This window comes from Microcaecilia unicolor, chromosome 1 (assembly GCF_901765095.1).
Source record: "Microcaecilia unicolor chromosome 1, aMicUni1.1, whole genome shotgun sequence".
Classification (NCBI taxonomy): Eukaryota; Metazoa; Chordata; class Amphibia; order Gymnophiona; family Siphonopidae; genus Microcaecilia; species Microcaecilia unicolor.
The window spans coordinates 758,251,404-758,539,761 of NC_044031.1; the positions used below are offsets into that span (position 1 = coordinate 758,251,404).

General features: G+C 45.8%; 3 protein-coding genes across 7 annotated transcripts in view; 2 read left to right on the plus strand and 1 right to left on the minus strand.

The window, feature by feature from the left end:
• The first annotated feature begins 1,449 nt into the window (after nt 1-1,449).
• CERS3 (ceramide synthase 3) lies at nt 1,450-213,434 on the plus strand. Of its 5 annotated transcripts, none has more exons than XM_030189736.1 (12): nt 68,013-68,113; nt 69,159-69,241; nt 85,638-85,809; nt 91,622-91,740; nt 122,454-122,572; nt 148,975-149,032; nt 168,743-168,793; nt 180,208-180,300; nt 181,080-181,208; nt 184,804-184,910; nt 185,107-185,260; nt 210,944-213,434. In XM_030189736.1, the coding sequence occupies exons 5-12, from the start codon at nt 122,487-122,489 to the stop codon at nt 211,067-211,069; spliced, it is 804 nt and encodes a 267-aa protein (XP_030045596.1). In that variant the 5' UTR covers nt 68,013-68,113; nt 69,159-69,241; nt 85,638-85,809; nt 91,622-91,740; nt 122,454-122,486; the 3' UTR covers nt 211,070-213,434. The 5 variants fall into 5 exon arrangements, with proteins under 5 accessions (XP_030045601.1, XP_030045596.1, XP_030045597.1 ...); XM_030189737.1 differs by lacking the exon at nt 68,013-68,113 and adding an exon at nt 68,236-68,253; XM_030189735.1 differs by lacking the exon at nt 68,013-68,113 and adding an exon at nt 68,302-68,345.
• A 28,505-nt stretch (nt 213,435-241,939) lies between these two features.
• Nucleotides 241,940-269,425, minus strand: LINS1 (lines homolog 1). Its single transcript, XM_030189742.1, has 6 exons — nt 268,750-269,425; nt 268,569-268,658; nt 264,823-264,961; nt 249,854-250,456; nt 246,762-246,930; nt 241,940-243,770 (listed from the first exon to the last, which is right to left on the minus strand). The coding sequence occupies exons 1-6, from the start codon at nt 269,116-269,118 to the stop codon at nt 242,888-242,890; spliced, it is 2,253 nt and encodes a 750-aa protein (XP_030045602.1). The 5' UTR covers nt 269,119-269,425; the 3' UTR covers nt 241,940-242,887.
• Nucleotides 269,426-269,892: 467 nt separating this feature from the next.
• The window catches only part of ASB7 (ankyrin repeat and SOCS box containing 7), a 64,058-nt gene continuing 45,592 nt past the window's right edge, over nt 269,893-288,358 (plus strand). The window contains exons 1-2 of the mRNA XM_030189743.1: nt 269,893-270,209; nt 270,309-270,383. The gene's annotated coding sequence lies outside the window, so the exon portion shown is untranslated. The remainder of the gene's footprint in view (nt 270,210-270,308; nt 270,384-288,358) is intronic.

Genomic DNA, 288,358 nt, shown 5'->3' on the forward strand with positions numbered 1-288,358 from the left:
GCAACTACATTCAAAGCGGTTTACATATATTCAGGGGGCCATTTACAAAGCCGTGCTAACATTTGTAGCTTGTGGTAAAAATCAGCTGGCGGTAAACGCTGAGACGCCCATTACGCTAGCTTGGCTTTGATGTAATTTCTAATAGGCAGAATAACTAGAATTTACCCTGTCAGGCAACCAGAATGCAACACTCAAAAAGCTAAAAAAGAACCAGGGCTGAGACCAGCAAGTTGCTGGGAGGTCAGCTGAAACTTTAATCCACTCACTCGGCATCCCTCTTTCTCTCCATAAAGCAGGCCAGTCCAGAGTATCAAACAAAAGGTTTTCTATAACTTGGATTCTTTAGGCAAAATGGAACAACTGCTTAGTAGAAATTACATAGAGCAGGAGTAAATTAAGAAAGATGGTTTAACACTTAACCCTCCAGATCCAGTTCTCTGCCACCTTACCGTATCTAGGGCGGCCTGGACCTGGTCACTAGGAAGGTATGGAAGGGATTTTTATATCTGGAGAGAGATAAAAGGACTTCTGTTTCCTGGGATGAGGAGAAAACCTCAGTAGTAAAGCAGGCCCAAGTTCCATTCAATGACTGCCAAAAGAGTTTGAGAATTGAATGTCAAGTGGATTTTTGTGTATTTCTTTTTTTTTTTGTTTATTTACAAGTTTTTTTTAGTGATTTTTCAAAAATAAAGGCAGAGTTACAAAACGTAAACATTAACTTGTGCACAAGAACAATACCAAATGTATTACAAAGAAATGTACGAGTTAACAAAGTGCAATTATAATATCTGATTCGGTATGTGAATAGTTGCTGGATGTGAAATTGTGATTTTGGATTTCCCTCAGGTACAAACTCTGATTCTGAGCCCTTCAGGTGTACCTGAATGTACACCAATAGCTTTCAAGCTTGCAGGCGGTATGTAAAAATAAAACATTAAAAAAATTCTCTCTGTATCACTTTCATCTTTTCTTAATGTGCTAGAGGTTATTTTTGGTGCTATCAATATACTTCTGTGGCTTGGAACAAACTCCTAAAGTGTGGACTATTTTTGAGTGGTCACATCTCCAGAACTTACTTCCAGACTTTGCAGTCAGTGACTTTTGTTGCAGCCTCTGATGATGGGCCCCTTAACCGCCACCAAAAGCAACCCCCACCCAAAAAAGAGGTACATAGGTAATAGTGCTGCCTTTTATTGATTAACCAGAATCATCTTGAGACAGAAGTACTGTTGGGGTGGGGGTTGCAAACAAGGCGATAGCCTGGGGCTCCAGGAGCATATGGGTCCCCTTGTGAAGCTAAGTGATGTCACTGAGGCAGAGGTTCAGAGCTCCTTCATTTCCCTTAATGTCATAGGGATCAGGGAAACAGCAGGAATTGCTTACCTATTAACCTGCTGAGAATCCTTGGTAGGGATGGGAGAGGGGAGAGGTCTGTCAGCAAGGAAAGGGTGTGCTGATCTTGTAATAACCACCCATAGGAGAAAAAAAAACAAAACGGGGCTTTACCGCAGGAGAAAAGAACAAGGGGAGGAAGAAAGGCAGCCAGCAAAAGTCAAAGTCTTTGCAGATTTCTCTCTTTCTGCATGCACACAACTGGAGGCAGAAAAGACAAAGATGAGAACAGAGCGACAAAGACATTACCTTTAAAGGTAAGAAAGACCTACTTTGTCTTTAAAATGACTGAGTTGTTTGTAGAAAGGCCAGTGTGAGTGGTGGTGTTGGTCCTCCAGGGAAGAAAACAGCATCTGTAGCCCTGGGCCAGTTTTCACCCTGTTATCCTTTACTATACTGATGTGATGAAGGGGAAAGGGGGCCACACTGTTGCAGGCCTGTGTCCCATAGGAGCCATACATTGATGTTAAACCTGAGAAGAGCTTCCAGGGAGGTCACAGATGCTGCGGCTGCTGAGTGACATCTCAACCAGTGCAGTGGTTCTGCAGGCCCAGGGCTGAGCCCATTGCACTGAACTATAGGGCTCTGTGTCCTGATTTTATGCAGCTGCTGTGGGTGGCAACGATCACTGACACTATTCTATCCTGAAAGACACGATCAGACCTCTCTCTCTACCATCCCATCCCTTTATGCACTGACAGCTCAGCAGCAGCTTTATTTAAAGGGAACACAAACAGATGAGGACAATGTTTTGAAAGGGAAGAAAATGAATTTGGAGATATTACGGCACTGCCTCAGTTTTGAAACGAGACAAATCACTAGTTACACTGTACAGAACTTCTTTGAAAGGTAAAGTCATAGTAGCAAGATACATTTTTAATTTAACTCAAGGGAATAATTACATGCTGGGAGCTTTCAAATCTATATTAAAGTGATTTTTTTTATAGGCTGAACAATGATTATACAGGCTGACCCTGAAAGCTAAAGTGGTAATTGCACAGCCTTCTCCCACTTATTAACATAAGTATTGCCACACTGGGACAGACCAAAGGTCCATCAAGCCCAGTATCCTGTTTCCAACAGTGGCCAATCCAGGTCACAAATACCTGGCAAGATCCCAAAAAAGTTCAATACATTTTATGCTGCTTATCCCAGAAATATTAAATTTATGTTGAAACAAAATACTGATCTATCGCCAAAAAGCAATTGCTTAAAAATCAATGACAATCAAACAGGCGTTCAGTGCCATGTGTCACAATACAAACTCTAATTTGATCTGAGGGGGAAAAACAGGTCTCATATAATCTCCACGGGCTATCAAACAACTTTGTATACCCAGCTACGTCATGCAAGGTTCCACATTAGGAGTTACGGACCAAGAAAGAGATCTGGGTGTCGTCGTCGATAATACACTGAAACCTTCTGCTCAGTGTGCTGCTGCGGCTAGGAAAGCGAATAGAATGTTAGGTATTATTAGGAAAGGTATGGAAAACAGGTGTGAGGATGTTATAATGCCGTTGTATCACTCCATGGTGTGACCGCACCTTGAGTATTGTGTTCAATTCTGGTCGCCGCATCTCAAGAAAGATATAGTAGAATTGGAAAAGGTGCAGCGAAGGGCAATGAAAATGATAGCGGGGATGGGACGACTTCCCTATGAAGAAAGACTAAGGAGGCTAGGGCTTTTCAGCTTGGAGAAGAGACAGCTGAGGGGAGACATGATAGAGGTATATAAAATAATGAGTGGAGTGGAACAGGTGAATGTGAAACGTCTGTTCACTCTTTCCAAAAATACTAGGACTAGGGGGCATGCGATGAAACTACAGTGTAGTAAATTTAAAACAAATAGGAGAAAATTTTTCTTCACCCAACGCGTAATTAAACTCTGGAATTCGTTGCCAGAGAACGTAGTGAAGGTGGTTAGCATGGCAGAGTTTAAAAAAGGGTTGGATGTTTTCCTAAAGGACAAGTCCATAGACCGCTACTAAATGGACTGGGGAAAAATCCACAATTTCGGGAATAACATGTATAAAATGTTTGTACGTTTGGGTAGCTTGCCAGGTGCCCTTGACCTGGATGATGGACCTTTGGTCTTTTCCCAGTATGGCATTACTTATGTACTTTCCTGGTGCCTGCTATGTCCAACGATAAAATCCTAGGCTGCGAGTGTGTTTTGTCTAAAGTAATCATACACTACACCTTTACTTTAAAAGTAATAATAAAAAGGTATTCTGCTCTAGCTGTGTTATAAGTTCAATATGGAAATGAAATTAGCTAGACATTTTGCAGTAAAGTAACAGTTTTTCCAAAATATTTGGATTTAATAATGAGAAGATCGTATTGGTTACTGAACTGTTTTAAAAATTATTTTACTAATTTACATATAGAAAAATAATAAATAAAACAGAACAGAGAAAAGAAAATAAGATACCTTTTTTATTAGACTAACTTAATACATTTTTTTGATTCGCTTTTGAAGGTATCCCTTCTTCAGATCAGAAATAAGCAAATGTTGAGAAATATCAGAATATATACGTGAAACACAAAAGCATTCCAATGACAGTCTCACAGGAAGAGGGTGGTGTGGGTTAGGTGAGAAACAAGGAGAGCTGGGTGGGTGGGAGACAGGGAGAGTGGACTAACAGCTACCACATCACTTCATATCTAGAAAAAAGAACTCTTGGATTCCAGGTTTGAGGGAGAAGGGACTAAACCTGTCTCAAGATGATTCTGGTTAATCAATAAAAGGCAGCACTATTGACTGTGGGGCTATCCTCGATAGGTCTGGAGACCCTGGTTTTGGCTCTTCTGACCATCAAATCTTGTACGTCTGAGAAGCATCATGATGGTAATGGAGAGATCAACCGCTGGAGACCACAGAGAGGGGACAGGAGATCCATGAAGATTTGCAACAGAGTGGACACCCGGGAGGGAGTGGAAAGCATGAAAAGGGATCTGAGGAAGCTAGAAGAATGGTCTAAGGTTTGGCAATTAAAATTCAATGCGAAGAAATGCAAAGTGATGCATTTAGGGAGTAGAAAACCACGAGAGACTTATGTGTTAGGCGGAGAGAGTCTGATAGGTACTGAGGGGGAGAGGGATCTTGGGGTGATAGTATCCGAGGATCTGAAGGCGACGAAACAGTGTGACAAGGCAGTGGCCGTAGCGAGAAGGTTGCTAGGCTGTATAGAGAGAGAGGTGTGATCAGCAGAAGAAAGGAAGTGTTGATGCCCCTGTACAAGTTGTTGGTGAGGCCCCACCTGGAGCATTGTGTTCAGTTTTGGAGGCCGTACCTTGCGAAGGATGTTAAAAAAATGGAAGCGGTGCAAAGAAAAGCTACGAGAATGGTATGGGATTTGCGTTCCAAGACGTATGAGCAAAGACTTTCTGACCTGAACATGTATACCCTGGAGGAAAGGAGGAACAGGGGTGATATGATACAGACGTTCAAATACTTAAAAGGTATTAATCCGCAAAAAAATCTTTTCCGGAGATGGGAAGGCGGTAGAACGAGAGGACATGAAATGAGGTTGAAGGGGGGCAGACTCAAAAAAGATGTCAGGAAGTATTTTTTCACGGAGAGGATGGTGGATGCTTGGAATGCCCTCCCGCGGGAGGTGGTGGAGATGAAAACGGTAACGGAATTCAAACATGCGTGGGATATGCATAAAGGAATCCTGTGCAGTAGGAATGGATCCTCAGAAGCTTAGCCGAAATTGGGTGGCGGAGCAGGTGGGGGAAGAGAGGTTGGTGGTTGGGAGGCGAGGATAGTGGAGGGCAGACTTATACGGTCTGTGCCAGAGCCGGTGATGGGAGGCGGGACTGGTGATTGGGAGGCGGGATACTGCTGGGCAGACGTGTACGGTCTGTGCCCTGAAAAAGGCAGGTACAAATCAAGGTAAGGTATACACATATGAGTTTACCTTGTTGGGCAGACTGGATGGACCATGCAGGTCTTTTTCTGCCGTCATCTACTATGTTACTAAGCAGAGGACAGTCCTGTTTGCTAGATTATCTTTAAGCTCAAGTTGATTAGGCAGGTGGTGCCTGTGCAGTAATGAAATAGGAGGAGGAATTTATTTATTTATTAGGATTTATTTAGCGCCTTTTTGAAGGAATTCACTCAAGGCGGTGTACAGTAAGAACAGTTATCAAACATGAGCAATAGGCAATTACATCAGTAAAAATATTCAAACAACAATACAAAATATGGCATAGTACACTACTTACAATGTCAACACAATATGTAATAGAACATTTTAATTGATAGTGAAGGGTAAAGCAAAGATGGAACATATAGATAGGTAACAGAGTAAGAGGAGTTAGAAAATAAGGTGACTAATTTAATGAAAGGTGCACATGAGGTCAGAGAGATGGTTAAATATTATCTCAGTTAGGGTAGGAGTGGGTAAACATGTCTTGCTGCAGTATGTGGAGCCTGAGTCACTCCTTGTGTGAGTGAGACTAACTTCTATAGTATAGATTGTATTTGTTTAGTTTGTGAAATGGATTTTAATGTACCTCCTCTTTAATTTATGACATCCACTTTCCACTTTCTTCTAAAGAAAACAGCAACTTTATTGGAAACAAGTTGCTCTTTCAACCAATAATTCTCATCAAGTGAGTCCCACCTGTATTTGCTCTTTCAGCAATAAAAAGTAAGTTAAAAACAGCGTCCATAACATTATACTAACAAGGTTCTGCTGGGCACTTTTATTTCCAATATCATATCCGTCAAATAACCCTCCCCCCCTTAACAAAGCCGTGCGGTAATGCTGACACAGCCCATTCAAAGTGCGGCAGTTGCTAGCATATATATTATGGTGAGTTTTAAACAGTATGTTGTAGAATAAAACAAATTACTCACGGGAAGAAATGATGATGTGTAACTTGTTGCAGCCATTTACTTGTAGGTAACCATTTCCTGTTGTTCCTTTATGTAAGGAAAGTAAATAAAAGCAAGAGAAAAAGGAAACCGATATGGTTCTCCAAGCAAGTGGTTGAGAAAATAAAGGCTAAAGAGTTGGCGTTCCAGAAATACAGAAAAACTCAAGAAAAGGAACATGGGGAGGAATACCGGATGAAACTGAAAGAAGCCAAGAGAGAGATACGTCTGGCGAAAGCACAAGCAGAAGAACAAATGGCTAGAAATGTAAGGAGGGGTGACAAAAATTTCTTCAGGTATATTAGTGAAAGGAGAACGACTAAAAAGGGGATTGTGAGACTAAAAGATACTGCGAACCGCTATGTGGAAAATGATGAAGAAAAAGCAAATTTGCTAAATAGATACTTTTGTTCTGTTTTCACAGAAGAAAATCCTGGAGAAGGACCGCGATGGACTGGAAAAAGTACAAATGAGATTGAAGTGGATAGAGCACCGTTCACGGAAGAGATTGTGTATCAACAACTTGAAAAGCTAAAGGTGGCCAAAGCCATGGGACTGGACGGGATCCACCCCAGGATATTGAGGGAGCTCAGAGAGGTTTTGGCGGGTCCTCTTAAAGATTTGTTTAATATATCCTTGCAGACGGGAGAGGTTCCGAGGGATTGGAGAACGGCGGATGTGGTCCCTCCTCACAAAAGTGGTGATAGGGAAGAAGCTGGAAACTACAGGCCGGTAAGCCTCACTTCGGTTATTGGAAAAGTAATGGAAGCAATGCTGAAGGAAAGGATAGTGAATTTCCTGGAAGCCAATAAGTTGCAAGATCCGAGACAACATGGTTTTACCAAAAGGAAATTGTGCCAAACTAATCTCATTGAGTTTTTTGATTGGGTGACAGGAGAATTGAATCAGGGACGAGCTATGGACGTAATCTACTTAGATTTCAGCAAAGCTTTTGACACGGTTCCCCACGGGAGGCTCTTAAATAAACTGGACGGGCTGAAGATACGACCCGAAGTGGTGAAACTGGATTAGGAACTGGTCGACGGACAGACGCCAGATGGTGGTGGTGAATGGAATTCGCTCGGAGGGAAAGGTGAGTAGTGGAGTGACTCAGGGATCGGTGCTGGGGCCGATTCTGTTCAATATATTTGTGAGTGACATTGCCGAAGAGTTAGAAGGTAAAGTTTGCCTATTTGCGGATGATACTAAGATCTGTAACAGAGTGGACACCCGGGAGGGAGTGGAAAACATGAAGAAGGATCTGAGGAAGCTACAAGAATGGTCTAAGGTTTGGCAATTAAAATTCAATGCGAAGAAATGCAAAGTGATGCACTTAGGGAATAGAAATCCACGAGAGACGTATGTGTTAGGCGGGGAGAGTCTGATAGGTACGGACAGGGAGAGGGATCTTGGGGTGATAGTATCTGAAGATTTGAAGGCGACGAAACAGTGTGACAAGGCGGTGACCGTAGCGAGAAGGTTGCTAGGCTGTATAGAGAGAGGTATGATCAGCAGAAGAAAGGAAGTGTTGATGCCCCTGTACAAGTCGTTGGTGAGGCCCCACCTGGAGCATTGTGTTCAGTTTTGGAGGCCGTACCTTGCGAAGGATGTAAAAAGAATTGAAGCGGTGCAAAGAAAAGCTACGAGAATGGTATGAGATTTGCGTTACAAGACGTATGAGGAGAGACTTGCTGAACTAAACATGTATACTCTGGAGGAAAGGAGAAACAGGGGTGATATGATACAGACGTTCAAATATTTGAAAGGTATTAATCCGCAAACGAACCTTTTCCGGAGATGCGAAGGCAGTAGAACGAGAGGACATGAAATGAGATTGAACATAGTAACATAGTAGATGACGGCAGAAAAAGACCTGCACGGTCCATCTAGTCTGCCCACGATAAACTCATATGTGTATACCTTACCTTGATTTGTACCTGTCTTTTTCAGGGCACAGACCGTATAAGTTTGTCCAGCAGTATTTCCCACCTCCCATCACCGGCTCTGGCACAGACCCCGTATAAGTCTGCCCTCCCCTATCCTAGCCTCTCAACCACCAACCCCTCTTCCCCCCGCCACCCAATTTCAGCTAAGCTTCTGTGGATCCATTCCTTCTGCACAGGATTCCTTTATGCCTATCCCACGCATGTTTGAATTCCGTTACCGTTTTCATGTCCACCACATCCCGCGGGAGGGCATTCCAAGTGTTCACCACCCTCTCCGTGAAGAAATACTTCCTGACATCTTTCCTGAGTCTGCCCCCCTTCAATCTCATTTCATGTCCTCTCGTTCTACCGCCTTCCCATCTCCGGAAGGGGGCAGACTCAAGAAAAATGTCAGGAAGTATTCTTTCACGGAGAGAGTAGTGGATGCTTGGAATGCCCTCCCGCGGGAGGTGGTGGAAATGAAAACGGTAACTGAATTCAAACATGCGTGGGATAAGCATAAAGTAATCCTGTGCAGAAGGAATGGATCCTCAGGAGCTTAGTCGAGATCGGGTGGCAGAGCCGGTGGTGGGAGGCAGGGCTGGTGGTTGGGAGGCAAGGATAGTGCTGGGCAGACTTATACGGTCTGTGCCAGAGCCGGTGGTGGGAGGCAGGGATAGTGCTGGGCAGACTTATACGGTCTGTGCCAGAGCCGGTGGCGGGGCTGGTGGTTGGGAGGCGGGGATAGTGCTGGGCAGACTTATACGGTCTGTGCCAGAGCCGGTGGTTGGGAGGCGGGGATAGTGCTGGGCAGACTTACACGGTCTGTGCCCTGAAGAGCACAGGTACAAATCAAAGCAGGGTATACACAAAAAGTAGCACATATGAGTTTCTTGTTGGGCAAACTGGATGGACCGTGCAGGTCTTTTTCTGCCATCATCTACTATGTAAATGCAAAAAAAAAAAAAATAATAATAATTTAAAATAGAAATTAGACCTTACCTGCTAATTTGCTTTCCTTTAGTCCCTCCGGACCGGACCAGGATTGGACTGATGGGTTGTATACGCCTTCCAGCAGGTGGAGACTGAGAAAATTCTGATTCTAGACAGCCAATGAGAACCATGGCCATATGACCCTTGCCTCAGTATTTGACTAACAAAGCAGGAAAGAAAAGAAAGACCACCCCTTCTGTGCACCGTGGAATCAAAGCAGCCACAAAGCACTCCTTAAATGTGCTTAACCAACGGCCATGCCGTAAATTAGGGCTCACCAGCAACTCTCACCAGAGAAGTGGTATGGCCCACTGAAAATCTTATATATACAAGCATTTTTTTTGTATAACTATAAACTTGCAAAACAACTCCGTCTCTGATAACTGAACGAACTAACTTCGAAGCATAAGAAAAAAATATCTGAAGTCTTGAAAGAACATGGGAGGGGCATGGTCTGGTCCGGAGGAACTAAAGGAAAGCAAATTAGCAGGTAAGGTCTAATTTCTATTTCCTTAGCATCCTTCCGGACCGGACCAGGATTGGACTGATTGGAAGTAACAAAGCAGTAGACCTACGGGAGGGACCCGAGCAAACCCGCTGTGAGTACTCGAGACGCAAAGACACTCTCCTGCCGACACTGTACATCAAGTCTCAACTGAAACTGCGCTTACTAAAGTCTCCAATGACCTATTACTGGCCAAATCCAGAGGTCAATATTCCATCCTCATTCTTCTTGATCTTTCCGCTGCTTTTGACACTGTCGATCACAGCATACTCCTCGATACCCTGTCCTCACTTGGATTCCAGGGCTCTGTCCTTTCCTGGTTCTCTTCCTACCTCTCCCTCCGCACCTTTAGTGTTCACTCTGGTGGATCCTCTTCTACTTCTATCCCTCTGCCTGTCGGCGTACCTCAGGGTTCTGTTCTTGGTCTCCTCCTCTTTTCTATCTACACTTCTTCTCTTGGTTCATTAATCTCATCCCATGGCTTTTCCTACCATCTCTATGCTGATGACTCCCAAATCTACCTTTCTACCCCTGATATCTCACCTTGCATCCAAACCAAAGTTTCAGCTTGCTTGTCTGACATTGCTGCCTGGATGTCTCAACGCCACCTGAAATTAAACATGACCAAAACCGAGCTTCTCATTTTCCCCCCAAACCCACCTCCCACTCCTCCCGTTTTCTATTTCTGTTGATGGCTCTCTCATTCTCCCTGTCTCCTCAGCTCGAAACCTTGGGGTCATCTTTGACTCTTCTCTCTCCTTCTCTGCTCATATCCAGCAGATCGCCAAGACATGTCGTTTCTTTCTTTACAACATCCGTAAAATCCGCCCCTTTCTTTCCGAGCACTCTACCAAAACTCTCATCCACACCCTTGTCACCTCTCGTTTAGACTACTGCAATCTGCTTCTTGCTGGCCTCCCACTTAGTCACCTCTCCCCTCTCCAATTGGTTCAAAACTCTGCTGCCTGTCTCGTCTTCCGCCAGGGTCACTTTACTCATACTACTACTCTCCTCAAGTCGCTTCACTGGCTCCCTATCCGTTTTCGCATCCTATTCAAACTTCTTCTACTAACCTATAAATGTACTCACTCTGCTGCTCCCCAGTACCCCTCCACACTCGTCCTTCCCTACACCCCTCCCCGTGCACTCCGCTCCATGGATAAATCCTTCTTATCTGTTCCCTTCTCCACTACTGCCAACTCCAGACTTTGCGCCTTCTGTCTCGCTGCACCCTACGCCTGGAATAAACTTCCTGAGCCCCTGCGTCTTGCCCACCTTTAAATCTAGACTGAAAGCCCACCTCTTTAACATTGCTTTTGACTCGTAACCACTTGTAACCACTCTCCTCCACCTACCCTCCTCTCCTCCTTCCTGTACACATTAATTGATTTGATTACTTTATTTTTTGTCTATTAGATTGTAAGCTCTTTGAGCAGGGACTGTCTTTCTTCTATGTTTGTGCAGTGCTGCGTACGCCTTGCAGCGCTATAGAAATGCTAAATAGTAGTAGTAGTAGGACAGCAGTGACAATTGGAGAGATCTCATGTGAGCCCTGGCCCATGGAAATACCTCTATGGTCGCTGTCATGGACCCCAGGACCTGTAGATAATCTCGAGCATACAGGTCATGACTGTGAAGTAAACCCCGTATCTGAGACTGCAGTTTGAGAATTCTGTCCTGAGGAAGAAAAACTAGACTGCGCGCCGTGTCGAAAGTAACTCCTAAATACTCCAGAGACTGAGAAGGGACCAGACGACTCTTGGCTGCATTGACCACCCAACCTAGGGACTGCAAGAAACTCACTACTCGGTCCGTGACCTGGTGACTTTCTTGATAAGATTTTGCCCTGATTAACCAGTCGTCTAGGTACGGATGGACGAGGATCCCCTCTTTCCTGAGAGCCGCTGCCACCACGACCATAACCTTGGTGAAAGTGCGAGGAGCTGTCGCAAGGCCAAAGGGCAGAGCTCGAAATTGGAATTGACGCCCGAGAATCAGGGCGTCAAAAATTCTCCAGCCTGAACTGCCACAATGACTGACCGAAGAGTCTCCATTCTAAAACTTGTGACCCTGAGAGCCTGGTTGACAGCCTTGAGATCCAAAATAGGACGAAAAGAACCCTCCTTCTTAGGAACCACAAAGTAAATGGAATAATGACCCTGTCTGTACTCGGAAGGAGGGACTGGACCAATAGCCCAAAGATACAAGAGCCTCTGTAGAGTCTCCCGTACTGCGCCCACCTTTTGACAAGAGCGACAGGGAGACTCCAGAAAGGCGTCTGAAAGAGGCCTTGCGAATTCTAAGGCATAACCTTCTTGAATAACTTCCAAGATCCACTGATCGGAAGTAATGTGGGCCCACCTCTGATAGAACTGAGAAAGCCGAGCTCCTACAGGAATCAGAGGAGAGGCCCTCACACCTTAATTGTGAAGAACGGGAGGGGTTTCGAAAACCAGCACCTGAGACCCCGAAAGGACTGAGTCCTATTGAAAAACAGAGACCTCTCAGCCTGAGCTCCCCACCCGGTTTGAAATTTACGAAAATCTCTCGCTCTACCACGACCAAACAAAGTACCCCGACCAGATAGACGAGGCCTATCCTCAGGGAGGCGAGGAACCTTAAATTCCCCCAAAGAATGCACCAACTTATCCAGGTCTTCTCCAAATAAAAAAGAGCCCCTAAAAGGAAACTTACTGAGCTTAGACTTGGAAGAAGCATCCGCCGACCAACCTCGTAATCAAAGAGATCAGCAAGCTGCAACACCCAATGCTAAGGACTTAGAAGAAGCTCTCAGCAGATCATACAAGGTATCTGCCAGAAAAACAGATCCCGTCTCAATCCTGGCCACCTCTACATCCACAGCAGCAAGATCATCCGAAGATCTATCCAGGACTCTCTCTGCCCAGTGAAAACAGGCTCTGGCCACCAAAGGGCGGGACACAGGGAGGGAAGAGGGCCCGAAGGGAGGCGATCTGCTGCTGCCTGCAGTGCTTTCACACGGAGGTGAGAGGCACTGTGATTTCAATGCACAGGACCCAGCCTGGTGGCAGATGGTTGACGAGAAAGAGCGGGTGGGACTGCGGTACCGGGCCCCCTTGGAGGCCCAGGCCCGGGGAATTTTGTCCCCCCCTCCCCCCCCCCCTCGGCGGCCCTGGCTGAAGGGAGGGGGGAAGGGAGAAAAGGGACTTGATATACCGCCTTTCTAAGGTTTTGCAACTACATTCAGAGACATGATAGAGGTCTATAAAATACTGAATGGAGTGGAATGGGTTGATGTAAATTGTTTCTTTATCCTTTCTAAAAATACTATGACTATGGGGTATGCAATGAAGTAACTAAGTAGTAAATTTAAAACAAACCGGAGAAAGTATTTCTACACTCAACGTGTAATTAAACTCTGGAATTCGTTGCCAGAGAATGTGGTAAGAGCAGTTAGCTTAGCAAGTTTTAAAAAAGGATTGGATAATTTCTTAAAAGTCCATAAGCCGTTATTATAATGGACTTAATATCTACTGCTTATTTCTAGGATAAGCAGCATAAAATCTGTTTTACTGTTCTGGGATCTTGCCAGCTACTTGTGACCTGGATTGGCCACTGTTGGCAACAGATTACTGGGCATGATAGACCTTTGGTCTGTCCCAGTATGACAACACTTATGTTATCATTCCAGCATACGGAATAGTTCAAAACAACAAAACATCTTAAAGTCATCAAAATGCAAAAACGATGGTGGATACTGAAAGTTCCTGTCTTGATTAGCTGAATCATACTATTTTTGGAATTTTTCACCTTTAAAAACACTATCAGGCTTATTTTCGAAAGAGAAGGGCGCCCATCTTTCAACACAAATCAGGAGAAGGGCATCCTTCTCCCAGGGTCGCCCAAATCAGCATAATCGAAAGTCGATTTTGGGTGTCCTCAACAGCTTTCCATCGCGGGGACGACCAAAGTTCATGGGGGCGTGTTGGAAGAGTGGCGAAGGCGGGACTGGGGCATGCCTAACACATGGGCGTTCTCAATCGATAATGGAAAAAAGAAGGGCGTCCCTGACGAGCACTTGGGCGACTTTATTTTGTCCATTTTTTATGACCAAGCCTCAAAAAGGTGCCCGAACTGACCAGATGACCACCGGAGGGAATCGGGGATCACCTCTCCTTACTCCCCCAGTGGTCACCAACCCCCTCCCACCCTAAAAAAATACTTTTTAAATATATTTTGCCAGCCTCTATGCCAGCCTCAAATGTCATACCCAGCTCCATGACAGCAGTATGCAGGTCCCTGGAGCAGTTTTAGTGGGTGCAGCGCACTTCAGGCAGGCGGACCCAGGCCCACCCCCCCCCCCCCAACCTGTTACTCTTGTGGTGGTAAATGTGAGCCTATCAAAACCCACCAGACACCCACTGTACCCATATGTAGGTGCCCCCCTTCACCCCTTACGGCTATGGTAGTGGTGTACAGTTGTGGGGAGTGGGTTTGGGGGGGGGGGGTTGGGGGGCTCAGCACACAAGGTAAGGGAGCTATGCACCTGGGAGCAATTTCTGAAGTCCACTGCAGTGCCCCCTAGGGTGCTCGGTTTGTGTCCTGACATGTCAGGGGGACCAGTGCACTACGAATGCTGGCTCCTCCCACAACCAAAGGGCTTGGATTTGGTCGTTTCTGAGATGGGCATCCTCGGTTTTCATTATGGCCGAAAATCGTGGACGACCATCTCTAAGGTCGACCTAAATTTCGCAATTTGGCCGTCCCAACCGTATTATCGAAATGAAAGATATGGGTTTCCCCGCCCCTTCACCGGGATGTCCTGCGAGCACATCCTCAGGAAAACCTGGGTGCCCCTTTCGATTATGCCACTCTATAACAACATTTAAAAATGCAGTGGGCAGAGGGCAGCTACTAAAAATGTGTCTGTCATAAAGCATATGGGGACAGACAAAGATCTCAATATACTTAGGACGAAAGGCTGGAGAAGGGAGATATGATAGAGAAGTTTAAATATTGTCATGGCATAAATGCACAGGAGGCAAAACCAGTGGTGTAGCAAGGGCGGGGCGGTGGGGGCGGTCCGCCCCGGGTGTAAGAGCGAGGGGGGGGGTGCTCCGCTCCCGCTGCGGCGTAGCTCTAGCGTGCAGTGAACTCGCCTCTGCCTTCTCTCACTGTGTCCCACCCTCGCGGAAATAGGAAGTTACATCAGAGGAGGGCGGGACACAGAAGGCCCGACGAGGCGATCCGCTTCTTTTACAGGCAGAGGCGAGCTCACTGCACACTACAGCTACGCCGCCGATTCAGCAATTTTTAAACTGCAGCGGGTCGGGGGGGGGGGCTGTCGAAGGAGCTGACTGCGGTGCCAGCAGCCTTTCGGTTAGGCGCAGCGGGGGCAGAGCACCCTCCCTCGCTCTTACACCCGGGGCGGACCACCCCGCCCTTGCTACGCCACTGATTTTGCCTCCTGTGCTGAAAAGGAGGGGGCAGGTGGGAGATATGGGCTGGGGCTGGAACTAGGGACAGGTGGGATAATGGGGCTGGAACTGGGGGCTGAAAAGAGGGGGCAGAGAGAGAGAGAGAGGGGACATATCCTGGATGGAAGGGGGAGATAGAGGGAGGGCAGACCCTGGATGGATGGGAGAGGGAGGGGAAATGGTGGATCAAAGGGGCAGAGAGAAAGGGCAGACAGTGGATGGAAGGGGGAGAGAGGGCAGAAAGGGGCAGATGGTGGATGGAAAGGGCAGAGATAGAGGGCAGACGCTAGATGGAAGGGAGAAAGAGGGCAGATAGTGGTTGGAAGGGGCAGAGGGAGAGAGAGGGCAGATGGTAGATGGAGGAGGGGACAGAGGGCAGACAGTGGATGGCAGCGAGAGAGCGAAGACAGATACTGGATGGAAGGGAGACAGTGAAACGAAGATGAGGAAAGCAGAAACCAGAGACAACAAACTGTAAATAAAATATATATTTTTTCTTTTTTTTTTTTGCTTTAAGATAAAGTAGTATTGTAGCTGTGTTAATAAATGTTTATAAATAGAACATGGAAATAAGGTAATCTTTTTATTGGACTAATTTTAATACATTTTGACTAACTTTCGGAAAACAGAACTCCCTTCCTCATGTCAGGATAGGATACTGTAACAGCAGTATACTGTATTGACCTGAGGAAGGAGGTTTGGGCCTCTGAAAGCTAAATGTATTAGTCCAATAAAATGGTATTATTTTATTTTCTATATTTGTTTTATTTCTATTTGTTAATTTGTAAAGTAGTTATTGGTATTTGTTAGCAAAAGTAAATTTGAAAAAACTATCTTTATATTTTGCACAGTACTAGGGGACATTTTCTGTATGTTGCATTATATGTAGAATCTGGCATCTTGGGGGTTCAGTTTAATTTTTGTTTAAATAGAAAGTTTATGATTATTTATTCTATAGTGGATTAGGGTGTGTCTGTGAAAAAGACAGGGCTTTTGTTGGCACTGACTGTGCAGGATTGACAATCTGTACTATTCTATCTGGTTTCATTTTACAATAGGTGAATTGATGTTCTAGTGCTCACAGTTGTGTTTAAGGTGCTTTCCCTTTCCTTGTGTGACTCTTAGAAATTACTGCTTATGGTATGGTAGAATTTTATCTTACTTTTATCTTACTTTTATCTTACTTTTCAGGATATACTTGCCCCCTTATTAAGTTCCTTTTTTAATTATTTAATCACATTTTATTTTTGTTACATTTGTACCCCGCGCTTTCCCACTCATGGCAGGCTCAATGCGGCTTACATGGGGCAATGGAGGGTTAAGTGACTTGCCCAGAGTCACAAGGAGCTGCCTGTGCCTGAAGTGGGAATTGAACTCAGTTCCTCAGGACCAAAGTCCACCACCACCCTAACCACTAGGCCACTCCTCCACTGTTGCTACTATTTGAGATTCTACATGGAATGTTGCTATTCCACTAGCAACATTCCATGTAGAAGTCGGCCCTTGCAGATCACCAATGTGGCCGCACAGGCTTCTGCTTCTGTGAGTCTGACGTCCTGCATGCACATATGTGCAGGACGTCAGACTCACAGAAACAGAAGCCTGCGCAGCCTTCTACATGGAATGTTGCTAGTGGAATAGCAACATTCCATGTAGAATCTCCAATAGTATCTATTTTTTTTGTTACATTTGTACCCTGCGCTTTTTGGCTCAATGCGGCTTACATATACAGGTACTTATTTGTACCTGGGGCAATGGATGGTTAAGTGACTTACCCAGAGTCACAAGGAGCTGTGCCTGAAGTGGGAATCGAACTCAGTTCCTCAGTTCCCCAGGACCAGAGTCCACCACCCTAACCACAAGGCCACTCCTCCACTGTTGCTACTATTTGAGATTCTACATGGAATGTTGCTATTCCACTAGCAACATTCCATGTAGAAGTCGGCCCTTGCAGATCACCAATGTGGCCGCACAGGCTTCTGCTTCTGTGAGTCTGACGTCCTGCATGCACATACGTGCAGGACATCAGACTCACAGAAACAGAAGCCTGCGCAGCCTTCTACGTGGAATGTTGCTAGTGGAATAGCAACATTCCATATAGAATCTCCAATAGTATCTATTTTATTTTTGTTACATTTGTACCCTGCGCTTTCCCACTCATGGCAGGCTCAATGCGGCTTACATGGGGCAATGGAGGGTTAAGTGACTTGCCCAGAGTCACAAGGAGCTGCCTGTGCCTGAAGTGGGAATTGAACTCAGTTCCTCAGTTCCCCAGAGCCAAAGTCCACCACCCTAACCACTAGGCCACTCCTCCACTCATCTGGAGAAGTTTCAGGTACCTTCACAGAAGCTACTACTATTGTTCTACCTAAACCAGGGAAAGACCCCCAAAGAATACAAAATTATCGCTCATTATCTCTTCTAAACATTGATGCAAAAATATATGCAAAAATCATAGCGGAAAGATTGCAAACTATCTTATCAAAAATCATAAACCCCAATCAGACAAGTTTATGCATGGCAGACACTCCTATAACAATACTAGACTATTCACTAACTTACTTATACAAACACAAATCTCTAACATTCCTTATGTGGCCATAGGTCAAGATGCAGAAAAGACATTCGACCGTGTCGAATGGTTGTATCTGTTTCATACATTACAGTGGTTTGTATTTACACATAATGCCTTAAACATGATAAAAGTACTTTATACTTGTCCATCCAATAAATTATTTATTAATGGACAATTCTCCCCCTCTTTCAGACCATCTAGAGGTACAAGACAAGGTTGCCCTCTATCCCCATTATTATTCAATATTGCCTTAGAACCTCTACTCTTAACAATCTTACAATCTGACCATATTAAAGGAATAGAAATGGATAATATATCAGCTAAACTTTCTGCATACGCTGATGACGTATTGCTATATACTACCTCTTCATCCATTCCTCATATCTTAGAAGTAATCAATAACTATTCACTGATCTCTGGATACAAACTAAACCCCACTAAAACAGAAATGCTACCTATGAACATGGCGGCTAGATCACATCAATCTACACAGTCACTTTTCAAATGATCACCCATTAGCTTGAAATATCTGGGGGTATTGTTTGGAACTAATGTCAATGAAACCATTAAACTCAATTCTACATATCTATTGAACTGTGTAACAGATATGACTAATAAATGGACACCACTTAAATTATCATGGTGGGGTAGAATAGATACCATAAAAATGATGATTGTTCCAAAGGTAAACTATGTATTTAAGTATGTGATTATGTTAAATGATAGTACATATAAAAATATGGAACAAATCCTAACTAAATATTTATGGTCTAATAAACCACCTCGTATTGCACTAAAATATCTTAAGTCCACTAAACAACATGGTGGAGTTAATTTTCCAAACTTTATGGATTACCATCAAGCTTTCATACTCAGACAAAGCTCTTTATGGATCACTTCTAAAGAAGATCACCCAGAACCGCTATGGTTAAAATGGGAAACAAAGATATTTAGAGATATCCCAACAAACTTATTGCCTTGGTCATCAACAAACAACTCAGAAATTAATCCTATCATCTCTGCATCTCAAGCATCATTTAAGTCACTGGACTCATGTGTAAAAATACCAATACAATCGACCACCAAGATTCATCTCTGGACTAACCCAAAACTCAAAATCAATGGGAAATGTATTGCATGGCCTAAATGGATAGAAGCAAAAATGTGGTTTCTGCATCAACTTTTGGATAAACATAAATGGATTCCCTTCTCTACACTACAAGTAACCTATAACCTACACAATCATTGCCACTACCAACGGATTCAACTAAACATTGCATTTCTACTAACTTTAGTATTGGTATCTAAAGGAGGATGGAGAAATTAGATCTTACCTGCTAATTTGCTTTCCTTTAGTCCCTCCGGACCGGACCAGGATTGGACTGTTGGGTTGTGCCCGCCTACCAGCAGGTGGAGACTGAGAAAAAACCTGACTCTAGAGAGCCAATAGGAGCCCTGGCCATGTGACCTTAGCCTCAGTATTTGAATAACAAAGCAGGAAAGAAAAGAAAGAACTTCTGTGCCGTATGGAATCCTAGCAGCCACAAATTCCTCGGCAAAACCGAGTACTAGAGCCCACCAGCAACTCTCACCAGAGAAGTGGTATGGGCCCATTTGTATTAGAGCTCGCCAGCAACTCTCACCAGAGAAGTGGCATGGCCCCATTCATATTAGAGCTCACCAGCAACTCTCACCAGAGAAGTGGCATGGCCCATTCATATTAGAGCTCACCAGTAACTCTCACCAGAAGAAGTGGTATGACTCACTTAAGGTTTCATATATATTCCATCAACTGAGCTCACCAGCAACTCTCACCAAAGAAGTGGTATGACCCATTAAGGTTTTATATATATATATTCCAGCAACTGAGCTCACCAGCAACTCTCGGCAGAGAAGTGGTATGACATATTTAAGGCTTTATATATATTCCAGCAACTGAACTCACCAGCAACTCTCACCAGAGAAGTGGTATGACATATTTAAGGCTTTATATATATTCCAGCAACTGAACTCACCTGCAACTCTCACCAGAGAAGTGGTATGACCCATTAAGGTTTTATATATATTCCAGCAACCCGAGCTCACCAGCAACCACCAGAGAAGTGGTATGGACCACGCAAAGTCTTTTTTTTTTGTTTGTTTTTGTTTTTTTAACATTCCACGTGTGGTAAAGGAACGAATACACTTCCAAACTTAATAAAAGAATCTAAAGAGTTGATAGAACATGGGAGGGGCCTGGTCCGGTCCGGAGGGACTAAAGGAAAGCAAATTAGCAGGTAAGATCTAATTTCTCCTTCCTTAGCATCCCTCCGGACCGGACCAGGATTGGACTGTTGGGAAGTACCAAAGCAGTAATCTTACGGGAGGGACAGACATTGAGAATGTGGTAGAGTCCCTGAAGACACCCAAACTAGGATCAATACGAAGCCAAAGCTTGACGATCCAAGAACCGCCAATAAACTAAATAGAATGACTACAAAGCAAAAAAGCTGAAGCTGAAAAGTCCAAGCGACGCTGAACATTGTCCCCTACCAAGTGGCCGCTATTATATGTCCCCTAACCGCACTATCAGTGCAGCGCAAAGGACAGAGAGACTCGAGAAAAAAACGACTGAAAGAAGGATGACAAAGGTAGAAGCAGAGCCGCCTGCAACAAAAAACTGCAATGAATCTACCTCAGCTGAGAATGTGGAAACCGAAATCCTGAAGTACAATACTCCAGATATTGTAGACTATTGCTGACCTAGCAACAGATTGGAAGTATGTAAAGCCTGTCAGTGAAAAAGTACCTGATCACTAGAAGCTAAATAGGTAAAACAAGAATGCAGTTAAATACTATGCAGAAGAAGAAGGTACCTAATCCTTGCTGCAAACTAGACTGAAGGTCCAAATAAACTGACAGCCGCTGCAGTTACCCAACATGAAAAAAAAAAACATATCTCAGAGCGCAATTCAACTGAGGAGAGAAAGAATCATCTGTAGCTGTTGCCTCTGCAAGCCAATCACCTGAGACTCTTGTCGTAGACCCCAATTAGTGAAAACGGGAATAAATCAACAGTAGACACTTGTTAGTACCTTTCATCTGTTAGAAACATATAGAAGTCCATAAAACACTACACAGTTCCAGGAATAACATGTATAGAATGTTTTGTACGTTTAGGAATCTAGCCAGGTGCTCATGGTCTGGATTGGCCGTGGACAGAAAGGTGGGCTCAATAGAACCTTTGAGCTTTTCCCAGTGTGGAATTACATATGTACTATGTAGTAGAACTATAAATATACATATATATTTTCACAGATGCAGCCATCAAAAACTGGTCACTGTGTATATGCTCCCGGCATACCTGCAGGAAGAATGCTCAATCTCAACCACCAGACCACTAGTGAGAATACAGAGCCAACTGAGCGGAGGGATTCCATCAGAGATAAATATCTGGATACGAGAGGGCATCTATCTCTGCCGCTGACATGTCTTTTTAGCAAGAGAGTAAGCGAGGCACATGGAAGGTCAGAGCGAAAAGAAATAGTTGTAGAACTGGGACCTCCCCTTAAGGTACTATCCACTGAGAACTATTTTTTTTTTTTTTTTCAATGGTCACGAAATTGACAGAGTGAAAAGCTGCCCAAAAAAGACTACCGAGACTCCAAAGCGAATGAAGAAAAAATCCTTCTTGGGAGCTAGAAAGTAAAATTTTACTCTGCAAAATAGAGCAAGGTAATGGCCGAAGGCCCAAGAACATCCAGAGAAAACAGAAAGTGGGACGCTTATAGAGAAGACAAAAACAGTCTGCACCAACTTGACTAAACAAAGAGAGAAAAAATAGAAACATGCTATGAAATCTAATGAGATCACACGAGAGCTCAAATAGAGGACCTGGCTACATGCACCCCATAACCTAGGGTGTGCCCGAAATGCACCACCCGTTGCTTGACCTGACACTCTGCCAATAAGACTGTCTGTAATGAACCAGACATCTATGGAAAGGATGAAACAACGAGACGTAGTTTCATGAGCGCCGCTGCTACTACGACCATAACTTAAGAAAAAAGTGCGCGGAGCCGACACGAGACCGAAGAGCAGGGCAAGAAAACTGGTAATGAGGACCTTATCATCCTCGTATCGTGGACATTACTCCTCCTATACTGAGATGTACTAGATGTACCGACCCACATCCATAAGAAATGAATGTGGTACTTGCAACCTGGATTGACCACAAATGAGAACAGGATGCGGGGCTTAATGGACTCTTAGACTTTCCCCGTATGACCATACTCATATACTAATAGCAAAATGCACAGGAAGTGAAAGAATCCCCTTCCAATTGAAAGGAAGGTCTGGAATAAGGACATATAGAATGAAAATGAAAGGATCACCATATGTTGAGCGTGGACTGAGACACACTGGCCTTTAAGTTTTACCGGATCTCCCCAAACCTCGTATCATGTCATGCCTCCTTCCCACTGAGATGTACAGAGATGAACAGATGCACACTCACAAGATATGAATGGTGGTATTTGCAATCTGGATTGACCCCATCTGAAAACGGATGGGGACTCTTGGCCTTTCCCATTATGGCAACACTTATGCCCTTATGGCAAAAAATGCACAGAAATGAGTGAATCCCTTCCAAGAGAAAAAAACTCTGGAGAGAGGAAGAATAAAATGAAATGAAAAAGAATAGACTTGGAAAATACCTATTACGGAAAAGGTGGTGAATTTGTGCCACAGGAGACAAGACTGTACCTGACGTCAAGAAAGCTGAAACAAGACCCTAAAATCTGTAAGGAAGAGAAAGGGATAGCAGATGTTATGGATGGTCATACTGGACAAAACCAGAATGTTACCATGTGCCCAGCTGAATAGATAGAGGAAACAAAAATACAAGTAGATGGCGTGAGGACCTCCCACTATCCTTAAGTGGGAGAAAATGCAAATTGACCTGATAACTTTACTCCCTAAGTGGACATATATCTTGTAAGTCCTAGAAGAAAACTAAGATAACACATGAGAAACTCCAAGACAGTTGGAAAGTAGAGAAGATGTGAATAAAACATGCCTTCTAAAGCATCTGAGAAAACTGGGTGCTCGGTAGACGGACTGAGTCTCCTAGAATATGAGAAACCATCTGAACCATGTAGCCTATGCAGCTGTCATCTGCTATGCCAAAGAGAAAGCATAGCCATGAAAGAAAATTGCTGAAAGGAAGTAAGGACCTTATGTCTAGAATTGCAAAGTACGCAACAATTGAGTATCAGACAATGTATTTCATTGCACATGGCATCTGAACCATATAGCCTAGGCCTCTAGAGAACGTTTGTTAAGATCTTAAAACACTGTATAAGAACACAGCCACGGAGGAAAATTTCCTGAAAGGAATTAAGATCTTATGTCCAGCATTGTAAAGTACCAAACAATGGCACCTGAACCAGATAGCCTATGCCATAGAAAATGTTTGTTAAGTTCTTAAAACACTGTATAACATCATAGCCATAAGGGAAATGTTTGAAAGGAACTAAGATATTATGCCAGATTTGTAAAGTACTAATTAATTGACTATTAGACAATGTAGTCCTATTCACCAGAAATGAGAAAGACACAGAGTGACACACACTGGACCTCCATAAAACTGCGCTAGACATAGCAAAGACCTTTCCTCCAACATCACACACAAGGGAAAGGAATAGGGAAATTGGTTATTTTGGAGCTGAGATCTAATTTAATTCTCCCCATTGTCTAAAACAGAGAATTCCCGACTGAGCTGCACTTTGAATCGGAGTCTTGCCAAGAACAAAGAAATCGCCAACTGAGCTGCACTTTAATTCACAACATTGCTAGCAACCAAAAGTCCCCGACAGAGAAAAAACAGAGGGAAAACAAAATGAGCGCCATTCGCATCGTAAACATTTCGTTTTTTTTTTTTTTTTTTTTTAATAGCTTGAAAACTACATGTAAAATTAATTGCGGGGAAAAATATACTACCAATTGCCCCAACTACCGGAGAAACAATATCTCCTTTCCATTGCACAAACAGCCAAAACACAGTAAAAGCAGAAAAACGCTGCCGCGTCAAGGGAAATTGCAGCTGCAGGCAAACAATGGCGGCCAAGCGCACCAAAATGAGAAGAATAAAGTTCAGGGGAGAAACACATGACCAGACCGACGAAGAAGCAGGAAATCCGTGCCGCTGAAAAAACAGATAACCTCCGATGCCGCACAAAACATGGTTTAGCCCTGGCCCGACAGGAAACCGTCAATACAGCTCCCAAGCTATCAGACCTGTCCAAGAGCGAGCACGCGCTTAACAGTTCGCGCCTCTCTCTCTTTTTTTTTTTTTTTTACAACTACCGCCGCTACAACGCCGGATAGCAGAGGAAAAATAATGAAGATAACAAAAAACCGCCGATTAAAGTCACAGACGCTGACTTTTCACTTTTTTATTTTTTTTTTAAATAGCTCCGCCAGAAAAGAAAATAAAGACTCTTCAAACAGAATAAGACAGAAGAGCTACCTGCTCGTTATAGACTGGGGAAAGCAAAAACTACTTCCTTTAAATTCCTTTCATTTGAATTAATTTTTTAATTTCTTTTACTTGATTTAATTCTTTAAAAACAGCTGCCTATTAAAAGTGGCTGCCTCTCCCAAAGACGGGTACACCTTTCCAGAGAAAGGGGACGGCCCTTCCCTGCTAAGCCAGGGAGATGGGAGGAAGGGGGGTGGACTCGAGACACCCGAGTTTAACACCCCAGAGGCTGTCAAAGAAAGAAAAGAACCCTGTCAAGCCTCTAATTACGATTCCAGGCACAGAAGAAGTATTATAAATATATCTGTAATATCTTATAGAGAAAAAGAGAGAGAGAGACTAATGGGCTCACTTCCTACCTGCTGGGAGACTGAAAAAATACTGAGGCTAAGGTCACATGGCCAGGGCTCCTATTGGCTCTCTAGAGTCAGAGTTTTTTCTCAGTTTCCACCTGCTGGTAGGCGGGCACAACCCAACAGTCCAATCCTGGTCCGGTCCGGAGGGATGCTAAGGAAACACCTAGCTATTTAACATTATGTCATCAATTGGATACAAGAAAGAAAACAGCATCCATATGGTACAAAATTTCCAAGAGCACTCTTCTCGTCCTCCTTCAGAGTTACAAAACATTTGGAACAAAGATCTCAATTCTCAACTATCAGAAGACCAATGGGAAAAAATTTGGATATCACTATATAATTCCTCAAAATCATCGGCTCTTACAAAATCATCATTTACATACTACATAGAGCTATGTGGACACCATATAAACTATCTAAAATATCAAAAGATGGCTCCAATCGATGCTGGTCTTGTATTAATCATATAGGAACTTTAGACCACTTAATATATCATTGTCCACTACTGGATGAATATTGGTCCCGCATAGAGAAAACAATTTCTCACATTTTAAGCTTAAAGATTTCTTTAACTTACAAAATCATAATTGCAGGGGAATTTGGTATTAATACCGCAATGCCATCACATATGGCATCACAAGTGGCTATAAAATTGATCTGTCAAAATTGGAAAGACTTTACAAAGTTAACTCATGAAATGTGGCGGAATTCAGTATGTCTAATTGCTAAATATGAAAAAGTAGCAGCTGAGAAATGTGGTTCCCTTATAGCATTTAATAGAATTTGGTCTCCTGTGTTTAAATATTCATCCAGTTAATTAATAAATAATGTAAAGGTACTATTCATATATAAGCATTAATTTATAACATCTGATATGACTGCATACCCCATACGTATATATAGTCAGTGTACATTGACCTATTTGTTAAATTGTTATTGTCACTGGTACTAAATTCGCTGTTATGAAAAATTAATAAAAAAACGGATTGAACAACAACAAAAAAAAAGAATTGCTCCATAGGTCCCGAGTGTTTTGTATTCTCGGAATGCCTAGTACAGGATTTTGGAGGGGGGTGTTAAAAAATAACCGGCCCCGGGTGTCAAATACCCTAGCTACGCCACTGGGCAAAACTCTTTCAACTGAAAGGAACCTTTGAAATGAAGGGCATAGGATGAAGGTGAAAGGGTATAGGCTTAGGAGCAACCTGAATATTTATTTATTGGGATTTATTAGCCTTTATGAAGAGATTCACCCAAGGTGGTGTACAGCAGTGGCGAAGCAAGGGCGGGGCAAGTCCGCCCCGGGTGCCAGCGGGTGGGGGGGTGCTCCGTCGAGAGCCGACAGCTCTCGTCTTCTGCCACCACCCTGCCTTTTTTTTTTTAAATCCATGCAGCGATGCAGGCGGCGCCTCGCGTCTGCCCTGCGTGTGCTGTGAAAGGGAAAATCGCCTCGCTGGCGTCGGGCCTTCCCTCGCTGTTCCCGCCCTCTTCTAAGGTAACTTCCTATTTCCTCGAGGGCGGGACACAGCGAGGGAAGGCCGATGCCAGCGAGGCGATTTTCCCTTTCACAGCACACGCAGGGCAGACGCGAGGCGCTGTCTGCGTCGCTGCATGGATTAAAAAAAAAAAGGCAGGGTGGTGGCAGAAGAAGAGGGCTCTGTCGGCTCTCGTCGGGGGGGGGCTCAGATGGGAGAGGGGGAGCTCAGAGGGGAGAAGGGGATTGGGGAGGGGTGGGGGAGCTCAGAGGGGAGAAGGGGATTGGGGAGGGGAGAAGGGGATTGGGGAGGGTGGGGGAGCTCAGATGGGTGCTCAGAGGGGAGAACGGGATTGGGGAGGGGTGGAGAGCTCAGAGGGGTGCTCAGAGGGGAGAAGGGGATTGGGGAGGGTGGGGGAGCTCAGATGGGTGCTCAGAGGGGAGAAAGGGGATTGGGGAGGGGAGCTCAGATGGGTGCTCATAAGGAGAAGGGGATTGGGGAGGGAGAAGGGTCTGAAGCTGGAACTGGGGTCTGACAAGGGGGCAGGAGGGAAAATGGGTCCATGCCTGGGGCAGGTGGGAGAATGGGTCTGGGGCTGAAAAGGGGGGGAATGCAAGGCATGTGGTGGACGAAGGGGGCTGGAACTGGGGGCTGAAAAGGAGGGTAGTTGGGGAAAGGGGGCTAGTACTGGAACTGGGGGCTGAAAAGAGGGAACAGACCCTGGATGGAAGGGGGGAGTGTGAGGGAGGGCAGACCTTGGATGGATGGGAGAGGGAGGGCAGACAGATGAAGGGGCAGAGAGAAAGGGCAGATGGTGGGTGGAAGGGGGAGAGATAGAGGGCAGATGTGGATGGAAGGCAGAGAGAGGGCAGATGTTGATGGAAGGGGGAGGAGAGAGATGGCAGACTGGGGCAGATGGGTGGATGGAAGGGGTAAGAAATAGAGGGCAGATGTGGATGGAAGGGAGAGAGAGGGCAGACAGTGGATGGAAGGTGCAGAGAGAGAGAGAGGGCAGACAGTGGATGGAAGGGACATTAGAGAGGGCAGACACTGGATGGCAGAGAGAAAGAGCGAAGACAGATGCTGGATGGAAGGAAGTCAGTGAAAAGAAGATGAGGAAAGCAGAAACCAGAGACAACAAACTGTAAATAAAATATATATTTTTATTTTTTGCTTTAGGATATAGTATTGTAGCTGTGTTAATAAATGTTTATAAATAGAACATGTAAAATAAGGTAATCTTTTTATTGGACTAATTTTAATACATTTTGACTTAACTTTCAGAGAACAAAACCCCCTTCCTCAGGTCAGGATAGGATACTGTAACAGCACTATACTGTATTGACCTGAGGAAGGAAGTTTTGGCCTCTGAAAGCTAAATGTATTAGTCCAATAAAATGGTATTATTTTATTTTCTGTATTTGTTTTATTTCTATTTGTTAATTTGTAAAGTGGTGATTGGTATTTGTCAGTTTTTTCAAATTTACATCTGCTGTCTTTATATTTTGCACAGTACTAGGGGACAGTTTCTGTTTCTGTGGTGTTGCATTGTATGCAGAGTCTGGCATTGGGGGTTCAGTTTAATTTTTGTCTAAATAGAAAGTTTATGATTACTTGTTCTATAGTGGATTAGGGTGTATCTGTGTTTGTGAAAAAGACATGGCTTTCAGTTGGCATTGACTGTGCAGGATCTACGATCTGTACTAATCTGTCTGTTTTCGTTTTACAATAGGTGAATTGATGTTCTAGTGCTCACTGTAGTGTTTAAGATGCTTTCCTTTTCCTTGTGTGACTTGTACAAATTACTGCTTAAGGTATGGTAGAATTGCTCTATAGGTCCTGAGTGTTTGTATCTCGGTATGCCTAGTACTGAATTTGGGGGGGGGGGGGGGGGGGGGTTAAAAAATGACTGGCCCCGGGTGTCAGCTACCCTAGCTATGCACTGGTGTACAGTAGGTAAAGTTAACATTGAATTTACAATTTTAACAACATAACAATAGTAAAATGAACAAGTATAAACATAAATATAATCAATGAGGTAAACTTGAAACAGCAAACTGAAACCTAATAATAATAATCCATGAAACAGGATCAAAAATATACATTTAACAGCACTGAAATTCAAATAATAGAGATACACTTCACAGAAAGGGTGGTGAATTTGTGGAACAGCTTGCCAGTGGAGATGGTGGAGACGGAAGACTATCTAAATTCAAGCAAGCTGGGACAAACACAAAGGTTTATCTGAGGGAGAGATCGTTAAGCTTGGTGAGGATGGACAGAATGGATAGGTCATATGATCTTTATCTGCCGTCTTTTTCTCTATTTCTAGGTGACTGGGGTCCATATCTGATACTTTTTTCCACAAGATAAAAAATAAAACAGGAATTGTCTTATACAGTATTTTGCAACTAAACCTTTTTCTTGACAACCAGCAGGTGGCATTTTGCTGACAGCCATATAAACCTTTACAGGATGCATGTATTCTTTGGTCTACATTTTCCCTCATTTCTAAAGGTTCTTCCTGTCAGGTAGTGTTGGGATGACATCAACTACATTCATACTCAAACACTGCCCTCACCTTTTTGGATTAAATCCATCGTTTACAAGACTACTGAACATTGACTTCCTTTTGCTATGTGTTGCTTAGTGTGGGGTGAGACGTCCTTTATTTTAAAAAGATCGAGCAAGTGTCCTATTTTAAAGAAGAGACCCCAATGCGTATCGTCCGATTCTGATTTACCTTTTCAACTGAAACTCACTGAAGGAATTGTCTATTTCCAATTAGGGTCTGTGGATCAGCATCCACTGCTAGATTCTAAACAGCACAATTTCAGACTGGGTTATGAGGCTGAGACCCTGTTGGTGGTGTTAAGTGGTATGGTCCTTTTTCTATTCAGAAAAGGTTGGATGTTGCCAGACTTGCTACCTGTTTTAGGGTGATGATGAGATTGGCAGACAGCAGAGTTTGGTTATTAAGAAAACCAAGAGGCTTGTAGTGTCTTCTATAGAGGGACTGGATATTCATGGTGCTGTAAAGATTTTTGCTCTTTTAATCCCCTTTAAAATAGAGGTGAAGTATTTGGGAGTGGTCTTAGATTCTCAGCTAAGCACGTTAAAGAGCTTGTGAAAACTGCATTTTTCAAATTATGCATGTAAAGGCTGATCCGGCCTTTTCTTTACTCCAGTGATTTTTGAACGATTCTACAAGCTCCTCCCCCCCTGTTTTGACTATGCTAATATGATTCTGGGTGGGTTACTAGACAAGACTATAAAATGCTGCAATTAGTGCAGAATTCTGTGGCCAGGATATTGTTAGGTGTGTCTCGATGTGGCCAAATTACACTTGCTCTTGTTGAACACTGGCTGCCCTTTCTTTATCATGCCATGTATTTATTTATTTGTTACATTTGTACCCCACATTTTCCCACCTATTTGCAGGCTCAATGTGGCTTACATAGCGCCGTGGGGCGAAAGCCTCCTCCGGTGAAGAAACAAATATAGAGTGATGTTATTTTAAATGAAATAGATATGTACAGACAAATTAAAGAAACATAGAGAGTAAAGTTATATAGAGTTCATTAAGTATAAAGTTAAGCATAAAGTTCTAGTGATTGTTTTTAAATCAGTGGGGGGGGGGGGGGGGAGGGGGAGGGGATAAGAGCCCCTGCAGAGGCATCGATGTTTGTTCCATACTCTTCTGATCACGCTTTACAAGCATGCATAGGTGATTTGTTGTGGTGTTTGCATTACGATGTGTTTGCAAAGCAATAGTGTGCTCTAGGGAGTTCTCAGTCCTTGCATATTGTCACGTCTGTGGTCGTGACCCCTCTCAGGCTTACCTTATTTCTGGTGGTCAGCTTCTAAGCTGGCTTCTGTCTGCTCTTTCTAAGTTAGCTCTGTCTCTGTCTGTGTGTGCTGGCTGCTTCCAGCATGGCTCTGATTGCTCCTCTGTGTGGCACCTGTGTATGCTGAGCCTCTCTATGCTTCAGTATGCTTTCTGCCTGTGTCTTGGTTTGTGTTCCTCTTGTCCTCTGGTGGCCAGACCTGGTGGCTGCATTGGATTGTCTATGTGCTGTTTCCTGTTCCAGACTTCAGCCCAGTCCAGTCCGGATCTTCCAGCCTGCCAGACTTGTCTTGTTTGAACCTGCACAGCACCCATAGCTGCCTGGTGATTGCTGCAGCTGAATCTCAGCTGCTGCTGGGCTTATTAGCATTTGGAAACTCTCTGCTTTGCCTTTGCATCGCCTAAGGCCCTGGTTGTTGGTGCTTGCTGCACTTCTGCCTAGTCCAGTTTATAGTCTGTATTCTTGCCTGATTCTAGTTTAGTCTTTGTGTAGCTTCTTGTACTGTATTGCTTGTTTCCCAATCTTGTTTCTTGTTTGTATCTCTGTGTCTAGTTCTAGGTTGTCTGTGTTTCTTTTTCAGTGGCTGCTTGCAGTTTTCAGTTCTGTCTCTTGTCTATCTGTGTGTGTTCCCTGTTTCAGTGGCTGCTTACAGCTTTCAGTTCTGTCCCTTATCTGAGAGTCCTAGTCTAGTATTCTGCCTAGCCTCCCTGTGTATTCTAGACCCTGTGTGTATCCGGCTGGTTTCCAGTTCCTGCCCTGTCCAGTAAGTCCTGCTGGCCACCTGCACTCAGGGGCTCAACTCCTGAGGAACGGTGGTCAAGTGCAGGTGACGTGTAGCTGGCCCTGTCAGAGTTCTGCCTTATCCCTGTGTGGGGTGGTTTTGCCTGCCACTGCCGCTCCTCGGCAGTGGCCCGAGGGATCACAAACCTAGTTCCTGTTTTTGGAAAATGTGACACGTATCAACTTCGGAATCGGTTTCCAGATACTGTACGAGAAATTTCCGATGAAAGATCTTTTCATAAGGATGTCATGACCTTTTTATCTGAGCTACCTTCCAGGCTTTTTAATTGGTTTCTTTAATTTTATAGTCATCCTTCTTCATTTTTTTATGAATATTATGTTTTTTGTAACCTGTTAAAACATTTTAGATGGGAGAGATATAAATACACTAAACAAATAATAAATAAAATGAATATTAATGAAATAAATAAACAACAGAAGATCCTCAAAACTCGGAGAAAAAGCATTTTCTAAAAACCTGGACAACTGCCAAAATATTTTAGGAGCCTGGAGCAAACTATAGGCACCAGAACCACCCAGAACTATGTCTGCAGCTTCAGCATCAGCTCACACACACATCTCAGGTTATAAATGAGGGACAAGGGACAGGCTAAAGGCACCAGAACCACCCAGAACTGTGTGTATCAGTACCTGAGACGGTCCGGTTGCACCGAGCACAGCTTTTGAAGCCACTGGGAGTCTTCGATGACATGGAAGGGAAAACGGCTTCAGCAAAATTAAACTCGATGGTGTCAGAAGAAAAAGGCACAAAAAGAGGGAAAAAAGACCCGTCCGAGCAGCCTCACACGGCCGCGATGAAAATAAAGAAAACTTAAAAGAGGGTCAGAAATTTAAGAAAATACTGGGAAGCTTTTTTTCTTTGAAACCGAAAGGAAGACGGAAAACAAGAATACACAAAAAAAAAGTGCAAGGGCACTCAAAGGCTTCTTCCTGGGCGAAAAAGAGAACAGGAAAACCTGCCGCTCCTGATGCGGAGAAAAACAAAATTAGGAATGTGGTCGTGTAGCGGGCGGGAAGGCACTCCACATATGTGCGGTCAGGCGCGCAGCATGCCTCAGAAGGCTCTAGCAAACGTTTTGCTATGAATAATGCCAGTTCCCTGGCCGACGCAGGTCGTTGACCCACTTGTGAGAATTATTAAGCCTGCTTGTCCTCGGAGAAACATAAATACAATCAATGAGGTAACATCCAACATCAGCTTCTGGATCTTAGGCCATTAACGAGGGGATTGGGACAAGCTACAGGCAAAAGAACCACTCAGAACTGTGTCCACAGCTCCAGCATCAGCTCACACATCTCAGATTATTAACGAGGGATAAGGGGCAGGCTACAAGCACCAGAACCACCCAGAACTGTGTCCACAGCTCCAGTACCTGCTCACACATCTTATGTTATTAATGAAGGGATCAAGGCAGGCCACTGGCACCAGAACCACCCAGAACTGTGTCCACAGCTCCAGTACCTGCTCACACATCTCATGTCATTAATGAAGGGATCAAGGCAGGCCACTGGCAGCAGAACCACCCAGAACTGTGTCTATAGCTCCAGCATCAGCTTCTGGATCTTAAGTCATTAAGGAGGGGGTCGGGACAGGCCACTGGCACCAGAACCACCCAGAACGGTGTCTACAGCTCCAGTACCTGCTCACACATCTCATGTCATTAATGAGGGAATCGAGGCAGGTCACTGGCACCAGAACCACCCAGAACTGTGTCTATAGCTCCAGCATCAGCTTCTGGATCTTAAGCCATTAAGGAGGAGATCGGGGCAAGACTGAGCTTCTTATCTTTCCCCCTAAACCAACCTCTCCTCCTCCCCCATTCTCTATTTCTGTGGAAAACACTCTCATCCTTCCTGTCTCATCAGCTCGTAACTTGGGGTCATCTTCGACTCCTCCCTCTCCTTCTCTGCACATATTCAGCAGACTGCTAAAACTTGTCATTTCTTTCTCTATAATATCAGCAAAATTCGCCCTTTCCTTTCCGAGCACACTATCGGAACCCTCATCCACACTCTTATCACCTCTCGCTTAGACTATTGCAACTTGCTTCTCACAGGTCTCCCACTTAGCCATCTCTCTCCTCTTCAATCTGTTCAAGATTCTGCTGCAGGACTAATATTCCGCCAGTGTCGTTATGCTCATATTAGCCCTCTGCTCAAGTCACTTCACTGGCTTCCCATCTGTTTCCGCATAAAGTTCAAACTCCTCTTAATGACTTATAAGTGCATTCACTCTGCAGCTTCTCAGTACCTCTCCACTCTTACCTTTCCCTACACTCCTCCCCAGGAACTCCGTTCACTGGGTAAATCTCTCTTATCTGCACCCTTCTCCTCCACTGCTAACTCCAGACTCCCTTCCTTTTATCTTGCTGCACCATATGCCTGGAATAGACTTCCTGAGCCTGTACGTCAAGCTCCATCTCTAGCCGTCTTCAAATCTAAGCTAAAAGCCCACCTTTTTGATGCTGCTTTTAACTCCTAACCCTTATTCACTTGTTCAGAACCCTTATTTTATCATCCTCACTTTAATATTCCCTTATCTCTTGTTTGTCCTGTTTGTCTGTCCTAATTAGATTGTAAGCTCTGTTGAGCACGGACTGTCTCTTCATGTTCAAGTGTACAGCGCTGCGTACGTCTAGTAGCGCTATAGAAATAAGTAGTAGTAGTAGTAAGCTACAAGCACCAGAACCACTCAGAACGGTGTCTACAGCTCCAGTACCTGCTCATACATCTCATGTCATTAACGAGGGGATCGAGGCAGGCCACTGGCACCAGAGCAAGCCAAAACTGACAGCTCCAGCATCAGCTCACAAATCTCAGGTTATTAATGAGGGGGCAGGCTAATACCTACCCAGAACTGTGTCTACAGTTCCAGTAATTGCTCACATATCTCAGGTTATTAATGAGTTGATCAAGGCAGGCTACCAGCACCAGAACCGCCCAGAACTGTGTACTTGTGGCTTTAGCTCTTGGAAACACAAAGAGGGGCATTTTCGAAAGGGACGTCCAAGTTTTCATGAGGACGTTCTTGCAAAACGTCCCCATCCAGGGGTGGGGAAACCCGTATTATCGAAACAAGATGGACGTCCATCTTTCGTTTCGATAATACGGTCAAGGACACCCAAATCCTGAAATTTGGTCATCCTTAGAGAATGGTCGTCCCTAGACTTGGTCGTTTCTGATTTTCAGCGATAATGGAAACCAAGGACGTCCATCTCAGAAACGACCAAATGCATGCCATTTGGTCGTGGGAGGAGCCAGCATTTGTAGTGCACTGGTCCCCCTGACATGCCAGAACACCAACCGGGCACCCTAGGGGGCACTGCAGTGGACTTCATAAATTGCTCCAAGGTACATAGCTCCTTTACCATGAATGCTGAGCCCCCCCCCAAACCCACAACTGTACACCACTACAATAGCCCTTATGGGTGAAAGGGGACACCTAGATGTGGGTACAGTGGGTTTGTGGTGGGTTTTGTAGGGCTCGCTGTTTCCTCCACAAACGTAACAGGTGGGGGGGCCTGGGTCCGCCTGCCTGAAGTGCACTGTACCCACTAAAACTACTCCAGGGACCTGCATACTGCTGTGATGGACCTGAGTATGACATCTGATGCTGGCATAGAGACTGGCACAAAATATTTTTAAAGATTTTTTTTGAGGGTGGGAGGGGGTTAGTGACCACTGGTGGAGTAAGGGGAGATCATCCCCGATTCTCTCCAGTGGTCATCTGGTTGTTCGGGCACCTTTTTGTGCCTTGGTCTTACGAAAAACACGACCAGGTAAAGTCGTCCAAGTGTTCGTCAAGGACATCCTTGTTTCTTTCGATTATGGGTCGAGGACATCCTAGTGTTAGGCACGCCCAAGTCCTGCCTTCGCTTCGCCTCCGATACGCCCCCCGTGAACTTTGGCTGTCCCTACGATGGAAAGCAGTTGGGGACGTCCAAAATTAGCTTTCGATTATATCGATTTGGACAACCCTGGGAGAAGGACGTCCATCTTACGATTTATGTCGAAAGATGGGCGTCCTTCTCTTTCGAAAATGAGGCCAAAAGTGAAGCAGACAAGGACTTTAAAGAGGTTTGCGCTGCCCAGTTTCTTCTCTCTGGCTTTGCCTTCAGTTTCCCCCAGTTCTGTTAGAGTTTGTACCCAATCTGTCCCTAAGTCGGTGGAGATACCAGCAGAGGGGGACAGAGGCAGTATTAGGAAGTGTCCACATCCCATCCAATGACTTTCCACACTGTGCAAGGCTGGCAGGATGTTCTGCTCTTCCTCCTCTCGGATAGGGAGCAAGGGGCCTAGATTTGGCTTACGATATGACCTGGAGCCCTGGGAAATGACATAATTGTGGGCATGAGGAACAGGTGAACCTGGGTGGGGTGAAGGGAATGGCAGGTTCCAATCGATTCAGCTCAGGTTTCAGGAATAGGTCATTGCAGACAGTTAATGGGTTTAAATGGCCTGGCTGGCCCGGTACTCAGTGGGAGATTGCAGGACACATTCTGCACAAGGGTCCTCCCCTCAATTCAGTACTTTCTAGCAGCAGGGGGTGATTCTGAATTAAAAAGGCTTAGAGTTAAATTTCAGCAATCCCTCCCCCCCCCCCAGGTTCTTGGCAGCATCCCTTTATACCCCAGTTATGAGATTGCCTTGGTGGCTAGCAACTGGGAACCCACCCTCCCCGTATGATCTCCAGATTTTCTATAAGATCAGTGTATAGTTCAGAGATGCCAAAGATGGCCCATCCCAAAGAGTGAGATTGAAAGCCAATGAAGTATTTCTCATAGTGCATTCGGAATATAAATTTGGCATGGTGGTGGAGGGGCTGAGGTCAGAGAAAAGGCTGCCAGCGACTCACTGACAAATAATGTCTTCACATGTACCTAAAAATGGCTTTCTGCATCAGGGGGTGACATATTTTAAACTCGATTATTTTAAGAACTTACCAACTCTAAATGATATACCCATCTATGGAACAATTAAGCTGTATTTATAGACCCATCAAGAGGCAGTGTCTAATTTAAATCTGATCAGACACAAGTCTGCTATAAAGACAACCATCTCAACACACATCAGACCCTGCAAAATGTTCTAAAACCCTGTCTGATGTTATGACAAACTAAAATTACATTAAAGATTTGATGTCACCTCAGTAAGGCCAACACACAATCCCTCCACTGCAAAGCACTGTGCACAAACTTAGACAAAACCACACCCAGAACCTTACCATACCATAACAGCACTAATTCCCAGGACTTAAAGAGCAACAACCCCATCTGTGAAAAGGCAACTCTGTAATTATTACACTGGGTCCTAAAATTCAAACACACAACTTAGTGGAAAAGAAAAAAAGCAGAACAAATGGGGCTGATACAGATCTCTACAAAGAAACTACATGTAAGCAGATTGCTGCATCTTGGTCACATGTACAGAATACAGGCCCTCAACCATGAGATATGAATGCAAAAAACTGAACTGGAAATTTCAAAAGGTCAATCTGCATGTACTAAAGACATATAAACTGAAATGGAAGATATCAGAGATGCACACTTCCAACAGCAGATATATTCAAAATAATAAATGCAAATAATTGTTTTCTACCTTTGTTGTCTTGAGCATTTTATTTTTCCATTTGCTTTGGTCCCAGTGTCTCTTTTCTGTTTTTTTAATTTCCTAAATCTCTTTCCAGGGTATACTACACATTTGACATTTCTTCTCACTCCATGTGCACCATTCATCTTCCCTCTGCACCCCTGTCTGTTCAACATCCCTGTGTGTCCTTGTCCATATCCTCCCCCTATGTTCAGCATTTGTCCTCTCCGGGTCCCTTATCCAACCCCGTGTCCAACATCACCTCTCTGTGTCTCCCTCTTTTCCAGCACTGCCATGTATAAAATCTTGGATTTGATTCCTATATTGTCCCTACACACCCTCTATGCCCAGCATCTTTTCTGTGTGTCCTTTTCACTCCCCAAATCCAGCTTCCCCCCTCTCCTCCCTTCTTCATTTCTCCTTCAGTGGGTCCAACATATCTGCCCCTCTCTTCTCCCCAGTTTGGGTTTCTTTCTGTCTAAGGAGTGGAGGAGTAGCCTAGTGGTGCCTGGGGAACTGGGTTTTGATTCCCACTGCAGCTCCTTGTGGACTCTGGGCAAGTCATTCAGCCCTCCATTGTAAACCGCTTTGAATATAGTTGCAAAACCACAGAAAGGTAGTATATCAAGTCCCATTCCCTTTCCTTCCCCCTCCACAGTGCACCATCTTTCTCTCTCCCCCTCCCTCTGTGAGTCCAGCATCTCTCCCCCTCTCTTCCCCCCAGTTCAGCATCTCCATTTCTCCTCCCCAGTGAATAGTATGCTATCTCTCCCCCTCAGGTCCATTATCTCACCCCCTTCCCTCATCCTGTGAGACTTGTACCAGACCAACAGGGCAAAGGGGGAAGAGATATAAGAACATAAGAATAGCCATACTGCCCAGTATCCTGTTTCCAACAGTGCCAAATCCAGGTCAGAAACCTAAATAGTAGCAACATTCCATGCTACCAATCCCGGGGCAAGCAGTGGCTTCCCCATGTCTGTCTCAATAGCAGACTATGGACTTTTCCTCCAGCAACTTGTCTGTACCTATTTTAAACCCAGATTTTTAAAGCTGCTGTTACTTCCTCCTGAGGCAAAGAGTTCCAACTATTCATTGAGTGAAAAAAAAACACCATTTTCTTCTCTTTGTTTTAAAAGTGTTTCCATGTAACTTCATTTCCCCTAGTCCTTGTACTTTTTGAAAGAGTAAAAAAAAAAATCGATTCACTCTATTCGTTCTACAATACTCAGGATTTAGCTGCAGAGCCCTAACCACGGTTGCCAGGTGGGCGGTTTTCCCGCCCAATTGGGCGGTTTTCTGCGACCCGCTGCGGGAAATTTTTGCCCGTTGTGGGTCGCGGTTTTTTGGGCTTGTTTTGGGGGGTTTTTTGCGTTTTTTGTGCAGTTTTTCGGGCCGCGGGGGCGGGGCTAGTGACATTTTGGGCGGGGCTAGATGACATTTTGGGCGGGGCCAATGACGGAGGAGGCGGGGGTCGATGACGGCGGGGATGGGGGTGTGAACTTTTTGGCCGGGTTTGGGGACCGGGTGTCGCGTCTCTCGCGCTTGCCGTGCTCTCGAGGACCTTGGCATACCTTCAGGCTTCTTCCCCGGGAGCGCGGGGTTTGTGAGTCCATAGGCCACTACCGTGGAGCGGCAGTGGCAGGCAAATCACCTTCCAGGTAGAGAGGAAACAAGACTGGACCGGAACTCCGGACTGGAGTGCTACACCGGAACACTCGGAACTGGAACGCACCGGACGGGTGCGCACTGGAGTGGGGCCCGCTGGACTGGACACACTGGAGTGGCCCCACTGGACTGGAACATACAGGAGTGAAACCCGCTGGACTGGAACACACTGGAGCGGAACCCGCGGAACTGGAACACCCTGGACCTAGGCTTCACCTACACTTGACTGCCTTTCCCCGAGGGTTGAGCCCTAAGGTTCTGGCAGCCGGTAGGACTTACAGGAACAGCAGGAATGAAGATCCAGGAGTGCCCCTGGCACCTAGGCGAAGGCAAGGCAGACAAGCAGGGACTGTCCGGGCTCTGGCAGTCGGCAGGAATCAACACAATGACTAGTAAACTGTACCCAGGCTAATAGGAACGCTATACCTAGGCAAACCAGTCATACACAGGAACATACACAGAGCAAACTCAGGAGACTTGGAAGGCTATACACCAGCTAACAACTAAGCTGTGCCCAAGCTAACAAGTCATGCACTGGAAACAACACAGACACTAGCAAAGCTTTACACAGGCTACAAGCCACACGGTGCCTAAGCTGGCTAGTCAAGTATTAGGAACAAACCCAGGGAACTAGCAAAGCTATGCACAGGCTACAAGCCAGACGGTGCCTAAGCTGGCTAGTCTGCACTAGGAACAAACACAGAGAACTAGCAGAGCTATGCACAGGCTACAAGCCAGACGGTGCCTAAGCTGGCTAGTCTGCACTAGGAACAAACACAGAGAACTAGCAGAGCTATGCACAGGCTACAAGCCAGACGGTGCCTAAGCTGGCTAGTCTACACTAGGAACAATCACAGTCTTGGGATAGTGGCTAGCAAGGGCGGCTAGTCTAACACTAGGAACAAACACAGTCTTGGGATAGTGGCTAGCAAGGGCGGCTAGTCTAACACTAGGAACCAACGCAGAGAACTAGCAGAGCTATGCACAGGCTACAAGCCAGACGGTGCCTAAGCTAACTAGTCATGCACTGGAAACAAACACAGAGAACTAGCAGAGCTATGCACAGGCTACAAGCCACACGGTGCCTAAGCTAGCTAGTCTACACAAACACAGAGCACTAGCAAAGCTATACACAGGCTACAAGCCACACGGTGCCTCAGCTAGCTAGTCTACACAAACACAGAGCACTAGCAAAGCTATACACAGGCTACAAGCCACACGGTGCCTAAGCTAGCTAGTCTAAACAAACATAGAAACTCACACAGAGCAAACACTGAAACTGTGTACAGAGCACTCTATACACCAGGACCTTTAGATGAGATGCAAAGGCCAGGACTGTAGTCTTCAAGTGATTAATAAAGCCCTCAACACCAGAGCTACAGCTGCAGCAATCACCTTGCAACCAAACAGAGGCTTGACACTCAGAGCAGTCAGCCCATAGGAAGGAACAGCGGGAGCCATCTTGGATACTGGCAAAGAGGAGGAGGCGGCAGCCATCTTGGAAGAGGCAAAGCCCACACAGGTGAGGTTCAGTAAGGCAATCAGCACACAGAGCCAGAGAGAACCTAAGACAGACACAGACACAGAGACAAGCAGAAGCCAGCACAGACACTGACTCCCAGAAACAGGGTAAGTCTGAGGGTTGGCACGGCCACAGACGGGACACCGGGTACCTGGCAGCACTGGCCCTAACCTCTTTAGCCTTTCCTTGTATGAGAGGAGTTCCATCCCCTTTATCATACTGGTGGCTCTTTGAACCTTTTCTAATTCCGCTATATCATTTTTGAGATACAGCGACCAGAACTCAACGCAATACTCAATGTGAGGTCGCACCATAGAGCAATACAGAGACATTATAGGGTCATTCCATGCCAAGTGGTCTAAAATTTAAAAAAGTTCCCACCATCATGTTCTCCAATTTTGTTCAAATTTTATCTGTAGCGCGAGTCAGGTGTTAAACGAAGTTTCCCAAAATTTGAGGTCTCTAACTGCAATAGTTGCAGATCTAGACCCCCTTTTCTGAAAGGTTGTCAGTCCATGAGCGCGCGGCATTACCAAAATGCCATTTTTGGGGTCTAATAAAATCCAAACACTTTTATAAGAATGGCTAAAAAATTCAAATCCTGTACAATTTTTGATGCTAATTCTGATGAAATAAATTTTAACATTATGGATGCAAAATCCAGTCAAACAAGTTGACTCAAAGTGTGCATCAAAATTGGTCGCGACTCATTGGAACATATTTGGACCAATATTCAGACCGCAACAACTTCCATGCAAACCAAGATACGGACTTGAAATTTTGAACAAGCATTATGCTTGTGCTGGACACAATACTGCCAGATTTGCAACTAACCAGCATCTATAACTGCCCTGAAGGATCTCTTCAAAGTTGGCACTACTCCAGCATCAGAAAGCCGGGCTACCGGAGGCTGAGAGGTTAGCAGAGTAAAGGAAGAAGGGGAGGAACTACCATTCCCAGAATCCCTGTCTTCCCCACCCAGCTGTGCATGAGCTAGGGGAGGAGATAGAAGATTGGGAAATGGTTTCTGAGGAAGGTAATGAGGGCCAGCTGGAGAGGTTGGGAGCGGAGGAAGCTGGGGATGAGGATAAAATGGAGGTAACTGAAGGACTGGGGGAGGAACAGATGGAGATTGGGGCTCTGGCCCAAACCGGGAAAGGTATTGTGAGGGGGTGGCTGGCAGCGCCTTGGAGACGGTGGTGGAAGGCCAGAGGAGAGAGGCTGAGGCACTGGGGAAGGTCCCTGCTAAAGAGGGGATAGGTGCTAACCTCAGGGAAGAGACAGGAAGTGAGTACAATTCAAATCCAGCATGAACAAGGTGAAAAAGAGCTGTTTATCTGTGCTGTAAGATGAAGCAAGAAAAGCTGTATAAACTGTTTGATACTGGAAAGTGCTGTGACTACAAAATAGAGCTACTGTGTTTCTTTCTGGTCATGCTCTGTTCCAAAGAGAAGTAATTTTGGTTAAAAGGAGTGAAGTTACATGGACTGTTTAAACCTGAAAGGTACTTTGGCCTTACCTAGGTCTCATGATCAAAAGCAAACTCCGGCGCTAGAGGCTGTTAACGCCATACTAGCGCCGGAGTTTGCAGCCGACCCATGATCAGAGCCCTCGAGCGCCTGAAACAATGCACTCGAGGGCTCTTAGCGCAAGTAGCATGCAAATGCTTGCTAAACAGGGCTCTCAGCGCAATTAGCTTGCAAATGCATGCTAATCAGCGCTTAACGCATTCATCCCCAATGATCAGCGGCCAGCGCACCAAAGATTGGGTTGCTGGCCGCAGCAAAATCAACGCCAGCTCCGAGCTGGCGTTAGACTTTGCAGATCATTGGGGAGGAATGGTGAGCCCTGTCCAGCATGCAGTTGCATGCTGGCAGGCCCCCGTTCCCCCCCAAAAGCGAACGCGAACAGGGGGCTGGAGTTACGGTGGGTCTCCAGCCCCCCCCCCCCCAGAAAATGTCATTGCCGTCGCCGGCTAAACGCTCTCCCACCCAGCGATGGGAGGGGGCTGGAGGTCCGGTGGACCTCCGGTCCCCCCGATGATTCAACCCCTTCCATGTTCAAGGAGGGCTGGAGATCCGGAGGGTCTCCAGCCCCCCCCCCCAAACCCCCCCCGGCCAACCCAAACCCTCCCCCCCCCTGCCACCCAGCGACGGGGGGGGGGGGGGGTGCAGGAGGTCCGGTGGACCTCCAGCCCACCCCAACTCCTGCCCCCCAGCGTTCTTTCAATCCCTGGTGGTCCGTGGGGGTGACAACCCCCATCCCGGTCCCCCTACCTTTCGTTGGAGGAGGGACGCAGCATGCCTGCCTCCCTCCTCCTCCAGTCGACACCGCTTCAAAATTTGGCTTCCAGAACCTCTCTCCCACATTTTCCTATGTCATTGGTACCCACATGTACCAAGACAGACGGCTCCTCCAGAGCATTATCTAAAATCCTATGTAGGTGACGCATGAGGTCCGCCACCTTCGCACCAGGCAGGCAAGTCACCAGGCGATCCTCACGTCCACCAGCCACCCAGCTAGCTATATGGTCCTGGCTACAGGAGTACTTCCTACTTCACCAGGGTGATGCTCTCCTTCTAGGGGACCTCCCTCCTCCAAGGTAGCACAGAGCCTACCAGACTGGAAGTGGGACTTCTCTACAACATCCCTGTAGGACTCCTCTGTGTACCTCTCTGTCTCCCTCAGCTCCACCAAGTCTGCCTCAAGAGAATGGACACGGTCTCTGAGAGCTAGGAGCTCTTTGCATCAGGCACACACATATGACATCTCACCAACTGGGAGATAATCATACATGTGACACTCAATGCAAAAGACTGGATAGCACCCCTCTGGCTGCTGGACTGCTGACTCCATCTTAGTGTTTTTGAGTTTTTCAATAATTTAAACTTGCTACAGTATTAAGGATATTAGCCTAATATAAAAGTGTCTTTTAGTTTATATAGTATATTGTATGATTTATTTAGTGTTTCCTTATTAGATGGTAATCAAATGTATTCAAAACTCTAAGAACACTCCTTGCTTGTTACCCTAATTACAATAACTGACTATAAATGAAGTGTTGTCCTAGGGGTGGGCGGGAAGACTAAACTAGATCCTGCAGTGCCTGCTAGATTCTATTAATGTTGTGGTACAAAGTTTTTAAAGCTAAGTGGAAAAGACTGTGGAGATTAGTTGATAACATTTGCTTTTTATATTTTTATTTTGCCTATCACTAACTTACAATTCCTCCTTTAAACCCCAATCTACGTTCCCAAAGCAAAATAGTGTTCACTTACCAGAGAAGTGTCCTCTTCTCTCGGAACTTCTCAGAAAGAAAGTTCAGTGGGACCTTTCCTCTTTATATAGTTTTGAATCTAAGGGGCCTTTTTTAAACAGTCTCTTTGAAGCTGACTCAGCAACCTATGCAAGTATTCTACTTCCCCACACCTTAATTAACACAATTGAGGTCCCTGGATGAGCTACCTCTCCAGCAGCCAAGGAACAGAACTGCCTTTTAGAACAAGAGTTTTTGTCTGTTTAGTTTCTACTTCTAGAAAAGGTTTCTAGAGAAAATTTCAGTTTAAAACTATGGGAAAAGGGTTTGTACACTATGGCAACTAGTTAATGATTTTTGCTTTTCTCTCTCTCTCTCTCTCTCTCTCTCTCTCTCTCTTTTTATTCCCCCCTTAATACTAAACTAGGTCCTGCATGCTTTTCCCTCTCTCTCTCTCATTTTATTCCCCCTTAATACTAGATCCTGCAGTGCCTGCTAGATTCTATCTGTTAATGCTGTGGTACAAAGTTTTTAAAACTAAGTAGAAAAGACTATGGAGAATAGTTGATAAAATTTGTTTTTATATTTTTATTTTGCCTATCACTAACCTACAATTCCTGCTTTAAACCCCAATCTTTAAATTCCGAAAGCACAAAGCAAAATAGAGTTCACTTACCAGAGAAATGTCCTCTTCTCTCGGAACTTCTCAGAAAGATAGTTCAGTGGGATCTTTCCTCTTTATATAGTTTTGAATCTAAGGGGCTTTTTTTAAACATCAAGTAAAGTCAGAAAGAACACAGTTTACACCTAATTGTGCAACCACGCTTAGTATTCACTTTTAATGATTTACAATTTGAAACTTATTACTCCTCTAACCACCAATACTTCTTCTCTGTACATCCATATGCTGTACCGTCACGCGCAATTTAAGAGGGCCAGATACCACCTCCCACCGTCTTCTATTGGTCTAATTAGGACCAATAGGAGAGTGAGCAGTACAGAGTGCCCAACCCACAGCCGCGGTGGTAAAAAACAGCCCAACCAGTGGCCGCGGCGCCAAAATATAGCCCAAAAAGCTGCAACACATAGGCTTTCAAAAAATCCTGCAGGGGGAAGCGAGAAACAGCTCAATTCCATGGTTTTACTGTGGAATTGGCAACTTTGGTAAAGATACTGGCCTCTTGGGGAGGGGGGGAAAGGGAGGAAGTAATGGATACCTTACCCTCGGGGAGGGGAAAAGGGAGAGATACTAGACCCATGGGGAAGGGGGAGGATAATGGCCCCACAGGGGAGGGAGAAATAACGGGGGGGGGGGGGGTTAAAGGTGAAATGGAGGGGGAGACACTGGACCCCTGGGGAGGGATAACAGACCCACAAGGGAGGGGAGAAATAACGGGGGGAAGTGAAATTGAGGGTAAGACACCAGACCCACAGAGGGAGAGGGCAATGGGAAGGCAAGGGAGGTACCAGACCCATGGAGGAGGGGGAGGGGAGAGATAAAGAACCCACAGGAGGGAGAGGGAGAAATAATGGGGAAAGGTGAATTGGAGGGAAAGATACCGGAGCCATGGTGGAACCTGAGAGAAGATGGAGAGCGAGGAAGTGATGGACACTTTACCCACCATGGGAGGGGTGGGGAAGAGATACTAAACCCCTGGGGAAGATACTGGACCCATGGGGGAAGGGAGGGATGAGGGAGAGAGAAAGGATCCACAGGAGGAGGGTGGAAATGTGAAGTGGAGGGAAAGACACAGGACCCACGGAGAGAAGGGGAAGGGAGAACCAGACCCTCGTGGGGGACAGGAAGTGATAAGATACCAGACCTACAGGGGAGAGGGAGAGGTTTCCATGGACAGGATCTTCTAGCCACACCTCTGAATATACATCATGGTGACATGACCGGACCCAGCTATCCAATAGAAAATGCTCTAAAAGTTAAAGTGAGCAAATTAGAGGATTCCCGCCCGTACCCATAGTATATATACAAAGTGACATTACAGATAACTCAGTTTTATTTGTCCGTGAAAACGGAACGACCCGTGTGTATTTATTTCAGTCAGTCAAATTCGAGAATTCAATTTATCAGATAATTTATTTAATATGTCTGACCAAAAGACAGGATTTTCAGCGTTGTGGTATTTGCACATGTAAATTATCTGTTACTGACCCTCACATACGATATCTCCGTTGTTTAGGGGAACATCATGATACACTTAATTGTTTTTCTTGTAGGAGCATGTCACAGAAGTCACTTGAAATCAGAGCTGTAAAGCTGAAGCAATATTTAGCTACTTCGCATTCGGAAACGTCACCGGCAAGTTCATGAAAGAAAAGTTCTACTGCACAATGTTTACCTTTATCAGCTGATTTAGCTCCACAAAATGACACTTCAATCCCTGCTCTCCCCCTTGCCTCAGTGCCCGGTGATCAGGTGCCTTCATTTCGTGCTCTCCCACTTGCTTTAATGCCTGGGAATCAGGACTTCTCTTCATGGAACTTGCAAAGTTTGTCAGTGTCAGCTCAATTGCCTGAGGTCATTTTTGCTGATTCTCTGCCTGACGCCGAAGCTTCCACCTCGGCTTTACAGTCTTTAAAATCAGCTGTTTCAACAAGACCAGTTTTTTTCTCACAAATCAGCTTCTCGACATCGACGTTGACATTCCTCAACGTCATCATCAAAACTCCCACTTCAGGTCGACGTCGAGCTTCCTCGACCTCTTCCTCATCATTTGCCACTCCCCCAACAAAACGGAGTCGAGCTCATTCTCTGCATGGACACCATAAGTCTGCACGACGTGACACTCCAGGCATTCATTATCTTGTGCCTCTTCTAAATCTCATAAAAGCAGGGGAACTAGATCTCAATCATCTTCCTCTAATGCACAGTTACAGTTAATTAATTTACTCACACAGGTTCTACAAATCAGCAGCCTGTTAAAGAGGCTTCTTCTATTCCTTCTAAAGCTAGAGAGGTTATTCCACCTCAGTTGCTTTCATGGAAAACATCCTCTCACCATAAATCTCCTCATAGACAGGAATTATGGTCCGTTTCTCCTTCAAATTCTAGAGAAGATGTTTTTTCTGTAAATTCACCGCCAGATTCACCAGTTACTTCTCAAGTTTCTTCAAATCATACTTTACAACCTATGCAGCCTGTTCATCAAATACCCTCTACTTCTAGTTTACACTCACCTAAACAAGATGTAGTTCCATCTGTACAAGATGATTCTTATTCAAAGTTTTTAGTTAAATTAGCTAACACATTGAATATTCCTCCATCCTCTCAGACTTGCCTTTCTGATGACAAAAGATCAGTACCCAAATATCTAAATATTGTTAAGGAGTCTATTGCCCTTCCTGTAGCTGAAGTACTCCAAGACCACCATAAATTAATCTGGACAAATCCTTATTCTATAAGACCTACTCAGAGAGCTTTAGAAAATAAATATAAGGTACAGGACGTTTTAGGTCATGGCATGAATCAACTTCCTCAAGCATCACTGGTAGTTAAATTAGCAATGGCGTCGAAATAAGATTCAAAGGGATATAACTAATCATCCTTCTCCAAAAGACTTAAATTTATGGATACAATGGCAAGAAAGAGTTTTCAATCTGCTATGCTTTCAGCTCGTATTTCAGTTCACACTTTTCACCATGTAGATTATTTATATACAATTATGGATGATTTATCAAAGTTGCAGTCCCTCTTGCCTCAGGAAAACATTCCTCTATTTGTATCTATTATGGCAAATTTAGAAGAATGTTCTAAACAAATGATCCAAATGACTCATGATCATTTGATACCTCTATAAGAGGTGCAGCAACTGCAATAGCAGCAAGATGTTATCCTGGTTGAGAGCTTCAGCTTTAGGAGAAGACATTCATGAAAAAGTAGCTGATGCTCCTTGTCAGGTGATTCATTATTTGGGGACAGAGTTAAGGAGTTAATTGAAGGTCTCCAAGAAGATTGTACAACTCTTGATACCTTAGAACAGGAATAAACATCAACCGTCCAGATCAAATTATAAAGGTTACCTTACTACGCCTCTACAAATTACTACTACTACTACTATAAATCACTTTTATAGCGCTACCAGTCGTATGCAGCGCTTTACAATTGAACATGAAGAAGAAAGCCAGTCCCTGCTCAAAAAAGCTTACAATCTAAATCAGGACAGACAGGACCAAAAAGGGTAAGGGAAGGACAGACAGAAGGACACATAAGGATAAGATAAAAGTTACAAGTCAGGAGTCGAAAGCAGCATCAAACAGGTAGGCCTTTAGCCCGGATTTGAAGGCCGCGAGGGATGGAGCTAGACGTAATGGTTCAGGAAGCCTATTCCAGGCCTAAGGTGCAGCGAGATAGAAGGAGCGGAGTCTGGAGTTAGTGATGGAGGAGAAGGGTGCAATTAGGAAAGATTTGCCCAGTGAACGGAGTTTTAGGGAAGGAGTGTAGGGAGAGATGAGGGTGGAGAGGTAGTGAGGGGCTGCAGAGTGAATGCACTTATAGGTCAACAAGAGGAGCTTGAATTGTATACGGAAACGGATAGGGAGCCAGTGAAATAGATTTCAACATCATAAATCATTTTCTAATCAGCGTACATCTTATAATTTTAAATCTCATAATAACTGTTATAATTTTCATAATAGAGGAGGAGGAAGGGAGACACGTGCTCAGAAACCAGGACCTTCCCACCAGGGGATGTACTATCCTCTCGCACCGAGGATATGTCACCAATTGCTGACCAGGAGGGAAAGCTTAGGACAGCTGTTGTAGTTGGTTATTTGATCACTAGGCATATAGACAGGCAGAGCTCCGGAGTCTCAATGCGTGGATGAGACGATGGTGCAGGGAGGAGGGTTTTAGATTGTTAGGAACTGGGCAACACTCTGGAGAAGGAGGAGCCTATTCCCAAAGGATGGGCTCCACGTTAACCAGGGTAGGACCAGGCAGCTGGCATTGGCATTTAAAAAGGAGATAGAGCAGCTTTTAAACTAGAAACGGGGGTGGGGGGGGGGGGAGGTCGACAGTCACTCAAAAGCGCATGGTTCGGGATAAGGTATCTTTCAAAGATATCACCAAAACAGGGAAGCTAGGGTATCCTGACAGTGAGGTTGCAAAAGAGACCGTAGTAGATCAGGTGTCCTTAAATAAAAATCAGACTAAAGATTGCAAATTAATACTGTCAAGTACTAAGCATTATGTAAACAGGAACAACAAACATACTTTGAAATGTCTATATGCGAATGCCAGGAGCCTAAGAAATAAGATGGGAGAGTTAGAATATATTGCACTAAATGAAATATTAGATATAACAGGCATCTCTGAGACCTGGTGGAAGGAGGATAACCAGTGGGACACTGTCAAACCGGGGTACAAATTATATTGTAGTGATAGGGTGAATCGAATTGGTGGAGGGATAGCATTGTATATGAATGAGAGCCTTGAATCAGATTGAAAATTCTACAGAAAAAAAAACACTTCTTGAAATCACTGTGGATTGAAATTCCATGTGTAAAGGGAAAAAGGATAGTGATAGGAGTGTACTACCATCCGCCTGGCCAGGATGAACAGACTGATGCGGAAATGTTAAAGGAAATTAGGGACGCAAACAAACTGGGTAACACAATAATAATGGGTGATTTCAATTACCCCGATATTGACTGTGTAAATGTAACATCAGGGCATGGTAAGGAGGTAAAATTCCTTGATGAAATCAAGAACAGCTTTATGGAGCAGCTGGTACAGGAGCCGACGAGAGAAGGAAAAATTCTAGATATAATGACAGATACAAATCAAGGTAAGGTATACGGGCAGACTGGATGGACTGTGCAGGTCTTTTTCTGCCGTCATCTACTATGTTACTATGTTATGTATGTAGTCCTTAGTGGAGTGCATGATTTGGTGCAGGAGGTAATGGTGCTGGGGCCGCTTGATAACAGTGATCATAATATGATCGGATTTGATATTAGCTTTGAAGTATACATAGGAAATCAAATACGTTAGTGTTTAACTTTTTAAAAGGAGACTATGATAAAATGAGAAGAACGATGAAAAAAAAACTTAGAGGAGCGGCTGCAAGGGTCAAAAATTTACATCAGGCGTGGATGTTGTTCAAAAACACCATCCTGGAAGCCCAGGCCAAATATATTCTGCATATTAAAAAAGGAGGATGGAAGACCAACCGATAGCCGGCGTGGTTAAAAAGTGAGGTGAAGGAAGTTATTAGAGCTAAAAGAAAATCCTTCAGAAAATGGGAGAAGGAACCGACTGAAAATAATAAGAAACAGCATAACATAGTAGATGATGACGGCAGAAAAAAGACCTGCACCGGTCCATCCAGTCTGCCCAACAAGACAACTCATGTGTGCTACTTTTTGTGTATACCCTACTTTGATTTGTACCTGTGCTCTTCAGGGCACAGACCGTATAAGTCTGCCCAGCACTATCCCCGCCTCCCAACCACCTGCTCTGGCACAGACCGTATAAGTCTGCCCAGCACTATCCCTGCCTCCCAACCTCCAGTCCCGCCTCCCACACCAAGTCAAATGCAAAGCGCTGATAAGGAAGACGAAGAGGAACTTCGAAAAAAAGATTGTGTTGGAGGCAAAAAACACAGTAAAAATTTTTTTTAGGTATAATAAAAGCAGGATTGCCTGCAAAAGAATCGGTTGGACCACTAGATGACCAAGGAGTAAAAGGGGCGATCAGGGAAGACAAGCCGTAGTGGTGAGATTAAATGAATTCTTTGCTTCGGTCTTCACCGAGGAAGATTTGGCTGGGATACTGCTGCCAGAAATGGTATTCGAAGCTGACAAGTCGGAGAAACTTAATGAATTCTTTGTAAACCTGGAGGATGTAATGGGGCAGTTCTACAAACTGAAGAGTAGCAAATCTTCTGGACCGGATGGTAATTCATCCCAGAGTACTGATAGATCTGAAAAATGAGCTTGCAGAGCTATTGTTAGTAATATGTAATTTATCCTAAATCGAGATGGTACCAGAAGATTGGAGGGTGGCCAATGTAATGCTGATTTTAAAAAAAGGTTATTTATTTATTGCATTTATATCCCACATTTTCCCACCAATTTGCAGGCTCAATGTGGCTTACATTATTCCGTAATTGTGAGCGCCCATTTCCGGGATGAGAAATACAAATGGTATTGCATTAAAGTTCATAAGTGACAGAGTAAATTAAGCAGTCAAGTATAGAGAATTCATTTCCGAAATGAGAAATAAAGTGGTATTGAGGCATATTTTCAAAACACTTAGCCTTCCAAAGTTCCATAGGTTTCTATGGAACTTTGGAAGGCTCAGTGCTTTGAAAATATGCCTGATTGCATTAAAGTTCATTAGTGACAAGTACATGAAGCAGTCAAGTATAGAGAGTTCGGTTTTGTCCAGTTCTGGTATAAGTTTCGTTGTCTGGTATTTAGGATGGATCATTATGGTATGCCTTATTGAACAGGTTGGTTTTTAGAGATTTTCGGAAGTTTGTTAGGAGATCCGAGAAATTATAGACTGGTGAGTCTGATGTCGGTGCCGGGCAAAATGGTAGAGACTATTATTAAGAACAAAATTACACAGCATGGATTAACGAGGCAGTCAACATGGATTTAGTGAAGGGAAATCTTGCCTCACCAATCTACTACATTCCTTTGAGAGGTGAACAAACATGTGGATAAAGGGAGACGGTTGATATTGTGTATCTGGATTTTCAGAAGGCTCCAAAGGAAATTGGAGAGTCATGGGATAGGAGGTAGTGTTCTATTGTGGATTAAAAACTGGTTAAAAGATAGATGTCATGTCTGTGGTCGTGACCCCTCTCAGACTCACCTTATGTTCGGCGGTCAGCTTGTCTGTTCTTCCTGAGTTAGCTCCCAGAATGGCTCTGAGTACTCCACTATACTGCACCTGTGTGTGTTAAGCCTCTCTATGCTTCAGTATGCCTGCTGCCTGTGTTTTGGTTTGTGTTCCTCTTGCCCTCTGGTGGCCAGACCTGGTGGCTGCATTGGATTGTCTGTGTGCTTTCAGTTCTGTCCCTTGTCTGTCTGAGAGTTCTAGTCTAGTTTTCTGCCTAGCCTCCCTGTGTATTCTAGACCCTGTGTGTATCCTGCTGGTTTCCAGTTCCTGCCCTGTCCGGTAAGTCCTGCCGGCCACCTGCACCCAGGGGCTCAACTCCTGAGGAACGGTGGTCAAGTGCAGGTGAAGTCTAGCTGTCCCTGTCAGAGTTCTGCCTTATCCCTGTGTGGGGTGGTTTTGCCTGCCACTGCCGCTCCTCGGCAGTGGCCCAAGGGTTCACGATCCTAGTTCCTGTGTTTTGGAAAACGTGACAGAATGCAAAGGCCATGAGCTCGGCAGAATCTTCTTTCCAGTGGGGCTTCTGGCCCGTGACTTTCTCCTCTCTTGGCAACCCGAGTCTCAGCCTGGGTGCAGCTCCTAGTTCCAGTTCGGAGTCAGGTCTCGACCCAGTTCTGACCTTTATTGTGGATAACACTCCAGAATTACCGTGATAAACTACTACTACTACTTAATATTTCTAGAGTGCTACTAGGGTTAAGCAGCACTGTACAGTTTAACAAGGAAGGATAGTCCCTGCTCAAAGGAGCTTAAAATCTAAAGGACGAAATGTCAAGTGAGGCAGTCTAGATTTCCTGGATAAAGGTATGGTGATAAAGGTACCGTGATAAACTCTTGTCTGATCCTGCCTTGAAGAATATTCCTGAAGCTGCGGCTGAGGAGAAGGCGTGTCTGCTTGCTAGGGGTCCTTGATAACCCAGTTTCTGCTATTGATCCTTCCATCACATTCCTTGAGTACTACAGCAGACTTTTCTTGGATCCAGTCCTGTGGAATACTCCTGAAGCCGAAGCTGAAAGAAGGCGTCGGGCTCGCCTGCCGCCTCTGTGGAGCTCCAGCTCAGTTCCTGATGCCATTCTGGGTCCAGCTCCTGTTCAGAGTTCCAGCCACAGCCAAGCTTCTGATTCCAGTCCGAGTGGTGCTTCCAACCAAGACTTCGATCCCACTCCGAGTTGCAGCAGTTGCCAGCCAAGATGCTGAGTCTGGATCGAGGTGCAGCAGTGCTAGCCAAGACGTTGAGTCCATGCTAAGTTCCAGGACCAGCCAAGCTCTGAGTCCTGTCCGAGCGACGCTTCTAACCGAGCCTCCAATCCCAGTTCAAGTGGCGCTTCCACTCAAGCCTCGGAAGCCAGTCGAGTGACACTTCTAACCGAGCCTCCAATTCCAGTCCGGGGGTGCTTGGAACCGAGCCTCCAATTCCAGTTGAGTGACGCTTCCAGTCAAGTCTCTGAGTCCAGTTCGAGTGGCGCTTCTAACTGAGCCTTCTATTCCTGTTCAAGTGGCACTCCTAGCCGGGCCTTTGCTGAGTTTGAGTTCCAGCCAAGATGATGCTGAGTCCACTCTGAGTTTGAGTTCCAGCCAGGATGATGCTGAGTCCACTCCAAGTTTGAAGTCCAGCCAGGATGATGCTGAGTCCAATCCGAGTTTGAGTTCCAGCCAAGATGATGCTGAGTCCGGATTGAGTTGCAGTTTCAGCCAGGAGGCTGAGTCCAAGCCGAGTTCTAGTTCCGGCCAAGATGCTGAGTCCAGACCAAGTCACAGTTCTAGCCTAGATGCTGAGCCTGAGCCAAGTTCCAGCTCCAGTCAAGCTGCTGAGTCCAGGCCGAGTTCCAGGTCCAGCCAAGATGCTGAGTCCAAGTCAAGTTTCAGTTCCAGCCAAGTTCCAGTCCAGCTAACATGGTCCTGTTTTGAAGCTCCTCCGTAGGTTTCACCATTGTTACCATGGAAACCTGAAAGCTCCAGTGGGGACAGGGGAGCCTTGAGGGGGAGGTACTGTCACGTCTGTGGTCATGACCCCTCTCAGACTCACCTTATGTTCGGCGGTCAGCTTCTGAGCTGGCTTCTGTCTGTTTTTCCTGAGTAGTTCTGTTCTCTGTGTGCTAGCTGCTCCCAGCATGGCTCTGAGTACTCCACTATACTGCACCTGTGTGTGTTAAGCCTTTCTGTGCTTCAGTATGCCTGCTGCCTGTGTTTTGGTTTGTGTTCCTCTTGCCCTCTGGTGGCCAGACCTGGTGGCTACATTGAAGGTCTTTGTGCTGTTTCCCGTTCCAGACTTCAGCCCAGTCCAGTCCGGATCTTCCGGCCTGCCAGACTTGCTTGGCTTCTTTGAGCCTGCACAGCACCCGTAGCTGCCTTGTGATTGCTGCAGCTGAATCTCTGCTGCTGCTGGGCTTATTAGCCATTTGGAAACTCTCTGCTTTGCCTTTGCATCGCCTAAGGCCCTGGTTTGTTGGTGCTTGCTGCACGTCTGCCTAGTCCACTTTATAGTCTGTATTCTTGCCTGATTCTAGTTTAGTCTTTGTGTAGCTTCTTGTACTGTATGCTTATTTTCCAGTCTTGTTTCTTGTTATATGTCTTTGTCTAGTTCTTGGTTGCCTGTGTTTCTTGTTCAGTGGCTGCCTGGCACCTTTCAGTTCTGTCTCCTGTCTATCTACTACTACTACTATTTAGCATTTCTATAGCGCTACAAGGCATACGCAGCGCTGCACAAACATAGAAGAAAGACAGTCCCTGCTCAAAGAGCTTACAATCTAATAGACAAAAAATAAATAAAGTAAGCTAATCAAATCAATTAATGTGAACGGGAAGGAAGAGAGGAGGGTAGGTGGAGGCGAGTGGTTACAAGTGGTTACGAGTCAAAGCAATGTTAAAGAGGTGGGCTTTCAGTCTAGATTTAAAGGTGGCCAAGTAGCTGCTTGCAGCTTTCAGTTCTGTCCCTTGTCTGTCTGAGAGTCCTAGTCTAGTTTTCTGCCTAGCCTCCCTGTGTATTCTAGACCCTGTGTGTATCCTGCTGGTTTCCAGTTCCTGCCCTGTCCGGTAAGTCCTGCCGGCCACCTGCATCCAGGGGCTCAACTCCTGAGGAACGGTGGTTCAAGTGCAGGTGAAGTCTAGCTGTCCCTGTCAGAGTTCTGCCTTATCCCTGTGTGGGGTGGTTTTGCCTGCCACTGCCGCTCCTCGGCAGTGGCCCAAGGGCTCACAATCCTAGTTCCTATGTTTTGGAAACATGACATAGAAACAGAGTAGGTGTTAAATGGTCAGTATTCTCAATGGAGAAGGGTAGTTAGTGGGGTTCCCAGGGGTCTGTGCTGGCACCACTGCTTTTTAACATATTTATAAATGTCCTAGAGATGGGAGTAACTAGTGAGGTAATTAAATTTGCTGATGAAACAAAGTTATTAAAAGTCGTTTTAAATCGCAGGAGGATTGTGAAAATTTACAAGAGGAACTTACGATGACTGGGCATCTAAATGGCAGAGACGTTTAATGTGAGCAAGTGCAAAGTGATGCATGTGGGAAACAGGAACCCCGAATCTCTAGCTACGTCATGCAAGGTCCACGTTAGGAATCACCAGTGCTTTTTTGTAGAAAAAAGGTGCCGGTACTCATTATGGGTGGGGATCACCACTAATGACTTCCCACCCCTAATAGCCACCACCCACCCATTAGCCACACCCCTTCCCTTATACCAGCTCCATGGCGCACTATAAACAGACATCCATTGAAATATACTAGTATAGGAGAAAAAATAACGTGATTCTTTTCATTATTACATACATTCTGTAAGCTGTTACAGCTCCAGCATTCCCCAGTGCAAACTAACGCTCGCAGATGTACACTCTCAAACTGGACTATTCCAAACACTTAACATGACAAATAAACTGATTTTTCTTACCTTTGTTGGTCTGCTGACTTTGTTTTTTCTATCCCTATGGTCCCAGTTTCTGATTCTGATGCTCTCTATCTGTTCTCTTGGGCTTCCTTTCCATATATTTCTTTACTTTCCTCCTTTCTTCTTCATTTCTTGCCCTACATCCATAAGTAAAGCTGGGTCCCTCCTCCGTGGAATTGACTGGAGGAGGTATAACGTGGATCCAGCTTTTGCCTATTTTCTCATCCATGTGCAGTTTTTCTCCTCTCTTCCCTCATCTCCACGATGTGCATCTTCTTCTTTTTCTTTCCTCCCCTCCATCCCTGTCCAACATTTCTCCTCTCTCTTCCCTCCGTGTATCCATATAAAGCAATAATTATCTCTCCCTTCTCCTCCATCCAAGTCCAGCATTTCTCCTCTCTCCCTGCCAACTCCTCCATACATCCATGTCCAGCAATTCTCCTCTATCTCCTGCCTCTCCTCCCCATCCATTTCCAGCATTTCTCCCCCTGCCATGCCCAGCAATCTCCTCTATCCTGTCCTCCCCTGCCATGTCCAGCGATTCTCCTCTCTCCCCTTTTCCACATCTATCCATGTCCAACGATTCTCCTCTGCCCCTGCCTTACATAAGTACATAAGTACATAAGTAGTGCCATACTGGGAAAGACCAAAGGTCCATCTAGCCAGCATCCTGTCACCGACAGTGCCAATCCAGGTCAAGGGCACCTGGCACGCTCCCCCAACGTAAAAACATTCCAGACAAGTTATACCTAAAATGAGGAATTTTTCCAGTCCATTTAATAGCGGTCTATGGACTTGTCCTTAGGAATCTATCTAACCCCTTTTTTAACTCCGTCAAGCTAACAGCCGCCGTACCACGTTCTCCGGCAATGAATTCCTAGAGTCTAATTACCGTTGGGTGAAGAAAATTTTCTTCCGATTCGTTTTAAATTTACACACTGTAGCTTCAACTCATGCCCTCTAGTCCTAGTATTTTTGGATAGCGTGAACAGTCGCTTCACATCCACACGATCCATTCCACTCATTCTTTATACACTTCTATCATATCTCCCTCAGCCGTCTCTTCTCCACGCTGAAAGCCCTAGCCTTCTCAGCCTCTCTTCATAGGAAAGTCGTCCCATCCCCACTATCATTTCGTCGCCCTTCGCTGTACCTTTTCCAATTCTACTATATCTTTTTTGAGATACGGAGCCAGTACTGAACACAATACTCCAGGTGCGGTCGCACCATGGAGCGATACAACGGCATTATAACATCCGCACACCTGGACTCCTACCCTTCTTCATAACACCCAACATTCTATTCGCTTTCCTAGCCGCAGCAGCACACTGAGCAGAAGGCTTTCAGCGTATCATCGACGACGACACCCAGATCCCTTTCTTGATCCGTAACTCCTAACGCGGAACCTTGCAAGACGTAGCTATAATTCGGGTTCCTCTTACCCACATGCATCACCTTTGCACTGTCAACATTGAACTTCATCTGCCACTTGCACGCCCATTCTCCCAGTCTCGCAAGGTCCTCCTGTAATCGTTCACATTCCTCCTGCGGACTCTGACGACCCTGAATAATTTTGTGTCATCGGCGAATTTAATTACCTCATAGTTATTCCCCTCTCTAGGTCATTTATAAATACATTAAAAAGCAACGGACCCCGCACAGACCCTGCGGGACCCCACTAACTACCCTCCCTCCACTGAGAATACTGGCCACGCAATCCTACTCTCTGTTCCTATCTTTCAACCCGTTCTTAATCCATAATAATACCTACCTCCGATTCCAGGACTCTGCAATTTCTTCAGGAGTCTTTCGTGCGGCACTTTGTCAAACGCCTTCTGAAATCCAGGATATACAATATCAACCGGCTCCCCATTGTCACATGTTTGCTTACCCCCTCAAAAAATGCATTAGATTGGTGAGGCAAGGACTTTCCCTTCACTAAATCCGTGCTGACTTTGTCTCATCAGTCCATGTTTTTGTATATGCTCTGCAATTTTATTCTAATAATAGCCTCCACCATCTTGCCCGGCACCGACGTCAGACTAACGGTCTATAATTTCCCGGATCTCCTCTGGAACCCTTTCTTAAAAATCGGAAGTAAACATTGGCTACCCTCCAGTCTTCCGGTATTACACTCGATCTTTAGGGACAGATTGCATATTTCTAACAGTTAGCTCCGCAAGTTCATTTTTTAGTTCTATTAATACTCTGGGATGAATACCATCAGGTCCCGGTGATTTACTACTCTTCAGCTGCTGAACTGACCATTACATCCTCCAAGGTTACAGAGAATTTTGTTTTAGTTTCTCCGGACTCCCCCGCTTCAACTATTCTTTCCGGCACCGGTGTCCCCACCCAAAATCTCCTCGGTGAAGACCGAAGCAAGAATCTTTATTCTCCGCTACGGCTTGTCCTCCTTGATCGCCCCTTAACACCCATTTTCGTCCAGCGGCCCAACGCTCTTTGGCCGGTTCTGCTTTTAATGTATCTAAAAAGTTTTTTACTATGTATTTTTGCTTCCAACGCTAATTCTTCTCAAAGTCCTTTTTTGCCCTCCTTATCTCCGCTTTGCATTTGGCTTGGCATTCCTTATGATCTATCCTGTTACTTTCAGTTGGTTCTCTTCTCCACTTTCTGAAGGATTGTTTTTTGGCTCTAATGATTTCCTTTATCTTACTGTTTAGCCACGCCGGCTGACGTTTAGTCTTTTTTCCCTTTTTTCTAATACGTGGAATATATTTGTCCTGAACCTCCAGGATGGTGTTTTTAAACAGCATCCACGCCTGATGCAAGTTTTTTACTCTGCGAGCTGCTCCTTTCAGTCTTTTTTTCACCATTTTTCTCATTTTGTCGTAATCACCTTTTCTATAGTTAAACGCTAGCGTACTTGATTTCCTAGTTTCACTTCCTTCAATGCCAATATCAAAACCGATCATATTATGATCACTGTTATCAAGCGGCCCTCGTATCGTTACCCCTGCACTAGATCATGAGCACCACTAAGGACTAAGTCTAGTATTTTTCCTTCTCTTGTCGGCTCCTGAACTAGCTGTTCCATGAAGCTGTCCTTGATTTCATCAAGAAATCTTATGTCCCTTGCGTGTACAGATGTTACATTACCCCAGTCTATATGCGGGTAATTGAAATCCCCCATTATTATTGTGTTGCCCAGTTGTTTGCATCCCTGATTTCCTTTAACATTTCCGCATCCGTCTGTTCGTCCTGGCCATGTCCATGTCCAGCGAATCGCTCTTTGCTGAACTCCCCTCCCATCCATGTCCAGTATGTCTCCTCTATCCCCTGCCCTCCCCCTCTCATCCATGTGCAGTGATTCTCCTCTGCCCCCTGTCCTCCCCTGCCATCCATGTCCAGCAATTCTCCTCTCCCCTGCCCTCCCATCCATGTCCAGCGATTCTCCTCTCCTCTGCCCTTCCATCCATGTCAGCAATTCTCTCTTCCCTGCCCTCCCCTCTCCTCCCATCCATGTCCAGCATGTCTCCTCTCTCCCCTGCCCTCCCCTCTCATCCATGTCCAGTGATTCCCCTCTCCCCTCCCATCCATGTCCAGCAATTCTCTCTTCTCTGCCCTCCCCTCCCTGTCCAGCATGTCTCCTCTCTCCCCTCTCATCCATGTCCAGTGATTCTCCTCTGCCCCCTGTCCTCCCCTGCCATCCATGTCCAGTGATTCTCCTCTCCCCTCCCCAACCATCCATATCCAGCGATTCTCCTCTCTCCCCTGCCCTCCTCTCCCATCCATGTCCAGCAATTCTCTTTTCCCTGCCCTCTCCTCCATGTCTAGTGATTCTCCTCCCTCCCCTGCCCTCCCGTCCATGTCCAGCGATTCTCCTCTCTCCCCTGCCCTCCTGTCCCCTCCATGTCCAGCGATTCGTTCAAACCCCAGGCCCCCCTGCCCTCAGCTCCCCAACTTTCCGTTCGTGCACCCATGCTCCCTGCCTTGAAATCTTTAGTTTACAGTGGGGGAAATAAGTATTTGATCCCTTGCTGATTTTGTAAGTTTGCCCACTGACAAAGACATGAGCAGCCCATAATTGAAGGGTAGGTTATTGGTAACAGTGAGAGATAGCACATCACAAATTAAATCCGGAAAATCACATTGTGGAAAGTATATGAATTTATTTGCATTCTGCAGAGGGAAATAAGTATTTGATCCCCCACCAACCAGTAAGAGATCTGGCCCCTACAGACCAGGTAGATGCTCCAAATCAACTCGTTACCTGCATGACAGACAGCTGTCGGCAATGGTCACCTGTATGAAAGACACCTGTCCACAGACTCAGTGAATCAGTCAGACTCTAACCTCTACAAAATGGCCAAGAGCAAGGAGCTGTCTAAGGATGTCAGGGACAAGATCATACACCTGCACAAGGCTGGAATGGGCTACAAAACCATCAGTAAGACGCTGGGCGAGAAGGAGACAACTGTTGGTGCCATAGTAAGAAAATGGAAGAAGTACAAAATGACTGTCAATCGACAAAGATCTGGGGCTCCACGCAAAATCTCACCTCATGGGGTATCCTTGATCATGAGGAAGGTTAGAAATCAGCCTACAACTACAAGGGGGGAACTTGTCAATGATCTCAAGGCAGCTGGGACCACTGTCACCACGAAAACCATTGGTAACACATTACGACATAACGGATTGCAATCCTGCAGTGCCCGCAAGGTCCCCCTGCGCCGGAAGGCACATGTGACGGCCCGTCTGAAGTTTGCCAGTGAACACCTGGATGATGCCGAGAGTGATTGGGAGAAGGTGCTGTGGTCAGATGAGACAAAAATTGAGCTCTTTGGCATGAACTCAACTCGCCGTGTTTGGAGGAAGAGAAATGCTGCCTATGACCCAAAGAACACCGTCCCCACTGTCAAGCATGGAGGTGGAAATGTTATGTTTTGGGGGTGTTTCTCTGCTAAGGGCACAGGACTACTTCACCGCATCAATGGGAGAATGGATGGGGCCATGTACCGTACAATTCTGAGTGACAACCTCCTTCCCTCCGCCAGGGCCTTAAAAATGGGTCGTGGCTGGGTCTTCCAGCACGACAATGACCCAAAACATACAGCCAAGGCAACAAAGGAGTGGCTCAGGAAGAAGCACATTAGGGTCATGGAGTGGCCTAGCCAGTCACCAGACCTTAATCCCATTGAAAACTTATGGAGGGAGCTGAAGCTGCGAGTTGCCAAGCGACAGCCCAGAACTCTTAATGATTTAGAGATGATCTGCAAAGAGGAGTGGACCAAAATTCCTCCTGACATGTGTGCAAACCTCATCATCAACTACAGAAGACGTCTGACCGCTGTGCTTGCCAACAAGGGTTTTGCCACCAAGTATTAGGTCTTGTTTGCCAGAGGGATTAAATACTTATTTCCCTCTGCAGAATGCAAATAAATTCATATACTTTCCACAATGTGATTTTCCGGATTTAATTTGTGATGTGCTATCTCTCACTGTTACCAATAACCTACCCTTCAATTATGGGCTGCTCATGTCTTTGTCAGTGGGCAAACTTACAAAATCAGCAAGGGATCAAATACTTATTTCCCCCACTGTACCTGAAGTCGGGCAAATCAGCAATAAAAGCAGCAGGCAGGCACTGGCAGGCAGGCTCGCCTCCTCGTCGCTTCCCTTCTCTCTCAGCGCGTCCCACCCTCGCAGAAAGGAAATTACATCAGAGGAAGGCGGAACACGCTGAGAGGGAAGGGAAGTGACGAGGAGACGAGCCTGCCTGCCTGCCAGCTGCTTTCACTGCCGTTCGCCGCGACTTCGGATAAACAAAAGATGTCAACTCAGGGAGCTGGCAGGTGAGCCAGACCCCCAAAAAAGGTGCCGGTACATCTGTTATGATTCTGCCGGTTTGGCTGAGGGGGAGGGGGGACGTCTCTTCTGATTGGCTGCCAGGGGTTGTGCTGACGTCAGGGGATAGTACTTTAGCCTGCAGCTGAAGAGTTTCTCTGCTTTTGCGTTACTTATCTGGTGGTAACAGGAAAGCCTGATAGGTTTCTCTCAGAACGTGCTCTAGGTTCTGACAGGGATCTGTGCTGATTTAGAATATTCTTTTCCTTCCCTCTGGGTTAGCTGCTGCTGTGTGTGTGTGTGTGTGTGCGTAGCTCTGTAATCAGGGTCAGCTGCTCGTTTGTTTAGTGGGGGCTGGGCGTTGCTCAGCCTCCGGGGCTCTGGGCTGAGTGAGAGCATTCTCCTTTGTTTGTTTGTTTTAAGGATTTCTCTTCCCAGTGTCCTGGCCTGCTGGCTCAGTGAGTTTAACCCTTTGTGTACTGTGTGTATTGTATTCCTGCCTCTGCCAGTGTGTTTGTTTGGATGGGCCCCACTCCCTCTCGGGAGGGGAAGCGTTCTCTCTGATTGTTTTGTTGATTTATGGCACTCTCTCTCTGCTGGCTCTACAAGCTTAACCCTTTATGTTCTGTGTGCCTCTGTCTACAGTGGGTTTGAGGCAAAGGCTTTCTGCCTTCCTTTGTGTTTGGTTCCTCTGGCTTCTGCCTGGGGCTCCTACCCTGGTGGGGAGGGGGTTGCTGTGTTAGTTCCCCTGTCCTGCGCTAGTCCCCTGCGTGGGCGTGGCCCGCTCTGGTCCTTTGTTTCCCCCTCTGCCCTATTGCTGGTGTTCAGCGCGTGTCTGGCATCTTGGGGCCCTCTGGGTTCTTTCACCCCTCCCTGTGTGTGATTGGGTTCCAGTTCAGCCGTGAGGCTCACACGAGTGGCTCTGTCTGCGTGGGTTCCGGTTCGGCCGCGAGGCCCGCCTGTATGCCTATTTCCCTTCTTCCTGCGGGACTGGGGGGAGGGGTAGCTTAGGGGGTATTGTGTAGCTGGGGTGTGCGGTGGTGGGTCGGTCTCCCCTTGGCCTGGGTCGGCGCCCTGCTGGCCTCGGCCAGGGCCCAAGGGCTCACGACCAACCCAACGGATTACAGAACGCAAAAGCCATGAGCTCGACCGATCCATCCCCCATGCAGCTGCTCCAGCAATTGCATGCTCAGCCACAACAGGTATCGGGAGTCGTGAACGCACTGTCTCAACGGGTAGACTCGCTGACTGTCACGGGGGCTGCGGAGGTCCCGCCAGCAGCTACTCCGCCTAGTTCCCACGCATGTGGCCGAGGGATTCGGGTGGCTACGCCCCCGAGGTACGAGGGCGACAGTAAGACCTGCCGGGGGTTCCTCAATCAATGCCAAATTGTCTTCGAGTTGCAGGCCCGGATTTTCCTTCGGATCGGGCGAAGGTGGCTTATATTATCTCTCTACTGGCAGGCCCCGCTCTTGCCTGGGCCTCGCCCTTATGGGAGAAGAAGGATCCCCTCCTGGATAATTTGGCAGAGTTTTTGAAACAATTCGGCTCATCTTTGAGGAACCCGGGAAGCCCTCCTCGGCGGCGACTCAGCTGTTGAACCTACATCAGGGGCGACTCTCTCTGGGTGAGTACGCCATCCAGTTTCGGACTTTGGCCGCAGAGCTAGGTTGGGATAACCCAAGCCTGACTGCGGTATTTTGGCATGGTGTCTCGGCCAACATTAAGGACGAACTCACAGGCCGGGAGCTGCCCTCAGATCTGAATGACCTCATCCGTCTCTGTACCCAGGTGGACATCCGGTTCAGGGAGCGGGCCTGTGAACGCGCGCTGGTCAGCAGGTTGCAGGGGCTAACTCGAGGAGTCGCACAAGAGCCCTGCTTCCCCGTCGCTGGGTGTGCCCGATGGGTCTGAACCTATGCAGGTTGACCGGGCGGCCCAGGAGAGACAGCGGAGACGCTCTAAGGGGCTGTGCCTGCATTGTGGAGTGAAAGGGCACTTTGTCCGTGAGTGCCCGAAGAGAAAGAAGTCGGGAAACCAGCAGCCCTGATACCGGCTAGGGAGACCGGGTCAGGGCCAAAGTCCTTCTTCCCCTTGGATGCAGGTTTTGGTGCCAGTTCTACTGGCGATTAAGGATACCCCTTGTTTTGAGGCGCTAGTTGACTCGGGGGCGGGGAGGCAACTTTATCAGCGCGGACCTGGTGCGGGTTCATCAAATTCCTACGATGGAGTTTACCTCAGCCCATCACCGTCTCAGCGGCTTGGGGACTGGTTCGGGGAGTTCTCCGCTCCAGAACCGTGCCTATGACCATACGGGTAGGAGTCTTACACAAAGAAGTTATCTCCTTCTACGTCCCTTCCGTCGGCCACTGAGGCCATAATCCTGGGATTACCCTGGCTTTCGCCTGCATAACCCTTGCATTGATTGGGCCCGGGGTGAATTGACGGCGTGGGGGCCCGGGCTGCCAGAAGGTCTGTTTGGATAAGGTCTCGCCAGCCCCAGTGACGCTTCCTTGGATCGAGCCAATGTTATGTTACCGGGGCCCTACAGATCCTTTGGAGATGTTTTTTTCCAGAGATTCTGCCTCCTCATCGCTCCTATGACCTGTGCCATAGAGCTACTACCTGGCACTGAACCTCCCCGTGCCGCGTATACCCCCTATCCCGGCCAGAGACGGAAGCCATGTCCCAGTATATTCGAGGAGAAACCTAGCTCGAGGCTTCATCGGCCCTCTAAATCACCCGCGGGGCTGGATTCTTCTTCGTGGAGAAGAAGGATGGGGGGGTTGCGCCCCTGTATTGACTACAGGGGACTCAATGCCATCACGCGGAAGGACAAATACCCCCTTCCCTTGATTTCTGAGATGTTTGACCGCCTCCAGGGGGCCCAGATCTTCTCCAAGCTCGATCTCAGGGGGGCCTACAACCTTGTGCGGATCAAGGAGGGGGATGAGTGGAAGACGGCGTTTAACACCCGCGACGGCATTACGAATATCTGGTAATGCCCTTTGGACTTGCTAATGCTCCAGCCGTCTTCCAAGCCTTCATGAATGACATCTTCATATCTCCTGTATAAGTTTGTGATGGTCTACTTGGACGATATTTTGATTTTTTCAAGGGCTGAGGAAGAGCACCAGGAGCACCTGAAGACCGTATTGCAGCGGTTGAGGGAGAACCACCTCTATGTGAAATTGGAAAAATGTGAATTCCTCGCTCCGAACTGCTCTTCCTGGGGTACATCATTTCTAACCACGGGCTGCGTATGGACCCCAGTAAGCTGACAGCCATCCTGCACTGGCAGCAACCTACGGGGCGTAAGGCTACAGCGCTTCTTAGGTTTTGCCAACTACTATAGGCAGTTTATTTGGAATTACTCGTCCCTGACTGCACCTCTTACTGCCTTGACTAAGAAGAACGCTGACGCTCGCAACTGGTCGCCTGAGGCGTGTCAGGCCTTTGAGAATCTGAAACAGGCATTTGTTGGAGCTCCAGTGTTGCGCCATCCCAACCCGACAATAAATTTTTCGTGGAAGTGGATGCATCATCGGTTGGCGTAGGAGCAGTGCTGTCCCAGGCCCACCCCAGTGGGAAACTTCTCCCATGTGCATTCTTCTCTAAAAAGTATACCCCTGCCGAGAAGAATTATGCCATCGGGGATCAGGAGCTATTAGCCATTAAATTGGCCCTGGAAGAATGGCGTCATCTGCTGGAAGGGGCGCAGGAGCCCTTCACGGTGTTCACGGACCATAAAAACCTGACTTATTTACGAGAAGCGAGAAGGCTGAATCCTCGCCAGGCCCGGTGGGCACTATTCTTCTCCCGCTTTGATTTCATTCTGACCTATCGTCCAGCGGAGAAGAACATCAAGGCAGATGCCCTCTCCAGGTCCATGGAGGCTGACCTGGAGGAGAACCCCTGCAGTATGTAATTAAACCTGATGTCATTGTGCCCGCGATGACGCTAGCAGTACCTGCAGGTATGACCTTTGTGCCACCCCGGCTGAGAGAAAAGACACTCCAATGGGGCATGCCTCTCGAATGGCAGGACATCCCGGGATCCTGGGAACCAAGCGGTTCATCTCCCAGCAGTATTGGTGGCCTTACACTTGATCGGGATGTGCAGGAGTTTGTGGCTGCGTGTCCTGAGTGCACCCAGCATAAGGCTGACCATCGGAGACCCCAGGGGTTGCTGATGCCTTTACCGGTACCTGAGAGACCGTGGTCCCACATTGCCATGGACTTGTTACGGATCTGCCTAACTCTGAAGGGCACACAGTTGTCTTGGTAGTGGTGGACCGGTTTTCTAAAATGGGCCCACTTCATACCCATGCCTACCCTTCCTTCGGCGGTGAAGCTGGCACAGTATTTCATCAGCTCTATTTTTCGTCTCCATGGTCTGCCAGAATCTATTACCTCTGATCGAGGAGTACAGTTTGTCTCAAAGTTCTGGAGAGCCCTGAATCGGGCCCTTGAAGTAAAGCTGAACTTTTCGTCGGGATATCACCCACAATCCAATGGCCAAACAGAACGAGTGAACCAATGCTTGAAGCAGTTCCTACGGATGTATGTAATGAGCACCACAACAACTGGAGTCAGCTGCTGCCTTGGCAGAATTCGCTCATAACAACCGAGTGAGCTCGGCCACGGCGCGTCGCCCTTTTACATCGTATATGGACGACACCCGCGGATACCAGCCCCCTTGAAAACCAACTTGGATGTCCCGGCAGCGGTTGATGCGGTGACCTCGCTCCAAGCAATTTGGTCATCAGTTCAGAAAGTGCTGCGAGTGACCTCCACTCGTATGAAACGCCAAGCGGATCGGTCTCGCAGAGTGGAACCGCACTTCCAGCCTGGCGACTTGGTGTGGTTGTCCACGCGTAATCTTCGTCTGAAGATTCCCTCCTCCCGCTTTGCACCTCGATTTGTGGGCCCGTATCCCATTGTGAGGCAAGTGAATCGGGTCTGTTTCAGCTAAAGTTACCACCTACATTACGGGTACATACACCTTTCATGTGTCCTTGCTGAAGCCTGTGATTCTGAGAAAAGGGGCTTTGCCCGCGTTGCCTGCTAGTCCAGCCATCTCAGCCTCCCAGGGGGAATACGAAGTCCGGGATGTCTTGGATGCAAGGCGCTTCCGGGGACATCTCCAGTATCTCATTGCGTGGATGGGATATGGACCGGCAGACAATTCCTGGGAGGACGCTACTCATGTCCACGCGCCAATCCTAGTCAGACGGTTCCATCGCCTTTTCCCTCACAAACCTAAACCTCGTGGACGGGGTAGGGGGGGCCCTTGAAGGGGGGTGATGTTATGATTCTGCCGGTTTGGCTGAGGGGGAGGGGGACGTCTCTTCTGATTGGCTGCCAGGGGTGCTGACGTCAGGGGATAGTACTTTAGCCTGCAGCTGAAGAGTTTCTCTGCTTTTGCGTTACTTATCTGGTGGTAACAGGAAAGCCTGATAGGTTTCTCTCAGAACGTGCTCTAGGTTCTGACAGGGATCTGTGCTGATTTAGAGTATTCTTTTCCTTCCCTCTGGGTTAGCTGCTGCTGTGTGTGTGTGTGTGTGCGTAGCTCTGTAATCAGGGTCAGCTGCTCGTTTGTTTAGTGGGGGCTGGGCGTTGCTCAGCCTCCGGGGCTCTGGGCTGAGTGAGAGCGTTATCCTTTGTTTGTTTTGTTTTAAGGATTTCTCTTCCCAGTGTCCTGGCCTGCTGGCTCAGTGAGTTTAACCCTTTGTGTACTGTGTGTATTGTATTCCTGCCTCTGCCAGTGTGTTTGTTTGGATGGGCCCCACTCCCTCTCGGGAGGGGAAGCCTTCTCTCTGATTGTTTTGTTGATTTATGGCACTCTCTCTCTGCTGGCTCTACAAGCTTAACCCTTTATGTTCTGTGTGCTCTGTCTACAGTGGGTTTGAGGCAAAGGCTTTCTGCCTTCCTTTGTGTTTGGTTCCTCTGGCTTCTGCCTGGGGCTCCTACCCTGGTGGGGAGGGGGTTGCTGTGTTAGTTCCCCTGTCCTGCGCTAGTCCCCTGCGTGGGCGTGGCCCGCTCTGGTCCTTTGTTTCCCCTCTGCCCTATTGCTGGTGTTCAGCGCGTGTCTGGCATCTTGGGGCCCTCTGGGTTCTTTCACCCCTCCCTGTGTGTGATTGGGTTCCAGTTCAGCCGTGAGGCTCGCACGAGTGGCTCTGTCTGCGTGGGTTCCGGTTCGGCCGCGAGGCCCGCCTGTATGCCTATTTCCCTTCTTCTTGAGGGACTGGGGGGAGGGGTAGCTTAGGGGGTATTGTGTAGCTGGGGTGTGCGGTGGTGGGTCGGTCTCCCCTTGGCCTGGGTCGGCGCCCTGCTGGCCTCGGCCAGGGCCCAAGGGCTCACGACCAACCCAACGGATTACAACATCGTACCAGCGCGTACCAGCACCAAAAAAGCACTGGGAGTCACAGACCAAGAAAGGGATCTAGGTGTCGTTGTTGATGATACGTTGAAACCTTCTGCTCAGTGTGCTGCTGCGGCTAAGAAAGCAAATAGAATGTTAGGTGTTTTAGGAAAGGAATGGAAAATAAAAATGAGGATGTTATAATGCCTTTGTATCGCTCCATGGTGCGACCGCACCTCGAATATTGTGTTCAATTCTGGTCGCCGCATCTAAAAAAAGATATAGTGGAATTAGAAAAGGTGCAGAGAAGGGCGACGAAAATGATAAAGGGGATGGGATGACTTCCTTATGAGGAAAGGCTAAAGCGGCTAGGGCTCTTCAGCTTGGAGAAAAGGCGGCTGAGGGGAGATATGATAGAGTTCTATAAAATAATGAGTGGAGTTGAACGGGTAGATGTGAAGAGTCTGTTCATGCTTTCCAAAAATACTAGGACTAGGGGGCATGCGATGAAGCTACAATGTAGTAAATTTAAAACAAATCGGAGAAAATTTTTCTTCACTCAATGTGTAATTAAACTCTGGAATTTGTTGCCGGAGAATGTGGTAAAGGCGGTTAGCTTAGTGGAGTTTAAAAAAGGTTTGGACGGCTTCTTAAAGGAAAAATCCATAGACCGTTATTAAATGGACTTGGGGAAAATCCACTATTTCTGGGATAAGCTGTATAAATGTTTTGTACATTTTTGGGATCTTGCCGGGTATTTGTGACCTGGATTGGCCACTGTTGGAAACAGGATGCTGCTCGACCTTTGGTCTTTTCCGAATATGGCAATACTTATGTACTTATAGGTACTTATGGACTGCTAAGTACTTACCCAAATTAATGTTAGTCTGCTTTTTAATGAAAAGAAAAATGAAGATAGCATGAAATATAAATAATATTGTGCTAATGATTATGGGCTGTTGCTAATTATGATTCTTATACTGCTGAAGATTAGAATAGCAATATTTATACTAACCTTACCAGTATTCATATCAACCTATTTGGGGGCTTTTTGTGCTACTTTCGGGCTGGTATCTCTCTCTCTCTCCAATTCATCTTTCCCCCTGTTATTTCTACCCCTTCTACCTGTCTCTCTCTCCCTCACCCTAATGTATCCTCTTCATTCCCCCTCCCCCCTCCGCCAGTCCGTTACCGCTACCTTCCTCTTCCCCTCCCCTTCCTGGGTCGCGCGCGGCCGCAGCCATACAGATACTAACCATACCTTGGGGGGGGGAGCGCCTCCCCCTCCATGGCGCCCAGCCCACGCGGAAACAGGAAGTTGCGTCGCATAAGGCGGGTCGGCAAGTCGCGAGGCCGACGAAGCAGAAGGAAGGCCCCGGGGGCCGGCCGGAGGTCTCCATAACCGTGACCACCGGCGACCCCACGGTAAGCTTGGAAGGAAGAAGGGGGGGGGGAGAGAGAGATGTAGCGGGAGAGGTTTTCCTGGGCGTGGGGGGAGGGAGAGAACGGAGGAGCGCGCGAGCTACAGGAACACGGGGCCGCCCGCCCGCCGCGGAGAGTCAGGGGTAGGGGATGGGCAGGCCGGGGTGTGTTTGTGCTGCCGCCGAAGGGGGTTAGTTAGATGCGTGTGACATGGCTGGCTGACACACCGTTTCCTGTAAGGCGTCTAAGCGCGTACTTTCTATTAATTAATCGCTGGGCTGTATCGGGGGATTTGGTTATTTTCACTTGGTTGTCTTTAGTTGTTGCCTGCGTGATTTGGGGCTTTTTAATCCGGTGAAAGGCCTCAGCAGTTTCTTTTTTTTTTTTGCCGTTCTGTAGTGTTCTGCTTACGGAAACTTGCTGAGAAATGGCTTTTCTGATTCAGCAGACACACAGAAAGATGTTGCGCAATTTTGCTTCTGGCATTGTAAAAAAAAAGGCTAGTCGAGGTGCTCCTAGCAAAAAGGGACTTTCTCTCTCTCTGCCACGCAAATTTCTTTCTTTCTGTATCGGATAGTTTACACGTTCCGAAAACTCTCTCTGCTGTTTGTGTGACGAGACAGTTTCCCCTCACCCTCCCCCCCCTTTTCCGCTTTCACTTCAAGTAGAATGCTGCTGTGAGTCTTCATTTGCATCTAGGTGGGGGTGAGGGGTTATCAATCGTGGCTCCCCCTGGAACCTGGCCAGTGTGGATGATGGTCTTTAGTTGTGCTTGGGAGTTTCTCTCTCCCCCACCCTTGAGGAAGGGTTTGTAAGTATTGACTTGCCAGCCTATTGGGGAACAGAAACCAGACCCATGAATCAACCCAGGTCCTCCAAATGCAGTGCCCCTTACTAATCTTACTGGGATCACCATCATGATCACTTCTGTAGAAATATCCTACAGGATATATTTTATGGCCTAATTCTTTACAATATATTTGACTGGAATAATATAATACCCATTTATTAAGTGACTGTTTTTTTTTGTGAACATTTGCTGAGGAAGGCAGATAATTGTGATGGTCCCATCATCTACCTGGTGCCAGTCTTTGTCCCTTGCTAAGATCTAATCAATAATACAAAACAAAGGTAATTTCTAATTTCAATGTAACACAACCTGGTGCCAATGGCTGTGCCAGCTCTTGCAGCTACTTTGTTTTGTATTTCAAGCAGAGAATAGTGAACAAAAGAAATAGGGTTTCAAGATGGACCATTGCTCACAATCAGCACTGTGTGCTTCCAGGTAGAAGGATCTGGGTTTGATCGCTAGCTCAGGTCAGGCAGCACTCGCCCCTCTAGCAGAGGGAATTGTAGTCATTCTGTCATATTGATCCCTAGTGACTGGATTTAGGGCCCAAGAGTACAGGGTTCTGGAAGGAGCTGTGGTGCATAGCTCCTAACCTCTCGAGGACTGGCACTGCAATGCCTGGGCTAAACTAAGTTGGGGAATGGGGGATACAAAATATTTGTAAATGAAGGCTCTTGATGCCAGGTCCCAGCCACAGTTCTGACTGAGCTGGTAATAAAAATATCAAACTGTATAGCATTTGCTATATGTATTTTAGAAAATGGCCTTAGCGGGCAGCATCATATTGCACTCATCGATAATAAGGGTAAAGGAGGAGTAGAGGCTGGCCGAAGGACAATCCAACACAGAAAGATGGTGCTTTAAAAAGTACTTTATTTGCTGCTTGGACGCAAAGGACCCCTCTTTTGAATACCTTTGTTTTGTTTTTCTGATTGCTGCCTACAAGACTTGGATATGTTCCTGACAATTTGTTCCTCCTAGTTTTTATATGGCATCCCCTTTTTTTTGCATATGCAACAGACGGGGATTTAAATATACCTTGTGCAGCTTTGTTTTTCAGCATTCTTCTCGGTAAGTTTGACTTGTTTCATACTTATTTTTTTACATTTTTTAAGAGCACTGTAGAATATATGTCTACTTTTTACCCTCTTTTACACATATAATTTGATTGCAAACAGATTGTTTATGGAGTTTTCTTTACATTTTTTGGCGCTTTTTTTGGAAGTTCTGCTTTCTTGCATTTTTTTAATGCTACGTCTTATACTTGCTGGTGTCATATTCTTTTGTTTTTTCTCATGCCTTTTATTTATGTATACATTTTTAACCTATTGTCATTCTTTCTGTAGATTCAATGTCTACACATAGTTTTTATATGGCACGTGGAGTGGAGGAGTAGCCTAGTGGTTAGTGCAGTGGACTTTGATCCTGGGGCTGAGTTCGATTCCCACTGCAACTCTCTCACAGACACACTCGCACCCAGTCTCTCTCTCTCTCACACACATACACTCTCTCTCTCTGTCTCTCACACACACAGTCACTCTCACACACTGTCTCTCAAACATACACACTCCAAGGAAAACCTTGCTAGCGCCTGTTTCATTTGTGTCAGAAACTGGCCTTTTTTCCTAGTAGTGTTTATATGGCACGTGGAGTGGAGGAGTAGCCTAGTGGTTAGTGCAGTGGACTTTGATCCTGGGGAACTGAGTTCGATTCCCACTGCAACTCTCTCACAGACACACTCGCACCCAGTCTCTCTCTCTCTCACACACATACACTCTCTCTCTCTGTCTCTCACACACACAGTCACTCTCACACACTGTCTCTCAAACATACACACTCCAAGGAAAACCTTGCTAGCGCCTTTTCATTTGTGTCAGAAACTGGCCTTTTTTCCTAGTAGTGTTTATATGGCACGTGGAGTGGAGGAGTAGCCTAGTGGTTAGTGCAGTGGACTTTGATCCTGGGGAACTGAGTTCCATTCCCACTGCAACTCTCTCACAGACACACTCGCACCCAGTCTCTCTCTCTCTCACACACATACACTCTCTCTCTCTGTCTCTCACACACACAGTCACTCTCACACACTGTCTCTCAAACATACACACTCCAAGGAAAACCTTGCTAGCGCCTGTTTCATTTGTGTCAGAAACTGGCCTTTTTTCCTAGTAGTGTTTATATGGCACGTGGAGTGGAGGAGTAGCCTAGTGGTTAGTGCAGTGGACTTGATCCTGGGGAACTGAGTTCGATTCCCACTGCAACTCTCTCACAGACACACTCGCACCCAGTCTCTCTCTCTCACACACATACACTCTCTCTCTCTGTCTCTCACACACACAGTCACTCTCACACACTGTCTCTCAAACATACACACTCCAAGGAAAACCTTGCTAGCGCCTGTTTCATTTGTGTCAGAAACTGGCCTTTTTTCCTAGTAGTGTTATATGGCACGTGGAGTGGGAGTAGCCTAGTGGTTAGTGCAGTGGACTTTGATCCTGGGGAACTGAGTTCGATTCCACTGCAACTCTCTCACGACACACTCGCACCCAGTCTCTCTCTCTCTCACACACATACACTCTCTCCTCTCTGTCTCTCACACACACAGTCACTCTCACACACTGTCTCTCAAACATACACACTCCAAGGAAAACCTTGCTAGCGCCTGTTTCATTGTGTCAGAAACTGGCCTTTTTCCTAGTAGTGTTTATATGGCACGTGGAGTGGAGGAGTAGCCTAGTGGTTAGTGCAGTGGACTTTGATCCTGGGGAACTGAGTTCGATTCCCATGCAACTCTCTCACAGACACACTCGCACCCAGTCTCTCTCTCTCACACACATACACTCTCTCTCTCTCTGTCTCTCACACACACAGTCACTCTCACACACTGTCTCTCAAACATACACACTCCAAGGAAAACCTTGCTAGCGCCTGTTTCATTTGTGTCAGAAACTGGCCTTTTTTCCTAGTAGTGTTTATATGGCACGTGGAGTGGAGGAGTAGCCTAGTGGTTAGTGCAGTGGACTTTGATCCTGGGGAACTGAGTTCGATTCCCACTGCAACTCTCTCACAGACACAATCGCACCCAGTCTCTCTCTCTCTCACACATACACTCTCTCTCTCTCTGTCTCTCACACACACAGTCACTCTCACACACTGTCTCTCAAACATACACACTCCAAGGAAAACCTTGCTAGCGCCTGTTTCATTTGTGTCAGAAACTGGCCTTTTTTCCTAGTAGTGTTTATATGGCACGTGGAGTGGAGGAGTAGCCTAGTGGTTAGTGCAGTGGACTTTGATCCTGGGGAACTGAGTTCGATTCCCACTGCAACTCTCACACACACACTCGCACACCAGTCTCTCTCTCTCTCACACACATACACTCTCTCTCTCTCTGTCTCTCACACACACAGTCACTCTCACACACTGTCTCTCAAACATACCACTCCAAGGAAACCTTGCTAGCGCCTGTTCATTTGTGTCAGAAACTGGCCTTTTTTCCTGTAGTGTTTATATGGCACGTGGAGTGGAGGAGTAGCCTAGTGGTTAGTGCAGTGGACTTTGATCCTGGGGAACTGAGTTCGATTCCCACTGCAAACTCTCTCACAGACACACTCGCACCCAGTCTCTCTCTCTCTCACACCATACCTCTCTCTCCTCTGTCTCACACACACAGTCACTCTCACACACTGCTCTCAAACATACACACTCCAAGGAAAACTTGCTAGCGCCTGTTTCATTTGTGTCAGAAACTGGCCTTTTTTCCTAGTAGTGTTTATATGGCACGTGGAGTGGAGGAGTAGCCTAGTGGTTAGTGCAGTGGACTTTGATCCTGGGGAACTGAGTCGATTCCACTGCAACTCTCTCACAGACACACTCGCACCAGTTCTCTCTCTCTCACACACACACTCTCTCTCTCTCTGTCTCTCACACACACAGTCACTCTCACACACTGTCTCTCAACATACACACTCCAAGGAAACCTTGCTAGCGCCTGTTTCATTTGTGTCAGAAACTGGCCTTTTTTCCTAGTAGTGTTTATATGGCACGTGGAGTGGAGGAGTAGCCTAGTGGTTAGTGCAGTGGACTTTGATCCTGGGGAACTGAGTTCGATTCCCACTGCAACTCTCTCACAGACACACTCGCACCCAGTCTCTCTCTCTCACACACATACACTCTCTCTCTCTCTGTCTCTCACACACAGTCACTCTCACACACTGTCTCTCAAACATACACACACTCCAAGGAAAACCTTGCTAGCGCCTGTTTCATTTGTGTCAGAAACTGGCCTTTTTCCTAGTAGTGTTTATTGGCACGTGGAGTGGAGGAGTAGCCTAGTGGTTAGTGCAGTGGACTTTGATCCGGGGAACTGAGTTCCATTCCCACTGCAACTCTCTCACAGACAACTCGCACCCCTCTCTCTCTCTCACACACATACACTCTCTCTCTCTCTGTCTCTCACACACAGTCACTCTCACACACTGTCTCTCAAACATACACACTCCAAGGAAAACCTTGCTAGCGCCTGTTTCATTTGTGTCAGAAATGGCCTTTTTTCCTAGTAGTGTTTATATGGCACGTGGAGTGGAGGAGTAGCCTACTGGTTTGCAGTGGACTTTGATCCTGGGGAACTGAGTTCGATTCCCACTGCAACTCTCTCACAGACACACTCGCACCCAGTCTCTCTCTCTCTCACACACATACACTCTCTCTCTCTCTGTCTCTCACACACACAGTCACTCTCACACACTGTCTCTCAAACATACACACTCCAAGGAAAACCTTGCTAGCGCCTGTTTCATTTGTGTCAGAAAACTGGCCTTTTTCCTAGTAGTGTTTATATGGCACGTGGAGTGGAGGAGTAGCTAGTGGTTAGTGCAGTGGACTTTGATCCTGGGGAACGAGTTCGATTCCCACTGCAACTCTCTCCAGTCACTGCAAACTCTCTCACGACACCTCGCAGTCTCTCTCTCTCTCACACACATACACTCTCTCTCTCTCTGTCTCTCACACACAGTCACTCTCACACACTGTCTCTCAAACATACACACTCCAAGGAAAACCTTGCTAGCGCCTGTTTCATTGTGTCAGAAACTGGCCTTTTTCCTAGTAGTGTTTATATGGCACGTGGAGTGGAGGAGTAGCCTAGTGGTTAGTGCAGTGGACTTGATCCTGGGGAACTGAGTTCGATTCCCACTGCAACTCTCTCACAACACACTTGCACCCAGTCTCTCTCTCTCTCACACACATACACTCTCTCTCTCTCTGTCTCTCACACACACAGTCACTCTCACACACTGTCTCTCAAACATACACACTCCAAGGAAAACCTTGCTAGCGCCTGTTTCATTGTGTCAGAAACTGGCCTTTTTCCTAGTAGTGTTTATATGGCAGTGGAGTGGGGAGTAGCCTAGTGGTTAGTGCAGTGGACTTTGATCCTGGGGAACTGAGTTCGATTCCCACTGCAACTCTCTCACAGACACACTCGCACCCAGTCTCTCTCTCTCTCACACACATACACTCTCTCTCTCTCTGTCTCTCACACACACAGTCACTCTCACACACTGTCTCTCAAACATACACACTCCAAGGAAAACCTTGCTAGCGCCTGTTTCATTTGTGTCAGAAACTGGCTTTTTTCCTAGTAGTGTTTATGGCACGTGGAGTGGAGGAGTAGCCTAGTGGTTAGTTGCAGTGGACTTTGATCCTGGGGAATGAGTCGATTCCACTGCAACTCTCTCACAGACACACTCGCACCCAGTCTCTCTCTCTCTCACACACATACACTCTCTCTCTCTCTGTCTCTCACACACACAGTCACTCTCACACACTGTCTCTCAACATACACACTCCAAGGAAACCTTGCTAGCGCCTGTTTCATTTGTGTCAGAAACTGGCCTTTTTCCTAGTAGTGTTTATATGGCACGTGGAGTGGAGAGTAGCCTAGTGGTTAGTGCAGTGGACTTTGATCCTGGGGAACTGAGTTCGATTCCCACTGCAACTCTCTCACAGACACACTTGCACCCAGTCTCTCTCTCTCTCACACACATACACTCTCTCTCTCTCTGTCTCTCACACACACAGTCACTCTCACAACTGTCTCTCAAACATACACACTCCAGGAAAACCTTGCTAGCGCCTGTTTCATTTGTGTCAGAAACTGGCCTTTTTCCTAGTAGTTTTATATGGCACGTGGAGTGGAGGAGTAGCCTAGTGGTAGTGCAGTGGACTTTGATCCTGGGGAACTGAGTTCGATTCCCACTGCAACTCTCTCACAGACCACTCGCACCCAGTCTCTCTCTCTCTCACACACATACACTCTCTCTCTCTCTGTCTCTCACACACACAGTCACTCTCACACACTGTCTCTCAAACATACACACTCCAAGGAAAACCTTGCTAGCGCCTGTTTCATTTGTGTCAGAAACTGGCCTTTTTTCCTAGTAGTGTTTATATGGCACGTGGAGTGGAGGAGTACCTAGTGGTTAGTGCAGTGGACTTTGATCCTGGGGAACTGAGTTCGATCCCACTGCACTCTCTCACAGACACACTCGCACCCAGTCTCTCTCTCTCTCACACATACACTCTCCTCTCTCTTCTCTCACACACACAGTCACTCTCACACACTGTCTCTCAAACATACACACTCCAAGGAAAACCTGCTAGCGCCTGTTTCATTGTGTCAGAAACTGGCCTTTTTTCCTAGTAGTGTTTATATGGCACGTGGAGTGGGGAGTAGCTAGTGGTTAGTGCAGTGGACTTTGATCCTGGGGAACTGAGTTCGATTCCCACTGCAACTCTCTCACAGACACACTCGCACCAGTCTCTCTCTCTCTCACAACATACACTCTCTCTCTCTCTGTCTCTCCACACACAGTCACTCTCACACACTGTCTCTCAAACATACACACTCCAAGGAAAAACCTTGCTAGCGCCTGTTCATTTGTGTCAGAAACTGGCCTTTTTTCCTAGTAGTGTTTATATGGCACGTGGAGTGGAGGAGTAGCCTAGTGGTTAGTGCAGTGGACTTTGATCCTGGGGAATGAGTTCGATTCCCACTGCAACTCTCTCACAGACACATCGCACCCAGTCTCTCTCTCTCTCACACATACACTCTCTCCTCTCTCTGTCTCTCACACACACAGTCACTCTCACACACTGTCTCTCAAACATACACACTCCAAGGAAACCTTGCTAGCGCCTGTTTCATTTGTGTCAGAAACTGGCCTTTTTTCCTAGTAGTGTTTATATGGCACGTGGAGTGGAGGAGTAGCCTAGTGGTTAGTGCAGTGGACTTTGATCCTGGGGAACTGAGTTCGATTCCCACTGCAACTCTCTCACAGACACACTCGCACCCGTCTCTCTCTCTCTCACACACATACACTCTCTCTCTCTGTCTCTCACACACACAGTCACTCTCACACACTGTCTCTCAAACATACACACTCCAAGGAAAACCTTGCTAGCGCCTGTTTCATTTGTGTCAGAAATGGCCTTTTTTCCTAGTAGTGTTTATATGGCACGTGGAGTGAGGAGTAGCCTAGTGGTTAGTGCAGTGGACTTTGTCCTGGGGAACTGAGTTCGATTCCCACTGCAACTCTCTCACAGACACACTCGCACCCAGTCTCTCTCTCTCTCCACACATACACTCTCTCTCTCTCTGTCTCTCACACACACAGTCACTCTCACACTGTCTCTCAACATACACACTCCAAGGAAAACCTTGCTAGCGCTGTTTCATTGTGTCAGAAACTGGCCTTTTTTCCTAGTAGTGTTTATGGCACGTGGAGTGGAGGAGTAGCCTAGTGGTTAGTGCAGTGGACTTTGATCCTGGGGAACTGAGTTCGATTCCCACTGCAACTCTCTCACAGACACACTCGCACCCAGTCTCTCTCTCTCTCACACACATACACTCTCTCTCTCTCTGTCTCACACACAGTCACTCTCACACACTGTCTCTCAAACATACACACTCCAAGGAAAACCTTGCTAGCGCCTGTTTCATTTGTGTCAGAAACTGGCCTTTTTTCTAGTAGTGTTTATATGGCACGTGGAGTGGAGGATAGCCTACTGGTTAGTGCAGTGGACTTTGATCCTGGGGAACTGAGTTCGATTCCCACTGCAACTCTCTCACAGACACACTCGCACCCAGTCTCTCTCTCTCTCACACATACACTCCTCTCTCTGTCTCTCACACACACAGTCACTCTCCACACTGTCTCTAAACATACACACTCCAAGGAAAACCTTGCTAGCGCCTGTTTCATTTGTGTCAGAAATGGCCTTTTTTCCTAGTAGTGTTTATATGGCACGTGGAGTGGAGGAGTAGCCTAGTGGTTAGTGCAGTGGACTTTGATCCTGGGGAACTGAGTTCGATTCCCACTGCAACTCTCTCACAGACACACTCGCACCCAGTCTCTCTCTCTCCACACACATACACTCTCTCTCTCTCTGTCTCTCACACACACAGTCACTCTCACACACGTCTCTCAAACATACACACTCCAAGAAAACCTTGCTAGCGCCTGTTTCATTTGTGTCAGAAACTGGGCCTTTTTTCCTAGTAGTGTTTTATGGCACGTGGAGTGGAGGAGTAGCCTAGTGGTTAGTGCAGTGGACTTTGATCCTGGGGAACTGAGTTCCATTCCCACTGCAACTCTCTCACAGACCACTCGCACCCAGTCTCTCTCTCTCTCACACACATACACTCTCTCTCTCTGTCTCTCACACACAGTCACTCTCACACACTGTCTCTCAAACATACACACTCCAAGGAAAACCTTGCTAGCGCCTGTTTCATTTGTGTAGAAACTGGCCTTTTTTCCTAGTAGTGTTTATATGGCACGTGGAGTGGAGGAGTAGCCTACTGGTTAGTGCAGTGGACTTGATCCTGGGGAACTGAGTTCGATTCCACTGCAACTCCTCTCACAGACACACTCGCACCCAGTCTCTCCTCTCACACACATACACTCTCTCTCTCTGTCTCTCACACACACAGTCACTCTCACACACTGTCTCTCAAACATACACACTCCAAGGAAAACCTTGCTAGCGCCTGTTTCATTTGTCAAAACTGGCCTTTTTTCATAGTAGTGTTTATATGGCACGTGGAGTGGAGGAGTAGCCTAGTGTTGTAGTGCAGTGGACTTTGATCCTGGGGAACTGAGTTCGATTCCCACTGCAACTCTCTCACAGACACACTCGCACCCAGTCTCTCTCTCTCTCACACACATACACTCTCCTCTCTCTGTCTCTCACACACACAGTCACTCTCACACACTGTCTCTCAAACATACACACTCCAAGGAAAACCTTGCTAGCGCCTGTTTCATTTGTGTCAGAAACTGGCCTTTTTTCCTAGTAGTGTTTATATGGCACGTGGAGTGGAGGAGTAGCCTAGTGGTTAGTGCAGTGGACTTTGATCCTGGGGAACTGAGTTCGATTCCCACTGCAACTCTCTCACAGACACACTTGCACCCAGTCTCTCTCTCTCTCACACACATACACTCTCTCTCTCTGTCTCTCACACACACAGTCACTCTCACACACTGTCTCTCAAACAACACACTCCAAGGAAACCTTGCTAGCGCCTGTTTCATTTGTGTCAGAACTGGCCTTTTTTCCTAGTAGTGTTTATATGGCACGTGGAGTGTAGGAGTAGCCTAGTGGTTAGTGCAGTGGACTTTGATCCTGGGGAACTGAGTTCGATTCCCACTGCAAACTCTCTCACAGACACCTCGCACCCAGTCTCTCTCTCTCTCACAACACATACACTCTCTCTCTCTCTGTCTCTCACACACAAGTCACTCTCACACACTGTCTCTCAAACATACACACTCCAAGGAAAACCTTGCTAGCGCCTGTTTCATTTGTGTCAGAACTGGCCTTTTTCCTAGTAGTGTTTATATGGCACGTGGAGTGGAGGAGTAGCCTAGTGGTTAGTGCAGTGGACTTTGATCTGGGGAACTGAGTTCGATCCCACTGCAACTCTCTCACAGACACACTCGCACCAGTCTCTCTCTCTCACACACATACACTCTCTCTCTCTCTGTCTCTCACACACACAGTCACTCTCACACACTGTCTCTCAAACATACACACTCCAAGGAAAACCTTGCTAGCGCCTGTTTCATTTGTGTCAGAAACTGGCCTTTTTTCCTAGTAGTGTTTATATGGCACGTGGAGTGGAGGAGTAGCCTAGTGGTTAGTGCAGTGGACTTTGATCCTGGGGAACTGAGTTCGTTCCCACTGCAACTCTCTCACAGACCACTCGCACCCAGTCTCTCTCTCTCTCACACACATACACTCTCTCTCTCTCTGTCTCTCACACACACTTCACTCTCACACACTGTCTCTCAAACATACACACTCCAAGGAAAACCTTGCTAGCGCCTGTTTCATTTGTGTCAGAAACTGGCCTTTTTTCCTAGTAGTGTTATATGGCACGTGGAGTGGAGGAGTAGCCTAGTGGTTAGTGCAGTGGACTTTGATCCTGGGGAACTGAGTTCGATTCCCACTGCAACTCTCTCACAGACACACTCGCACCCATCTCTCTCTCTCTCACACACATACACTCTCTCTCTCTCTGTCTCTCACACACACAGTCACTCTCACACCTGTCTCTCAAACATACACACTCCAAGGAAAACCTTGCTAGCGCCTGTTTCATTTGTGTCAGAAAACTGGCCTTTTTTCTAGTAGTGTTTATATGGCACGTGGATGGAGTAGCCTAGTGGTTAGTGCAGTGGACTTTGATCCTGGGGAACTGAGTTCGATTCCCACTGCAACTCTCTCACAGACCACCGCACCCAGTCTCTCTCTCTCTCACACACATACACTCTCTCTCTCTCTGTCTCTCACACACACAGTCACTCTCACACACGTCTCTCAAACATACACACTCCAAGGAAAACCTTGCTAGCGCCTGTTTCATTTGTGTCAGAAACTGGCCTTTTTTCCTAGTAGTGTTTATATGGCACGTGGAGTGGAGGAGTAGCCTAGTGGTTAGTGCAGTGGACTTTGATCCTGGGGAACTGAGTTCGATTCCCACTGCAACTCTCTCACAGACACACTCGCACCCAGTCTCTCTCTCTCTCACACACATACCTCTCTCTCCTCTGTCTCTCACACACACAGTCACTCTCACACACTGTCTCTCAAACATACACACTCCAAGGAAAACCTTGCTAGCGCCTGTTTCATTGTGTCAGAAACTGGCCTTTTTTCCTAGTAGTGTTTATATGGCACGTGGAGTGGAGGATAGCCTAGTGGTTAGTGCAGTGGACTTTGATCCTGGGGAACTGAGTTCGATTCCCACTGCAACTCTCTCACAGACACACTCGCACCCTCTCTCTCTCTCTCACACATACACTCTCTCTCTCTCTGTCTCTCACACACACAGTCACTCTCACACACGTCTCTCAAACATACACACTCCAAGGAAAACCTTGCTAGCGCCTGTTTCATTTGTGTCAGAAACTGGCCTTTTTTCCTAGTAGTGTTTATATGGCACGTGGAGTGGAGGAGTAGCCTAGTGGTTAGTGCAGTGGACTTTGATCCTGGGGAACGAGTTCGATTCCCACTGCAACTCTCTCACAGACACACTCGCACCCAGTCTCTCTCTCTCTCACACACATACACTCTCTCTCTCTCTGTCTCTCACAACACAGTCACTCTCACACACTGTCTCTCAAACATACACACTCCAAGGAAAACCTTGCTAGCGCCTGTTCATTTGTGTCAGAAACTGGCCTTTTTCCTAGTAGTGTTTATAGGCACGTGGAGTGGAGGAGTAGCCTAGTGGTTAGTGCATGGACTTTGATCCTGGGGAACTGAGTTCGATTCCCACTGCAACTCTCTCACAGACACACTCGCACCCAGTCTCTCTCTCTCACACACATACACTCTCTCTCTCTCTGTCTCTCACACACACAGTCACTCTCACACACTGTCTCTCAAACATACACACTCCAAGGAAAACCTTGCTAGCGCCTGTTTCATTTGTGTCAGAAACTGGCCTTTTTTCCTAGTAGTGTTTATGGCACGTGGAGTGGAGGAGTAGCCTAGTGGTTAGTGCAGTGGACTTTGATCCTGGGGAACTGAGTTCGATTCCCACTGCAACTCTCTCACAGACACACTTGCACCCAGTCTCTCTCTCTCTCACACACATACACTCTCTCTCTCTGTCTCTCACACACACAGTCACTCTCACACACTGTCTCTCAAACATACACACTCCAAGGAAAACCTTGCTAGCGCCTGTTTCATTTGTGTCAGAAACTGGCCTTTTTTCCTAGTAGTGTTTATGGCACGTGGAGTGGAGGAGTAGCCTACTGGTTAGTGCAGGGACTTTGATCCTGGGGAACTGAGTTCGATTCCCACTGCAACTCTCTCACAGACACACTCGCACCCAGTCTCTCTCTCTCACACACATACACTCTCTCTCTCTGTCTCTCACACCACAGTCACTCTCACACACTGTCTCTCAAACATACACACTCCAAGGAAAACCTTGCTAGCGCCTGTTTCATTTGTGTCAGAAACTGGCCTTTTTTCCTAGTAGTGTTTATATGGCACGTGGAGTGGAGGAGTAGCCTACTGGTTAGTGCAGTGGACTTTGATCCTGGGGAACCAAGTTCGATTCCACTGCAGCTCCTTGTGACTCTGGGTAAGTCACTTAACCCTCCATTGCCCCTGGTACAAAAAATAAATACCTGCCTTTGAATGTAGTTGCAAAAACCTCAGAAAGGCGGTATATCAAGTTCCGTTTCCCTTTTGTTTTTCTTGCATATGCAATAGATTAAAATTTAAATATACCACATCATCATTATTATTTGGGCACTCTCCTGAGCTTCACTGTTTTTCAGCATTGTCTTCGGTACGCTAGTCCTTTTTCATACTCATTCTTTTAAAATTTTTAAGAGCTCTCTATAATATTTTTCTTATCTCTTTTACACATAAGTGATTACTGACAGATTGTTTATAGAGTTTTTTTCTTATTTTTTGCTGGTATTGCTTTCTGCATTTTCTATGTTATATCTTATACTTTGCTGGCATTGTATTTTTTTGGCATTTTTTCTACTACTACTTATCATTTCTATAGCGCTACTAGATGTACGCAGCGCTGTACATTAGAACATGAAGAGACAGTTCCTGCTTGACAGAGCTTACAATCTGATTAGGACGAACAGGACAAATAAGAGATAAGGGAATTACTAAGGTGGGATGATAAAATATGGGTACTGAACAAGTGAGTAAGGATTAGGAGTTAAAAGCAACATCAAAAAGATGGGCTTTTAGCCTAGATTTGAAGACGGCCACAGATACTTGATGTACCGGTTCAGGAAGTCTATTCCAGGCATATGGTGCAGCAAGGTAAAAGGAACGGAGTCTGGAGTTAGCGGTGGAGGAGAAGGGTGCAGAAAAGAGAGATTTACCCAGTGAACGGAGTTCCCGGGGAGGAATGTAGGGAGAGACGAGAGTGGAGAGGTACTGAGGAGCTGCAGAGTGAATGCACTTGTAAGTCAGTAAGAGGAGTTTGAACTGTATGGGAAACGGATAGGGAGCCAGTGAAGTGACTTGAGGAGAGGGCTAATATGAGCATAGCGACACTGGCGGAATATAAGTTGTGCAGCAGAATTTTGAACAGATTGAAGAGGAGAGAGATGGCTAAGTGGGAGACCTGTGAGAAGCAAGTTGAAATAGTCTAAGCGAGAGTTGATAACGGTGTGGATAAAAGGTTATGGTAGTGTGCTCAGAAAGGAAAGGGTGAATTTTGGTGATATAGAGAAAGAAACAGGTTTTAGCAGTCTGCTGAATAGTGCAGACTGCCTTTTACTTTATTTATACGGTTCTTTACCTATTATGGTCCTTCTTTTTGCAGATGCAATGTCTCCTGACCTTTACTGAATTATATTTTTCCCTTGAGTTGCCTAGCACGGAGCATTTTATGCACCCTCTTACTACAAATATGCCGGATGATAACGTCCCCCTTTTCAATTTTTAAAATATTTTTTCATATTTTTTGTTTCTAGTATCTCGTCAAGTTTGTTTATTTGACGGTTTTTTGTACATTTATTCATGTATTCAGCTCTCTAACTTGGAGCGTCTTTTCAAGGCGTCCTTTAGCCAGACCTGTTTTTGGTGCCGTTTTATCCACTTAGCGATAACTTTTTTTTTTTCTGTTCATATAATGTATTTTCTTTTTTTATAGAGCTGATTTCTTTGTGTTCCTTTTTGTTTCTCCTGTTTTTGGTAAGTGGTTACGCTTCTTTTCTTTAGTTTTTCTGTTCATTTAGTGTCTGGTGTGTTGTTCCTCCTTTTTACTTACCGCTTTTTCTTTTACTGCATTGTACTCCTTTCATTGACTCCAGATTCTCTTATATACCTTCCAAGTGGACAATGTGCATAATTTTTCTCCAAAAATGTTTCCTTTTTTTTTTCAAATCACACTCGCATTCCTTAAAGTACACTTTTTAAGAGCAACCTTCAAAAGCTAATCAAGAAATGTATTATGTCCAATAAAAAAGGTATCATCTTATTTCTTGTCCATGTTTTATTTTGTTTCTATTGATTACCTTAAAGTATACAATATCTGATGAGCATTATGGGTGGTGGTTCTGTTTGTTTAGTATTTTATCATGTAGCATAATGTTTTTTTAAGTTGGTTTTTCTATGGTATGGTCCAATCATGGTCTCTTAGCTGTGTTCATGTATACTATATTGACAACTAGCCGTTAAGCTCGTCAAAACGGTGAGTATTGGGATGTGTTTTTTCCAAGGCCCCCTCCCCTCACTGCTGCAAGGCCCCTGCCCTCCCTCCTTCCCTGCCAGCTGCAAGGCCCCCCCGTCTCTCCATCCCCCTCCAAGGCCCCCTGCCCTCCCTCCCAGCTCCAAGGGCCCCCTTCCGTCCCTCCTTCCATCCAGCTCAAAGGCCCCCTTCTGTCCATCCCTCCCAGCTCCCATGCCCCCTCCTTCTGACCTCCCATGTCCAGCATCCTCCCTCCTTCCCTACCAGCTGCAAGGCCTCTGGCCCTCCCTCCCAGCCAGCTCCAAGGCCCCCCTCGAGGTCGCCGATACCGCTCCCCCCCCCCCCCGGAGTCGCCGCAGCCGCCCCCTCCACCCCAGGCCCTCTCTTCACAGAACTTACAGTGCCAAAACCGCAACAGGCAGATCAGCTCCGTCGGCCTTCCTTCCCTGCCTGTGTCCCGCCCTTGTGTGACGTAACGTTGGCGAGGGCGGGACACACGCAGGGAAGGAAGGTAGACGGGAGCTGAGCTGTTGCAGTTTCGGCGCTGTAAGTTCAATAGCGAAGAGAGGCCCTGGGCCGGGTGAGTGGGGGTGGCGGCGATTCTGGGGGGGGAGCGGTAGCGGGGACCTCGGGGGGGGGGGGAGCGGTAGTGACGGTATCCTTGTGGCTGTGTGTGTTTCCCTGAGTTCCGCCCCCTCCTTCCCTCCATGCTCCCCCTCCTCTGATTTCCACGCCATGGAGGCGGGGTTTGGACTCAGCGTTCGGAGTGTACTGCGCATTTGCAAGTGAGTACGGTCACTTGCCATTTACAGTATATGTTTGATACTTATTGTGTATGGTTTTTATGTATTTTTCGTGGATTTTATATTTTGATTTGTCAGTCCTTTATTTCAATTAGTATTTTTTAGGTACTTTTTACAATATATTTTGCACTATGTATATGAATATATGTATTTTTCATTTATGTATGTTTTTTAGAATCATATTGTGACCCCTGAGGCAAGCGTTTCTCAGCGCCAAAAAAGGACCATGTCGGGTCCTTTGTGTCAAGTAGCAAGTAAAGTGCTTTTTAAAGCACCATCTTCTGTGTTCGATTGTCCTTCGACCAGCCTCTTATCCTTTATCCTTGTATTTCTACCTAGAGGTTCCTCCTGTTTGTTTGCTGTGCACACTCTTGATAACCCATAAGGCAGCAGCCAATGGGAAGGCAGCATTTATGGGTTGATGACATCAGAGTGTGCCATAGCCTCATAGTGTATTATCATGGACTGGTGCGTGGCTCAGAGGGCAGTGACATACTTCTAGGTATAAGATCTTGGTTGGAGCTTGAAGGCTGCAGAGCTGTTTCATGGCTCCACCTGCCTTAGTTTGAGAGAATTCAGAATTGACACTTTATTTTTAAAAGCAAACATTCTTTTGGTCATGGGTTGTTTTGTAAGCACAGTAACCCTGAGTAGAGCCCTGCATTCAGAGATCTGATGCTGAAAGCATTTTACTTTGCAAGCACTTGAGCCTATGGATCTCAGGTCACTGACATGCACCTGATGCATGTGTGACATCCTGTGCTCTGTGTGACAGGATGGCCAAAGTACAGTATTTTGTTCTGAGTCCTGGATGGGGAGGGTTAAAGGAGGAGGGGAAAGAATTGGTCAGTACTTTTGTAAATCATTTGAGTGTGCCTGCAACAGGATGTGGTATAGCTTTGTGGCACATCTGCTAAGAAAATGTCATTTCATAAAGTTGTATTAAAAAAAAAGAAAAAGACTGTATAACCTTTGTGAATCTTTTCCCTGTTGCTTGAGGGTTTGTTATCATACGGCACCACACTGGAGCGATTTGTGATGATCCGTGATGATTTAACACAGCTCTCTTCCCCCCCCCCCCCCCCCCCTAATTTTTGTGTTCTAAGTTGTGATCTCTTCTTCTTCTCCAAGGATGTTGCAAACAATTAGCGATGGTTTTGGTGGGAAAGGCTCTGGCTGCCCAACAATTTCACCTGGGCTGACCTGACAGATGAGGATGGTTATGTCTCAGCCAAACCCTCCCAACTCTACATCTCAGTCCCGTACGCTTCATCTTTGTAATCATCAGACATGTATTTGAAAGGTTAAGATCAGCTATGCGCCTTTTCTACTGCTGTTCCCAATACAGTCTTCAATATAAAAAAGCGTGCAGACGTCCTTAGAAAAAGGCATCCTGACAAATGCTTCAGAGAGGCTGTCGCATTGAAACCCTCCCTGAGGGTGCACTGCCAGCCTGAGAAAACAGCTTATATTTTATGATGTTCTTGGGTCTGTCTCCAGCTCCCTGCTCTCCGAATGCGAGCTTTCAGTCCAGTCAGAACCTGCTCACTAAAGTCTGAAGCTGCGGTTCCAGGGACCTTCATTCCTGGTCTCTAGCGGCTCTTCCTCTAATTAGACCTGACCCTACCCCCTCAGTAGTGTAGACCTTGCAACGACAGTGCACAGGGAGGACCCTTGATCACAGCTCCTTTCAGAGCTGATCGAAATTTCACCTTTACTTGATATCCCACCCAACATTTTATTTATTCATTTTTATATCCCACAATTATCCAAAAACAAGTTTTGGTTCAGTGTGGCTTACAGTTAGGAGAAATGGTACATTAAAAAAAAAAATCAAGATTGGAGGGGGGGGGTTATATGGGAAACCAGAAAAGGGGGCCTAGGTTACAATAAACATAACATTAATATTGACTGCTAAATTTATCACTAAGAATGATCGGATAGGGATGAATAAATGATGTAAGGAAACTCATCAGTGGGTGCTACACGGTGAGGCCAGGCATCTGAAAATAAGCTGTAAATAATGTCAATCTGCAGGGCTAAGCCAACATGGCAATGGCTGGCATTCTCTCCCTTTCTGCTTCACAGAACGTGGGCGAAGGGGCCTTGCGAATGCAGGCTCATGGAGAGGTAAGCTGTCAATTTATAACGGGGTATTTAAGTCACTGTTCGGTTATTGTCTTGTGGAAGAGGCTTCTTGCTCCTTCCCTGCATCCTTATTAGCTGTGCTCCAGATTTTTAAGATTTTAAATTGTAATCTGTAATTGCTGTTTGTAATTGAAGAGAGCTGTGGTCTGTAACCCCACTTGCTGTGTTAACTAAGCCATAGTGGAAGGAGGGAGGAGAGTCCCTTGCCCACTGTGAATGAGGCACATGTTGAGCTATGAGGATATACACCAGTGATGACTCCCCAGATCTATTCCAGCAGTAGTTGTTCTTGAATGTTTATATTGTTGATGCCATCTCGTAAAGGACAGTGAGCAGTTCTGACTGGGTGTTGAGGAAGGCAAGTCTGCTCCAAAAATGACAGTTTCCTCTAGGCCGGATGCACTAACTTAGCGAGCCATTACGAGCAAGTAGTAAACCCTGGCATGCACTAAGACTTTTTCTGACAACGGTAGCAGCTACCGAAAATGGAATGCAGATGAGCAAATTGTGTAGAAACCCTATTGTAATGAGATGCACTACTCACCTTTTCCGATTGCCTTAACGCTGGAAAATTCTGAGAGGTCTGTACCTTCTCGTGAGACAGTGTGGGATGAAAAACTGCTACAAAAGTAAAAAAAAAAAAAAACCAAAAATCGGGGGACAAAAAAGTAAAGTGCTCGTCAGTGCAAAATATAAAAAAACCGTCTATTTTGGCAGTCAATTCCCCCCTGCATAATAAAACTGTCTTTTTTTGGCAGTGCTTCGTCGGCTGAGAGACCTGGAAGTCCCTGAGCCAATCACAGCGCGTTAGCCGAGCTAAACGCGCGCTGTGATTGGCTCAGGGACCTTCCAGGTCTCTCAGCTGAGTGAAACACTGCCCAAAAAGACGTTATTATTGCCGGGGGGAATGACGGCCAAAACGGACGGTTTTTTTGATTGGGGGAGGCCGGGCTTCGGGAAGCTGTCATTCAGTGCAGGGGGGAGGGGGAAAGCGGCAGCAATCTCGGATGTCCTTGGCATGCGCCAGAGCAGCCAGCATAACGCTTGGCTGCTCTGAGCATGCTCGACCCGGCCGACTGTTTTAACGACGGAATAGAGAGTGCAAGTGAGCTACAACGAGCAGCTCATTTGCATTCCTATTCCTTGATGCATGCTGTTCCTTATCGGTTTCGCTAAGGGAATCAGTAAGGAAAGGGCTTTAACGAGTCTTTAGTGCATGCCAGGGTTAGTGTTGGTAAACATTTTGACAAAGCTGAAGCCCTTATTGAGTTCTGCCCTGATTCCCTGACTCTAGTACACACCCTTTCATTTTGTACATCTGTCAGTCCTGTTGAATCTTAGCATTAGCTTTGATGTTATAGTGAATATTTCAGATCGACAGGAATAGAGAGGCCTTACCTGTGATAATGAGTTTTGTCACACTGTATCTAAGGAAAACTTCATATCCAGAGGGACAAAGGTGCCATGTATACAGAGGGGCATTTTTTAGCAAAATGTCCAAAAATTGAGTGGTGAACATAGACTTTTTTCAGGTTCGAAAATGGCAATCTTTTTGGTTTGAAAATCATCGTTTTCTAAACGTTTTGTGCACAGTGTGTGGTTTTGTTGTTTTTTTTTCGGGGGGGGGGGGGGGGGGCATTTGGAAAATAAAATGTACAAGCGAAAATGCCCCCAAAAAACAGACATTGGGATGTCTGGGGGCTATCATTCTTAGGTAGACTGGCCACACAGACCATACCCAGCAAAGTAGTGGGGCAGCCTAGGGGGCACTGCAGTAGATTTCAATAGGCCCACATCACACCGTAACCCCTTATATTGTATGGTGAGCCCTCCAGGAGCAGAGAAACGTCTACTGTACCTCACGGTATACAACTACAAGAGCTTGCAGGTGTCACTTATATGTAGGTACAATAGGTATTTAGTATATTTTGGAGGGCTCATATGTTCTACCACAAGTGTACCAGTTAAAGTGGGATATGGGCCTGGGTCCCCTTCTCTACAGTCCACTGCAGTGACCCCTAAGCTACTCCTGGAACCTGCTTGTTGCTTTAATAGGAATGACCATAATATGTGACGCTGTCATAGAGCCTGGTATGTACTGTCACATTTATTGGGGCTGGGGGGGGGGGGGGGGGGTCATTAGTACATAAGTATTGCCATACTGGGACAGACCAGAGGTCCATCAAGCCCAGCATCCTGTTTCTAACAGTGGCCAATCCTGGGCACAAACACCTGGCAAGATCCTCAAAATGTTCAATGACATTTTGATCATTGGGGGAGTAAGGGGAGGTATACCTTAATCCCTCCAGTGGTCATTTGGTCATTTATGGAACCTTTTAGTCAGTTGTGATTGAAACAGGTCTAACCAAAAGCTTTAATTTTGGCACTAGACATTTTCATTTTGTTCCATTATTGCAGAGAAAAAAGTCTATCTTTTGGTGCCGCCCATGTCCCCCCAAAAACACGCCCTCTTGAAATTTGGGCAAACTGTGGAGCAAAACGTTTTTGAGGGAGGAAACGTCCTTATGTCATCTTATGACACTTTTTGGACTTTTTTTTTTTTGTTGTTGTTGTTTGAAAGTGAGCCCCATAGTGTGATTCATTGTTTGATGGTGCCTCTATTTGGCTGATGCAAGAGTGAGGCCTGTTAAAATATCCTGCTGTCTCTCGAGTATATAACGTTGCCATCCGCACAGAAAATGGGTAGCCAATACAACATTCAAAAAAGCTGAGCTCCTAAATTTGTGCTTTTATTTTCAGCCAAACTTTAGGAACATAAGTTTTCAACTCACAATTCATTATCATTTAGGAATTGTTATGCTTTATATAGAGTTGGGCCATCGTTTCACTTGTGATTTAATATGGCTCTGGTATCCCGCTAACTCCTACTAAATAGAGGCTCGGAAGGGGTAACCAAAGAAGTCGTAAACATACACAAAGAAAAAAATACATTCAGCTAATTTAAACAGAATTTGTAATAGGTACTGTTTTCCCAACTTCTTATGAAAACATTAGGAAGGCTAATAAATATAAGGTAAGAGAGCCCAACTATGAACTGCATGATAACAGTGACAAATCTTCCAAAATGTTTTGTATCTCACTCCAGAAAACGTGGCTTAAAACAGGAGGTAGGGGTCCTGTTTACTACGGTACTCTCGCGTTTTTTTTAGCGCATTTCTGAACAATAGTAAATGCCCATATATGTCCTTGTGGCGTCTCTAGCGTTAGCGGTGCTAATTTTTTTATCGCACCACTAAAACACTATCGCGGCTTAGTAAACAGTGCCCTTAGGATGGTGACTAGTTCCATCAAACATCTTTAAAAACCAAAACAAAACACGGACTTGAACTGGAAACCAGTGGAGGGAGATCAGTACGGGAGTAACCCTATCAGGTTTTTCAGATGAAAAATAACTTTAGCAGCCGTATTCAGTAAAATTTATGAGCATAGCCAGAGCTTAACTTGTAGACAAAAAGGTGGAACTCTGGAGGCAGAAGTGGGGTGGGGAAGGAGAGGGGCTCGATAAGAAGCAGAGACATTGCTCACTCTAAGGCTTATTCCCTCTGGTTCCTATTCCCTGCAGGCTACACGGAAGGGAGGGATGAAACAGAATGCCGTTGCTGCTTTGGAGTCTGAAAAGGGATGGCAGACCTGCATTTCACGCCATTCCAAAAAAGAGGGGTGGAAGCCATCAAATCCACAAGTTCAAAGACAACTGATTCCAAAGATATCCAAGTAATGTATTCATAAATGGGTGCATATAGATAGAAACCCAACATTGCCCATCTTTCGATACAATAGCCTTCGTCAGGGGTCCTGTATGGAACAAATATATAGAGCTATGTCAAACACACATGTCTGTTACACAACAAATATGGAATACTCAATTCTAAAGCACCCCACTAGACGTCTCAATGCGAAAAGTATCCAAACCCGTGTTGGGTTTCTATCTGTCTGTACCATGGATGAATACGTTATTTGGAACGTTTTTGGATGTCCTTGGAATCTGTTGTCTTTGAACATGTGGTTTTGGTGGCTTCCGCCCCTATTTCTTTTGGTTTATTCTTGCAGGTTTGTTTGGTTTTTGTGGAAGAATGTTTGGTTGTTTGTTTCATGTCATTCCCCCAGAAATTATACCCTGAGCATAGCTTTCAAAGTTAGGAGTGTGAATCCTTTAACTACAGGCCTTAATGTTTGTAGAAGAAAGTGGAAGATTGACATGCCTCCAACAAAAACTACATGTAAACCTTCGATTTGGCATTGCTGTCCCCAGAGTGTCTTTTGGTCAATGACAGGCTCAAAGAGCCAATAAGGGAGGACTTGAATCCTGGGTAAAGGGGGTGTTTTATGGATGACTAAATGTGATATACCTCCTTTCTCAGTGAATCTTCTCCTTTGTGAATGTATAGGGCTGAACTTTAGCTTGGATGCACCTAGGGGTGAGGAGGGGGAAGCATTTTAGCTGGGCCAGCTTTTGGTTTACAAGGTTAAGTTGCCACTCATTAACAGTCTTATAAAGTTCCCAGCTTTCTGAATAAACATGTCCTGACATGTTGAGTAGAAACTGCAGGATTCAGGCCTCTTAAAGCAGAGCTGACACATGAACCTGTACTTTCCTGCCAACAGAAAAGATGTGATGTAGCAGTGGCCTGACATCTTGGTATCTGTAAGCTTCAGAAACATGTCTCATCCTAGAGAGACACACATTTGCTATTATAAATCACTTTTCATCCAGTTTCCTAGTAACAGTTCAGCAGCTGTCTCTGGGATGGGTGGTTGGCCTGACAGCAGTGGGTTGCTTGAAAGTTTCCAGAACAGAAAAGACAACAAACCTTTCCTTGATTATGTGCGGGTTCCTTTGTTCTGTGCTGTAAAAGGACTAGCCCGGGGGTTCCTGGAGAGCCCTAGGTAAGGGAGAATAGAGGAGCTCCTGTGGCCTTTACAAGCTCTTCTGCGTTCTTTCCCAGATATGTTGCAACCTCCATAGCTGGTGCCATGGGCATCAAGAACAAGGTACGAATCAAAGCCCCACCTAACCCATTCCTAGAGAAGTTTTTCAACTCGGCAAGGTAAACATCCATCTCAGGTAAGACTGCACTTCTTATAAGATGGTCTTGGTCTGGAAAAAGGAGAAGCCTGCAGGGCAGTGAATAACACCTACCCCGTATCTGCTGCAAGTGCACTGTTGGATTATTAGATGTGAAAACCTTTAAGTAGTTTCCTGCAACTTTGGGACAACATTGATAAGAAAAGGTCCTTTGGATTTGCCTGCAGTGTCAAGTAGCAGTGCAGCATGGTGCCACACAAAGGGCCTGAATCCAGTTCCTGGATCAGATATCTGTTTTTCACCAGTCTGGTTCACACTAGGGATGATTTGGAGACAATATTCACAGCTTCTAGAGCAGAGGTTAAGTTTTCAGGGTACCCACAATGAATGTACATTGAGAGAGTTTTGCGTACAGGGGAGGTAGTGCATGCAAATTATCTCATGTATATTTATTATGAGTATCCTGAAACTTGACTGGCTGGGTGTGTCCCGAGGACTGGTTTGAGAATGTCCCTGCCTCTAGGGCAATGATTTTCAACCCAGTCCTCGGGGACCACCTGGCCAGTGAGATAGACTTACATGAACTGCCTTCTTAGTATGCAAATCTCTCTCATGGGTGTGTATCTCCAGAAGATAAATATGACTGCTAATGAAGACCCATGTGTGCATGTGTCCAGTGTGCCTTCCATGTTAAGGACATTTTATGCACTTGACCTGTTCGCAGGCTATTTGGAGAGCAAATTATTTTTGTGTTAGTGTGCTTTAAAACTCTGTGCACAGTTTTCTAGTGCATGCTCTGATGCAAGGGGTAATTGTATTGATGCCTGGGTGTATTAGAGGGGTTATAAAATGGGGGATGGGAGGGACTTGGTGAATAGTGCCTTTCTAATGAAGGTTCATGGCACTATAGCCCAAAAAAGAGGCCAGTTTCTGAATCAATCGGAACCCCAAAAGAACTGGAGAAAAGTGGTGACCAGGTTTCATATGATGTCACCGGTGACATCACACCTACTGTATGACCTCATCCAGTCTCATTCCAGGTGAGATGACTGGCCAGTGCAAGCAGGGCAGCTGTTCAAAGAAGTTGGTCCAATTACTAAGGGTCAGTTTCATGAAGACTTTTTCTGTAGAGAGGCACATTACTTTTATGTGTGTAAATTCAATTCTATGTGTATAAAACCCACATTTACACATGTAGCAAAACAAAAAAGAAAATGTTTTCCTTGTGCACTGCCATTGTCCTATAGAGTAAGAATAAGCAGCAGCCCCTTGGCAGTGCACAGAGGGTGAGTATTACTGCTTGCCATGTGTATGCTGCAAATGATTCCTGCTCCACTACTAACAGACCTGACTGTCCCATCCTGTGACTTTGTTCAGCAAAACCTGCTGTCGGGGAGACAAGCTGGAAATGGAGAGACTTGGCCTGGATACCAGACGCTTCCTTTCCCCATCGCTCCAGGAATCCATCTTTGGAACCAAGACAGGATGTGAAGTTTCTATGCCACTAAAGAGGCATTTCACGTCTGGCAGCTTGGAGAACAATTCTATAAAAGGACACCTAGATTTAGGCACTCTAAAGGGTGAAATCTAGTCTGTACAGGAAAGTAGTCACCTACTTTCCTTTATAGTACTACTACTATTCATCATTTCTATAGTGCTACTAGACATGCGCAGTGGCTGTACACATTATATACAGGTACCTTTTCTGTCCCTAGGGGGTTCACATCTGTGGGTTTTTTTTTTTTTTGGGGGGTCGGGGGTGGTGTACCTGGGGCAATGGAGGGGGTTAAGTGACTTACCCAGGGTCACAAGGAGCTGGCAGTGGGAATCGAACCCATGTTACCAGGATCAAAGCCCACTGCACTAACCATTAGGCTACTCCTCCACTCTACAAAAAAACTTGTGTATGTGGTTAGGTGTAAGCACTTACGTCAGCCATACAGCTGGTGTAGAGTGCACATCCAGCCCACGCTCTGCTTATTGTACACCACCTGTAAAATACACGCTATGAAGGATATGTGCTGCTTTTCTAGTCTTTTATGCACATATTTGATATGGAAATAGGAGCACCTTCTTTATAGAATTACCCCCAAAAAGTCAGTGATGGTGATTATCATTTAATAAGCAGCGTTATAGGCGTGTTAATGTTTTTAATGCGCGTTAACCATATACGTGCTTACAATATCCCTATAGGCGCCTACGTGGTATGTAGGTGCGCTAAAAGCACTCTTAGTAAACAGGGTCCTAAGATTTTGAAAACGGAGAACAGTAAAGTTTTTGCAATCCAATGGATTGCCGGACCCGAGGCACTGTGGTTTCACTAGAGGCAGGTCTTGTCGGACAAATCTGATTAATTTCTTTGACTAGGGTGACTGGAGAGTTGTATCGAAGGAGAGCACTAGATGTGATGTATTTTAGATTTTAGCAAAGTCTTAGACGCAGTCCGCATAGACAACTAACAAACTGAGTGCCCTCAGTATGGGCCCTAAAATGACTGACTGACTGGGTTAGGAACTGGTTAAGTGGAAGGTGGACAGAGGATAGTGGTAAATGGAGCTCATTCCTTAGCGCAGGCAGCAGATGAATCCATCAACTGGTGGGTTGTGTCCGTCTACCAGCAGATGGAGATAGAGATCACTGACTTCAGTGAGTGGTATTGGGACTACCAGCCCCTCTGTAAGCCAGTATATCTGTATCTCCAGCCTGTGGTGGACGTCTCCTTACCAGCTCCTGGATTTTCTGCTTTGGGACTCCTCCTGGGCTGCTGTTTGCTAGCCAGTTGAGTGTGGGGGCGGTTGGCACTGGTGTCATCCTTGGCGGCATACCTGTTTTGGGGGTCCCTGCCATCACCCCGTGTCCCACGTCGTTCTCTCTTCCTGCTTTGCTTTGCTTTCCTATGTAACCTTCCTCACCTTAAAAAAAAAAAAAAAAAAAAAAAAAAAATTTGACAAGAAGCAGCAGCAGGACCTGTGTTCCAAATACATATTAGAGAGACAGATGTTTTCAGTGGGCTGAACAGAGTGGGAACTCCGACTCTCCGTTTGAGCTGTCCCGGTCAGTGTTCGTCGGAGGGAGGTTCTCTTGCAGCGCGGGGTGAGTGCTTTGATTTTTTTTTTTTTCTCTTCGGCTTCATGTGGAGACTCGTTATGGCCGCCAAAGTTGTCAAGCGCTGCTCCCGCTGCGGTAAAAAGAGATCCGCAGCGGGGCTTTGTGTAGCGGGTTGCTCCAAGTCTGGGCTGGCTGATACTGCAGCCGTAGAAGCACCGTCAGTTTCCCGCGGTGAGAGCGTGGCTCCGTGCGCCATTTTGTCTCTCCCGCCTAAGCGGCTCCTGCCAGTCAGCTGATGGGCGGTGTTCGGAGCCATTGCTAGCGGCTGAATAAGAGACTCTTTGTGCAGCCCCAGCACATGTTCAGGATTCCTCTCCTTCTTTCGGGGGCTCTGGGGATCCATTTTCGCCAGAATTTGACCTGTTGCTGCATCAGGACTTTCCTGTTAAAGAAAGCTGCCTCTCAGCCTGTTTCTCAGGCTTCTGTGCTCCCTGTTGTTTCCTCGGAGGGCAGGGCTGGGAGCATTTATTATGTGCTCAGGATTCTCTCCCTTCTAAGAGGAGAAGAACTGCTTCTTTTTCTGAGGCAGTTTCTTAGGACCTGGGTCCTCTTTGCCCCTCTTTGGCTGCTCGGTCAGAGGGTCTCTTCGTCCTTCTAGAACAGAGACTTTGAGGAGGGAGAGTTAATACAGGAAGAACCTGATGACCCCACTGCGGTGCAGGTTTTTCATAGGGATGAGCTAGCCTCGCTGATTTCTAATGCGTTGGCGGCTTTGGACATTGCTGATCCAGAGTCTACGTCCTCCTCTGCGGTCAATCTTAAGATGACCAGTACCCGTAAGCCTTCTAAGGCGTTTCCTGTTCATGAGGCTATTCAGGAGCTCATTTCTGCGCAATGGGCTGATCCTGAGGGCAGGTTTTAAGGTGGCCAAAGCTATGTCTCGCCTTTATGCCGTGGTTCGGATCAGGCAGCCAAGTATTTTCTTTCGACTGTGGATGCCTTAGTAACCGTAGTCACAAAGAAGACTACTCTTCCAGTTGAAGGAGGAGTGGCGTTGAAGGATACACAGGACCGTCGCCTAGAGGCTTCTTTAAAGCGTGCTTTTGAGGTGTCGGCTGTTGGCGCTTCAGGCATCTATTTGTATTCATATTCAGCAGGGCATGTCTTAGTTGGCTTCATCAGGCGCAAGAGGAAGATCTGGAGGAAGGTTCTCGTTTAGAATCTGTTTCGGCCTATTTGGAATCTGGCTTGGCTTATCTAGCTGACTCCCTTTATGATTTGATTCGTTCTTCAGCTAAGCTCATGGCTCTGACGGTGTCTTCTCGCCGCCTGTTATGGCTGCGCCATTGGTTGGCAGATTTGGCTTCTAAGCAGAGGACTTGGCTTCCTTTCAGGGGTAGACTTCTCTTTGGAGAAGATTTAGAGAAGATTGTCAAGGATTTGGGTGACTCGAAGGGTCAACGTCTCCCTGAAGATAGAACTCAGGTCTGCTGCAAGACCTTCGTCTAATTCTTCTTCTGATCGATCTCGATTCAGAGAGGTTCGCCGTTATTGTCCTGGTCGGCTTTTCAGCAGCGTTCTTCCTTTCGCAATGATAAACGCTCTGCAACCTCCTCTTCGCATCCAGGGCCTGCAGGACTTCCTTCACAATGATTGGGGCGCGGGTTTCACTCTTCCGTTCCAAGATGGAGGTCGGCTGACCTTGTTCTTCGAAGAGTGGGCCAACATTACGTCAGACAGTTGGGTTCTAGATATTATCAGAGACGGTACAAGCTAGAGTTTTCTTTGCCCGTCGGCGACGTTTTCTTGGAATCCCGTTGTGTATCATAGTACATAGTAGATGACGGCAGAAAAGACCTGCACGGTCCATCTAGTCTGCCCACGATAACTCATGTGTATACCTTACCTTGATTTGTACCTGTCTTTTTCAGGGCACAGACCATATAAGTCTGTGCAGCAGTATTTCCCGCCTCCCATCACCGGCTCCGGCACAGACCCCGTATAAGTCTGCCCTCCCCCATCCTAGCCTCTCAACCACCAACCCCTCTTCTGCCAAACGGGTGGCTCTGCAAGAGACTATCTGTTCCCTGTTGGATCTCGCGGCGATTGTTCCTGTTCCACCTTCCGAGATTCGGACGGGTCGTTATTCCATTTCTTTCGTGGTACCTCGCAAGGTCAATCAGGTGCGTCATTTTTGCATGGAAATGTTGAGGTCCGTGGTATTAGCAGTTCAGCCAGGAGAGTTTATCATGGCTTTAGACCTCAAGGAGGCCTATCTTCACATTCCTATTTGGCAGCCACATCAAAAGTTTCTCCGCTTTGCCATACTCGGACATCATTTCCAGTTCAGGGCGCTTCCCTTGGGCCTTGCTACAGCACCTCGGACTTTCTCCAAGGTCATGGTGGTGGGTGGCAACATTTTTAAGAAAGGAAGGGATCAGGGTTCATTCCTACTTGGACGACTGGCTAATTCGGGCCAATGCGGCTCAAGAAAGCCGCAGGGCTACCGACAGAGTCATTTGTCTGTTGCGGTCGTTGGGCTGGGTAATCAATCTGCCCAAAAGTCAGTTGGTTTCCTTCTCAACAGCTGGAATACCTAGGTGTTCGCTTCGACACAGCGTTGGGACGTGTTTCCTTCCGGAGGAATGTGTTCTCAAGCTTCGTTCTCAGATAGCCAGTCTCCTCTCCGGTTGTCCAGTCCACGAGTGTGGGATTATGTTCAACTTCTCGGTTCCATGGCTGCGACCTTGGAGGTAGTTCTTGGGCCAGAGCTCACATGAGACCGCTTCAGTCTTCCCGTTTGTGCAGGTGGTCCCCGGTGTCTCAGGATTATCAGCACAGGTTCCCTTGGCTTTCCAGGGCGAAGCGCAGCTTGACGTGGTGGTGCCACGGTCCTCACTTGCGGAAGGGTGTTTCTCTGGCAATTCCTCAGTGTTTTGTAGTGGTCACGGATGCCAGCCTGTTGGGTTGGGGAGCTCTTTGTCTGCAACAGTGTGCCCAGGGGACATGGTCATTAACCGAGGCCGGTTGGCCGATCAATCGTCTGGAACTCAGAGCAGTTTTCTGTGCCTTCCTGCAGTTTTAGTCCTTAGTGGAGGGGGGAAGCAGGTCCGAGTTTTATCGGACAACACGACAGCAGTAGCCTACATCAATCGTCAGGGCGGCACCAGAAGTTCAACTCTGGCGACAGAAGCGGCACAACTTCTTCAATGGGCGGAGGCTCATCTGGAGTGCCTGTCGGCGGCTCACATTGCGTTGAACAGCAATCTTCAGGCAGATTTTCTCAAGCCGACACGTCCTGGATCCGGCGGAATGGGAGTTGGCGGACGAAGTGTTTCAGTTGATATGTCGGATTGGGGGACGCCGATGATAGATTTCATGGTGACCAGAGCAATGGCAAGGTTGCCCGGTTTTTTCAGCAGAAGGAAGGAGCCCAGTTCTGCAGGGCTGGACGCTCTTCAACAGTGGCCGGTCAGCGATCTTCTATATGTGTTTCCTCCATGGCCATTAATCGGGTTGAGTTCTTCTGCGGATGCTGTGCACCCGGGTCGGGTCGTGCTGGTGGCTCCAGATTGGCCTCGGCGTCCTTGGTATGCAGATTCTAGTTCGTCCACAGTTCCTCGGAAGCGGGAGTTACGTTTGTCGCACGGTGCCTTCTTTTTTGCCGAAGGTTATCTCAGTTTTTCATCTCAATCAGCCTCTTTTTCTGCCTTCCTTTCGGGAGGAGGACTTTCCAGGGACGGTTTCGTAAACTCATTTGTTGGATGTGCGTTTTGTCCTCCTATGTTACTAGAGATGTTTAATGGACTTTAGACGTACAGACCATTTGTTTGTTGTTCTTTCTGGTTCTCGTCGTGGCTTAGCGGCTTCTAAACCGACTATGCTAGATGGCTAAAACAGGCTATTTCCTCAGCGTACTTGTAGCTGGTCGGGTTGCGCCTACGCCTTTGGCTGGGCGCCACTCCACTAGAGCGCAGGCGACTTCATCGGCGGAGTCGTCAGTTTTGTCTTTACAAGAGATCTGTCTGGCGACTACTTGGTCTTCTGTTCACTCTTTTTCCAAGCATTATAGAGTGGATGTGGCAGCCAGATCCGATGCTGCTTTTGGATGCAATTTGACTAGGGGGGCGACGGGTTCCCTCCCTGTTTAGATACTGCTTTGATACATCCCACCAGTTGATGGATTCATCTGCTGCCTGCGCTAATAAGGAAGGTAAAATTATGTCTTACCTGATAATTTTCTTTCCTTTAGCTGCAGCAGATGAATCCAGCATCCCTCCCTGATTTACCGTTGCAATTTTTGATCTGTTCACTTGGAGAAGTTATTGTTGTCCCTCTCTGTTCCACATGTTTCTTTGTTTTCTAGTTATCATATGTTCTACTTTTGTAGACAATTTTCTCTTCAATTTGTTATGAATGGTTCTGATGTTGTTTCTCTTTCGGTGAGGAAGGTTTTCTGGTTGACTGGAGCTACTGTTGGTTTGTGATGAGACATATACTAGCTTACAGAGGGGCTGGTAGTTCAATACCACTCATGAAGTCAGTGATCTCTATCTCCACCTGCTGGTAGACGGACACAACCCACCAGTTGATGGATTCATCTGCTGCAGCTAAAGGAAAGAAAATGATCAGGTTAGACACAATTTTACCTTCTGAGGAAAAGGATGTTACCAGTGGCGTGCCACAAGGTTTGGTTCTTGAGGTGGTTCTTTGTAACATTTTTGTAAGCGATAATGCTGCTAAGATTTGTCTCTTTGCAGGTAATACCAAAATCTGCAGTAGGGTGACATGAGGAAGGACCTAGCAAAGTACTACTACTTAACATTTCTAGAGCGCTACTAGGGTTACGCAGCGCTGTACAGATTAACAAAAAGGACAGTCCCTGCTCCAAGGAGCTTACAATCTAATGGGCGAAATGTCAAGTAGGGGCAGTCCAGATTTCCTGAATAGAGGTATGATGGTTAGGCGCCAAAGGCGACATTGAAGAGGTGGGCTTTGAGCAAGGCTTTGAAGATAGGCAGGGAAGGGGGCCTGGCGTATGGGCTCAGTGAGTTTATTCCAGGCATGGGGTGAGGCGAGGCAGAGAGGGCGGAGCCTGGAGTTGGCGGTGGTGGAGAAGGGTACTGACAGGAGGGATTTGTCTTGAGAACGGAGGTTATGGGTAGGAATGTAAGGGGAGATGAGGGTAGAGAGGTAGTGAGGGGCTGTAGATCGAGTGCATTTGTAGGTAAAAGGAGAAGCTTGAACTGTATGCGGTACCTGATCGGAAGCCAGTGAAGTGACTTGAGGAGAGGGGTGATATGAGTGTACTGGTTCAGGCGGAAGATAAGACGTGCAGCAGAGTTTTGAACGGACTGAAGGGGGGATAGATGGCAAAGTGGGAGGCCAGTGAGGAGTAGGTTGCAGTAGTCAAGGCGAGAGGTAATGAGAGAGTGGATGAGAGTTCGGGTGGTGTGCTCAGACAGGAAGGGGCGAATTTGCTGATGTTATAGAGGAAGAAGCGACAGGTCTTGGCTATCTGCTGGATATGCGCAGAGAAGGAGAGGGAGGAGTCAAAGATGACCCCGAGGTTGCGGGCAGATGAGACGGGGACGATGAGGGTGTTATCAACAGAGATAGAGATTGGAGGGAGAGGAGAAGTAGGTTTGGGAGGGAACACAATAAGCTCAGTCTTGGCCATGTTCAGTTTCAAGTGGCGGTTGGACATCCAGGTCGCAATGTCGGCTAAGCAGGCCGATGCTTTAGCCTGGGTTTCCGCAGTGATGTCTGCTGTGGAGAGATAAAGCTGGGTGTCATCAGCATAAAGATGATACTGGAACCCATGGGAGGAGATTAGGGAACCCAGGGAGGAGGTGTAGATTGAGAAAGGAAGGGGTCCAAGGACAGATCCCTGAGGAGGGAGTTAAGGGTGGCGAAGAGATGACGGGGGTTAGAGCTGAGGGAGTTAGTCAATTGAGTGTAATAGGTCCTGTTTGGCGAGGAATAGGGAGGACTGAAAGGAGGATAACATGAATTTATAATGAATGAAATCAGTATGGGTGCGAGGGAGGAAAGTGCATACCAAGAGCTGGCTAGTGGCAGAGCAGGTGGCTCCTCTCCTGCATTGAGCAGAGAAGCATCTAGCTGGAGTTAGAATATCCAGATGGAGTTTCAGAGCAGAAACATTTTAGATTTGGGGGGGGGGTGGGGGGGGGGTGGCAGTTAACAGATGCAGCCTTTGAACATATCGTCCAACTTTGTGGAAGCCTGATCATGGACTTGGTCACTGGTAAAAATGCCAAAGGTGTCAGGTTTTTCAGATGCCGGAAGAAATGATGTTCAGAGGGAATTGATGCCATCATGCAAGAATGTCCTCGAGTCTTGTATGTGTTCCCCTCCTCCGCCTACCCCTAAAGCCACTATTAAGCAGGCTGATTCAGAAGATGGAGTTTCACCTCGACCTAGTGGTGCTGATGGCACTAAATGAACCAAAAAGACCTTGGTATGTGGATCTGATGAGGCTGAAGGTGAGAGCCATTTCTGTTTCAGAAGATCTTACACCAGTTTTGTCCTCAGGTCAGATGCTACTCCATTCTGTCTTAAGGTTTGGCTCTTGAGAGGGAGAGACTGAGGAAGAAGATATTCTTCTTAGTTAATTGCAACTCTTCGGTGATCTAGGAAGAGGTCATTGGCATATGTCCAAGGGTGGAGGATTTTTAAAGACCTGGGTTGTTATTCCATTTTGGGCTACTTTCTGGATATTTGGCCTTTCTCAAAGACCATATGGAGAAAGGGCTGGCCTTGAATTCCATACGGGTCTAGGTAGCGGCTATTGCCTGTTATAGGAGACAGTTCAGGTTTGTGTACTATCTAATCACCCTGCAGTTGGGTGGTTTCTGGGGGACATAAGCCACCTCTGACTGCCTCATTGTCCTGTGGTGCCACCGTGAGACTGCAGTCTTGTTCTCTTAGCCTTGGTTAAGGCATCCTTTGACCCTAATTGGAAGTATCCTGAAGGACAGGCACTAGTGTTTTCATTGTGAATATTTGTTCAGGTAGGAGGATTTGGGTGTTACAGGTGGTGTCTTGTCGTGAGCCCTTTCTGATGAAGACCAAGGGGAAGATGGTGATCCAGACTTCTTATCTAAGGTGTTTTCCCCTTTTCATGTGAATCCATTGGCATCCTTGCCCGTGTACAGGAAACTGGCTTGGCAAACCTGCATTGGTTGGATGTTATGGTGGTCCTTGCAGGCTAACTTAAGGAGGACTGGAAAATTCTGGAAGTTGGAACCATCTTTTCAGTGGGCCCAGGAAGGAGAGAGGTGGCATCTGTGGGCACCTGGGCGTCCCTGCATTCCTTTGCTCACTATTATAGGCTGAATGTCCAGGCTTGGTAGGACACAGCCTTAGGCAGGTGATTTGCAGGCAGTCTTGTCAGGATCCTCTTGCGGTGCATCTGCTTTGGCATTTTCCATGTGTCTGGCTCTGGAATGGTCTGGAGGAATGAAGAGGAAGGAGATATTGGGTCTTACCTGCTAATTTACTTGAGTCCTTTAAACCAGTCCAGAATCCAGCCCTAGGGATCGCCTCCTGTGGTCCAGTGTATCTATGTAATCTTACTGGAAAGCATGTGAAGCATGTCGGAATAGTTTAAAAAATAGAATTAAGAGGATAACACTGAAGGGAATGGTATCTTTATGGATTTGCATCTCTGAGTTTAAATCAGGCTTTAGTGGTCTCTGGCCCTCTTGTCCTTGGAGGGGGAGACGTTAATAGCTGATCTGCTTTGTTACGAAAATACTGTCTGGTTGGAGATCCTGATATAGAGTGATGTCATCAAACCAGTGGTTTTCAGTCTCCATGTGTCTGGGCCGATGTGGAGGACTCAAGGAAAGAAAATTAGCGGGTAAGACCTGATTTTTTCTTTTTTGGATGTCCCAAGATGTCTTGTGGTGAACTGGATTTTAAAGTGCAAGGGCTGGGGAAGAGAAGGCAATCTCAATGAGATGGGGGAGAAGTAGTAGCTGTATGAGAGAGGAGAGATGCAGCCAAGGGTCTGCAAGTCAGAGAGAGAGCACAGTGATAGAAGTGTAAGCCTCCCCTTCCCTGCTATGGCTTTGCTTTGACAAGGTTTTATTGTGCTGCCTGATTCTGCTTTGAATTGCATACTTTTCCCTATCTCATATTCTCAGAATATTCTTGCAATCTATTTTTCCATTTTAGAGGGCAGTTTACATGTCTACTGATACTAGTTATTTTCTGTATGCATAATTACAACCTCTGCTTTAGTTGGTAAGTGACCTCTGTATAGTATCAAAGGAGAGAACGCAACAGTGAAAAATGGTGTGTGTATGAGGGCACAGGTCTGCTTTAGGAATCTAGCTTTTGATGCACTTTATATTGAGCCCTTTTAATATTTATCTGATCAATTAAAACCAAGAAATGTGACTTGATATTTCTGGTAAATTTTAGAAGCACAGAAGACAAAATTAGACAGCTATTCCAGAGGCTGCTGAATGTTCTGCTATATCTGTCATTGAGCTGTCAAGCAGTATTCTGCAGGTGTTCAAATTTCCACACCACTAGGAGCTGTGAGTCCAGATTGGGTGGACCATAGCCAAATTAAACAGCAACTAGAGGCTGATCCAGCGGAAACACACGTAACTACATCCTGTTAACTCAAGTGCAAGTGTTAAGAACACTCACAGTAAATTTAAGAGACTGAGATCATGACCGGCCTACTCTGGCTTATTAGTGCACTTGATTCCTCTCAAGACAAATCGATGAACATTGGCAACCTATGAACACCTTAACATTCCAAGCAAGCATAAGAATGATTAATAACTAAATTAGCATAAAAGGACTACTGTAGAGCTGAGCAGAAACTTGGAGGCAGGTATCAGAGTGAGAACAATTCCCCAACCCAAGTTCTCTGCATGTATGTACCTCCCTGCTAATTTTCTCAAAGGTACTCTGTATTTGGAACCTTCCAACCTGAGTGCTTAGTGTTACATCTGAGACCCCCCCCCCCCCCCCCCCCCCCACAACTACCTGGAAAGTGCTCTGAAAGTCCCCCTTATTAGTAGCCCACTGCAAATTGAAACTAAAATAAATACCTTCAAACTACTCCTAACAATCTACTCCTTAACACCGATCCACTTAACACTAACCACTCCACTTGCAGAGCAATATCATACCCATATTACACAATCAACAAAGACTGACCAGATACACCACACCTCATCAAACTGACAGCAATTTAAACAATGGAAGAACACCAATATGTGAACAATCACAACAGAAGGGAAAGAAAGGCCCTAACAAACTTACCATAACAAAACAACGACAACTAAAAAGAAATCCACACAACACCAAACACAGAAACCCATACCAAACAATCCAAGTGGGCTATATTAATTCCAGATCTGCTGTAAATAAAACAGCAACACTAACAGACTGGATCATGTCAGAAAACCTTGACCTACTTTTCGTCAATGAAAACCTGGATCCATGACCAAAAGGACCCCATAATCCTAGACCTGTGTCCTCTAGGATACAAAATCCTGGACCAGAAAGGAAATGAGAGGTGGAGGCTTTACCACCGAAACCACTGCTGAGTCCATAACACCAACTTGAAATTGCCTCATCAGAATCCACAACAAAACCCTACGCGACCACTTGAATTGTGCCCTGTTCTACAGACCTCCAGGTAACTGGAACGAAGGCCAGACTAACTTCATGGACTTCATTTCAAACACATGTGTTACCAACTCCAATATACTAGTATTAGGAGACATTAACCTATCCGCGGGAGACATCAATCCCAACCCAGGTCCCCCACACCTGTCCTCGTCCTCGTCTCATCCATACAAATGTTTCTGCAATATCTCCAATCTCATCTCTATTCCCCTCCTCCCCCCCCTCCCCTTCTCGTGCACCCTGTGGAATGCCCGCTCGGTCTGCAACAAACTTTCCTTCACCCATGATCTCTTCATCTCCCGTTCCCTTCAACTGCTCGCCCTAACAAACCTGGCTCACCCCCGACGACTCGGCCTCAGTCTCGGCCCTATGCCATGGAGGTTATCTTTCTCCCATTCTCCCCGCCCAGTGGCCGCGGCATCGGGTTACTACTTTCGCCCTCCTGCAGTTTTCAACCTCTCCTACTATCTTAGTCTCACTGCTTCTCATCCTTAGAAGTTCACTCCATCCGTCTATTCTACCCGCTGCCACTCAGAGTTGCAGTCATTTACCGCCCCCAGATAAGTCCTTCTCTTCCTTCCTATCCGACTTTGAGGCCTGGCTCTCCGTTTTCTTGAGCCCTCGTCCCCAACCCTCATTCTTGGAGATTTAACATACACACTGATAACCCATCCGACCCACACGCTTCTCAGTTCCTCACTCTAACCTCCTCCTTCAACCTCCAACTGAGCTCCACCACTCCTACTCACCAATCTGGCCACTGTCTTGACCTCGTCCTCACCTCTACCTTATCACCCTCCCAATTTCTGTGCCTCAGCTCTCCCTCTCTCTGACCATCACCTGATCACCTTCACACTTCATCACCCTCCCCTCAGTCCCGCCCAACACTAACCACTACTTCCAGGAATCTCCAGGCGGTCGACCCTCCCACCTTATCCTCTAGTATCTCTGATCTCCTCCCTTCCATTATGTCCTCCGAATCTGTTGACAAGGCTGTCTCCACATACAATGCCACTCTCTCCTCTGCTCGCAATGCCCTTGCACCATCCATCTCCTGTCCCACATGGCGTACTAATCCCCAGCCTTGGCTGACCCCTTGCACCCGATACCTTCGCTCCTGCGCCCGATCGGCTGAACGCCTCTGGAGGAAATCTCGCACCCATACTGATTTCATTTACTACAAATTCATGCTATCCTCCTTCCAGTCCTCCCTATTCCTCGCCAAGCAGGACTATTACACCCAATTGACTACTTCCCTCTGCTCAAACCCTCGTCGTCTCTTCGCCACCCTTAACTCCCTCCTCAAAGTGCCCCCCGTTCCCCCCCCCCCCCCCCCTCACTCTCTCTCCTCAATCACTGGCTGACTACTTCCGCGACAAGGTGCAGAAGATCGACCTCGAATTCAACACCAAACCATCTCCTCCTCTTCACCCTATAACCCCACTCCCTCAACCAACCTGCCCAGGCCTCCTTCTCCTCTTTTCCTGATATCACTGAAGAGGAAACCACCAATCTTATTTCCTCCTCAAAATGTACCACCTGTTCCTCGGACCCATCCCCAGCCACACTGAGCCCGCAAAGAGGTAGGAAAATGTGGGATACAAATGCAAACAATAATAATAATAACTTACTTAACACCATCTCTCCTACTGTCCCCCCCCCCATCTGTCATATCCTCAACCTCTCGCTCTCCACTGCAACTGTCCCTGACACCTTCAAGCATGCTGTAGTCACACCTCTCCTCAAAAAACCGTCACTTGACCCTACCTGCCCCTCCAACTACCACTCCATTTCCCTCCTACCCTTCCTCTCCAAGATACTTGAACGCGCCGTTCACAGCCGTTGCCTTGATTTTCTCTCCTCTCATGCCATCCTTGATCCACTTCAATCCGGCTTTCGCCCCCTTCACTCGACAAACGGCACTATCTAAAGTCTGCAATGACCTGTTCCTTGCCAATCCAAAGGTCACTACTCCATCCCATCATCCTCCTTGACCTATCCACCGCTTTTGACACGTCAATCACAATTTAGTCCTTGCCACACTGTCCTCATTGGGTTCCAGGGCTCTGTGCTCTCCTGGTTCTCCTTTTATCTCTCCCACCGTACCTCAGAGTACATTCTCGTGGCTCTTCCTCCACCCCCATCCTGCTCTCTGTTAGAGTTCCTCAGGGATCTGTCCTTGGACCCCTTCTTTTTCAATCTACACCTCAATCTACTCTCAGCAAACTGAAGAGTAGCAAATCTCCTGGACCGATGGTATTCATCCTAGAGTACTGATAGAACTGAAAAATGAGCCTGCGGAGCTACTGCTAGTGATATGCAACTTATCCTTAAAATCGAGCATGGTACCGGAAGATTGGAGGGTGGCCAATGTAACGCCGATTTTTTAAAAAGGCTCCAGGGAGATCCGGGAAAATGTAGACCGGTGAGTCTGACGTCAGTGCCGGGGAAAATGGTAGAGGTTTTATTAAAATCGAAATTACAGAGCCATCCGAGAACATGGATTACTGAGACCGAGTCAGCACGGCTTTTGTGTGGGGAAATCTTGCCTGACCAATTTACTTCAGTTCTTTGAAGGAGTAAACAAGCATGTGGCCAAAGGGGAACCGGTTGATATTGTGTGTATGGATTTTCAAAAGGCGTTTTGACAAGGTACCTCATGAAGGCTACAGAGGAAATTGGAGGGTCATGGATAGGAGGAAATGTCCTATTGTGGATTAAAAACTGGTTGAAGGATAGGAAACAGAGAGTGGGGTTAAATGGTCAGTATTCACAATGGAGAAGGGTAGTTAGTGGGGTTCCTCAGGGGTCTGTGCTAGGGACCGCTGCTTTTTAATATGTTTATAAATGATTTAAGGATGGGAGTAACTAGCGAGGTAATTAATTTGCTGATGACACAAAGTTATTCAAAGTTGTTAAATCGCAACCGGATTGTGAAAATTACAAGAGGACCTTACGAGACTGGGAGACTGGGCGGCTAAATGGCAGATGACGTTTAATGTGAGCAAGTGCAAGGTGATGCATGTGGGAAAAAGAACCCGAATTATAGCTACGTCATGCAAGGTTCCACGTTAGGAGTTACGGACCAAGAAAGGGATTTGGGTGTCGTCGTCGATAATACGCTGAAACCTTCTGCTCATGTGCTGCTGCGACTAGGGAAAGCGAATAGAATGTTGGGTATATTAGGAAAGGTATGGAAACAGGTGTGAGGATGTTATAATGCCGTTGTATCGCTCCATGGTGTGACCGCACCTTGAGTACAGGTGTTTCAATTCTGGTCGCCGCATCTCAAGAAAGATATAGTAGAATTGGAAAAGGTGCAGTGAAAGGCGACTAAAATGATAGTGCGGATGGGACGACTTCCCTATGAAGAAAGATTAAGGAGGCTGGGCTATTCAGCTTGGAGACGAGACGGCTGAGGGGAGACCTGATAGAGGTATATAAAATAATGAGTGGAACAGGTGGATATGAAGCATCTGTTCACGCTTTCCAAAAATACTAGGACTAGGGGCATGCGATGAAACTACAGTGTAGTAAATTTAAAAACAATCGGAGAAACTTTTTCTTCACCCACGTATAATTAAACTCTGGATTCGTTGCCGGAGAAAGTGGTGAAAGCAGTTAGCTTAGCAGAGTTTAAAAAGGGGTTGGACGGTTTCCTAAAGGACAAGTCCATAAACCGCTACTAAATGGACTGGGGAAAAATCCACAATTCCAGGAATAACTGTATAGAATGTTTGTACGTTTGGGAAGCTTGCCAGGTGCCCTTGGCCTGGATTGGCCGCTGTTGTGGACAGGATGCTGGGCTCGATGGACCCTTGGTCTTTTCCCAGTGTGGCATTACTTATGTACTTATGTACTTCCCTGGGCTCCCTGATCTCATCTCATGGTTTCCAATATCATCTTTATGCTGACGACAACCCAGCTTTATCTCTCCACACCTGATACTCACTGCGGAAACCCAGTCCAAAGTATCGGCCTGCTTATCCGACATTGCTGCCTGGATTTCCAAACCGCCACCTGAAACTGAACATGGCCAAGACCGAGCTTATTGTCTTCCCACCCAAACCACTTCTCCTCTCCCTCCACTCTCTATCTCAGTGGATAACACCCTTATCGTCCCGTCTCATCTGCCCGCAACCTCGGAGTCATCTTCGACTCTCCCTCTCCTTCTCTGCGCATATCCAGCAGATAGCCAAGACCTGTCGCTTCTTCCTCTACAACATCAGCAAAATTCGCCCTTTCCTCTCTGAGCACACCACCCGAACTCTCATCCACTCTCTCATTACCTCTCGCCTTGACTACTGTAACCTACTCCTCACTGGCCTCCACTCTGGCATCTATCCCCCCCCTTCAGTCCGTTCAGAACTCTGCTGCATGTCTTAAGTTTCAACAGTTTTATTATGAAGCTCAAAAATGGTGTTTACAGAATATAAATGTCTTTACAATCAAGCAACACACACCAAGTACTGAAATTGTACGATATTGCTCGTCTCCATTAATCTTTTAACTTTATCCCCCCCCCCTTGTACTGTTAATAACATGTAATCAACAAGATCTATTAACCACAATTTCCCAACAACCCTTCCCCCCCATCTTTCCATTCAACCAATTGACACCATATGTTCAAATGCTTGCCCCCCAAAGATATAACACACCTTCAGGTATCAGCTGTACATTCACAAAGCCTTGAATTAAGATCAAACCATAATGTGTTAATTTACTCCTCTCCGTAAGAGAGCCAGGGGGCCTGTGGTCTGATGGCCCTCCTACCCCTCTCCGGAAGACCGTCCATATCCTGCTGGGGAAGGGCTAATATAACTCCAAATAGGTTCCCCCCCCCCCCCCACCGTGGTCTGCTCTACTGTCTTTCCAATTCCTAAATGGTGGTAGAAAGAGGACTATAATCCCAATTAATTCCATTAGTTGCCGAGGGAAGTTTGGACAATGCACCAAGTTTATTAATAATATGACTCCTCGCCCTATGGGACAAAGTGTTAATATATCCTTCCCAGGTAAGGAAAAAATTGCTTTGTGTCCGAGGGTTAAGCAGAGAGTCCTGGAGCTCCATCGTAAGTAAATCATGTAGGCGATTCCTCCATTGCCAAAAGGAGGGGTTCAGTTCTTGTGTCCAGTTAACAGTATGCACTTCTACCCACCAAAAAAGCCTTATGGGCCATTATATTCTGGTATCTCGTACCCCCCTCCACTGGAGCATGGCAACCCAAAGAATACTCGTAGGCTGCTGATTGACCGTTTTCCCTCCTATTCTTTCTAAATATCTAACTATCCTGGTCCAGAAGGCGGTATAGCTGAGCACTTCCAAAAGGCATGGTAGAAATTATTGTCCGGTGCCCCACAGCGTCTACATTGGGCAGATTCTATGTATCCCATCTGATTCAGTCGAGACTGGAGAGGTATATGCCTGTATATCACTCTGACCTGGCATTCTCAGGAGGTTTTGCGTTTTGCGTCCATTTCAGAACTCCCCTCCAAACCCTTTAACAAATCTCCCGGGGTGATCCCTCTTTGTGTGTCTGCTGACCATTTTGCTGCCACTCGTGTGAGGTCTCCCTGTGGTCTTGCCAGTAGCAGCCTTTTATGTAATATGGATATCGAAATAGGATCCTCTGATATCATCTCAAAATAATTCCCCCATCTTAGTGGTCAGATCAACACCAAGTGCATCTCGGGGAAGTGAAGCTATATAATGTCTAAGCTGTTCGTATGCAAAACATACCCCCCAATCCGCTTCGTCTAGGTTTAATTCGGCCATTGTTTAAGATTACCACTAGGCTCCAACCAATAAGTAGAAGTACTTTATCTCCTTCCCCCAGGATCTCACTATAGGATTTTCAGCCCCTGGGCGGAACGCCTCATTCCCTAGAAGGGGTAGTAATCTACTACATCTAGGATCAAAGGACCACAGCCTAGCCAAGTCCTTCCATATGGCCTTTAAGGGCCCACTAATAAACTAGTCTCAACCTTGTGGGTAGGTCCTTCAATGTCCCATGTAAGACATACATCAGGTTTAAGGGGCTACACCTTGCTATTTCTATCCCCAATGGGGTATAATCCTCCCTCTGCAGATACCAGTCCCCTAGGTGGCGCAGTAAACATGCTACATTATAGCGTTTAATGTCCGGCATTCCCATCCCCCCGTTCCTCCAAGGCCTCACATTGTGAAAATCGTATCTGGGGTCGTTTCCCAGCCCACAAAAATTTGAAGCAGTTTTTGTAAGATCTCACTTCCTGGTGCTTGAGATATAATGGGATTGTCTGTAAAAAGTAAAGCCATTTAGGGAAAAGCACCATATTAAACAAGGAGATGCGGCCTATTAACGATATCGGTAGCCCTGCCCATCTTCCCAGTGTCCTCTTGGTGTCTTCTAGCAAGTATTCTACATTAGCACTATATAGCAGCTTGGGGTCCTTGGTGAGTTTGGATCCCTAGGTATTTAAACGCCTCCCCCACTCTCTTAAGTGGACAACATAGACTTTCCCACTGCTCCTCCTCATGTGAAGTGTCATAACCTCAGATTGTCTAGATTGAGCCGAAAACCAGAGTAATCCCCAAATTCAGCAAAATGTCCAATAGTGACGGTAGGGACACCTGGGGGTCCTGTATTATAGTCAAAAGGTCATCTGCGAAGGCCGAGATCTTAAAGGAAGTTTGCTGTATCTGTACCCCTCTCACCTCCCTCATATTCTGGATTTCTCTATAAGAGGGTCAAGCACACACAAAAAGAAGGGGCGAGAGGGGACATCCCTGTCGGGTACCCCTGGCAATCCCGAACGTCGCAGATGCCTGCCCGTTACCCATACCTCCGCAACAGGCCCCTGGTACAGCGTTTCTATGGCATGTAGGAAAAACCCTTCCATCCCAAATGCCTTCAGGGAGGCAAACATGAAGTCCCAGTTAACCCGATCAAATGCCTTTTCGGCATCAAAACTAATTATTAAGGCCGGGGTGATGATTCATGTAGGCTTTCCACGCTCCCAGAATCTGTCTCATATTTCGAGCTACTGATCTTTCTCGTACAAAGCCCACCTGAGACTCCTCCACTATCTCCGGCAGGATCCGTGCCAGTCTGTTTGCCAGAATCTTTGCCAGTAATTTTGTTTCAAAAGGAAGCAAAGAGATAGGTCTATATGAACTGGCTAAGAGTGGGTCACGGCCTGGTTTTAACAGGACTATGATTTGTGCCTTCCTTAAAGACTCTGGTAGACCCCCCAGCTCTATACATTTATTGAAAACCTCTGTCAGGCAGGGTACAATATCCGAGCTAAGGAGTTTATAAAACTCAGAGGAGAGCCCATCCACTCCTGGAGACTTATGCAACGGGCTGGCACGTATACCCCAACTCACCTCGTCCTCTGTTATTAATCTATTAAGGCTACTTTGTTGTATCTCTGTGATCTGGGGCAGTGATTGTCCTGCTAAGTAACACTCGGCTTGAAGCCCCTGATCTTCAGGAGGGGAATATAAAGCTTCATAAAACTGCCGGAATACTTCATTCACTCCCTCCAGAGTATGCTGAGTACTCCCCTGTGCATCTCTGATTTGTGACACATATCTGGAACCACCCATTTGCTGTAACAGTCGTGTCATCAATTTCCTTGCTTATTTGCGTGTTTATATAACTGATAACGATAATAAAAATTTGATTTTTGGCTTTGGCATGTATTAACTGGTCAAAGATGACTGGGCTTCTAATAGTCTTGATTTATTTAAGGGCGTTGGTTAGCACCAAATCTCTGGCGTGCCTGTCCCACTACCTTCCCCATCCTGACTATCTCTGCCTCTCTAGATCTTTTCTATAGGAATGATATGAAATTATGGCTCCTCTCAGCACGGCCTTGGCCGCTTCCCAAAATAGTATCGGGTCTAAGTGATAACTATTCTCATTAAACTCTGAATATTCTTTCCACTGGATTGTATATAGGAGGCAAACTGTGGGTCGTAGAACAGTTTCTGTGGGAAATCGCCACCTAGGCTTCTGAGTTCTATCCCATCACACCCAATTGTGATCCACACAAAAGCGTGGTCTGAGACCTGGTTGGCCCTATCTCAGCCTGTTGTAACCAAGGAATCCTATTTGCCGAAACCAGGATATAGTCAATTCTGGATAGTGTATCATGTGCCCTAGATAAATGGGTATAGTCCCTCTCTCCCGATGGTACAGGCGCCATGCATCAACTAGATCTAACATCGAGCACAGCCGTGGGGACTCCCTTTGTCAAGTTTCACTGGCCTACTCTAGAGGCTCCAGTACTATCCAGCAATGGATCATAGACTGGTTAAAATCTCCCCCATAAGTATAGGCATCTGATCAAAAGAGTGCACATGTCTCACCAGGGTCTGATAGAACCTCCTGTCATATTGGTTTGGTGCATATATATTAATTAGTAAGAAAGGGTGGTTATTTACATGAGCTTCTAAGAAAACATATCTTCCTAGCGGGTCCACAATTACTCGTTTTTTTGTAATATGAAGCCCTTTGCGGAATAGGATAATGACTCCCGCCTTTCTATTTGGTGACGGGCTTTCCACGTAGTCTCCCACCCACCATTTACACAACTTCTTGTGTTCTATTGCTGTTAGGTGTGTCTCCTGTAACATTGCTATATGTGCCTTTTGTCTATTTAAAGTCTGTAGAATCTTACTTCTTTTGATTGGGGAGGAAATACCCCCCACATTCCAAGATATTAGCTTAACCATAGCCTATCCTATTTGGCTCACGTATGTTATTAAACCGGTTATAAAGAGAAAGGTGTCCCAGCCTACACCTCCCTCTGCTGCCTTGGTATACTCTCCTCACTTCCTAATTGACTTCTCCTACCCCATTTACATGCCATACTCACACAGACCTGCTCCCCACCCCTTCCCCTATTCCCCCCCCCTCCCCTCCCCTCCCCCCCATGAATTCCCTCCCCCCCCCTCCAATCTGTAAACCCTTGAGTTCCAACAGGGAACTCATCACGTATAGTGTCCTTTCCCCCTCTTTTTTAAGTACCATCTGCTCCCTGGGAAAACCCCAACATGTATTATTTATGCCTGTCTCCATTTATTGAGACCGGGTGTTTACCTTATGTTTACCTTATACCCCTCTGTCCATTTATTCCCTTGAGACCAAAGATTAGGTATGGAGATATAGTCTCTATTCATACTTAACAGTCTTCTAGTCCATGTCTCAAAGTCTCTTTCAACTCACATGCTCCGTCAAAGACTTTCTTCTTTAAAACACCATTGTTCCACCATCAGGTTGCAGATTCCTGTACAATACTCTTGAGGAATTCTTTAGCTGCAGCCACCTCTGCAAAGAGTTTATCTCCTCCCTCGTACTGCACCTTCAGTTTAGCAGGATATATCAGCGCAAACCTGATTTTTCTCTCATGTAAAGCCGCACACACGGGCGCAAATTCCTTTCGCGCCGCTGCTACACGTGCTGAGTAATCTTGAAAGCAAAGTATCCGTTGGCCTTCACAGCGAAGCTCTCCTCCTGCCCTTACCGCCTGCAAAATCGCCTGTTTGTGGCCATAGTGGAGAATCTTCATTATCACCGCCCGCGCCTCGCCGCGCCTTGGCGCTTCGGCCCCAGCCGATGTGCTCTCTCGATGCGCAGCGGGCCCGGCAGGTTATTCATTTTTAATGTGCTCTGAAGCCAGGTTTCTAGAAAGCTGCCCAACTCTGAGTCCTTTATGTGTTCCGGAGCCCAATTAGTCGTAAATTATTACGACGAGACCTGTTCTCTAAATCGTCTAGTTTGTTTTCTAGCTCCACTATTTTCTTCTGTAGTACCTCCACAGGTTGTTTCGGATGTCACTGCTCGGTCTTCCAGGTCACTTATCCGCTGTTGCATGTGGTCCAAATCGAGGTGGAACCCGTCAAGCCGTTCGTGGCAGATTCTGCGCGGTCAAACAACGCTTGCAGTTTTTTATCGAGGGCCGCCTCTACCGCCGCTGTCACCTCCGCGGTAATTTCTGCTGTCCATACTGAGCAAACGCTCGAATTCGGCGAATGCTGTCCGGGCGCCATCTTGGATTCTGCGATCTTGCCTTTCTCTTTGTCTTTTTTAAGCGTTTTCGCCGCCATTCTTCTTCACAAAGTTACCAAACAACAACCACCCGGTCTCCAAGTGTAAGGCTGGCGAAATTAAAGTTTGTTTTTCCCCTTGAGGCTGTTAATATCGTAAGATGATGGGGGAATCGCAGGAGCTCAGTTCCAACGTGACTTCACTCCTGCATCACACCCACGTGATCTCCTCTGCTGCATGTCTTATCTTCCGCCTGGACCGATATACTCACACCCACCCCTCTCCTCAAATCACTGGCTTCCGATCAGGTACCGCATACAGTTCAAGCTTCTCCTACTAGCCTATAAATGTACTCGATCTGCAGTCCCTCCCTCCTACCTCTCTACCCTCATCTCCCCTTAAGTTCCTACCCGTAATCTCCGCTCTCAAGACAAATCCCTCCTTTCACTACCCTTCTCCACCACCGCCAACTGCAGGCTTCGCCCTTTCTGCCTCGCCTCACCCCATGCTTGGAATAAACTCCCTGAGTCCATACGCCAGGCCCCCTCCCTGCCCATCTTCAAATCCTTGCTCAAAGCCCACCTCTTCATTGTTGCCTTTGGCACCTAACCACTATACCCCTATCCAAGAATTCTAGACTGCCCCAACTTGACGTTCCGTCCTTTAGATTGTAAGCTCCTTTGAGCAGGGACTGTCCTTTTTTTTTTGTTTAAACTGTACAGCGCTGTGTAACCCTAGTAGTGCTCTAGAAATGTTAAGTAGTAGTACCTAGAAGACTCAAACTCCATCAACGCACAAGAATGCAAGGAATTCCTCCGTTTATGGGATCTTAAATGGCTACAAATGCAAGCGACCCACGTCAAAGGGCACACACTGCATCCCAGCCCTCATTTCAGATGAGTGATTACAGGAGTGTGGCTACAGGGTAGCCATGTGGGCTTACATGTCTGGACAACAGTTATCCCATACACGCTCTCTGCAAGGGGCTACCTGTATTAAATGTGGCCACTTCCCCCATTCACTTTTTCATGCCTTCTGGGCTTGTCCAGGAGTGAGAGTTTTTTTGGAGAGAATCAGGAGATTTATGGCTAAATTGTTGGGGACACGTGAGGGGAACCTGGGTATATTATGTCCTGGAGACGCAAAGGGCTTTTTGCGCTCAATCTAAGGATGCTCTTCTCTTGTGTCGTAAGTTGAGCTTGGTGGCTCGGAAAACTATATTACAGTGTTGGATAGGTCCGGAGCCGCCAGCTTACTGGCATTGGAGGAACCAGGTGCACCTGCTAGTTATGTGGGAGGTGAAGGGTCTTCCGAGACGGTTCATACGTTTCACACAGATTTGGGATCCTTATTTGCGGGTGCTGAGTCCCAGAGGGCATAGTCTGCTTCTTAACACGATATAGCAGGATATATTAGAATAATTTCTGGTGCTCCCTAACGTACACACTGGTAGTTAATAGTCATCCCCGAGGGGGGAGGGGAGGGTTCCCTTGGGCTATAAGAGTACAAGTCCAAGGGGATATAGGGAGGGAGGGAGGGGGTGGTCTGATAGAGGGGGGAGGGAGGGTGAGGGATGGGTGATGGGGGGAATGAAACTGAACATTCAACTTGATTTGTTTCTTTTCACATTGACTCATTTTGTATCATCTGGATGTTGGAAGTATGTATATCATTGGCATTAATAAAAATATGACAAACTGAAAAAAAAAGGGCACACACTCGATCTCATCTCACACAAACTTTCAACAGACCAGAACTTCCTAATAACTGATATTAAATGGACAGAAACATCCTGGACCAATCATTATAAATTAAACTTATCCCTAGTCTGGCGGAAGAAAGGTTTACACCGAACACAAGAACACACATCCTACAGCACAAGAGGCCAAGTAGACACGGACACATTCTGGCAACTAATATACAATAACGAATGGACAGCTCAAACGGACTCCATATACTACCTCTTAGAATGGGATAAAAGATGCAAAAACATAACTCAATACCATTGTTCAACAATAAACTGAAAAAGTTAAAAACACAATCCAGGAAACTCAAACGAGCATGGAGTAAAACAAAAGATGAACATTCACTCAACGCTTGGAAACAAATACACAGGAAATACAAATACACACTAAGACAAACCAATAGATCATATAAAACTAAAATAGGGACAGATTACAAAGACATGAAAAAAATTATACCAACTTGTGAACAAACTCCTAGACACCAACTTGATCAGTACAACGAACACAGACATCCCATTGTCAGATAAACTTGGTAAATATTTCAATGAAAAAATTATAAACCTATGCAATACGCTACCTCAGGACAACACCGATATCAAAAACTTCCTTCATGAGCTGAACCCAACCTTTTGGAGAATGCCCGGCTGACTGAACCTGGACAAACTTAACTCTTCTTACCGTCGAAACAGTTACCCAGGCGATTAGCAGGTTCTCCAACACACACTGTAAACTAGATACCTGTCCCAACTACCTAATGAAATCCGCCCCTGACCGCTTCATAGCAGACTTCACATCCCACCTAAACTACACGCTTCAGCAAGGCCTCTTCCCCAAGGAAAATGGCAATATCCTACTCACCCCTATACCAAAAGATACCAAGAAAAAGGCAAATGAAATTACTAACTACCGTCCAGTAGCATCTATCCCGCTGGTAGTCAAACTGATGGAAAGCATGGTAACCAAACAACTTACAGACCTACATAAACAAATTTTCAATATTACACGAGTCACAGTCAGGATTTCGCCACCTCCACAGCAGGAAAACAGTACTACTCACTCTCCTAGCCAAATTCACACAGGAGATAGTAATTGGAAACAATATCATAAGTACATAAGTATTGCCATACTGGGAAAGACCAAAGGTCCATCGAGCCCAGCATCCTGTTTCCAACAGTGGCCAATCCACGTCACAAATACCTGGCAAGATACCAAAAATGTACAAAACATTTTATACTGCTTATCCCAGAAATAGTGGATTTCCCCCAAGTCCATTTAGTAACGGTCTATGGACTTTTCCTTTAGGAAGACGTCCAAACCTTTTTAAAACTCCGCTAAGCTAACCGCCTGTACCAGATTCTGTGGCAACGAATTCCAGAGTTTAATTACTCGTGGAGTGAAGAAAAATTTTCTGTATCATATGTCCCCTCAAGCGCCTTTTCTCCAAGCTGAAGAGCCCTAGCCACTTTAGCTTTTCCTCATAGGGAAGTCGTCCCATCCCCTTTATCATTTTCATCGCCCTTCTCTGCACCTTTTCTAATTCCACTATATCTTTTTTTTTTTTGAGATGTGGCGACCAGAATTGAACACAATATTCGAGGTGCGGTCGCACCATGGAGCGATACAATTCGACGTATGCATTCGACATGGTAAACCATAATATACTACTAAGATTACTAGATCACTTTGGGATTAGTGGAAATATACTTAGCTGGATCAAGGGTTTCCTAACCACAAGAACATATCAAGTAAAATCAAACTCAAACATATCATCACCGTGGAAAGCTGACTGCGGAGTTCCACAGGGATCACCATTGTCGCCGACCCTCTTCAACCTAATGATGACCCCACTAGCCAAATCCTTAGCCAACCAAGGCCTTAACCCTTTCATCTATGCAGACGATGTCACAATATACATTCCTTACAAAACTAAATTGACAGAATCACCAACAAATCAAGCTCAGCCTGAACATCATGGACTCGTGGGCAAATGCATTTCATCTAAAACTCAATAAAGAAAAAACACATTGTCTCATCCTCTCATCCCAATACAGCGCAGACAACCCCACAAGCATCAACACCCCAGGTTACACCCTCCCTATTTCGGACAGCCTCAAAATCCTTGGCATTGTAATGGACTGTAACTTAACATTAGAGAGCCAAGTGAAATCCACAACAAAGAAAATGTTCCATTCAATGTGGAAACTCAAACACGTGAAACAATTCTTCCCGAGGGAAACATTCCGCAACCTGATACAATCAATGGTACTAAGCCACATAGACTACTGCAATGGAATTTATGTGGGATGCAAAGAACAAACCTTAAAGAAACTTCAGACTGCTCAAAACATGGCAGCCAGGCTTATATTTGGTAAAACGCGATTTGAAAGCGCAAAACCCCTCCGTGAAAAACTACACTGGCTCCCAGTCAAAGAACGCATCGCATTCAAAATCTGCATCCTGGTTCACAAAATTATCTACGGTGAAGCCCCGGGATACATGACAGACTACCAACTAGAAACACATCCAAATCAACACGAACATATCTAAATCTGTACTACCCAAGCTGCAAAGGACTTAAATATAAATCAACCTTTGCATCCAGCTTTTCCTACATAAGCACACAACTGTGGAATGCGCTGCCAAAAGCCTTGAAAACGACGTATGACCACCTAAACGTCCGGAAAACACTAAAGCCTTACCTGTTTCAAAAGGCATATCCCACCGATCCAACCTAAATGCCTGTTCTCTGCGACAGAACAAAACCAAAGGTCGTAATGGACATAACACAACTCTTCCGTTCTCCGATTCCTTAATGTGGCTGTGCCACATGAACTTGATCTTACCATAACATCACTTTGTATTTGTTCACACCGGAGACTGCTAATGCCTCTCCGATACTGTGTAAGCCACATTGAGCCTGCAAATAGGTGGGAAAAATGTGGGATACAAATGAAAGAAAAATAAATAATCAGAATTGTGTTTAAAAATGTATGGAGTCCTTAAGAAACAGAAAATCAGAAGTAGGTTTTAGTTCTGGAATGGCTGGAAGCTTTTATTTTGTTTTAGAAATCCACGGGAGACGTATGTGTTAGGCGGTGAGAGTCTGATAGGTACGGACGGGGAGATGGATCTTGGGGTGATAGTATCTGAGGACCTGAAGGTGACGAAACAGTGTGGCAAGGCGGTGGCTGTAGCTAGAAGATTGCTAGGCTGTATAGAGAGAGGTGTGACCAGCAGACGAAAAGAGGTTTTAATACCCCTGTATAAGACGTTGGTGAGGCCCCACCTGGAGTATTGTGTTCAGTTTTGGAGGCCGAATCTTGTGAAGGATGTTTAAAAAATGGAAGCGGTGCAAAGAAAAGCTACGAGAATGGTATGGAATTTGCGTTACAAGATGTATGAGGAGAGACTTGTTGACCTGAACATGTATACCCTGGAGGAAAGGAGAAAAGGGTGATATGATACAGACGTTCAAATATTTGAAAGGTATTAAACAGCAAACGAACCTTTTCCGGAGAGGGGAAGGCGGTAGAACTAGAGGACATGAAATGAGATTGAAGGGGGGCAGACTCAAGAAAAATGTCAGGAAGTATTTTTTCACGGAGAGAGTGGTGGATGCTTGGAATGCCCTCCCGCTGGAGGTGGTGGAGAGGAAAACGGTAACGGAATTCAAGCGTGCGTGGGATAATAAAAAAAATAAACATAAAAGAATCCTCCTCAGAAGGAAGGGATCCCCAGAAGCTTAGCCGGTGGTGGGAGGCAGGGCTGGTGGTTGGGAGGTGGGGATAGTGCTGGGCAGACTTATATGGTCTGTGCCAGAGCCAGTGGTTGGGAGGCGGGGATAGTGCTGGGCAGACTTATATGGTCTGTGCTCTGAAAAAGACAGGTACAAATCAAGGTAAGGTATACACAAAAAATGGCACATGTGAGTTTATCTTGTTGGGCAGACTGGATGGACCGTGCAGGTCTTTTTCTGCCGTCATCTACTATGTTACAGTGGTGGCTACCATGGATCTTGTTGTTTGGACCTCATTTTTGTACAACTTCCCCAGCAGTGTCTGTGGCCTAATAGCTGGAGGTGTTCAGCTGGCGCTCTCCTGCTTCAGGAAAGGTGCCTGGATCAGCGGGGAGCCTGTTTCTCTCCACCCCCTGGAAGTTTCTGTGCATCACGACCTCTGATGAATTTTGCAGACTAGAGGTCTGCTTGGTTGTGGTATTGTACTGTAAAATTCTTGTCCTCATTCAACTCAGTTTCATTTCTTCTTCTTCTTTTTTTTTTTGGGGGGGGGGTGTGGGGGGGGGAGACAGCCTTTTATTATTATTTCCAATCCAGCAGAAATTGGAAAGAACTATACAGAAGAAGTCTGGGGGCAAAATATTTCTCTGAAAAGTTTGTAATAGGATGAAATTGGCATGAGGAAAAAAAAACAGTAAAAAAATACATGATAAATTTGAACTGGAGATTGCAAAGAAATAAGCCCCCCCCCCCCCCCCCCCCCCCCCCCCAAAAGAAAAAAAAAATGACCCAGTGCATTTTTATGGGAGAAGGAGAAACATTAACAGAATAGGCCAAATTGGGCTGGGGGTTCTAAAAAAAAGTAAGCTCCCTCAAAAAAATGGCCCAATGGATTTCTATGGAGAAAGAGTTAAAATCTTAGAGAACAGGGCAAAGCTGTTTAAAAGGTGGAATTCCTTTGCTCTTCCAAAACGTTCAATTTGCACCACAGCCCCTAAACAACTGCCCTACCACCTGACAAACTGTCTTGTCCCCAAAAATATCCCCTGCAACCATCACAACACTCCCCCATGCTGCCTCTACATTCAGTAAATACCCCATGCAACTATCACATCATGCTACAAACTGCCCCACCCCCTAAAACTGCTTCATGCAAACTGCCTCACCACCTTGTGAACTTCCTCACCTCCAAAAATTAACTCCTTACAACTGCTCCATTATCCCTCAGACCCCGTACCCAAAAACAATCCTACCTTCAATTGACATACCCCACAAACTGCCCACCCATCCACAAATTATTCCACACCAAAGCTCATCCCTCTCAACTACCCCTACGTGCTCCAAACAGCCCCCACCTTGTAAAAACACCCCACTTCTCTCCACTACTTCCCCCACAGATACAACAGATTCTCAGCACACACAATGGAGAAAAAAATATACATATATAGATATAATGTGTATATAATCCCTTTTATGGCAGATTGGCCCTTCCTGGTGCCTCTCTTGAGATATTGATCTGGGGAGCTTGTGTTAAAGTTGAGGAATGCCATTAGACACCAAGGTCGCCTTTTTTTTTTTTTTTTTTTTTTAATCTGAGACGGGGTCTGGTTGGGGTGGGTGGGGCCACTACACTAGGGATGTTTAGTGCTTGGGGTGGAGGAGTTGGAGGGACAGACTGACGGAGGGAGGAGGGGGCCACTAAACTACCAAAGAGAGAAATTTTTATATTGGAGGCAGGGGTACTAGACTGGACTTTCAAGAAAGCAATCCTGGGCAAGATGGGTTGGAGGGAGAGAGGGGGGTACTGCTAGTCAACTCACTGTTCTAGTCTGCCCTGGACCTGGTGCAAAGTTTCCCACGCATAGCATGTGGGACAACCAGTTAACCCTTCCTGTATTGCTTGACCAGTAAAACCTGTGATTAAACCATGTTAAATCCATGGTAATGCTTTCTGTATGGGCCCCCCGGGGACTGTAAGTAGGATCCAGCCAATGGGAAGGCCGTGGGGGCAGAGGACTGAAAGGCAGCTGTACTCACTGGAAGGGAGGAGGTAATCTGGAGGAAGTTCTGCATGTGCTGGTGGGGGGGGGGGGGGGTGGTGTTGGAAGGGGTAGGGGAAACAGAAATGAACTGCCTTCCAAAAGTGTCCCAGTAACATTTTTATGGGAGAAGCAGCTGCTATATGTGGGTTCTTCAGCCTCAGATTTATAGTTAGTGTCCTTTCTGGTGATTGATTTTCAGGGATTATGTACAGACCCGTGTCCACAAACTGTGCATGTATAACTTTATTTTATGTTTGATTAGCAGGCTATGAATTAACTCCTGTTGACCAAAAGCAACAAATTGTATAAATGATCAAAATGTGACCTAGCTTGGCTACCCATAGTAATGCTGTAAACAGACTGAGAGAGCGAAGCCAAAGAAAGATAGGGATGTGTGGGGAAGGGAGAGAGGGAGCAGTAAGGAGCTCATTTCTCTAAAGCTGGTGTTTCCTTCCTGTCTTTGCAGTCGGAGGTCTATGGCTTGGCTAAAAAATGTAACATGACCATAGTCCAGGTGGAAAGGTGGTTTAGGAAACGGCGAAACCAAGACAGACCGAGTTTACTGAAGAAATTCCAGGAATCCTGGTAAGAAACCTGCAGCCAAAATATTCATGGTGATTGTGGGGAAGCAGGTGAAGGTCTCCAGTAGAGAGCGATGCAGGGACGAAAATTCATCCCCATTTCCTCCCTGCAACCAAGAATTTTTTTCCCCATTCCCTTATTTATTTATTAGGATTTATTTACCGCGCTTATATTTACGCTTATTTGCCATGGTGTGTTAATATCGTTTGATTTTGTGCTCTCTTTTCTGTTGTATGTTTTGAAAAACCTTCAATAAAAATATGGGGAAAAAAAAAGGATTTATTTACTGCCTTTTTTGAAGGAATTCACTCAAGGCGGTATACAGTAAGAATAGATCAAACATGAGCAATAGACAATTAGAGCAGTAAAAATATTCGAACAACAATGCAAAGTATGGCATGGTGTACTACTTGCAATGACAACACAATTTGTACTAGAACATTATAATTGGTAGTGACGGGTAAGGCAAAGTTGCAACATATAGATGAGTAAGAAAGTAGGAAGAATTAGAAAGTAAGGTGATTGAAGAAAGTTGCACGTGAGGTCAGAGAGAGAGTTAAATTTTTTTTTTTTTTTATTTTGCTCACACCTTTTTCAGTAGTAGCTCAAGGTGAGTTGCATTCAAGTACACTGGATGTTTCTCTGTCCCAGGAGGGCTTGCAATCTAAGTTTGTACCTGAGGCAATGGAGGGTTAAGTGACTTGCCCAAGATCACAAAGAGCAGCAGTGGGATTTGAACCGGCAGCGTGAGTCAATCTTTGTGTGTGTGTGTGAGTGAGACTAACAAGTTAGTTACTTCTTCCATTAAAGGCTTGGTTGAAGAGCCAAGCTTTCACCTTCTTCCTGAAGTAGAAGTAGTTTTTTTTTAGCGGAGCCTTTAAGGCAATGCATTCCAGAGTGTGGGGGCTACTCTGGAGAAGGCTCGCTTGCAGGTATCACATCGTGTAATGTCTTTTGGAGAGGGTGTAGTTAATGAAAGTCCTTGGGAGGACCTTAGTGGCAGTGTGAGGAGGATCATCCTGTTCTTCAGATACTCAGGGCCATTTCCTTTCAGGGCCTTGAAGATCAGACATAGAGTTTTAAATTTAGGCCTTTATTGTACTGGTAGCCAATGAAGTTTTTGCAAAAATGGCGTGATGAGTCTTCTATGAGTCTTTCTGCTGCATTCTGGGCTCATTTTTCTACCCTGTTCTATAGATCACAGTTAATACATGGCCAAATTTCAGTGAGGGTATCGTGTTTCCTGATGGGTTCATCTTAACTGTTGCTGTAATCTGCCTTGGGAAGTCTAGTGTTATAAATATGGAATATATTGAAATTAAATGGAAGTAAAATTAAACTCTCCTTCCTCAGCGACCCTCCAGACCGGTCAAGACGCATGGGTTATGTCCTCCTACCAGCAGAGGGAGACTGAGAAAACACTAAGCTTTTGAAGCCTGTATGTATAACCTGTGCAGAACCTCCACTAGCCAGTATTTTCTCAGTCTCAGCAGAGGTAGCAGTTGACAGCCTGTGCAGTCTCCAATAATCTGGTGAGGTAGTTTGTCATTGGGTCGTAGGATTTTTTCCTTCCAAACTTTATTCTGTTGCAGTACCCTGTACGTGTGTGTAAAAAAAAAAAAAAAAGTGCTTTGGGGCCCTGGGTCTGGTGGGGCCCAGTTTTTCCCCCTGGGGTGTTACACCTATGTTTGGGTCCCTCCCCCTGTGCTGCTCTCTATTTCTGTTTGCTTGGCAGCTTTGTGCCTCGGCTGCTTTCTCAGTATTGTAGCCTTGAGTGCCTTACAATTTCCAGATGCCAGAATTAGAGTACTGTGCCTTTAAGGTCAGTTATTCTATTTCATTTTGCTTGCCAGCTTTGTGCCTCGGCTGCTTTCTCAGTATTGTAGCCTTGAGTGCCTTACAATTTCCAGATGCCAGAATTAGAGTACTGTGCCTTTAAGGTCAGTTATTCTATTTCGTTTTGCTTGGCAGCTTTGTGCCTCGGCTGCTTTCTCAGTATTGTAGCCTTGAGTGCCTTACAATTTCCAGCTGCCAGAGTTGGAGTACTGTGCCTTTAAGGGCATTTATTTCTTTATTTTCAGCGGACCGAACGGGGGTTTCGATTCCTTGCTGGAACGAGAGAGCAGCGCTTTCTTCAGTGCTTTTGCAGTGTGAGGGAGTTTTTGGTTTGGCGCGTTTGCGGAACAGCTTTTCCCTTCCCTCGTGGTTTATGGCGGCCCAGCTCCTCCGATGTCGCGCGTGCTCGTGGCGAGGGGTAGAGGCGCCGGGTGCTCAGTGTAGCTTTGCGGTGCACCTATAAAGGTGGCTGCGGCACCCCCCGACTTGACCGCGGAGGGATCGATGGTGTCGGGAGTCTCCGGGTCAGCGGGAGCGTAGGCAGGGCCGCTGTCAGCGGGAACAGTTTCGGCGGGAACAGCCGCCATCTTGAGTCTGACGCGGCCCGTGGAGCCAGCTGTTTTTGGGCCTGCGGCCTCCGTTTTTGGCACAAAAGGGCCTAATGACGGTCCAGGAATGGTGGGCTTTCCTCCAGATTTTGTCTGGACGCGGTATCAGGCCTGGAGATCGGGACCCCCCCCCCCCTAATTGGAAGAGGGGGCTATTTCCGTCTTGGCTGAGAGACCACGGTTAGAGTGGTCAGAGGACAGGCAATGTTTTTCTCCTGTAGCTGCAGAAGCTGTGCTTAGTGATCTGGGGGAGTCAGATGGAATTGACGGCTCTCAGGAGCAGGATTGGTGGATTCCTGGAGAGGATCCTTCAATAGTGCGGATTTTCCATAGAGATGAGCTGTCAGAACTCATAGATCAGGTGTCGTCCACCCTTCAGTTTGGTCCTGAGGTGGCTTTGGGGGAAATTGTCCAGGATCCGTTGGTGAAGGGCATTCAGCGTCAGGCGTGATCCTTCCCTATGAACAAGGATCTCCGGGAGATGATTTGTCAGGAATGGGATTTGCCGTGTAAGGTGGCAAAGGCAATGGCGAGGCTTTATCCCCTCCCTCAGGACGATAGGGATTCCTTTAAGGCTCCCACGGTAGATGCAGTAGTGACGGCAGTAATTATAGCTACGGCTATCCCGGTTGATGGAGGAACGGCCCTCCGTGATCCTCAGGATAGGAAGTTGGGATCTTTTCTCAAGCGTAGTTTTGTTTTGTCGGCTCTAGCCCTGCAGGCCTCGGTTTGTGGGGGTCTGGTAGCTCGGGCATGTTTTCGTTGGGCCGAGAAGCTCCTGGATGATTCGGTAGATGTTGGTTCTTCTGGGGGTCAGGAGTTAGCCGACTTGGACATGGGTTCATCCTTTTTGTCTGAGGCTTTTATGATTTGTTGCCTACTTCAGACAAAAAATATGGCTATGGTTGTGGGTCTCTGCCACTTAAGGGAGCTATGCTCTTTGGAGAAGATTTGGACAAGTTAGTGTGAGGTCTTAGTGATACCAAGGTTCTATGGCTTCCAGATTTTCGGTTCAAGGCAGGGGCCAGAACTAGTTCCTCTCGGGGACGGTTTAGGGAGGCTCAGCGGTATAGGCCGGGCAGATCGAGTGGGACCTACCCCTAGCTGTCTGTTTGTCTGTCCAATTTAGATTGTGAGCTCTGTTGAGCAGGAACTGTCTTTTCATGTTAATTTGGACAGCGCTGTATAAGTCTAGTAGTGCTATAGAAATGTTTAATAGTAGTAGGACCTCTAGGGGTCGGTTTTTCCAGCGCGCACAGTTCTTTCGTGAGAATCGTCGCGGAGGGCGTGGCTTTTCCGTAGGAGGTTAGTATTCACGCCGCAATTCCCAATGAAGGTGTGCGGGCTCAGGCTCTGGTGCATGTTGGGGCTCGGCTGAGTCTGTTTTACCAGAGCTGGGCCCAAATCAGGTCAGATCAGTGGGTTCTCAAGGTGTTTCGAGGCGGATATGCGCTGTTCTCCCGAAGTGTTTCTGGAATCCCTCTGTCGGTCTTGGAGCAAGAGGGCAGCAGTGAGGGACACTCTGCGGTGGCTGCTCGCATTGGGAGCCGTGGTTCCTGTTCCTTCAGATCAGCAACGCTCAGGGTGCTATTTGATCTATTTTGTGGTCCACAAGAAAGAGGACACTTTTCGTCCCATTTTAGATCTCAAAAGGGTCAATGCGGCACTCAAGGTGCCCTCTTTCCGGATGGAGACGTTGCGGTCGGTCACTGGTGCGGTCCGGAAAGGAGAGTTTCTCACTTCCCTGGATTTGACGGAAGCTTATCTTCACTTTCCTTCGTGCAGCCTTTTGGTTCCAAGTTACAGGGTCCGATTTGTCTGTTCCTTGCAGAGAAGGCGCCGACGGCCCGTACTTATCGTCAGGTCCTGGGCCTGATGGCGGCGACCATAGAGGTAGTTCCGTGGGCCAGGGCGCACATGCGTCAGGTACAGTCAGCTCTGTTCAGTCGTTGGTCCCCTCTGTCGCAGGACTTGGAAATGTGTTGTCCGCTGTCGGTGGCCCCTCGTCTCAGTCTCCGCTGGTGGCTCAACCCGCGCAATTTGGGAACAGGAATGCCGTTGGAGTCCCCACAGGGGCTGGTAATGGTCACGGATGCCAGTCTGCAAGGTTGGGGGGCACATTGTCTCGGTCAGGTAGCTCAAGGCCGGTGGTCTCGGGCAGAAGCAGAGTGGTCCATCAACCGGCTGGAAACTCGGGCCATTCGGGTGGTGCTCCAGGCCTTGACGTCGGTGGTTCGCCACAAGGCAGTCCGAGTGCTCTGTGACAATGCCATGGCAGTAGCATATGTCAACCGTCAAGGGGGGACGAAGAGCCTTGGCGGCGCAGTTGAACTCATCTTCAGGCTCTCTTGGCAGCGCATGTGGCCGGGGTAGGTCACATAGATGCAGATTATCTCAGCAGGCACACTCTAGATCCCAGAGAGTGGTCTTTTCTTCGGTCAGTGTTCCAGTGAGTTGTCGGTCTGGGGACTTTCGGTGATCTTAGGGCAACGGCTCGCTATGCGCAAGTTCAGAGATTTTTTTTTTTTTTTCAGTCGCTGAAGAGACCCTTGAGCGGAGGGAATCGACGCTCTTCTGTTGCCTTGGCCTCGGGAGTGACTGTATGTGTTTCCTCCGTGGCTGTTAGTCGGTCGAGTAATATAGCGCATCGAACATCACTTCGGTCGGGTGATTCTGGTAGCTCCGGATTGGCAGCATCGACCATGGTACGGAGACCTGGTGCGGTTGGCAGGGGCGGCGGCCCTGCCTTTGTTGGGATCAGTTCTGTGTCAAAGCCCGATAATCATGCCGGATCCGACTCGGTTTTCGCTTATGGCTTGGCTCTTGAGCGGCACAAGTTGAAGAAGAAGGGGCTTTCGTCCAGTGGCTTTGCTACGATGTTGAGTTGCTGTAGACAATCCACTTCCTTGGCGTATGTCCGGGTTTGGAGAATCTTTGAGCACTGGTGTGAAGACCATCGAGTTCGGCCGTTTCGCTCTTCGGTGGCGGAAGTTTTGGAATTTTTGCACGATGGTGTTGATAGGGGTCTGGCCTTGTCTACACTGAAGGTTCAGGTGGCAGCTTTGTCATGTTTTCGTGGGAAGCTTCAGTGAAAGTCCTTTGCGTCTGTGCCTGAGGTAGTGCGTTTTTTGAAGGGTGTTAAGTTGCTGCGTCCACCTCAGTGACGGATGGTGCCTCCGTGGGATTTGAAGCTAGTTTTGGATGCTTTGATCAGGCCTCCGTTTGTGCCGCTGGTATCGGCATCTTGTAAGGATTTATCTTTAAAGACGGTCTTGTTGGTGGCGATTACTTCAGCACGGAGTGTTTCAGAGCTTCAGGCTTTGTCTTGTAGGGAACGATTTTTGTCCTTTCTGAGGGAAAGGTTTCGTTGCGGACGGTGCTTTCCTTTTTTTCCCCAAGGTGGTTTCCGAGTTCCATGTTAATCAGGTCATCTCTCTGCCAGTGTTGGGTGATATGGCTGGAGATTCGGAGCAGCGTGGTATTGCCAAGCTGGACTTCAGAGCCTCTGACCGTTTGCTCGTTCTTCATGGTGGCCCAAAGAAGGGTGCAGCGGCTCCTAAGGTGACCATAGCACGGTGGTTGAAGGAGGCGGTTGCATCTGCTTACTTGGTGAAGGGTCCTGTGGTGCCTAGGGGCTGGTCCCCTCATTCCACTAGGGGAATGGCAGCCTCGTGGGCGGAGAATAGTATGATTTCTCTGTTAGATATTTGTTGGGCTGCGGTTTGGTTTTCGTTGCATTCCTTTATGAAGCATTATAGGATTCCTGTGCATGCAAAGGACGAGGTGCGCTTTGGGGCAGCAGTTTTGACCTCTGGCCTTAGTAGGTCCCTCCCGTAAGTTAGTTACTGCTCTGGTACGTCCCATGCGTCTTGACCGGTCTGGAGGGTCGCTGAGGAAGGTGAAATTAGATCTTACCTGCTAATTTTCTTTCCTCTAGACCCTCCAGACCGGTCAAGAGCCCGCCCTGTCTGTATTGGAGGCCAGGAGGTGTGTTTGTTGGATAATTCTTGGCTGCTGTAGATTGTTGTTTCTCTAATTGCAGACTGTTTATTTCTGTTTTGTGATAGGAGTCCGGGACAGGTGGGGCTCTTCTTTGATAGTCCACCTGTAGAAGCCCAACTGTTTTATCAAAGGCAAAGGAACATGTTTCCGTAAGAGCAAGCGGAAGATGTTTCTTGTTTTTGCAGTTTACTGTGACCACGTACAGGGTTGCTAGTTGTTGTTAGTGTTTTTTGTTTCTCTGCTTTGTCAGGGTTATACTGGCTAGTGGAGGTTCTGCACAGGTTATATATACAGGCTTCAAAAGCTTAGTGTTTTCTCAGGCTCCCTCTGCTGGTAGGAGGACATAACCCACGCGTCTTGACCGGTCTGGAGGGTCTAGAGGAAAGAAAATTAGCAGGTAAGATCTAATTTCACCTTTCATTGGGGCACATAGAATCACATTAGTCAAACAGACTTTTCCTTGTCATCTATACCAGACCAGTCCCGACTAATGGGTTATGTCCATCTACCAGCGGAAGGAGACAGAGAAAATAGTTCCAAGTAAACCACCCCTTAAGGGTATCGTGCAGCCTGGAATGTTCAGTATTTTCTCTGTCTCCTAGCAGATGGTGGACGGATCGTGCAGCTGCTCTGGATTGCTGGCTGATAGCTCCTGTCCCAGATTCTTCTGGTGACAGTGGAGCCAGGGGTGTGCTGGTAGCCGTGTTGGGGTTAGTTTTAGATGATACTCAGTGGTCCTGAGTTCCTCATCTGCCAGCTAGTGTGATATCCAGTGACCCTGGATCCCGCCCCTCCCCTGGCTGTCTTTCTAGCAGGGTAACATAGTAACATAGTAGATGACGGCAGGAAAAAAGACCTGCACGGTCCACCCAGTCTGCCCAACAAGATAAACTCACATGTGCCATTTTTTGTGTATACCTTACCTTGATTTGAACCTGTCTTTTTCAGAGCACAGACCGTATAAGTCTGCCCAGCACTATTCCCACCTCCCAACCACCAGCCCTGCCTCCCACCACTGGCTAAGCTTCTGGGGATCCCTTCCTTCTGAGGAGGATTCCTTTATGTTTATCCCATGCATGTTTGAATTCCGTTACCGTTTTCCTCTCCACCACCTCCTGCAGGCGGGCATTCCAAGCATCCACCACTCTCTCCGTGAAAAAATACTTCCTGACATTTTTCTTGAGTCTGCCCCCCTTCAATCTCATTTCATGTCCTCTAGTTCTACCGCCTTCCCCTCTCCAGAAAAGGTTCGTTTGCAGATTAATACCTTTCAAATATTTGAACGTCTGTATCATATCACCCCTGTTTCTCCTTTCCTCCAGGGTATACATGTCTTATACATCGGTATTAAAACCTCTTTTCTTCTGCTGGTCACACCTCTCTCTGTACAGCCTAGCAATCTTCTAGCTACGGCCACCGCCTTGTCACACTGTTTCGTCGCCTTCAGGTCCTCAGATACTATCACCCCAAGATCCCTTTCCCCGTCCGTACCAATCAGACTCTCACCGCCTAACACATACATCTCCCGTGGATTTCTACTCCCTAAGTGCATCACTTTGCATTTCTTCGCATTGAATTTTAATTGCCAAACATTAGACCATTCTTCTAGCTTCCGCAGATCTTTTTTCATGCTTTCCACTCCCTCCGGGGTGTCCACTCTGTTGCAAATCTTTGTGTCATCCGCAAAAAGGCAAACTTTACCTTGTAAGCCTTCGGCAATATCACTCACAAATATATTGAATAGAATCGGCCCCAGCACCGATCCCTGAGGCACTCCACTACTCACCAGTGGTGTAGCCAGACAGCCAGTTTTGGGTGGGCCTGAGCCCAAAGTGGGTGGGCACAAAATTTTCTCTGCTCCGCCCTACCTCCACCTCAAAATATAAATACTTTAGCTAATGAGGATCCTCAAGCTCAGTCAGCTGAAGACTTTCTCTGAAGGTGACCAGAACTCTCTTTTACCAAGCTTGGCAGGCAGCAGCAATGACCCTAAGCCACTGATGCCAGCACCCCACACATGCTTAGCTGTCGATGGCTCAAGGATGCTGTTGCCAGAGCTTGGTAGAAGGGAGTTCTGGCCGCCTTTGGAGGAGGTCCTTAGCTGGGGATGCCTGGGAATCCTCACCAGCTATACAGCAAGGGTTAGGACTGTTGTAAGACCTACTTGGCCCAGGTCAGAAAATAAAGGAGGGCTCCCCTCCCCGATTCCCTCTCCTCTTTGCCTCCCTTCCAATTTTCCACCTGCCATTACTATCACACCAACAGAACCTCACCAAACACAGAACAAGGGATCACAAATTAGAAATAAAAATATTTAGACAAAAATTGAAAAGGAACCCCAAGAAGTTAAACATAGCATTACTGCAACACTGGAGACACAAAACATGCATTTCCTTTTCTACAGAACACAATACAAAGACATTTCCTATGCACATTTCCAAAAGCTAACATATTCCATTTAAAACATTTGAAATAAAATGCTTTGTTTCTACCTTTGTTGTCTGGACATTTTATTTTTCCATCTTGCTGGTTCCAATTTCTCTTTTCTGCTTTCCTCTCTGCCGTCTGCTAATTCTTCTTCAAGCGGCTGTAGTCCATTTGTCTTTTCTCCTCTCTCCTGTCTGTTCCCTCAATATTCCTGCCTCTGACATGTTGGTCATTCCTTTGTAGCTCTTTTTTGCCTCTCTCTCACCCTTCTTTGTCTCCTTTTTACTTTTCAACTACCTATCAAATTTCCATCTTCTTCTTTCACCCACTAGCTCTCCCATTCCCCATCCCTACTTTCTCTTTTATCTTTAATCTACTCCCCATTACCATATTTCTACCCTCTGTAATCACTATCTCTCATTCATTTCCTTGCCACCCCCTCCTCCCCCTCTTGCCCTCTCCCACAGGGTTCCACCATTCCCATCATCTTCTCCCTCCACCCTTCTAACCAGCATCTGATCCCCTCCCCACCCCACCATGGTAGCCTTATATTTTCCTGCCCCTTCTCTCTTCATTCCTGTTAAATAGTAATAGTAGTAGTCCTCTCCCCCATGGCCCAGCATTTCCCCCCTCACCACCTACTGTGTACCTCTCATCCACCTCCATGTCTATCTCCCCCTCTCATTCCCACTGTCCAACGTCTCTCTCCCCTTCCCATACAGCATATCTACCTTCCTCCCCTCTACCAGCATGTCTAACATTTCTCCCTTCCCTCCACCCCTATGCCCACCATTTTGCCCTCCTCTCCACCCCTATGTTTAACATTTCTCCCCCTCTCACCACCTATCCCCTCTCTATGCAGCATGTCTCCCTCTCCTCCACCTCATATGCAGCCAAGACTTCTCCCTTCCTGACCCCTCCACCCCTTTACTGGATCTCTCCCTTCTTCCCCATGCAGCTTCTCCCCCACCCACCATGCCTTATCATTCCATCTTCCCTCCTCCCTGTGCAGCATCTTTCCTTCCATCTTCTTCCCTTCCCTCCCCCCCCGTACAGCTGCTGTCGCCGTCTTCCCTCCCCCATTTCAACTTCTTTTCCCCATCATCCCTTGCCCTGTTGCGTGCCACAACTTTCACCCCCATCTTCCCTCACCCTCGCAGGCCCGCCCAGCAGCGATTCCGATCGCAGGCAGCTCCTTCGACTCGCACACGCTGCCTGCCGGCTGCCGCTCAAATCTCCTTGCAGCTACTAGCAGCGCTAACCCGGAAGCTCAGAGGAGAGGCTTCCGGGTTAGCGCTGCTAGTAGCTGCAAGGAGATTTGAGCGGCAGCCGGCAGGCAGTGTGTGCGAGCCGAAGGAGCTGCCTGCGATCGAAATCGCTGCTGGGCGGGCCTGCGAGGGTGAGGGAACATGGGGATGAAAGTTGCGGCACGCCACGGGGGAATGGATGATGATGGGGACCGGAGCCTCCGGTATCGCTGTGCTGCTGGGCGGGCCTGACCCCAAATTGGGTGGGCCCACCCGTGGCTACGCCCCTGCTACTCACCTTTCTCTCCTCCGAGCGAACTCCATTTACCACCACCCTCTGGCGTCTGTCCGTCAACCAGTTCCTAATCCAGTTCACCACTTCGGGTCCTATCTTCAGCCTGTCTAGTTTATTCAAGAGCCTTCTGTGGGGAACCGTGTCAAAGAATTCAATGAGGTTCATTTGGCACGATTTCCCTTTGGTAAAACCATGTTGTCTCAGATCTTGCAACTTATTGGCTTCCAGGAAATTCACTATCCTTTCCTTCAGCATCGCTTCCATTACTTTTCCAATAATTGAAGTGAGGCTTACCGCCCTGTAGTTTCCAGCTTCTTCCCTATCACCACTTTTGTGAAGAGGGTGATGGTTGATTGTGGCATGGAGTAACTTGTCTCCCCTGTGGGGTTCTTCTCTTCTGTGGTGGTAGGCATATCTGAATTTCTGCCTCTGAGGTAAGCCTTTATTCCTGTCACTAGTGAAGAAGGTTGTTTATAAAAGAAAAAAAGGAAACTTTGTTTTTTCCCTCTTTTTCTGCCTCTGAGGTAAACCTTTATTAATTTCTGTCACTAGTGAAGAAGGTTGTTTAAAAAAAAAAAAGAAGACACTTTGTTTTTCCTTCTTTCTCTTGCCTGTTCCCTGATTTATTTTCCCACCTTTGGAAATGTATTCTAGGGGGCCGCTTGCGAAGTTTCTTTGAATTTCGCTAGCCGGCATCTGATTCTGATCTTGGACCCTTCTGAGCTGGTACCAGTTGCTTTGAAATTTTTTTTTTTTTTGTGGGGCACGGCTCGTGCCTGAATCACGAAACTCAGTTGTTTTTCTCCTCTTCACAGTCCTAGACAGCGGCTGGTTCAGAGAGCAGCCCCGTTGCTGGAACTTGTACCTTTGTGGTTCGGAGGTCTTAGTCTGCCATTTCCAAAGTGGGGAAGTCCCTCGCTGGCTCTGTTTGGCTGCAGACTCGGTCTTTTAAGTCCAGGGCTATTTTTTCATTCCTGTCAGCCTTACACGGTTGTTGGTCAGTTCTTTTTCAGACTGTCTGGTCTCTGCTGCTTCTGGCATCTTGCTTGAGACGCCCTTGTTATTTGATTCTTGTTTTGGCAGCAGTTTTTCCTCCCTTCCTTAGGGAAGTTCTGGTTCTCTCATCCCCATGGATCCCTCCTGTCTGCTCTGGTTTGTCTGCAGGGTACTTTCCTTCTGGTGGGGGTCCGAGTTGCCCTTGGTGTGCAACTACTAGCTCAAATCCCTCTTCTGAGTACCCTCGGGAGCGCCATTCTTGCCAGTTTTTTGCTTGGACTCAGTTAATTGTCTGTTTACGGGAATGTACATTGTTAGGACTAGTTTGCCACAGTTCTTCCTTGCTTCCCTTTCTTTCAAACGGGAGTTTTAGCCTGGCACAGGTGGATTTTGCCTTTTCTAGTTTCAGGCGCCTCTCTCCTTGCACATTTGGCACTCCTTCCTTTTTCTGTAAGGAACGCAGTTCTTTTCTACTGAGCAGATCTATTGCTGTGCTTCAGAATTATCGCCTCTTAGCTCTGCGCTTTTCTCTACTTTTCTGCAGGGAAGTGGCTCTGTTCTAGGTCTGGAGTTTGACTCTCCCTTAACTGGTTTTTCCTCAGTTTGGTGTTAGTGGCCACTTCCTCTTTGTTCCTGGCCTGGCGTGAGATGTTTCTTCCTCACTGCCTTGCAGCTGCATTTTGCTCTCTATGGTTTGAGGATTCCAGCTCCGTGATGCTTACCTCCCTCTTGGCAGGAGTTCTTTCTCTACGTTGACTGCTGCTCCATGACGGTTATTGTGGCTCAGAGACCGCTTGAGGGCCGAGTGTCTCTTGGGGCACAGGGCTTTCTCTTCTTGTAGTCTTAGTCCCTCTGGGCCAAGGGAGTGCAGCGCCAGGTCTGCAGTTCCACAAGTTGTTCTCTTTTCCTGTTGACCTCCTGGCAGCACCTTCTTCTCTGGCTGTTCCCTGGTACTCCATCTGTGCATTTTGCTTGTTGAGCACAGCTCCATCGCTGCATGTTGAGCGCGGCACCATCGTTCTATGTTGGGCACAGCTCCATCGCTTCATGCTGGGCACAGTTTCACAGTTCCAGGTTGGCTTTAGCTCCATCGCTGTATGTTGGGCACAGTTCCACAGTTCTAGGTTGGCTTTAGCTCCATCGCTGTATGTTGAGGACAGTTCCTCAGTTCCAGGTTGGCTGTAGCTCCATCGCTGTATGTTGAGGACAGTTCCTCAGTTCCAGGTTGGCTGTAGCTCCATCGCTGTATGTTGAGGACAGTTCTATCATGGCATGTTGAGTGAAGTTCCTTCGCTGCTTATTCTGCAACCTTTCTTCTCTGCATGTTGAACGCAGCTCCATTCTCACATGTTGAGTGTAGTTCTTTCTCTGCAGGTCTCAGCATGGGGCACAGTCCTGTGTCTGCTTGTGGAACGCAGCTCCTTGTCTGTGTGTGGCATTCAGCTCTCTCTCTGCAGGTACCTCTAACATCCAGCTCTTTCAGTGGGGCACTGCTCATCCTCTGTCTGTTACTCTCAGCTTCTTCTCTGCTTGTTCAGGGCATTTCTATCTTTGCCAGAGGTGTGCAACTCTTTCTCTTCCCTTGGTGTGTGGCTCAATTTGTGTGCTTTGAGTGCATGAATGTATGTACCTTAATGCAATACTATTTGTACTTCTGTTACCCGGAAATGGCAACCGCCATTACGTCAAATGTAAGCCACATTGAGCCTGCAAATTGGTGGGAAAATGTGGGATACAAATGCTACAAATAAATAAATAACATAAAAAAACTCCGTTCTCGTTGAGCACGGATCCTTCTCTGCCTGCCTGATGAGCGCAGCTTCTTTTCTGTCCCTTGAGCACAGTTCAGTCTCTGACTGTGGAGCATATTTTCATCTTTGCCTTTTGGGCACTGTTTCACCTTGTTGGTCAACCCCAGCTTTTTTCTGCGGGTTGGATACAGTAACTTTTCAGCAGTTGTGGCATACCGCAGTTTAGACTTCTAGACAAGGCTGTCTTGTCTCCTGTTAGCCACCATTCCTGTGGCACCTTTTCTTGCCGTAGCTTCTTGGTGGCTGGCGAGTAGCTTCTCTATTGCTAGAGTTTGAATTAGTGTCTGCTCCTTTTGTGGCTACTTGGCACCTGGGGGGGGGGGGGGGTCTTTTCTCCACAGTGTGGCTCTTGACTCTTTCTTTTGTCTCCTTTTGTTCTCTTGGCCCTGTTCTTTCATCCCTAAGTCCAGAATGAGCTGGTTGAGGAGTACTGTCTTTCTACGGTTGTACCCTGGTATGCTGCTGCCCTTTTCTTCATGGTTCTCCTAGCGCTCCAGTTAGTTGGTTCTCTCGACTCTGGAGTCTCTTCTTGTTCTGTAGAGTTTGATTCTCTCACTAGGCGCGGGTCTGGGTGGTTCCTGGGTCTTGCTTCCCTTCTTCTATGAAGTGTGGCACACTGTTTGGGGTTGCGTATCTCTAGTACTTGTTAGGGTCGCTTCATCCGACCATACTGGACTCAAGACAGAGGTACATAATTTTTCTTTTGCTCAGGACATTTGTTTTACGTCCTACGGCTTCAGGTCCTTTTCTAGTGTCTAACTCTGTTCCATTTTGGTATCCTGGTGGTTCGGATATTTGAATCCTTTTCTGCTGATCAGTTTTTTGCTGTGTGTATAGCTTTGTTGATTTTTCAACCTTCTGCATTCTTCTTTTCTCCCCCCCCCCCCCCCCCCCCCCCCCTTTGGGAAACTGCTTTGCTGCATCCCATTAGTCTGGACTAGTCTGGTATAGATGACAAAGAAGGAAAAATTATGTTCTTACCTGATAATTTTCTTTCCTTTAATCATACCAGACCAGTACAGATGCCCTCCCTGGCTAATGTCTGTCAGAGTGTTATTTCTTTTAGGTAGCCCTGGCTGTTCCATGACACTTCAATACGCTGGAATGTCCTACAGCACTGCCTACTTCAACTTCTCTATTCAATCTCCTGCCACTTGTTGTTGTACCAGCTCTGTATGACTCCTGTTACTTGGCATCACAGAGTTCTTTCCCCAGATTCAGGGGTAGATCTCTATGTGCTTGAGCAAGCTCAGTATGGACCATTCCCTCCCGCTTACTTTACGGTGAGGGGAGGTTGCAGTTGCCTTTGGCCAAGCAGGAACAGTGAGGTTCTGCATATTGGCTCCAAGAGTTTGCCTGTTTGGTATTAACTGTGATTTCTTCTAGACTCCAGGGCACCATTGCTTGGCTATTCGAAATACTGAACATTCCAGGCTGCACAATACCCTTAAGGGGTGGTTTACTTGGAACTATTTTCTCTGTCTCCTTCCGCTGGTAGATGGACATAACCCATTAGTCTGGACTGGTCTGGTATGATTAAAGGAAAGAAAATTATCAGGTAAGAACCTTATTTTTTCCTTGTAACTCCATCCCCATCCCTCACCATCCCTGCAGTCTTAATTTTTCCCCTTGTCTCTCTACTCAAAGCTTTCAAAATTGACCCCAGTATACTTAAAATAATCTATATATAATGCTAATAGTATTACAGCATAAAACTATCAAATATTAAAGCAAAATACAATACAAATGAGGGAGTAGCCTGAAACAAAATATTTGATTATTTTGATTTTTAAAACCACTTATCCCTAAAAAATGCTCAAAACAGAGCAACCCATTTGTGTGTGTGTTTGAATGAGAGTGTGTGCGAGTGCATATGTGAGACACAGTGACTGTGAGAGAGAGTGTGTGTTTCACACAGATACACTATGTGTGCAATACACAGACTCTGTGAGACCGAGAGTGTGTGAGTGACTGTGTGACATATAGAGAGTGAATGTGATACTGTGTGAGAGTGAGAGAGAGAGTGTGTGTGTGACAGCGATACCTCCCCCCTCCCTCTGTGGTCTCAGGATCCCCTCCCCTGTGGTCTCAGGACCCCCTGCCTCTTCCCCCCCCTCCCCCCCTGCCTGGTTGGTAGCACCGTGCGAGTGTGTGTACGTGTGACAGAGAGTGAGACTGGGTGCGAGTGTGTGTGATTGTCATGTCTCCCCTGCACCCCCTTGAGCCATGCAGCGATTCTCCTCTCTCCCCTCGAGCCACCCAGCGATTCTCCTCTCTCCCCTGCCCCCCTCCAGGCACACAGCGATTATGCTCTCTCCCCTGCCCCCCCCCCCCCTTCAGCCACCCAGCAATTCTGCTGTGTCCCCAGATTAGCTCCGTCAAAGCGGCGGCGTTATTGAAAGCCCTGGCCATCCACGGAGTCAGCTTTAGAACGTTGGAGGTGAGTTCGTTCCCAGTCCTGCCTTCTGATTACCCGCCCTCGATGTCATCGCGTTTTGACGCGAGGGCGGGGTAGAGAGAGATGTGACACCGTTACGAAACCTTCACTGAAGCCACGGAGTCAGCTTCAGAACGTTGGCGGTGCTTTTTATTATATAGGATATCTAGATATGGGAAGCTTTCAGATAAATAAGCTGTCAAGTAAAAAGAAAAAATCTTTTATCCTCCACCTTTTAAGGCACTACATATCCAACTTGAACAGCTTTAGGTTCATGCTGTCTCCTGTCTCAATCTAACCTTGTTGAGTAGCCTGGCTGCCCACACCGCCCCACCCCGCGAGCCTACATTAACTAAGGGCAGGAAGAAGCCCACTCCTTTTCCTGCCTGCTTCTGCTGCTGCTTTAAAATGCCTTCCAAGTCTGAAAGAACTAAAAACACAGGTCAGAAGACTGGAAAGAGCATGGAGCAAAAAAAAAGATGATCACACTCTTAGAGAATGGAAACAGTTACAAAGAAAATCAAATACAGCATTAGACATACCAAAAGAACATATTACAAAACCATAATAGGACCAGACTACAAGAACACTCGCAAACTCTTTTCACTTGTTAACAATCTCCTAAACACCACACGGGTCACCTCGAACAACACGGACACCCCATCGGCAGACAACCTAGCGAAGTATTTCAATGAAAAAATCATAAAGCTCCGACGCATGATACCAGGTAACACCATTGAGTACTCAAGCATCCTTGAATGCCTAGAGCCAACACCCGGGGAATACCCAGCTGACTGAATATGGTCTAATTTTGACTTAATTTCAGTAGATGAACTCTCACACTGGCTCAAAAAATATGCCAAATCTCAGTGCAAACTCGACGTTTGCCCTACCAGCCTAATAAGAGCTGCACCCAAACAATTCAAAAAAGACCTCACGAACCAAATAAACTACAGACTCCTACATGGTTTCTTTCCTACGGAAAATGGAAACATATTACTCTGCTGCCAAAAGATGCTAAGAAAAGCTCAATGGACTTAACCAACTACCGACCAGTCGCCTCTATCCCGCTCACTACAAAGCTGATGGAAGGCATAGTGACGAAGCAACTCACGGAATATTTGACCAAACACTCAATCCTACACGAGTCACAGTCAGGATTCCGATCAAATCATAGCACCGAAACCGTACTTGTCTGCAATGAACTACTTCAAAAAAACAATTGCAACCGACAAGAACTTATTCATACTACAATTTGACATGTCCAGTGCCTTCGACATGGTCGATCATGGAATACTAATACACATACTAGAATACTTCGGAATCGGAGGCCTAGTTCTCAAATGGTTCAAAGGACTCCTCACCACTAGATTCCTACCAAGTTATAACGAAGACTGCCAGATCACCGCCTTGGATACCGGAATGTGGAGTACCTCAAGGTTCCCCCCTTTCACCCACAATCTTCAACCTAATGATGATACCACTAGCCAAACTCTTGGCCAATCAAAACCTTAACCCATACATATATGCTGACGACGTCACAATCTACATCCCGTTTAAGAGTGACTTAAACAAAATAACGAGATCAGCCAGAGCTTCCAGATCATGCACTCATGGGCGGACTCATTCCGGTTAAAGCTCAATGCAGAAAAAACCCAATGCCTAGTTCTCATCTCCCAATACAACACAAACAACTACTCCACCATAACCACACCTCACTGCACACTTCCTATCTCAGAAAACCTGAAAATTCTTTGAGTCACCATTGATCGAAACCTCACACTCGATACCCACGTGAAGAACACAACGAAAAAAATGTTCCAATCGATGTGGAAACTCAAAAGAATTAAACCTTTTTTCCCAAGAAACGTCTTTCGCACCCTGGTTCAGTCGCTAGTAATAAGCCACCTGGACTACTGCAACGCTCTGTACGCAGGCTGTAAAGAACAGACCATTAAAAAACTTCAAACAACCGAAAACACTGCAGCCAGACTCATCTTTGGAAAGTCTAAATTTGAAAGTGCGAAGCCCCTAAGAGAAAAACTACATTGGCTTCCGCTCAAGGAATGCATTGAATTCAAGATCTGCACAACCGTGCACAAAATCATTCACGCAGACGCCCCACTATACATGCTAAACCTAGTGGACCTACCGCCCAGAAACGCCAAAAGATCAGCCCGCAAATTCCTCAATCTGAATTTCCCCAGCTGCAAAGGAGTGAAATACAAACAGGCTTATGCTACGACCTTTGCATACAAAAGCACACAGTCTTGGAATGCGCTACCCAAGGCCCTGAAAACCATGAACAATCTAACCAGCTTCCGCAAAGCTCTGAAAACACACCTCTTTAACAAAGCTTACAAAAGTCACCCTCAATGATACAAATCATCCCCCAAACCACCCAAGCACACCTAAAACACTTCATATAACCTACCCAACATCTGTCCATCTAACTCCTTGTTTACCTCAGCCCTTGATCAACTGTATTTTAATCATGTACTGACTTTAGCATAACCCTACTCTGTAAGCCACATTGAGCCTGCAAAAAGGTGGGATAATGTGGGGTACAAATGCAATAAATAATAATAATAAGTGGCAGTCTCCCGAGACTTTCTTGTGAAGTCTCAGTGGCCATTTTGAAGAGGCGGCCCGTATCGGGGGGGGGGGGGGGCTAGGCATCTAGATCTTTATCCCCATTACCTCAGGGATAAAGTAACGGTGGTCCCCACTCCCGCTTTGAAGCGGATTCTTTTTAGCATGACTTGGTTAAAATAGTTGGCATTTAATCTGGGCCATACAGGGAGAAAGTTTCAAACTTCAAAAGTGCTTTAATATGTTAGTGTCCTGTGCAGTTTTTTTTTTTATGTGACTCTGCATGGTTTGAAATCTGTTTTCAGTGGTGGAACCACAAACAAGCAGTAGGTCATTTTCTGGAGAGCTAACAGCCACCAATCAGCCCTTTCTGTTGACTATCTATAAACAGTAATGTCAGTTGTTTCACAGGGATTGACTGAGATGGGACTCCAGTGTGTGTAGATTTCTATTTGAGCTGAAGCTCTGCCTGTCTCTCTGCAGGGAGTGGCCTGTATTGCATAAATATGTCCTGAGGGAGAATGAATAATGTGGTTGCACTTGGGTAAAGGGAAACCCTGGAGATAAAAGGGCCTCCCAGTGTCAGGCTTCCTACCCATCCCGAGTCTGAATCTGGGCTGTCAGGCTCTGGTTTGAGTATTGCATATTGTTGGATTTGTTCATTAGGGTGTAAACAAAGAGCGTTGTGTTTTTGTCTTCCTCTGCACTGGACATGTGCCATAACCTCCCGCTCCATTCAGTTCCTGAACCAGCCTCTATGCAGTTGTTACCTTCATAAATCCCTCAAATGTCCCCTTTTCCTTAGCAGTGCTTGACTCCAAAATCAAGCCAGAAGAACCCATTTCTTCCACTTTTATGTGGCAATTGGTGTGTACCAGGAACTTAGTCATTTCAGTGACAGTCCTGGATTGTGACTGCTCCAGGGCCCTGCAGTGACAGGCTCTAATTCTGTATATCTAAAACTGTTCCCAGTATCATACACAACTCGCATGTCTTAAACTACTTTGCAACACATGTCATTTTAGTAGTATGGACCTTCAGAAATAACAACGCAAATGCTGCATAATCAACTTATCTTAAGCAGCAGAGTGTAAATCGTCATTGATTTTCAAGAATTTTTTGTTTGAATAGCATTGCAGTAAAAAATAAAGGGGGAATCTTTGATTAAAGCTTAGCTCGAGTTATCTGCAGCAGGGCCCATGTTATACCTATGGGCCCTGCTGCAGATAATGCGAGTTAAGCTTTAGTAAAAGACCCCGAAAGCTCTTTATCTTCAAAAACACTCAGAACCTCTGCCATTATGGCCAGGTTTCATATTTCTTATTCAAAGAAGCTGAATGTGAAGTGAGAAGAATTAAATTGATCCTCTTCCCTGAAGAAGAAAAATGAAACTTGGCTATGTTGGCAGAGGTTCTGACTATTTTTGAAGCTTGAAACTAAGTAGCTTTTTTACTTCAATGCTATTCAAACAAAAATTCTTTAAAAATAATTTGGATCAGTGATGATTTACACTGTGCTGCATTTGTGGTGGTGTTTCTGAAGGTCCATACTAAAATGATGTGTTACAAAGTAGTTCAAGACACATGAGTTGTGTATGATGCTGGGAACAGTTTTGGATATGCTTTAAGGTGCACATTAAGATTTTGTCCTTTTTGATAGGCTCTAATCCTGGTCACTAGGTGTCACTGTTGCACAATGACTTACTTCTCCCCAGCCAAGCTAGGAGCAGAACACTGATCTGGGCATTGAATCCATGACCTTTCACACAGTATAGTGTAGCACAGCCACTGTGCCAGTCCTCACATTCATCTTATTGAATTGGTTCTTGTTTGAGTGCAGCGTAGCTGCTATATGATGCAGTCAAGTGCTGTTAGACCTGCCCTGTCACTGTCAGTAGCTCCACTACCAACCGTTAGAGCAGTGGTCTTCATTCATTTTTAAGTTGGGGCCACACTGCTGAGCAGCATATGTCGATGACATCCAACCCTTCCAGTCCCCTTTCAAACTTTCCATGAGGATGTCATCAAGGATGTGGGTATTTCCAAATGCAATCTTCTTTTGAGAAATGCCTTCTCCTTCATGCTTATATATGTACTTCCCCTTTCTGTCACAAGGTTGGGTAAAGAGGCAGAGAAAAACAGAATCGCAATAGGGGCTACGCCAGATGTCTCCAAGGGCTGTCACTGGCCCCTGAGCCTTGCAGTGACAAACACTGCATTAGAGGATGACTTTCTCTGTAATAGGCACAGAAATGAATGGAAACCTTAAGGAGGTAATTTCATAAAGTCATGTTCATGTGACCTTTTTGTAAACTTTTGACTGGTTTCAATGGATGTTGTCCATACTTTGCCAGTAGGCACATACAGGGGTGAAGTTTGGGCAGAAGGTGCATGTTCGTGCATAGATTATCAAATCCATGGGAGTACTTAAAATTACAGGAGCAGACACTTACATCTGTTCCAGGGCAGGTGTAAATCTTTGTATCTACAGTATATTCACAATTTCTGCTGCTTGTACTAGTTATAAAGACAAATGAGCACCCCCTTATAAAATTACTCTCTCAGCGAGACCCTGCTGAGCAGTAAGAAATTCACCTTCCTTGTCATCAACAGCAGATTAATCTATTAACTGATGGGTTGTATCCGCCTACCAGCAGGTGGAGATAGAGAACACTGAAAGCACATGGTGTTCCTAGATGCCCAGCCCCCTCTGCCTTCAGTATATCTCTATCTCCCAGCAGGTGTGGACGTCGCTTTCTCAGCTACTGGATTTCTGCCTGGGGTGGCTCCTGTGCTTTGCCAGTAGAGCAGGGGGGAGGGGTGTTGTGGCTGGTGATGCCCATTTTAAAGGCATAGTTGGTTTTCCCTGTCCCTGCCTTACCCCATTCCCCCTCCTCCTGGAGTTCCTCTGTGGCTGCCTGCCTCTAACATTCCTCACAGTAAAAAAGAAAGAGGCTCGCCTTCTCAGCAGCGTGATTTCTGAGGCTTTCTCCAGAGCTCCTGGTTTGGTGCAGCTTGACCGAAGCTTGTTTGACTCAGTCTCCTGAGGTGAGAGTGGTGCCCAGCTTCTCCGGGGAGGTTCCCGCTGACAGCGCTCTGTGCGGGGTGAGTTTTGGCGTGAAGGCACCATTTTATTTTCTGTATTTGATGGCTGCTGAAGGGGTTAAGCGCTGCTCCCACTGTGGGAAACATAGATCAGCAGCGGGTCTTTGCAGCTCATGCTGCCTAGGTGCTAATACTGGCATGAGCATGGCGGGCGGTGAGTCTTCCTGCCTGACAGAGTTGGCAGCGAGCGCCATCTTGGAGGTGCCGCGTGACTGGACCCTCGTGGTTGCGGAGGGGTCTGAGTGCGGGGAGCCACCTCGTTTCGAGCTTTCTAGAGGAGCTATTGCCTCCGCTTCCCCCAATGTGGGGGTGGAAGTACAGGGTGAGTTTTTCTCCCCTGGTATGTTAAAAAGAGCACTTTCTGAGACTCCTGACAATTCCTTTCGGACTGGGTTGCCTCCAGTTCTTAATAGCCCAGTGTCTGCTGGAGACTTTATTTCTTCCCCAGAGCCTTTGGCTGATGCGTAGAAGAGTGAATACCCCGTCTGAGGGGGACTCTTCACTCTGTTCTCCCCCGTGGTCTAGTTTCGGGGAGTCTGAGGGGTCGGGCAGGCCATCACGGACTGATGATCCAGACGAGGGTGGCTGCTTGCCACAGGAGTTGGATGACTCTAAAGCGGTTCGGATTTTCCACCGCGACGAGCTTCCAGTTCTCATTTGTGATGCCTTATAGGCCCTTTGTATTGAAGATCCTGACGAGGGCGCTGCCTCTTCTATTAATCCTAGGATGGCTAGTACTAAAAAGCCTTCTTGGGCTTTTCCCGTGCATGCTTCCATCCAAGAGCTTTTTTTCAGCTCAATGGTCTGACCCTGATGGTCCCTTGAAGGTGGCCAGGGCTATGTGTCACCTTTACCCTCTGAGTGAAAGTCAGTTGGCCCTCTTTGGTATGCCTAAAGTGGATGCATTAGTCACGGCTGTGACTAAAAAGACTACTTTCCCGGTGGAGGGAGGAGTTGCTTTGAAAGATATGCAGGACCGGTGGCTGGAATCTGCGCTTAAGTGGTCCTTTGAAATCTCAGGCCTTTCCTTATGGGCAGCTATTTGCAGTTCCTATGCAACCCGGGCCTGCCTTTCCTGGTTGCAGCAGGCTGTTGAGCAGCCTGCCGATGGAGCGGGTTCCCTCGCTGAGGTCGGCCCACGTATGGAGTCTGCACTGTCTTTTTTGGCAGATGCCCTTTATGATCTGGTCAGAGCTTCAGCTAAGCAGATGTCGGTGGCGGTTGCTGCCCGCCGCCTTCTTTGGTTCTGGCATTGGACAGCTGACACGGCCTCTAAACAAAGGCTGGTGAGGTTACCCTTTCGGGGCCTTCTTTTATTTGGGGAGGATTTGAAGAAGATTAAGGACCTAGGGGACTCTTAAGTCCCAATGGTTGCCTGAGGATAGGCCGAGGCCTTCTTCCAAAAGCCCTTCTTTTCCCTCCTCTTCCAGGCAACGCTTTCACAAAACTCGCAGGTATCGCCTGGGGCGCTCTGCGGGGTTTGGTCAACGTACTTGTTTCCAGCACAGGAACTCCTTTCGGTTGGACAAACGCGCTGCGGCATCCGGTCAACGCCCAGGAGTTCAGGGGCGTCCTCCACAATGATGGGGCGCCGGTCCACTCGTCGGTTCCCGCAGTAGGAGGTCATCTCTCCCTCTTTCTCGAGGACTGGTCCAAGATTACTTTGGATCAGTGGGTCCTGGACCTGATCAGAGAAGGTTACCGACTAGAATTCGCTGCCCCAGTGGGAGATGCGTTTTTGGAGTCCCGATGTGGCACTGCCGTCAAGCAGGTGGCAGTAAACGAGACCTTGCAGGTGTTGCTGAAGCTCAGAGCGGTGGTTCCGGTTCCTCCTGCCGAACGCGGCTGCAGTCGCTACTCCCATCTATTTTGTGGTGCCTCAAAAAGGCGGGTCGTTCAGATCATTCCTTAACTTACGGAGAGTCAACGAGGCCTTAGGAGTGTGACACTTCCGCATGGAAACCCTGCGCTCCATCATTGTGGCGGTACAGCCAGGAGAGTTTCTCACATCTCTGGACCTCAAGGAAGCGTATTTGCATATTCCCATCTGGCCTCCACATCAGCGGTTTCTCTGGTTTGCGGTATTGAGCCAACATTTCCAGTTTCGCGCCTTGCCTTTTGACCTGGCAACTGCCCCTCGGACTTTTTCCAAGGTGATGGTAGTGGTGGCTGCTTTTCTCAGGCGAGAGGGTATCAGAGTTCACCCTTATCTCGACGACTGGCTCATCAGAGCAGATTCGGCAGACGAAAGCCGACTTGCCACAGCCAGAGTTGTTACAGTTCTTCAGACTCTGGGCTGGGTAGTCAATATGCCCAAAAGTCACCTGACCCCCTCTCAGTCTCTCGAGTATATTTGGGGGTTCGTTTTTCCTCTCGATAACAGGCGTCTCAAGCTTCAGAATCAGGTCCGTCTGCTCCTGCGGATGCCTCGCCCTCGAGCTTGGGACTTTGTTCAGCTCCTGGGATCGATGACAGCCACCATAGAGGTGGTTCCCTGGGCGAGAGCTCACATGAGACCACTGCAGCTTGCTCTGCTTCAGCAATGGTCTCCGATTTCCCAGGAATGCCAGCATAGACTAAGCTGGCTTCCTGCGGCCCAGCGCAGTATGGATTGGTGGCTTTCCGACAGCATGCTGCGGCAGGGGATGCCACTGGCTCTTCCGTTTTGGTGTTTGGTGATAACAGATGCCAGCCTTTTGGGCTGGGGAGCTCTTTGCCGGGGACGCTATGCTCAGGGTCTGTGGTCCGCCGCGGAAGCGGGATGGTCCATCAATCACTTGGAACTGAGAGCGATATTTCAGGCTCTTCTAGCCTTCCACAGGACACTGAAGGGTCTTCCTGTCCGAGTTCTGTCTGACAACACAACAGCAGTGGCCTACATCAATTGTCAGGGCGGCACTCACTGCAGGGCCCTGGCTGCGGAGGCGTCTCAGATCTGCGACTGGGCCTAGCGCCACCTAGAGCTGCTGTACGCGGCTCACATAGCCGGTCAGAGCAATGTACAAGCCGATTTCCTCAGCAGACATCAAATCGACCCGGCGGAATGGGAACTGGCGGAAGAAGTTTTTCTTCAGATTTGTGCCAAATGGGGGACTCCAGACTTGGACCTCATGGTGTCAAGCGTAAACGCCAAAGTCCCGTCCTTTTTCAGCAGAAGGAGAGATCCTCGCTCGGCGGGGTTGGATGCCCTGGCTCAACCTTGGCCCTCTGGCCTCCTGTATATGTTCCCTCCTTGGCCCTTGATAGGGCGAGTGCTACTTCGGATTCACCTGCACCGAGGATTGGTGATTCTCATCTCCCCGGATTGGCCAAGGCGTCCGTGGTATGCGGATCTCCGGCGAATAATGGTGGACGCGCCTCTTCCTTTGCCTCGTGTTCTGAATTTGTTAGTTCAGGGTCCAGTGACTATGGAAGATCCTTGCCGCTTTGGTCTTATGGCCTGGCTCTTGAGAGGGCGCAATTGAGGGACAAGGGCTATTCTAATAAGGTTATTGCCACGCTCTTGCAGGCTCGCATGCAGTCTACCTCTGCGACTTATGCTCGGATGTGGTGCACTTTTGAGGTGTGGTGTACTCCAAAGGCTATCTCGCCGACTCTGGCGACAGTCTTGCTTGTGCTGGACATTTTGCAGGACGGGCTACAAAAGGGCCTGGCCTACTATTCCCTTCGAGTTCAAGTGGCAGCGTTGGTCTGCTTCCGGGGAAAAGTCTCCGGGTTGTCCCTTGCTGCTCATCTGGATATTGTCCGATTTCTCAGAGGGGCGCTTCGTCTCCGTCCTTCTTTGGAACCTGGGGCTCGTGTTGAAGGCGCTCCAGCGATCTCTGTTTGAGCCTCTTAAACGGGCTTCTGAGAAGAATGTGACTCTCAAGACAGTTTTTTTTAGTGGCAATGACGTCGGCAAGAAGAGTGTCTGAGATTCAGGCTCTTTCCTGTTGGGATCCTTTTCTACAGTTCTCGGAATCCAGGGTAACTGTTCGTACGGTGCCTTCCTTTCTGCCTAAGGTGGTTTCAGCTTTTCACCTGAGCCAGCCCATTTTTCTTCTTTTCTTTTGTAAGGAGGAGTTTCTGGACTCCTTTGGGCAATTGCGCCTTTTGGATGTCCGCAGGGCTCTGTGGCAGTATCTGCAGATGTCTAATGAGTTTTGGAATTCTGATCATTTATTTGTTCTGTTGGCAGGTCCCCGACGGGGGGTTCCGGCATCTAAGGCCACTGTAGCCCGCTGGCTTAAGGAACTCATTTTTTCTGCTTATCTGCTTTCAGGGCAGTCGCCGTCTGAAGCTTTTAAAGCGCACTCTACGAGGGCAGTGTCCTCTTTGTGGGCTGAAACGGGTGTCTTTTCTCTTCAAGAGATCTGTCGTGCGGCTACCTGGGCTTCTCAGCTCTCGTTTGTGCAGCATTACAGGCTGGATGTGGCAGCGCGGCAGGATGCGCATTTTGGAGCGCAGGTGTTTGCTCGCAGAGTTGCCTGTTCCCACCCTACTTAGGGAATGCTTTGGTACATCCCATCAATCAATGGATTGATTCATCTGCTGTTGAGGACAAGGAAGGGAAAATTAGGTTCTTACCTTGATAATTTTCTTTCCTTTAGTCACAGCAGATGAATCCATGATCCCTCCCTGTCTGACTTTAGTTTTTGTACAGATGTTGCATGCAGACATTGTGCCTCATCAGGAGTACTTGAAGACAAGTTATCAGAGTTACTACATGCTGTTTTTATTGCAGGAGGTTAATAACGTCCCTCCTTTGTTTGGTTATTGCTCCGGTTCAGGGGCGTTTGTTCTCTGTGAGGAAAGTTTATATTATTTTGCCTTTCTTATTCACTCTGCTTTGGAAATTTCATATACTGAAGGCAGAGGGGGCTGGGCGTCAAGGAACACCATGTGCTTTCAGTGTTCTCTATCTCCACCTGCTGGTAGGCGGATACAACCCATCAGTTAATGGATTCATCTGCTGTGACTAAAGGAAAGAAAATTATCAAGGTAAGAACCTAATTTTCCCATTTGCTCTGGTTGCACATCTGAATTACCCTCTGCTACTTGTGTTTTGCAGTTGGCGGTTCACCTTCTACCTCTCTGCGCTTATCGGCGGTGTGGCTGTCCTCTATGATGTAAGTTGCTTAAACAAGTGAAGAAGCTGTCTGGAAACTGAAGTGTTTTCTAGGCCAGCTCTCTGCTATGAGAAGCCTACTTTTATCACCTTGTCTTGGTACAGTAACCAGACAGCAAAGTGTAAACTGGTTGCTTGTGTAAATGTATATATGGATATATATATATATATATATATATATATATATATAAAAATATATATATATATAAATGTATATATGGAGTGGAGGAGTGGCCTAGTGGTTAGGGTGGTGGACTTTGGTCCTGGGGAACTGAGGAACTGAGTTCGATTCCCGGCACAGGCAGCTCCTTGTGACTCTGGGCAAGTCACTTAACCCTCCATTGCCTGCCGCATTGAGCCTGCCATGAGTGGGAAAAAGTGCGGGGTACAAATGTAACAAAAATAAAATAAAAAATATACCAGCATGATATGGTATCTGGGGTTATAGCAGCCACTGATACACTCTCAGCCTTGGCCTGCTGACGGGTATTTGCACAGCTGTGGGCTGAGAGCTCAGATAGAGATAAAAGCTAGACTGGAAGATGACAGAAAAGGCTATTATGGAGGCATTGAAAAATGCACCTGCAGGACACTTGTTTTTAAGATCCTTACTTGTTCCAGGCTCAGACTTCTGCTTCTCGTACCAGCTGGAGCTGGGAGACTGCTGCAGGCTTTAGGATTCTTATTCACCACTGGTCTGGGGTCTCATCCCACCCACCCCAAGACTTCCACTTCCTAAATAGCTTTCCTACATACACTACTTATCACAAATTAACTCCACCCAAATACAAATATCTCTGCCTGTGTGGCTTAAGAGTAAAGTAAATCTTGCATACTCTTAACCCCATCATAGCATACCTATTCATACCAAATACATCAGCATGACTCTTATTCTCTGTAATAATTGTGGTGCTTTAGTTTCAAGGCCAATCATCTGGACACTAAAAGCTTGTCCTATATGTCATCAGCTCGCTAGTTTAAAAAAGGAGCTTAGTAAACTAAAGGAGGAATTAGATACACTTAAAGCAGCTTCAAAGACTCCACAAAATCATACTGCTCAGAATCAAATCAAATTCACACCACTGCCTCAAAGGATAAAACCACCTAAAAATAGATGGTTTACAGTAGGCTCAGGCAGAGTTCGTTATGTGACACACAAGCATCCGCCCTCACAAGTGATGCCCCTACAGAATTCTTTTGCACCATTACAGCACTGTGATATTCCTGAAACTAGAACGGATGCAGAAGAAAAAGGAATGAAGGTGGAACAAAAAGATAGGAAGGTACCCAAAGGATTAAGACACCCCCAAATCACTAAAACACATACCAGGGAATGTAGATGGAATGCAATGACCACAAATGCTCACAGTCTAAGCAATAAAGTTCATGACCTTCAAGCCCTGATGGTGGAGGCAGACTTAGACATTGTCGCAATCACGGAGACGTGGCTAAATGGTTCCCATGAATGGGATGCAAACATACCAGGCTATAATCTATTTAGGAAGGATAGAGAGGGTCGTAAAGGTGGAGGAGTAGCTTTGTATGTGAGAAATGATATCACGGCGACTGAAATGACAGCGACCTGGGGAAAAGAAGAAGCGATATGGATCACCTTAAAAAGAGATGATAGAACCTCAGTCCATGTGGGTGTTGTCTACAGACCCCCGACACAACTGGAAGAACTAGATAGGAATCTGATCGCGGATATTCAAAAGTTAGGAAAGAAGAGGGAGGTGCTGTTGCTGGGAGATTTTAATCTGCCGGATGTAGATTGGAAGGTTCCGTCGGCAAAATCGGAGAGAAGTAGACAGATCGTGGGTGCTTTCCAAAGTGTTTTGCTCAGACAAATGGTGACGGAACCCACGAGGGAGGGAGCGACGCTGGATCTGGTGCTCACAAATGGGGATAGTGTGTCAAATGTCCGAGTGGGTGCCCACCTGGGCGGCAGTGACCATCAAACGGTTTGGTTTGATATGACTGCTGTAGTGGAGGGCAGCCACTCAAAACTCAAAGTCCTGGATTTCAAGCGTGCTGACTTTACTAAAATGGGGGAATACCTGAGGAAGGAGCTGATGGGCTGGGAGGAAGTACAAAAAGTGGAAGGACAGTGGTCCAGGCTGAAAGAAGCTATAAATAGGGCTACAAACCTTTATGTAAGGAAAGTAAATAAAAGCAAGAGAAAAAGGAAACCGATATGGTTCTCCAAGCAAGTGGCTGAGAAAATAAAGGCTAAAGAGTTGGCGTTCCAGAAATACACAAAAACTCAAGAACAGGAACACGGGAAGGAATACCGGATGAAACTGAAAGAAGCCAAGAGAGAGATACGTCTGGCGAAAGCGCAAGCGGAAGAACAAATGGCTAGAAATGTAAGGAGGGGTGACAAAAATTTCTTCAGGTATATTAGTGAAAGGAGAATGACTAAAAAGGGAATTGTGAGACTAAAAGATACTGCGAACCGTTATGTAGATAGTGATGAAGTAAAAGCAAATTTGCTAAATAGATACTTTTGTTCTGTTTTCACAGAAGAAAATCCTGGAGCAGGACCGTGATGGACTGGAAAAAGTACAAATGATAGTGGAGTGGATACAGCATCATTTACAGAAGAGAGTGTGTATGAACAACTTGTAAAGCTAAAGGTGGCCAAAGCCATGGGACCGGACGGGATCCACCCCAGGATATTAAGGGAGCTCAGAGAGGTCCTGGCGGGTCCTCTTAAAGATTTGTTTAATAAATCCTTGGAGACGGGAGATGTTCCGAGGGATTGGAGAATGGCGGAGGTGGTCCCTCTTCACAAAAGTGGTGATAGGGAAGTAGCTGGAAACTACAGGCCGGTAAGCCTCACTTCGGTTATTGGAAAAGTAATGGAAGCGATGCTGAAGGAAAGGATAGTGAATTTCCTGGAAGCCAATAAGTTGCAGGATCCGAGACAACATGGTTTTACCAAAGGGAAATCGTGCCAAACGAATCTCATTGAGTTTTTTGATTGGGTGACAGGAGAATTGAATCAGGGACGAGCTATGGACGTAATCTACTTAGATTTCAGCAAAGCTTTTGACACGGTTCCCCACAGGAGGCTTTTAAATAAACTGGATGGGCTGAAGATAGGACCTAAAGTGGTGAACTGGATTAGGAACTGGTTGACGGACAGACGCCAGAGGGTGGTGGTGAATGGAGTTAGCTCGGAGGAGGGAAAGGTGAGTAGTGGAGTGCCTCAAGGATCGGTGCTGGGGCCGATTCTGTTCAATATATTTGTGAGTGACCTTGCCGAAGGGTTAGAAGGTAAAGTTTGCCTATTTGCGGATGATACTAAGATCTGTAACAGAGTGGACACCCCGGAGGGAGTGGAAAACATGAAAAAGGATTTGAAGAAGCTAGAACAATGGTCTAAGGTCTGGCAATTAAAATTCAATGCGAAGAAATGCAAAGTGATGCACTTAGGGAATAGAAATCCACGGGAGACGTATGTGTTAGGTGGCGAGAGTCTGATAGGTTCAGACGGGGAGAGGGACCTTGGGGTGATAGTATCTGAGGATTTGAAGGCGACAAAACAGTGTGACAAGGTGGTGGCTGTATCTAGAAGGTTGTTGGGCTGTATAGAGAGAGGTGTGACCAGCAGAAGAAAGGGGGTGTTGATGCCTCTGTATAAGTCGTTGGTGAGGCCCCATCTAGAGTATTGTGTTCAGTTTTGGAGGCCGTATCTTGCTAAGGATGTAAAAAGAATCGAAGCGGTGCAAAGAAAAGCTACGAGAATGGTATGGGATTTGCGTAACAAGACGTATGAGGAGAGACTTGCTGACCTGAACATGTATACCCTGGAGGAAAGGAGAAACAGGGGTGATATGATACAGATGTTCAAATATTTGAAAGGTATTAATCTGCAAACGAACCTTTTCTGGAGATACAAAGGTGGTAGAACGAGAGGGCATGAAATGAGATTGAAGGGGGGCAGACTCAAGAAAAATGTCAGGAACTAGGTGTATTAGTTGTTCAGGCCGACTGTGTGGGTTCGTCGAAGAAGAACTTTCTGTAGAAGTGGGCTTTCAGTTGTTTGCAGAAGGTTGTGTAGTCATTCGTGCATTTTAGTGCTTTTGGTATTGTGCTCTAAATCTTTGGGCAGATGTAAGTGAAGCTGGTTGACATGAGGATTTTTTATTTTAGTTCTTGGCACTTAGGGTAGTGCGAGGTAAGTTCTTGCTCCCTTGATTACATTACGTATATGGTAATTCAGTCAGGTTTGACATTTATTTTGGTGCTTGGCCGAAGATTATTCTGTAGGCCAGTGATTATATCTTGAATGATATACGTGATTTGATGGGTAACCAGTGCAGGTTTTGAAGCAGTGGTTTTGCGCTTTCAAATTGGTTTGTTCCGAATATCAGTCTTGCAGCTGTGTTTTGTGCTGTTTCCAATTTCCTTAATAATTGTTCCTTGCATCCAGCATAAATTCCATTGCAGTAATCGGCATGTGAGAGGACCATGGGTTCGACTAGTAAGTGGAATACATTATTTGGAAAGTAGTTTTTCATGTGCTTGTTTCTACATGGTTTGGAACATTTTTTTTCGTGGTGTTTCAGATTTGTTTATCGAAAGATAGGTTGCGTTCGAAGGGGACTCCTAAGGTTTTTAGGTTGTCGGTTATTGGAAGGGATGTGCCCATGACGGTGATGTTTAAGAAGTGATCGGTATTGTGTGGTGATGTGAGTATCAGGCATTGAGTTTTTTCTTTGGTCAGTTTGAGCTTGAACGTCACAGCCCATGATTGCGTTATGTCCGTTATTCTGGTCATGATTTCGTTAAGATTCTTTTTGAAAGGGACGTAGATTGATACATCATTGGCGTATATAAGAGGGTTGAAACCTTGTTTGGATAGTGTTCGGGCAAGAGGGGCCGTCATCAGGTTGACTAGCATTGGTGAGAGTGGTGAGCCCTGGGGGGAAACAGCATTCCGCTTTCCATTGAGGGGAGAAAGATGAATTTGCCATCCCTTGGTAAGATCTGGTGGTCAGGAATCCTAGGAACCAGTCAAGGACTTTCCCTCAGATACCGATTTTATCTAGTATTTCGAGGATATGGTAGTCAGCCATATCTAAAGCGCTTTACTTATGTAATTAGTACTGTTTCTGTGCTGTGTTGTATTCTGAAGCCTAACTGCAAATTGTGTAGTATGGAGTGTTTGTCAATGTAAATGGTTGGTGGGCCACTAAACCTTCCATTATTTTTGTCATTAGCGGGGTGGATGCTACTGGTCTATAGTTTGAGTTATCCTTTACAGGTTTTTTTTTGTTTTTTTTTGTGTGTCTTTCGGCATAGGTTTTGACATATGTTGCTATTCTCCCTTGGGAACCGGCCTGCCTGAAACATAATTCAGATGGGAGGTGAGTTGGTCTATGAATCGGTCCGGTGCTGTTTTTAGTAGGTGATTGGGACAGATGTCTAAACATGAAATGGGCAAAGGATAATTTTCATAACGCTTGTGCTGCACTCTGAGATGTGGCTTGTGTGAAGTCGGTGCATGTCCTGTCCGCTGGGACTTCTTTTTGGGGGAGGGGGGAGGTGATTGAGTTCATCTATGAGGGCTTTGATATTTGTGACGTCTTGTGTTAGGGCTCTTCCTGAGGTTGATGATCTTTTTTTTTTTTTTTTTTTTAAATCTGGCGAATTCATCTGCTGACGGGGCTCTTCATTCGCTGACGTAGCTGGTTTGGTGCTTGTTAAATTATTTATGTTTATTGTCTGGAGGCTTCACTTAACCATTTTAAGAGCAGGCGCCTGCATTTACATGTATTCTTGCCCATGAAAGTGCCAGCGGGGCTTCTCAGTGTTACTCTAAGTGGCATAGTGTCGCAGTCTGTCTCAATTGGTCACTTGAATTTCGGACACAGACCCAAGAAGTGAGCCCTTATGCCGATCCTAGGGCAGAGAACCAGGACCTGAGGCGAAGTTCCGGTCCTTGAACAGGCAGTCTGATAGGCCCAAGGCTTCACCTGTGGTGACCACTGCTCCCCAGAGGTTCAACCCCTAGGTTCAGGTGGCCGGCAGGACTTCGATGGAAATTGGGCTGGAGAGACTTCCTGGGAAGTACCTGTCTTGTTTGTGAGGAGACAGTGGGAATCCTGGTCAACCAGTAGTGAAGGCAGACCGTGGTCCAGGCAGGATCCGATTCAGGCAGAGGTCAGGGCAGGCAGCAATCCAGGAGGCAAAGTCAGGTTCAGGCAGTGGTCAAGTCAGCAATAAGAAACACACCAGCACAATCCAACAAGGTTGTAGCAGAGGCAAGGAAGCAGTGCAAGGTTCCTGGTTTTAAGCTGAAGGCGTCTGACGTCATTGTAGGCGCGCCTGCAGGTGCGCGTCCAGACTGTAGACGTACCGAAATGTAAACACCCTGGAGTGTCTGGATCAACAATGTCTTGTGCGTCTGGCTCCGCATGTAACACTCCAGGTTTGTGACACATAGTGTGTAAATGTAAAGAGGTGGGATACGGGCAGGGCTCCCACTTGCACATGTAACTTAGAGAACAGTGTCAGTTATGCACGTTCATGTTGCATTTACATAACCGCAGTTATCCAGGTCTGTGGCTGGTGTAAATGCCAGGTTATGCTAGTATTCCTTATGGAATATGGGTGCCCAGTTGCCATTATAGAAAAGATCCTCACTGTGTGGCATTGGGGCACTTTGATGGAATTGCCCCCTTAGTTCTGAAACTTTACAGTGTAAGCTCTTTGGGATGAGCACATAATGCAAGCTTGCAAGTTTTCTAATTCAGCATTGCTTACACTGTTGGTATAATTGTATATACAGTATAGTCATGATTATTCGACATAAACGGGACCGACTCATTGTTTGATAATATGGAAAACACTGCATAAGCCCCTCAAGCAATGCATAAACAAAGGCACAGAGTTCCCGATTTTTAAAAAATGTTCTAAAACAAAGATTTTTAATAGAAATAAATGTGATGACGCTACTGGGGGGGGGGGGGGGGGATCTGGTGGATATGCTGGATAGTCGGATTACTGAAGATTGGTTAATAAAAACTGTACTGTATAATTTTAAGAAATACGGCTGTTTATTTTCAATACAGCATTCTTCTATATATCAGGAGTTCTTCACTGTAACTGTAAAAAATCACTAAAAACCTTTCCGGTGGCAACTCAGAGGAGAGTAACAGTGAGTCACACTGGTGGTTGTCTGGTTGTGCTTTATGCTGGAGATTATTTTGTCCCAATTACCCCAATATTGACTGGATAAATGCTACGTCAGGGAGCACTAGGGAGTTAAAATTCTTAGATGTAATGAATGACTGCTTCATGGAGTAACTGGTCCAAGAACTGACAAGAGGAAGAGCTATTTTAGATCTAGTCCTTAGTGGAATGCATGGCATGGTACAAGAGGTAACAGTGTTGGATCCACTGAGAAACAGTGATCATAGCTTGATCAAATTTTAGCTGATAAGTGGAGTGAAGTCACTAAAGAAATCTACTGTAGCATGGAAGTTTTTTTTTTTTTTTGTTTTTTTTTTTAAATACCATTGTGGAAGCTCAGACTAGATGTATTTCACGTATTAACAAAGGTGGAAAGAAAGGCAAACGACAGCCAGTGTGGTTAAAAGGTGAAATGAAAGAGGTTATTACAGCCAAAAGAGCATCCTTCAAAGAATGGAAAAAAGATCCAAATGAAGAAAATAAGCAGCAACATAAAAACTGTCAAGCTAGATGCAAAGCATTGATCATGAATGCTAAAAGAGAATATAAAGAAAACTTGCTGTGGAGACGACAACTCATAGTAGTAATTATTTATTTATTTATTTGTAGCATTTGTATCCCACATTTTCCCACCTATATTTAAATCTCTTTATTAACGCATCACATTCATAGTATTTCAACCAATAACAGTACTAATACAACTGAGTACTATCAATCCTATGTCAGAATGTCTAATCATTTTCTCTTTTATCCCCGAATAATACCCTCATCCCCCCCACCCTCCTTTCCTTTATGGTTCATTTTAGTTGCTGATACCCTTCTGCGCGTGGCATTCACATGTTACAGAATATCTATATCTTTTAGGTTCCATTCTAACAAATATCTAGAACATTCCCTTCATCTTGCCCACCCCCTCCCCACTCTATTTCTTCCAATCCAGTGCACATTCTACTATATTATTGATTATACATTTGCATGGTGTTAAGTAGTAAACTGCGGGCTCTGCCATTAAGCTTTTGAATATATGGTTCCCAGACTGCCCAATACTCCTTTTTCCGCTTTGCGGTTCTTCTGACGTCTTTAGCTTCCCACGTGACAAAGACATGTAAGCTATTATACCAGTGCCAAAAGGAGGATGCTTCAATCTGTATCCAATATTGCATTATACACATTTTCCCTATAATACATGCTTTATACATAAATTGACGCTCTGAGCGTCACATTTTCCCACCTATTTGCAGGCTCAATGTGGCTTACATCTTACCAGTTAAGGCGATTGCCTGGACCGGTATGGAAGCAAATACAATTTGATGTTAGGGTTGGGTAAAACTAGTATATTCGGGTGCCTAGGGATCAAGGATAGGAAGTAATATGTAGTGTCCAGTACAGCTTGTGGTTTGCTGTGTTGCAGATCGGAGGCATCTAGGCTAGATTGGTGGGGAATGCTTTTCTGAATAGGTAAGTCTTTAATGATCTCCTGAAGTCTAGATGGTCGTAAATTGATTTCACAGTCTTTGGGAGTATATTCCATAATTGTGTGCTTATGTAGGAGGAGTTTGATGCATAGGTTAATTTGTATCTGAGACCTTTGCAGCTCGGGTAGTGGAGATTTAGGTAGGTGCGTTGTGATCTAGTTCTGTTTCTGTCCGGAATGTCAATCAGGTCGGCCATGTATCCTGGGGCTTCACCATAGATAATCTTGTGGACCAAGGTGCAGATTTTGAAGGTGATACGTTCTTTGATAGGGAGCCAGTGCAGTTTTTCTCGGAGGGGTTTGGCAGATTCGAAACGTGATTTACCGAATATCAACCTGGCTGCTATGTTTTGGGCTGTCTAGAGTTTCTTTATGAGTTGTTGTTTGCATCCCGCATATATTCCGTTGCAGTAATCTGCGTGGCTCATTACCATTTTCAGATACATAGAAGCAGAAAGCCTGTTAGAGAATCTGTGGGACTATTAGATCATGAAGCAGCAAAAGGAACACTCAGGGAGGACAAGGCCATAGCAGAGAGATTGAATGAATTCTTTGTTTCGATCTTTACGGAAGATGTAAGAGATCTCTACCTGTACCGGAAATGGTTTTCAAGGGTGACGATGCGGAGGAACTGAAAAATCTCTGTGAACCTGGAAGATGTACTGAGCCATACAGACAAGTTAAGAAATGATAAATCACCTGGACCGGATGGTATACACTCCAGGGTACTAAAAGAACTCAAACATGAAATCACTGATCTGTTAGTGATCTGTAACCTGCCATTAAAATCGTCCGTAGTACCTGAAGATTGGAGGGTGGCCAGTGTAACTCCTGGAAATTACAGACCAGTAAGCCTGACTTCAGTGCTGGGGAAAATAGTGGAAACTATTATAAAGAATACAATTACAAACACATAGACAAACATGGCTTAATGGCACAAAGTCAGCATGAGTTCAGCCAAGGGAAGTATTACCTCACCAGTTTGCTTCATTTCTTTGAAGGTGTAAGTAAACTGTGGATAAAGGTGAGCCGGTTGATGAAGTGTATCTAGATTTTCAGAAAGCGTTTGACAAAGTTCCTCATGAGAGACTCCTATCATGAGATAGGAGGCAATGTCTTTCTAAGGATTAGGAATTGCTTATTGGACAGAAAACAGAGGGTAGGGTTAAATGACCATTTTTCTCAATAGAGGAAGATGAATAGTAACATAGTAGATGACGGCAGAAAAAGACCTGCACGGTCCATCCAGTCTGCCCAACAAGATAAACTCATATGTGCTACTTTTTGTGTATACCTTGATTTGTACCTATCCTCTTCATTGCACAGACCATATAAGGCTGCCCAGCACTATCCCCACCTTCCAACCACCAGTCCCGCCTCCCACCACCGGCTCTGGCACAGACCGTATAAGTCTGTCCAGCACTATCCCCGCCTCCCAACCACCAGCCCCGCCTCCAACCCCGGCTCTGGCACAGACCGTATAAGTCTGCCCAGCACTATCCCCGCCTCCCACCACCGGCTCTGGCACAGACCGTATAAGTCTACCCAGCACTATCTCCACCTCCCAACCACCAGCCCCGCCTCCCACCACCGGCTCTGGCACAGACCGTATAAGTCTGCCCAGCACTATCCCCGCCTCCCACCACCGGCTCTGCCACCCAATCTCGGCTAAGATCCTGAGGATCCATTCCTTCTGAACAGGATTCCTTTATGTTTATCCCATGCATGTTTGAATTCCGTTACCGTTTTCATTACCACCACCTCCCGCGGGAGGGCATTCCAAGCATACACTACTCTCTCCGTGAAAAAATACTTCCTGACATGTTTCTTGAGTCTGCCCCCCTTCAATCTCATTTCATGTCCTCTCGTTCTACCGCCTTTGCATCTCCGGAAAAGGTTTGTTTGCGGATTAATACCTTTCAAATATTTGAACGTCTGTATCATATCACCCGTTTCTCCTTTCCTTCAGAGTATACATGTTTAGGTCAGCAAGTCTCTCCTCATACGTCTTGTAACGCAAATCCCATACCATTCTCGTAGCTTTTCTTTGTACCGCTTCAATTCTTTTTACATTCTTAGCAAGATACGGCCTCCAAAACTGAACACAATACTCCAGGTGGGGCCTCACCAACGACTTATACAGGGGCATCAACACCCCCTTTCTTCTGCTGGTCACACCTCTCTCTATACAGCCTAACAACCTTCTAGCTATGGCCACCGCCTTGTCACACTGTTTCGTCGCCTTCAAATCCTCAGATACTATCACCCCAAGATCCCTCTCCCCGTCCGTAGCTATCAGACTCTCACCGCCTAACATATACGTCTCCCGTGGATTTCTATTCCCTAAGTGCATCACTTTGCATTTCTTCGCATTGAATTTTAAACCATTCTTCTAGCTTCCTCAGATCCTTTTCCATGTTTTCCACTCCCTCCCGGGTGTCCACTCTGTTAGAGAGAAAAAGGAAAGGGAAACAGGACTTGATATACCGCCTTACTGTGGTTTTTGCAACTACATTCAAATCGGTTTACATAGTATATACAGGTATTTATTTGTACCTGGGGCAATGGAGGGTTAAGTGACTTGCCCAGAGTCACAAGGAGCTGCAGTGGGAATGCCACATTTGAGAGAGAGAGAGAGAGAGAGAGAGAAAACGGTGAAGGCACAGAGAGGCAACATGAGAGAGAATAGGTGAAGGAACGGAGGGGGACAACATGACAGAGAGAATGGGTGAAGGCATGGGGGGGGAGGGGGCAACATGACAGAATGAGTGAGGGCCCCCTCCAAAGCTACAGTACCTGTTTAATGGCTGGTGCGGTAGCTAAAGCTGTGCCAGCCGAAGAAATCTGCTGCTTGAGTCACCACCTTCCTCCTCGCATTGCCTCAGGAGCGAGGAAGTCAGAAGGATGCCTCCCAATTTTCTAAGCATATTCTGAGGTAACAGTTCTCCATCATGGGATCCTACAAGGACCTATGCTCTCCCCATTTTGCTCAGTTTGTTTGTATCTCCACTTATTCAGATTACTGACTAGTTTGCAGTGACATGTCACATATATGCCAATGACCTACAACTGCCGATATTGGTCTCAAAGCTTGTAAGAATATTAAAAGTTGAATAAATGTTTGAAAGAAGTTGTGGCATGATTTTGCTGAAGCTGCAAAAATTAAATTTTCCTAAAGTGGATTACCTTTGGGTCAGTCCTGATAGAAAAGATATACAACTTTTCTAAAATTATCTGTTTCCCAAAAGTAGTATTGATTTCTTTTGTTGTGCAGTCTTTCTTCACCATGTTGAGACAGATTAGGAAACTACTATCTGTATGACAATGAATGACGTAAGGAACATAGTTATTATTATTATTACATTTGTATCCCACATTATCCCACCTTTTTGCAGGCTCGATGTGGCTTACAATTCATCGTGGATACTGGAAATAGAAATGAATGTACATTTGGTTTAACAGCGAGTTTTGGGTACATGATGGTGAAATACATAATATTAGAAGTAGAAAGGAGTATACATTTGTTTTAGCAGAAGTTTTGGGTACATGATGGTGAAATACATAATATTAGAAGTAGAAAGGAGTATACATTTGTTTTAGCAGAAGTTTTGGTTACATGATGGTAGAATACATGATAGTGTTAAAGCCATAGACAGGTGCATGATAGTGTGAAAGCAGAAGACATTCAAGAACATTCCTGGGTAACTTAAAGATAGTAGAGTTACGTGTGGTGTTCTTTATGATATATTTTGTCGAAGAGATACGTTTTCAGGAGTTTGCGGAAATTGGTCATTTCGTAGATCGATTTCAGGTTACGTGGCAGTGAATTCCAGAACTGTGTGCTTGTATAGGAAAAGGTTGATGAATGCACTGATTTGTATTTCAAGCCTTTACATTTGGGAGGATGGAGATTGAGGAATGTGCGGGAGGATTTTTTTGCATTTCTGGGTGGTAGTTCTATTAGGTCCGACATGTAGGCTGGGGCGTCGCCATGGATGATTTTATGGACCAAGGTACAGAGTTTGAGCGTGATGCGTTCTTTGAGTGGGAGCCAGTGTAGTTTTTCCCGAAGGGGTGTTGCACTTTCGTATGTTGGTTTGCCGAATATAAGTCTGGCTGCCGTGTTCTGGGCTGTTTGTTTTGAGTATTTGCTCTTTGCAGCTGGCGTAGAGTGAATTACAATAGTCCAGATGACTAAGTACCAGCGATTGTACCAGGTATCGGAAGACGTTCCTTGGGGAAAATGGTCTGACTCGTTTTAGTTTCCACATTGCATGGAACATCTTTTTAGTTGTGTTTTTTGCATGATTCTCAAGTGTTAGGTGTCAGTCAATGGTGACTCCAAGGATTTTTAGGGTGTCGGAGACTGGTAGACTTAGATTAGGTGTGTTGATGGTGGTGAATTCCTTCTTGTTGTATTGCGAGGTGAGTACTAGGCATTGGGTTTTTTCGGCGTTTAGTTTCAGTCGAAATGCATCTGCCCAGGAGTTCATAGTGTGTAGGCTTTGGTTGATTTCGTCAGAGATTTCTCTTAGATCGTGTTTGAAAGGGATGAAGATTGTTACATCAGCAGCATATATGTATGGGTTTAGATTCTGATTCGATAATAGCTTAGACAAGGGTGTCATCATTAGGTTGAATATTGTCGGTGAGAGAGGGGATCCCTGTGGAACTCCGCATTCAGGTGTCCATGTGGCTGATGTTGTCGAATTTGATGTCACTTGATATGAGTGGGTGGTTAGGAAACCCTTGAACCATCTGAGAACGTTACCTCCGATTCCGAAGTATTCGAGGATGTGTAATAAAATTTCATGGTCGACCATGTCGAATGCGCTTGACATGTCAAATTGTAGCAGTAGTATGTTGTTGCCGTTTGCTATCAATTGTTTGAGTTTGGTCATAAGCGTGACTAGTACGGTTTCCGTGCTGTGGTTAGAGCGAAATCCTGACTGGGAGTCGTGCAGTATTGAGAACTTGTTTAGATACTCTGTGAGTTGTTTGGTCACCATGCTTTCTGTTATTTTGGTGAATAGGGGAATGGATGCTACTGGTCTATAGTTCGTTAGTTCATTAGCATTTTTCTTTGCATCCTTAGGTAAGGGGGTGAGTAGAATATTACCTTTCTCCTTTGGGAAGAGTCCATTTTGTAGCATGAAGTTCACATGGTTGGTTAGGTCCATTATAAATTGTTGGGGGGCCAACTTCATGAGGTTGTTTGGGCATATATCTAATTTGCAGCGGGATTTGGCGAATCTTTTAAGTGTCTGTGAGATAAGATCTTCTGGTAATATAGTGAATTCTGTCCAGATCCTGTCTGCTGGGTGGATTCAGGGTTCTGGGTCTAGGCATTCTAGTAGTGTGGTGTATTCGTTTGGACTGGCTGGTATTTTGAGTCGTAGTTTTATGATTTTCTCTTTGAAGTATTTCGCCAAGTCATCGGCTCCTGGAATGTCTTTGTTGTTGTTGGTGCCTGGGGTTGTGTCTAATAGTTTGTTCACGAGTTAAAGTATTAAAGTTAAAGTATTAGTAATATTTGACCATTGCAATGCGTTCTATCACTAGATTTCAGGAACTAGTTTCAGACACTTTCAGATGTAGAACACCTTGGTGAGTGCAAAAAATATTAGATTCTCTGATGATTCTTTTTAAAGTTTGTAAAGATTTTATATTGGGTTATCCAACCTACTTGACTAAATTGTTGGTTAATTATTTGCCGCCCAGAACATTGCATTCTTCAGATCATATTCCCTGATTTGTTCCCTCTCCACTTCGGGTTTATCTATATTCTACTCAAAAGATGGCATTCAGTTTTTTTCCATCCCACTGGCTTCTACTGTTGCTTCAATCAGAAACTCCTACTGACTTCCCTCTGATCATGCTTTTCCTACCTATTGACTGAAAAATGAATAGTGGAGGGCCGCAGGGATCTGTACTGGTACTATGAAACATATTTATAAATGATCTGGAAAACAGAACCACAAGTAAAGTGATTGAATTTGCAGATGATAACAAAACTAAAGTTATAAAAACACGTGTGGATTGTGAAAAATTGCAGGAAGACCTTAGGAAACTGGAAGACTGAGCATCCAAGTGGCATATGAAACTTAATGTGGACAAATGTAAAGAGATGCACATTGGGAAGAATAATATGAATCATAGTTATCTGATATTGGGGTCCACCTTAGGAGTCAGCACTCAAGAAAAAGATATAAGTACATAAGTACATAAGTAGTGCCATACTGGGAAAGACCAAAGGTCCATCTAGCCCAGCATCCTGTCACCGACAGTGGCCAATCCAGGTCAAGGGCACCTGGCACGCTCCCCAAACGTAAAAACATTCCAGACAAGTTATACCTAAAAATGCGGAATTTTTCCAAGTCCATTTAATAGCGGTCTATGGACTTGTCCTTTAGGAATCTATCTAACCCCTTTTTAAACTCCGTCAAGCTAACCGCCCGTACCACGTTCTCCGGCAACGAATTCCAGAGTCTAATTACACGTTGGGTGAAGAAAAATTTTCTCCGATTCGTTTTAAATTTACCACACTGTAGCTTCAACTCATGCCCTCTAGTCCTAGTATTTTTGGATAGCGTGAACAGTCGCTTCACATCCACCCGATCCATTCCACTCATTATTTTATACACTTCTATCATATCTCCCCTCAGCCGTCTCTTCTCCAAGCTGAAAAGCCCTAGCCTTCTCAGCCTCTCTTCATAGGAAAGTCGTCCCATCCCCACTATCATTTTCGTCGCCCTTCGCTGTACCTTTTCCAATTCTACTATATCTTTTTTGAGATACGGAGACCAGTACTGAACACAATATTCCAGGTGCGGTCGCACCATGGAGCGATACAACGGCATTATAACATCCGCGCACCTGGACTCCATACCCTTCCTAATAACACCCAACATTCTATTCGCTTTCCTAGCCGCAGCAGCACACTGAGCAGAAGGTTTCAGCGTATCATCGACGACGACACCCAGATCCCTTTCTTGATCCGTAACTCCTAACGCGGAACCTTGCAAGACGTAGCTATAATTCGGGTTCCTCTTACCCACATGCATCACTTTGCACTTGTCAACATTGAACTTCATCTGCCACTTGCACGCCCATTCTCCCAGTCTCGCAAGGTCCTCCTGTAATCGTTCACATTCCTCCTGCGACTTGACGACCCTGAATAATTTTGTGTCATCGGCGAATTTAATTACCTCACTAGTTATTCCCATCTCTAGGTCATTTATAAATACATTAAAAAGCAACGGACCCAGCACAGACCCCTGCGGGACCCCACTAACTACCCTCCTCCACTGAGAATACTGGCCACGCAATCCTACTCTCTGCTTCCTATCTTTCAACCAGTTCTTAATCCATAATAATACCATACCTCCGATTCCATGACTCTGCAATTTCTTCAGGAGTCTTTCGTGCGGCACTTTGTCAAACGCCTTCTGAAAATCCAGATATACAATATCAACCGGCTCCCCATTGTCCACATGTTTGCTTACCCCCTCAAAAAAATGCATTAGATTGGTGAGGCAAGACTTCCCTTCACTAAATCCGTGCTGACTTTGTCTCATCAGTCCATGTTTTTGTATATGCTCTGCAATTTTATTCTTAATAATAGCCTCCACCATCTTGCTCGGCACCGACGTCAGACTCACTGGTCTATAATTTCCCGGATCTCCTTTGGAACCCTTCTTAAAATCGGAGTAACATTGGCTACCCTCCAGTCTTCCGGTACTACACTCGATTTTAGGGACAGATTGCATATTTCTAACAGTAGCTCCGCAAGTTCATTTTTTAGTTCTATTAATACTCTGGGATGAATACCATCAGGTCCCGGTGATTTACTACTCTTCAGCTTGCTGAACTGACCCATTACATCCTCCAAGGTTACAGAGAATTTGTTTAGTTTCTCCGACTCCCCCGCTTCAAATATTCTTTCCGGCACCGGTGTCCCCCCCCAAATCCTCCTCGGTGAAGACCGAAGCAAAGAATTCATTTAATTTCTCCGCTACGGCTTTGTCCTCCTTGATCGCCCCTTTAACACCATTTTCGTCCAGCGGCCCAACCGACTCTTTGGCCGGTTTCCTGCTTTTAATGTATCTAAAAAAATTTTTACTATGTATTTTTGCTTCCAACGCTAATTTCTTCTCAAAGTCCTTTTTTGCCCTCCTTATCTCCGCTTTGCATTTGGCTTGGCATTCCTTATGATCTATCCTGTTACTTTCAGTTGGTTCTCTTCTCCACTTTCTGAAGGATTGTTTTTTGGCTCTAATGATTTCCTTTATCTTACTGTTTAGCCACGCCGGCTGACGTTTAGTCTTTTTTCCCTTTTTTCTAATACGTGGAATATATTTGTCCTGAACCTCCAGGATGGTGTTTTTAAACAGCATCCACGCCTGATGCAAGTTTTTTACTCTGCGAGCTGCTCCTTTCAGTCTTTTTTTCATCATTTTGTCGTAATCACCTTTTCTATAGTTAAACGCTAGCGTACTTGATTTCCTAGTTTCACTTCCTTCAGTGCCAATATCAAAACCGATCATATTATGATCACTGTTATCAAGCGGCCCTCGTATCGTTACCCCCTGCACTAGATCATGAGCACCACTAAGGACTAAGTCTAGTATTTTTCCTTCTCTTGTCGGCTCCTGAACTAGCTGTTCCATGAAGCTGTCCTTGATTTCATCAAGAAATCCTATGTCCCTTGCGCGTACAGATGTTACATTAACCCAGTCTATATGCGGGTAATTGAAATCCCCCATTATTATTGTGTTGCCCAGTTTGTTTGCGTCCCTGATTTCCTTTAACATTTCCGCATCCGTCTGTTCGTCCTGGCCAGGCGGACGGTAGTACACTCCTATCACTATCCTTTTCCCCTTTGCACATGGAATTTCAATCCACAGTGATTCCAAGGAGTGTTTTGTTTCCTGCAGAATTTTCAATCTATTTGATTCAAGGCTCTCGTTAATATACAATGCTACCCCTCCACCAATCCGATTCACCCTATCACTACGATATAATTTGTACCCCGGTATGACAGTGTCCCACTGGTTATCCTCCTTCCACCAGGTCTCAGAGATGCCTATTATATCTAATTTTTCATTTAGTGCAATATATTCCAACTCCCCCATCTTATTCTTAGGCTCCTGGCATTCGCATATAGACATTTCAAACTATGTTTGTTGTTCCTAAGTACATCATGCTTAGTACTTGACAGTATTAATTGGCAATCTTTTGTCTGTTTTTTATTTTTATTTAAAGATACCCGATCTACTACAATCTCTTTTGCAACCTCACTATCAGGATACTCTATCTTCCCTGTTATGGTGATATCTTTGAAAGATACCTTATCCCGAACCATGCTCTTTTGAGCGACTGTCGGCCTTCCCCCCATTTCTAGTTTAAAAGCTGCTCTATCTCCTTCTTAAACGCCGATGCCAGCAGCCTGGTCCCACTCTGGTTAAGATGGAGCCCATCCTTTCGGAATAGGCTCCCCCTTCCCCAGAATGTTGCCCAGTTCCTAACAAATCTAAAGCCCTCCTCCCTGCTGAAATCTTCTGCCCAGTGTATGGTGGCGGCCAAAAAAAGCCAACAGGATGCTAGGAATTATTAGGAAAGGGATGCAAAATAAGACCAAGAATATTATAATGCCTCTGTATCGCTCCATGGTGTGATGTCACCTTGAGTATTCAGTTCTGGTCATTGTATCTCAAAAAAGATGTAATGGAATTAGAAAAGGTTTAAAGAAGAGCAACCAAAATGATAAAGGGGATGGAACTCCTCTTGTATGAGGAAAGGCTAAAGAGGTTAGGGCTCTTCAGCTTGGAAAACAGACAGCTGAGGTCTATAAAATCCTGAGTTCTATAGAACATGTAAAAGTGAATTCCACTCAATGAAATTACATGGAAATACTTTTAACATAGTAGATGACGGCAGAAAAAGACCTGCACGGTCCATCCAGTCTGCCCAACAAGATAAATTCATATGTGCTACTTCTTATTTGTACCTGTCCTCTTCAGGGCACAGACCGTATAAGTCTGGCCAGCACTATCCCCGCCTCCCACCACCAGCTCTGGCACAGACCGTATAAGTCTGCCCAGCACTATCCCTGCCTCCCAACTACCAGTCCCACCTCCCACCACCAGCTCTGGCACAGACCGTATAAGTCTGCTCAGCACTATCCCCACCTCCCAACTACCAGTCCCGCCTCCCACCACCAGCTCTGGCACAGACCGTATAAGTCTGGCCAGCACTATACCCACCACCGGCTCTGGCACAGACCGTATAAGTCTGCCCAGCACTATCTCCGCCTCCCAACCACCAGCCCGCCTCCCACCACCGGCTCTGGCACAGACCGTATAAGTCTGCCCAGCACTATCCCCGCCTCCCAACCACTAGCCCCGCCTCCCACCATAGGAGGAAATTATTTTTTCACGCAAAGAATAGTTAAGCTCTGGAATTCGCTGCCAGAGGATGTAGTAACGGCAGTTAACATAATCTAGATTTAAAAAAAGATTTGGATAAGTTCCTCGAGGAAAAGACCATAGTCCACTATTGAGATAAACATGGGGGAAGCCACTGCTTGCCCTGGGTTTGGTAGCATGGAATGTTGTTGCTGTTTGGGTTTTTGCCAGGTACTTGTGACCTGGATTAGCCACTGCTGGAAGCAGGATACTGGGCTAGACAGACCATTGGTCTGACCCAGTATGGCTATTATGTCCTAGTGTAACAATTTAAACACAAAGAAAGCATGATGAGGGCACTGCAGAATGCCATGGGGACCGTAGACCTTCAGGCTAGCCTGTTCCTGTAGTGACACCTGCAGACAAGTCTGAGAACAGCACCTAGCAGAGCTCTTATGGAGCTGCATTCTACAGAGCTATGCAGCAGCACTAGGCAGTGGTTACATGAGAGATGATCCCCTGCCCCTCAACACCACCCTCCCTCCCAGTCAGATAGGGGACAAATAGTTGGGAAAGGTAAGGAGAGAATATATTCCTGAAGCATAACCTGTCATCTTTTCTTTCACAGAAACCCTGGTCTTATAAAATCTGGCATGTGTGGGACGGTTACCCAAAGCAGGTGAGTTTCAGTTAAGCAACCCAGATTGAAGGAGGAACACATTCCTTCTGTTTGTAAAGAACACATGAATATGTAGGAAAAAGTAACAAAGTGTACCTTTTTAAAGTCTCTTTTTTTTTTTTTGATGTGTGAGGTTTTTTTTTTTTAAAGTTTGTGTATTTGATGAGAAATCCGTTTTAGTTTCAATGTACTGTAGTTAATGCTTTACATATTCATTTGATGAGAGAGAGTTTTTAAGTTTCAATGTATTAGATATGTAATTGTAAATTCTCCCGAAGAAGGACTTATTGTTTGTAATCTGCTTAGAATCTCTTTTGAACTTAGTGGAATATAAGAATCATATAGCATAGCACACTCCCAGGATAATCCTGATTTTCTTGCTCCCTTATCCCTGAATATCCAGGGTTCAGCTCTGCTTTACTTTCTACCCTATATCGAGCACATGAGCAACAACTAAATGTCTTGTGAATCTACCTTAAATTAAATTTAATTTATCAGGATTTATTTACCACCTTTTTGAAAAAAAAATCATCCAAGCTGGGTCACAGCAAGAATAAGCCAGACATAAGCAATAGACAATTAGCAGCAATAGAAATATTCACGTAACATTGCAGATTATGGCACTGAATGCTATTGACAATGTCATTAAAACATCTTAATAGATGAAACATATAGATAAGATAGAATAACAGGAGTTAGAAGAAGAATTGAGCATGGAGTCGGGAAAGGGGCACGAATATGATCTCAGCTAGGGTAGGAGTGAATAAGTGTGTGCCACTGGTGTTAAATCCTTTGTTTGTGACTAGCTAGTAATTGCTTCTTACGTTAAAGGCTGGGGAGAAGAACCAGGCTTTCACCTGCTTCCTGGCGTAAAGAGAGCTTTGCATTGAGCGAAACCTTTCAGGGAGTGCATTCCAGAGTGTGGGGGCTACTCCGGAGAAGGCTCGCTGGTGGTTGTCGCATCTCATGATGCCCTTTGAAGAGGGTGATGTTAAGGATACTCCTTGGGAAGCCCTTGGAGGTGTGTAGAAAAAGATCCTGTTCTTCAAGAACTCTGGCCCATTTCCTTTTAAAAGCCTTGAAGGTCAAGAGTTTTAAATGTAGCCCTCTATTGTACTGGTAGCAAGTGAGATTTTTACAGAAATGGTGTGATGTGACCATGTCACTTCAGTCGTGCTGTGGCATTCTGAATCTGTTGGAGCTGGTACAAACCGTTTGTAATGTGTATTACAGTAATCCAACCTTGATGTTATGGTGTGAACCAGAATTGCCTTTTTGATGTATGGTGAGAGACAGTGGAGGAGCGTCTAATGGTTAGCAAAATTGACTGCAATCCTGGAGAACCGGGTTCAGTTCCCACTGCAGCTCCTTTGAACCTGAGCAAGTCACTTAGGGGCAGATGCACTAAGGTCCTCGGAAGAGCCCTTCCCTTACCAATTCCATAGCGAATCGGTAGGGAACGGCCATGCATCAAGGAAAGGGAATGCAAATGAGCTGCTCATTGTAGCTTACTTGCATTCTCTATTCCCTCGGAAGCCAGTCGGCCGGTCGAGCACACGCAGAGCAGCCAAGTGTTATGCTGGCTGCTCTGCGCATGCCAAGGACGTCCTTTATGGGCGTCCTTCACTCAAAAAAATAACAACAAAAAAAAAGGACATCCCTGATGAGCAGGAAACTTGTCTGAAAAGAGCCCCAGTTAATTTAAGTGCTACTGCTCTGTTGTGTAACATTTCCATTGTTTACTGCTTTTCATGTTAAAGGCAGGCTTACATCAGGCAATTAGGAAGGACTTCTCTGAAGAAAAAAAAAATCCAAGTGCTCGTCAGGGACGTCTAAGAAAAGCTGGACGTCTTCCTGCAGCTTTTGTGATGGGTGTCCTTGGATGTGTTTTTTTCTTACCTGCAATTAGGAAGGACTTCTCTGGAAAACCCCCCCCCCCCCCCCCAAAAAGGACGTCCCTGTTTTTCATACCTGCCTGAACTAACCACAACCACAATTCTCTCAACAGTCCCCTCCAAGGTTGTTTTCATCTTGCACCCCGTGCAAGGATGTCCATATCAAAACTTTTTGGACGTCCCTCCCTCCAGGTCTTAGCCAATCCCAGTGCGTTTAGCTGATACTGGTAACAGCTAAACGCGCTGTGATTGGCTGAGAGAGACCTGGAGGGAGGGACGTCCAAAAAATTTTGATTTGGACGTCCTCGCACATCCCGATCTTGGGGGGGGGGGGGGGCACAAGCTGAAAACAACCTTGGAGAGGGGACTGTTGAGAGAATTGTGGTTGTGGTCAGTTTAGGCAGGTAAGAAAAACAGGGACGTCCTTTTTATTTATTTTTTTTCAGAGAAGTCCTTCCTAATTGTAGGTAAGAAAAACACGTCCAAGAAGGACGCCTATCACAGAAGCTGCAGGAAGACGTCCAGCTTGTGTTAGACGTCCCTGACGAGCACTTGGACATGGCTAGGCAGTGAGGGACATCCATAAAGGGCGTCCCTGACAAACACGGATGGTTTCTTTCCCGATTTTTTTTTTTTTTTTTTTTTTTCGTTTTTTGTTACATTTATGAAAGTTTTTAGAGGATGTGCAGCTCCTACGAGAGGTACAGACCTCCCGTTAGATTTTCCACGGTTAGGCAATCGGAAAACGGTAGTGCATCTCATTACAATACAATTTATACACATTGGGGTACTAATTTGCTCATCTGCATTCCGTTTTCGTTAGCTGCTACCGTGATCGGAAAATGGCTCGGAGAAGCATTTAGTGCATGCCACAGTTTACTACTTGCTCGTTAAGTTTACTGCATCTGGCCCTTAATCCTTCATTACCCCAGGTACAAAAAAAATCACCTTAGATTGCGAGCCCACTAGAGAAAGTACCTGCATACTTGGGGAGCAATGGAGATGCCCTTGGGTGGGGGGGTTAGAGCCATTGGGAAGAAGCTGGGGTGGGAGGGGGCAGCCATTGGGGAGCAGCTGGTGGAGCACTTTGGGGGAGGGGAGCAGGTGGGGAGGAGGACAGAGCCATTGGGGAGCGGCTGGGGTTGCACTTGGGAAGAGGGGGAGAGAGCCATTGGGGGAGGGGGAGGAGTGCTATCAGAGAGCAGCAGGGGATGTACTTGTGGGGGGAGGAAGGACAGAGCCATTGGGTAGCAGCTGAAGGTGCACTTATAAGTACATAAGTAATGCCATACTGGGAAAAGACCAAGGGTCCATCGAGCCCAGCATCCTGTCCACGACAGCGGCCAATCCAGGCCAAGGGCACCTGGCAAGCTTCCCAAACGTACAAACATTCTATACATGTTATTCCTAGAATTGTGGATTTTTCCCAAGTCCATTTAGTAGCGGTTTATGGACTTGTCCTTTAGGAAACTGTCCAACCCCTTTTTAAACTCTGCTAAGCTAACCGCCTTCACCACTTTCTCCGGCAACATAGTAGATGATGACGGCAGAAAAAGACCTCCACGGTCCATCCAGTCTGCCCAACAAGACAACTCATGTGTGCTACTTTTTGTGTATACCCTACTTTGATTTGTACCTATGCTCTTCAGGGCACAGACCGTATAAGTCTGCCCAGCACTATCCCCACCTCCAACCACCAGCCCCGCCTCCCAACCACCGGCTCTGGCACAGACCGTATAAGTCTGCCCAGTACTATCCCCGCCTCCTACCACCGGCTCTGGCACAGACCGTATAAGTCTACCCAGCACTATCCCCGCCTCCCACCACCGGCTCTGGCACAGACCGTATAGGTCTGCCCAGCACTATCCCTGCCTCCCAATCTCCAGTCCTGCCTCCCACCACTGGCTCTGGCACAGACCGTATAAGTGTGCCCCGCACTATCCCCGCCTCCCAACCTCCAGCCCCGCCTCCCACTACCGGCTCTGCTATCCAATCTCGGTTAAGCTCCTGAGGATCCATTCCTTCTGAACAGGATTCCTTTATGTTTATCCCACGCATGTTTGAATTCCGAATTCCAGAGTTTAATTATACGTTGAGTGAAGAAAAGTTTTCTCCAATTTGTTTTAAATTTACTACACTGTAGTTTCATCGCATGCCCCCTAGTCCTAGTATTTTTGGAAAGTGTGAACAGACGCTTCACATCCACCTGTTCCACTCCACTCATTATTTTATATACCTCTATCATGTCTCCCCTCAGCAGTCTCTTCTCCAAGCTGAATAGCCCTAGCCTCCTTAATCTTTCTTCATAGGGAAGTCATCCCATCCCCGCTATCATTATTATTTACAAACCCGAATTCACCATCACAATCACGGGTGAATCTACCTCACCACAACTTGAAATTGCATCGACAAGAATTAATCATCCAAACCTAATAGGACACCTTAACACAATCCTACTCTACAGGCCACCATGAAAATCAAACATCCTTATACTAGGAGACATCAACCTACACCTAGAAGACGACACCTCACCAAGCACACGAGAATGCAAATAATTCCTAAAACTCTGGGATCTGCAAGCACCCAACACGCAACCAACACACAAAAAAGGACACACACTAGATATCATAACAAACAAATTCGAACCGGACTCAACTATCATACTCACTGACACAAGATGGACACCTATATTATGGTCAGACCACCATAAAGCAAATGTCTCTCTCTGCTGGCGAAAAACACACACAAACACAATCAATAAACATGAGTGAACAACATACACAACGAGAGGAAAAATAGACCCCACAACATTCTGGCAACAGATCTACCTGAACGAATGGTCAACAAATGCTGACACCATCCAATTCCTCCAAGAATGGGACGATCTATGTACAACAACATTAGACAAAATCGCCCCAATCCAAACCAGAACATCACACAGGAAAAAAGCAAATCCATGGTTCACCGAAGAGCTGAAAAAACTTAAAACACAAGTCAGGAAACTAGAACGAGTATGGATCAAAAAGAGAGAAGAACAAACACTAAACGCCTGGAAATTACTCCGTAGAAAATACAAATATACCATAAAACAGACCAAAAGACTACATTACAAAACAATAATAGGACCAAACTACAAAGACACACATAAACTCTTCAACCTTGTGAACAAACTGTTAGACACCACACCAGTTACAAACAACGGCAAAGATACACCAGATGCTGACAACCTTGTGAAATACTTCAAGGAGAAAATTATACAACTACGACTCAAGATACCAGCTAGCCCTATTGAATACGCCACACTTCTAGATTGTCTAGATCCAGAAGAAGGAACACATCCAGCAGACAGAACCTGGACCGAATTCGAACCACTATCAGAAGACCTCATCTCTAAAACTCTCAAAAGATATGCCAAATCCCACTGCAAACTAGACATATGCCCAAATAACCTCATGAAATCTGCTCCTCAACAATTCATAATAGACCTAACGAACCATGTAAACTTCATGCTACAAAATGGACTTTTCCCAACAGAAAAAGGAAAAATCTTACTCACCCCAATTCCTAAAGATACAAAGAAAAGCACGAATGAATTAACCAATTACAGGCCAGTAGCATCCATACCACTAATAACCAAAATAACCGAAGGAATGGTAACTAAACAACTCACAAACTATCTAAACACACTCAATACTGCATGATGCCCAATCAGGATTCCGGTTGAATCATAGCACAGAAACAGTATTAGTCACCCTTATGACTAAATTTAAACAAATAATCGCGACTGGCAACAACATACTCCTCCTACAATTTGACATGTCAAGTGCCTTCGATATGATAGACCACGGAATCCTATTACACATACTTGAATACTTTGGCATTGGAGGAAATGTCCTGAACTGGTTCAAGGGGTTCCTAACCCAGTGTTCGTATCAAGTCACATCAAATTCAACCACGTCTATGACATGGACACCTGAATGCGGAGTACCACAAGGATCACCCCTCTCACCAACCATTTTCAACCTAATGATGATCCCTTTGGCAAAACTCCTATCAAACCAGAACCTCAACCCATACATATACGCTGATGATGTGACAATATACATCCCTTTCAAGCAAGACATCAAAGAAATCTTCAACGAAATCAATCAAAGTCTACATATCATGAACACATGGGCAGATGCATTTCGTCTGAAATTAAATGTAGAAAAAACTCAATGCCTGATACTCACCTCCCAATACAACACGAAGGAATTTACCGCTATAAACACACCAAACCTAAACCTTCCAATCTCAGAAACGCTAAAAATCCTTGGAGTCACTATCGACCGCCACCTAACACTCGAAACTCACGCAAACAACACAACTAAAAAGATGTTCTACTGCATGTGGAAATTAAAAAGGATTAGACCATTCTTCCCAAGATCCGTCTTTCGCAGCTTAGTGCAATCCCTTGTACTCAGCCATCTGGATTACTGCAACTCACTATACGCAGGTTGCAAAGAGCAAATACTGAGGAAACTTTAAACAGCCCAGAATACAGCAGCTAGACTCATCTTCGGAAAACCAAAATATGAAAGTGCAAAACCATTACGAGAGAAACTACACTGGCTTCCACTCAAGGAACGCGTCACTTTTAAAGTATGCACATTAGTTCACAAAATCATTCACTGCGAAGCCCCAGCCTACATGTCTGAGTTAATAGACTTACCACCCAGAAACGCTAAAAGATCATCCCGAACCTTTCTCAACCTCCACTTCCCTAATTGCAAGGGCTTGAAATACAAGACGCTACACGCATCAACCTTTTCTCACATGAGCACGCAGTTTTGGAATACACTGCCGCGCAACTTAAGAACGATCTACGAGCAAGCTTCCTTCTGCAAATTATTGAAGACCCATCTTTTTGAAAAAGTTTACGGAAAGAGCCAAAACACATAAAGTCCACACTCTCTGTTCATTAATGCATCATACATCCACTTCTGAACTCTCATCCCCCGTAATCTCACATCACTCATACCTTTACTCACAGAAATATGTATACCATATGTCTTCGTGTCTTAATATTGCCCTTTAAGTTTCCCATTGTCTCCTTCCAATGTTTGTGTTTGTGTTCCATTGTTATATTCCTCAACGATACTTCGATTGTCTCGCATAACTCTGCACAATGTAATCCATAACCACGTTGTAACAAATTGTATTTCCACTATTCATATCATATTGTAAGCCACACTGAGCCCGCAAAAAGGTGGGAAAATGTGGGATACAAATGCAATAAATAAATAAAATAAATCATTCTAGTTGCCCTTCGCTGCACCTTTTCCAATTCTACTATATCTTTCTTGAGATGCGGCGACCAGAATTGAACAAAATACTCAAGGTGCGGTCGCACCATGGAGCGATACAACGGCATTATAACATCCTCACACCTGTTTTCCATACATTTCCTAATAATACCCAACATTCTATTCGCTTTCCTAGCCGCAGCAGCACACTGAGCAGAAGGTTTCAGTGTATTATCGACGACGACACCCAGATCCCTTTCTTGGTCCGTAACTCCTAATGTGGAACCTTGCATGAAGTAGCTATAATTCGGGTTCTTTTTTCTCACATGCATCACCTTGCACTTGCTCACATTAAACATCATCTGCCATTTAGCCTCCCAGTCTCGTAAGGTCCTCGTAAGGAAAGCTATTGGGGAGCAGCTGGGGGAGCACTTAGGAGGGAAGAGAGCTATTGGGGGAGCAGCTGAGGGTGAGTGTACTCAGAATGTGCATCAGGAAAGGCAGAAGTGGCTAGCTCTCTTCAGCTTGGAGACAAGACGGCTGAGGGGAGAAATGATGGACGTCTATAAAATAATTGAGTGGAGTGGAACGGGTAGATGTGAAAGGAGAGGAAAGGAGAAATAGGGGTGATATGATACAGACGTTCAAATATTTGAATGGTATTAATCTGCAAATGAACCTTTTCCAGAGATGGGAAGGCGATAGAACTAGAGAACATGAAATGAGATTGAAGGGGGGCAGACTTTAAAAAAATGTCAGGAAGTATTTTTTCACGGAGAGGGTGGTGGATGCTTGGAATGTCCTCCCGTGGGAGGTGGTGGAGATGAAAATGGTAATGGAATTCAAAAATGCGTGGGATAGACATAAAGGAATCCTGTTCAGAAGAAATGGATCCTCTGAAGCTTGTTGGAGGTTGGATGGCAGCACCGGTGGTGGGAGGCGGGGCTAGTGCTGGGCAGACTTCTACGGTCTGTTCTCTGAAAATGTCAGATACAAATCAAGGTCAGCTATACACATAAAGTAGCACATTTGAGTTTATCTTGTTGGGCAGACTGGATGGACCATACAGGTCTTTCTCTGCCGTCATCTACTATGTTACTATGTTTAGTCTTTCCAAAAATACTATTACTAGGGAGCATGCGATGAAGCTACAAAGTAAATTTAAAACGAATCTGAGAAAATTTTTCTTCACTCAACGTGTAATTAAACTCTGAAATTCGTTGCCAGAGAATGTAGTAAAGGTGGTTAGCTTAGCGGGGTTAAAAAAGGTTTCGACGGCTTCCTAAAGGAAAACTCCATAGACCATTATTAAAATGACTTGGGGGAAAATCCACTGCTTATTCTGGGATAAGCAGCATAAAATGTATTGAACTTTTTGGGGATCTTGCCGGGTATTTGTGACCTGGATTGACCACTGTTGGAAACAAAATGCTGGGCTTGATGGACCTTTGGTCTGTCCCAGTGTGGCAATACTTATGTGCTGATGCAGTCAACATAGAGAGCTGTCAGATAGTGGCTGGAAGAGCACTCAGCGAGGGTGGGGGAACAGCAGGATGTGCATGGGTGGGGAGGAAGGTAGAGGTGGCACCTGGGAGTATGCACGTCTGATGTGTGGCTTTAATGAAGATGACTCACTTTGCTAGCATCCTTAGCCCATACAGAGGTTCCTTAGGTTCAGCTGTGCTCATTACAGCATCCAACTCTTTGCACAGTACAAGATCTGAGCTAGTGCTGAATGGTTTGACCCCTGAATTCTTGATCTTGGTGAGTCATGCTTAGGAAGTGATCTGGCACTTCTCCCATGAAAGTCCTGTGAGGGAAGCTGAGACCTGAATTGAGAACAGACAGGCACAGCACATATCTCATTTCCTCTTCCATCAGGCTGAGCACTGCCATTGTGCCCACACTTTCTTAATCTCAGGGCTTTCCAATGTAGCATAGTAACATAGTAGATGACGGCAGAAAAAGACCTGCATGGTCCATCCAGTCTGCCCAACAAGATAAACTCATATGTGTATACCTTACCTTGATTTGTACCTGCCTTATTCAGGGCACAGACCATACAAGTCTGCCCAGCAGTATTTCCTGCCTCCCAACCACCAGTCCCGCCTCCCATCACCGGCTCTGGCACAGACCGTATAAGTCTGCCCTCCACTATCCCCGCCTCCCAACCACCAACCCCTCTTCCCCCCACCTGCTCCGCCACCCAATTTCAGCTAAGCTTCTTAGGATCCATTCCTTCTGAACAGGATTCCTTTGTTTATCCCATGCATGTTTGAATTCCGTTACCGTTTTCATCTCCACCACCTCCCGCGGGAGGGCATTCCAAGCATCCACCACTCTCTCCGTGAAAAAATACTTCCTGACATTTTTCTTGAGTCTGCCCCCCTTCAATCTCATTTCATGTCCTCTCGTTCTACCGCCTTCCCATCTCCGGAAAAGATTTGTTTGCGGATTAATACCTTTCAGATATTTGAACGTCTGTATCATATCACCCCTGTTCCTCCTTTCCTCCAGGGTATACATGTTCAGGTCAGCAAGTCTCTCCTCATACGTCTTGTAACGCCTCTTATGCCATGGCTTGTCTTTATTTTGTTTTAGGCTGAAAATAGTTTTAATTAACTTTAGTTCTGTAATGAAACAGGAAGAAAGATTGGGACATTTGAAGTAGAGACCTTTTTCAGGTGTTTTATTCTATGCTTTGTGTTTTCAAGTATTGCGTTTTCATTTCTTGAAAACACAAAGCACATATTAGTGTGGCTCTTGATAGTCACGGAGATGTTTGTTTTCAAAATGATTCTCAGTAAGCCAGCCCAGTGGCTCCATCTTGGGTTCTATTCCTGGACCTGACTCCTGCTATTGCTGAACAGTGACACCGACAGGTTGGCTGAAGCATGTACTCATACCAGCTTCTGTCCAGGTCTCTGAGGCCCCAAAGATCAGAAGCAAACATGGCTGCTAGAGGCCAATAGCGCTGTAGTAGCTCATGCCCGATGATCAGAGCTGGTGAGCGCATGCTCTGAACGCAGTGAGTATGCAAATGCATGCTAAAAGGGCATTACCCGCAGCAAACCCAGTGCTAGCTCAGAGCTGGCATTAGGGTTTGCAGAGCATTGGAGAGGAATGGGGAGTCCTATTCAGCATGCATCTGCATGCTAGCAGGCCCCCCCTACACAAGAGATGCACTGGGCAGGGCTGGACACTGCCATTTTGAAGGCAGCCCTGGAAGAGATGGGAGTATGCTACTCCCTCTTCCACCATGAAGGTATGGGGGTGGGGAGGGCCACTTAGACCACCAGGTGGGGTGGGTTGGGTTTGTGGCCCACTATGCTACAAGGGCTCTTTTAATTTTTTTTTGGATGCAGGGGAGGGTATGGGGAGCTGGAGATCCACTGGATCTCCAGCCCCCCGTGCCCTTGTGTCAGGGGGACTGGAGGTCTGCCGGAACTCCCGCCCTTGTGTTGCTGTCCGGGGGTGGGGCTTGGCACTAGGCCACCAGGGCCTTGCAGTTGGAGGGGGGTCTGGCTGTCCCACAGACCTCCAGCCCTGTGTTTGACAGGTCCAGGCTTTTGACAGCACAGACCTGTCAAACAAGTACGGGAGGATTATGCCTGAGCGCATGCTCAAGCACAATCCTCCCATACTTAAATTTGCATGCTATTAGCTCTGATCATAGGGGCTGTTCCAGTGCTATTTTTAGAGCCCTGTTTGGAACAGTGCAGAGCTTCTGATCATTGGTCTATGAGTCACTGGGTAATTAGGGGAAACTCCAGGTAGTGGTGGATGTAGGCTCAGCTGGAGCAGGTCCTGATTCAGCTGGAAGCCTGTAGGGGTGGGGATGGAGATGGGGAGCCAGGAGAAACATTCTGAAAGGGAACAAAAAAGTTGGGCCTTTAGAGAGCTCTGCACCCTTCATTTGGGAAGCTGGTCACTCATTGTACGTAGTCCAAGAGAAACGTCTTGCCTGTGTGTGCATCCAAGTGGACTAACACAGCCTCACAACTGCACTCAGCATTATGCTGTTTCTAATTTAATTTGCTGTAGATTTAAAAAACGGTGGCCTTCAGTAATTTAAACGCACACACTGCCTCACCACTGCATCAGGAATCCCAACAGTGTTTTAGTCTTTAGTCTGCTAGATTTATAGCAGCTCAGCCGTGACCTCTGGCAGTGGTTGGGGATGCACTGTAGTGGTCTATAGCGTGGAGGTAATGCATTCGTTCCTTCCCCGCAGTCTGTGCTGACTTCGCAGTATTGGTATTACGTGTTGGAGCTCAGCTTCTATTGGTCTCTGCTGTTCAGCGTTGCCTCTGATGTCAGGAGAAAAGTAAGTGCTGTGTGTCCTGCGGAGCATTTTTTTTTTTTGGCAGGTGTTTTTATAAATTGAAGTAACTAAATCTATCAATTTGTTAGTGGATCAGCCAATGTAATTAGCACAGTTAGCTTCCTGTTGCAATAACTTTCACTGTCACATTGTGCTGCATTAGGACCTGGAAGTGCAGAATCCCTTGTCTTTAGGGGCCTGGTGGGGATAGGCTGCATTGTGGAAGGTGGGGAGGAGGAACAGATGCCTCTTTGCTGGGGGAGAGAGGGCATGGAGTGCTTTAGCCCCGGGAGGGGGCGGGGAATAGAATACTGGAAGTGTCCAGTGACTCAGAAGAGTTTGCACAGTCTGGTGGAGATACAGCAATAGTTCTCAACTAGTGTCACCAGAAACTTGACAGCACACTTGTGCTTTCCTGTGTGTGGTGTGTTGGGAAGAGTTGAGAAGCACAAGTCCCTACTTCTGTCCCACCCTGGCAGTCAGCACCATTGCATCTGTATTTTCCTTGCATCATTGTTAGCAACAATGAAATGATATAGAGGGCTTTTTTCTTTGTTCAGCTGCAAACTGCAGTGTTTAGTGTGTCACGCGCGTGAAGGTTTTCTGTCAGGTGTGTCACAACAGAAGGTTTGAAAACCACTGATACAGAGAATACTTTGTGCATGTGGTTTGCCAGGGTGGGATTTCATATCCACTTCCCCACACAGCTGAGGTATTCTCAGCAGAGATGAAAAGTGAATTCTTCATATAGCTGACATTTTTCTGTTGCAATCTCTCCTCAGGATTTTAAGATCCAGGTTATCCACCATTTTTCCACCACCTTCCTGCTCAGCTTCTCCTGGTGTGTAAACTATATCCGTGTGGGGACCCTCACACTCCTTGTTCATGATGTCTCTGATTTTTTGCTTGAGGTAAGTACTGTGGTGGTGGGGGGGTGCTATACCTCATACTCCTCTTTTGTATATTTTCCCATCTTCTCAGTGGATGGTGGAAAGTCTCTGTGTCTTTTTATCTCCAGGCAGCAAGGGATCACAGCACTAACATTTGTCAGCTGTGGCTTGCTTCCTTCCTTCCTTCCCTGGGATTTAGTTGTTTGCTTCCATCAGACCCAGTGGTATGTGCATGCAGTGCAACAACCTGAGCCACAGGGTCTGCCAAAGTACTGCAGAAGTACCCAGCAAACTTCACTGCACTGGGTCACTTCTCTTGGCCTTCTTCCCGAGTGCCCCCCCTCCCCCAATTTGATTTTTTTTTGTTGTTTCTGCATTGTCACTTTTAGAAGTCTCCTCTACGCTGGCAGTACTTTTCTTATACTTTCTGTTTCTCAGTCTGGTATCAAAAAACAACAAGGCAAATGATCTGCAAACTCCAACGTAGACAACAAAACAGCAGATAAAAACGGAAGAATGTTCAAAAATTTATTGATGATGTCAAATACCAGAATTATTGCCCGACACAGGCCGTGTTTCACCCAAGAAGCATGTGATGATCGTCATTAGTATATCCTTCCTGCTGTTTTTTCAAGAACTCATTATTCTATCAAAAACCTAGCATTTCAAGGTTCACGTGAATAACATTTATTACGACGAATGATATCTCTGAGATTTTTGTCCCTGATGCAGCCCTTCTTGGGCGAAACACGGCCTGTGTCGGGCAATAAGTCTGATATTTGACATCATCAATACATTTTTGAACATTCTTCCGTTTTGTATCTGCTGTTTTGTTGTCTAAGTCTGGTATCTGCATGAGGGCTCAGCACATGCCATTTTCTTCCATTTGTAACACTGAGAGGGAGGCCCTTTTAGAAACTTAAAGCACAAATAACTATTCAGCAATAAAGTAAAACTGAGAATGGAGAAGGAATCTTAGTGAATTCTTTTTGCTTTAGCAGTCAACTCGGTTGCCTTAAAATTACTGCAGCTCTAGCATTATAGCTTCTCATCCTCTCCGTGCATAAGGAGAGTGTTAGGGCGGCCTCACCAGCTCTTGTTCTCTAGTATAGATGCAGTCTGTTTTGGTGTGAATGTTCACCTGTTTTGCGTGTTGTAACAATCAAGTAGATCCAGGACACAGGAATGGATACAGACAAACTTTATTGAAAACTAAGGATCAGATACCCAACCTCATACTTGTACACTAGCACCCTCCTCCCACTGACTGGGTCACAACCACCTCTGGGCGAGTCTCCCGCTCTCAAATTATCCCCAGTGATTTCAAGGTTACTGTAGACCACACTCCAGTGGTCCCATAGTTCCCAGAAAGCACTCACAGACCCAACACACAAGCCACCAGGATTCTTAATCAGTCTAGACAAGCAGGGTGAACAAACAGTTATGTTTATTCTCATAAAAATATTGAACAGTGGAACAGGAAAAGTGCAATCAGTGAACAATAAAAGGTAACTGAAATATAGATCAATTATAAAACTAACTAAACATTTGTTTGCTTTCTAAAAATTGCCTGGGGAGATCAGGAAATATGCTGCTCACAGATTATCAAATACTAGTAAAACATGCCCGTTTCTCACACAAATGAAACGGGCTCTAGCAAGGTTATCCTCTGAGTTCCAGCTTGGCCCCTCCCTCCCCTCTCATCCGAGTTCCAGGCCCGCCTCCCTCTCCTCTGTTCAGGCTCCTCTCTCCTCCGAGTTCCAGATCTCCCTCTCTTTCTCCTCCGAGTTCCAGGCCCCCCTCTGTCTCCTTCGAGTTTCAGCCCCCCTCCTTCCCTCCCCCTCCTCTCTCCTCTGAGTTACAGGGGCGGAGGCAGAGCTGAGAGAGAAGGGAAAGCTGGCTAAGCATCATGCCTGCTCGCCTTTCACTGCTGCCACCAGACCCCGAGGTAAGAACTTTTAAATTCTGGGCGGCACGCAATAAGGCGAGGGGCAGGCGGAGGACTGGGAGAAGAGGGTGGGCAACGCAGGTCGGGCTAGCACTCGGAGGAGAGGGAGGGATGGAGGGGGGCCTGGAACTAGGAGGAGAGGGGGGCCTGCAACTCGGGGGGGGGGGGGGGGGGGGGGGGGGGCGATTTTCCAGCGAGTCTATCCTCACCTCCAACGTTCTGTGGCTGGCTGGTGCTGGCTTCCCTTCCCTCTCACTGATCCGCCCTCTGACGTCATCACGTTTAGACGCGAGGGCGGACCAATGTGAATTGTGTTACGAACCCAGTCATCCAGACGTAGAACGTTGGAGGTGCAAATTATTATACAGGATAACTGATCACAGGGCCTTGGGAAAGAGATCTGCTCTCCTCCCAGGCTAAGACTGGGGAAAAAGCCAGTAAAATCCAAATGAAAATGAGCTCCTGGGCCATTCAGAGCCCAGAACAACAACTTTTAAAAGTATGCTGCTCACAGTACTGTAGATCACTTCCTCACTGAGTGAAACTGAAAAGGGAGCATTCATTTTCTGTAACAGCTTTAAGCATAGACATGCACCACCTGCTGGCCAAACTAGAGAGATACACTTCAAGAATTAATTAAGGCAGTTTTACAGGCTTAAAAAAACCCACTGTTCTGTCACACTGTCTCTTCCCAGTTGTCTGCTTGATCTTCAAACATATCTCCTTCTTGGAATACTCGATCTTCCAGGAAGGTATGTTTGAAGGTCAAAAAGACCATAATATGTATATTTGCGGGGCTGTGTGTAATAGAAAACGTCAATATAGTTGAGATCAAGAGGCCTAATTGATGTATTGTTTGCTAAAGAGGACTTATTCTTAGGTTTGAGCCAAAAAGTATATTTTCATAGTACAGATACTGCTGCTTGATTTAGATGGGGAGGGAAAGCGGGTCAAAAACATGAAAACAAATGTTAAGTTTGGCTTCTGGATCGGCAGTCAAGTCAGCTTGACCAACTGTGTCAACTGCTTTTTTACATACGTGTATAATGGAGAAGATGGGGGTGTCTAGAATAATGTATGTGTGTGTATAGAAACAGGTAATGAAGAGGCCATGAGCATGTAAAATCTGATGAGGCTGTGCCTGTGTGAAATAGCAAGTGGGAGGTTGTGTGAAGCAGCATGTGAATTAGCTTCTGAGGGGAGGCCGTGTGCATGCATCAGTGAGATCACATATGTGTCTGAGGGGAGACTGTGCGTGAGCAGAGGCCATGTGCAAGAGATTACATATTTGTTTGTGAGGAGAGATTGTGTGCATGCACGTGTAGTATTAGGGAGACCACGTGCGTGTGTGCATGAGATTACGTATGTATCTGTGAGAGGAAGCCATTTACATGTATGCATGAGTGAGATCACGTAAGGGACTAGACTTGTCTGATGCTTGACAGATTTCTTTTTCCCCCGGGGCTGGACTTTGAGATTGCAGCGTGGCCTGCACTTGATAATAGGAGTCTGGAGACATAACCTTTTCAGTTGCCTCTTTCCTGGTTGACAGTATCCATTACATTACATTTCATCTGAGTCTTCTAGCCCGCTTATATCTATATAGTTCAATGTGGGTAACAAAAGATGAACTAGAGTATCCTCTGTCACCTTTCCTTTTGTGTGTAGGCAGCCAAAATGTGTAACTACGCTCGCTGGAAGCGGTCCTGTGATGTCTTGTTCCTGGTTTTTTCCGTGGTCTTTACAATCACCAGACTCATCATTTTCCCCTTTTGGTGAGTAGAATGGACATCTTCCGTCTGAGCTATGGACTTGGACTAGTACCGTGTCGCCCCTTGGCTGGTTGCAGCTCTGCTGGAAGTTCATCAGAGCTGCGTCTGCCAGGGCTGCATGAGAAAATGTAATTGATTAAGAGAAAACAATACACCAACTACCCTTATGTTTCTTTTTTCTCTTTTGTTCTTCTCTCAGGATTATCTACGCAACAGTGGTTTATCCGCTATACATCTGCTCTCCGTTCTTTCTGTATTACTTATTTAACATGATCATGTTCACCCTGCAGCTACTGCATATATATTGGTGTTACCTCATCTTTAAAATGGTGAAGAAGGTGTACTTGGGAAACGTAAGTAAACCCTGACCCCACCCCCAGCTCTCTGCACCTAAACCCTTATTTTAGTGCTGCTATGAATCACTATAGGCCAGTCAGAGGCTGGATTGCTTGTTACCTAGATGACATGTTTGCGCAGTGTAAAAAAAAAAAAAAACATAATAAAACTTGAAACAACCCAAAGCGATTTAACTGTTCAGAAACAGCTCCTGGCCGGTTAAATCACTTGTTCTGGGCTATCCACTAATTTTCAATGGCACTTAACTGGTTAGTGAACTCAGAGCTGGTTATTTTATGTGTGGTCCGGGGGCATAGTCGGCTCTTAAGCACTGATATTTTAGCATTTAACTGCCTACGTTCAGCAGTCAAATTGGACCACACAAATTCAGTCTTGTCTGTATGTGGTGCCGCTTGTGGTTTGTTCTGAATATCGCACCTAACCGCATAACCCCAGATATTCAGTACCGGTTTCTGGACATGGCCCGGTATTGACTATCGGGGAAATAACGTCAGCTATGGGTTCTTGAACGCCAAACTTCTCTGAATGGGCTGTTACATCAGCAGGCGACTAAATCAGTGGCCTTTTATAAATACCAACTCTATAAATATGGTAACAAGGAGGGCAGACTTCTGGCTAAGCTGATCACTAATAGGGAAGGCCTAAAAAGAGTTTTGGCACTCAGAACGGCTGCAGGTAGATGGGTCACCTCTGATGAGACCACATCTTTTCAGGACTATTATAGGAAACATTCTGCTGCCCCAGAAGACATAGCATTCCCTGAATGCTTGTATTTAGGGGGTCTCCAACTGCCTAAGATCTCTGCAGCAGCACTGGATCTTTTGAAGTCACCTATTCAGTCGGTTGAAGTATATTGGCTAGCAGCTAAAAAGCAGCAGTGAAAAGGTGGGTTTTCAGCATAGATTTGAAAACAGGTAGAGATGGAGCTAGATGTATAGGTCCAGGAAGTCTATTCCAGGCATAAAGTGCCGCAAGGGAAATGGAGCGAAGCCTGGAGTTAGCAGTGGAGGAGAAGGGGGATGACAGAGAGATTTGTCCAGTGAGCGGAGTTCACGGGGAGGAATTTAGGGAGAGATGAGAGTGGAGAGGTAATGGGGGGCTGCAGAGTGGATGCATTTAAAGGTCAGTACGAGACGTTTAAACTGAATGCGGAAGCGGACAGGGAGCCAGTGAAGTGACTTGAGGAGTGGGCTAGTGTGGGTATAACGATTCTGGCGGAAAATAAGTCATGCCACAGAAGTTTGGACAGATTAGAGAGGAGAGAAATGGCTGAGCAGAAGACTAGTGAGAAGTAAATTGCAGTAGCCCAAGCGAGAGGTGACAAGGGTGTGGATAAGGGTTCTGGCAGCATATTCAGAAAGGAAGGGGCGAATTTTGCTAATATTGTAGATAAAGAAACGACAGGTTTTGGCGATCTGTTCAATATGTGCAAAGAAGGAGAGAGAGAATCAAAGATGACTCCAAGGTTACGAGCCGAGGAGACAGGGAGGATGTGAGAGCCATTAACAGAGATAGAGAAAGGGGGAAGAGGGGAGGTGGGTCTAGGGGGAAAAGTGAGAAGTTCAGTTTTGGTCATGTTGAGCTTTAGATGGCGTTGAGACATCCAAGCAGCAATGTCGGACAAGCAGGCTGAGATTTTGTCCTGGATCGAGGTTGAGATTTCAGGGGTGGAGATGTAGATCTGAGAGTCATCAGCGTAAAGATGGTATTGAAAGCCATGGGATGACATCCGGGTACCAAGGGAAGAGGTATAGATGGAGAAAAGGAGGGGTCCAAGGACAGAACCCTGAGGCACACCAACAGAAAGCTGGATGGAAGTTGAAGAGGATCCACTACGTAAAGTAACATACTAGATGACGGCAGAAAAAGACCTGCAGGGTCCATCCAGTCTGCCCAACAAGATAACTCATATGTGCTACTTTTTGTGTATACCTTACCTTGATTTGTACCTGTCCTTTTCAGGGCACAGACCTTATAAGTCTGCCCAGCACCATCCCCGCCTCCCGCCACCGGCTCTGCCACCCAATCTCGGCTAAGCTCCTTAGGATCCATTCCTTCTGAACAGGATTCCTTTATGTTTATCCCACGCATGTTTGAATTCCGTTACCGTTTTCCTCTCCACCACCTCCCGCGGGAGGGCATTCCAAGCATCCACCACTCTCTCCGTGAAAAATACTTCCTGACATTTTTTTGAGTCTGTCCCCCTTCAATCTCATTTCATGTCCCCTCGTTCTGCCGCCTTCCCATCTCCGGAAAAGGTTCGTTTGCGGATTAATACCTTTCAAATATTTGAACATCTGTGTCATATCACCCCTGTTTCTCCTTTCCTCCAGAGTATACATGTTCAGGTCAGCAAGTCTCTCCTCATACGTCTTGTAACACAAATCCCATACCATCCTCGTAGCTTTTCTTTGCACCGCTTCAATTCTTTTTACATCCTTAGCAAGATACGGCCTCCAAAACTGAATACAATACTCCAGGTGGGGCCTCACCAGCGATTTGTACAGGGGCATTACATAGTAAACATAGTAGATGACGGCAGAAAAAGACCTGCATGGTCCATCCAGTCTGCCCAAGAAGATAAATTCATATGTGCTACTTTTTTATTTGTACTATCCTCTTCAGTGCACAGACCGTATAAGTCTGGCCAGCCCTATCCCCGCCTCCCAACCACCAGCTCTGGCACAGACCCTATAAGTCTGCCCAGCACTATCCCTGCCGCCCAACCACCATTAACACCTCTTTTCTTCTGCTGGTCACTCCCCTCTCTATACAGCCTAGCAACCTTCTACTTACGGCCACCGCCTTGTCACACTGTTTCGTCGCCTTCAGATCCTCAGATACTATCACCCCAAGATCCCTCTCCCCGTCGGTACCTATCAGACTCTCACCACCTAACACATAGTCTCATGTGGATTTCTACTCCCTAAGTGCATCACTTTGCATTTCTTCGCATTGAATTTTAATTGCCAAGCCTTAGACCAATCTTCTAGCTTTCGCAGATCCTTTTTCATGTTTTCTACTTCCTCCCGGTTGTCCACTCTGTTACAAATCTTAGTATCATCCGCAAAAAGGCAAACTTTACCTTCTAACCCTTCGGCAATGTCACTCACAAATATATTGAACAGAATCGGCCCCAGCACCGATCCCTGAGGCACTCCACTAGTCACCTTTCCCTCCGAGCAAATTCCATTCACCACCACCCTCTGGAGTCTGTCCGTCAACCAGTTCCTTATCCAGTTCACCACTTCGGGTCCTATCTTTAGCCCGTCAAGTTTATTTAAGAGCCTCCTGTGGGGAACCGTGTCAAAAGCTTTGCTGAAATCTAGGTAGATTACATCTATAGCACATCCCTGATTTAATTCTCCAGTCACCCAGTCAAAGAATTCAATGAGATTCGTTTGGCACAATTTCCCTTTGGTAAAACCATGTTGTTTTGGATCTTGCAACTTATTTGCTTCTAGGAAATTCACTATCCTTTCCTTCAGCATCGCTTCCATTACTTTTCCAATAATTGAAGTGAGGCTTACCGGCCTGTAGTTTCCAGCTTCTTCCCTATCACCACTTTTGTGAAGAGGGACTACATCTGCCATTCTCCAATCCCACGGAACCTCTCCCGTTTCCAATGATTTATTAAACAAATCTTTAAGAGGACCCGCCAGAACCTCTCTGAGCTCTTTTAATATCCTGGGGTGGATCCCATCCGGTCCCTTGCCCACCTTTAGCTTTTCAAGTTGTTTATACACAAACTCTTCCGTGAATGGTGCTATATCTACTCCATTTTCATTTGCACTTTTGCCAGTCCATCGCGGTCCTTCTCCATATGTTTATACAATCAGTCTTGTTTGTTGTGCTACATTCGGGATTGGGTCTTTTGGAGATCTCATTTTACCCCAGTAGAGCTGGAACAGCTTATTATGTGCCCTATAACTTATTGTCCCTACAGCGTAATTCTAGTCTTCAAATTCTCCGGAAACTGGAGTCGTCTTCTCCCAAACTTTGCGATAGGTATGAAAATACCTTGGTGGTGGTTTAGGGAGGAATCCTTTAGTTAATCAGATTCCGCTGAGAGATAATGTGGCATTTGAACCCAGCTTGGATAACACCTTTGTGCATATTTGCTTGAGCACATCATAGGTATCTGCCTGAAGCATAATAGAGATGACAATATGTTTGTACACGCAATTTTGTGCAGTGCTAGTTTATTTCACTCTTAACCTGGGTTTGAGCGGGATGGGCTCAGTGGAACAATTGCTGCTGGATAAACTGGGTGCCTTTCGATGTCAGCCAAAGGGCATTATACTCTTACTCAGGAAAATGTACCAAGTGGAACTGAAGTGTATATTGCAACACTGGACATCACAGGAAGCCCCCAATTATTGCCATTGGAGGAATTGGCTTCATCAACCGGCTCAATGGGAAGCCTGGGATGCTAGGAAATCCCCCAAAAGGAAAAAGCACTTTCTTCGGGTTTGGGACTGGGAGCCCTATTTCCACGCACGTATTTAACAAGAGGCTGTGTCCTCGGGGCTGGAGGGTGTGCAAATAGGGCTCCCAAACCCGAAGGAAGTGCTTTTTCCTTTTGGGGGATCTCCTAGCATCCCAGGCTTCCCCTAAATCCCCTGCCGATCTTAAACGAATGTTTGCATTTAGCATTGAGGAGGGTGGGCTGAATTTTAATAGATTAATTTTTTTTATGCATACCTCCTGGATGTTGCACAGAGGGCACAAGAACAATGGCTGTCTGTACTGCATTTGGTTGTTACTGTTTTGCCACCGGGGGGGGGGGGGGGGGGGGGGCAGCGGAGGACGGCATTTAGCATGTATGTTCTTGCATTACATTCCCAGGCGGTTGGAGAGGGAAGTGGGGGTTGTTTGTAACAAAAACAAAATAAAAAAAATTGTTTGCTTGCATTACATTCCCAGGCGGTTGGAGAGGGAAGTGGGGGTTGTTTGTAACAAAAACAAAATAAAAAAAATTGTTTGAAATGAAATAGAAAATATCAGCAGAGCTTATCAGCCACTCAAGTATTTAAGGATTAGTTAAGCAATGTGGAGCAGAAGGGTGTGTACAGGGCTGGAGTGAGTAATTACTGTACTGTGCCGTGAGCTATACTACTACTACTATTTAGCATTTTTATAGCGCTACAAAGCTGTGAAAATTACAGCAATAATGCCTCCTGGAAACGTTCAGAAAATGTTGAAATCTCTTCCTCCTGGCACAGGTTTTCTGTAGTAAATTATTTTCCTCTGAATTAGTTTTCATTATTTATTTTCAAGTCGTTTTCTTGTGCTGATGAAGCCTGCCATAGATCTACGCCATATATGCGGTGAAATGAACTCTCATATATCACTTAGCTTGAGTACTCTTGGTGTCACCGGTCTGTATTCTATTCCCCAGTATCCGGTGATCCACATATATGGCATTGATATTAGCCTCTACCTTATTGTACTGTTAAAGGTGTGTGTGCAAGTATTTCATGAATAAGAAGAGTGGAGTTTTTTTTTTGTGAAGACTAGTGATTGAAGAGGAGTTCTCTAAACTCTGAAAGGTGTTCCTTTAAAGAGATTTCTCCATGGTTTCTGAAGTCTTTTTTTTTTCTCCACATTTTTTCATGAATATACGTGAATTAACACCTGCAATACAGGGTTTCATTTAGTAGAATTGTGGAACAATTATTTTGATTTTAATTACCCCCATATAGACTGGGTTAATGTAACATCAGGGCACGCTAGGGAAGTAAACTTCTTAGATGAAATAAAGGACAACTTTATGGAGCAGCTGGTACAGGAGCCGACAAGCGAAGGAAAAATTTTAGTCTTAGTCATTTGTGGAGCGCATGATCTGGTACGGGAGGTAGCGGTCCGGGGGCCGCTTGACAACCGTGATCATAACATGATTGCCTTTGAAATTTGCTTTCAAAAAGGTAAGCATAGGAAGTCAAATATGTTAGTGTATTACTTCTTCCCGTTTCTTAGCCCTCACAGGAAGGGGGGAAGCATAGGAAAATAATAATAAGAAAGAGAACTTAGACTCCATTAGGCATCTGGTTACTACTTTCGCCCTCCTGCAGTTTTCAACCTCTCTTCCTACCGCAGTTTCACTGCTTCTCATCCTTTGAAGTTCACTCCATCCGTCTATTCTACCCGCTGCCACTCAAGAGTTGCAGTCATTTACCGCCCCCCTGATAAGTCCCTATCTTCCTTCCTTACCGACTTCGATGCCTGGCTGTCCGTGTTTCTTGAGCCCTCACCCCCAAATTTCATTCTTGGAGACTTTAACATACACACTGATAACCCATCCGACTCATAAGCTTCTCAGTTCCTCACTCTAACCTCCTCCTTCAACCTCCAACTGAGCTCCACCACCCCTACTCGCCATTCTGGCCACTTTCTTGACCTCATCCGCTCCTCTACCTGCTCACCCTCCAATTTCTGCGCCTCAGCTTTTCCTCTCTCTGACCATCACCTGATCACCTTCACACTTCTCACCCTCCCCCGCAGTCCCGCCCAACACTAACCACTACTTACAGGAATCTCCAGGCTGTCGACCCTCCCACCTTATCCTCTAGTATCTCTAATCTCCTCCCTTCCATCATGTCCTCCGAGTCTGTCGACAAAGCCGTCTCCGCTTACAATGCCACTCTCTCCTCTGCTCTGGACACCCTTGCACTCTCCATCTCCCGTCCCACAAGGCGTACTAATCCCCAACCCTGGCTGACCCCTTGCACCCGATACCTTCGCTCCTGCGCCCGATCGGCTGAACGCCTCTGGAGGAAATCTTGCACCCATACTGATTTCATCCATTACAAATTCATGCTATCCTCCTTCCAGTCCTCCCTATCCTTGCCAAACAGGACTATTACACCCAATTGACTAATTCCCTCAGCTCTAACCCTCGTCATCTCTTCGCCTCCCTTAACTCCCTCCTCAATCACTGGCTGACTACTTCCGCGACAAGGTGCAGAAGATCAACCTCAAATTCACCACCATCTCCTCCTCTTCACCCTTTAACCCACTCCCTCAATCAACCAACCAACCCAGGCCGCCGCCTCCCCTTCCTGATATCACCGAGGAGGAAACAGCCCATCTTCTTTCCTCCTCGAAATGCACCACCTGTTCCTCAGACCCCATCCCCACCATCTCTCCTACCGTTACCCCCCATCTGTGTTATCCTCAACCTTTCTCTCTCCACTGCAATTGTCCCTGACACCTTCAAGCATGCTGTAGTCACACCACTCCTCAAAAAACCATCACTTGACCCTACCTGTACCTCCAACTACCGCCCAATTTCCCTCCTACCCTTCCTCTCCAAGATACTTGAACGCGCCATTCACAGCCGTTGCCTTGATTTTCTCTCCTCTCATGCCATCCTCAATTTCAATCCAGCTTTCGCCCCCTACACTCGACAGAAGCGGCACTATCTAAAGTCTGCAATGACCTGTTCCTTGCCAAATCCAAAGGTCACTACTACATCCTCATCCTCCTCGACCTATCCGCCGTTTTTGACACTGTCAATCACGATTTACTTCTTGCCACACTGTCCTCATTTGGGTTCCAGGGCTCTGTCCTCTCCTGGTTCTCCTCTTATCTCTCCCACCGTACCTTCAGAGTACACTCTCATGGTTCTTCCTCCACCCCCATCCCGCTCTCTGTTGGAGTTCCTCAGGGATCTGTCCTTGGACTTCTTCTTTTTTCAATCTACACCTCTTCCCTGGGCTCCCTGATCTCATCTGATGGTTTCCAATATCATCTTTATGCTGACGACACCCAGCTTTATCTCTCCACACCTGACATCACTGCTGACATCACCTGACAAATACAGCTTTATGGTTTATAATGGGCTAGGAACCCCATGGTTCCTAGCCCATTATAAACCATAAAGCTGTATTTCTCTGTTGATCACCCCACCCCTCACCTATCCACACCCATCCTGTTAGAATATCAATGATATGCTTTGATGTCCCCATGCTTACCTCCTACCCACCCCCATCCTCCCACCCTGTCAGACTGTCATAGTAATGCTTGAATGTTTTCACTTATATACACTGTCAGCTAGCACATTTGCTTATTTCCGATCTGACGAAGAAGGGCAACCTTCGAAAGCTAATCAAGAAATGTATTAAGTTATGTCCAATAAAAAAGGTATCATCTTATTTTCTTTTCCATGTTTTATTTTGTTTGATTTCTATTGATAGTATCTCTGTAAAAGCCTATGAACTAGCTATCTTGCTTTAATAAGTACATAATAATAATAAGTATTGCTGCACTGGGACAGACCAAAGGTCCATCGAGCCCAGCATCCTGTTTCCAATAGTGGGCAATCCAGGTCACAAATACCTGGCAAGATCCCAAAAAAGTTCAATACATTTTATGCTGCTTATCTCAGAAATAAGCAGTGGATTTTCCCCAAGTCATTTTAATAATGGTCTATGGAGTTTTCCTTTAGGAAGCCATCCAGACCTTTTTTTTTTTTTATTTTATTAAACCCTGCTAAGCTAACCATCTATATCACATTCTCTGGCAACAAATTCCAGAGTTTAGTTACACATTGAGTGAAGAAAAACTTTCTCAGATTCGTTTTAAATTTACTACTTTGTAGCTTCATCGCATGCCCCCTTGTCCTAGTATTTTTGGAAAGAGTAAACGATTCACGTCCACCCGTTCCCTCATTTTGTAGACCTCTATCATATCTCCCCTCAGCCGTCTTTTCTCCAAGCTGAAGAGCCCTAGCCGCTTCAGCCTTTCCTCATAGGGAAATCTTCCTATCTCCTTTATCATTTTTGTCGCCCTTCTCTGTACTTTTTCTAATTCCACTATATGTTTTTTTTAGATTTGGCGAACAGAATTGAACTCATATTTGAGGTGCGGTCATTATAAAGCATTATTACATCATCATTTTTGTCTTCCATTCCTTTTCTAATAATGCCTGCCCAAATTTCCTGCTAAAGAATGCCTCTGATATATTCATACACTCTTATGAAACACATCACTCATGCTAAACCAGGGCCAATTCCCAAAGGGAAAAGGAGGAATAATCCTAACTCCTATCCCAAAAAACGAGATCATCTGGGATGTTATACCCAACTACAGACCTGCATCTTCAATCCCCTTACCAAGGTAATGGCGGGCATAGCCGCCAGCCAACTCATGGAACAAATGTTACTCTTTTCCGTACTACACGGCACACAATCGGGCTTCCGCCCATATCACAGCACAGAAACTGTACTAACATCACTGACGTTAAGAAAAGTGATCAGCACAGGTCGCTGGACCATGATTTTCCGATTTGACATGTCATCTCCCTTCGACCTAGTAGACCATGGACAGCTACTAAACTTGCTAGACAATATAGGAATAGGAGGCAAGACCCTATCCTGGTTTGAGAGAGTCCTGAGTAGCAGATCCTACAAAGTGAAGATGTAAGGATCCCTGTCCGAGGTATGGACCCCAGAATGTGTGAAGTACCTTAGGGCTCCCCATCTCCTCATCATTTTTCAACATGCTGGTGGCCCCCCTAGGCCGTAACCTAGAATGGCTTTTTTTTTTTTTTTAGCATCTACACAGACGTAACCATATGCATCCCCTTTGTAGGTGATATCATTGCTGCAAAAAGAGACATCAAAAGTGCACGTGACCTGATGAAAAACTGGGCAACAACTTCAAACTGAAACTCAAGAGAGAGAAAACAAAGCTCATGGTGATAACCAATCCTACCAAACCAATAACAAACAACAAAATCCAAATACACCAAATGGAATACACACTAGACCCAGCTGTCAAAGTACTAGGCATAATGATTGACCAAAACCTGACGATAGAAGCACAAGTATCTGCCTTAACATCAAAAGTCTTCAAATCCCTCTGGAAGCTACGACAAATATGAGCATACCTCTCAAAATATGCCTTCCTTATCCTAATCCAAAGCCTCGTTCTGCCCCAGACCCTAGCTGAGCACTTCCACAATAAAATCCGTAAGATTAACCTTGAATTTTCATCCAAATCCTCCCCACCTCTCTCTTAGTCCTCACCCCCTACTCTCCTTCCTCGCCTTCTTTTTCCTCCTTCTCAGAAGTTTCTACTGAGGAAACTGCCCTTCTTCTTTCCTCCTCTAAATGTACTACCTGTTCCTCTGATCCCATCCTCACTCATTTACTTAACACTATCTCTCCTACTATCATCCCAGTCATCTGTCACATCCTTAATCTTTCACTCTCCACTGCAACTGTTCCTATGCCCTTCAAACATGCTGTTGTCACTCCATTCCTTAAAAAAACGCTCACTTGACCCTACCTGTCCCTCAAACTATCGCCCCATCTCCCTTTCCTCTCCAAATTACTTGAACGTGTCGTTCACCGCCGTTGTCTTGACTTTCTTTCTTCACAACCTATTCTTGACCCACTCCAATCTGGTTTTTGTCCTCTTCACTCTACTGAAACTGCACTTACCAAAGTAGTAGATCGGGTATCTTTAAATAACAATAAAAATCAGACAAAAGATTGCCAATTAATACTGTCAAGTACTAAGCATGATGTACTTAGGAACAACAAACATAGTTTGAAATGTCTATATGCGACTGCCAGGAGCCTAAGAAATAAGATGGGGGAGTTGGAATATATTGCACTAAATGAAAAATTAGATATAATAGGCATCTCTGAGACCTGGTGGAAGGAGGATAACCAGTGGGACACTGTCATACCGGGGTACAAATTATATCGTAGTGATAGGGTGAATCGGATTGGTGGAGGGGTAGCATTGTATATTAACGAGAGCCTTGAATCAAATAGATTGAAAATTCTGCAGGAAACAAAACACTCCTTGGAATCACTGTGGATTGAAATTCCATGTGCAAAGGGGAAAAGGATAGTGATAGGAGTGTACTACCGTCCGCCTGGCCAGGACGAACAGACGGATGCGGAAATGTTAAAGGAAATCAGGGACGCAAACAAACTGGGCAACACAATAATAATGGGGGATTTCAATTACCCGCATATAGACTGGGTTAATGTAACATCTGTACACGCAAGGGACATAGGATTTCTTGATGAAATCAAGGACAGCTTCATGGAACAGCTAGTTCAGGAGCCGACAAGAGAAGGAAAAATACTAGACTTAGTCCTTAGTGGTGCTCATGATCTAGTGCAGGGGGTAACGATACGAGGGCCGCTTGATAACAGTGATCATAATATGATCGGTTTTGATATTGGCATTGAAGGAAGTGAAACTAGGAAATCAAGTACGCTAGCGTTTAACTATAGAAAAGGTGATTACGACAAAATGAGAAAAATGGTGAAAAAAAGACTGAAAGGAGCAGCTCGCAGAGTAAAAAAACTTGCATCAGGCGTGGATGCTGTTTAAAAACACCATCCTGGAGGTTCAGGACAAATATATTCCACGTATTAGAAAAAAGGGAAAAAAGACTAAACGTCAGCCGGCGTGGCTAAACAGTAAGATAAAGGAAATCATTAGAGCCAAAAAACAATCCTTCAGAAAGTGGAGAAGAGAACCAACTGAAAGTAACAGGATAGATCATAAGGAATGCCAAGCCAAATGCAAAGCGGAGATAAGGAGGGCAAAAAAGGACTTTGAGAAGAAATTAGCGTTGGAAGCAAAAATACATAGTAAAAATTTTTTTAGATACATTAAAAGAAGGAAACCGGCCAAAGAGTCGGTTGGGCCGCTGGACGAAAATGGTGTTAAAGGGGCGATCAAGGAGGACAAAGCCATAGCGGAGAAATTAAATGAATTCTTTGCTTCGGTCTTCACCGAGGAGGATTTGGGGGGGACACCAGTGCCGGAAAGAATATTTGAAGCGGGGGAGTCGGAGAAACTAAACAAATTCTCTGTAACCTTGGAGGATGTAATGGGTCAGTTCAGCAAGCTGAAGAGTAGTAAATCACCGGGACCTGATGGTATTCATCCCAGAGTATTAATAGAACTAAAAAATGAACTTGCGGAGCTACTGTTAGAAATATGCAATCTGTCCCTAAAATCGAGTGTAGTACCGTAAGACTGGAGGGTAGCCAATGTTACTCCGATTTTTAAGAAGGGTTCCAGAGGAGATCCGGGAAATTATAGACCGGTGAGTCTGACGTCGGTGCCGGGCAAGATGGTGGAGGCTATTATTAAGAATAAAATTGCAGAGCATATACAAAAACATGGACTGATGAGACAAAGTCAGCACGGATTTAGTGAAGGGAAGTCTTGCCTCACCAATCTAATGCATTTTTTTGAGGGGGTAAGCAAACATGTGGACAATGGGGAGCCGGTTGATATTGTATATCTGGATTTTCAGAAGGCGTTTGACAAAGTGCCGCACGAAAGACTCCTGAAGAAATTGCAGAGTCATGGAATCGGAGGTAGGGTATTATTATGGATTAAGAACTGGTTGAAAGATAGGAAGCAGAGAGTAGGATTGCGTGGCCAGTACTCTCAGTGGAGGAGGGTAGTTAGTGGGGTCCCGCAGGGGTCTGTGCTGGGTCCGTTGCTTTTTAATGTATTTATAAATGACCTAGAGATGGGAATAACTAGTGAGGTAATTAAATTCGCCGATGACACAAAATTATTCAGGGTCGTCAAGTCGCAGGAGGAATGTGAACGATTACAGGAGGTCCTTGCGAGACTGGGAGAATGGGCGTGCAAGTGGCAGATGAAGTTCAATGTTGACAAGTGCAAAGTGATGCATGTGGGTAAGAGGAACCCGAATTATAGCTACGTCTTGCAAGGTTCCGCGTTAGGAGTTACGGATCAAGAAAGGGATCTGGGTGTCGTCGTCGATGATACGCTGAAACCTTCTGCTCAGTGTGCTGCTGCGGCTAGGAAAGCGAATAGAATGTTGGGTGTTATTAGGAAGGGTATGGAGTCCAGGTGTGCGGATGTTATAATGCCATTGTATCGCTCCATGGTGCGACCGCACCTGGAGTATTGTGTTCAGTACTGGTCTCCGTATCTCAAAAAAGATATAGTAGAATTGGAAAAGGTACAGCGAAGGGCGACGAAAATGATAGTGGGGATAGGACGACTTTCCTATGAAGAGAGGCTGAGAAGGCTAGGGCTTTTCAGCTTGGAGAAGAGACGGCTGAGGGGAGATATGATAGAAGTGTATAAAATAATGAGTGGAATGGATCGGGTGGATGTGAAGCGACTGTTCACGCTATCCAAAAATACTAGGACTAGAGGGCATGAGTTGAAGCTACAGTGTGGTAAATTTAAAACGAATCGGAGAAAATTTTTCTTCACCCAACGTGTAATTAGACTCTGGAATTCGTTGCCGGAGAACATGGTACGGGCGGTTAGCTTGACGGAGTTTAAAAAGGGGTTAGATAGATTCCTAAAGGACAAGTCCATAGACCGCTATTAAATGGACTTGGAAAAGTTCCGCATTTTTAGGTATAACTTGTCTGGAATGTTTTTACGTTTGGGGAACGTGCCAGGTGCCCTTGACCTGGATTGGCCACTGTCGGTGACAGGATGCTGGGCTAGATGGACCTTTGGTCTTTCCCAGTATGGCACTACTTATGTACTTATGTACTCTAATGACCTGCTACTGGCTAAATCCAGAGGTCTCTATTCTATCCTTATCCTTCTTGACCTATCTGCTGCTTTCGACACTGTTGACCACACTATACATCTGGATACGCTGTCCTCGCTTGGATTCCAGGGCCCTGTTCTTTCCTGATTCTCCTCTTACCTCTCACTTCATTCTTTCAGTGTTCACTCTAGTGGATCCTCTTCAACTTCCATCCCGCTTTCTGTTGGTGTGCCTCAGGGTTCTGTCCTTGGACCCCTCCTTTTCTCCATCTATACCTCTTCCCTTGGTACCCGGATGTCATCCCATGGCTTTCAATACCATCTTTACGCTGATGACTCTCAGATCTACATCTCCACCCCTGAAATCTCAACCTCTATCCAGGACAAAATCTCAGCCTGCTTGTCCGACATTGCTGCTTGGATGTCTCAACGCCATCTAAAGCTCAACATGACCAAAACTGAACTTCTCACTTTTCCCCCTAGACCCACCTCCCCTCTTCCCCCTTTCTCTATCTCTGTTAATGGCTCTCACATCCTCCCTGTCTCCTCGGCTCATAACCTTGGAGTCATCTTTGATTCTTCTCTCTCCTTCTCTGCGCATATTCAACAGATCGCCAAAACCTGTCGTTTCTTTATCTACAATATTAGCAAAATTCGCCCCTTCCTTTCTGAATATGCTGCCAGAACCCTTATCCACACCCTTGTCACCTCTCGCTTGGACTATTGCAATTTACTTCTCACCGGTCTTCCGCTCAGCCATCTCTCTCCTCACCAATCTGTCCAAAATTCTGCGGCACGACTTATTTTCCGCCAGAATCGTTATACCCACACTAGCCCACTCCTCAAGTCACTTCACTGGCTCCATGTCCGCTTCCACATTCAGTTTAAACTTCTTGTACTGACCTTTAAATGCATCCACTCTGCAGCCCCCCATTACCTCTCCACTCTCATCTCTCCCTACATTCCTCCCCGTGAACTCCGCTCACTGGACAAATCTGTCATCCCCCTTCTCCTCCACTGCTAACTCCAGGCTTCGCTCCATTTCCCTCGCGGTACCTTATGCCTGGAATAGACTTCCTGGACCTATACGTCTAGCTCCATCTCTACCTGTTTTCAAATCTATGCTGAAAACCCACCTTTTCACTGCTGCTTTTTAGCTCCTAGCCACTACTCAATTGCCCTCCCCTTGTCCCTTCCTTCCATCTTACCCATTACTTCCCTCACCCGTAACTATCTTGTCTGTGTGTCTTATTTAGATTGTACACTCTTTTGAGCAGGGACTGTCTTTGTATCAGGTGTTCAGCGCTGCTTGTGTCTGGTAGCGCTATACAAATGATAATAATAATAATAATATTGGCACACCTGATTCATATATCTGACCTATACTAATTGCATTTTCTGATTGAACTTGATATTGCACTACCTCACAAAATATGTTAACTTACCCTTCTATCTCTAATTATACTTCTGTCCTTCTTGCTCTACTACATTTGCAATGTTTGATTGAATCTCTTGTAAGCCTCATTGAACTGAGTCCCCATCTCGGTCATATGTTGGGTATAAATCCAATAAAGTATAAGTATAGGTGGTATTCACTGATATAAATCATGGGACATTTTTATTGCTTGACCTGGCATTCATTAGGCCTAAGTTTCAAAGTAGTGATAGGGTAACTAGATGGCAGTGGACAGGTATTTTACCTTTTGAATTGTGTCCCTTTGGTGGTTAGGGGAGGCTATAGTTAACTTTTCCCAAAACTTACTGGGATGTATGAGGATCGTTGGTCTACCAGGCCAAAGCACATTTCTTTTTGTGAAGGTAGGTGTGGGATTATGGGGCTCTCTTGCTTTGTACCTGTGTCAGTGGACAATATGTTCACAACACTTTACCGAGTCCTGTTACATTCTGTCTTTTAAAGCAGTTACACTGGTCTCTCTAGCTACAGTGGGGGAAATAAGTATTTGATCCCTTGCTGATTTTGTAAGTTTGCCCACTGACAAAGCCATGAGCAGCCCATAATTGAAGGGTAGGTTATTGGTAACAGTGAGAGATAGCACATCACAAATTAAATCCGGAAAATCACATTGTGGAAAGTATATGAATTTATTTGCATTCTGCAGAGGGAAATAAGTATTTGATCCCCCACCAACCAGTAAGAGATCTGGCCCCTACAGACCAGGTAGATGCTCCAAATCAACTCGTTACCTGCATGACAGACAGCTGTCGGCAATGGTCACCTGTATGAAAGACACCTGTCCACAGACTCAGTGAATCAGTCAGACTCTAACCTCTACAAAATGGCCAAGAGCAAGGAGCTGTCTAAGGATGTCAGGGACAAGATCATACACCTGCACAAGGCTGGAATGGGCTACAAAACCATCAGTAAGACGCTGGGCGAGAAGGAGACAACTGTTGGTGCCATAGTAAGAAAATGGAAGAAGTACAAAATGACTGTCAATCGACAAAGATCTGGGGCTCCACGCAAAATCTCACCTCGTGGGGTATCCTTGATCATGAGGAAGGTTAGAAATCAGCCTACAACTACAAGGGGGGAACTTGTCAATGATCTCAAGGCAGCTGGGACCACTGTCACCACGAAAACCATTGGTAACACATTACGACATAACGGATTGCAATCCTGCAGTGCCCGCAAGGTCCCCCTGCTCCGGAAGGCACATGTGACGGCCCGTCTGAAGTTTGCCAGTGAACACCTGGATGATGCCGAGAGTGATTGGGAGAAGGTGCTGTGGTCAGATGAGACAAAAATTGAGCTCTTTGGCATGAACTCAACTCGCCGTGTTTGGAGGAAGAGAAATGCTGCCTATGACCCAAAGAACACCGTCCCCACTGTCAAGCATGGAGGTGGAAATGTTATGTTTTGGGGGTGTTTCTCTGCTAAGGGCACAGGACTACTTCACCGCATCAATGGGAGAATGGATGGGGCCATGTACCGTACAATTCTGAGTGACAACCTCCTTCCCTCCGCCAGGGCCTTAAAAATGGGTCGTGGCTGGGTCTTCCAGCACGACAATGACCCAAAACATACAGCCAAGGCAACAAAGGAGTGGCTCAGGAAGAAGCACATTAGGGTCATGGAGTGGCCTAGCCAGTCACCAGACCTTAATCCCATTGAAAACTTATGGAGGGAGCTGAAGCTGCGAGTTGCCAAGCGACAGCCCAGAACTCTTAATGATTTAGAGATGATCTGCAAAGAGGAGTGGACCAAAATTCCTCCTGACATGTGTGCAAACCTCATCATCAACTACAGAAGACGTCTGACCGCTGTGCTTGCCAACAAGGGTTTTGCCACCAAGTATTAGGTCTTGTTTGCCAGAGGGATTAAATACTTATTTCCCTCTGCAGAATGCAAATAAATTCATATACTTTCCACAATGTGATTTTCCGGATTTAATTTGTGATGTGCTATCTCTCACTGTTACCAATAACCTACCCTTCAATTATGGGCTGCTCATGTCTTTGTCAGTGGGCAAACTTACAAAATCAGCAAGGGATCAAATACTTATTTCCCCCACTGTATGCAGCCTGTTTGTCTTCCATAGCAATTGTTAAATATGCAAACAGTACTAGCCTCTCTGATGTGCCATCTTTCTGGGAGGTTGAGATGGTAACGATGCCAAAATAAACTAATGAAGTCAGATAATTATTGGACTAGAGTCACCTTGGTAAGTTCACAGTTTATTATCAAGACTACAAGTTATTTAAGAAGAACAGTCGGATTGTAGAGTATATTTTGTGTAGAAATTTAGTGGTCCTTTTACAAAGGCGGGGTAGCATTTTTAGCACAATAAAAGTAAGCATGCGCTAAGTGCTAGAGATGTCCATATATTCCTGTGGGCATCTCTAGCATTTAGCGCGAACTAAAAATGCTACTGCGTCTTCGTAAAAGTCCCCCTTAGATATTCACAGTTGGGAAGAATGTTGCCAGAAGGTAAGGTTCTGTTGAGTTGAAAAATACTTTCTTGCAGAGCTCAGCTGCTTCTTGTAGAGGGTTGTGAGGCGCTCACATCTCTGCACCCACACTATCTTCTTGATAATGGTGATCACTCCAGACTTCCATTTGTGTTGTACTTTTCTAGCATTATGTCCATGTCTTGTTGCATGCACGTTGGACTGAGACTTTCCACTTAAGGACTATTGTGGCTTTGCAGGCAGAATAACAAAAGTGGCTTTGTAATGGGTGCACGTGCATAGAAACCATCAGCGGATTCCTTTAGTAGTAACCAGCGCTTTGCTGTCTTCCATCTTTCTACAGAGAAAGTCGGCAGAAGTTGCAGCTATTATGAGGAGTTGTCTTCGGCCTATAGAATTCTATATACGATTTGCAGAACCAAAACTACCTGCCATTGAATGAACTGATTTTGATGGTCCCAAAAAGAAACTGAAGGACACTATTGAGGCTTTGCTTAGAAAACTGTTGGGGGAATTCATGTAATTTGATGGGGTTTGTTGAGCAATCAGGATGACTGGGAACTGCTGTAGCTTAGTTTCCCCCCAGTTCTAAGTTACTGAGATGTTCTCCAAATAGCAACTTACCCCAAAAAGGCAGTTTAACTAGATGTGACTTTGATGCTGCATCCGCTGCCCAATGCTGCAACCAAAGTTGCTGACGTGCCGTGACAGCCAAAGACATACTGCAGGCCGTAACTTGTAACATGTCATAAATGGCATCCGCCAAGTAGGCCAACTCCACTTCCAACTGGGCGTTATGTCATCTGTCTTGTGTCGCCAACGGCTGACACCATTTCAGGCATGCTCTTTCCATGAACGAGCTACATGCTGTCGCTTGAAGGCCCAAAAAGGCCACAAAAGCTTGTTTCACTGAGCCTTCTAGCTTCCTATCTTGTAGGCCTTTTAGGGCAATGCTCCCTGCCACTAGTAAGGTAGTTATCTTAGTTGCTGCTGTAACCAGGGAGCCCACCCTGGAAGCTGCAGTTTCTTTCTCCTCTGGAACTAATGGGTAGAGACCAGCCATTGCTCTACTCACTCTCAACCCCTCGTCCGGTAAGACTGATTCTGCTGTAATTGGGTCCTGAATGTCTGGATGCATCGGGAAAGCCTAAGAAGGACCTCTAAGCCCCCTCATGATTGAGGAAGATGGAACTTCTGATGCCAAAGCAGAAGGCTGCTCAGTGGAAAGCACCGCCAGAGCCTCAGAAATGAGTACTGAGCTGCTGTTTATGAAACAATCTTAGTACTTTCGGATCATCCCCCTCCTCAGGAGGTAGCTGTCCCTCCTCTAATGTTTTCTTCAACAATGGCTCCTCTGAATAGACTGAGGCCACATCAGATAAGGGGGGGAGAAGCAGAGATAGCCTCATCTGCCCACTCCTGAAGGTCTAAACAAGATCTCTTAGGAGCAGGAGGGGCAGCGGGGTGAGAAACTGAAGCACCTTGCACCAACTCTGACTGTCCCTGCTTCAGTAAATAGGTCTGGTGTAAGAGCAATATAAACTCCAGCGAAAACAAAGATACCGATGTAGCAGAATGCTCTGCTGGGCTGTGAGGGTGTAAAATGGCGGCTGTGCTCCACGTGTGATTAGCCAGAGGCTGATCCTTACTGCAAGTAAGCCCTGAGAAAATGACACCCGTTCCCACGCTGAACTGCATCAAGCTGTGCACCAGCTCTGCCGGAGAGCCTGAAGATCCCAGCATATTTGGATGCTGCTCCAAATCCAAGATGAAGGTTCTGGCATATTTGGATGCTGCTCCAAATCCAAGATGAAGGTTCTGGCATATTTGGATGCTGCTCTGAATCCAAATGTGTGCTGCCGCCAACCATTTCCTTTGTGTCCCTCGGGATTTCCAACTTGCAGGCACTGCAGTGCCCTGACACCGCCTGGCAGGTTCCACAGCGGAAGTACTGCCTCTGTAGGAGTCGCCATTCACCATGACTGTGCAGCACAGCGTGTCCCAAGTGGTTTGTCAGGATCCCTCCCCTGCGCCAAGTAGAACTTGCAGCCTTCCAAGTGGTTCTGAGTCAGACTTACCACTACCGACTGCTCCCCAAGCTCAGTCACCACAAGTCTTACCACAGATGAGAGAGGTTCAGGACTAATTCTCTGTCCCGTGCTCTCCAGAAAACCTCTTTCCTTTTTTTTTTTTTTTTAAAGGTGGTTGTGCTGGAAAAGGAGAGCTCCACAGGAAACGGGAGAGAGGTGAAAGGAGGGAAGAAGTACATTCTGAGGGTACAATGTAATCCATAACCAATCTGTAACAAATTGTATTTCCATCATTTAACTCATATTGTAAGCCACACTGAACCCGCAAAAAGGTGGGAAAATGTGGGATACAAATGCAATAAATAAATAAAAAATAAAATACCACACACAATGATCTGAAGACCTCCAGATATGACTCTGCAGACTCAAGCCACCCGCAAAGCTGAAGTGGGGACCAGTTGACCCAACTGGACCAGGAGCAAATCACTCGGAACCAGTGGCTGAAAAATGTGTCCATCCACCTGCTGGAGATAGAGAACTGAAAACTAAGCTGAGACATATATCTCTCTTGGCATACAGCTCCTCAGTATTTTCTACCTTCACCTGCTGTTTGATAAGACGTACCAATCCCCAGCCCTGGCTGACCCCTTGCACCGGATACCTTCGCTCCTGCGCCCGTCCTGCTGAACGCCTCTGGAGGAAATCTCGCACCCTTACTGACTTCATTCACTTCAAATTCATGCTATCCTCCTTCCAATCCTCCCTATTCCTCGCTAAGCAGGACTACTATATCCAATTGACCAATTCCCTCAGCTCTAACCCTCGTCGTCTATTCGCCACCCTCAACTCCCTCCTCAAAGTGCCCTCTGCTCCCACCCCCCCCCCCCCCCCTTCACTCTCTCCTCAATCTCTGGCCCACTACTTCCGTGACAAGGTCCAGAAGATCAACCTCGAATTCACCACTACTCCCTCTCCTCCTCTTCAGCCTATATCTCACTCTCTCATCCAACCTACCCAGGCCTCCTTCTCCTCCTTTCCTGCTATCACCGAAGAGGAAATCACCCATCTCCTCTCCTCCTCGAAAGCCACCACTTGTTCCTCTGACCCCATCCCCACTAACCTACTCAACACCATCACTCCTACCATCACCCCCACCATCTGTCATATCCTTAACCTCTCTCTCTCCACTGCATCTGTCCCGGACACCTTCAAGCATGCTGTGGTCACTCCACTCCTCAAAAGCCATCACTTGACCCTACCTGTCCCTCCAACTACCGCCCCATTTCCCTCCTACCCTTCCTCTCCAAGATACTTGAACGCGCCGTTCACAGCCGCTGTATTGATTTTCTCTCTCATGCCATCCTTGATCCGCTTCAATCCGGCTTTCGCCCCCTACACTCAACAGAAACGGCACTATCTAAAGTCTGCAATGACCTATTCCTCGCCAAATCCAAAGGTCACTACTCCATCCTCATCCTCCTCGACCTCTCCGCCGCCTTTGACACTGTCAATCACAACCTACTTCTTGACACACTGTCCTCCCTTGGGTTCCAGGGCTCTGTCCTCTCCTGGTTCTCCTCTTATCTCTCCCATCGTACCTTCAGAGTACACTCTCATGGTTCGTCCTCCTCCCCTATCCCGCTCTCTGTTGGAGTTCCTCAGGGATCTGTCCTTGGGCCCCTTCTTTTTTCAATCTACACCTCTTCCTTAGGCTCCCTGATTTCTTCTCATGGTTTCCACTATCATCTTTATGCCGACGACACCCAGCTTTATCTCTCCACACCACAAATCACTGCGGATACCCAGGCCAAAGTCTCGGCCTGCTTATCCGACATTGCTGCCTGGATGTCCAACCGCCACCTGAAACTGAATATGTCTAAGACTGAACTTATTGTTTTCCCACACAAACCCACTTCCCCTCTCCCTTCACTCTCTATCTCAGTTGATAACACCCTCATCGTCCCCGTCTCATCTGCCCGCAACCTCGGTGTCATCTTCGACTCCTCCCTCTCCTTTTCTGCGCACATCCAGCAGATAGCCAAGACCTGTCGCTTCTTCCTCTATAACATTAGCAAAATTCGCCCCTTCCTCTCCGAGCACACCACCCGAACTCTCATCCACTCTCTCATTACCTCTCGCCTTGACTACTGCAACCTACTCCTGACCGGCCTCCCACGTAGCCATCTATCTCCCCTTCAGTCCATCCAGAACTCTGCCGCACGTCTTATCTTCCGCCTTAACCGATATACTCATATCACCCCTCTCCTCAAGTCACTTCACTGGCTCCCAATCAGTTACCGCATACAGTTCAAGCTTCTCTTACTCACCTACAAATGCACTCGATCTGCGACCCCTCCGTACCTCTCTACCCTCATCTCCCCTTACGTCCCTACCCGTAACCTCCGCTCTCAAGACAAATCCCTCCTTTCAGTACCCTTCTCCACCAACTCCAGGCTCCGCCCCTTCTCTCGCCTCACCCCATGCCTGGAACAAACTCCCTGAGCCCATATGCCGTGCCCCCTCCCTACCCATCTTCAAATCAATGCTCAAAGCCCACCTCTTCAATGTCGCCTTCGGCACCTAACCACTACACCTCTTCTCAGGAAAACTTATCTACCCCAACTTGACATTTCGTCCTTTAGATTGTAAGCTCTTCCGAGCAGGGACCGTCCTTAATTGTTAATTTGTACAGCGCTGCATAACCCTAGTTGCGCTCTAGAAATGTTAAGTAGTAGTAGTAGTATACACAACTACGCCACCGGTTCTGGAATATTGGGAAGCTACGTAATGGAATTGTATTAGGCATCAGCACTCAAAAGGATTTGAGGTCATTGTGGACAGTACTTTGAAATCCTTGGCTCACTGTATGGTGGTAAAAAAGCAAATAGAATGTTAGGAATTATTATGAAAGGAATGGAGAAAAGAGAGAATATAACAGGGTCTGATGCTCAAAGCGATTTAAGTGGGTAGGAGAGGCTCTGATCCCCCACCCGGTCCCCTACTTCCCTGTAGTGCCCCCCTCCCCCCCTTACCTGACTATCACAGGTAGGTCATTGGGGCAGGAGCAAAGCCCTCTCACTTCTGTTCTAGCTGCAAAATGGCACTTCTCTCCCTAGTAGTACCCCAAGGGGAGAGGAGCCAATTTGCGACAGGCGCAAGTGGACTTCGCTCCTATGCCAATGACCCACTGGACCACCAGGGATGGTCAGGGGATGGAAATAGTGAGGTGGTGGTATTTGTTGGGGGCGGGGGGGGAGTCTAAGTGGAGGGTCAGAACAAGGTGAGGGAGGTAGGAGGACTTGACATCCCTTTATGTGGGTTCCACCTAGTATTCAGGTGGGGCCTGTATAAGTGTCTTATGGGACCTGCACAAGAGCCGGCTGCCAACACATGTCCAGAGAGCGCTATTCAGTGCTAGTACCCGCACAGGCATCAGCACTGAATATTGGGGATTAATTCAGCCCACTGCTGGCTGAATATTGACCAGATAATGTCTTTGTATAGATCCATGCTGTGCTTCTACCTTCAGTACTATTTACAATTCTGCTCACCCCATCTCAGAAAGGATATAGTGTAAGTGGAAACGTTTTTCAGAGAAGGGGCAACAAAACTAATAAAAGGGATGAATGACTTGCTGAGGAAAGCTAAATAAATAATAAATGGGTTAGGCCCCTTCAGCTTGGAGGAGAGGCGATATAGTAGAGGTCTGTAAAATCATGAGTGGTGTAGAACGGGTGAACAGAACAGTTGTTCATGTGTCCTAGGACTAAGGGATATTCCATGAAGCTAGTAAACAGCGCTTTTAAAACAAATTGGAGAAAATGCTTTTTCCAGTTGAACTGTGAAAGTTGTTGCTAGATAATATGATGAAAGCAGATAGTACAGTGGGGATTATAAAGAGTTTAGACAAGCTCTTGGAGGAAAATTTTATAAACCATAATTATCCGGGGAGACTTGGAAAAAACTGTTTATTTCTGGGTATGAGCAAGAAGAACTGGATTTATTCTTTGAGATCCTGCCAGGTACTTGTGACCTGGTTTGGCCACTGTTGGGCTTTCTGGACCCTTGGTCTGACCCAATGTGGCAGTTCTTATGTTTGACACTTGTGGGGACCCTCAGCTCTGATTGTGATACTGCCCCCACGTCTCTGCAATCTTGGACAAGTCACTTTGTCTCAAGTGACCAGTTCTGAAATCAGTAACAATAGTTCATTTATTTTTCTTGTCCTGTGGGAAGCAGTTGTTGATTCATTCTCCCACATGAACAGTTTTATAGGCCTCGTATGCCAGAAATTATTCCAGAGTACTCCTTAGGGTCTAATTTTGAAGAAAGCCTGATTCTATAAGTACACATTTTGATTAAGAAGATGCTTTTGAAATTAGTATAAAGGCTGGAATTTGTCCACCTTTTTTAAGGAAGTGAAGGAGAGGAGGATTTTTTTGCTTTTGAGCCATAAGCGGGAGCAGGGTGCAGCCCATCCTGAGAGCAGCTGGAATAGGGTTTGCTTTCTTCCAGTAAAAAATCAGAGACTCTTAGCAATGCTTCTAGGAAATGCTTCACAGCAGGTCTTCAGGCACCTTTGGCTTTTACCACACGCAGAATTATTGAGTGGAAAGTGAAATCAAAGACCATTCTGCACAGCTGGATTCTGATTAATGATACATCTCACCTCTTTCCCAGCTCATGGGAAATACAGTTTGGAGTGGAGTGAGCTGTATATGCTGTGCAGAGACCCTGTGTTGCATGTATACACACACAGCTATACATACTTAGCCATAAGTCGACAGAGCTCTGGCTGTATTGAAATCCTGTTAGATGCCCCATGATTCCAGCTTTAGACTCTGAGTGCTTGTATGAAAGTGTATACATGTGCTGACAGTACTGTACTTCTATTTATTGTTTACATTATCCCCTCGAGTGATCCTGTCTCAGATAACTGGTTTTAGTTCTTAGAAACGTGATGGCAAATAAAGGCCAAATGGCCCATCCAGTCTGCCCATCTTCTGTAAACCCTAACTCTTTCTTTTCCTAAGGGTCCCATCCTCGACTCCACAACCTTCACCGGGAGGCCATTCCACGCTTCCATCACCCTTTCTATAAAATAATACTTCCTTAGATTTCTTCTAAGCCTATTCCCTCTTGACTTCATCGTGTGCCCCCTTGTTCCAGAGTTTTCCTTCAGTTGAAAAAGGCTCACTTCCTGTACATTAATGCCCTTGAGATATTTAAATGTCTTGTTGCACTTCATAAGTCTGTCCCTATATGTTTTATGTTCAAGACGGCGTACCAATTTTGTAGCCGCCCTCTGGGCTGACTCCATCCTGTTTATATCTTTCCGTAGGTTGGGTCTCCAGAATTGCACGCAGTACTCTAAATGGGGCCTCACCAGAGACTTATACAAGGGCACTATCACCTCTTTTTTTTTTTTTTTCCCCTGCTGGTCATCCCTCTCTTTATGCACCCAAACATCCTTCTGGCTTTGACAGTCACTTTTTCTACCTTTTTGGAAGCTTTAAGGTCATCAGACACAATCACCCCCAAGTCCCTCTTCCTTCTTACACAGAAGTACTTCACCCGCTATATTGTACTGTTTCCTCGGATTCTTGTGACCCAAGTGCATTACCCTGCATTTTTTAGCATTAAATCTTAGTTGCCAAATATCAGACCATTCCTCCAGTTTCGCTAGGTCCTTTCTCATGTCATTCACACCCTCCAGGGTTTTCACCCTGTTGCAGAGTTTCATATCATCCGCAAAGAGACAAACCTTACCAGACAGCCCTTCCGCAATATTGTTCACAAAGACGTTAAAAAGAGCCGGCCCAAGTAGTGGAGGAGTGGCCTAGTGGTTAGGGTGGTGGACTTTGGTCCTGGGGAATTGAGGAACTGAGTTCGATTCCCGGCACAGGCAGTTCCTTGTGACTCTGGGCAAGTCACTTAACCCTCCATTGCCTGCCGCATTGAGCCTGCCATGAGTGGGAAAGCGCGGGGTACAAATGTAACAAAAAATTTAAAAAAATCCCTGCGGTACTCCACTGATAACATCCCTATCTTCAGAGCAAGCTCCATTTGATAACTCCTCCTTGTAAGGAATGAGCTCCTTTTCTCATGAATCTGCAGGGCATATCATTCTGCTGGAGACCATGTACAAGTACATTTTGATTTTTTTTTTTTTTTGTCTTCTTTGTACAGATGTCCGGCGATGACCGAAGTGACAAAGAGGAGGATGACCTGTCTGAAGATAATGAAGAACCATGCCTCAAGAATGGCTCTGGGGCAAGCAAGTGCCGGATTGTGAATGGACAGCATGACCATTAACCCCGTCCCCACACTGTGGCCTTAAGCAACGCAAACAAGTTGCCATTAACACACTGTGCCTGCCTGAGTGATCACCTGAGGGCTGAGGAGCCCAGGGAACCATCTGCTTCACCTGACAAAAAGTGTTACTTCCCTTGCCCCTCTCCCCCAGCCACCTGGTACCTAAACGGCTCTTCAGTATGCGTGAGTACACAGAGAGAAGTAAAGGGGTAGGGGGATATGGTAGTGCAGTATATATGTTTCTGTGTACACCTCTGCAATAAGCTCTCAGGATACTGCTCCTGGTTCTTTCACCTCTGCGGTGGGATTCTTTCTCTCTCCTCATCTGCCTTGCTATTATTCTAACTTATATTTAAGACCTCTTTCCTTCCCCATGACCTAATGATCTTTTTCTGTCCTTGTCACTATGCCATTACTGTTGAGTATTCTGTAAAGTACCAGGTTGAAAGCATTTCTGAACACCACAGTGCCACCTGTTGATAGCACCATGCACTGCAGGGTGGGAGGAGAATGGTGGGTACTAAATACCCAGTTTATTGTATTTTAAAAAGAATACCCCCTCACACACACACACACACCCCTACACAGTTTTAAATTTAATCAACGTTATATAAGAGAATAGCCTGCAGAAAAGGACTAAAGGACCCATCTGTTTTTTTTTTCACTGGGGTCTGCATAGTGCTCCCTTACAGGGTGGGTTACTTACCTCCTCACCAGCAGGTCGTCATATATACACATTCAGAATCTGTCCCGAGATCTTTGGCAAGGAGAATAAATGTTTCCTCCCTGAAATAACTGAACATTTTATTTCAGTTAAATTCTACATGTCTTGAACACCAACCTTACATTGTTTGCACCACACACACTTTTAATGAAATCGTAGATTTGAAGTAGGGAAACTGCTTGGTCACTTCCTCCTGGTTACATGGTTGAGAATGGGTTGCCACTGTCACTTTGGATAGACAGAGGAGAAACAGCAGCCCCTTGGGAGGAACCTGGAACCCAGTTGCAGTTCTTTCCCACCTTCCTCCAGGTTCGCTAATTGTGCACACCCTGTTAAGACTCTATGGCAGACGTGTTTTGCCACTTGCCAGGGCAGACAGGGTTACCGAATAATTTGACTACAATGTCATGTGTGTGCCTTGCTAAAACCAGGACTGGTTTAGTGGGATGGATCAATTTAAAATTGTCATTCCAAAAGCCTTTCTTATGATCATTGATTTTTTTTTCCTCTTTTTGTTTTTAGAAATGGATGAATGCTCAGTGCTTATGGGTAGATAACTAGTAACACACACAGTATGTATAGCTAACACAAGTCTTTATACTAGGTTTTTTTTGGTATCTTTTATTCCTACCTAGATACTTTTTTAAAACAAAGATTATAGCTTTAATATTTTCAGATTTAGTGCATTACACAATTAGTGGAATATTATGTACTAGACAATTAACTTTGGATTTGCATCCAGATGCCCTAGTAGTACCTGAAATTTAATTACACATAAAAAGGCATTTAAAATTTTATTTTGTAAATCAAATACAACTTTAGATGGTTTGTTTGTGTTTCTATCTGTTCAGCTGTTCAAGGTTGGAGAGTTTAGAAACTAGAGCTGGCACTGAGTGGCAGAACATAGGCGGAGCCAGTGTTTCAAAATGCTTAGGATGCCAAAGCACAGTTCTAATGACCTCTCTCTGTACACAGTGAAGGGAGATTGCTGAGCACCCACAGAGCTGATGTTTATTGAGCAGAGGACAGTTTCTCTGTATAACTGCAGGATAAAGTCATAAATGGCCATAATGTGAATCCTGAGCAGAGGGAGAAGTTAAGACACAGAATTTTAAGACCAAGGTTAGGACTCGGGCCCCCAATGCTCAAAACTCTGGCGCTGTTCCGAATAGCGCCGTAAAAATACTGCTTGAACAGCACAGAAGAACAGTGTGCCCTAAGGCTCAACGCTAATGAGATGTAAATGTAGGCATGTCCATTGCATTGTGCATTAGGGGAGTTCAGTGGGCGGATTGTGCTTGGCACATGTGCAGGAGAGTTCTGCAGTAAGCTCGGCTCCTGTGCACATTCGCCTGGTAAAACCTGAACGTGAAGCACACATTGGCATGTGTTTTCTGTGGCTTAACTATAATCAGGTTTTTGGTTTTTTTAGTTTGGCTGCTTATATTTAAATGCGGGAAACAGACGCCAATGTGCGTTTTCACTTTGGGCATTTTAAATTTTTTTCAGCATGAGATGCTTTAACTTCAGACGCAGGAAACAGACTCCAATGTGTACTTTAAATTGGATCTGCTGTTTCTCATGACCAGCGGTTAAGTGCTTGCACTTGCTTCCTTCTGCTTCCAAAAGCAATCAAAACCAGCACATTTTGCAGAAAGAATCATGAGAAACCCTCTCTTCCAACACCCTAACGCCTGTTCCGACCTGGTGGTGGTGTTTTTTTTTTTTTTTTGCAGCAGTAAGGCACTTTTGTTTTGGGTGCTGTTTTCTGAGCTTTGGGGAGGAATACAAAATGAGCTCATTAACATGAGCTTGACTGCATTAGCATGCTGATGCATTGTTTGTCTGCACGCTCAGTAGTTTCTGCGCTCTGGGCCTCTGAACATTCTGCGCAGGTAAATGCGGGTGCTAGTATGATGCTGATGGCCTCTAGTGCCCGCATTTAATTTTGAGCATCGGGGCATCAGTGTCTAGGCAGGACTACAGCCTGGTACATGAGAATGAAGGCCACTCCTGGCGCTTTCAATAATTTGATGTCAGATCCATCATACCCGTAACTGGGTCCCTGACAAGATCATAGTCAGACTCTGCTGTGGCCTGTTCAGAAGATGTCACCATGGAATGGAGATGACTAAATCTCTTCTGATCCTTCAAATTAGAGATAGCCTTTTATCTTTTTCATACTTTTCATGGGCTGGATGTATCGCTTTATTTCAAGTTTCAATAGTTGATCGTATCATTGGGCCTAAACATTTTGTGTGAAATGTAGATTTTATTTCAAACAGCTTACTTTGTTTGTTTGTTAAAGAAAGAAAGAAAAAAAGCTTTAATTATAAGAAATCAGGTTTTTTTGTTTCTTGTGGATTTTTGTCTTAACCCTCTGGCTCAGCCTGTCTTGGTGCATGGTGGCACCTAGAGTAACACAAAGTATGGATCAGCTGACATTGGTGAGGACAACTGCAATTTGTGAGTGGTTTCAAACTGTCTACACTCTGTGTATCCTCTGTGCCAAATCTGTACTGAAGCTACGACATAAAGGTCCATATTTATAAAATTATACTGTACATTGGAAATCATTGTGTAAACTAAGCTTCTAAAAATGTATATTGGAAGCAATTTTTGAATGGTTATAAAAGATCACTTGATAGTGTTTAGCACTGCTGCCCCACTGGTCAGTACTCATTGGTCAATCACACTAAAGTACCGAGGTCCCTCTTTATAAGTTCATCCCCATTATGACAAACCTTAGTAGCCCCAAATAAATATATGGTATTTATTCCAGTAAGTCACTTGCTCTAAAGCAGATCCTGTGTGCTCAAGAAGGGACCAGCAAAGGAGAATTCTTAGCCATGGGAATGTAAATGGTGGAGCAAGAGAAGCAGGGTGTGCAGTTCTGGAAGTCGGCATCTTGTTATATTCTGTGTGTGTTTATTCTAAAGATACCACTGGACTTCTTTTTCCTCTGCTCTGAGCTAGTGAAGGGTAGTTGTAATTGGAGTGTGACATTCCAGGTTTCCTGAGCAAGATTTCCTCTGCCATTCCTGGATCATGATGTGTTCAGCATGATGTACCACATGAGGCCTCCGTGTGTGGTTCTGCTATATCTGCTGGGCTCAGAAGCAAGCATTAGAATGCTGCTGTGATCCAGCAGCTCATTCTGGTGTGTGCCAAAAACAAGATGTTTATGAAAACCTTTAAAAAAAGCAAAGAAAAAGATTGATTTGGAAAGAGTCCAGTCTCTCCTATATGTCCCAGTTGCAGTTACTCTCTAGTTAGCACTTTTAACCTGGTTCAGACATATCCAGGTCAGCGTCCCATGGGTGTCTGTAATACACCCCCCCCCCCCTCAGCTGTGTGTGTTGATGTGGATCACGCCTGGGATTTCCACTGTTACTGTGCTTAGAATAGCTTCCCACCTGAGATCACCACCTCCCAGTCGTCTAATCAGCTCTTGCTATTTCCATTGCTCACTCTGATGACACTTGAAGCTTCTGTCACCTGGGACTAATGCTGTCGACCATATGTGCTGATGAAGTGGCCTTTGCCTATATGGCTCCCTTCTCATTATTGACTGCCACATAGCCTAATTTTTATTCCCTTCAAACTCTATGTTGGGATCTGTGGGCCTGCAGCCAGGATGCAACCTCTGAGAATGGTTTTAACATGATCCTTCTGAGCTCCATGAAGTAAAACATAGTTGAGGAAGGAACGTGTTGGGGAAAATCAGAAGTTTGAAGAAAGAGTCAAGAGGAGGGAAAATGTAGACAACTAATTATAAGAATATGAATACAGTAAAACCTCGGTTTTCGTTGACTTCAGTTATCATTGTTTTCGGTTATCGTCAGTTTTTTCATCAAAACATTTATCTCGGTTTTCGTCTGCCGCCTCGGATTTCATCTTCAGTACTTGACAGTGCCAGTAGCACAAGTGATGTAACTGCTGCCGCTGCAACTTCAAAATCACTGGCACGTTGCCGGTCCTAATGACACGCGTGCGCCGCAGGACAGAGAAGCCGGCAACACTAGCTGCTTTAGTGCCGCTGCACAACCATCGAGCTCGGCAAGGTGAGCAGGGGGAGATCGCCTCCGCTCAGTAATCGGGAGGGACTGAGTCGGGGAGGGCCCAGAGCTGTACTGTACTGTACTTTCTTATTGCCTCGGTTATCGTTGGTTTCGGATTCCGCCGATTGTTTTCGGACGGATTACAGATGAAAACCGAGGTTTTACTGTACTTAAAAAAAATAGGTTGCCATTATTGGATAACTGTTTTATTAATCTTTTCCTCTACCCACACATGTTGTTCTGTTAACTTCTAAATTTGTGCCAGCGTCATCATAAAGTTCACATGAGTTTGAACTTTGAAGTGCTGCTTCTTTACCATAGCCATCCCTTGATCTACTGAAAACAATTCCTTCAAAACACCTGAAAATGTGGCAGAGTTTGTCTTGTTTACTAAAGTATTTTTATTGTTTTGTACATTTTTAAGTGAGACACAAAGCTGTTGTTTGTTTTGTGAGAATAACCTTTGTTGTGCCTTCTTGTAACCTTTAGATGCCAAAGGCTTAAGTCAGACGTATGCCGTCACATATCATAGGTAACAATTTTCTTTGTAGATGTTAGGAAAGCTTATTAATTTTCAAGTATTCTTCCAGTTATTCTGTATGTAGAAGACATTACCTGCAACATGCAATTTGTATGATTTCATGTTTCTTGTTTTTATACTAATAAAACAAGTTCTTTGCTTTCGGAACTACACTACTGGATATAAACTTGAGAAGAAAATGCCATAATATGATTTTATTGTAACTACTTGAGATCTGTGTATAATAAAAACTAAGAGAAAATCAGTTGTTGCTCATGAATAATCATTTTTGGCTCAGTGATTATGCCAAAGCACTGCAAAGTTTAGCCCGTCAGAAATGCACATGCAAGGCTGGGTGGCGGGGCCAGGTTTCAGCTCAAGGTCACCTGTTGGCAGATGTTCAAGAGGGAGATGAAGGTGTAAAGGAACTTGGTATGAGAGATGAGGGCCAGACAGACTAATGAATTTATTTCAAACATGCCACAATACAGAAATCCTAAAAAGTCCCCTTGATTTCCCCATCCCATAATCCACTATATATATTATAATGCATAACTTGAGGAACTCCCAACCGTTCCTGCCTTTCCCTCCCCTCTCCCCCTTTTCATCGCTTATCACCTAGTTCCATGTCACCATCTCCGGAGGAAATCAATTCAGACTAATTAAACACAGAAAATAATGCTCATCCAAACCAACAGTCCAGTCTCTACACCCCCTTCCACCAGTGTTTGTCGCATGTATTTTTTTTTTAATCCTAATCCAGTGTCTTTACCACCTCTGTTGGAAGGTTGTTCCATACGCCACCTCTGTTTCTTAGGTTGCTCCCAAGTCTGCCCCCTTTCACCGTTGCTTCAGAACAACCTCCTATCCTTTTATTTTCTTCCGCACACTCTTTAAATTCTTTGAGTGGTGCTCCATCAAGCCCCTATTTTCTTTTGTATCTTGTTAAAAAAACATTTTATTCCTCATCAAGAAAGGGCAGAAGGCCTCATTTCCTTCTAGCAAAGGCATAGGAAGGCCTCTGAAGTCAGAGCTGTGTAGAATCTGTCTGCAGGACAGAGACTAGGATCTGCCCAAGTCCACTCAAACCCTTTTTTGCATCAGGAGTGAAGTGTCACAAATTGAATGGCTCCCAAGCATCAGTCCTTTCTTGGCCTGTAGGGAGCAGCGGCTGGCAATGTAATTGTTTCATTGAGATGCATGCAACTGTAGGAGTAAACCAGTAATTCACACTGACCCCTAGTGGGCAATGTAGGTAGAGATGTGCAAATACTAAATTGTTGTGCATTCTGGATGTTACTATTAGGCATATTTTCAAGGTGCTTAGACTTACAAAGTTACATAGAGGTGTATTTTCAAAGCACTTTCTCTACTTGCACAAGCTTCTACAGGTCTTCATTGTCTGTTACTTCCAGGGATCATCTAGGAAATAGTCCTTAATCTTTCCTGTTCTAGAATCAGAGTCCTGCTGCTTCTCATAGTTTTTAAGCTTACCAGAAAACTCTGCTTCCTTTCATGACATCATATCCCCTGGTAGGAATATGCCAAAAGTGCACACATCAATAGGGGTACACGTGACTGGGTGATACCATAGAGAGATATATTCTTTAGTACATGCAATGTCAATATGTGCACATTAAAAGTTGTAATACAAATAGAGATGGTAAAACAGCATACAACAAAAGTATGCAAACAAAAAAGCAACACTGGGCCTTCACGACTAGGACAACAGGAGTGCTTTATTAACAGGTGACCTGTTAATAAAGCACTCCTGTTGTGCTATTTATTTATTTGTTACATTTATACCCCGCTCTTTCCCGCTCAGTAGGTTCAGGGCGGCTTACATAGTACGGGTTACAAAGTATCAATAGAAGGAGCATGGTAGAGGTAAGATGTGGTTGCTTAGAATAGGTTGGGATAAGTAAAATAGTAGGGGAGGTAGAGGTAAGGGAGGAAGGGGTGTTATGGGATGGTCTCATGGATTAAGCCGGGTCATTTGGGTAGGCTTGCTTGGTGAGTTTTTAGGAGCTTCCGGAAGGGTAGATGGTCGCTGATTGTTCGAATGAGTCTGGGTAGTGCAATCCAGAGTTGGCTGCCTGTGATGGAGAAGTTGGATGCATAGTAGGTTTTGTACTTGAGACCTTTGCAGTTGGGTAGGTGTAGGTTAAGATATGTTTGAGAAGATTTTGATCCGTTTCTAGCTGGTAGGTCTATGTCCATGTAGCTTGGAGATTCTCCATAGATAATCTTGTGAATCAGTGTTAGGACTTTGAAGTTTATTCGTTCGTTGATAGGTAGCCAGTGGAGTTTTTCTCGAAGAGGTGTTGCGCTTTCAAATCGTGATTTACCAAAAATGAGTCTGGCTGCTATGTTTTGGGTGGTTTGGAGTTTTTTTTCTTGATTTGGGCCTTACAGCCAATGAAAATGCTGTTACAGTAGTCAGCGTGGGTAAGGACGGTGGATTGTACCAAGTTTCGGAAAGTTTTTAGGGGGAGATAAGGTTTTACTTGTTTCAGCACCCACATCATGTTGAACATCTTCTTTGCAAGAAAACAACAGAAGACAAAACAGCGAAGATGACTAACAAAAACCAAAATAAAAAAAAATAAATAGAAAATAAAAATAAAATTGTATTTAAAAATATAAATACATAAAAAAGACGAAACTCTGATTGTGAAAATTAAAAATATATCCTTTATTAGCCATAAATTGGTGGGGAGAACAGGACTCAACACAGCTGTGTTTCGGCCAAATAGGCCTGCGTCAGGAGTCTTCTCACCGTTGATAGTAGCTAATCCTATCCAAATCTCAAAAGAAATATATATATATATCTTCTTGCTAATGTTGTATCACTAATCGATACTCAGAACAGTATCCAGCGCAGCGATTAAAGGCAGCGTTTCATATCTCTATAGTGGTAATATTGCGCTAAATTATACTTGAAAACAACTTTTTCGCCCAATTTTGTTTTCGAGTACAATTTAGTGCGATACTATCACTATAGAGATATCACCCCTCTCCTCAAGTCACTTCACTGGCTTCCGATCAGGTACCGCATACAATTTAAGCTTCTCTTATTAACCTATCAATAGAAATCAAACAAAATAAAACATGGAAAAGAAAATAAGATGATACCTTTTTTTATTGGACATAACTTAATACATTTCTTGATTAGCTTTCGAAGGTTGCCCTTCTTCGTCAGATCGGAAATAAGCAAATGTGCTAGCTGACAGTGTATATAAGTCAGCAAGGATTTGAAGATGGGCTCAGGGAGTTTATTCCAAGCATGGGGTGAGGCGAGGCAGAAAGGGCAGAGCCTGGAGTTGGCGGTGGTGGAGAAGGGTACTGAGAGGAGGGATTTGTCTTGAGAGCGGAGGTTACAGGTAGGAGCGTAAGGGGAAATGAGGGTAGAGAGGTCACTCCAGGCTCTGCCCTTTCTGCCTTGCCTCACCCCATGCTTGGAATAAACTCCCTGAGCCCATATGCCAGGCCCCCTCCCTGCCCATCTTCAAATCCTTGCTCAAAGTCCACCTCTTCAATGTCGCCTTCGGCACCTAATCCTCTACTTATTAACCTACAAATGCACTCAATCTGCAGCCCCTCATTACCCCTTACGCTCCTACCTGTAACCTCCGCTCTCAAGACAAATCCCTCCTCTCAGTACCCTTCACCACCGCCAACTCCAGGCTCTGCCCTTTCTGCCTCGCCTCACCCCATGCTTGGAATAAACTCCCTGAGCCCATATGCCAGGCCCCCTCCCTGCCCATCTTCAAATCCTTGCTCAAAGTCCACCTCTTCAGTGTCGTCTTCAGCACCTAACCACTACACCTCTATTCAGGAAATCTTGACTGCCCCAACTTGACATTTCGTCCTTTAGATTGTAAGCAGGGACTGTCCTTCTTTGTTAAACTGTACAGCGCTGCGTAACCCTAGTAGCGCTCTAGAAATGTTAAGTAGAGTGGAGGAGTGGCCTAGTGGTTAGGGTGGTGGACTTTGGTCCTGAGGAACTGAGTTCGATTCCCACGTCAGGCACAGGCAGCTCCTTGTGACTCTGGGCAAGTCACTTAACCCTCCATTGCCCCATGTAAGCCGCATTGAGCCTGCCATGAGTGGGAAAGTGTGGGGTACAAACGTAACAAAAATAAAATAGATACTATTGGAGATTCTACATGGAATGTTGCTACTATTGGAGATTCTACATGGAATGTTGCTACTATTGAGATTCTGTTGCTACTATTGGAGATTCTACATGGAATGTTGGAGATTCTACATGGAATATTGCTATTCCATGTAGAAGGCTGCGCAGGCTTCTGTTTCTGTGAGTCTGACGTCAGACTCACAGAAGCAGAAGCCGGCGCAGCCACATTGATGATCTGTAAGGGCCAGGCACAGGCAGCTCCTTGTGACTCTGGGCAAGTCACTTAACCCTCCATTGCCCCATGTAAGCCGCATTGAGCCTGCCATGAGTGGGAAAGCGCGGGGTACAAATGTAACAAAAACAAAGTAGTAGCTGGTGAGCTGAGGTTTTTTTTTTTTTTTTTTTTTTTGGGGGGGGGGGGGGGGGGGGGGAGACTAGTTCAGAAGCCGGCTCTTATAACTCCGGAGACGCTTTGGGAAGCCATAGCCAAGCTGGACCATTTTATGACTGCATTGTTTCACAAGCAATAGAGGCTAAGGTTGAGCAGGATATTAAATAGCTAGATGTAGTTGAAGATTCTATAAAGAAAACTACTGAAAAAGAATCATTAGAGAGTGACAATATTAGATTCCATCAAAAAGTTTAAAATCTGAAGAATATTTTGAGATGTAGGACTTTGGGCTTAGTTATCAATTACCAGTAACCACATTCTGTAGATACATTATCAGTTGCGAAGATTCTGAAACAATCTTGCCCTCCAACGTCTAGAGTTTATTTTTTTATTAAGAAAGAGTAATCAAGTTTTTGCTGTATAGAGTTTCCTTGGAGACTCATAATTTAGGATGAAGTTGAAACAGTATTTCCATTTACATTAATTGTTAATTTTGTGTTGGAACTTGGCAGGGGCTAGGTGCTTAAATTAATTTTATTATTATTATTTTTTTTTTTTTTTGTAACTCTGACCCAGTTCCTGAGCTATAGTGTTTAGAGCCCTTCCTGATATGGCAAGGAACGAGTGAATAAAAGGCTTCTGCTTTTCGCATTGCCCAGACCCCTCCAACATATCTGGCACCCAAGAGAGGCTTTAGGCTACAGTAGCTGGGGCAATGGGAGAGAGACTAAAGCTGCAGCTCCTAAGAATGGGGGCAGTGCACCTACCACCGGAGGCTGCTGCCTTAGCATCTCTCCATTGGCCACTGCCCCCAGCAGTTTTAACCTCTCTCCATTGCGTATCCACCCAGTCCCAGCTGCCACAGCCTAAAGCCTCACGTCACCTACCCAGTCACCTCAGCAGCAACCTTGGTGTCACATCTCTGCCCCAAGCAGTAGCCTTTCTGACTCTCTTCATCCTTCTTCTTCCCCACCAGGGATAGCCTCTCTCAATTCCACAAACACCCCCCCCCCCCCCCCCAAAAAAAAAAAAAAAAGGAATCAAATTTCATGGAAACATTTATTTAAACAGAAACAAGTACAACACAACAGTATATAAAAAAACATTTTCTCATACCAGCTGTTTATTGCCCTCCAACATTGATCCCCCCCCCCCCCCAACATGTTTCTAGAAACACCCATAGGGTAGACCCAGCATTGCAAATTGTATATCAACCATTAACAGCAGAAGGCAGCTAACAGACAAACTGATGGCTGTACCATACCGTAGGTCCTCGGACTATTCAACAAGCTACTTTTCAAGACTACTACTACTAAAGTTTTAAATTGGGCTACTGGAGAATCTCCTCCTCAGTAACATGCTCCTTATGGGCTGCTTCTGCCACTACAAATCTCCAGATTGACATGACTTCATGTGGGCTGCCTTTCCCCCAAACTTTCTTTCTCATCCTCCAGCAAGGCATCACCCCTCCCCTGCTCTCTATCCCTGTTCTTGGTCCATACACATCCCATAGCTCTCTTGCTGCCTCACTGCAGCTCCCTCCCCCCCCAGCTGTCTCAAGCACCAGCCCCAGACCCTCCACACAATATCTCCTAGCACATAGCTCTGTTCTCATATAACTTCCCCACAGCTGTCTCCCAGTGACCTACCATAACTGAATTCACCCATAAATCTCTCCAGCTTTCTCTCTCCTCCACCCCAGCATACAGACACTCAGCTCTCTCTCCCCTCCTGTTCCACCCTCACCCCCAAGGCACCTAGCTCGCTCTCTTCCCCCAACCCTGCAGTACCTAGACACCCGGTTCCCCCTTCCTGTGGCACAGATACCCAGCTCTCTTCCTTCCCCCTCTGCTGCAGACACCCAGATCTCTCACGCCACCATCCCATCCTAGTGGCATACAAAGACCCAGCTCTCCTCCCCTCCCCCAAATCATGCAGCACACAGGCACCCAACTCTCACTCCCTCTGTGGCACACAGACACCCAGAGGTCTCTCCTTCTTTCCCCTCCTAGATATGCAATGCTCCCCCTATTTTCGCACCCTTGGCCCAGTGAGGATCATGGCTGGACAGATTTAGCTCAAGTAACTAGAGAACAAGGTCAGGGCAAGGACAAATCAAGATCAAGTGTGTGTGTATATATATATGTAGTATCTCATGATACCTTATACGGATCAAGAAAGGGATCTGGGTGTCGTCGTCGATGATACGCTGAAACCTTCTGCTCAGTGTGCTGCTGCGGCTAGGAAAGCGAATAGAATGTTGGGTGTTATTAGGAAGGGTATGGAGTCCAGGTGTGCGGATGTTATAATGCCGTTGTATCGCTCCATGGTGCGACCGCACCTGGAGTATTGTGTTCAGTACTGGTCTCCGTATCTCAAAAAAGATATAGTAGAATTGGAAAAGGTACAGCGAAGGGCGACGAAAATGATAGTGGGGATGGGACGACTTTCCTATGAAGAGAGGCTGAGAAGGCTAGGGCTTTTCAGCTTGGAGAAGAGACGGCTGAGGGGAGATATGATAGAAATGTATAAAATAATGAGTGGAATGGATCGGGTGGATGTGAAGCGACTGTTCACGCTATCCAAAAATACTAGGACTAGAGGGCATGAGTTGAAGCTACAGTGTGGTAAATTTAAAACGAATCGGAGAAAATTTTTCTTCACCCAACGTGTAATTAGACTCTGGAATTCGTTGCCGGAGAACGTGGTACGGGCGGTTAGCTTGACGGAGTTTTAAAAGGGGTTAGATAGATTCCTAAAGGACAAGTCCATAGACCGCTATTAAATGGACTTGGAAAAATTCCGCATTTTTAGGTATAACTTGTCTGGAATGTTTTTACGTTTGGGGAGCGTGCCAGGTGCCCTTGACCTGGATTGGCCACTGTCGGTGACAGGATGCTGGGCTAGATGGACCTTTGGTCTTTCCCAGTATGGCACTACTTATGTACTTATACTATGAGTTTTCTTGTTGAGCAGACTGGATGGGCTGTACATGTCTTTATATGCCATCATTTACTATGGTACAGGCCTTTTAGATGCAGGTCTTCCATATTATTTAACTTTTCTCCAGTCAATTACACCTTCTTCATCTCCCCACATCCTTTGTGGAGTAGTAGCCTAGTGGTTAGTGCAGTGGACTTTGATCCTGGGGAACTGAGTTCAGTTCCCCACTGCAGCTCCCTGTGACTCTAGGCAAGTCACTTAACCCTCCATTGCCCCTGGTACAAAATAAGTTCCTGAATATATGTAAACCACTTTGAATGTAGATGCAAAAAACTCAGAAAGGTGGTATATCAAGTCCCATTTCCCTTCCCTTTGTAATTAGGCTTGGCGCTATACATTTTGTCTTTTACGTCAGGGTTTGATAAACTTCAGGTGCAAGGTCATGACATGGTGACTGAAAAATCAGACCTGGCACCTAAGTTTTGTCAGCAGAACACATCTGCAGAAAGCAGGGGACCATCAGCAACGGTTTTCATTCTGCCTCCCACCATGGCACCTCTGATGTGCAATCAGGTGCACTCACACCTTTCCCCTAGGCCCACAGCTGCACCTCAGGCCACAAGCATCTTCCTCTTCTGCTGTTTAGTGCTGAATGGAAAACTTGAACTGCATGGTTCAAATTTTGCATTTAGCACCAGAGAGGAAGAGGATAAAAGTCTAACGCACAGATGCTCTCCTTTCTTTCTGCTTATGGTAGTACCTAGCACAATGAAGACCTAAGACAAGTGACTTGCCCAGGGCCACACAAGAGCTGCAGAGGGAATAATTGAACCTGGTGCCCCAGGATCTCAACCCACTGCTGACCGTTAGGCAGCAACAGGAATCAAACCTGGTTCCCCGGGTCCGCAACCTGCTGCACAACCCATTAGGCCACTCCACTCCACACTTATTTTTTAGGATAAGCAGCACGAAATGTATTGTACTTTTTTGGGATCTTGCTATTTACTTGTGACCTGGATTGGCCACTGTTGGAAAAAGGATACTGGGCTTGATGGACCTTCGGTCTGTCCTAGTATGGCAATGCTTATGTTCTAAAATACAGGACCTGCCTTAATAAGAGGCAAATCCTGAGTGAACCCAACCAGAAATCTATCTAGAATTCTCCGTTCTATCAACGATCATCAATTCCTTCTCCCCAGACTCAAAAGCGCCCATTACGAATCCACCAGGAACACTGCATTCTTTTTCCTTTCTCCTTTTATCTGGAATTTGCTTACTATTTATCTTTGTAGCGATCTCTCTTTAAACTCCTTTAAAGTTCATTTTAAAACTTTTCTATTTAAACAGGCTTTTAGGGACATGGGGTGATGGCCCAGCCAGCAGGGGATTTTTGTTTTTGATGCTTCTCCAACTCTGCTTTTCCTCTTTTAAGCGTGAATCAATAACTTTTCTGTTATTTGTATGACGTTCTATTTTGTAATCTTATGTAAACTGCTCTGCTCTGCCTTGGCAGTTAGAGAAGTAAAACAAGTTCTAATAAACATAAACATCTAGATGTTTTAGTTCAAGTAACTGGGATAAAAGGTGCCTTGTTAGCTTTTAATCTGCAATTTGGCTTACCGCAGTTATTAACTCAACCTGTGGCTGGGCAGTTACTAAAACTGCCCTCTCTATACCACTTTTTTTTTTTTTTTTGTTGCCCACATAAAATTTAGCCAAATCTGCCCAAAATGTAGCGAATCGGTGTGTGGTGGGGGGAAATTTTCAAATGGGTTGGTCCAGCTAACTTCCAAAGGTAGCCAGATAAACCCTTTGAACATTGACCCTCAAGGCTGTGTGTCTATGAGGAAAATAAAAGTGAGGAAACCAGGCCCCCAGCCTGTTTCCCCCCCATGCCTATTCTACAGAGCTTTTAAAATTCTTTCAGTCCAACAGCACGTTGGAAAGAATTATACGCAAGGGGTCAAAAATAGCGGCCCAAGGCCAAAATTATTTTCTGAAAATATTCAACAAAACGAAGCCACATTGACATAGGGAAAAGACACAGATAAAGTTCCCCCAAAATGGTCAGTACATTTCTATGGGAGAGAGAGTGTCAGCAGCTGCAGTAAAGAAACACTGAGACATGGCTGTTAGAGAAGTGCTCCTTTTAAACTGCCCCCCCCCATCATGCACACATAGGTACAGAAACAGACATGCATCCATACCCAGGGGTTAGAAATATCCCATAAGGCATGCCCCACGGGTTCCCCACTCCTCCATGCTACCGTACCCCTACCCCTCCTGAGCAAGTCAGACGTGCATTTCAGATTCTTTGTTGCAAAGTCTATTGTGACAGTGGGGTGACTAAACCATATAGTTTTCTTGTGGGTGCCATGTAGAATGACACATGCACTGCCTTTGTTATATGCAAACCTAGCTCATGAATATTCATTAGGGATATCCTGAAAACCAGACTGGCTAGGTGTGTCCCGAGGACTGAGTCGAGAAACCCAAAATATACACACGAATGCAGAATTTTTCCCAAGTGCTATTAGGGGAGCATACAAAGGGGCTGAACATAGGCATGGCTCCAACTTGAGCTTGCTATTTACAGAATACAAAGTTATGTGCATCCTACTGCACACAGATCCTCGCTCGCTCTTATGCCAGCTCTATGACTGGCATGTGTATACATCTAGATGTTAGATGCGTCAATACTGAGTTATGCTACTATTCTATACTGTAATCTAGGCACTCGGTGATAGAATTTCCCCCTAGTAACTGAACTGTGTAGTTTGCTACTAGTTGCTGTGCATACTGCCACCTAGTGATGGACATCCACAGCAGTACCTGTTTCCATGGGATAATGGCACCCTGTGGTTAAATTGTAAAATCTATCTTTTGAAATCTGTTTACAGTGACATCTAATGGGAAGATATATCTTTCACACCGTTTCCTGCAGTATAGCAAGCTGCACCAACACATGTCATGGGATCCCACAGTCGCTCCCAGTGGAAAAACATTCAGCATAAGGTGATCCCACACATGCTCATTTTCAAATGTGGTATATATCATTCAATCAGTTTTTAAATAAATGGCCTCATAAACCAAGGGTACCAAACATTAATAGGACACCCCTTAAACGACTAGCATCATTGGCCCCACCACCAACCAAACCAACCACAGAGAAAAACTCTCATAACAAGCTGAGAGAAAAGTCTATGGTGAAAGGTCAGTAGGGAAAACAAAATCCAACAAAATTTTCTTCAATTAAAAAATAGAGATAAGAAGTAGAAAATATCCCCATATATATAACAAAGCCCGAGTTCCAGAAATGAAAAGCACTTAACTTTAACTGAATCTCTTCAGGTCATATCCAGTGTCTTTGCTTTATTTCATTTATATCCTCCGGTAACGTCAATGCAATCTGTCATTCTATCAACATCATGGATTCAATCGTCCCAATTCTTCATTTCTCGACAGGAATAGAGCTACTACTACCTAACATTTATAAAGCGCTACCAGGGTTACGCAGCGCTGTACAATTTTAACACAGAGGACAGTCCCTGCTCGAAGGAGCTTACAATCTAAAGGACAAAAAAGTGCAGTCAATCAAATTGGGGCAGTCTAGATTTCCTGAATAGATGAATAATGGTTAGGTGCCGAAAGCGACATTGAAGAGGTGGGCTTTGAGCAAGGATTTGAAGATGGGCAGGGAGGGGGCTTGGCGTATGGGCTCAGGGAGTTTATGCCAAGCATAGGGTGAGGCGAGGCAGAAAGGGCTGAGCCTGGAGTTGGCGGTAGTGGAGAAGGGTACTGAGAGGAGGGATTTGTCCTGTGAGCGGAGGTTACAGGTAGGAGCGTAAGGGGAGATGAGGGTAGAGAGATAATGAGGGGCTGCAGATTGAGTACATTTGTACGTTAATAAGAGAAGCTTGACTCGTATGCGATACCTGATCGGAAGCCAGTGAAGTGACTTGAGAGGGGTGATATGAGCATATCGGTCTAGGCAGAAGATAAGACGCGCAGCAGAGTTCTGAACGGATTGAAGGGGGGGGATAGATGGTTAAGTGGGAGGCCAGTGAGGAGTAGGTTGCAGTAGTTAAGGCGAGAGGTAATGAGAGAGTGGATGAGAATACGGGTGGTGTGCTCAGAGAGGAAAGGGCGAATTTTGCTGATGTTATAGAGAAAGAAGCAACAGGTCTTGGCTGTCTGTTGGATATGCGCAGAGAAGGAGAGGGAGGAGTCGAAGATGACTCCGAGGTTGCGGGCAGATGAGACGGGGAGGATGAGGGTGTTATCGACTGCAATAGAGAGTGGAGGGAGAGGAGAAGTGGGTTTGGGTGGAAAGACAATGAGTTCGGTCTTGGCCATGTTCAGTTTCAGGTGGCGGTTGGACATCCAGGCAGCAATGTCGGATAAGCAGGCCGATACTTTGGCCTGGGTTTCTGCAGTGATGTCAGGTGTGGAGAGATAAAGCTGGGTGTCTTCATCATAAAGATGATATTGGGAACCATGAGATGAAATCAGCAAGCTCAGAGAAGAGGTGTAGATTGAGAAAAGAAGGGGTCCAAGGATAGATCCCTGAGGAACACTAACAGAGAGCGGGATGGGGGTAGAGGGAGATCCATGAGAATTTACTCCGAAGTTACGGTGGGAGAGATAAGAGGAGAACCAGGAGAGGACAGAGCCCTGGAATCCAAATGAGGATTGTGCGGCAAGGAGTAGATTATGATTGACAGTGTCAAAAGCAGCGGATAGGTCGAGGAGGATGAGGATGGAGTAGTGACCTATGGATTTTGCAAGGAACAGGTCATTACAGACTTTAGTGAATGCCATTTCAGTCGAGTGTAGAGGGCGAAAACCAGATTGCAGCAGATCGAGGATGGCATGAGAGGAGAGAAAATCAAGGCAGCGGCTGTGAATGGCGCGTTCAAGTATCTTGGAGAGGAAGGGTAGGAGGGAGATGGGGCGGTAGTTGGAAGGACAGGTAGGATCTAGTGATGGTTTTTTGAGGAGTGGTGTGACTACAGCATGCTTGAAGGTGTCAGGGACTGTTGCAGTGGAGAGAGAGAGGTGAGGATATGACAGATGGAGGGGGTGACAGTAGGAGAGATGGTGTTTAGTAAGTTGTTGGGGATGGGATCAGAGGAACAGGTGGTGCATTTCGAGGAGGAAAGAAGGTGGACGGTTTCCTCCTCGGTGATATCAGGAAAAGAGGAGGAGGCCTGGGTTGGTTGAGGGAGTGGGTTAAAGGGTGAAGAGGAGGCGGTGGCTTGGTAGTGAATTCGAGGTTGATCTTCTGCACCTTGTCGCGGAAGTAGTCAGTGATTGAGGAGAGAGTGAGGGAGGGTGGGAGCGGAGGGCACTTTGAGGAGGGAGTTGAGGGTGGTGAAGAGATGACGAGGGTTGGAGCCGAGAGAATTAGTCAATTGGGTGTAATAGTCCTGTTTGGCAAGGATAGGGAGGACTGGAAGGAGGATAGCATGAATTTGTAATGAATGAAGTCGGTATGGGTGCGAGATTTCCTCCAGAGGCGTTCAGCAGATCGGGTGCAGGAGCGAAGGTATCGGATGCAAGGTGTCAGCCAGGGCTGAGGATTAGTACGCCTTGTGGGACGGGGGATGGATGATGCAAGGGTGTCCAGAGGAGAGAGTGGCGTTGTAAGCAGAGACAGCCTTGTCGACAGACTCGGAGGACATGATGGAAGGGAGGAGATTAGAGATACTAGAGGATAAGGTGGGAGGTTGACAGCCTTGAGATTTCTGAAAGTAGTGGTTAGTGTTGGGCGAGACTGAGGGGGAGGGTGATGAAGTGTGAAGGTGATCAGGTGATGATCGGAGAGAGGAAGAGCTGAGGCGCAGAATTTGGAGGGTGAGCAGGTAGAGGAGAGGACGAGGTCAAGACAATGGCCAGTTTGGTGAGTAGGGGTGGGTGGAGGTTGAAGGAGGATGTCAGAGTGAGGAACTGAGAAGCGTAAGAGTCGGATGGGTCATCAGCATGCATGTTAGTCTCCAGGAATGAGGGACGAAGTCGGTAAGGAAGGAAGAGAGGGACTTATCAGGGGGGGCGGTAAATGACTGCAACTCTGAGTGGCAGCGGGTAGAATAGACTGATGGAGTGAACTTCAAAGGATGAGAAGCAGTGAGATTGCGGTAGGAGGAGGGATTGAATACTACAGGAGGGTGAAAGTAGAAACCAGACGCCTCCTCCGCGGCCAACTGGACGGGGAGTGTGGGAGAAAAGATAACCTCCATGGCATAGGGCCGCGACTGAGGCAGAGTCGTCAGGGGTGAGCCAGGTTTCAGGGCGAGCAGTTGAAGGGAACGGAAGATGAAGAGATCATGGGTGAAGGAAAGTTTGTTGCAGACCGAGCGGGCATTCCACAGGGCACACGAGAAGAGGGGGGGGAGGGGAATAGAGATGAGATTGGAGACATCCTGGAATCGTTTGCATGGATAGGACGAGGACAGGTGTGGAGGACCAGGATTGGGATTAATGTCACCAGTGGAGAGCAGGAGAAGGAGTAAGAGTACAGAGAAGAGTAGGAGAGGTACAGCGATGAAGGCGACGAAGGCAAGATGTACTCAGATAGAAAGGAGATAGATGAATAGAAGGAAGGAAATGTTTAAGGTTGAGAGCTGAGAAAAAAAAGGAAGAGGAAAAAAGAGATGGTGAGATGACGAATACAGATGGTGGGAATTGTGTTCCGGCAGTGTACAGTGGTTTAAGATGGAGAAACAAATTAGGAAGGGACAGTGCCAAGAAGAAAAAGTGTACTGGAGCCATAAGTAGTAACTGGGAGAAAAATAGATGTAAAGAGAAAAATGCCCCGCATGGCACCTAGAGCGGAGGCCCTGAGTGGATCAGAATGGACCTGGGAGTCACCCCGGAGAAGGCTGTAAAGGATATGCAGATGAGCTGCAAGTCCTCCACAGCACCTGAAAGGCAGCCAGTGGTAGAGCTGGGCACCTCTCAGCTGAGGAAAGGCTTACCAGGGGTTAAAATGTCATAAATAATGGCTATATAAATTGATTCTCGTCTTTAGCGCAAACTGTTTCGCCACTTCATCAGGAGAAGGAACAAAAGAAGTAAAAATAACATATATTCCTTCTTATCAATAGCGAACAATGGCCCAAAATGGCGTATAAGTATATATAGGATGCCGTCAGAGGTAGTTCCACCTTACTCAATCCACGTCACATCCAATGAGCTACCTCTGACGGCGTCCTATATACACATACGCCATTTTGGGCCATTGTTCGCTATTGATAAGAAGGAATATATGTTATTTTGACTTCTTTTGCTCTTTCTCCTGATGAAGTGGCGAAACAGTTTGAGCTCTATCCTGCCGAGAAATGAAGAATTGGGACGATTGAATCCATGATGTTGATAGAATGACAGATTGCATTGACGTTACTGGAGGATATCAAACATATAAACGGCAAGTGACCGTACTCACTCGCAAATGCGCAGTAGACGTCCCTCTCTGTCCCTTCCCCGCGTCAATACGTGATGACGGGGGGGGGGGCGGGACAGAGAGGGAATGCGCGAAGGGCAGGGAACCGCCGAGGTCGCCACCGCTCCCCCTGAGGTCGCCGCCACTGGTACACCCCCCCCCCCCCCCCCCGGAGTCGCCGCCACCCCTCCACCCAGCCCGTCTCTTTGCTATTTAACTTACATCTCCGGAGCAGGCAGATCAGCTGAGCTGCCGTTGGCCTTCCTTCCCTGCATGTGTCCCGCCCTCACCTACGTTATGTCACACGAGGGCGGGACACAGGCAGAGAAGGAAGGCCGACGGGAGCTCAGCTGATCTGCCTGCTCTGGAGATGTAAGTTAAATAGCGAAGAGACGGGCCAGTGGCAGCAACTTGGGGGGGGGGGGGGTACCGGCAGCGGCAAACGGGGGGGGGGGGGGAGGGGCCAGCAGCGAACTCAGGGGGAGGGGGCAGTGACGACCCAGTAGCCCATTTTAACGGGCTCAACGGCTAGTAAATGAAATAAAGCAAAGACACTGGATATGACCTGAAGAGATTCAGTTAAAGTTAAGTGCTTTTTATTTCCGGAACTCGTGTTTTGTTATATATATGGATATTTTCTACTTCTTATCTTTCTATTTTTTAATTGAAGAAAATTTTGTTGGATTTTGTTTTTTGCTCTAAAATAAAATATTTTGTTTTCTCTACCGACCTTTCACCACAGACTTTTCTCTCAGCTTGTTATGAGAGTTTTTCTCTGTGGTTGGTTTGGGTGGTGGTGGGGCCAATGATGATAGCCGTTTAAGTGGTGGCCTATTAATGTTTGGTACCCTTGGTTTATGAGACCAATTATTTAAAAATTGATAAATATTTTTGGTGCTGAGCAAAATATTTCTAACACATTGAGCAAATATTATACGTTGAGTTTCTATTTTTATATTTGCTGATGCAGTCTTGAATTTTTGATACATCATTCAATGTTAAAAAAAAAAGTGTGAAGAAAGGTGCATTATTGGATAAATAAGCCAAGTGCTAAAGACAAGAATCAATTTAAATAGCCATTATTTATGACATTTTTACCCCACATTAGCCTGAGACTGACTCAGGTTCAGTGTGGCTTATATAACAATTAAATGAATGATACATATTAAAAATTACATAATCAGATATTAAAGTACAATAAATAATGCTATAACATTGGCTTTGTAAAACAAATATAACATATGCACCCTAGTCCATAAGATCCTCTACTGAGCAGCTCCAGGATACATGGATGCCCTTGTCAACTTGCCACCAAGAAATTCGCTTAGATCTTCTCGTTCATACTTAAACCTCCATTACCCTGTGTGTTCTGGTCTCAAGTATAAAACCACATACGCTTCCACCTTTTCCAGCACTCATTTGTGGAATGCATTGCCTAAATCTGTAAAAACGGTTCAAGATCATCTGACTTTCAGAAAGTCTCTCATGACCAACTTATTTGGGCAAGCTTACTCTACAGATCCCATCCTGCCTCTGTGATTCCTGGACTCCAACTCCTATAAAGACCTTGTGAACTTAAATACTTTCTCGTAAACCCTGTACCTTTACGCCACCCATATTGCTTTCAATTTATTGTACTTTACTGTTTGTTTACTAAATGTTGTAAGTCACATTGAGCCTGCCAGAGGTGGGAAACTGGGGGGTATAAATGATATAAATACATAAATATGTAGTGAAGTAACCTGGATGCAACTGTTCTTAAGGGTAGATGGATAGAGAAGAAGATACGTGATTTAGTGGCATCCTCTGTGGGACAGTACTTTACAAAACCAGAACCCTGCATCAATGATCTTATGGTGAGAATATTAAAAGGAAACTTTAAGACAATCCAGGAACGTAAGACCTTTGAAGTCAAAACAGATTAAATATTTTGACACCCACCAGACAGGGCTTAAGAAAGACCTGGGTTTTCTATCCCATTATAAACCATAAAAGTCTACTGCTTTGTCACCCTCTTATCAGCCATCAATCTCTCATAAGTACAGTGCTTTTTTTGTAGGAAAGAAGGTACAGGTATTCATTATGGGTGGGGTCATCATCTATGGCTCTGCCCCCTATGGTAGCCACACCCCTTATATCAGCCGTGGTGCCTATAAGCAGTATCATTAAAAATACTAGTATAGGAGCAAAAAATAACTTGTGTTTTTTTTCATTATAAATAATTTCTGTAAGCTGTTACAGCTCTAGTATACCCAGTGCAAAATAAGACATCTTCCAAACACTAAAATGAAAATAAAATTATTTTTTCTACCTTTGCTGTCTGGTGACTTTTTCTGAACATGTTGGTCCCAGTCTCTGATTCTGAGGCTCTTTATCTGATCCCTTAACTCCGTTTCCAGGGCTTCCTTTCCATTTATTTCTTTACTTTCCTCCTTCATTTCTTGCCCTAAATCCATAGGTAAAAGCTGGGTCCTCTGCGGACTTGACTGGAGGAGGTATAGAGTGGATCCAGCTTTTGCCTATTATCCATGTGCAGATTTTCTCCTCTTTTCCCTTTCCCTCACCTTGTCAGTATGCATCTCCTTCCTCTCTCCATCACGTCCAGCATTTTTCCTCTCTCCCTCCATCCATGTCCAGCATTTCAACTTTCTCTCCTCCCCTCCATTTCCAAAATGTTTCCTCTCTCCCCTAAATCCATGTGCATCTCCTCTGTGTACCCTCCCCTCCATCTATGTCCAGCATTTCTCCTCTCCCCCTCCACTCCATCCATGTGCATCTACGTCCTGTTTTCCCTCCCCTCCATCCATGTGCAGTATTTCTCCTCTCTCCCTTCCCCTCCAACCGTGTGCATCTCTTTCCTTCCCTCCAACATTTCTCCTTTCTTCCCTGCCCTCCACTCCATCCATGTCCAGCATTTCTCCTGCCCTTCCCTCCATCCATCCATGTCCAGAAACTCTGCTCTCTCCCTGCCCTCTCTTCCCATCCATGTCCAGATTCTCCTCTGCCCTCCCATCTTGTGTCCAGCGATTCTTCTCTCTGCCCTCCCATCTACGTCCAGCGATTCTTCTCTCTCCTCTGCCCTCCCCTCCCATCTATGTCCAGCGATTTCTCCTCTCTCCTGCTCTCCCCTCCATGTTCAGCAATTCTCCTTTGCCCGTATCCTCCCCTCCATGTCCAGTAACTCGCCCCAGGCCTCCACCTGCCCCCCCCTTTTAAGCCCACATCGAGTTCCAGCGCCCCAGCCCCACCTTAGCTTCCCGACAGCCTCCCCGTGACGCGTTTATATCTTTTATTATTTTTTTTTATGTGAAGTCGCAGCACCGGCGTTAGTGGACCAGGCTCGCCTCCTCCTGCCTTCCCTTCATTCCCTCTCAGTGTCCCGCCTTCTTGTGATGTAGTTTCCTGTTTCCGCGAGGGCGGGACACAGGGAACGAAGGGAAGGCAGGAGGAGGCGAGCCTGGTCCTCTCACGCCAGAGGTGCGACTTCACGTAAAAAAAAAAAAATAAGATTTAAACGCGTCACGGGGATGGTGGGGCTGTCAGGAAGCTAAGGACGGGCAGGTGGGGCTGTGCCGCTGGAACTCAACGGGGGCTTAAAAGGGGCGTCACGGGTGGCAGGAACGGAAAGCAGGGCTGGGGAGCTAAGGGTGAGTAGGTGAGCCTAGGAAAAAAAAGGTGCCGGTACGCCGTACCGACACAAAAAAAGCACTGCATAAGTACATAAGAATTGCCACACTGGGACAGACCAAAGGTCCATCAAGCCCAGCATCCTGTTTCCAACAGTGGCCAATCCAGGTCACAAATACCTGGCAAGATCCCATAAAAGCTCAAGCTGCTTATCCCAAAAATAAGAAGTGGATTTTCCCCAAGTCAATTTAAATCATGGTCTATGGACATTTCCTTTAGGAAGCCAGCCAGACCCTTTTTAAACCCCGCTAAGCTAACTACCTTTACCACATTCTCTGGCAACGAATTCCAGAGTTTAATTACACGTTGAGTGAAGAAAAAATTTCTCCGATTCGTATTAAGTTTACTACTTTTTATCTTCATTGTGTGCCCCCTAGTCTTAATATTTTTAGAAAGAGTAAACAAACGGTTCATGTCTACCTGTTCCACTCCACTCATTATTTTATAGACCTCTATCATATCTCCCCTCAGTCATCTCTTCTCCAAGCTGAAGAGCCCTAGATGTTTCAGCCTTTCCTCATAGGGAAGTTGTCCACCCATCCACCTCTTCCTGCAAGACTGCCATTAGAACACTTCACTTATATATTCTGATATTTGTCAACGTTTGCTCATTTCTGATCTGAAGAAGACAGTTAGCTTCGAAAGCTAATCAAAAAAATGTATTGTTAGTCCAGTAAAGAAAAGTATCATCTTATTTTCTTTGTTTCATTTTATTTCTATTTATGACCTTTAAAAGTGGACTAACACAGCCACCACACCATTTTATTCTTTCTAAACTAAGAAAAGTTTGGGCTCGACTTAATTTAGACCTCATCTCCCCTCTCTAGGTCAGAGATGCACACAGACTGGAAAGAATTCCACGAGCCATGCGCTGCATACTTTCCCCACTTGTTAATGCTCAGTTTTAAATTCACATTTTCTTTTACGGAAATGCCTCCCAACTCCTGAGAACCAAGAGATGCAATAAAGATGTATATACATACCTAAGACCAAAATCAAGTCAATAAATATTCATTGGAGGAAGCTGGAAATTAAACTGCATTTGAATCCCTGCTGGTTTAAGGGATATAACGTGTGCTCTGTGTTCAAAACACTTTTCAGTGTTACTACAGCAACATACAAAGCATCCGTCCAACAAACTTTCCAAAATGTGAGCAGCTGAAAAAACCTGTATGAGACAGGATCAACTCCAGACTTTCTTTCCCTTTCTTTCTGAGCACTCTACCAAAACCCTCATCCACACCCTTGTCACCTCTCGTTTAGACTACTGCAATCTGCTTCTTGCTGGCCTCCCACTTAGTCACCTCTCCCCTCTCCAATCGGTTCAAAACTCTGCTGCCCGTCTCGTCTTCCGCCAGGGTCGCTTTACTCATACTACCCCTCTCCTCAAGTCGCTTCACTGGCTCCCTATCCGTTTTCGCATCCTGTTCAAACTTCTTCTACTAACCTATAAATGTACTCACTCTGCTGCTCCCCAGTATCTCTCCACACTCGTCCTTCCCTACACCCCTTCCCGTGCACTCCGCTCCATGGATAAATCCTTCTTATCTGTTCCCTTCTCCACTACTGCCAACTCCAGACTTCGCGCCTTCTGTCTCGCTGCACCCTACGCCTGGAATAAACTTCCTGAGCCCCTACGTCTTGCCCCATCCTTGGCCACCTTTAAATCTAGACTGAAAGCCCACCTCTTTAACATTGCTTTTGACTCGTAACCACTTGTAACCACTCGCCTCCACCTACCCTCCTTTCCTCCTTCCTGTGCACATTAATTGATTTGATTACTTTATTTTTTGTCAATTAGATTGTAAGCTCTTTGAGCAGGGACTGTCTTTCTTCTATGTTTGTGCAGCGCTGCGTACGCCTTGTAGCGCTATAGAAATGCTAAATAGTAGTAGTAGTAGTAGTAGTGTTTAACTGAAACCAGTCTTTGCTGATGCAACAAAAAGGATGTAAATTAAACAATTCTGTGTATGATACACAATAATGTACAGAGGAGTTGCTATTAGAGAATCAGTACGTAACATTTTGATGTACTATGTACCATATTCTACGCCTTTCTCCACTCCAGGTATGATTACTGTAACGTCACGGTGGCTTGTACTCTCTGTCACACATCCCATTATGATCATGTTTTGCCTCTTTTCCAACAGCTTCATTGGTTACCTATAGAGTTTAGGGTTAAATTTTAAGATTTTAATTGTAACCTATAAGGTTTTTTCTATAATGGCTCCCATGATTACCTCAATCAAAAATATCCCCAACAAGTATGCAACCTCTAATAATGTATATGTCAAAGCACACTACTAGAGCTATAATAGTAGAAAGATTGATCTATTTCGGTTCTGGGTGTTCCCTCTACACTAATAACTCCAATTTAATATAGAGATGTCCTCAGAGGTAATTAACTCACCCAAGTAAGGTACTATATAAATGCACCTTTAAGGGTGAACGGGTGTCTCATCACTGAACTTCTCTATTCAAGTTTTATCAAAAACATTTTTCGAAATCTAAACACCCAAATATGAACTTGAATTTTTAATGTGCAGGAGGTTGTTATAGAGTTAGTATTAAGACTGATTTAATTGGTTCTGAGATTTGTGAAGGTTTAGCTACTGGGTGATGTCAAGTTCATATTTGGGTGTTTAGATTTCGAAAAATGTTTTTGATAAAACTTGAATAGAGAAGTTCAGTGATGAGACACCCGTTCACCCTTAAAGGTGCATTTATATAGTACCTTACTTGGGTGAGTTAATTACCTCTGAGGACATCTCTATATTAAATTGGAGTTATTAGTGTAGAGGGAACACCCAGAACCGAAACTAAATCAATCTTTCTACTATTATAGCTCTAGTAGTATGCTTTGATATATAAATCCCATGATTACCTTGCATCTCTTGCGATTCCCTATACACCTTCCTGTACTCTACAGTCACTTAAGGATAATAGATTCGTTTTGCCACCTCCATCTAAAGCCAGGTGGGAGTCCACTATCTCTAAGGCCTTCTCTTTCCTTGCACCTGCACTCTGGAACGTGTTGCCATAATATATTCGGCTTGTAACATCATATACTACTTTTTGTACGTTGTTAAAAACTCACCTATTTCAGCAGGCTTTTAATTTATAGGTCTGGATCAATTGAACTGTTGATTGTGTAGCCTCAGATATGAGTGTTGGTATATTATGTTCTTGTATGAGTGAGCTAGGGTTGACTGGTTTAGATAGTTAATGCTTTACTATTCAAAATTGGCATTCCTTTCTGCTTTTTTTAATTGTAAACCTTTCATTTGTTCGCAACGAAAGCGGTATAGCAAGTTCAATAAACGATAATAGTTCCCACACTCATTCTGGAATTAAGTGAACCCAAGTTTCCAAGTTAACTGGCCAATTAGAATCAGATGCTTAAATAATTGGGTAAAAGTTGCCACCCTGCTCAGTAACTGCATAACTGAGGTTTGACATTCTGTCCTGTATAAAGGTCCAAAAGACAGACTTGGTCTTCACTAGAAAAGGAGTTGTGCTTATCTGTCCAGACAGGGTTGCAAGACCCTTTCTAAACATTTGTGCTCCAACCAGCCACTCCTAGTCAGTCTTCAACTTTTTCCATTTGTAGACTACAGTGACTCTACTCAAGATCACATCAAAAGATCATCCAAAGAACACTGCTACCGTCCTCACCTTCACCAAACACAATCAAAAGATCTGCAGGCCTCTCTCTCTGGCCGATGGGCACAGGAGGAAACCACTGCTCTCCGAAAGCAATGTTTCCCAAGTCCAGTCCTGGAGTACCCCTTGCCAGTCAGGTTATCCACAATGAACATGCATGAAATTGATTTGCATACACTGCCTCCACGATATGCAAATCTTCCATGCATATGTATTGTGGATAGCCTGAAAATTTGACTGGCAAGGGGTACTCCAGGACCAGACTTGGGAAACACGAATGCTGCTACCGACCTCAGCTGTGCCAAAAAAAAAGAATCAGACTTGGCCACAAGAATTCTGGAATGGAAGCACTTTGACCGAATATTGGGGAAAGACCTGAAAGGGGGGGGGGGGGGGGAGCAGGGAATGATTGGGACCAAGGCAGTGGGGTTAAAGGGGAAGGGAGAAAATGGAGGGGACATAGGTGGTAACATTCTTTAATGATTATATGTCTGTATCCTGAGGTTCAGATGTGGGAGCGATGGATGTTAATAGAGTTTAGGATGAGACACTGTAATATAATTTTTATATGGTTCAATAAACTTTACACATTTTAAAAAAAAAATAAAAGAAGAAAAAGCTCTTAAAACTTATCAAATAAAAAAAAAAAGAATTCTGGAATAATTTTTTCTAGGTAGATGAAGCAAAATGTTACTTTTCTTTTGTCACAATAACAAATGCTTTGTTTGATGGGAACCAAAAACTGCCTTCCAAAGGAAGAACCACATCGCAAGTGTCAAACATGGTGGTGGAAGTATCATAGTGTGGGAATTACTTTGATGCATCAGTTTCTGGATGGAGGCCTGCACTGATTAAACCATAAATGCTACTTTACATTAGAAATTCTAAGGAGAATGTCAGATTGACCATCCATCCACCCACAGCTGAAGCTCTTCAGCTTGGAAAAGAGAGAGATGAAGGGAGACTAAGGACACTCTCAGGGGTTCCACAGTTCCTAGAAAGCACCAGGATTCTTAGTCAATCCAGGACAACAGAGCTAATAAACTAATGGCTTTATTATCAGAAAAGTAGAACAGTGAACGATCTAAAACAGGTAGAAAAACAACAAGCAATAACAGTTAACTGAAAAAGGATCAGTATTAAATCTATCTAAACACTTTGTTACTACCTGGGGAGTTTCAGGAAAATAACTGCCCACAGGTCTTGAATAAGGCCTCAGGGCAGGGATGTTTACTCTCTGCAGTCCCTAGCTGAAACTGGGGAAAGTCCGGTACCTCCTGGCTGGATTTTCAACTCCAGGGCCAATCAGAGCTCAGAGCATTAACTTTTGAAAGAATCTGGATACTTTTTTTTTCCTCAGGGCTTAAGCTAAAAAGGAACAGTCTTGTAACACAGAACAAACACCACCTGCTCACCAAACCAGAGAAATACACGGCATGAAAATATTATTACAAGTCACATGCTTGAAAATCCCCCTGTATTGCCACAGGGAGGTGCTATTTTGAACCCGGGCATGGGATGGAGCAGAAGCAACTGGGGACTACTGTTCCCCCCTCCCAACTAGACCATATCGAAAACGTGTGTGTATATTGGGGGGGGGGGGGGAGGGGAGGGGAAACTACATAAGCCTACTTTTTTTTTTTTTTAGTTACATTTGTACCCTGCGCTTTCCCACTCATGGCAGGCTCAATGTGGCTTACATGGGGCAATGGAGGGTTAAGTGACTTGCCCAGAGTCACAAGGAGCTGCCTGTGCCTGAAGTGGGAATCAAACTCAGTTCCTCAGGACCAAAGTCCACCACCCTAACCACTAGGCCACTCCTCCACTGTTGCTACTATTTGAGATTCTACATGGAATGTTGCTATTCCACTAGCAACATTCCATGTAGAAGTCGGCCCTTGCAGATCACCAGTGTGGCCGCGCAGGCTTCTTCAGAAACAGAAGCCTGCGTAGAGCTTTTACAAAATACAGGCCAAATAAGCACCTCCTGGCCTGGCTGCCTCAATTCCTCTCTTGATGTCCTAGATGTGGTCAGCCTAAAAACACATCAAAACCCTACTGAAATGTTGTGGCGAGACCTGAAATGCGCTGTTCATGCAAAGAAACCCTCATGTCACACAGCTGTATAAGCGGTGTGGATTATATATTATTTTCAGGAAAGGAAAAGAATCAGGCGAAGAATAAAAGAAATATCTTTTATTATGTGGCTAAGCAGGAAATAACATTCTCAGTTCTGCACAAGAAATAATCATACAAACTATGGAGAGATCAGTATGCAAAAGTCCCTAAGCAATACAAGAACGAAAGAAAGAAAGGAAGATAGAAAAAAAGTGACAGCTGCAAAGGAATAGTTCTCAGTACTTACAATCTCACAAGGGGGAGGGGAAATATAATTATCTATCTAAAACGCACCTCCAACGTTCTAATGAAGCCGGAAGTAGTAGTCGTGTAGATAGCTTTTGCCCATGAGTGTCTGCCCCGCCCTTGAGTCAAAACGTGATGATGGCGAGGGCGGAGCACTCACATTCACCAACTCACCGTGGGAGGGAGGGTGGGGGGATTACCTTGCTAGCGCCCGATCGTCATGATGTCGCCAATCGCATCGCTCAGACGCATAGCGGACCTATCCACAACCCGAACAGCAGCAATTGCCGGCGCAGAGAAGAGAAATGTGGCTGTCAGCACAGGTACGCGACGGCAAAGGGGGAGGGTTTTCTGCGGAAGGGGGGGGGTTTAACAGGGTTGCGGCATGGGGGTCAAGGGGTCAGTAACATGGAGGGGGGGGGGTGTTGAAATTGGTGGGAGGGGTATGAGGGGGCCATGAACTGGAAGGGAGGGAGGGGGGTCTGGAACTCAGAAGGAAGGAGGGGTCTGGAACTCAGGAGGCTAGGAAGGAAGGGAGGGAGGGGGCAAATTACCTTGCTATTGCCCGTTTCATTGCCTACCGAAACGGGCCTTTAATACTAGTACTAGCCGTTAAGCCCGTAAAAACGGGCGAGTATTGCAGCCCTCCTTTCTCCCCCCATGTCCAGCAACCCTCCTCTGTGCCCTGCTCTCACCCCAAGTCCAGCAACCATGGCCCCTCCCCCATGTCCAGCTACCCTCATCGCCACCGCTCCCTCCCCCCTCCGTGCCGGGCCCCCTGCACTGACCTGACAGCGCCTCTCACCTCCATGTGAAAGCGCTACAGGCAGCAGCAGATCACTCTGCTGCTGCCTGCAGCGCTTCCACACAGATGTGAGAGGCGCTGTCAGGTCAGTGCAGGGGGCCCGATACGGAGGGGGGCGGGGATGGGGGGGAGGGTGGAGGTTGTTTCATGCGATGTTCCTTTCCAGGCGGCAATGGCGGCGTCCGACAATTTGACTCCGTTCCGTTTCCCTCTCTGTTCCGCCCTCTGACATCATGACGTCTTGATGCGAGGGCGGGACAGAGAGGGAAGTCTGTACTGCTCATTTGCAAGTGAGTACGGTCACTTGCCGTTTATATGTTTGATATATATGTTTCCTGTGAGATATGCTTCTGACAAGGACACAGGGTCTAACTCATCAGTACAGCGTATCCCACTGGTAACAGCCTGGGGGGGCAACATATAGGGTATATTGCTATCCCACCTCCAGCACCACACACCAATCATAAAGAGTGTCAAGCATACAGTCTCCTTACACCTCCCCCCCCCACCTTACACTTTGTCATTACCATTGTGTTCACTCTGACCGTTGTTCCGAGTACAGGCCATTAGCTACAGGGGCATTAATGTGGGGGGTGCCCAAGCAGCAAAAGTCTTATCTGAGCTGGCAGAGCCTCCTGTACAGCAGTGTCAGCAAAAAAAAAAAAAAAACCAGCACTGTGAAACGGAGAAATTGCAGTCAGAAAAGAAAAGTTAGTTATGGCCTGAAAGGTCCAGAATATTCCAGAACACAGCTGAAGCATTTCTGTATGGAAGAATGGACTAAAGGACTTTACAGGTGAGAAACTGATCAAACTTTTGGTTGAAGCTATTGCTGCCGGTTACTCAATGAAAGGTTCAATACTTTTTCACTGTTGAAACTTTTTGTTGAATAAATAAATCAAAATATATTCATTTTGTCCAAGTTATTTATTCAGTGGGCTTATCTTTTTCATCCAAACCCTCATATTTTGGAGTATAAATTTAGTATCCTGTGTGTGTGTGTGTGGGGGGGGGGGGGGGGTCATAAACCTTTTCTCAACACAATGCGAGTGATCTCCGTTACATGTAGCTGATGAAAATGTCAGTATGTCAGCTCTGTGCCTTTCACAGCACTCTCCGCCTCCCTGGCAAGAGAGTGGATGTGCACCAGCAGCTTCAGCAGCGCAGAGGGATTGTACGGAAAGAGGTTTCTCCGGTGTAACCTAGAAACTGCCCTTTGCAACTCGTCCAGGCATTGCACAGATCTGAACAACAACTCCTCCGACGAGGTTCCATCATCACAGGGTTTCTGCTGAAACGATGGGACAGGACAAGCTTTTGGCCTAAAAATGGTTGTTCCCAGCACAGGTCTGTCCACCTCTTTCCCCTCATCCCTGCTGCCAGCCTTCCTTATCTTGGAATGCCTTGCATAACTCTGCTTAATGTTTGGTTCACACTCTCTTTCTAGCATTTCCACTTCAGACTCCTCAGAGCTGTCATAATCCACAAGGCTTTGAAGCGCCCCCAGTGAGGAGGTGTCAGACTGACTGGGTTTGACAGATTGCATGCCCTTTTGCTTCCTAACAGTTACAAGAGGTTTTTGGGCAGGTGTTAAAGACAGCGGAGTGGCCACATCTGTCTCAGGGAAGGAACTGCTTGTCCCACCGCTGCTGCTCTCTGGCTTTGAAGCTCTAGCCTCACAAACAGATAAAGGTTCCTTGATGACACCGGTATAAAAATGTTTGCAGATGTGACAGAAATGCGGCCAGTGTCCTTTAAGAAGCTTTAGGTATCTGACAAAATATTCCAGAAAGCAGGTCTCGGAGGAGATCAGGAAGTCGAGCAGGACTGTGGAATCAAACATGATGCTGCTTAAGAAGAACAGAAAGAGGCAGTGTGGGTTGTAGCCGCTCTCGTGGGTCACGGCGGCAGCTGAGGTGTCGTCTTCACCGAGGTGCATGACGGGAGGCGGTTTATCGCAGAACCTGCAAAAGAATTAAAGTTCCAACACTCATTAAATCCAACAGTAGGGTTCAGCTGTAAACAAGGAGAGAAATTCGTGTCCTCCTCAGTCTATGGAACAAGAAATGGTGCTTTCCACTAATGGCCAAACTCTTATTTGTCACCAGTGGTAGAGCGGAGGAGTAGCCTAGTGGTTAGTGCAGTGCAATTCCCACTGCAGCTCCTTGTGACTCTGGGCAAGTCACTTAATCCCTCCATTGCCCCAGGTACAAAATAAGTACCTGAATATATGTAAACCGCTTTGAATGTAGTTGAAAAAAACCTCAGAAAAGCAGTTTATCAAGTCCCATTAACAAGATTCCATTCACAATCTCAAAAGAGTAGCAACATTCCATGTATAACCCCAAAGAATAGCAACATTCCGGAATCCCAGCCTGTTTGAGATTCTACATGGAATGTTGCTATTCGCAACATTCCATGTAGAAGACTGCCCCTGCAGATCAGCAACGCGGCCACGCTGGAGAATGTTGCTATTATTGGAGATTCTAGATGGAATGTTGCTAGTGGAGGAGTAGCCTAGTGGTTAGTGCAGTGGACTTTGATCCTGGGTAGGGTTACCATGGCTCCAGAAAAAGGAGGACGGATTGAGCCAGCCGGGTTTTACTTCCATTGCTTTCAATGGAAGTAATTGAGCCAGCCGGGTTTTACTTCCATTGCTTTCAATAGAAAGCAATGAAAGTAAAACCCGGCTGCCTCAATCCATCCTCCTTTTTCTGGAGCCACATGGTAACCCTAATCCTGGGGAACTGAGTTCAATTCCCACTGCAGCTCCTTGTGACTCTGGGCAAGTCACTTATCCCTCCATTGCCCCAGGTACAAATAAGTACCTGTATATACTATGTAAACCACTTTTAATGTAGTTGCAAAACCCACAGGCGCTATATCAAGCCCCATTTCCCTTTCAAAGCATTCTCCGGTGTTCTGCTAGCTCTTTGCTAAAACATAGAGTAATTCTCAAAAGGTTATCTAAATTCAGGCATCAATTAGACACAAGCATTTACACTAGCTGAAAGGTTCAAACATGTAACTGAAGGTATTCTAGAACCCCCAGACCCACCCATGCCCCCCCTTCCACATCCACGCTATGGATTTTGCGTGCACAATTTGCAAAAATCTTGCCCAAGAACAGTTACCCATGTAACTGCTAATTAGTGCCAATAATTACTGTTAATGCTAATTATGTGCTAATTATTAAACCAAGTTATGCTTCGAACAACTATTCTATACGTTTGCATGCAAATTTGTACAATTAGGCAGATTTATAACAGCAGTGCCCAGGCGACATGTCTAAATGTAAACAAATTTCCACTTCCTTCAAAAGAAGTGTGTGCGCAGATGAGGGTTTTATACATGGCCTGGGGAACTGGATTCAGTTCCTACTGCAGCTCCCTGTGACCCTGACAAGTCACATAACTCTCTCCGTTGCCCCAGGTACAAAAAAACACTATAGATTGTGAGCCCACAGAGGACAGAAAAAGTACTGCTTATGTCTAGTAGCGCTATAGAATTAAGTAGTAGTAGTAGTAGTAACGCCACCTCAGCTCTGTCCAGACTGTGTCCGAGGTCACATTTTTTTTTTTGTTACATTTGTACCCTGCGCTTTCCCACTCATGGCAGGCTCAATGCGGCTTACATGGGGCAATGGAGGGTTAAGTAACCTGCCCAGAGTCACAAGGAGCTCTTTGTGCCTGAAGTGGGAATCAAACTCAGTTCCTCAGGACCAATGTCCACCACCCTAACCATTAGGCCACTCCTCCACTGTTGCTACTATTTGAGATTCTACATGGAATGTTGCTATTCCACTAGCAACATTCCATGTAGAAGTCGGCCCTTGCAGATCACCAATGTGGCCGCGCAGGCTTCTACATGGAATAGCAACATTCCATGTAGAATCTCCAATAGTAGCAACATTCCATGTAGAATCTCCAATAGTATCATTTTATTTTTGTTACATTTGTACCCCGCGCTTTCCCACTCATGGCAGGCTCAATGCGGCTTACCTGGAGCAATGGAGGGTTAAGTGACTTGCCCAGAGTCACAAGCAGCTGCCTGTGCCTGAAGTGAGAATTGAACTCGAACTCAGTTCCTCAGGACCAAAGTCCACCACCCTAACCACTAGGCCACTCCTCCACTGTTGCTACTATTTGAGATTCTACATGGATATTCCACTAGCAACATTCCATGTAGAAGTCGGCCCTTGCAGATCACCAATGTGGCCGCGCAGGCTTCTGCGAGTCTGACGTCCTGCACATGCGTGCAGGATGTCAGACTCACAGAAACAGAAGCCTGCGCAGCCTTCTACATGGAATGTTGCTAGTGGAATAGCAACATTCCATGTAGAATCTCCAATAGTAGCAACATTCCATGTAGAATCTCCAATAGTAGCAACATTCCATGTAGAATCTCCAATAGTATCTATTTTATTTTTGTTACATTTGTACCCTGCGCTTTCCCACTCATGGCAGGCTCAATGCGGCTTACATGGGGCAATGGAGGGTTAAGTGACTTGCCCAGAGTCACAAGGAGCTGCCTGTGCCGGGAATCAAACTCAGTTCCTCAGTTCCCCAGGACCAAAGTCCACCACCCTAACCACTAGCCCACTATACCTGTATGCAGTTTAGAAGAACCATTTTCCCCATACAAAACACAATTTATGTGGAAAAAGCTTCATATCTTGACTGTTGTCATGTCAGTGCTTGGCACGAACAGAGAGATTCGACTGCCTGGCTCAAAAGCATGTTTATCTGGAGGGGAAGGGGGGGAGAGAGAGTGAATGCCTTCATTTGAATTTTCTATTCTGAAACTGAGAGAGGATGGTTTAACAATTAGAATAAAGCCTCCAGAAAACATCCCATGCTGCAGGATACTAGCATGATTTGACTTTGCATGCCAGACTGTATGGCTTAAAATAGGTTTCCTGGTATTCGGAAGAGGCCTCGATGAAATATACCAACCTCTCACACTCTAAATATAGCGCCAGCAGAGTTTTCACTGCCTCAAGCATGTCATCATCCTGTTCAATAAAGATTAAAGAGATCCACTCGCAGGCATGCTCGAGCCGCGGCCTCTGAAGGTAGCTCTGGAGGAACGTCATCAGCCTGGACATGAAATTCTGCAAGTCAGCTGGAAAGCAAAATGCCAGGAGAGTGACTTTTTCTTTATACTAGATAAGGGCATCATATGTTCTGGTTTCATCTAGGGACCTATAATTGTGCTGCTCTACGAGATGTAACTCGGTAAAACTTGGACTGACTGTGCCTGTCCCTTAGGACACGGAATTATCTTGTTTGTGAAATGTTTGGCAGAGGATTGCTGTGCAGTCTGTGTGTGTCTTGCCTAGCATCCTTCGTAGAAGCGCTACCACCATGTGGCCAGAGAAGGCATTACAATGTCATCTGGCTTAGGAAGCACAGGAAACGAATCCACTGAAAGTACAGATTTTCAAAACAAAGGCAGATTTGTGCAATCTCCCAAGGTTACCATAACACTTTCCAAATTTGTTGGGAATTTGGGTTTAAAAGGAAAGCTTGGGCTTAATTTTCCATGCTGCATGTGCACTTTTAAGCATGCACAATATTTTTGAACATGGACACTGTTTAAATGTGTAACTTACGCTTTTAAAGTTATACAGATTTTAAGTACCAGCATTGAAAACTTTGCGTAGCTTTACAGGTCTGAAATTAGATCTGCACCTCCATCACCAGCAAAACCTGAATTCAGCAAACTAACTGTGTCTCCATCCTCTGCTAAGCAGCATTGTGGGGGCTCTTTATCATCCTAAAAACAACTGTTGTTTGATTTCACAGTTTTAATACCTTATCCTGCTGCAGTGCATACAGGGCAATTTATAACCCAGTGGTATTTTGCATTTGGAAAAAGCTCAAGACCAGAAGGTTAGACTGTTAAATAACTTTAGAAAGAGGGATGAGGGGGGTGGGGTCCAAGCTGCTTGAGACCAGCATGCAGCCCTTCGAGACACCATGCAAGGCCCCGCAAGGGTTTATAGAGGGGAGATATGATAGAGGTCTGTAAAATAATGAGTGGAGAGGAACAGGTGGATGTGAAGCGTCTGTTCACGCTTTCCAAAAATACTAGGACTAGGGGGCATGCGATGAAACTACAGTGTAGTAAATTTAAAACAAAATCGGAGAAAATTTTTCTTCACCCAACGCTTAATTAAACTCTGGAATTTGTTGCCGTGGTGAAGGCGGTTAGCTTAGCAGAGTTTAAAAAGGGGTTAGACGGTTTCCTAAAGAACAAGTCCATAAACCACTACTAGATGGACTTGGGAAAAATCCACAATTCCAGGAATAACATGTATAGAATGTTTGTACGTTTGGGAAGCTTGCCAGGTGCCCTTGGCCTGGATCGGTCGCTGTCGTGGACAGGATGCTGGGCTCGATGGACCCTTGGTCTTTTCCCAGTGTGGCACTACTTATGTACTTATATGAAGTGATCAGCAGGGCCCAGGAAAGAGCAGATGTAATAAAAAGCCCATGAGCCCCAGTCTACAGAATTAAAACGGCTGGTGACCCACAGTGAAAAAGATCTGACACTGCACGGATTAAGCAGGTGGACTGGATTTTTTAATCTTATTTTTTAAATCCTCAGTATTTTTTATTGTTTTAATGTTTTTTTGTCTTATGGTGTGTTTCTTACATACTTTTGAATGATCTTTGATTGAAAGGGCAGACAATAAGCTTTGCTATTTAATTAAATTGCTGGGCCTGGAGAAAACTTTACGGGAATGAGGTAAGAATTGGCCTAAGATACACTACAGTCTTATGTCCAGGCCAGCACTTCCCAGATGTTTGTCCAACATGACCCATTTTAACATTCAATCTCACATGACCCCGGAGGATGATGAAAACAAAATATCACAGCTCCCCTCCCCCCCCCCCACTTCTCCAAAGCATGAAGACAAAACCAGACCCCATGTGTCAGTATGTGCTCACACATCTCAGTGCTCTGCAGAGGTTTCCAGTCTAACAGGAAGCCCACATGAGAGGAGAGGGTAGGGTTGGGCCGGGCCTGTGAACCTGAAAGCTCAGGTTAGCATCCTCTTTAGATAGTATGTACTAATCTATTAACAGATGAAACACAGCGAGGGTGACAAAAGAAGGATCAGTAGACAATGTCTTTATTGTAACATCCAAGACTCAACATGAGTCGTGTTAAGTCTTCAAATGGATGTGTGATGATGCTTAGCTAGCCTTAGTGAGATGTAGGTGGTTTCTAATTTGCACTCTGAAGGGTCATAAGTACATAAGTATTGCCACACTGGGACATACCAAAGGTCCATCAAGCCCAGTATCCTGTTTCCAACAGTGGCCAATCCAGGTCACAAATACCTGGCAAGATCCCAGAAAAGCTCAATACATTTTATGATGCTTATCCCAGAAATAAGCAGTGGATTTTCCCAAGTCAATTTAATAATGATGGTCTATGGAATTTTCCTTTAAGAAGCTGTCCAGTCCCTTTTTAAACCCTGCTAAGCTAACCGAATTTACCACATTCTCTGGTAACGAATTCCAGAGGTTAATTACATGTTGAGTGAAGAAACGTTTTCTCCGATTCGTATTAAATTTACTACTTTGTAGCTTCATCACATGCCCCCTAGTCCTAGTATTTTTCGAAAGAATAAACAAACGGTTCACGTCTACCCGTTCCACTCCACTCATTATTTTACAGACCTCTATCATATCTCCCCTCAGCTGTCTTTTCCAAGCTGGTCCAAGTGTTTGTTCTACTATTTGAAAGCAGTAAAGCATTAGTTACTGCATATATCTCACTAAGGCCAGTTAAGCATCATCACACATCCCATTTGAAGACTCCTGAAGAAGGCCTTTTTAGGTCGAAACACGACTCGTGTCGAGTTTTGGATGTTACAATAAAGCCTACTGTTTTTAGACATTGTCTACTGCTCCTTCTTTTGTCACCCTTGCTGTGTTTCATCTGTTTACGTTACTGCAAGGGTTACTGTTCTTCCGTTTGCTTGCCCAATCTATTAACTGTCCCTTTAATGGCCCCCAAAACAAAACCTTACCTTTAACCCCAGCTTCCAATGCTGAACGTTGGAGCTGAATCTCCAAAGCTTTAAGCAAAGCCAGACTCAGTGCTCGGAGGATCCCAATGTCAGGGCTGGCACGAGCATCCATTTCTAAGATCGTGGTTGTGCCTCCAAAGTAACTGTTTTGCCTTTCAACACAGATCTGCTGCAACCAGCTGGAATTCACAGCCTGCAGGACAGCCTGAGCCAGAGCGAGCATGTCTCCCTCCGAATACAAATCCCGCAAAGCCTGGAGGGGCAACGGTGCAGGCAGGAGGTCTTCTCCTGTTTTAGAGAGGAGGCACTTTTTAAGCAACAGCACAAGTTTCTTCTTGATGAAATAAGGGACAGAAGTGCTGACCGACTGCAGAACGTGAGAAGTCTTCAGGAAGACACTCCTCTGGCATCTATAACACGGTTGCAGACTGCCTCTGAGAGCTACAAGCACTTCAAGCAAATCTACAAAAGCAGACAAGTTATTCACCACTGCGGAGTCCCAGGAACCGCTCTGGCAGCTGTGACTGGAAGACGGAGACAAAAGAAAGTCGTACAGGCTTTCCAACGTGGCATCCAAGGGGTCTAGAAGCTTTGGCAGACTTTCTGAAACATGGAAAGGATGGAATCAATAGAAAGAAAATGAGAACCGAGAAGGATACAGGCACATTAACATACTGATGGACTTCGATCCACCACTAAGATCTGAAAACCCACATTATTAACTGACCACATGTTGATTTTAAAGGGAAAATTAGGTTCTTACCATGATAATTTTCTTTCCTTTAGTCATAGCAGATGAAGCCATTACGTATGGGTTGTGTCCATCAACCAGCAGGGGGAGATAGAGAGCACTCAATTTTTCACAGTGCCTCATAGCCAGCTAGCTCCACTGCCTCTTCAGTACATAAGTACATAAGTACATAAGTAGTGCCATACTGGGAAAGACCAAAGGTCCATCTAGCCCAGCATCCTGTCACCGACAGTGGCCAATCCAGGTCAAGGGCACCTGGCACGCTCCCCAAACGTAAAAACATTCCAGACAAGTTATACCTAAAAATGCGGAATTTTTCCAAGTCCATTTAATAGCGGTCTATGGACTTGTCCTTTAGGAATCTATCTAACCCCTTTTTAAACTCCGTCAAGCTAACCGCCCGTACCACGTTCTCCGGCAACGAATTCCAGAGTCTAATTACACGTTGGGTGAAGAAAAATTTTCTCCGATTCGTTTTAAATTTACCACACTGTAGCTTCAACTCATGCCCTCTAGTCCTAGTATTTTTGGATAGCGTGAACAGTCGCTTCACATCCACCCGATCCATTCCACTCATTATTTTATACACTTCTATCATATCTCCCCTCAGCCGTCTCTTCTCCAACCTGAAAAGCCCTAGCCTTCTCAGCCTCTCTTCATAGGAAAGTCGTCCCATCCCCACTATCATTTTCGTCGCCCTTCGCTGTACCTTTTCCAATTCTACTATATCTTTTTTGAGATACGGAGACCAGTACTGAACACAATACTCCAGGTGCGGTCGCACCATGGAGCGATACAACGGCATTATAACATCCGCACACCTGGACTCCATACCCTTCCTAATAACACCCAACATTCTATTTGCTTTCCTAGCCGCAGCAGCACACTGAGCAGAAGGTTTCAGCGTATCATCGACGACGACACCCAGATCCCTTTCTTGATCCGTAACTCCTAACGCGGAACCTTGCAAGACGTAGCTATAATTCAGGTTCCTCTTACCCACATGCATCACTTTGCACTTGTCAACATTGAACTTCATCTGCCACTTGCACGCCCATTCTCCCAGTCTCGCAAGGTCCTCCTGTAATCGTTCACATTCCTCCTGCGACTTGACGACCCTGAATAATTTTGTGTCATCGGCGAATTTAATTACCTCACTAGTTATTCCCATCTCTAGGTCATTTATAAATACATTAAAAAGCAACGGACCCAGCACAGACCCCTGCGGGACCCCACTAACTACCCTCCTCCACTGAGAATACTGGCCACGCAATCCTACTCTCTGCTTCCTATCTTTCAACCAGTTCTTAATCCATAATAATACCCTACCTCCGATTCCATGACTCTGCAATTTCTTCAGGAGTCTTTCGTGCGGCACTTTGTCAAACGCCTTCTGAAAATCCAGATATACAATATCAACCGGCTCCCCATTGTCCACATGTTTGCTTACCCCCTCAAAAAGTATTTGAAGCTTCCAAAGCAGTATGGCAAACCGCAATGGGAATAACATGAACTTTCCTCACAGCGAACGATGGCCCCTTAACAAGGGCATAAACTCAAAAAAGGAGGGAATGAACTCATCCTCCTGGAGGGAATAAACTCGTCCTCCACTTTGTATAAACGGAGGGAATACTTGCATCCTCCTGGAGGGAATAAACTCATCCTCCCAAAATATGAACTGGAGGGAATGAACTCATCCTCCTATAACTGTAACAAGAATCCTGAAGACTGTTTTCTGACTCCCCAAGGAAGGAATATAACTTCAGGAAACAAGAACAGAACCTAAAATCAGAATCACTGCAATACAGACAATCATACAGGGAGGGCTCATGGCTTCATCTGCTATGACTAAAGGAAAGAAAATTATCATGGTAAGAACCTAATTTTCCCTTCCTTGTCATCAAGCAGATGAAGCCATTACGTATGGGATGTAACAAAGCAATCCCTAAATAGGGTGGGAACAAGCCACACCACGCGCTGGCACCTGTGCTCCAAAACGCGCATCCCTCCTGGCAGCCACATCCAGCCTGTAATGTCGGGTGAAAGAGAGCTTAGAAGCCCATGTTGCAGCACTGTAAATCTCATGAAGAGATAGTGTTCCAGTTTCCGCCCAGGAAGAGGAAATCGCTCTTGTGGAATGTGCCTTAAAGGCTTCAGGCGGAGACCGGCCAGACAGCAGATATGCTGAAAAGATAGCTTCTTTGAGTCAACGGGCAATAGTGGCTTTAGACGCTGAAGACCCTCTGCGAGGACCTGCAAACAGCACAAAAAGATGATCAGAGGTCCTGAAAGAATTTGTAATTCGCAGATACTGCAACAGAGTCCTGCGCACATCCAAAAGGTGCAACTGCCCAAATGAATCTGGAAACTCCTCCTCAACAAAGGAGGGAAGAAAAACAGGCTGGTTTAGGTGAAACGCTGAAACCACCTTAGGCATGAAGGAAGGCACGGTCCGAACCGTGACCCCTGACTCTGAGAATTGCAGAAAAGGGTCTCTACAGGACAGCGCCTGGAGCTCTGACACCCGTCTCGCCGAGGTAATGGCCACTAAAAAGACGGCCTTCAGTGTCAAATCTTTCTCTGAAGCACGCCGAAGCGGTTCAAAGGGAGCCCCCTCAAGGGCCTTCAATACTAACCCCAGGTTCCAAGCTGGACAAGGTGCCCGCACGGGAGGATGGAGCCGAAGCACCCCTCTAAGAAACCGTGCCACATCTGGATGAGCAGCTAAAGACACGCCTTCAACCTTGCCACGCACGGAGGCCAATGCTGCCACTTGCACCTGCAGGGAATTATAGGCCAAGCCTTTGTGTACACCATCCTGCAAAAAGTCCAGAATCGGCGAGACAGGAGCCCGCAACGGAGAAAGCACTCTTGAAACACACCAGACTTCAAACTGGCGCCAAATCCTGGCATAAGCCACAGAAGTGGAGCGCATACGGGCCTGCAGGAGAGTGGAAATTACCTTATTTGAGTAGCCTTTATCTCTCAATTGCGCCCTCTCAATCGCCATTTCATAAGACCAAAGCGGCAGGCGTCCTCCATGGCCACCGGACCCTGTGACAACAGGTGCGGAACCAGAGGTAACGGAAAGGGAGCCTCCAACAGCATCTGTCGGAGGTCCGCATACCAAGGCCTCCTGGGCCAATCCGGGGCGATGAGCACCACTTCTCCTGGATGCAGCCGAATCTGCAGGAGCACTTGCCCTATCAAAGGCCACGGAGAGAAGACATACAGCAAGCCCAGGGGCCAGGGTTGAGCCAAGGCATCCAACCCGGCAGAGCGAGGATCCCTCCGTCTGCTGAAGAAGCACGGGACTTTGGCATTGGAACTGGTCGCCATAAGATCCATCACTGGCTTGCCCCATTTGGCACATATCTGCAGGAATACATCATCTGCTAGTTCCCACTCCGCTGGATCGATCTGATGCCTGCTTAGATAGTCGGCCTGCACGTTGCTCTGACCTGCAATGTGAGCTGCTGACAGGGACTATAGATGCAGCTCGGCCCAGTGGCAAATTTGTTCGGCCTGCGCGGCTAGAGCTCTGCACTGAGTGCCACCTTGTCGATTTATGTAGGCCACTGCTGTCGTGTTGTCCGACATCACTCGGACAGCCAATCCTTCCAGGGTCACTTGAAAGGCCAGAAGAGCCAGAAACACCGCTTTCAACTCCAGGCGGTTGATAGACCACTCCGACTCCTCGGGTGTCCATAAACCCTGGGCATGCTTCCCCTGGCAATGTGCGCCCCAGCCCTTCAGGTTGGCATCTGTCACCAATAGGCACCAATCGGGGAGCGCCAGCGGCATTCCCCGCCGCAACATGCTGTCCGAGAGCCACCACTCCATACTGAGGCGGGCCGCAGGGAGCCAAGAAAGTCTGCACTGATAATCCTGAGATACTGGAGACCATCGTTGAAGTAGAGAATACTGTAGAGGTCTCAGGTGCGCTCTCGCTCATGGCACCACTTCCAAGGTGGCCGTCATCGATCCCAACAGCTGGACAATGTCCCAAGCTCGCGGGCGGGGCATCCTCAGGAGCAGACGGACCTGATTCTGAAGCTTACACCGCCTTTGCTCGGGAAGAAACACATAGCCCGAGGCTGTGTCGAACCTGGCCCCCAAATATTCTAGAGATTGCGAGGGGGTCAGGTAACTTTTGGCCATATTGACGACCCAGCACAGAGATTGAAGGACTGAAACCACTCTGGCTGTAGCTAGATGACTCTCTTTTTCTGAGTCTGCTCTGATGAGCCAGTCGTCTAGGTACGGGTGAACCCGGATACCCTCTCGCCTGAGAAAGGCAGCTACTACCACCATTACCTTGGAGAAGGTTCGGGGAGCTGTGGCAAGGCCAAAAGGCAAGGCCCGAAACTGGAAATGCTTTCCCAACACCGCAAACTGCAGAAACTTCTGGTGCGGGGGCCAAATTGGCATGTGCAAGTAAGCTTCTTTCAGGTCCAGAGACGTGAGAAACTCTCCTGGCTGTACCGCCGCAATAACGGAGCGCAGGGTTTCCATGTGAAAATGCCGCACTCTTAAGGACTTGTTTAGCTCTTTTAAGTCCAGGATCGGGCGAAAAGACCCGCCTTTTCGTGGCACCACAAAGTAAATGGAGTAGCGGCCAAGACCTTGTTCGGCGGGAGGCACCGGGGTCACAGCCCCTATCTGGCACAGACTGTGCAAAGTCTTCTCTACCGCCGCCCGTTTGGCGGCAGAACTGCATCGGGACTCCACAAACACGTCTCTCACCGGGGCATCGAATTCTATTCGATATCCGTCTCTGATCAGGTCCAAGACCCACTGATCTGCGGAGATTTTGGCCCACTCCTCAAAAAAGAGGGAAAGTCTTCCTCCGAAGACAGGAAACGAGGAGGGGGCCGGCACACCATCATTGAGAGCGTCGCCCCTGAACTCCAGACCTTGAACCGGCAGCTGCGGAACGTTTGTCCAAGCGAAAGGAGTTTCTCTGCTGAAAGCGGGCACGCGAAGTGAACCCAGCAGCACGCCCCGGGCGGTACCTTCTAGCTTCACGGAAGCGAGGTCTGTAAGAGGAGCGGACCGCCTGACCCTTAGAGGAAGGCTTCGGCCTATCTTCGGGCAAGCGCTGAGGTTTGGAATCCCCCAGGCCTTTAACAATGTTTTCCAGCTCCTCACCAAACAGGAGAAGGCCTTGAAAGGGCAACTTCACCAACCTTTACTTAGAGGCCATGTCCGCCGCCCAATGTCGTAGCCAAAGAGTGCGGCGACCCACCACTGCTACAGCCATTTGTTTAGCCGAAGCTCTGACCATATCATAAAGGGCGTCAGCCAAAAAGGACAAGGTCGACTCCATTCGCGGAGCCACTTCAGATAAGGTCTCCGCTCCATCACCGGGCTGTTCCACTGCCTGCTGTAACCAAGCCAGGCAAGCTCTAGCAGCATAACAACTGCATGCAGACGCCAGAACAGTGAGACCTGCCAAATCAAAGGACCGCTTCAGAGCTGAATCAAGCCTGTGGTCTTGAATATCCTTCAGGGCAACACCTCCTTCAACAGGGAGGGTAGTTCTCTTTGTCACAGCCGTGACCAGGGCATCCACTTTAGGCATTGCAAAGCGAGCCAAATGCCCCATAGCCCTGGCAACCTTCAAAGGTCCCTCGGGGTCAGCCCATTGAGCCGAAATAAGCTCTTGGATGGAGTCATGCAAAGGAAAGGCTCGAGCAGGCAAAGCCAACTCCAAAAGGCCAGGATCCACCGGAGGGGGGGGGGGGGGGGGGGGGGGGGGGGGCAGGCAGAGGGTCCGAAGATCCCTGTGGAAGAGCTCTTTTAAGCATGTATGCCTTATGCAGCATTAAAACAAAATCAGGGGAGAAAATTGCTCCCTGACCGCCCGGATCCTGCCCAGGGCTATCAGCTCTATTATAAGCCACACTCAGAGGACCCCCCCCCCCCCGGATTCATGGCTCTCCGTCGCAACGGAGGCCGCGCCATGTGGAAAATCCAAAATGGCGTCCGCTGCCAACTCAGAGCGGGAAAGATCGCCGCTCGCCATGCTCGGGCCAGCTCTACCGTCTGTACAGCACAAATTACAGAGCCCCGCTGCTGATTTGCGCTTGCCACATTTAGAACAGTGCTTAACAGTCTCCGCAGCCATCGCCGAAAACAGCGGTAAATTCAAAAATGGCGGTTCGCACCAAAAACGTCCCCGATCGCGGGCCCACCCCGGAGGAGTCAGAAAACACTCTTACCTCACTAGACCGAGTATCACAGCTCCGGTCCTGCAGAAGAATCTCAAGAAAAAAACCTCTTTTCCAAGATCGCTGCGCTAAAGCGCGACACAACTTTTTTTTAATGCTGTGAGGAAAGCAGAGGCAAAAGAGGTAAATAAAAACACTCCGGAGGCTCAGATATGTGGGAAAGGCAGGGAAAGGCGAACCAATGTGCCTGCATCCACTGAGTGGGAAAGGACAGGTAAAGCAAGCTAATATGTCCACATCCACGGGGGCATGGGTAAGGCAGGGAAAGGGCTGACCTATGCGCGTTCAAAGTGAAGCTGCTATAGCCTCTAACACCCCGGCTAACAACTGGCAAGCCAGAAGCCACCCCAGGCAGATTTTTGATGGAGCTCGAAGAAGCTGCAGCCACCCTGCTGGGGAGATAGAGAATACTGAAGAGGCAGTGGAGCTAGCTGGCCATGAGGCACTGTGAAAAGTTGAGTGCTCTCTATCTCCCCCTGCTGGTTGATGGACACAACCCATACGTAATGGCTTCATCTGCTTGATGACAAGGAAACACAGGATTTTGCTGTACTAAGAACATAAGAATAGCCATACTGGGTCAGACCAATGGTCCATGTCACCCAGTATCCTGTTTACAACAGTGGCCAATCAAGGTCATAATTACCTGGGCAGAATCTCAAAGAGTAGCAACATTCCAAATCATCAATCCCAAGGCAAACATTGGCTTCCCCATGTCTATTTCAATAGCAGATTATGAACTTTTCCAAACCTTTTTCTAAACCCAGACATACTTTACCAAAGGAGTGGATTTTACTTCTTGTATGCATTCTTATGTGGCTGTCCTGCAGTCTAGATACTACTGGATGAAAGACATCACACAAAACAAAGCTGGGGAGACAGGGGTTCGATTCCTGGCTTGCATTCTCCGTTTCCCAGACTGACTGGAGCTGGGGATGCCAAATTACGTTTTATACACTGCAGGTTGCGCAGAATGACCATATTAGTCCTGTACTAAAAGATCCTCACTGGGTCCCCATACAATGGCAAATAAAATTTAAAGTGTTGAGCCTAACGCATAAAACACTGAATAATGAGGCTCCTTAGGCACTCGCTACATCTCTTAGTATCTATCATCCAACTCATTCCCTAAACTCTATTGACAAGACGCTACTTGAAGTTACCGCTTGACAATTTTTAAATTGTATTTGATTTATTGACTGGGATTTATGAACCGCCTTTATGAAGAGATTAAGTTGAAGGTGCTCAATTATGGAACGCACTACTTTTTGAATTACGATCTGTTGGCTCAATAACACAATCTGGGCAACATTTGTTTAGGTACTTCAGTCCTAATTTTATAAAACACACAGTCTGGAAAAACAATCTATTTAGAGATATTTTTATGTACGTTTTTTTTAATGCCGTTTTATACCTGTTCACTATAGTATGTGTGTGTTAATTTTGTAACCTGCCTAGAACGGAAGGAGAGAGTGACCTATAAATATTTTAAATAAATAAATAAAACGCTACAGAGAATCAATCACGATGCAACAGCAACACCTCTTCCAAAATGCCACAAAACATGTTTCTGAACCCTTGGAGCTACTGAAATTTATAGAATTGCACTCAGCTCATACACTGTGATATGAGCTGTGCCTTACATTACTAAATATAATTACTTCAGTAATGGCTGCCGATTGTTACAACCACGGAAGAGAGGAGGGAGAGAGGAGACATGATAGAAAAGGGCATTTATGTTCAGGAAGAGAGCCTTTTTCAGATGAAGGAGAGCTCTGGAATGAGGGGGCATACGACAAAGTTAAGAGGGAATAGGCTTAGGAGTAAACTAAGGCAGTATTGTTTCACAGAAAGGGTGGTGGAGGCGTAGAATGGCCTCTCGGTGGAGGTGGTGGAGTCGAGGACTGTTCCAGAATTTTAAAAGGCATGGGATAAGCATGTGGGATCGCTTAGGAACAGGAAGAATTAGGGGTTACACAGGATGAGCAGACTGGATGGGTCATATGGCCTTATCTGCCGTCATGTTTCTATGTTTCTATTCCACCAATGCCTAAGAGCCAACCTCATCAGTGATGTCACAATGGCTCAATTGTCCTATTCTTGGCTTACTTTCCCCCCTTAGTGTGTTTCAGTCTCTGTTAACCAGAGCTGATATTGTGATGTCATAATGCCTCATTCCACCAATGCCTGAGCCAACCTCATTAGTGATGTCACAATGGCTCAATTGTCCTATTCTTGGCTTACTTTCCCCCCTTAGTGTGAAGAGTTTCAGTCTCTGGTAACTACTACTACTACTACTACTTAACATTTCTAGAGCGCTACTAGGGTTACGCAGCGCTGTACAATTTAACAAAGAGAGACAGTCCCTGCTCAAAGAGCTTACAATCTAATAGACAAGTGAACGGTCGGTCCGATCGGGGCAGTCAAATTGGGGCAGTCTGGATTCACTGAACGGTAAGGGTTAGGTGCCGAACGCAGCATTGAAGAGGTGGGCTTTAAGCAAAGACTTGAAGATGGGCAGGGAGGGGGCTTGGCGTAAGGGTTCAGGAAGGTTGTTCCAAGCATAGGTAACCAGAGCTCATATTGTGATGTCATAATGGGAATAGGCTTAGGAATAACCTAAGGAAGTATTATTTCACAGAAAGGGTGGTGGAGGCTTGGAATGGCCTCCCGGTGGAGGTGGTGGAGTCGAGGACTGTTCCAGAATTTAAAAAGGCATGGGATAAGCATGTGGGATCGCTTAGGAACAGGAAGAATTAGGGGTTACAGAGGATAGGCAGACTGGATGGGTCATATGGCCTTTATCTGCCGTCATGTTTCTATGTTTCTATTCCACCAATGCCTAAGAGCCAACCTAATCAGTGATGTCACAATGGCTCAATTGTCCTATCCTTGGCTTACTTTCCCCCCTTAGTGTGAAGAGTTTCAGTCTCTGGTAACCAGAGCTCATATTGTGATGTCATAATGGGAATAGGCTTAGGAATAACCTAAGGGAGTATTATTTCACAGAAAGGGTGGTGGAGGTGTGGAATGGCCTCCCGGTGGAGGTGGTGGAGTCGAGGACTGTTTCAGAATTTTAAAAGGCATGGGATAAGCATGTGGGATCGCTTAGGAACAGGAAGAATTAGGGGTTACAGAGGATGGGCAGACTGGATGGGTCATATGGCCTTTATCTGCCGTCGTGTTTCTATCTTCATTATATCAGAGAGTCAAACATGGTGCAACAACCGAGTGTAGGGTTCTGGAAAAAGCAGTAAGTGGCCTAGAGGTAACTAGGATGGGGAAGGGGGGATTTAACTTAGGGGTAAAGCCCTCCAAGTTGCTAGTTGTGAATGAGGGCTCATGGTGGGGATTCCATCCCCCCCCCCCCCCCCCCCCACTCTCAACAGCTCCATAAAATGGTGCAACCAAGCTCATTTTCATGGCTTTATGTAACAAAACAAAACCAATAAGAATGTGGATTTTTAGCCTTTTCCCCCAATTTGGGGGCTTTTTCTTGTTTTGTTTTCTTTAACCCAAATATATGAAAGAAACCATGTTCTAATGAGCACAAATTGACTTTATATGTGTTAAAAGATTTAGGGCTCCTTTTACGAGGCAGCGCTACTGATTAGCATGCGCTGAATGTGAAGGCGCCTGTGGCAATTGAATGGGCTTTTTCACATTCAGCACGCTGCTAATCATAAAATGAACCCTTAGTGCATAAAAATCAATTTCAGGGGTGCTAATAAACCAAGTGCACCCTAATAGACAGCAGCTAATCACAAGACCCATTCTGTTTCATGAGGCTCTGAGGTCTATCTCGCAGCAGTGCACACCTCGTGAAACAGCTTCTCAACATCACAATGTACTTACAGCTCAAATGAATGAAATGTACCGAATGTCAAGAGCAGAGCCAGAACTAGGCCTCAGACTAATATTAGTTGACCCATACACCCCTTCCCCCCCTTCTTAGGGCCCCCAATGGGCCAACATAACCTCTATTCAAGGGGCTAATCCTGAATTGAGAAAGAATGGATATCAGCTCACACTCTGTTTAACGTTAACTCTCTGTTTCTCAGATTGTTGCAGTTGTCCAGGTCTTAAGTGGAATTTGATGTCTTACCCTGAAGAAAACCACAGCATGATGGCTACTTAAGTACATAGTATTGCTATACTGGGAAAGACCAAAGGTTCATCAAGCCCAGCATCCTGTTTACAACAGTGGCCAATCCAGGTCACAAGTACCCAATAGTAGCAACATTCCACGTAGAACCCCAAAGAATAGCAAGATTCTAGAATTCTAAAGACTAACAAGATTCCATGCAGAATTTCAAAGTGTAGCAACATTCCATGTGGAACCCCAAAGAGTAGCAAGATTCCAAGAATCCCAAGCACATCTAATATAATAAAACGCACCCTCAACGTTCTGAGGACAACGTTCTGTGAAGCCGTGAAGCCTTGAAGCCTTGAAGCCATCTGACGTCACTCCCAGGCTGAAGGGTTCGTGGATTCGTGGTGTGAAGCCTTCAAGCCAGCCAGCCGTCTCTGCCCCGCCCTCGCCTCAAACCAAACAAATCCGGAAGCGAAGCGTCAGGGAAGGAGGCGGCGCTTCCGACGTCTAGCCTTCGAACACAGCGAAGGGAAAAGCTAGACGTCGGGAGCGCCGCCTCCTTCCCTGACGCTTCGCTGCACGAACCGCCACGGAGGTAAAGTTAAAACGAAGAAGAAAAAAAAAAAAGGATGCATGGATGCGAACGGGGGGGCATGGATGCGAAGGGGGGGGATGCATGGATGCGAAGGGGGGGGGGGAGAAGAGGGCGGGCCAGGCTGGGACATGGGAGAGAGAGGAGCATGGATGCGAGGGGGGGGGGTCATGGAAGGGAGAGAGGGGACTTGCTGGAAAAGGATGAATGGAGGCGGCAGGGGACAGAGGAGCATGGATGGGCATGGATTGGGAGGGCAGGGCTCAGGGAGAGGGGAATTGCTGGATAGGGATGAATGCAGGGGGCAGGTGACAGAGGAACATGGATGGGCATGGATTGGGAGGGCAGGGCTCAGGGAGAGAGGGAAATTGCTGGAAAGGGATGAATGGAGGGGGCAGGGGACAGAGGAGCATGGATGGGCATGGATTGGGAGGGCAGGGCTCAGGGAGAGAGGGGAATTGCTGGATAGGGATGAATGGAGGAGACACATGGCCATGGATGGATATGGATTGCAGGGCAGGCCTCAGGGAGAGAGGGGAATTGCTGGATAGGGATGAATGGAGGGGACAGGTGACAGAGGAGCATGGATGGGCATGGATTGGGAGGGCAGGGCTCAGGGAGAGAGGGGAATTACTGGAAATGGATGAATGGAGGGGGCAGGGGACAGAGGAGCATGGATGGGCATGGATTGGGAGGGCAGGACTAAGGGAGAGAGGGAATTTGCTGGAAAGGGATGAATAGAGGGGACAGATGGGCATGGATGGATATGGATTGCAGGGCAGGCCTCAGGTAGAGAGGGCAATTGCTGGATAGGGAAAAATGGAGGGGCCAGGTGACAGATGAGCATGGATTGGAAGGGCAGGACTCAGGGAGAGGGAAATTGCTGGATAGGGATGAATGGAGGGAACAGATGGGCATGGATGGATATGGATTGCAGGACAGGCCTCAGGCAGAGAGGGGAAATGCTGGATAGGGAAAAATGGAGGGGCCAGGTGACAGGAGCATGGATGGGCATAGATTGGAAGGGCAGGACTCAGGGAGAGGGGAATTGCTGGATAGGGATGAATGGAAGGGACAGATGGGCATGGATGGATATGGATTGCAGGGCAGGCCTCAGGCAGAGAGGGGAAATGCTGGATAGGGAAAAATGGAGGGGCCAGGTGACAGAGGAGCATGGATGGGCATGGATTGGAAGGGCAGGACTCAGGGAGAGGGGAATTGCTGGATAGGGATGAATGGAGGGGACAGATGGGCATGGATGGATATGGATTGCAGGGCAGGCCTCAGGCAGAGAGGGGAAATGCTGGATAGGGAAAAATGGAGGGGCCAGGAGACAGAGGAGCATGGATGGGCATGGATTGGAAGAGCAGGACTCAGGGAGAGGGGAATTGCTGGATAGCGATGAATGGAGGGGACAGATGGGCATGGATGGATATGGATTGCAGGGCAGGCCTCAGGCAGAGAGGGGAAATGCTGGATAGGAATGAATGGAGGGGGCAGGTGACAGAGAAACATGGATGGCCATGGATTGGGAGGGCAGGGCTCAGGGAGAGAGGGGAATTGCTGGAAAAGGATGAATGGAGGGGGCAGGGGACAGATGGGCATGGATGGATGGGAGGGTAGGGCTCAGGGAGAGAGGGGAATTGCTGGAAAAGGATGAATGGAGGGGGCAGGGGACAGATGGCCATGGATTGGGAGGGCACGGCTCACACTCTCTCTCTCATATACAATGTCTTTCTGACTCTCACTCTCACACACTCTGTCTCACACTGTATCACATTCACTCTCTATGTGCCACACAGTCACTCACACACTCGCTTGGTCTCATACACACACTCTCTCTCACACTGTGTCTCACATACACACTTGCACACACTCTCATTCTCACACACACACTCTCTCACAAACACACTCACACCCAGACTCACTCTCTCTCTCACACACTCACACTTTCACTCTGACTCTCAAACAGTCACTCTCACATACACTCTCCCAAACATACACACTCCAAGGAAAACCTTGCTAGCGCCCGTTTCATTTGTGTCAGAAACGGGCCTTTTTTACTAGTAAGTACATAAGTGTTGCCATACTGGGAAAGACCAAAGGTCCATCAAGCCCAGCATCCTGTTTCCAAAAGTGGCCAATCCAGGTCACAAGTACCCAATAGTAGCAACATTCCACGTAGAACTCCAAAGAATAGCAAGATTCTAGAATTCTAAAGACTAACAAGATTCCATGCAGAATTTCAAAGTGTAGCAACATTCCATGTGGAACCCCAAAGAGTAGCAAGGTTCCATTCAGAATCCCAAGCACATAAGTACATAAGTATTGCCACACTGGGACAGACCAAAGGTCCATCAAGCCCAGTATCCTGTTTACAACAATGGCCAATCCAGGTCACAAATACCTGGCAAGATCCCAAAACAGTACAATACATTTTATGTTGCTTATCCTAGAAATAAGCAGTGGATTTTCCCCAAGTCCATTTTATTTATTTGTTACATTTGTATCCTACATTTTCCCACCTATTTGCAGGCTGAATGTGGCTTACATAGCGCCGTGGGGCGAAAGCCTCCTCTGGTGAAGAAACAAATATAGAGTGATGTTATTTTAAATGAAATAGATATGTACAGACACATTAGGGGAACATAGAGAGGGAGGTTATATATAGTTCATAACAAGTTTGGGTTTCTTTGAGTTGCTGGATTTTAAAATGCTCCATAGACCATTTTAAAAGTGGTCTATGGACTTTTCCTTTAGGAAGCCAGCCAAACCTTTTTTAAACCTTGCTAAGCTAACTGCTTTTACTATATTCTCTGGCAACGAATTCCAGAGTTTAATTACACGTTGGCTGAAATATTGGTTCCATTTACTCAGACAATTGCAACAATCATGATGCCAGTCACAAATGCCTAAGAGAACATCTGTAACCTCTAGACTACCAAAATGTTACATTGATGGTCAAACACAGGCATGTTTTCTTGGATCACCTCACACAACCCAAACAACTGTAGTCTGAGTTGCAGCCTGAAGCACCCCCATGTGTCTACATTGCTAAATTATTTTGCTTCTTCCTGAGTAATGAAGAAATATGAAACAGACGGTTCTAGCTAATGCATTGGGGGGGGGGGGGGGGTCTTTTACTAAAGATTAGTATACATTATCTGCAAAAGGGCCCACAGGAATAACATGGTTCCTGTGGCAGATAGCGTGTGCCAAACTTTAATAAGAGACCCCTCCCCCGGTGAAGTACAGCATTAAATAGGGAAAGTCAGGAATAAGAACTCTAAGGTATCCTACCTGCCATGTGCAGGCTTCTGTCCCTGAAAATGCTTTTTAGGACATCCAATAAACAGCCCAAATACTCCGCTGACGGATCTTTTGCAGGGTGTGAAAATATCTCCAGGCAAGCACACAGCCAAACCTCATTGACTTTACTCTTTAAAAAAAAAACCCCAAAAACAGATTAGACAGAAAAAACAGGACACAGTTGAACTTAAAAATTAAAAATGTATTCAAGATTGACTAAAAATGCACAACTGCTAAAGTATCCTGGGTCAGACAACAGATGTTATTATACACTAGTAAAAAAGGCCCGTTTCTGATGCAAATGAAATGGGCGCTAGCAAGGTTTTTATCAGTGTGCACGTTTGAGAGAGAGTGAATGTGCGGGTGTGTGTGTGACAGAGAAAGAGTGAGAGTCTCCCCCCTCCCAGTTTCGGAGAGCAGTGTTTGGTAATTATACTGGATTCCTGCTGTGTTTTCCTTCACTGTTTATATTTGTCAGGACTCAGGAGCTGTGTTACAGAGAGAGCGAGGGCGGGGTAGACACTCATGGGGAAACCGGATATCTACACCGCTTCACACTTCCGGCTGGAGGCTTCATTTAGAACGTTGGTGGTGCCTTTTATATATAGAGATTAGTTTTCCAACTTATACGCAGAAGATATCTTAAGAAGAGACCTATGTGGCTCTGGGGTGAGGGAGTAGCCTGGGGTTGGTCTTATTGAAATAATTTTGCAACACTATATAAAATGCTACACAAAGGGCTCCTTTTTCCATGCGGTAGCGGTGTGTGGGTTTGCCGCGTGCTGAGGCCCCCTTTTACGGCAGCCGGTAAAAGTTGTTTTTTTTGGTTTGTTTAAGGAACACTTGCTGTGCGACACTGACAGGCAGATCCCCAGCGCTAGAAAATACAAAAATGTTCTAGTGCTGGGAATGGCGCACGGTGGGGGTCAGAATTACTGCCAGGCTCCTCCAGAAGCCTGATGATAGAGGTGAAACTGCCATGTGGCAAGCCTGTGGTAGGCTTACCACACTTTTGCAAAAGGACCCCAAAGGTATGTACTTTAGACAGAGAACCCGATTCCCGACTCCCTGCCTCTCAGTGCTGATCTACTATAATAAAACGCAGCCTCAACGTTCTGAGGACACTGACGTCACTCACACACCGGTTCGTGGTTTCATGGTGGTGAAGCCACACAACATCTTCATGCCCCGCCCTCGCGTCACACGTGATGACGTCGAGGGCGCAACACGAAAACAAGGCTAATTAACGCACGGGGAGCAGTAGGCTACTCCTCCCCTTCCAAAAAATCCCAGCCGCCCAGGACGTCCACATCAACCCGGCCCCTTTCCCCACATAGCCCCGCCCCTTAGAAGTTACCGCCCCGCTCACGGTACCACACTCACCCTCAGCAACGTCCCTCCCCCCCTGTCACCTCCCCTCCCCTTCCGCCTGTCTCCCTGGTGGTCTAGAGGTACCTGTTCGGTGGGGGCAGGAAAGAAAGAGCCCCCTCTTTCCTGTCCCTAGCGGTGGTGGTAGCATCCTTGCTACATCGTGTGGGAGTCCGGCTCTCGGCGTTTCAAAATGGCCGCCGAGAGTTCAAGCTGCATCGCGAGACTTCAACTCTCGGCGGCCATTTTGAAACGCCGAGAGCCGGACTCCCACACGATGTAGCAAGGATGCTACCACCACCGCTACGGGCAGGAAAGAGGGGGCTCTTTCTTTCCTGCCCCCACCGAACAGGTACCTCTAGACCACCAGGGAGACACGCGTAAGGGGAGGGGAAAGGAATCCCCTGCCCGCTAGCGCCCATTTCATCGCCGCCAGAAACGGGCCATTTTTACTAGTATAATAATAATTTTAAAAAACCAAGATACTTTTTCTGTAATGCTATTAGAGCTAGTGATTTATTCTTGGACACAGTGAAGTCAGGGTTCAAATCCCAGTTTTTTCCAATGAAATTTCATCCCCCCACTACCTCGGGTAGCAGCTTAAATTATAAGCCCTCTGGGTCAGGGGGCTTATAATTTATAATGTATATATATTTTAATTTATTTTGTCTGGTTCAGTAAAAGATTACAATTTCCTTAAAATCTTGGGAAATCCTATATAATAATTCTCACCTCCAACAGGATGTGCTTGGGACCGTGCCTGCCGGAAGTGGTCTGCTAGACAGGCACCCACTGACCTCAGTGACATCAGTGACAGACAATTTGGCAAAGCAAAACAATCTGAGTGCTGGCCATTAGGACACAGGGTTGATAGGAGAGTTTTAAAAGACTGAAGGAACCGAAAGTGTTAAATGGGGGGAGGGGGGAGTTCTGAAGGACTGGAAGACATGATCATTTGGGAAAGGAAAACAATCTGAATGCTGGCCATTAGGACACAGGTAGATAGGAGAGTTTTAAAAGACTGAAGGAAACGAAAGTGTTAAACTGGAGAAGGGGGGGGGGGGGGGGGGGAGTTGTGAATGACTGTTTTCGTGTCCCAAATTTGCATGTCTTTCAATCTCAATGCTGGCCATTAGCACACAGGGGTACGTAGGAGAGTTTTAAAAGACTGAAGGAACCAGAAGTGTTAAACTGGAGAAGGGGGGGGGGGGGGGGGAGTTGTGAATGACTGAAAGACATGAACATTTGGGAAAGGAAAACAATCTGAATGCTGGCCATTAGGACACAGGGTAGATAGGACACTTTAAAAAAAAAATGAAGGACGTGAAAGTATTACATCTTGGGGGAGGGGTGAGGAGGAAAGCGGTGGGGTATCCGGATACTGGGCGTTAGGGCCACGGGGGTACATAGACTTTTGAAAGCCTTAAGGAACCCAAAGTGTGGGAAGGAGGAGGAAAAGGAGGGGAGGGAACGGGGTGAGGGCCCTGTCACACACTGTCATTCTCACACACACACTGTAACACAGACAGTCTCACTCTGTCACACACCTGCACATTCACTCTGGCTCTCTCTCTCAAACATACACACTCCCAGGGAAACCTTGCTAGCGCCCGTTTCATACGTTCCAGAAACGGGCCTTTTTTTACTAGTGTTACATAAGTACATACATAAGTATTGCCACACTGGGACAGACCAAAGGTCCATGAAGCCCAGCATCCTGTTTCCAACAGCGGCCAATCCAGGTCACAAATACCTGGCAAGATCCCCAAAAAGTACAAAACATTTTATACTGCTTATCCCAGAAATAGTGCATTTCCCCAAGTCCATTAAATAACGGTTTATGGACTTTTCCTTTAGGAAGCCGTCCAAACCTTTTCAAAACTCCGCTAAGCTAACCACCTTTACCACATTCTCTGGCAATGAATTCCAGAGTTTAATTACACCTTGAGTGAAGAAAACTTTTCTCCGATTCGTTTTAAATTTACTACATTGTAGCTTCATCGCATGCCCCCCTGGTCCTAGTATTTTTGGAAAGCGTGAACAGACGCTTCACACCTACCCATTCAACTCCACTCATTATTTTATAGACCTCTATCATATCTCCCCTCAGCCGCCTTTTCTCCAAGCTGAAGAGCCCTAGCCGGTTTCGCCTTTCCTCATAGGGAAGTCGTCCCATCCCCTTTATCATTTCCGTGGCCCTTCTCTGCACCTTTTCTAATTCCACTATATCTTCTTTGAGCTGTGGCGACCACAATATTCGAGGTGTTTTCGCGCTACCCGCTCTCATCTCCATCCTGTACCCTTCTCCAGGGTGAAGTGGTATCGTTCAAAGTGTGTGCAGAGGGCTGGATGCCATTCTGTCCACTTACCTCTTCTTTCAGTTGAAAAAGCACCAGCTTAGCCATGCATTTGGAGGCTAGGTGAGCCATTAGTCTGTCGGGACACCCTAACAAGGATACCTACAAATAAAATAACAGTACAGCGCCTGAATATAGGTGGTCAGTTTCCTGAAACGCTTCACCAAGTTAAAGCCAGTAGCCCACATCTTACTATTTTCGAGTCAATCCGCGTCTGCTCGAGCAGAATCCCAACGATCTCTGTGCACTTTCGTCTGATGCACTGGCTGGTTTCCAGACACAGCGTTTTGGCCACCATCGTCTTGATCAGAGACAGCTGAAGCAGCGCCGTTTCCCTTGGACTGTCTTTCTCTTGGCTCTGCATCGTCCTGCGGGCAGCTGCATCCTCTGCTCTGCTCTTGCTCCGCTGACGAAACGCGGCTGGTGCAATCTGAGAGCTGAGCACCGCTGCACATTCCCGGCTGTCCGTAGTAAGGACAGCTCCAGCCAGGACGCTTCTGTGGATCTGATGCAAAACGACCATCTCTTTCGAACAGCTCTTTTCCTTCTTTTCAGTTACCATTTTGAACCTGCAAATAGGTGGGGAAATGTGAGATACGCGTGCAATAGACAAGACAGGGGGCACGAGCTGTGTCACACATGGAATTCTTCTGGTTCCACTTCGCTGCTCTCGAAATGTAGGAAAACGCTCGGGTGTCGTCTTTTGCTCCTTCCGGGCATTTTACAGAATAAAACGCATTTGCACCCTTTTCTCAAGCAGCATCACCCGCCGAGGAGAGCTGCAAACCGCGCTGGAGTGCCGGAAGCTGAAAACAGGTGAACCGGACCCTTAACGAATCCCAGCAGCAGCTCTCCTGAGACACCGCAACTGTCTTCAGCCGGGCTTGTGCAAATCGCAAAGCACCCTGGGCATTGTAGTCTTCGTTCTGCGAATGAGCTCAATCCAAACCACCTCATTTGCCGCCGCTTAGCAACTGCCGACACGGAAGCGGAGCAATCGAGAGCGCAGCAGCCAATCGGGTTAGGCGTTAAAGTCCAGCTGCATTACGCTCTCCCCGCCTCCTTTGCTGCCGCGCACCCTGGGCATTGTAGTCTTCGTTCTGCGCCTGAGCTCAGTCTAAACCACCTCATTTGCCGCCGCTTAGCAACTGCCGACACGGAAGCGGAGCAATCGAGACTCGAGAGCGCAGCAGCCAATCGGGTTAGGCGTTAAAGTGCAGCTGCTTTACGCTCTCCCCGCCTCCTTTGCTGCCTCGCATCCTGGGCATTGTAGTCTTCGTTCTGCGCCTGAGCTCAATCCAAACCACCTCATTTGCCGCTGCTTAGCAACTGCTGACACGGAGAGAGCGCAGCAGCCAATCGGGTTAGGCGTTAAAGTCCAGCTGCTTTACGCTCTCCCCTCCCCTCTCTTTGCTGCCGTGCGGGCGCTTTACGGCACTCAGGGAAGCCGAACTGGTGTGTTTACGGCACAGGGGTTCCGTCGGAGCTCTGGTCGCTGATTGGTCGCTGCGGCTCGTGTGGAGCGTCCCGGTGACCCGAGGTGCTTGTGGCTGTCTGGGCGCCGTGTCCGGTCTCCGGGGTGGGGGAGCCCTCTGCGGTGTCATGTGGGGCCTCGGAGCAGCAGCAGGAGAGGGCCCGGAGCTGGGGAGACAGGTAAGGCAGAGCCCCGGAGAGACGGAGGCGGATGGCCCCTGACCCCCTTCCCCCTCCCCGCTACATCCGTCATCCCTTTCTTGTTTGTTTGCCTTCCAGCCTCATCAGCAGAGTGTTGGCCGAGAGGAATAAGTCTCTGGGGCATCACACAAGAAACAGGGAGCAGATTTCCAGGTAACCAGAATCCCCCCTTCCAGTAATCTGTGCACATCTCTAGGGCTCCCTCCCGAGGGTGCAATCGAGGTACCTCCATTTCTCCATCATAGTGGGTGCTGCCTTTCTTTTTAAAAGTTTTAATGTTTTGGGGGGTTTTTTTGCTGATTTTTTTAGTAACATTTATCTTTTTTTTTTTTAACTCTTTGTTTATTAGTTTTCTATGAACAAATAACAATAAAGATAGAAGGGAAACATCAGGATTCTCATGAGTATAAAGAACAATTCTTGTGGATATCATTCTACTACTTAATACAGAGAGGGATATCGAGATTTTTCAAGGAATCCAATAAGCGAGGACCATTTTTTCCCCATAAGATTTACAGACCTTATACGTCTTGGAAAGATGGTTTACATGATTTATAATTTTGAATCCTAAGTTCTACCACGTATTGCTATTAGCTTGTTCTAAGGATTTCCAGGAAGCAAAAACCACCTTGAGGGCTAAGCAAGAAGGAAATTCAGTAGTAAACAGTCATGGTCATTCAGAGTGTCTTGAAAACAAAAGAGAAGTATTCATAACATAGTTGTCTCAAAATATTTAAGATACGAGTAACAGTGTGCCAATAAGTCTGTATGTAAGAACATTCAAATAACTTGTGTTTGAAAGAGCCAGGGGATTGTTTATATGACCAGCAATTGGGAGATATGGATGAGTTGATTTTATTGGATTTTAAGGAGTCCAAAATGATCTATGATTGTGGAGTTCCAAATCGCTTCCCACTGAGCATCTTCAATAGCTTGTGAAATATCATTCTCCCGTCTTTGACATAATTTCAAACAGCTGGGAATAACTTGAGTTTTATAGTATTTGAGGCAGCATTCCCAGTGCTTATCAATTTAGTATGTATATTAAGTAACTCTGGAGTTGAGGTGAAGTCCTTGATATGTAAATGACACTTTTTGAGTAGGGAGCTTAATTGGAGCCATTGAAAAAATTGAGAATTAGGCAGTGAAAAATGGCTTTGCATTTCTGAAAAAGTTTTCCAAGTGTGAGAGCTCTGATGGATAAATGCACTGAGATTCCATATTTATTTAATTATTAGGATTTATTTACTGCCTTTTTGAAAGAATTCACTTAAGGCTGTGTACAGTAAGAATAAATCAAATATAAGCAGTAAACAATTACAGCAGTAAAAATATTCAAATAACAATCAAAGTATGCCAGCTCTCGGCCAATGTGCCCAACAAATTTTGTTTCTTATTAGTCAAGATTGTGGGTTATTCCATTTAGGTATAAATAAAGATTTGGACCAGGAAGATTGTAACAAACCATCTAATTTAGCAAGTAAAGAGTGAGTAATCTTCAAAATAGGATTTCCTGCAAGGTTCTTAGGGAGACACATTCCAACCAAGTGATGAATGGAGAGAGGTGTAATTAAATACTGTTTGAGAGATAATCATCAATGTAATGAAAGAGGGTCAGAGGGAGAAAGCCATTCCAGACCATGTCTCAATATGAAAGCTTTATGATAAAGTAAAAGACTAGGGAAGTTGACGCCACGTGACAATTTAGGGGTTTTCAGCTTAACTAATAAAATAGTAATCACTCAGCTGTTTTGTAAAAGGAGGTAGCAGAGGGAACATATTTAAAACATATGTAAATTTAGGGACTACCACCATCTTTAGGGAGTCTAGTCTGCCCACCATGAGAGGTGTACAGTTGACCAGGCTGAAACAGAATCTTTAATTTTTGTTAAAACTTTGTCCATATTAATTTTGATGGATGAAAAAAGATCTCTCTCAAGGAAAATACCCAACTATTTTATAGAGGATATTAATCATTTAAACAAGTAGCCAGGTATGGAAAAGGGCACACAGTACTCATAAAGAGGCATGAGCTCAGTTTTATCCCTGTTGATTCTGTAGCCTGATAATTTGGAAAATTGGGAAACGAGGTTGATAAGAGCAGGTAGTGATTCTTTGGGCCAGGTAAGATACAGTATTATGTCATTGGCATAAGCTGAAAGCTTAAAATGATCGGAATCAAACTTAACAACGTGCATGCTATTGCTTTGTTGGATAGGCAGCAGCTGCAGCGCTAGGTTGAATAAGAGTGGGGAAATGGGGCATCCTTGATGAGTACTCCTATTTAGTAGCAACACATCAGAAAGTTCACCGTTAGCAGCTATGTGTGCAGGAGGGGTAAGTATACAATAATCTCAGCATTTGAAGAAACATGCCTGGGATTCCAAAATGTAACAGCACAGTATATAAGTATTTCTGCTGTGCATCAAAAGAGACAGAACTGGATAGGCCCTCGACCGAGCAGAGTGGATCATAAGAGTCTCGTGTTACCGGCTCCAAAGCGATTCTTCATGAATCCTGTTTGGTCTCTGATTAAGAGTGTGAATCATTTTTTCAAGCCTAGAACATAAACATTTTTCATATATATTTTGTAATCTGAATTGAGAGAGATGGGTCTGTAATTTTGAACAAGGTGAGGATCCCTGTTAGGCTTAGCCAGGACAACAATGTTAGCTTCCAGGAATCTACCCAGTTGTTCAGGGGAGTTGAGTAGTGCTGGGTAGTCGTGTTGTAATTTCTCGGAGAGGGAGGCAGAAAATGATCTGTAAAATTCTACAGATGGGTCATTCCATATCAAGTGGTCTGATTTCAGAGAAGTGCCCTGCTCGACCATCACGGATTTCGATGAAAAACCAACCCTACTTTTTTAAGGGGTTTGAAACGTGCTCTTTCTAATGAAAATGATTAAAAAGCGTTTCCGGGTCTTTTTTTGTAAAAGTGGGCTAAAAGTACCCTACTTTTGGCGTTTTTGCAAAAATCATCAACTTTACACTCAATTTGTGAACTAATGGAAAATATTAGGAGAATGAAATTTTATATTCGAAAACCTTGTGTTGATAAGTTGTTGTGTGCAAAGTTTCACGTTTATCACACCTTTAATTCCAGAGATATAAAAAGCCAAACTTTACAATTTTTTTGTGCCGCAAATTTTTCGGACCAAGTTTGCTCCAAGTTTTCTTCATGGAAATTGCTCATGAAGATTTTTTTATTATTTTGTTTAATAGAGCGCAAAAAGTTGTACAAGATGGCTGGAGATACAGTGTCTCAAAGTTGCCGAAATCTCGGAGTCATACCATAGAAGGCTGCAGTATGGGGTCAAACAGATTACTATATCTCAACAAGTATTGCATCGGCGAACGTAAAACTTTACCAATGTTCATTGGGGACATGTATGAATATTCACAGAAAATTTCATCGAAATCCGTGATGGGTCGCGCAGGGCCCACCAGACCACTTGACGTGGAATGACCCTATAGGTTGCCCGAGCCCAGAGCTTTTGCTGGTGGAAGAGACATGATAGCTGGTAAGATTTCAAATCGAAGAATAGGTTTGTTTAGCAGTTGTAGTTGTTGATCTGAAAGACGCAGCAGCTGTAGACCAGATAAGAATGAAGAGATCGGCTTCAGAAAATAACTCCCTGAGGAATTTAATTTGGTTTAAAAGTTTTGAAGGCTTCCAGGATTTGAGAAGTAGCTGTATAACAGCGCTTTCCAAATTGTGCGCCGTGGCACCCTTGTGTCAAATCCTGACCTCCCTCCCACCCAAACTGCTACTGAAGACAGCAGCGGCAGAAAGTCAAATACAAAAAAAAAAGCAAGTGCACGCAGGACTGCAACAGTATTCAAGCCGGTCATCTGCTCCCGGAACTGGAAGTTGACATCAGCGGGGGGCAGAGGAGCAGCAGAGCCGACAGCGCATGCTTGAAGGCTGCTGCGGCCGTGCCCCCCCTTTTTTTTCGTGGCCACTGGGGACAGGGAGCAGGAAGTGTTTAGAGCACCAGACTGACAACCAAAGCCTGGTTCATAACCCACGACTATTGCTCGTAATCTTTGATAAGTCACTAACCCTTCGTTGCTTCAGGTACAAAAGCCCATTGAGAGCCCTCCGGGGACAAGGAAATGCCTGCTATACTTGAACATTACTCTTGAGCTACTACAGAATGAGATGTAAGGTAAACTCCAAATTAATAAAATATTTTTAACCTGCTCCCATACGTGTGCCACATAGTGCAAGGTCATTTTTCTTATTTGAAAAAAAACAACCCAAAAACCGGATGATATGCACGCACACTTTAAGATACATTAGTGAGAGTTTCAGTAGGCTCATCACTCAGACATTTTATTTACAATGATATCATTCACCCACGCCGGTTTCCAAAAAACAAAGAACCAGAACAGCCAAACAAGTGAACCATAAAACCACAACAACCCTCATTACCTACCCTACCTTAAACTCCAACCTTTTTTCATAGGTAGAGTAGTAATTTCTTATAAATCGTAATTGTGTCATTTGGAAGGGCTGGTTATAGGGACACCCTAGCACTGTTATATTTGTGCAGAGAAAAAGATGGAGACCCGTGTTGTCGGGGGGGGGGGGGCGAAGATCGGTGTGGCCGGGGGGACGTTGCCGTGAAAACTTGCTCAGACACAAAGTGCCGTGAACTGAAAAAGTTTGGGAACCACTTAAGATAAATCCATGGGAGACCTGATGTAAGTAATGCGTTGTTTCACTTTTCTACCCTTGAGGTAGGAGGCTAATAGCTTCCCTTCTTTGTTGGCTTCCAAATAATAGCATTGTTTAAAAGTGATTGCTGAAGGAGCACAGCTTTTGCAAAACGGTTTTAGAAGAACCTGTATAGAGGGTAAACTCAAGTTAGCAAATTTCATTTTCCAGTTGAGCAGTGGAAGCATTATTGTTTTTTGAAGGTGTGTTGAGAAGCTGATTACATCTCCTCACAGCCAGGCTTTAAAAGATTTCCAAATAGTGACAAAGGGCATATTTGGGTCATTGTTGATTTTGAAAAATTCTGCAAATTTTTGAGATACAAGTCATCTGTTAGAGTAGTATTAAATCTCCATGCTGAGGATTTCGTACACTCAAGAGAACCAAGAAAAATCATAAGTAAGAGCAGCATGGTCTGAAATCGATATTTTGTGGCTTTTTGCAGACTTATGCATGGGAAGCAGGTCTTCGATGCCAACTGTATAATTGAGTCTAGAGTATGTGTGATGTGGATTAGAGTAAAAGGAATACTCCCTTGTGGTAGGATGTAGCAATCTCCATAAGGCAATCCATTTTTTATTTTATTTTTGTTACATTTGTACCCCACGCTTTCCCACTCATGGCAGGCTCAATGCGGCTTACATATTGTATACAGGTACTTGGGGCAATGGAGGGTTAAGTGACTTGCCCAGAGTCGCAAGGAGCTGCCTGTGCCTGAAGTGGGAATCCGTTAAGATGTATTAGAGACTCGACTGTCTAACTTTTATTACATTACAAGTCTATGAACAATGGAAGACGAGAGTTAGTAACATAGTAGATGACGGCAGAAAAAGACCTGCATGGTCCACCCAGTCTGCCCAACAAGATAAACTCACATGTGTCATTTTTTGTGTATACCTTACCTTGATTTGTACCTGTCTTTTTCAGGGCACAGACCGTATAAGTCTGCCCTGCCTCCCACCGCTGGCTAAGCTTCTGGGGATCCCCTCCTTCTGAGCAGGATTCCTTTATGTTTATCCCACGCATGTTTGAATTCCGTTACCGTTTTCCTCTCCACCACCTCCCGCGGGAGGGCATTCCACACTTTCCGTGAAAAAATACTTCCTGACATTTTTCTTGAGTCTGCCCTCCTTCAATCTCATTTCATATCCTCTGGTTCTACCGCCTTCCCCTCTCCGGAAAAGGTTCGTTTGCAGATTAATACCTTTCAAATATTTGAACGTCTGTATCATATCACCCCTGTTTCTCCTTCCTCCAGGGTATACATGTTCAGGTCAGCAAGTCTCTCCTCATAGGTCTTGTAACGCAAATCCCATACCATTCTCGTAGCTTTTCTTTGCACCCCTTCCATTTTTTTTCACATCCTTCACAAGATACGGTCTCCAAAACTGAACACAATACTCCAGGTGGGGCCTCACCAACGACTTATACAGATGTATTAAAACCTCTTTTCTTCTGCTGGTCACACCTCTCTCTATACAGCCTAGCAATCTTCTAGCTACGGCCACCGCCTTGTCACAATGTTTCGTCACCTTCAGGTCCTCAGATACTATCACCCCAAGATCCCTCTCCCCGTCCGAACCTATCAGACTCTCACCGCCTAACATATACATCTCCCGTGGATTTCTACTCCCTAAGTGCATCACTTTGCATTTCTTCACATTGAATTTTAATTGCCAATGGTTAGACCATTCTTCTAGCTTCCGCAGATCTTTTTTCATGCTTTCCACTCCCTCCGGGGTGTCCACTCTGTTGCAAATCTTAGCGTCATCCGCAAAAAGGCAAACTTTACCTTGTAAGCCTTCGGCAATATCACTCGCAAATATATTGAATAGAATCAGCCCCAGCACCGATCCCTGAGGCACTCCACTACTCACCTTTCTCTCCGAGTGAACTCCATTTACCACCACCCTGGCGTCTGCCTGTCAACCAGTTCCTAATCCAGTTCACCATTTCGGGTCCTATCTTCAGCCCTTCTAGTTTATTCAAGAGCCTCCTGTGGGGAACTGTGTCAAAAGTTTTGCTGAAATCTAAGTAGCACGTCCTTGATTTAATTCTCCGGTCACCCAGTCAAAGAATTCAATGAGATTCGTTTGACACGATTTCCCTTTGGTAAAACCATGTTGTCTCGGATCTTGCAACTTATTGGCTTCCAGGAAATTCACTATCCTTTCCTTCAGCATGGCTTCCATTACTTTTCCAATAACCGAAGTGAGGCTTACCGGCCTGTAGTTTCCAGCTTCTTCCCTATCACCACTTTTGTGAAGGGGGACCACCTCCGCCATTCTCCAGTCTCTCGGAACCTCTCCCGTCTCCAAGGATTTATTAAACAAATCTTTAAGAGGACCTGCCAGAATCTCTCTGAGCTCCCTCAATATCCTGGGGTGGATCCCGTCCGGTCCCATGGCATTGTCCACCTTTAGATGTTTAAGTTGTTCATACACACTCTCTTCCGTGAACGGTGCTATATCCACTCCATTCTCACATGTACTTTTGCCAGTCCATCGCGGTCCTTCTCCAGGATTTTCTTCTGTGAAAACAGAACAAAAGTATCTAGTTAGCAAATAGATACTCCTCCTGGTAAGTAAGCAAGGGATAGCACCCCAGCTTGCTTACTTTGGCCTTTTGATATGACAACTATATGCCACAGTACTAGAGAGGAGAGGGAGGGATAGGGGTGGGGTGTTTTGTACTGCTATCATTTTTATATGCATAGTTGGTTGATTTGCAACATTTCAATAAAAAAAAGATGTATTAGAGATCACAGGGTAGAGCATACTTTCAGTTTGGTGAGTTGACAATTCAAAGTTCTGTCCGCACAAATGTCCAAAGGAAAGTTGAAGTCGCCACCCAGTATAGCAGCAATTGATAAAGAGGATGATCCTGAACTGTTAATGTGTTGGAAAAAAAATCGGGATCATCAACATTTGGTTCATATATGTTGAGTATAGTTATGAGTTTCCAGTTGATTGAGCCTTCCAGGCGCAGCCAGCGGCCATTGGGGTCCAGGGTATGAGAGGAGGCCTGAAATGGAAAGTTTTTGACGAATTAAGGTAATCACCCCATTTTTCCTGCCCTTTGCAGGGACAGCGTGGCACTGGTCAAACCATTTACCTGATCCTTTGCTTGCTTCATTGGTATCCAAATGTGATTCTTCTAGTACGCATATATCTGCTTCTAATTTCTTGAGATAAAGAAGGATAAGCCTTTCACATTAAGCAGTTTAGTCATAGTAAAGCTGTGTAACAAAATTTAAATGTGGGACCTCCATTTTAGTTCTTGTCAATAGCAAACCTTAACGTTCACATAGATGAGGGATCCTCATGCATGAAGAAATGAAACTAAAGTTCAGAACAATTTTTAAAAAATTTTGAAATGAAATGTAGACAGGAGTCTCAACGGGAACTCGTGTAGCCAGTGTGGAGGAGCAATGAGTCCCTCCCCGGCATGCATATTGAAGGTGGTGGTAACTATCGGCAGCCATTACTGAAGTAACTATATTTAGTAATGTAAGGCACAGCTCATATCGCAGTATAGGAGCTGAGTGCTCCTTCTTACCTACAAATGTACTCAATCTGCTGCCCCTCACTACCTCTCTACCCTCATCTCCCCTTATGTTCCCACCCGAAACCTCCGTTCACGGGACAAATCCCTCCTCTCAGTACCCTTCTCCACCACTGCCAACTCCAGGCTCCGCCCATTCTGCCTCGCCTCACCCTATGCCTGGAACAACCTTCCTGAGCCCCTACGTCAAGCCCCCTCCCTGCCCATCTTCAAGTCTTTGCTTAAAGCCCACCTCTTCAATGCTGCCTTCGGCACCTAACTCTTACCTTCAGGATATCCAGACTGCCCCAATTTGACTGCCCCTGTCAAATTGACTACTCACTTGTCCTTTAGATTGTAAGCTCTTTGAGCAGGGCCTGTCCTTTTATGTTAAATTGTACAGCGCTGCGTAACCCTAGTAGCGCTTTAGAAATGTTAAGTAGTAGTAGTAGTAGTGCAATTGTATAAATTTCAATCGCTCCGAGGGTTCAGAAAAATGTTTTGTGGCATTCTGGAATGTTATACGCGTTATTGCTGGATATAGAAGGCCATACTGTGTACCCAAGGCCTTTAGTTTGGGACACAAATCCAAGAACACTTTTCTTTTCTTGGCAGTCGGCTTGGAGACACAGAATGATTTTAGCACCCTTGTATACCATCAGTTTCTCGGAGCAGGCATTGTCCAACAACATTGTAACTTGGTTGTGCCTTAAGAACTTCATAATTATAGGCCTTGAGTTGCGTGGGGATATGATGTGCGCACTCAATATAGAAGACAACTTCCAGATCAATATCTAATAGTTTATACAAAAAAGATTGTAGAAACGCCGAAATGTCTTTACCTTCCAGATTTTCAGGAAAACCTAACAGGTGCAAGTTGTTCCTACACATGCGATTGGAAAGGTCTTCTATTTCGTGTTGACGCACGTCGATTTTGTTTAACTTGCACTGTATCTCTAAGTGCTGCTCGTCATGTGCAGAAGCATGTTCCTTGAGGTGCTCAAGCCTCGCACTGAACTGGGTGAGTTGAGACAACCTCGCAGCAAGGTCAGATTTAATCTGACGTACCAGTATAGTTCTGTTGCATAGGTTCCCGCAATGATTTTTTTTTAATCATCGGCTATGTCATTTGGTTTGCCTGAGGGCAGCAGCGCCATTAAGGGCTTCTCAGGCGTGCTAGGCTCACGCTTCAGTCGTTTGGAAGCAGATTAGACGGCAAACAAGTTGTCATTCTTATTCGGTTTACGCGCCATGTGCTTAATATTGTCAGATCCTTTGATATAGCACTGAGAAGAAGCGATTAATGCTGCTGTTTTAATAAAAATAAAGTTATCAATAGAAACCAAACAAAATAAAACATGGAAAAGAAAATAAGATGATACCTTTTTTATTGGACATAACTTAATACATTTCTTGATTAGCTTTCGAAGGTTGCTCTTCTTCCTCAGATCGGAAATAAGAAAATTTGCTAGCTGACAGTGTATATAAGTGAAAACCTTCAAGCATTACTGTGACAGTCTGACAGGGTGGGAGGATGGGGGTGGGTCGGAGGTATGCATGGGGACATCAAAGCATATCATTGATATTCTAACAGGATGGGTGTGGATAGGTGAGGGATGGGGTGATCAACAGAGACATACAGCTTTATGGTTTATAATGGGCTAGGAACCCCAGGTCCTTGTTAAGTCCTTTCTGTTGGGTGTTAAAATATTCAATCATTCTGACTTCAAAGGTCTTACGTTCTTGTATGGTTTTAAAGTTACCTTTCAGGATTCTCACTGTGAAATCACTGGTACAGTGTCCTGGTCCTGTAAAATGTTGACGAACAGGCGTGGGAACCCTGCTGGCACCAGTATTGTTCATATGATGTCTATGTAAATTGAATCTTGTCTTAAGCATCTGGCCTGTTTCTCCAATATAGCATCCTTCGTTACATTTTTTACACTGAATGATATATACCACATTGGAAGATGAGCAAGTGAAAGATCCCCATGCATACTTCCTACCCACCCCCCTCCTCCCACCCTGTCAGACTGTCATAGTAATGCTTGAATGTTTTCACTTATATACACTGTCAGCTAGCACATTTGCTTATTTCCGATCTGAGGAAGAAGGGCAACCTTCGAAAGCTAATCAAGAAATGTATTAAGTTATGTCCAATAAAAAAGGTATCATCTTATTTTCTTTTCCATGTTTTATTTTGTTTGATTTCTATTGATAACCTTAAGAGTGGACTAACACGGCTACCACTCTCCTCTAATAAAAATAAACTAACGCTGACAGGAGAGCACTCGCTATGTGTCGCATGGTTCCCCCGCAACTCTTTGCATCATTATTCAGTGTCAATGCATCAAAATGCAAAGGAAGGATATAGCCTAACTTAACCAGTCACTCTGACCTGAACATGTATACCCTGGAGGAAAGGAGAAACAGGGGTGATATAATACAGACGTTCAAATATTTGAAAGGTATTAATCCGCAAACGAACCTTTTCCGGAGATGGGAGGGCGGTAGAACGAGAGGACATGATATGAGAGTGAAGGGGGGCAGACTCAAGAAAATGTCAGGAAGTAGTTTTTCACAGAGAGGGTGGTGGATGCTTGGAATGCCCTCCCGCGGGAGGTGGTGGAAATGAAAACGGTAACGGAATTCAAACATGCGTGGGATAAGCATAAAGGAATCCTGTGCCGAAGGAATGGATCTTCAGGAGCTTAGCCGAGATTGGATAACAGAGCCGGTAGTGGGAGGCGGGGCTGGTGGTTGGGAGGCGAGGATAGTGCTGGGCAGACTTGTACGGTCTGTGCCCTGAAAAAGACAGGTACAAATCAAGGTAAGGTATACACAAAAAAGTGGCACATTTCTTGGGCAGACTGGATGGACCGTGCAGGTCTTTTTCTGCCGTCATCTACTATGTTACTATGATAGAAGTTTTGAGCTTTCTTAATTTGTAGGACAGTGGTTACTTCAATAACTAACAGTAAAGATTATTCACACAAAGACAAGGATAATGGTTGATTTGTTTTTCTTCTAGGAACTGTAATTTTTTTCCTACAATGCCTTTTAAGCAAAGTTCTTTTTTGAAAAATCAACTGTTATGATGCAACCTAGTATTGCAATGATTCTGGGGTTTGAGGGCATTACAGTACTTAACCAAACATGTGAACAGTGTGGTGAAAGTCTAATATGGTACATATTTTCTAGCATCATGGATTTAAGTAATCTGAAAGCTGTTTAGTCTCTGTGAAATAAGCTTGTGGTCTTATCCAAATTTCTAGTGCAGAGTTGTCCAAATCATTAAAAAGTTATTATCACAGCTGGGCATTTACTGTGCTTTTAACAGTCTAGCACAGACTAGAGCACATCAGAGCACGAGTGAAGCCTTGGGCTCAGTGGACCTTGATCTGATTACACAGCATCCTGTATCCAATAGTAGCAAGTCTGAGTCACAAGTACCTGGAAGGTCCCAAAACGTAGAATGGCTCATTTGCAGGGATAAACAAAGGCTTTCCCAAGCCTAACTGGAACATTTTAATGGACTTTTCCTTCAGCAACTTGGCCAAATCTCTCTTGAATCCTGTTGTGCCGATTACCTTGACTGGGTCCTCCTGTAACATTCCACAGCTTAATTTATGCTTTGTGTGACAAAATACTTTCTGTGATTTGTTTTCAGCCTGCTGGTTGTTAGTTTCATGGAGAGTCCCCTGCTTAACCATTCCACGCCACTCTTGATTTTCATATTTCATTTCACTTTTTCAGTTATCTTTTCTTTTTTTCCAAACAGATGAGCTGTAATCGCTATAGTCTTCCTTAATAACCATCTTTGTTACCCTTCTCTGAAGTTTTTCTAGTTGCATTATATCTTTTTTTTGAGATGGTGCGATAAGATGTGATCACATTATAGACTTGTACTGAGGCATGATGATATTCTCAGGTTTTGCTATGCATTCCTTTTCAAATAATTGCGAGCGTTCTGTTTATTTTTTTGGCAGCTGCTAAAAAGCATACTGGGCCGAAAACCAGGACTGCGGCATCAATTTAACCAAACCGTCAACTCCATCTCCTGTTTTCCTACTGTTCAACTCCGACTGATATTAGGTTTTACATTTTTTTGTTCTGGATCTAAAGTACTTTAGATCCTGGATGAAGATACTTAAGTGTAAAATGATAATTTACCATATATCCCCGGGATTCTATGTAGCGCGTCAAAATTGACGTGGATTCTATAATAACGCACGCAACTTACTTACCGTACTTACCTCAATTTACACCTTCCCAACTGCAAAGGAATTAAATACAAAACCTCCTATGCATCCAGTTTCTCCTTTTTGGGCAGCCAGCTTTGGAACACTCTACCAAGATCCATCCGAACAATCAACGAGTATCTACCCTTCAGAAAAATGTTGAAGACCCATCTCTGCAAGAAAGCTTACCCTAACGACCCAACTTGACTTTTTAAGCCCACCCACATGACTCCTGTCCTGACGATTATCATACCTTAGACCATGTCTCCCAATCTCCTTATGCTCATTCCTCAATCTTTTCTTCTTCATCCTCCCTACACCATACCCTTCCCAATCTCTTCTCCTTTTGCTCATCCTACCTTTGTTTACCTCTCCATGCTCAATTTACATATCCTCAAAACCCCACTACTACTATGTTTACTACAACTTGTAATATTCTCCTTCAAGACTTTGTAATTCTATTTACTATGTAAGCCGCATTGAACCTGCTATGTGTGGGAAAGCACGGGGTACAAATGTAATAAATAGACTTAATTGGCTTAACAAGCTAGTGAGCGCTGATAACAGCATTTAACAAGCAATAATGAGCACTAATTGGCACTAATTAAAATTGAAGTGCACAACTTGCTAAGTGTATTTTGTAACGAAGTGTGCCGAACTTCTAACGTGCACAGACAAAAAAGGGTGTGCTTATTGCTGGGGAAATGGGCGTTTTGTGAGTGTTCTGAAATTTACACGCCTAGTTATAGAATACTAGTAAAAAAGGCCCGTTTCTGGAGCAAATGAAACGGGCGCTAGCAAGGTTTTCCTCCCCGACACTCCCCTCCCTCCCTACCCACCCATTCGTCATTCTGAAGCCACTGACGCCATTGCTCCGCCCTCGACGTCATCACGTTTGACGCGAGGGCGGGGCCCAGAGACTTGGTGCTTTCGGTGGCTTCACCACCACGAACCCTTCATGACGGATGTGACGTCAGTGTCCTCAGAACGTTGAGGGTGAGTTTTGTTATATAGGATGGCCCAGTGCATGTAAATCTATGTGCTGGGATTTATGCCACGTTTTCATTAGTGTAAATGGATTCGCATAAATTTAGGCACTGAGAGATCAACTAAGTGTATTTTGTAATCGGCGTCAAAAATCGAGGAGCCGATTATAGAATTCCAGCGCCATATGTAGAATCTCCTCCAGTGTGTGTTTATTTTTGAGTTGGAGTCTGTACAGTTTTTCCCTATTCTACCCAAAAAAAACTTCATGGCCCTGCCGAAAACCTCGATGTGTTTTCTACATTGGTCTCTTTTTTTTTTTTTCCTATAGACTCCTAGCGCAGAACCCAGCATTGTGTACCTGTAATTCATGTTCTTTCCGTCCATGCATCACTGTGAACTCGCCCACATTAAGGGGGCCGTTTGCTAATGGGTAGCATGCTTTCAAAAATCGGGAGGGGGGGGATTATTTGCTCTTTAGTTTAGAAATTTATTACATAGTAACATAGTAGATGACGGCAGAGAAAGACCTGCACGGTCCATCCAGTCTGGCCAACAAGATAAACTCATAAGTGTTACTTTTTGTGTATCTGCCATTTTTTTTTTTTGTTACATTTGTACCTCGCACTTTCCCACTCATGGCAGGCTCAATGTGGCTTACATGGGGCAATGGAGGGTTAAGTGACTTGCCCAGAGTCACAAGGAGCTGCCTGTGCCTGAAGTGGGAATCAAACTCAGTTTCCCAGGACCAAAGTCCACCACCACCCTAACCACTAGGCCACTCTTCCACTCCTGTTTTTTTTTCAGGTCACAGATCATAGAAGTCTGCCCAGCACTAGCCCCTCCTCCCAACCACTGGCCCTGCCACCCAATCTCGGCTAAGTTTCTGAGGATCCATTCCTTCTGAACAGGATTCCTTTATGTTTATTTATTTATTTTTATTTTTGTTACATTTGTACCCCGCGCTTTTTCCCACTCATGGCAGGCTCAATGCGGCAGGCAATGGAGGGTTAAGTGACTTGCCGGGAATCGAATGCAGTTCCTCAGTTCCCCAGAACCAAAGTCCACCACCCTAACCACTAGGCCACTCCTCCACTACATGCATTTTTTAATTCCGTTACCATTGTCATCTCCACCACCTCCCGCGGGAGGGCATTCCAAGTATCCACCACTCTCTCTGTGAAAAATACTTCCTGACATTTTTCTTGAGTCTGCCCCCCTTCAATCTCATTTCATGTCCTCTAGATCTACCACCTTTCCATCTCCGGGAAAGGTTCATTTGTGGATTAATATCTTTCAAATATTTGAACGTCTGTATCATATCACCCCTGTTCCTCCTTTCCTCCAGGGTATACATGTTCAGGCCAGCAAGTCTCTCCTCATGCGTCTTGTAACGCAAATCCCATACCATTCTCGTAGCTTTTCTTTGCACCGCTTCCATTTTTTTAACATCCTTCACAAGGTACGGCCTCCAAAACTGAACACAATACTCCAAGTGGGACCTAACCAACGACTTATACAGGGGCATTAAAACCTCTTTTCTTCTGCTGGTCACACCTCTCTCTATACAGCCTAGCAACCTTCTAGCTATGGCCACTGCCTTGTCACACTTTTGTCACCTTCAACTCAGATATTTACAGCAATTTATTTGCCCTGATTCCTCCCTATTAGATAGAGGTTCTAGTCTGGGAATGGCACCACCATTGTATTCACTAAAGCCCAAGGCAAAGTATTTATTTAGGTTTTTATGCTATTCCCTTAATGCCCATTTTACCCCTTGAGCATCTATAGGCCAATTCCCTCGCAAGCATTTGCTTCAGTACATAAATCATAGGTTTCTCTATATCATGATGAGATTTTCGTGCAGAAATTGAAGCGTATTCCATAACAATGCGTATAAACAAGCTAATCAGCACTGATAATTGGATATTGACATCAATTAGGATTTACATGTACTACTTGCTAAGCGTATTCTGTAACATGGTGCATGTAAATATTGTATAGTTGGAAAGGCAGCGTGGAGTGGGCAGGTCATGGGCATTTCTAAAATTCATATTCATTTGTTATAAAATTCGTGCACTCCACGCCTAATTTAGGCATTGGGAATTTGCATCAGGTATACATATAAAGTATCTTGTTGGGCAGACTGGATGGACCGTACAAGTCTTTATCTGCCATCATTTACTACGAGAGGGCGAAACCTCTAAGAGAGAAACTACATTGGCTACCACTCAAGGAACGAATCGAGTTCAAGATCTGCACAACCGTCCACAAAATCATCCACGCAGATGCCCCACTCTATATGTTAAACCTAGTGGACCTACCACCTAGAAACGCCAAAAGATCGGCCCGCAAATTCCTCAATCTGAACTTCACCAGCTGCAAAGGAATTAAAGCACACAAATCTGGAACGCATTACCCATGGCCCTGAAAAATATGGACAATCTAACCAGCTTTCGCAAAGCTTTGAAGACACATCTCTTCAACAAAGCCTACGAAAGACATCCTTAATAAATCAGTCCTCAAATCACTCAGGTGCATCAAAAACGCCTCTCACAACACCTTTCTAGCACTTTGCATCTAATTCATCTACTTTCAGCTTATGTATTTAAAATCATGTAATGACTGCATCATAACAACACTCTGTAAGCCACATTGAGCCTGCAAAAAGGTGGGATAATGTGGGTACAAATGCAATAAATAATAATAATAATTGACCATGACTAATTATAGTCATGTGGACTGGCGCTCGATGTATTCTATAAAGTACACCTAAATTAAAGTGAATACACTTCGATTTCTGATCTCGGCACGATATATAAAGTCTAGTCCAAAGTGTGTAGTGTGAGTTTTGGACCCTATGCCCGGGTTCTCTTCCATTTTCCTTCTGCAGCCTAGCTCTTTTCCATCTAATTCATCAGTGCTTGTGCCAGTCCCCAGCTGGGTCTGCTTTCTATTTTCTGATAGATGCCCTTTGGGTATTAGCTTCCTCCTTTCCGTTTCATGTAACCATGCTGGCAGCTGTTTGACCTTCCTGAGGCATGGTGTATATTTTATCTAGGCTTCCAGAGCTCAGACCCTGTTATCTGCCACTGCCTCTTTGGTACGTTTTTTTGGGGCAGGGGACATGCTCGCTCTTGTTTGTTACCTGAATATTTATCACTATAAGAATAAGTATTAATCTACTATAATAAAACTCACCCTCAACGTTCTGAGGACACTGACGTCAGTGAAGCCAGATTCGAAGGTTCGTGGTGGTGAAGCCACCAAAATCGCTCCGGGCCCAGCCCTCGAGGGCATAGTAATGGCAGAACAATGAAGGGGTTGGCAGGGAAGGAGGCGGGGGGGAGGGTGGGACATCGCTCCGGGCCCCACCCTCGCGTCAAACGTCATGACGTTGGGGGCGGAGCAATGGCAGAACAACGAAGGGGTTGGCCAGGGAGGGAGGGAGGGGGGGTGTTGGCGACGAAAACCTTGCTAGCGCCCGTTTCATTTCCTCTAGCAACCACTTGTTTTATTTTGCTGGTTTTTTCCTAAATAGGCTCCTTTTTTATGCACCAGCATGGAGACCCAGAACAGGGTTGAAGCACAATGTTGTAACAATATGTGGAATCTTTCACATTCGTTGTCTCTGTCTGTCTGTACTACCACTACTACTTAACATTTCTATAGCGCTACTAGGGTTACGCAGCGCTGTACAATTTAACAAAAAGGGCAGTCCCTGCTCAAAAGAGCTTACAATCTAAAGAACGAAATGACAAGTTGGGGTAGTCTAGATTTCTTGAGTAGTGGTTAGGTGCCAAAGGCGACATTGAAGAGATGGGCTTTTAGCAGGGATTTGAAGATGGGCAGGGAAGGGGCCTGGCGTATGGGCTCAGGGAGATTATTCCACGCATGGGGTGAGGCGAGGCAGAAAGGGCGGAGCCTGGAGTTGGCGGTGGTGGAGAAGGGTACTGAAAGGAGGGATTTGTCTTGAGAGCGGAGGTTACGGGTAGGAACGTAAGGGGAGATGAGGGTAGAGAGGTAAGGAGGGGCTGCAGATCGAGTGCATTTGTAGGTTAGTAGGAGAAGCTTGAACTGTATGCGGTACCTGATCGGAAGCCAGTGAAGTGATTTGAGGAGGGGGGAGATGTGGGTATATCGGTCTGTAGTGTTGTGTTCTTCACCTTTCTAAGCACTAACTACACCAGGGAAATTATGTGACGATACTTAGGACCCTGAAAAGATGGGTTTGCAGAAGAGGGTCCAGCAACATTTCAAAATCACTTTTTAAGCTTTCAAGAGTTTTATCTTCTATGGTGGATGTGTGTTCCCAGAATAAGCACAGTAATTTCCCTAGTCCGAGCACTTGGGTGCAGTGTTAGAATGACTTTTTAAAAAATTTGAATACATCTACAATAAGGATGTTAAGGCGTGGAGCTGGCTTTTCATTGGGAATGCTGGTTCAGGGAAAGGCTCCAACTTTGTCCATGAGCTAACAGTTCACGATTTCCCACCCTTTGGTAAGGTGATCGGGGTTTTTTTTTTTTGTGCCCTATCTATCATGGTGTTGGGGGAATACTGTATTCAATATATCACAAGCATTATTGGGAACTATGGCGCTTATTTTAGAAGTGATGATCTTGTTTTAGACGTCCG

What these genes read in the sequence shown, in the direction of transcription:
- LINS1 (XM_030189742.1), bottom strand. Translation starts at nt 269,118, where the DNA reads ATGGTAACTGAAAAGAAGGAAAAGAGCTGTTCGAAAGAGATGGTCGTT. An exon ending in TTTTTCAACTGAAAGAAGAG is followed by an intron (nt 264,962 to 268,568) that starts GTAAGTGGACAG and finishes TTTTTTTTAAAG; the next exon opens with AGTAAAGTCAATGAGGTTTG. An exon ending in ATTGGAAGCTGGGGTTAAAG is followed by an intron (nt 246,931 to 249,853) that starts GTAAGGTTTTGT and finishes TTTGCTTTCCAG; the next exon opens with CTGACTTGCAGAATTTCATG.
- CERS3 (XM_030189741.1), top strand. Translation starts at nt 122,487, where the DNA reads ATGACCATAGTCCAGGTGGAAAGGTGGTTTAGGAAACGGCGAAACCAA. An exon ending in GTGTGGCTGTCCTCTATGAT is followed by an intron (nt 149,033 to 168,742) that starts GTAAGTTGCTTA and finishes TTTCTTTCACAG; the next exon opens with AAACCCTGGTCTTATAAAAT. An exon ending in CTCATCATTTTCCCCTTTTG is followed by an intron (nt 184,911 to 185,106) that starts GTGAGTAGAATG and finishes TTCTTCTCTCAG; the next exon opens with GATTATCTACGCAACAGTGG.